This window comes from Bubalus bubalis, chromosome 1 (assembly GCF_019923935.1).
Source record: "Bubalus bubalis isolate 160015118507 breed Murrah chromosome 1, NDDB_SH_1, whole genome shotgun sequence".
NCBI lineage: Eukaryota > Metazoa > Chordata > Mammalia > Artiodactyla > Bovidae > Bubalus > Bubalus bubalis.
The window spans coordinates 36859827-37148184 of record NC_059157.1 but is presented as its reverse complement, the minus strand read 5'-3'; the positions used below and the strand labels follow the sequence as shown (position 1 = coordinate 37148184).

The 288358-nt window shown below is 39.8% G+C and overlaps 2 protein-coding genes and 2 long non-coding RNA genes across 6 annotated transcripts; 2 read left to right on the top strand and 2 right to left on the bottom strand.

Moving 5' to 3' along the window:
• The first annotated feature begins 135303 nt into the window (after nt 1-135303).
• On the top strand, nt 135304-181827 carry NEIL3 (nei like DNA glycosylase 3). 3 transcript variants are annotated; one of them, XM_044938626.2, is made up of 10 exons: nt 135304-135560; nt 150701-150828; nt 157631-157765; nt 158069-158282; nt 164340-164429; nt 166182-166348; nt 171941-172110; nt 173553-173970; nt 179951-180125; nt 181471-181827. In XM_044938626.2, the coding sequence occupies exons 1-10, from the start codon at nt 135405-135407 to the stop codon at nt 181651-181653; spliced, it is 1836 nt and encodes a 611-aa protein (XP_044794561.2). In that variant the 5' UTR covers nt 135304-135404; the 3' UTR covers nt 181654-181827. The 3 variants fall into 3 exon arrangements, with proteins under 3 accessions (XP_044794561.2, XP_044794566.2, XP_025136243.3); XM_025280458.3 differs by having other exon boundaries at nt 135305-135560; nt 164355-164429; XM_044938631.2 differs by lacking the exon at nt 164340-164429.
• A 12616-nt stretch (nt 181828-194443) lies between these two features.
• On the bottom strand, nt 194444-220811 carry LOC123332527. The gene is made up of 3 exons (XR_006549330.2): nt 220673-220811; nt 200897-201052; nt 194444-194730 (listed from the first exon to the last, which is right to left on the bottom strand). It is a non-coding gene; the product is annotated as an uncharacterized LOC123332527 (long non-coding RNA).
• Nucleotides 220812-223486: 2675 nt separating this feature from the next.
• On the top strand, nt 223487-250480 carry LOC112583706. The gene is made up of 5 exons (XR_006549318.2): nt 223487-223627; nt 224197-224295; nt 229426-229589; nt 241396-241636; nt 250346-250480. It is a non-coding gene; the product is annotated as an uncharacterized LOC112583706 (long non-coding RNA).
• On the bottom strand, nt 247231-259455 carry AGA (aspartylglucosaminidase). The gene is made up of 9 exons (XM_006080574.4): nt 259250-259455; nt 255682-255835; nt 254666-254778; nt 253640-253752; nt 252068-252182; nt 251357-251432; nt 250441-250548; nt 249593-249726; nt 247231-248251 (listed from the first exon to the last, which is right to left on the bottom strand). The coding sequence occupies exons 1-9, from the start codon at nt 259374-259376 to the stop codon at nt 248151-248153; spliced, it is 1041 nt and encodes a 346-aa protein (XP_006080636.3). The 5' UTR covers nt 259377-259455; the 3' UTR covers nt 247231-248150.
• Nucleotides 259456-288358: the final 28903 nt, after the last annotated feature.

Below are 288358 nucleotides of genomic sequence, written 5' to 3'. Positions count from 1 at the left end.
AATAAGTGTCAAACCTAGAAAAATATTCTTAGGCGATGGAAATCAGAATAGTGATTACTTTAGGGAGGAAGGAAATGATAAGAAAGGGCATAAGGAAAGTTTCTGTGGTGCTGATAACTTTCTGTATGTTGTGCTGAGTGGTGGTTAGGCAGTACATTTACTTAATTTCTTTTAGATCTATGCATGTTATACAGTTATACTTCAGTAATAAAATTTGGCTCAAAGAAATGAGACAGCTTATAACTGTCTTTAAAGAATTACATTTCAACTTATCAATATTTAATTTAGAACCCAACCCAATCTGAACCATAAGCCCTATGTGGCTGCACATGAAAGAGATCTAAGTTTGAAAATAGTTTATAAACTAATTAGTAAATTAGATAAATGCCAGTGAATATTTTTGAGAAGCAATTTAATCATTCTTTGTTCAGTTCAGTTCAATTCAGTCACTCAGTCATGTCTGACTCTTTGGGACCCCATGGACTGCAGTACATCAGATTTCCCTGTCCATCACCAACTCCTGGAGCTTGCTCAAACTCATATCCATTGAGTCGGTGATGCCATCCAACCATCTCATCCTCTGTTGTCCCCTTCTCCTGCCTTTGGTCTTTCCCAGCATCAGGGTCTTTTCAAATGAGTCAGTTCTTTGCATCAGGTGGCCAAAGTATTGGAACTTCAGCTGTATTTTTCAAGTTAATAAGATAAAACACAACACATTCTATGCTGTATCTCATTAATTTGAAAAAATACAGTGGTTTCATGGTTAACTTTTATTAAGTAATGTTCATAGTTAAAATTTATTATTTTATTGAGTTTTATTAGGCCTCTCATGTCCATACTGTGAACATACTCATATGGACACATTATATTTATCAATTTATGCCATTAACACCCAATAGAATCCACAAGTTTGATAATTTTAAAACTTAGAATCAGTGAGAATAATGAAAAATTTCATTTTCATCACTAGCTGTTTAACTGAGCAAATCTTTACTCTCAGTAGGTGGCAGATATGATAGTGATCTAGGCTTGAGCCAGTCAGTCATAGGTGAACCATTAGTAATCTACAGGCTGTCATAGATGGTTCCTTGAGGTTTATTCTAAGTCTAACACACTGTGAATCCAATTTAATAGGATTCCCCGAAAGAAAGTATCTCAACCAGTCTTTTTTTTTTTTGCAATCAGTAGAATATAAGAAATGCCTCATTTCTTCCATAATTTGCTTGAGTGATCAAATTATGAATTAATTGAAAACAGATGACTATTTCTGGCTTTCCCAGAATCAAATGTATCGACTTCCCTTTGTCTGGTTAAGTTCTGCTTAGTTCTCGCTAAGCCATAATTAATAAGCTATGACTCAAATTTTCCCAGACATGTTAATCGCATGGCAGATGTTTGCTGCATAAAGGGATACTGTCTTGTAAAGGATAGCTGTAAATAGAAGAGTTAATTAAGCCTAAAATCCACTTTTTAGATTTACATGAAAGTGTGGACCTAATACTATTGTACAATCTAGCAGGACTTGTGCTTTGACCATATTTTATTAAGTAAAGCTTAAAAACCTTCATTCGAAAAGGCAAATTATTTTTTTATTATAAATTTATTTGTTTTAATTGGAGGCTAATTACAATATTGTATTGGTTTTGCCATACATCAACATGAATCCGCCACGGGTATACACATGTTCCCCATCCTGAACCCCCCTTGTTTTATGGTATTTGAATGATTTTCACTATATATTTTAGATCTCTTTTAGAGTTATTCTCAGATTACAGTTTGACATAAATCAACAAAACATGTCACTGTCAGATGTAGCATGAATTTGAACAAAGGGAATATGTAATTTTAGAGATAGGAAGACAAAGAATTCTAAGCAAATCAAACATTACACACAAAATCACAGGGACTCCAAAAGATTAAGTCAAATTTTATTAAAACAGACCAAGAGATACAGATAATGGGAGGTAAAGCTGAAAAGACAGAGTTTGATGAGATCAGAAAGAGACTTTTATGATACATTCAGGCAAGTTTACTTTCCTAGAAATGGGTATTACCCCACCAGATCAGGAGAGGACTGACAGATGGAAACAGTACTTTAGGAAAATTTAATCTGGTAAATTATTTGAAATTGTAGCGATAGAAGGGTTTTCTGAATTCCCAGTTTTAATTACCACTATGCATACTCTGATCATTCCCAAATATATTTTGCTAATCCTTTAATACTAACTATGCAAAAATAAAAATACAAATGAATGGTTATCTGACAAGACTCTTAAGTTCAAAGTATACAAAACACAAATTTTAATCTCAAACTCTTCTTCTAACCGTATTTTCTATTCTTCTTAGTGACACTACCTTCCACATTGCCGTAGATGCCTCACTCCGCTTTGGTGATTCTGCCTTTTAAATCCCCCTCATGTCTGGCTGCTGTCGTCCGCATGCCCACTGCACTGCCTTAGGTCAAGACTGCATTCTTCAATTGACCTCTAGCTGATGTTTCTTCTTCTAATACTTCCCATTTGTGGTTTATGCTACACCCTGCTGCCCTATAATTTTAAGAATAAAAAATAAGTAAACAATTGAGTAAATAGGTAAATAAACAAAAGTTTGAGGTTAGACAATTCTTTCATGTCATTGTTCAAACCTTCAAGTCTCTTGAATCTAAAGGGAAAAATTCATGCATTTTACCTATCTCACAAGAGGGTGATAGAAAACTTAACTAGTGCCCAATGGTGGAGAAGGAAATGGCAACCCACTCCAGTATTCTTGTCTGGAGAATTCCATGGACAGAGGAACCTGGCAGGCTATAGTCCATGGGATTGCACAGAGCCAGACACGACTGAGCAATTAACACACACACAGTACAAGATGGACACAGAACCATCTGCAGATTGCAAGTCGATTCAGAAAACAGGCTGCCTTTAAATAGCCAGTGCAGCTTAATGACATGAATCAGCTTTCACACGCCCTGAATACGAGGTCCTGCGTGATCTCACTCCTGCCTCCCCTTCAACTGGGGTGAGGCTGCTTCCACAGACCCACCTTGTGCTCCAACACTGTGCAGTAGGTCTTGTTTTGGTTCTTGGAAAGTGCAGAGCTGCATAGCTCATCTTATGGCCCAACTTTGGTAATTACGCGGCATATCTAGGCATGCATTTTAAAGCATGAATATTCTTCCTCATAATATCTTTATCTCATAAGGTCTTCATAATATCTCATTTTGTCCTTAATAATATATAGTAATCTTAAAATATATATACATATATTTCTATTGTGTATGAATCTATATATTTTATGATATCTATATGATATGTAAATATTTAGGATATAAACATATATACGTGTGTGTGTGTGTGAGAGATGCTGAAATGCCTCAAGCTCTTCTTCATTACACTTACTCTCCTGGAAGTCTCAACCTGTCCTATGGCTATAAATGCCATCTCTATGCTGATGACTTCCTAATGTGTGTTTCCAACCCAGAATTCTCCCCTGAACATCAATGATGCATCTGACATCTACATGCCATTTTCACTTGCATGGCTAATAGATGTGTTATACCTAATCTCTGCATAACCAATCTCCTGATAAACCTGCATGCTATTCTCCAATACAGCCTCACCCATCTCAGTTGATGGCAGCTCCACCTTCTAATTTGTTCAATGCAGGAATCCTAGAGTCATGCTGGACTCCTCTCTTTCTTCTCAGCCTTTCACCCCTCAGACTCCTCACCATGATGCACACCCATGAATACACCACACACATAAAATCCTTCAGACACAGGCCAAGTACTACCTTTTATTTGAGGCTTTTCAGGCCTTCAGAGAGATGAAATTGCTGTTTCTTCTCTAGTAACACTGTAAGCTGTATGTATTTTAGTAGAGCTTAATGTATTTTATCTTTATGTTCTATTTAAATGCCTGTCTATAGGATATTTCTATTTAAACATGTATCCTCAGATCATGAGATCCTAGAGAACAGAGTCCATATCTTATGCATCTTTGAATAGCCAGACCTAAAACAGTATAGATACTACTTAAATGTTCATTGAATTAGGAATTCATTGAATAAAGTGCTGGGAGAGAGAAGAAAACTGAGTCACATTCAGACTCAGCTTATAACTTGGTATTCTGCCAGCGCTGCCCATCAACCTCTAAAATAGCCTAGCTTTCTGGAGGTCACACTCAGCACATCGAGGACCAGTGTCCTGAAGTTATGGCCACACTCAAGCATGACCTTCAGCTGAGAGTTTCTTGGGTCCATTTCTGGGGGCGGCTCCATCTTCCTTCGTTGGTCTACAGAACCTGGTGCTCATGGTAGTCTATGAAGATCAAATAGCTTTGGACTATAAGATGTGCCATCTGTAGATGATGTATTAAAAATTCCCAAGACACTGAAGATGGTCCCAGGTTTTAAGAAATGCCTGGAGCTAGGCAAATAAGAAAAGCTGCTTTGAGACACTGTCCTTAAACTGCATTGGTGAGTTAGTTAATATGCATGAAAGGCAGACTAATTATTTTAACGACAGTGTTTAATGATGGATTGTGTCCCTTCTCTGGTTGTCATTCTGTGACTTGCTTGCATTTAATTACTGAGGTAGAGTTTTCACAAACCAGCAGATCTGCACGAGTGACATCTGCCATGAAGCCAAGATGCATGACCGGATGCATCTTTCTGAGCCTGTCTGGAAAGCCCTTGGTTAAGTTTCATTCTCAGTGGAAAGCATGGTCTAAATTCCAAGAGTTTAAAATAAACATCTTAAAGGAAAGCTTGAATAAAATGCTTGATTTTCCAACTTTAAAAACAGCACCAGGAAAACAGCATCAACTTGACGCAAAAATCCCTGAAGAAAGGATTTTTTTTTTTTTTAGGATTTTTTAAAAAGTCTAGTTTAAAAGTCCATTTTGATAAGTTCAATATAAAGTAAATACTGCTTGAGGTACTCAAATCTCACATATCCAATAAACCACAATGTTTGCATTGCTTTTAAAAATTGTTTATTTTAAACATAATATCATGTCATTCCACAGTGCATTTAAGCCACACATGTGACAAACATGTTGAAAAAATGCATTTTTTTAGACTGTAAGCATCGCTTTTTAAAAAAGAATGCTCAAGATAATGACTCTTTTCTCAACAATTGAACACAGTTTGGTTCAAAAATACAGTTAGTAAACTATATGTCTTATATGTGACAAATATATCAAACTTTGTTTACTCTTATTTTTAAGGAATTGTTATTTCCACCAAGAAGTAAACAAATAACTTTGGTTTGAATATGCACAATATTTTAAATAAAATGTTGGCTTTCAAAAAGCCAGTATCAGTCAGGGTTCAGTTGCTGAAGCAGAACCTCTGTGAGACCCAGGCTAAGGATCAACTGTAAACCCAGGCTAAGGATCAACCCGGGCTCACACAACTGCAGGAGAAACTGAAGAAGGAGGAGCAGTCAGGGGGGTGGGAGGATCAAGTGTGCAGTCACCCACCGGTGATCTGAGGAGTAAGAGTACACGCTATCATTTGGGAGTGAGGAGGATGCGAGCCCAGAGGGAGGTCTGTGGGGAGCTGTGCTTCCGCACTGCCACCATTCCTGTGGTCAGCCATGGGGCATCTGAAGGGGGGCTGGGACTGGTGTCGGTCAGTGTGGTCAGTGGTCAGGAAGAAGAACTGGACAAGGAGAGGAAGCGGGAACAAACTGGAACCTACTGTTTCCTCTGTGTCTGTCACCACATCTGACCAAAATGAATTTACTAGAGATTAATTATCTCCTCTTCACTGGGGCCATCTCAGTCTTACACATATCCTGTTTTGTAGTTCAGTTGCTCAGCCATGTTGGACTCTTTGCAACACCATGGACTGCACCACACCAGGTTTCCCTGTCCTTCACCATCTCCCAGAGCTTGCTCAAACTCATGCCAATTGAGTCAGCGATGCCACCCAAGCATCTTGTCCTCTGTTGTCCCCGTCTCCTTCTGCCCTCAATCTTTCCCAGAATCTGAGTCTTTTCTAATGAGTTGGCCCTTTGCATCAGGTGGCCAAAGTAAGGGAGCTTTGGCTTTAGCATCAGTCCTTCCAATGAATGCTCATGATTGATTTCCTTTAGAATTGACTAGTTTGATCTCCTTGCTGTCCAAGGGACTCTCAAGAGTATTCTCCAACACCACAGTTCAAAAGCATCAATTCTTTGGCCCTCAGCCTTCATTATGGTCCTACTCTCACATCCATACATGACTACTGAAAAAACCATAGCCTTGACTAGATGGACCTTTGTCAGCCAAGTAATGTCTCTGCTTTTCAATAAGCTGTCTAGGTTTGTCATAGCTTTTCTTCCAAAGAGCAAGCATCTTTTAATACCATGGCTGCAGTCACCATCTGCAGTGATTTTGAAGATCAATAAAATAAAGTCCATCACTGTTTCCATTAATTCCCCATCTATTTGCCATGAAGTGATGGGACTGGATGCCATGATCTTTGTTCTTTGAATACTGAGTTTTAAGCCAACTTTTTCACTCTCCTCTTTCACCTTCATTAGGAGGATCTTTAGTTTCTCTTCACTTTCTGTCATTAGGGTGGTATCATCTGCATATCTGAGATTATTGATATTTCTCCCAGCAATGTTGATTCCAGCTAGTGCTTCATCCAGCCCACCATTTCACATGATGTACTCTGCATAGAAGGTAAATAAGCAGTGTGATAATATATAGCCTTGACTTGCTCCTTTCCCAGTTTTGAATCAGTCCATTGTTCCATGTCCGATTCTAACTTTTGTTTCTTGATCTGCATACAGGATTCACAGGAGGCAGGTAGGGTGGTCTGGTATTCCCATCTCTTTAAGAATATTCCAGTTTGCTGTGATCGACAGAGTCAAAGTCTTTGGCATAGTCAATAATGCAGAAATAGTTGTTTTTCTGGAATTCTCTTGCTTTTTCTATGATCCAATGGATGTTGCAAATTTGATCTCTGGTTCCTCTGCCTTTCTAAATCCAGCTTTTACATCTGGAAGTTCTTGGTTCATGTACTGTTGAAGCCTGGCAAGGAGATTTTTGAGCAGTACTTAGCTAGCCTGTGAGATGAGTGCAATTATGTGATAGTTGGAACATTCTTTGGCTTTGCCCTTCTTTGGGACTGGAATGAAAACTGACTTTTTCCAGTCCTGTGGCCACTGCTGAGTTTTCCAAAATTGGTGGCATATTGAGTGAAATACTTTAACAGTTTCATCTTTTAGGATTTGAGATAGCTCAGCTGGAATTCCATCACCTTCACTAGCTTTGTTCGTAGTGATGCTTCCTAAGGGCCACTTGACCTCACATTCCAGGATGTCTGGCTCTAGGTGAGTGATCACACCATCGTGGTTATCTGAGTCATTAAGATGTTTTTTGTATAGTTCTTCTGAGAATTCTTGCCACCTCTTCTTAATATCTTCTGTTTCTGTTAGGTCCATACCATTTCTGTCCTTTATGGAGCCCATCTTTGCATAAAATATTCCCTTGGTATCTCTAATTTTCTTGAAGAGATCGCTAGTCTTCCCCATTCCACAGTTTTCCTCTATTTCTTTGCATTATCACTTAGGAAGGCTTTCTTATCTCTCCTTGCTATACTTTGGAACTCTGCATTCAGATGAGTATATTTTTCCTTTTCTCCTTTGCCTTTCACTTCTCATCTTTTCTCAGCTATTTGTTAGGTCTCCTCAGACAACCGTTTTGCCTTTTTGCATTTCTATTTCTTCAGAATGGTTTTGATTCCTGCCTCCTGTGCAATATTATGAACCTCTGTCCATTGTTCTTCAGGCACTCTGTCAATCAGATCTAATCCCTTAAATCTATTTGTCACTTCCACTGTATCAAAATAAGAATTTGATTTAGGTCATAACTGAAAGGCTTAATGGTTTTCCATACTTTCTTCAATTTAAGTCTGAATTTGGCAATAAGGAGTTCAGGATCTGAGCCACAGTCTGCCCTGGTCTTGTTTTTGGTGACTGTATAGAGCTTCTCCCTCTTCAGCTGCAAATAATATAATCAATCTGATTTCAGTATTGACCATCTGGTGATATCCATGTGTAGAGTCATTTCTTGTGTTGTTGGAAGAGGGTGTTTGCTATGACCAGTATGTTCTCTTGGCAAAACTCTGTTAGCCTTTGCACCACTTCATTTTGTACTCCAAGGCTAAACTTGCCTGTTACTTTATGTATCTCTTGACTTCCTGCTTTTGCATTCCAGTCCTCTGTAATGAAAAGGACATCTTTTTTGGTATTAGTCTAGAAGGTCTTATAGGTCTTCAGGATAGAACAGTTCAATTTTAGCTTCTTCAGCATTAATGGTTGGGCCATAGCCTTGGATTACTGTGATAATGAATGGTTTGCCTTTGAAATGAATAGAGATCATTCTGTTTTTTGTCTTTTTGAGATTGCACTCAAGTACTGCATTTTGGACTCTTTTGTTGAGTATGATGGCTATTCCTTTTCTTCTAAGGAATTTTTGCCCACAGTAGTAGATATAATGGTCATCTGAATTAAGTTTGCCCATTCCAGTCCATTTTAGTTCACTGATTCCTAAAATGTCAACATTCACTCTTACCACCTTCTGTTTGACCACTTCTAATTTACCTTGATTCATGGACCTAACGTTCCAGGTTCCTATGCAATGTTGTTCTTACAGCATCCGACTTTACTTTCACCACCAGACACATCCGCATGGGCATTGTTTCCACTTTGACTCAGCCTCTTCATTCCTTCTGGAGCTATTTCTCCACTGTTCTCCAGTAGCATATTGGGCACCTACTGACCTGGGAAGTTCATCTTTCAGTGTCACATCTTTTTGCTTTTTCATGCTGTTCATGGAGTTCTCAAGGCAAGAATGCTGAGGTGGTTTGCCATTCCCTTCTCCAGTGGACCATGTTTTGTCAGAATTCTCCACTACCATCACGCTTTGAACTGAACTGAATCAAGAACCATGGTGAAGGACCATCCCACCCCTTCCAGTCAAATTCTCCTTCCTTTTTTCTCCTGAAATATCAATAATAGCAACCACTTCACTTAGCACCTGAATGTATTTAAAGTGAATACGTGTGTCCAGCCTTACTACCGGATTACCTTTCCAACCACTCTGCTACTGGTCTTCTACATTTTTGAAAACTAGACTCTCTTCATCTAGCAGTTTCTGTATGACTTCCTTGTCCCATGCTCATCATTTCTTGTATTACATCCTGTGGAAATTGCACCATGACATTTAGATAACAATAAGTCTCCTTCCTCTGTGTATTCTTGCCACCTCTTCTTAATATCTTCTGCTTCTGTTAGGTCCATACCATTTCTGTCCTTTATCGAGCCCATCGTTACATGATATGTTCCCTTGGTATCTCTAATTTTCTTGAAGGGATCTCTAGTCTTTCCCATTCTGTTGTTTTCCTCTATTTCTTTGCATTGATCACTGAGGAACGCTTTCTTATCTCTCCTTGCTATTCTTTGGAACTCCCATCATTCAGATGCTTATATCTTTCCTTTTCTCGTTTGCTTTTCACTTCTCTTCTTTTCACAGCTATTTATAAGGCCTCCCCAGACAGCCATTTGCTTTTTTGCATTTCCTTTCCATGGGAATTGTCTTGATCCCTGTCTCCTGTACAATGTCACGAACCTCAGTCCATAGTTCATCAGGCACTCTATCTATCAGATCTAGGCCCTTAAATCTATTTCTCACTTCCACTGTATAATCATAAGGGATTTGATTTAGGTCATACCTGAATGGTTTAGTGGTTTTCCCTACTTTCTTCAATTTAAATCTGAATTTGGCAATAAGGAGCTCATGATCTGAGCCACAGTCAGCTCCCGGTCTTGTTTTTGCTGACTGTATAGAGCTTCTCCATCTTTGGCTGCAAAGAATATAATCAATCTGATTTCAGTGTTGACCATCTGGTGATGTCCATGTGTAGAGTCTTCTCTTGTGTTGTTGGAAGAGGGTGTTTGCTATGAAAAGTGCGTTGTCTTGGCAAAATTCTGTTAACCTTTGCCCTGCTTCGTTCCGTATTCCAAGGCCAAATTTGCCTGTTACTCCAGGTGTTTCTTGACTTCCTACTTTTGCATTCCAGTCCCCTTTAATGAAAAGGATATGTTTTTTGGGTGTTAGTTCTAAAAGGTCTTGTAGGTCTTCATAGAACCATTCAACTTCAGCTTCTTCAGCATTACTGGTTGGTGCACAGACTTGGATTACTGTGATTTTGAAAGGTTTGCCTTGGAAATGAACAGAGATCATTCTGTCGTTTTTGAGATTGCATCCAAATACTGCATTTCAGACTCTTTGGTTGACCATGATGGCTACTCCATTTCTTCTAAGGGATTCCTGCCCACAGTAGTAGATATAATGGTCATCTGAGTTAAATTCACCCATTCCAGTCCATTTTAGTTCGCTGATTCCTAGAATGTCGACATTCACTCTTGGCATCTCTTGTGTGACCACTTCCAATTTGCCTTGATTCATGAACCTGACATTCCAGGTTCCTATCAATATTGCTCTTTACAGCATCGGACCTTGCTTCTATCACCAGTCACATCCACAGCTGGATATTGTTTTTGCTTTGGCTCCATCCCTTCATTCTTTCTGGAGTTATTTTCCACTGATCTGCAGTAGCATATTGGGCCCCTACTGACCTGGGGAGTTCCTCTTTCAGTATCCTATCATTTTGCCTTTTCATATTGTTCATGGGGTTTTCAAGGCAAGAATACTGAAGTGGTTTGCCATTCCCTTCTCCAGGGGACCACATTGTGTCAGACCTTTCCACCATGACCCGCCCATCTTGGGTGGCCCCACAGGGCATGGCTTAGTTTCATCGAGTTAGACAATTGATGCTTTTGAACTGTGGTGTTGGAGAAGATTCTTGAGAGCCCCTTGGACTGCAAAGAGATCCAACCAGTCTATTTTAAAGGAGATCAGCCCTGGGTGTTCTTTGGAAGGAATGATGCTAAAGCTGAAACTCCAGTACTTTAGCCACCTCATGCAAAGAGTTGACTCACTGGAAAAGACTCTGATGCTGGGAGGGTTTGGGGGCAGGAGGAAAATGGGATGACAGAGGATGAGATGGTTGGATGGAATCACCGACTCGATGGACGTGAGTTTGAGTGAACTCAGGGAGATGGTGATGGACAGGGAGGCCTGGCATGCTGCGATTCATGGGGTCACAAAGAGTCAGTCATGACTGAGTGACTGAACTGAACTGAAGTCTCCTTCCTCTACACCTAGAAAGTTCTTATTGTTGAAGCCAACCTTAAGCATTCTGTAGATTGAGAGTTGGTGGACAAAGGTAGAAAACCAGTTTGGTGTCCCAGCTTCAATAAAGGTCCCAGTAGTTTCATAGGGTCTCTTGATTTTTCTCTTGTTAGCTCTCTTTTACAGGACTAATAAAGACTTAAAAGACTGAGACTGGTCTTTGTATGGGGTTTCACATTTGCATCAGTTTTGCTTTCCCCACCAAATCCCATAGGGGCAAAACAGAGGTAAATCTAGGTGGAAGCTGTACATACAGTAGGTTTGCATCACAGATGAGATTAGGAAACCACAGTCCTTTTTATTGGAATGCAAGCAACCAGGCCCAACATTTGCACTGGAAGGAGATGTTATCTTTATTGTAATAATACTAATTTGCAAACAAATCAGCCTGTTGCAGAGGAAGATACTATCTCTGTCCTCTAAGGCTGCTTGCTCTACCAATATCTCTGAAAAGATAACCTGGAACCAGAGCTGTTGGGGTCATCCCTTTAACAAATTATAGAGGTAAACTTGAGCCAATAGTACAAATAAAATGGAATCCTAAACAAAAATTTTGGGGGCTCCAAAATCACTGCAGATGGTGACTGTAGCCATGAAATTAAAAGACTTGCTCCTTGGAAGAAAAGCTGTGACAAACCTAGACAGCATATTAAAAAGCAGAGACATTACTTTGCCAACAAAGGTCTGTCTTGTCAAAGCTATGGGTTTTCCAGTAGTCATGTATGGATGTGAGAGTTGGATTATAAAGAAAGCCGAGAGCCGAAGAATTGATGCTTTTGAACTGTGGTGTTGTAGAAAACTCTTGAGAGTCCATTGGACTGCAAGGAGATCCAACCAGTCAATCCTAAAGGAAATCAGTCCTGAATATTCATTGGAAGGACTGATGCTGAAGCTGAAGCTCCAATACTTTGGCCACCTGCTGCAAAGAACTGACTCACTGGAAAAGACCCTGATGATGGGAAAGATTGAAGGCAGGAGGAGAAGGGACAACAGAAGATGAGATGGTTGGATGGCATTACCTACTCGATGGACATGAGTTTGGGTAAGCTCCGGAGTTGGTAATGGACAGGGAGGCCTGGGTGTGCTACAGTCCATGGGGTCGCACAGATTCGGACATGACTGAGTGACTGAACTGAAACAAAATAATCAGTCATTCTAAAAAAAGTTTTAAAAGGAAGAAAAATGAACAAAAGTGGGATAAATATAAAGCAAATTTCAACATGGAATTGTCTAATTCCATTGTCTAAATGGAATTATTGGTGTCTAAATAGATACCATTTTTAAAAAAAAATATACTAAAAAAGAAAAATGCACCTATAAAAATGCAGCTGTCTATCAGAAATCCATGTTAATTAGAAGCTACAGATACAGTAAAATAAATTCAGTGGAAGGACTATACCACACAAATCTAAACATAAGAAAGAATGGCTGTACTAAAATCAAAGGCAAGACTTCCTAATGATAAAGGGCACAATTCATCCAGAAGATGCACCAGTTCTAAATATGTATGCATCCAATATCAGAGCTTCAAAATATTGAAAGCAGAAAATGACAAGACTGAAAATAATCCTGTATTATCCAGCAATTCTAGAAAAAACTACTAGAATGTAAAAATTGAGTTTAGCAAGTTTGCAGAAGATACTGCTCCTGCTAAGTCACTTCAGTAGTGTCCGACTCTGTGCGACCCCGTAGACAGCAGTCCACCAGGCTTCCCCGTCCCTGGGATTCTCCAAGCAAGAACACTGGAGTGGGTTGTCATTTCCTTCTCCAATGCATGAAAGTAAAAAGTGAAAGTGAAGTCGCTCAGTCGTGTCCGACTCTTAGTGACCCCATGGACTGCAGCCTACCAGGCTCCTCCGTCCATGGATTTTCCAGGCAAGAGTACTAAGGTTAATACAAAAATTGATTGTTTTCTAATACACTAGCACTTACTGTAAAGCTATTGCAGTATAGACAGCATCATATTTTTATATGGATATAAATACAAATTAATGGAACAGATGATATACTCATAAGTAGCAAGTTTATTTTTGACAAAAATGCTAAGGTACTTAACGAGGAAGTACTTTTCAACATATGGAGCTACAACAACTAGGTCACCATTTGGGAAAACAAAATGAACTTTGACTATTATCTCATTCTTTAACACAAAATTCCTTTAAAATTAACCATAGACATTAATATAAAATCTAAAATATTAAAACTTCTATAACAAAGCATAGGGAACTTCTTCAGTATCTATTGTTTCTTAGATGGGACACCAAAAGTCGAAAATAAAAGGAAAAAAATGGATAAATTGGACTTGGTAAGTTAAAATTTTCTCTTCGTCAATATGGTATTGAGAAAATGAAGAAAGTTCCTGCCACTACAAGCAAGAAAATGTTTACTAAACAAACAAAGGAATGGAACTGAATAAAGAAGTTTTACACATCAGCAATATGGAGGAAAGAATCTATGAATAATCTTATAGTTGAAATACCAAAAAGATAGCCAAATGGTCAGTAACCACATGCAAAGATGTATAACATCTTTGGTTGTGGGGGAAATGCAAAGTAAACCATAATGTGATACCCAAAACACAAACATCAGAATGGTTAAAAGTAACAAAACTTACTTTATTAGTCAGAGGTCTCCATAGAAACACAATGAATATTAAAAATATTATATTGAGTGAAAAAAAAACCAGTTTCATGAGAATAAATATTGTAGAATTCCATTTATGTGAATCTCTAGAAAGGCAAATATAGTCTATAGTGACAGAAGGTAGCAATGGTTGCCTTTGCTTGGGGCTAAAGTGGGAAAATTATTTGGAAAAGTCTCAAGGAATGTGATTGGAGCCATAGAAATGTTCTGTGTCTGAATGGTTGTAGTGGTTACCAAGGTGTGTATAAATCTGTCAAAATGTATACCAAAATAGATACATTTTATTGTATGTAAATTATATTCCACTAAAGTTCATTTTAGATAAATAGAAAGCACAAAAACTGTCAGAATTTAAGGTTGATAAAAATATTAAATTGTTTTGAATGGAAACAAGACCTGGAGACAAAGAATGATTGGTAGTAACAAAGAAAAATGCCTATAATTTATTAGGAATTACTAGGTGCATTCTGCTAAGCCCTGGAATGCATTATTTTACTTTACGTTTTTAAATTAACCCAAAGGGTATTACCATTAATCCCACTTTGCAGGTGAGGAAACTAATACCTGGACAGTTTACGCTGCCAGACGACGTGCCTGTCACTACACACAGCGGCGTGGCAGTGCCCAGCCTTCATCGCAGCTGTTTATGACTCTAAACTACAGTCTTCATTACAGGAATCGAACCCTCTAGAAAAAAAAATCTTAGAAGGATTTTATATTTAGAAATAAGTGTGCAATTGAGAAACTAAGATTACATTCCACATACTTTTAGTATTGCTTAAGTATTGCTAAGAGTTTGGAATCCTTTGCTAAACATTTGTGCTGTGTCCTAACTGACACAAACATGAGAAATACACAACACAAAGAAGTGTTGTAGTACAAATTCCAGACCTCAGGGTCTCGCAGGGAAGAGATTTACCACATAGCCCAGAACGCTGTCCACAGTAGAGGGGAAAAGAGTGCTGCTGAATGGTTCCTTGTCAGCCAAGCCATGCCACGGATGCTCTCATGGTTTGAGGACACTAGTCTGAACTGCCATGAAGCAGGTCGGCCTCAGAATCTCAACCCCAGTCGATTCTGAGTTATTCTGCAGGGGCTCTGTGGGGTCACGTACTGAACTAAACCCAAAGGCCTGAATTCCTTTGTTAACCCTGAAACCGCTCCAACTTCCTCAAATTCCTTCAGATCAGTGAATGATCTAGAACAAATTTTGACCTTCAAAGTTGTTTGGAACAAACTGGAATCTAAAATTAAGGTTTGTTTAATTTTAGCCTTACCTTTTTGCTTTTTTTTTCAAAATCTAACATCTAACATTTTGGTTACTATTCAGAAGAGAGAGAGAGAGAGAGAGATATATAAAACTTTTGTTGTTCCAATTCTATTGCCATATTCTAAATGCAAAGATTTCATAAGTAATCTGATTATCTCACTGAAGAAAATGCTAGAATCTATTTAATGATAAAGTCATATTCCATGAAGAACATATATTGTCTGTCATTAATTTTAAGTGTCATTAATTGATATTTAACAAAAGAATTTAGGCCTCTGTTATCAGACAATACTTTTCTATTAAAAATAGTAAGATATGAGGATTTTGTGGACTTTTTAAATATTTCTACAGGAAAAAAATCAATGTCCTTTCAGAAAAATTCTGGCTGATATTAAAGTTTAAAAAAAGCAACAGTTTTAAAACAGATTTAGTAATTTGAATCCAGCATTGGCTATACAGAAAATTCTTCCTTCAGATCTTTTAAGGCTTAAGTGCCCAGTGGTTCAGACCTTGGTCCTTTTTTCTCTGTCTATACCTCCTCCATGGTGGTTTCACCTGTTCTCTTGCCTTTAAGGTTTACCCGCTTCCTGTAGCCTTGCTGAATCCTATATCCTCCCCCTCATTTAACCTCTCCGCAAGCAGCTACAAATAAACATGATCTCACCAGCTCCACCCAAGTACATTCATCTGTCCTCTTCCCTCTCTGACTTGACTGCAACTCCATCTTCCAGTTAATCAAGCCAGAATCCTTGGAGTTATCTTTAACTCCTTACTTCCTTTCAAATTCCCATCCAACGCATCAGCAAAACCTCTTGGTTCTTCTTTCAAAATACGTCCAGAACCCAACAGTTTTTTCCTACCTTCACTGCTATATTCTGATTCAATCTTCTCTTGCCTGAATTCTTCAGAAATCTTGTCTGATCTCTCGGCTTCTGCCCATGGCTCAGGACAATCCATTCTACAGGGAGTAGCCTCCTTGATCCACTGAAGGCAAAAGGAAGGTGTTGTCACTCTTCTTCTGAAACCGTTTGATGGATCACCCAGCTCAGTCATTTTAAAAACCAAAGTAATGACCGTGGTCAAAAAATCCTACGTTATCAGACTTGTTCTTGCTGTTTCTTTGGCAGAAGAATTCTTTCTCTATATATCTGAATAGCTAACACCATCACTTGCTTCAATTCTCTCCCTGAATATAGCCTATTAAATATGGTCTAAAGTGATCATTTATTAAAATTGCAAATCTCGTTCCCCTGGCACACTTCATTTGTTTTCCTGCTCTATTGTTTTTCTTTAACACATATATCCTTCCAAAACATCATGTAATTTATTATATTTCTGGCTTGTTATTGGTTTTTCCACACTGGAAAGAAAGCTTCACACAAGCAGGGCTTTTTTCTTCTTTTTGTCTCTTTGTCTTTTCTGTATCCAGTGAGCTGAAGACAGTGCTTTATGCAAGATACATATCTTATTGAATAACTGAACAGATAAGATATGAGATATGGTATTTCCATTCATTCACTAGAGTATATTGAATGACTTCTATCTGCCAGTCCCTGTACTAGCTCTTAGGATACAGTAGGAAGCAAAGGATACATAGTCCCCCCTCTTCTGGGGCTCACAGCCTATTGAGAAAACTGCCATTGTAGAAATATCCATAGAAACAACAAGTGTCTACATAGAAACTGAGAAACGTGCTATGTGGGAAAAGTTACAGTATACCATAAAATAGGGTAACAGAACTACCTTAAATCCCAGATTCAGAGAAAAACCTCATTAAAGAAGTAACATAGATGAAAGGCTAAATAGCAATTGAGATGTTAAAAATATATACATGAAAGAAATACATGTGCAAAGTTCAAAAGCTGAGAAAGGGGGAAAGATGGTCAGGGCTGTTGGAACATAATTAACAAAAGGAGAACACAGATGTAGCTAATGTAGTCACCACGGACCAGACATGCCAGGCTTAGTTGACTGTGAAAGAATCCTAGGTGCAAGGAGAAGACTTTGAAGAGAATTAAGCAGGGTAATAATGTAATGAGATTTTGTAATTTGCACTATCATTCTGCCTCTTGTGTGTTTCAGGATGACTTAAAATAGACAGAAGTGGAAGCAGAAAGTTCAGCCAGAATTTAATGGTATTAGTACCAGTTAGAGAAGAGAGTGTGACATATACATGTGACCTGGGTGGTGACTGTTGAGAAGGAAATAATGAGGTGAATACAAAGTATATTTTTATTAGAATGCCATGGATTAGGTATAGAAACAGATATGACTTCCTGGTTACTATCATACGCAAATAGACAGATACAAGTAGATGTGAATGATAGGATAATAAACAGATAATCAAACAATGAACCACTGACTGCCTTTGCAGGGACACTGGGATCAGAAAGCAGGTGGTAGAAAAAAATTAGGCTCATTATTCAAATTTACAAGGGTTCAATTTTATGATCATCCCATAGTTTATATATTTTGTCTTGCATTGTCCCAGAAGGCTCTGGAAGAATGCCTGAGTCCCACAGTTTTCCACAGAATGAACAGCAGGCTGGATATTTTGTGCACAAAAAAGGTATCAGGTGACGTGTCATGTACATAGTGCTGAATATCGACTCTTTTGGTCTTTATTCCAATGAATGTGCAGGGTCAGTCTTGTTCCTCAATTCTCATATCCAGGATCCCATTTGGGAAATATCTCAATCTGCTTCTCTTTCATTTGACAGTTAGTTGTGATGTTCCTGGAGCTTGGGTAGAGCAGGTGAGACTAGGTAAGGAACAAGAATTTGGCCTAGAGCAAAGCCTGGGAAGAAATGCAGTTACCCTGAGTCCCAAGAGAACAAAACCAAGAGCAAAGTGTGAATGTAGATGAATTGTCAGTACGGCAAGCCTGGATATCCAGCAGGAGTAGGCATTATGAAGATTCAAGCCTAACAGCTGACCCAGTCAGAAACACAGTGCACGTATATAGTTATGAAAGGTACACACAAAACAGAAAAGCCACAGGCAGCAGTGATGGTGAAGTGTGCAGATAAAAGTTACCGTCTTTAAGCCAGTTTTGGAAACATGGGTTGAGAGGAACATGCACTTTGGGAAATCAGTATCGTGAAGAGGTCTGTACAATGAAACAGAGCATCATTACAGACCAAATCCATCTACCCAGCTTTCAGTACCCTTTCTGGACTATTGTGGGAGAAGTGACAGGTGTGGACCAGATGAAACCAACTTAAGCCAGAGGCAATGGGAAATACAGACTGCTGATTACAGAGGGGAATGTTCCTTTGGTTAGCCCTCACTTGTACCTACTCGGTTGAGTAGCTTTCTGTTGCCCATGTTCTATTATTAAGCTTGACAACCCAAAGACGAATCATCTCATCACTGTCTTTTAGAGTTTTAAGACTCCACAAATGAATAGGTAACACTCTTTGGTCCTTTTCTTACCTTTAATCATAAAGTCATCTGAAAGAATGACTACTATATTCAAGCCTTAACAGAGTCATTAGTTAGAAATTGATATAAATGTAAAAAAACCTTTCCAGTGAGAAAGAAGAGCAAAGTTGTAAGTTTTTATTTCAAATTCTAAATATCTATTTCTTATCAACTTTGCCTGCTATTAAATCACCGTATCTAAGGCATGATAGTACTGTTTAAGGAAGTATCATGTCTCACATCAGCTTTGATGTGTTTAACCACTGTGTTATCACCCTGCTAAATTAGATAAGGTTTATTTATTTATTTATTTTTGGTATCTCAACCTAGAAATAGTCAAATTCTTCTATGAATTCCAAAGAACATTGCGCAATACCAGATACCATAAGTGAGCTCCAAAGCCAAGAGCAAATGATGTGTGGAATTTAGGGTCCTGCCAGTTTTACACATCTTGAAATAATACAGTTCATAGCAACGTGGAGAGAGATTAGCACTCAAAATCTTCAAGTGGCAATTCGGTATACACAAGAATTTTGTTTTCACACATACTTATTTCTATCCTTAGTGTCTTGCCCTTATATATTAATAGTATGCTAGAAATATTGTCAATACACTTTCCTGTTTTTCAGACATTTCTTCTAAGGTAGCAACACATACATTTTAATATAATAAAAGTAATAATTTTCATTTTTAATATAATAAAAGTAAAATTTTAACATAAAATATCCATGGTTTTGCTTAATTATGAGATTTTTAGTTCCAAGGATACAGAATAATATTAAAATTAAGGTAAAGGAATATAAATTAAAGGATTAAGATAAAACTAGGAATGAGGGTCACACAGAATTCAATACCCTAGAGCCCAGTGCTCTCAAAACCACAGGTTTGGCATGAGCTTTTCTGGAAGCCAGTGAGAAAATGAGAGTGTAATCAGTTGTGTTATTTCTAAATATCTCCTTAGTGTTTACAAAAAAAATACTCCTAAGATAAATATCTATTAAGTGCTTATAAGATAAAAACAAATAGTAACTCAGGTTAGGCCCAGCTATTCCCACTACTGAGTGAGTCAGAAGGGACAGCTTTTCTTTCCATCCTCATAGATAGGGTGCTGCCTGATGTTGCAAACAAGCTGCTTATTAATATCCTCACCAGGACCATATTCACAAGCCTAGGAACTAGTCTCTCCCCACCTAGGCCCATTCCAATCTCTTCTCCATCCCTCAGGCAAAACCCCATTTTTTCAGTTGCTCAGTCATATCTGACTCTTTGCGACCCTGTAGATTGCACAGCTCCAGGCTTCCCTGTCCATCACCAACACCCAGAGCTTGTTCAAACTCATGTTGATGGAGTCGGTGAAGCCATCCAACCATCTCATCCTCTGTCATCCCCTTCTCCTGCCTTCAGTCTTTCCCAGCATCAGGGTCTTTTCCAATGAGTCAGTTCTTCGCATCAGGTGGCCAAAGTATTGGAGTTTCAGCTTCAGCATCAGTTCTTCCAATGAATATTCAGGACTGATCTCCTTTAGGATGGACTGGTTGGATCTCTTTGTAATCCAAGGGATTCTCAAGAGTCTTCTCCAACACCACAGTTCAAAAGCATCGATTCTTCAGTGCTCAGCTTTCTTTATAATCCAACTGTCACATCCATACATGACTACTGGAAAAACCATAGCTTTGACTAGATGGACCTATGTCGGCAAAGTAAAGACTCTGCTTTTTAATATGCTGTCTAGGTTTGTCATAGCTTTTCTTCCAAGGAGCAAGTGTCTTTTAATTTCATGGCATCAGTCGCCATCTGCAGTGATTTTGGAGCCCAAGAAGATAAAGTCTGTCACTGTTTCCCTTGTTTCCTCATCTATTTGCCGTGAAGTGATTTGACCAGATGCCATGATCTTAGTCCTGATGCTTAAATTCCTTAAAAACCTTTCCATTGCTTCTGGGGGAAAAAAAAACATCAAAATCCTTAATGGTCCCATCAAGGTCTTAGGTGTTCTGGTTCTGCCTGCCTCTCTCTCCTGCATCTCAACTGAGTCCTGCAGTAAAGCCATGCATTTTTTGTTTTTTGTTTTGTTTTGTTTTGTTTTTTTGGACGAGACCTCAGAGAACCAGGAGTTTTTGCTCCACTACTTTACTTTATTCACGTGATGACTTGATTAATGTCTATCTCTACATTGTGGGCTTCAGAAGACTGGGTGTCTTAATTTGGTTATCTTCCCTGTGCTATCATACTTCTGTCTCAATAAAAACTTGAATTTCAGTAGATGGATAAATGAATGAATGAGCAAACACAGAGTGAGTGTTTGGTCCTTCAGTGATGTTTTAACCTAGGGATTGATTTGAATACTGATAGGAAAGGCAAGCCAATCTTTGGAAACTATTTTGATCACAACCAAAGTTTTAACTAGTATTGAACATCTGTGAATTTAGAATATAATTTCAAACATGTTTTAAATGTGTCAACATAAAAAAAAACTGCAATCTTTTAACATGTATTAAATATAAATGTTTAGGTTCTATCAATCACCTACCTTGGTGATTAACTGTGACTCTATATAGACTCATTGAGAAACATCTCTATGCAAAGTCATTTTGATTTAAATATCTCATCTGCATTATGGCAGGTGAGGACCAGGTTTACCTGGAAACAATTCTATGAAATTATGTTTCCAGAGTGTGGCTTATTACTTCAGAGGACAACATATAAAAAGCAATAATAAGTAATAATAATATAAATGACAGAAGTCCACTTGTGCTACCTTGGTGCACAGACTTTTAGAAGTAAGATTTTATCTGGCATATAATCTCAACTTGTGTGAACAGAAGTATCCATTATGGTGGCCTGAGGGCAAATTTAACTTGAATACTTTTTCACTAACTGAAAATTTACCAAAAGATTTATAGTTCCATGTTTGGTTTCAACCTCAAAGTGCCTTTTCCTGGAAAGTTTTTCAACCTTTCTCAACTGTGTGTGAATTATTATTGTAAGAAAAAATAATGTTGACATTTGTAACATTTGCCAGTCTTGGTGGCTTGAGAAATTTCCAAAAACAGTTGAAACCATTTCCAGTTAGCTTAAGAAAGTCAAGGGAAGGCTCAAAAGGAAGAAGAAGGTACTTCATGCATTGCACACAGTAGGGATTCAGTGAAAGAACTCTGAGGTTAGTTGCACTGGGTTGTGCTATTTCTGCATGTGATACTGTAGAGAAGTTGAAGATGTCTTGACAGTTGGAGCGTGATGCGGTTAGTGAAATGCTAGCATGCTCCCCACCCCAGATGGCTCACTGAGGCAGTACTACATCAACTGACAGCAGAGGGTGAGATATGTCCGAAAACTGTGGCTTTATTCATGGTCATCACGTCTTCTGCATGAGCCTGTGGAACAGGAGGAAAACTTTTCTTACATCAGCTTAACCTTTCTGATGAAAAGTGAAGTATAGAGAAGGAATGAATTATTTTAAAGGACAGCTCTTTTATTTCTTTTGCTTGGTTCTGTAAAAGGTAAAAGGACTTGGGAAATTCCATGAAGATAAATATGTTCTCTGAAACAAACTTTTTATCATACCCTTAGCTCATTTATGCAACATGGCTAACTTAAGATAGTTTACGCATAGCTGTGAGGTCATGGAAAGTAAGTTCCAGGTACATTGCTTTCCAATGACAAATATTAGAAAATCTAAGGAAACACACAATCGAGAGATCCTAGATAATTTCCTAATATCATGTATCTCAAATAGGCTTTCAGGAAGTCCTGGATTGTACTCAACGCATATTTGAATGCTCTGACATGAGACCCATATGCTCTAAATATCAGGCTGTCAGAAAGCAGAATTTCATTCCACTGTATAGGTTTTGGCATTTGACAAATTACAGCTCCTGGGAGCTATCACACTTCCATCTGAGGTTGGCCTACAGACCTTTTGAAAATAATTTAAAATATTTTTTCAAAAAGGGTCTTTTAAAGATACATGAACACTGATAAATTCCAATTGAGGCCCCAGAATTCTGAATTCATTTCAGTTCAGTTCAGTTCAGTTGCTCAGTGTGTCCGACTCTTTGCAACCCCATGAACCACAGCATGCCAGGCCTCCCTGTCCATCACCAACTCCCAGAGTTTACCCAAACTCATGTCCACTGAGTCGGTGATGCCATCCAACCATCTCATCCTCTGTCATCCCCTTCTCCTCCTGCCTTCAATCTTTCCCAGCATCAGGGTCTTTTGCAATGAGTCAGCTCTTCACATCAGGTGGCCAAAGTATTGGAGTTTCAGCTTCAACATCAGTCCTTCCAATGAACACTCAGGACTGATCTCCTTTAGGATGGACTGGTTGGATCTCCTTGCAGTCCTAGGGACTCTCAAGAGTCTTCTCCAACACCACAGTTCAAAAGCATCAGTTCTTTGAATTCATTTAAAGAAGAATTAATTTCATCTTGAAAAAATGTAGGACATTTTATTCTGTATCAATAGCAATCATTGCAGATTATACATCTAAATTCCTAAGCAAATCAACACAAAAATTTTTTAGAGAGCATTTCTGGGCTGATTAGTGGGCATATGGGAAATTCAGATGTATCTGCCTGCATTCAAGGAACTTAACTTGGAATTCTTCCCCTCATAACCCCCATACCCTCCCATATCTGCCCCCTGAAACCATTTGACTAGAAAATCTACCTCTTCCAAAAAAGGGTTTACATTGATTGTAGATTATATTCTTTCATTAAAAAGGCAAAATCACCCAGTAAATTCACTAATCAGATGTTTCAAAATAACCAAGTAAGTTACCCGCTAGAATTATTTAAGAATTTTATTGAATTCCTACCAAATTTAATAGTAAACCTGAACTCTGGTTCTTCATTACCCTTCTGAAATCGGTTATAAGTACATGATCTTTTCTTCACTTGAGTTTTAATTCATGTCCCTATGAAATTCAGAACTGTTTTGGCTTTCTTGTCATCTTTTAAATTAGTTTGCATTGCACTGATGTAAAATTGAAACTTACTCTCTCCTGCCTTGAAAAGACTCCTGACCAAAGAACACTGACCAGTATGTATGTTTGTATTTTTAATTTCTCCAACCTCTAGATCTGTTGCACAAGTTACTTGTGTTTGTTTTTAATTTTCATGAGCCATAGAAATGAAATATTCTCCCCAAAGCTTTCTTGATCTTGCATTAAAGGCAAAAAAGTGGACAAATTAACTGTTGTTCACACAAAGCTTCTTAAAAGAACAACGCAAGTTTCTACTTTTTTTTTTTTTAGCTTCTCCTTGGTGATATGTTTTTATTGTCTGATTCCATTTTTTTAATCTATATATTCTTTTTCATATTATTTTCCATTCTGGTTTATCACAGGATGTCAAATATAGTTCCCCATGCTGTATAGTAGGACCTTTTTGTTTAAAAGTGAAGTGAAGTCACTCAGTCATGTCTGACTCTTTGCGACCCCGTAGATTGTAGCCTACCAGGTTCCTCCATCCATAGGATTTTCCAGGCAAGAGTACTGGACTGGGTTGCCATTTCCTTCTCCAGGGGATCTTCCCAATCCAGGGATCGAACCCAGGTCTCCTGCATTGCAGGTAGACACTTTACCATCTGAGCTACAGCTGGCTCACTAGCTTGCTGTTTATCCAACCTGTATATAACAGTTTGCACCTGCTGATTCCAAACTACCAATCCGTCCCTCCTTCACCCCCCACCTTTCCGCCTTGGCAACAACCAATCTGTTCTCTCTGTCTGTGAATCTGTTTCTGTTTCATTGATATATTCATTTTTGTCATATTTTAGATTACACCTATAAGTGATATCATACAGTGTTTGTGTCCTTCTCTGTGTGACTTCTCCCAAATCACTGCAGATGGTGACTGCAGCCATGAAATTAAAAGGCACTTGCTCTTGGGAAGAAAAGCTATGACAAACCTAGGCAGCATATTGAAAAGCAGAGATTTTACTTTGCTGACAAAGGTCCATCTAGTCAAAGCTATGGTTTTTCCAGCAGTCATGTATGGATGTGAGAGTTGTACCATAAAGAAAGCTGAGCACTGAAGAAATGATGCTTTTGAATTGTGGAGCTGGAGAAGACTCTCGAGAGTCTGTTGGACTGCAAGGAGATCCAACCAGTCCATCCTAAAGGAAATTAGTTCTGAATAGTCATTGGAAGGACTGATGCTGAAGCTGAAACTCCAATACTTTGGCCACCTGATGCAAAAAACCTCCTCACTGGAAAAGACCCTGATCCTGGAAAGATTGAAGGCAAGAAGAGAAGAGGATGACAGAGGATGAGATAGTTGAATGGCATCGCTGACTCGATGGACATGAGTTTGAGCAGGCTCTGGGAATTGGTGGACAGGGAAGCCTGGCGTGCTGTAGTCCATAGAGTTGCAAACAGTCAGACACAACTGAGTGACTGAACTGAACTGGACTATTCCATTTTCATTCACATAAGGAAATTTATCCTAACAAATGTAACTTATCCAAGATTAAAACTAGAAATTACTTCTATGGATTAAATGCATTAATTAATTAAATTACTTCTATGGATTAAATTAATTGTTTAATTATATAAAGGGCATGGGGCATATTAACTAGTTTGTTTTCCCTAATATTTAAGTATAGTGAACTTCAAAGTACATTGCCTTGACACTTTCTACATTTATATGTAGAATTTCTAGAATTTACTAATTGACTCTCTGACATTAATTTATTCCTTCCCTCCTTCCTTCTACAAACAATGACCTATAAAAATGTTCCAGGCGCTGTATTTGTCACTAGAAATTTGCCAAAAGAAAAAAGAATGAGACCATAATAACTTTTGCTTTCAAAAAGATCAGGCAGATAGCCAAAGTGCTAAGGTTTTCTGCCATAAAAGGTGAAGTTGCAATTAGTACCCTCTTACACAGAAATTTTATAGGTTCTTTGGTTCAAAAGGAAATTACACATCAAGTTAGGTACTTTTCTTTTGCTCTATATGGCAGTTAGTTTTTACTGCAAAAAAAAATAATGTGAAGGTAGAAAAGTAATGGGAAACACTTTTTATAGCTGACTCTGCAGAGCATTACATCACAATGTGATTAATACACCTAGTTAACATTTAAGTGCCTTAAGAGAAATATTTTTCTTGTTTACAGCCTGCATTTCTTCCTTCCCCCCAAGCTTAATTTAATGCAAAACTCCCACTGATATAATTGTTAATGCTTGAGATTTTTGTTTCTATTCACAAAGCATGAGATACATTTTTATGCACTGTGTACTATATGTGTTGAAGCAGCAAAAACATTTCCCATAGCCTTGCAAAAGTAAAACTAAACTAGTGTGTGATTTCAACAGCAGAAATTGTAGATTTAATTAATAACAAAAAGCTACTCTTCCGAAGATTAGGTGAAGATTTTATTTAAGTCCAAGTCAGCAAAGAAAAGTGGGTTCTTGATTGTTATTTGGTGTCTGTCATATGGATTCTTCATGACTTCATCATATTATCTGGTAGTGAAGTTTTATTGAAGATAATTTTCTGATTGACTTGCATTCTATGACATATGAATTATTTAAAAATAAAGTTTAATTAATCATGCTTTATTATATGTAAACAACACTGTGCATATTCCAGCCTTTAGCAGCAAGGCTTAGGTGAAAAGATAGTTCCTGCAAACTGTTTCTAACAGGTAGCTCGATTCAACTTGTGTTTTGTACCTATGAGAAGTACACTACTTCATAAAAAATAGGTTTGTTTGTGTAATGAATACAGAAGGTTAGCATGTTTGCAGGTTTTTGACAGACTCAAATTTATAAATTATAATAATTGTAATAAAAGGTTCATTTTTTATGGAAGAGTTGCATTCAGACTTTATCTTTCTGACAAAGAACAGATAACATTATTAATTCATTTTAAAAAATTTATACTTTCAGTCAGCTGAAATTAACTAATATTTACTAAACACATACTCTATATGAGGTTTTTTAATCTGTCTTCAAAATTACTAAAATGTATTCATGTAAGAAGATTCCTTGAAAATACTCAGGACAGCATCCTTACCTTTATTTAGTAATGCTATGATTAGATTAAGTGAAGAAACAAAATATTTAAATGTAAAAAGTAATAATATGAAAACTAGTAGTTTTTTGAATTTTTTAAAGGAAGATATTAGTTTAACTTTTGTATTTGAAAATTCTCTAGTCTCTATTTTATGAAGCAGCATTCCATATGTGGGTTTTAGGCTTCCCTGTTAGCTCAGTTGGTAAAGAATCTGCCTGCAATGCAGGAGACCACAGTTAGATTCCTGGGTCGGGAAGACCCACTGGAGACAGGATAGGCTACCCCCGCCAGTATTTTTGGGCTTCCCTTGTGGCTCAGCTGGTAAAGAATCTACCTGCCATGTGGGAGACCTTGGTTCGATCCCTTGGTTGGGAAGATCCCCTGGAGAAGGAAAAGACTACCCACTCCAGTATTCTGGCCTGGAGAAGTCCATGGACTGTATAGTCCATGGGGTTGCAAAGAGGCAGACACGACTGAGTGACTTTCACATGTGGGTTTTAATTTTTTAAAAATTTAAATGGGAAAAGACCAAACAAGCTAAAGTTGGTATTCCACTATTAGTTAATATTCTGACTAAAGTAAACTAGATATCTGCACTGAGACATCCAGCATACTATAATCCTCATTTTATTTCTTTTTTTAAAAATTTAAATTTATTTATTTTGATTGGAGGCTATTTACTTTACAATATTGTATTGGTTTTGCCATACATCAACATGAATCCGCCACAGGTGTACATGTGCTCCCTCCCTCCCAGTTCAGGAAACTGAACCCCCTCCCCCTCCTCCCTCCCCGTACCATCCCTCTGGGTCATCCCAGTGCACCAGCCCCAAGCTTCCTGTATCCTGCATCCAACCTGGACTGGCGATTCGTTGCTTATATGATATTATACATGTTTCAGTGCCGTTCTCCCAAATCATCCCACCCTCTCCCTCTCCCACAGAGTCCAAAAGACTGTTCTATACATCAGTGTCTCTTTTGCTGTCTCATACACAGGGTTATTGTTACCATCTGTCTAAATTCCATATATATGCGTTAGTATACTGTATTGGTGTTTTTCTTTCTGGCTTACTTCACTCTGTATAATAGGCTCCAGTTTCATCCACCTCATTAGAACTGATTCAAATGTATTCTTTTTAATGGCTGAGTAATACTCCATTGTGTATATGTACCACTGCTTTCTTATCCATTCATCTGCTGATGGACATCTAGGTTGCTTCCATGTCCTGGCTATTATAAACAGCGCTGCAATGATCACTGGGGTACACGTGTCTCTTTCAATTCTGGTTTCCTCAGTGTGTATGCCCAGCAGTGGGATTGCTGGATCATAAGGCAGTTCTATTTCCAGTTTTTTAAGGAATCTCCATACTGTTCGTAGTGGCTGTACTAGTTTGCATTCTCACCAACAGTGTAAGAGGGTTCCCTTTTCTCCACACCCTCTCCAGCATGTATTGCTTGTAGACTTTTGGATGGCAGCCATTCTGACTGGTGTGAAATGGTACCTCATTGTGGTTTTGATTTGCATTTCTCTGATAATGAGTGATGTTGAGCATCTTTTCATGTGTTTGTTAGCCATCTGTATGTCTTCTTTGGAGAAATGTCTGTTTAGTCATTTTTGATTGGGTCGTTTATTTTTCTCATTTTATTTCTTTAAGGAGACAGCAGCCATCAGGGAAGAAATAGATTATTTACACAATGTATAAACAAATATAAATATTCATTTAAAAATACATGCACACACTATACTCATTCCATACTTCTCTGTTATGAAAATAAGAGTGTCATTTTTGCATACTCACAATCTCATGATGATCTAGATACTGTGCTGGGTGTTTTACATATATTATTTTGCTCTTTCTTCACAAGCATAGTATATAATGAATAGTTATCTTCACTTAATAGACAGAAAAATAGTGCATGCTAAGAGGTATGTGTTTAGAAATATAGACATGATGTCTGTAAATGGTTCAGATATCTGTTTGCACATGTGTGTGTAAGTTGTGATGATATAAGTGTTTGTTATAGTAGTATCAACTTTTCAGTAGTTTCTTATTTTAATAATGGATGGTTGGAGAAAAATGACAGATGTGAACACTGCCTGAATCTTGTTCTCTTTCTTTCCCACACGCAGCGTATGAATATTCACATTTGTCAATATAATGGGTGTTGAGAGATGCCTCATTGTGGCTGTGATTGCATATTCCTACTCACAATGCGTTTGAGCATATGTTTATGTTTCTTAAAGATTTAGGGAAACAAATTCGAATAGTCATTCACTTTTGAGAACAACTTGTCAATTATATATTAAAATTTCAGATGTTCATATGTTATCACTGGGTGGTCTCCCCGCTCAGTATTTACCCTAGGTAAAAAATTAATTCATTTCCACAAAAGGTATGAAACCTAGATGCTCATGCCAGTGTTGTTTGCAAGAGAAGAAAAGCAGAGCTACTATTATGTCCATCAATAATGGCATAGCAAAATATGAACACTTATTCTGTGAATTCACAGCATGTTGCATCATTATGGTAAAGACTGAGAGCTGACAAAAAAATATACTGAATACTCCATAGTTTAAAGACAGTCTAAGCCAGTGATGTCTACCATCTCTCTTCAAGGCTTCTGGAGAAGAGTCAGAGACTGCCCTAAGGCCTCTTCTGCTGGCTCATAGCTCTCCCTCCATCCTATTGTATGAATCTCCTCAGTAGATATAAGTGATGTCTGAAGAAATGTACACAATTTCCTTTATCAGGAGTATAGTGTTTCAGTCATCAGCTTTTCCTCACCAATGTGATAAAAATATGGGGGTTCCAGAAATTCAGTTCAGTTCAGCCACTCAGTCATGTCCAACTCTTTGTGACCCCATGGACTGCAGCACTCCAGTCCTCCCTGTCCATCACAAACTCCAAGAGCTTACTCAAACTCATGCCCATCGAGTCAGTGATGCCATCCAACCATCTCATCCTCTGTTGTCCCCTTCTCCTCCCACCTTTAATCTTTCCCAGCATCAGGGTTTTTTCCAATGAGTCAGTTCTTCGCATCAGGTGGCCAAAGTATTGGAGTTTCAGCTTTAGCATCAGTCCTTCCAATGAACATTTAGGACTGATTTCCTTTAGGATAGACTTGTTGGATCTCCTTGCAGTCCAAGGGACTCTCAAGAGTCTTCTCCAACACCACAGTTCAAAAGCATCAATTCTTTGGAGCTCAGCTTTCTTTATAGTCCAACTCTCACATCTGTACATGACTACTGGAAAAACTATAGCTTTGACTAGAAGGACCTTTGTTGGCAAAGTAATGTCTCTGCTTTTTAATATGCTGTCTAGGTTGATCATAGCTTTTCTTCCAGGGAGCAAGCATCTTTTAATTTCATGGCTGTGGTCACTATCTGCAGTGATTTTGGAGCCCAAAAAAATAAAGTCTCTCACTGTTTCCATTGTTTACCCATCTATTTGCCATGAAGTGATGGGACTGGATGCCATGATCTTGGTTTTTCTAATGTTGAGTTTTAAGCCAACTTTTTCACTCTGGGGGTTCCAGAAGAATCATATTTAAAGATAGAACATGTTTATTAAGAGAGAGAACTGGAGTGTTGTGCTCTAGCTAGAATTTCCATAGTCACAACATATGTGATAGTATTAGTCACTCAATCATAACCAACTCTGCAACTCCGTGGACTGTCACCCACCAGGCCCCTCTGTCCATGGGATTCTCCAGGCAAGAATACTGGAGTGGGTTGCCATGTTCTTCTCCACAATATATGTGAAACTACCCTTAAACTTTGAAGAGGGGAAAGGAGAACTGGAGAGAAGTGGCCTGGTAAAATACCAGTGAGGACAGAGGAAGCCCAGACATTCCCGGCATTCCCGGAAGTGTCCTGGCATTCCCAGTTCTGAGGACTGTAGAGAGGGGTGCACGGGCACAATGCCTGGAGCCGGTGGTGGGGGTGGGGGTGAGGGCTCTTCCAGGACTGGCACAGCATGAGGGAAAGAGGTGATTCCAGTGGAAGGATGCTGTGGATGCCACCTGCAGGACAGGTGGATGTGGTGAGCAGATCTCGCATGCAAACACCAGTACCCAGAGGAGCTGCACTGAGCTGAGACCTCTGGGAGCATGATGCCAGTAGGACGTCCGTGTTCAAGATTAGGAAGCAGTGCAGCCCACCAGCAAGAGAACTGCAGCTACAGACAATCATTAATAAAGATTTTTATTAATAAATAATTAATAAAGAGTTGTTTGCTTGCTTCCCTTTTTCTTCTCCCCACTCAAAAATGCAAAAGCTAGCACCTAGGAAAAGTGGAAACACCATCTGAGGTTCAAACCACAATGCTTCCAACTTTGGGATCTTAGGAAGGCTGTAGTATTGGGGTCAACTGATCTGCCTGGTGATCTCTGCGCTTTATATTTTATATATGGCTTCAGACCGATAAACTCAACTGGCTTCACAGCAAACTGGATCAGCTGCATACATATACCACCAGGACCTGAAGAGACCAAGGCCCAATACTTCAATCTCACCTTCCCATATTTGTCTTTAAATCATGAAAGTATAAGTCATTCATCTTAGAGAGAATACAAAGTCTGATTGCTTATTGTATTTAATTCCAAAAAGATTGAACTTCTCTGATTTTTCTGTTACAATAACTTTTGTTCCAGAAAATTGGCAGCAACATGAATAAAAACCTCTAATCCGGGAGAAAAAAATTCTAGCTTTTAATTCTGGTTATATAGTTTTGGGGAAAAATGTATTTTAACTTTCTTGGCCTCATAATCAATATTTTTAAATATTAAGATTTGTCTAAATCAGTTATTCTTAAATATTTTGAGTCTGAACTGCAATGAAAATAATTTGAATCTTTATCATTATATTCTTGGAAAACTGAAAACCTTCACACAATTATTATGCTCAGACATAACAAATTGAACAACATTATATATTTGAACAGGTTATGGTCTCTCTGAAGCTGATTAGATTGAAAGTCCTTAGACAAATGCTAGTTTTTCTCATCTCCAATTCTTCACAAAATTTTTAACTTTTTAATCAATCAGAGATGTTTATTACAGAAAAATTTTTTTTTCCATATAATGAAGAAATTCAATAATAAATCATTGAATAAAAGCATATGGTCAGCCCTAATCTTGAGTTTTGAGGTTTCTGTGGCTTAAGAATTATTGTAACATTTGTTTCCAATAATCTTTTAGATCAGGAGTCAGTGAAATTTTCTACAGATGTGGATATTTTAGCTTTTCCAAGTCATATAATCTTTGCTAAAGCTACTCAACTCAGCCATGGTAGCATGAGAACAGCCATATACAGTATGTAAGCACGTGAGCCTAAGTCCCAGTAAAATTTACTTACAGAAACACACAGTGGGAAGGGTTGGCCCATAGATTACTGGTCTGTTTCTGTTTGCTTGTATTTTTTACTGATTTGGCTGCACCAGGTCTCAGTTGTGGCACTCGGGATTGTTAGTTGCAGCTTATGAGATTTAGTTCCTGACCAGGGATCGAGCCTGGGTCTCCTTCACTGGGAGTACAGAGTATTAGCCACTGGACTAGTGGGGAGGTCCCTACTGGTCTGTTTTTGGGTGGTTAAGGTTATTTTTATTTCATTATTATTTTTTTCAGTTTTATTTATTTATTTACTTTACAATGTTGTATTGGTTTTGCAATACATTGATATGAATCCACCATGGGTGTACATGTGTTCCCCATCCTGAATGCCCCTCCTACCTCCCTCCCCATCCCATCCCTCTGGGTCATCCCAGTGCACCAGCCCCGAGCATCCTGTCTCATGCATCGAACCTGGACTGGTGATTCGTTTCACATGTGATAATTTACATGTTTCAATCCCATTCTCCCATATCATCCTGCCCTCGCCCTCTCTCAGAGAGTCCAAAAGACTGTTCTATACATCTGTGTCTCTTTTGCTGTCTCACATACAGGGTTATCGTTACCATCTTTCTAAGTTCCATATATATGTGTTAGTATACTGTATTGGTGTTTTTCTTTCTGGCTTACTTCACTCTGTATAATAGGCTCCAGTTTCATCCACCTCATTAGAACTGATTCAAATGTATTCTTTTTAGTGGCTGAGTAATATTCCATTGTGTATATGTACCACAGCTTTCTTCATCTGCTGATGGACATCTAGGTTGCTTCCATGTCCTGGCTATTATAAACAGTGCTGCGATGAACACTGGGGTACACATGTCTCTTTCAATTCTGGTTTCCTCAGTGTGTATGCCCAGCAGTGGGATTGCTGGGTCGTATGGCAGTTCTATTTCCAGTTTTTTAAGGAATCTCCACACTGTTCTCCATAGTGGCTGTAGTAGTTTGCATTCCCACCAACAGTGTAAGAAGGTTCCCTTTTCTCCACACCCTCTCCAGCATTTATTGCTTGTAGACTTTTGGATCACAGCCATTCTGACTGGCATGAAATGGTACCTCATTGTGGTTTTGATTTGCATTTCTCTGATAATGAGTGATGTTGAGCATCTTTTCATGTGTTTGTTAGCCATCTGTATGTCTTCTTTGGAGAAATGTCTGTTTAGTTCTTTGGCCCACTTTTTGATTGGGTTGTTTATTTTTCTGGAGTTGAGCTGCAGGAGTTGCTTGTATATTTTTGAGATTAATTGTTTGTCCGTTGCTTCGTTTGCTATTATTTTCTGCCATTCTGAAGGCTGTCTTTTCACCTTGTTTATAGTTATCTTTGTTGTGCAGGAGCTTTTAATTTTAATTAGGTCCCATTTGTTTATTTTTGCTTTTATTTCCAATATTCTGGGAGGTGGGTCATAGAGGATCCTGCTGTGGTTTATGTCAGAGAGTGTTTTGCCTATGTTTTCCTCTAGGAGTTTTATAGTTTCTGGTCTTACATTTAGATCTTTAATCCATTTGGAGTTTATTTTTGTGTGTGGTGTTAGAAAGTGTTCGAGTTTCATTCTTTTACAAGTGGTTGACCAGTTTTCCCAGCACCACTTGTTAAAGAGATTGTCTTTTCTCTATTGTATATTTTTGCCTCCTTTGTCAAAGATAAGGTGTCCATAGGTGAGTGGATTTATATCTGGGCTTTCTATTTTGTTCCATTGATCTATATTTCTGTCTTTGTGCCAGTACCATACTGTCTTGATGACTGTTGCTTTGTAGTAGAGACTGAAGTCGGGCAGGTTGATTCCTCCAGTTTCAGTCTTCTTTCTCAAGACTGGTTTGGCTATTCGAGGTTTTTTGTATTTCCATACAAATTGTGAAATTATTTGCTCTAGTTCTCTGAAAAATACTGTTGGTAGCTTGATAGGGATTACATTGAATCTATAGATTGCTTTGGGTAGTATACTCATTTTCACTATATTGATTCATTTTTAAACTTCTCATACAATTCTTCCTAACATTCTTTTTAATACTTCACCATAAAATTGAAGTACCACAATATTAATATGCTAATTTTTTTCTCCTAATATTGTGATCTAACAATATCTACAGTTTAAATTCCTTATTTCACTATGCAACTGTATAATTGAGAATAACAACCAAAAAGGATGCCTTTTTATTTAAAAATATATGGTACTTGTTAGATATGTTAGAACTACAGATTCCAAGAATTTAATAACTGAATCCAAATTATTTATATTTAAGATTGCATCCAAATTTTATTTATTCTTTGCTTCATGAAAGTGTGTCAGATGTATATGTATAACTGATTCACTTTGCTGTATAGCAGAATCTAAACAACATTATAAAGCAACTAGACCCCTATTTTTAAAAAGTTCTAAAATATAAAAAAGAAAGAAAGAAGGTATGTTAGAATAGACCTTTACTTCAAGACATAGCTGTCAATTTGGTTCATTTAAATACGTAATTTTTTTAAAAATGGGTAGTCACTGCAGATTTTACAACCAGACATATGAGTAGTTATGAGGTCTATTCTATTGCTTAGGCCTTTAAAAGTGTCAAGGAGACTTTCAGCAGCTTAGAGGAGAAAATAATCATTCGGGTAACCTTTTTATTTTTGAAATATTTTCCTTGGATTAAAGATAGATAATAAATGGAATCAATATTTTAAATGCGCACCATTAAAATCTCGCCAAATATCACTGTGCCTGCATTGGAGCCTGTAGCATCAATCCAGGAAGCTATTCTGTTTCTGTGGCTTATTTTTAATAAGGTAGTGTAGTCACACATCTCCCCACTGTGTATACAAGCTTAATTTTTCATAATTCTGTCCTTAAGAAACACTGCATTCTTCTGAGAGCAAAGATGAATAACAACATAAATTAGATTATTTCAGTTTTCAGGGGATTTCACAGATTTAACATTCTATTCCGGTTCATGAAAAATCCAAGAATGATTTCTTGGGGTTAAAGAATTGATGTTCTTTTTATATAGTACTTTTATAATGTCAATTAATTCTTTTTATTTCATACTTTATACTGAGATAAAGAGTTTGAATGCTAATTGAAACTCAGTTCTAGTTACTGCCAAGGAAAGCTTAAACCTTCAACCTTCCTTTTCTTATGTATAGTTTTTTGTAGCAGCAGTGTAAATAATGTCTTATGTAAAGCACCTTGGCTGAGAAAATATACCCTTGGTCTGTAGAAATTTTATACTCAATATTATTTTTCCAGATCTCACAAATCTGCTCAGTACTTTCCACCAACTTTTTTGCTTTTCTACCTGCAAGAATTTAAACTGTGATTTCTTTAGGATCTTTGCCCAAAGCCCTAAATTTTATGATGTTATCTCTCTTCCTGTTACTTTCAAGTTTGGGATTTTTATTTTTCTTTTTGTTACATTTTGCACCTCTGTTTCTGTCTGCAATATTGATTACAAATAGAATGTAAACAAAAGCCCAGGCAGCTAGTAGAGAAATTTATTGTCCTCCAATTTTTTTTATTTTTCTCTTTGCTTTATTATCTATTTTGTAAATGATCCTCATATTTCTTCTTCCATTTTAGGTTTAGCTAATTGGACATTTTCTTTTTCTCTGATCTGTGAAAGCTCATTACTAGGTTTCTGAGATTAGCATTTTCTCTATCTTCTACTAAAAATTACTTCTTACTGACTGTGGGTATCTGATTGGCTCATCTGTTTCAAATTTGTGATGACTCACATTTGTCTGTGTCACAATATGACAACTTATATCTAGACACTCAAGGTAACAGTCAGTGGCAACGCCCTTACATATTAAAGGTGCAAAATACCGAATCACTATACACTCCAAACTTAAAACAGTATCCTAAAGCAACCATACTTCAGTTTAAAAAAGTGATTTGACCTCTACATAGTCATCACAGTGGAACAGAAGATTAAAGTTCTATTTTTTTTTCTGTTCTTTTAGTTCTTCTATTCATTGTTTAAAAGGTGGCAGAGTCACACCACAAATTTCATTCCACTTCTACCTTCTTCTTTTGAAAGAGTTTATCTACCAAACAGGAAGAGAATGCACATGTGCATGCCACAGGTGCATCAGGTGATTTCGGGCACAATCTGATTTTCTGTTTCTGTATTACTTTCTCCATGTTACAGATAAGATCAAAGCTGAGTAGTTATTTCCCCAAGGTCATAAGCAGAGTAAGTAGTGGATCTATTATTTAAGCCCTTCTAGATCTGCCTTTAAAATACCGCACTGTATCTAGGGACTTACCTGGCAGTCCAGTGGTCAAGACTTCCCAGTGCAAGAGTGCGAGTTCAGTCCCTGGTTGAGGAACTAAGATCCCACGTGCCTTGTGGCCAAAAAACCAAAATGTAAAATAGAAGCATTATTTTAACAAATTCAATAAAGACTTAAAAAATAAATAAAATAAAATCCCACACTGTTTCTAAGAGGTCTCTGTCTCCTTAAAGAGAAAGATACTGCCTCACCCCTATTATAAGCATTTAGGAGAAAGGTTTCAATGCCTTATTTTTTATAAAGTTTGGGGGCTTCTAAATGAATATTGCTCATATTTTCTCTTACACTATTTTCTTCTCCCATCCCTCCAAAAGCCAACATAATAGACTTATAGTGATTTACTTATTTGTTGATCTGAGAAGCATTTATCAGACACCTACCTGCTAATAACAACTTGGAGATGCTGAGGAAACGTAAGGATGAAATACGGGCTCTGACTTGAAAATATTGTTTTCCTTTGCCTCTTCCTCCAATTGATAATTTGTTTCCTCACCTGTTAAAAGAGTAAGCTTGAGGTACTTGCCTCATTTACTTTTTTCCAGGCAGTTATTATTATTATCCCCCCTTTTACTGGTGAGAGAAGTAAGGCACAGAGAAGTTAAGTGACTTTCCGAGGTTGTACAGCTCATCAGTGGTACAACTGAGGTTTGAACTCAGGCAGTCTGGCTTTGCTTTGGGTTCTCAGCCACTGTGTTGAGCTGCTTGCATGAACATCTGTACACACCACCCTGCAAAGTGGGGTGACCCTGGCTTTTTTAGTTCTGATGCATACGGGGTACCAGCTCTCTTGTTACTTTATTAGAACGTCTTGGAGTTGTTGGTGTCATACGTAAAAAAATGGGTGAAATGTCTTATGTGTTAGTCAAAGAAAACACACAGGGACCTGAAAAAGTCATCTTTCTCTTTAACCAGGTTTAAAGTGAAATAAATTTGCCTACTTTAAAAAAAAATTCACAGTGATAACAATAAATAACTCTGACTTTGCAGAGCTGTTTTGAGAATCATATTAGATAGTATAACCTCATAATGGCTTTATTAGAACAGAATAGATGCTTAGTAAATAGTATGTGCTTAATAAAAAGAAAACTACAGAGACTTTTTATTTTACCTTTCCTGTTAGGAAAGACATGTTCATATCTTCCAAAAATGAGGGAGAAAATAAATCTCATGCCGTAAATTTGAAATAATTTGTTAAATCTCATTTAAACTGAAACTTACCTGGGACTAAGCTAAGAGAGCATGTCTCTGGTTTATTTTCTGCCCCCAGTCAGAAGGCAGTGCCTAGATCTTGGTACACCACTGGGTATAAGGAGGCAAGAAATACAGCCGTGGTACTGAACAAACTTATAACTCAACCAATAACTTTATTAATTGATTTTATTTTTAATTTTTGTTTTGAGATGCAAAGGATTAAAAAAATTCTAGAGAAAAGTATATACGGTTTATATCTTTGAATTCCTAATATGTGCTGTGTAACAAGCGAGGCATTCTCTCATGTGTAATGTTATTTCTTCTTTCTGTAACAACCCTAATGAATGTTGTCCATGGGTACTAAGTCAAGCTTTTCCTAGAATTTGAAAATAATGCAGACTGCATTGCCCTTGACGAGTCTGCTATGAAACCAGCACATAAAGGATGTCAGTAGAAAACCTCTCACAATGACCTGCCAGGCCCCTAGGACTAGCCCGGTGCAGAGAGGACGCATGAATGAGCTTGAGGGTTTTGTGGAATGGAGATGACAGTAGGAACTCCTACATAATGAGCACGTCCCCCGTGCCCAGCGGCACACTAAGCACTTTTCTTTCTGTTTCCAACACTTTAAGAAAGGGCAGACTTGGAACTTGATACCAAGCCTGCATGACTCCAGTGCTATACAAGTGGAATCCCAGTCCCCATCCTACCACTGTCTACATGGATGGGGTGCCTACTGTGGTCTTTCTGATGAATATTTACCACCTTTTTTTTTCTCTCTCTCTCTCTACCCGCTATCTCACACTGTTTCTATACTTGGGACATTCATGCAGAATGTGTCCTAGCAAGAGGCCCAGACAAGCTGAGGCACCCCGTGGCCTGGAATGCAAAGGTGAGGAAGCAGAGAAGCAGAAACAGTGGGGACACTGTTCCAGGCATAGAGCCGCTACCGCTCATGGAGTTCTGAGGGACCTCAGTGTCGGGGGCCAGCTGGAGCCCTGGGCAGCATGATGTTGCTCCCCGAGTTTGTTAGCATGGCTTCCTGCTCACCTCTGATCCTCGCTCCCCATCTTTCCCATAACCCTGTGAGCTAACCAACAGCCTTTCCGTAAATTCTGATCCTTCTGTCATAACACTGACCAACACAGCATCATAATCAAAAGAACTCCAGGAATCTCTGTGGGTATTGTCGAGCTGCTTTTGCCTGATTCACTAAAAATTTAGTCTTATAATTCCCACCCTTTGTTCTTCTCACCAAGCCAACTTTTGATCACAATGCAGCTTCAGTCAGTTGAAAAACACTGAATTCGTTGGTTGTGCTGACGGGACGGTTGCCGTTCACCAGTGCGGTTCTGCTTCGCATGAATACATTGACCTCCTGGTTTTCTGACAGTGCCGGCGGTTTAGCTAGTGTGACTCTGCTTTTGAAAGCTAGATTCACTCTGATGTGCTTACAACTTGTCTGCCCAAGGGTCAGAGAAAAAGGATTTTGGTGAATTCAATAAAAGTCCACCAGTGTAGCTACTTTGGGGAAAAATTATCCATTTCCCAACATTGCTGTCAGCTCAGCCTTGCCTTTCTCTGAACTTTTCCACCATGGAAATGAATACAAACAGACTTGTGTAGAAGAAATATCAGGCATTATAACTGTCAAGAAAAAATGACTGTTGAAAGTTTCAGAATTTATAATTTGCACATCACCCAAGTGTTGGAAATTTACCAAATTGTTAAAAGTACCAGAAAATTCCAAGAGTAAAACTTTATTTTTTAAAAATGTAGGAAGATCGGATGGAGAGATTATCTCTGAATTCCTTCTGAAAGCATAAGGAGCCAGGGGTAAACTATAAAATCATGTCTGAATGTCCATGCTTAGAACCCAAGAGGACTCCTTTAGTTGATTATAAGGCAAGAATGATCTGAGGGAAATCTGGGGAGAAGGAGCACAGCTGTAGGTTTTCAGAGAACCAGAAATAGAGAAAGGAACTTCAGTTCACATTGGTGGACAAAGGAGCTAGTCCATGGCAAATATTCTAGCTAAGCTTTTATCTATTCCTGGAAACACATCATGTGTGTACACAGAAATCAACTAATGCACTGAGACTGAGTAGACAGCTCTGGAGATGAGGGGCCCAGCCTGGAGCCATGGACCCCAACTATTAGGGAAGAGGTTTTAAAGCAAAGGGCTTCCCTGGTGCCTCAGCTGGTAAAGAATCTGCCTGCAGTGAGGGAGACCTGGGTTTGATCCCTGGGTTGGGAAGATTCCCTGGAGAAGGGAACAGCTACCCACTCCAGAATTCTTGCCTGGAGAATTCCATGGACAGAGGAGCCTGGCAGGCTACAGTCCATGTAGTTGCAAAGAGTCTGAATATGATTGAGCAACATTCACACTTATAAATGGAAACAAAGTGAGTTTTTTTAGCTTCCATGAATCTCAATGTTTGTAAAATTTGAGACCATTTCATACCATGTACAGTACCAACTCCTCAAATCACTCTTAGAAGTGTGTTTTAAAATCCCTGATCAGGAAAAACATCCTTTGACATGGGTCATAGCACGGTTTTACAGATATGACATCAAAAGTACAAGAAACGAAAGCAAAAATTAAAAAGGTAGGCTGCATCAAACTGAAAAGCTTCTGTAGTACAGGAGAGAAAATAACAAAATAAAAAGGTAACCTACAGAATGGAAGAAAATATTTGTAAACCACATATCTGATAACAGGTTAATATTAAAAAGTAAGGAACTCTTACAACTCAATAACAAAAAAGCAGATATTCCAATTTTAAAATGGGCAAAGGACCTGATAGACACTTTTTCCAAAGAAGAGGTTCAAATGTCCAGTAGGTCCATGAAAAGGTGCTCAGCATAAATAGTCATCAGGGAAATGCAGTCAGAATCACAGTGAACTATCCCCTCACATATGTCAGAATGACTGTGATCAAGTAGACAAGGATAACAGCTGGTGAGGATGGAGAGAGAAGGGAGATCGTGTGCGTGGCTCATGGCAATGTAAACTAGTACAAACACTAAGGAAAACAGAGTGGAGTTTCCTCAAAAACTTAAAAATGGAGCTACCATAAGATCCAGCAATCCCACTTCTGGGTATGTATCTGAAGGAAATTATATCACTATCTCAAAGATACATTTCCACCCTCATGTTCCTAACAGCATATACAGTAGCTAAGACAGGGGAATAACCTAAGTGATCCTTCATCACTGATGATGAATTAGATACAGATAATGTGGTATATATACAATGAAATATTACTTAGACATAAAAAATATGGAAATATTTCCATGAGTGTACCTTGAGGGCCTTATGCTAAGTGAAATAAGTTCAATTCAGTTCAGTTCAGTCACTCAGTCATGTCTGACTCTTTGCGACCCCATGAATCGCAGCACGCCAGGCCTCCCTGTCCATCACCAACTCTTGGAGTTCACCCAGACTCACGTCCATCGAGTCAGTGATGCCATCCAGCCATCTCATCCTCTGTCGTCCCCTTCTCCTCCTGCCCCCAATCCCTCCCAGCATCAGAGTCTTTTCCAATGAGTCAACTCTTTGCACGAGGTGGCCAAAGTACTGGAGTTTCAGCTTTAGCATCTGTCCTTCCAAAGTAATGCCAGGGCTGATCTCCTTCAGAATGGACTGGTTGGATCTCCTTGCAGTCCAAGGGGCTCTCAAGAGTCTTCTCCAACACCACAGTTCAAAAGCATCAATTCCCCGGCACTCAGCCTTCTTCACAGTCCAACTCTCACATCCATACATGACCACAGGAAAAACCATAGCCTTGACTAAACAGACCTTTGTTGGTAAAGTAATGTCTCTGCTTTTCAGTATGCTATCTAGGTTGGCCATAACTTTTCTTCCAAGGAGTAAGCGTCTTTTAATTTCATGGCTGCAGTCACCATCTGCAGGGATTTTGGAGCCCCCAAAAATAAAGTCTGCCACTGTTTCCACTGTTTCCCCATCTATTTCCCATGAAGTGATGGGACCAGATGCCATGATCTTCATTTTCTGAATGTTCAGCTTTAAGCCAACTTTTTCACTTTGAGAAAGGTAAATACCATATGATCTCATTTATATGTGGAATCTAAAAAATAGATGCCCTCATAGAAGCAGGGGCAGGAGGGAGGGTGAAAGGGATTAAGTTGAAGGTCATCAAAAGTGTGTGCTAAGTCACTTCAGTCATGTCTGACTGACTCATTGTGACACTATGGATTGTAGCCTGCCAGGCTCCTCAGTCCATGGAATTTCCCAGGCAAGAATACTGGAGTCGGTTGTCATTCCCTTTTCCAGGAGATCTTCCCAACCCAGGGGTACAAGCAGTCAATTATAAGGTGAATACGTTCTGGGGATGTAATGTACAGCATGGGGACTACAATTACCAATACTGTATCATATATTTGAAATTTGCTAAGGTAGCTGGTTGTGGAGAAGGCAATGGCACCCCACTCTAGTATTTTTGCCTGGAAAATCCCATGGACGGAGGAGCCTAGAAGGCTGCAGTCCATGGGGTCGCTGAGGGTCGGACACGACTGAGTGACTTCACTTTCACTTTTCACTTTCATGCATTGGAGGAGGAAATGGCAACCCACTCCAGTGTTCTTGCCTGGAGAATCCCAGGGACTGGGGAGCCTGGTGGGCTGCCGTCTATGGGGTCGCACAGAGTCGGACATGACTAAAGCGACTTAGCAGCAGCAGCAGCAGCAAGGTAGCTGGATGGCATCACCAACTCGATGGACGTGAGTTTGAGTGAACTCTGTGAGTTGGTGATGGACAGGGAGGCCTGGCATGCTGCAATTCATGGGGTCGTAAAGAGTCAGACACAACTGAGCGACTGAACTGAACTGAACTGAAGGTAGTAGACCTTAATTTTTTTTACCACAGCAACAAAAAAAGTAACTTTATTAGGTGTTGAATGTTAACAAACCTTATTGTAATTGTCATTTAGCAACATATACATATATCAAATCATTGTTTTATACTTAAGCTTACACAGTGCTATACATCATTAATACCTCAGTGAAGGTGGGGGAAAATGAATTGCAACGACAACAGAATAAACACGTAAGATCCCCTAAGAGTTTTGTTCAAGTTTACTGAAAATACGTGATATTTTGACTATTTGCTTAAATAGTCTTGAAATTTAAAGTACATTAAATAATCTGTTGATTCAGTCTTTTAGTGAAAATAAACTGATAATATAAATTCTCAGGTCCCCAAACAAGACTTCTTCCATTCAACTGTCCAACTATGAATGCTAATTGAAAACCATTTTTAAAGCTTCTTTTTTGTCCATGTTGAAAAGATTTCAAACATTTCATTTTTTGACTAAATTGCCATTGAGAATGAGTTATGTTTTACCCATCTCAGAATAAAAAAAAAAAATCCTCACTGGTTCAGCCCAAGGCTTATCTTGTCTATTGTGTTTTGTTATTTAAAACAGCTCACCCAAAACAACCCAATATTTTATACCAGTGCTTTTAAAAATGTATGAGAATCTACTCATGTAGTCTTGTCACAGACTTTAAAACATCATCCATCTGCAAGAATCATTCTCCTAAATCTGCACCTGTGCTCTCAGGTCATTGTAAAGCATGCGTTTTCAGATTCACAGCATCTTAAAAGCTTCCAAAGAGTTTAAGTTTCGAAAGCTTTTAAAATGGCTTATTGATCTACAGTGCCTGTTGGATAGCTCTAATGTATGTTTCCCAGTTATGGGCATATTGTCTGTAGTAATCTATATTCTTCTGAAGTTTGACAACTTTATTTTCCATTTTTACTTAATATCTTTACTTATTCTATCATTTCAGACATGTTCTATCAAAGCTACAAACCAAATAAATAAAAAGGGGAAGAGAGACATATTGTATACAGAAGTATAATTATTTCTTTTATTCTTGATTTTAACTAAGTTACATATATTTTCTATCGAACATTGAGTCAGTGAGAAGCTTCATTGAAGTTTTCCTAAAATCAAGTTTTTCTAAAATCTCAGTAGCTAATTAACAGGGAATTTGGCTTCAGATTTAAAAACTGAACTAAGTTTGATAAGCTATTTTATTTAAAGAAAAGCAATAAGTGAAAGCTAATTGTACTCTATTTCTCCTAGGAGGTAAAAAACTATCATCAGGGTATAACTTAATGTCACTGGATCCTACCCAAAGATTAGCCCTTATCTACTGTCCCATCCACATAAATTAGATTAAGATAGAAATCAGTGACAACCCAGGTCTTGCAATATAATAATAAATATGACTTCAAAGTTAATTATTTTTCTTTACCCATACTTTCCTTGTTAAAGATTCACTAGAACAGTGTTCTAGAACCTCTTTCTGATGGTTCTGTGTATTGAATAGCATTACAAATTTATCTTTAAGAGATGTCTGTCACCTGTGTGATAAAGCACACACAACATACTCATGGAGTGTATGAAATATAAAGCCCAGGTACATGTGTTAAAATGTTGATTACTAATACGAGGTTTTATGCTTTTCTCTATGTCTTATTTATAACACATCACAATTTACGTGTATTTTGTTTCTGTTTTTATAGTGGTTGTTGGTCTTTCCTTTCACTGGACTATTAGCTCCGTGAGACCACATTGATTTTCCTCCCCTGTTGTGGCTCATGGTGTCATGTGGTAGCTGACACAGGCTGGGTTCCCATTTATACCTTTCGAATGAATAATAAAAAGGATCAGATGTTTGTCAGACATGTTTCTCGTTAAGTCAGTTGTGAAGCTACCCTATTAGAATGACATCTCTGAAATACACTACGAGAGAAAATGTATGAGAAAACAAAGGACTGGGGATCTCACTATGCTATTCCCATACTTCCTCCCAAGCACTGATCACTATCTCTACCATTTTCCCATATTCCCAGAAATATGTGGAGCTGGAGATGCTGCAAGAATGCGAACAGTAAAATGAGAAATAATAACTAGAGTACAACCAGACTATGCCCTCATGGTTTATCATCAAATTGTATTACAATGCTAAGAAATATGAATTGTTTACAATTCTAACCCCCATCCTTGAAATTAGTAGGTTTTAACTGCTGTTATTTAATAAAATACTGATTATTCACTGGTTGTTTCCAGTTAAACTGCATGACACAACACCATGTCTGCAGAGCACCCTCCCACTAGTCCTGGGTGTGGCTTCTAAACTGTCTTCAGCAAAGAAATCCCCGTTGGCACTATCTGACCAGAGTTAGCACTGGAATTGAAATCTATTTTTCATCCTTGTATCGGTCACTCTCAATCTTATCATTTTATTATCAGAGCTGAGGAGACGTGTTCTTTCCACAACAGTAAAATAGCTATATAGCAGTGAACTCAAATGCATTTCAAGTACCAAGTGTGTCAGGAATTTGACAAAAGCAAATTTTACAACATTTTTCATAATGTGGAAATTGGATCAAAATTGGACCAAAGCAAAATTTTATAATGTTTTTCATAATATGGAAATTGGACCAAATATTTCTAAGCTAACATATAATGTATATTAATCTTGAAATGCATGAATAAATATTTTGGGAGGATTATAAAGAATATGCACTAGAAAAAATATATTTCAGTGGTAATGACTTATTTAGCAAACTAATATTTTAGTGGTAAAAAATGTAAGTGTGACTACAAATGAGCTTATTTCTTTACCTGGAATTTTAACAGGATTCCAGGTAGGTATACAGAAAAAGTACCACAGAGGAAATTCATTCAAGGCCCAATTATTAAAAAAAGAAATTTCAGTCAACTAATTAAAAGCTGAAAATTCCAGGTCTTTCATGTAGTTAGTGGGTTGTTTTTTTTTTTTAATTTGTAAATGGGTCACAAAACCTTGTAATTATATGGAGAGGAACCATGAAACTATTTGCATGACACAAATTGGAACATTACTTTTCTGTAAATATAAAACATGCAACTTAATTTTAGTTCTTCAAATGCTATTAATTCAACAAATATATGCTAGAAGAATGAATGATCCCATTAATGAGTGGATTCTTCATATATTTATAGAAAGTTACTGTTCCAAGTCTGTAACAATTTTGGTAATATTAACTATCAACAGTAAGAGACTAATCCAGGCCTTTTGCACTCAATTAAACTTTTCAAGGGCTTCCCCAGTGGCTCAGTGGTAAAGAATCCTCCTGCAATTTACGAGCCACAGGAGATGTATATTTGATCCCTGGGTCAGGAAGATCCCCTGGAGGAGGAGGGCATGGCAACCCACTCCAGTATTCTTGCCTGGAGAACCCCATGGACAGAGGAGCCTGGCGGGCTACAATCTATGGGGTCTCAAAGAGTCGGAGATGACTGAGCACACACACGAACTTTTCAAAGAAAAATATGACACTTCACAATAAGTTAGGCTATAACTGATTATTTTTTAAATTAATTATTACTGGAATATAGTTGATTTTCAACGTGGTGTTACTTTCTGCTGTACAGCAAAGCAAATCAGCTATATGTATACATATATCCTCTCTTTTTTGGATTTCCTTCCCATTTAGGTCACCAAAGAGCACTGAATAGAGTTCCCTGTGTATACAGTAAGGTCTCATAGTTACCTATTTTATATAGTAGTAAATATATATGTCAAGCCACTCCAAACCATCCCATGCCCTCTCCCCTCACCTTGGTAACCAATCATAAGTCTGTTCTTTACAAATGTGACTCTATTTATAACTGATTGTTTTTAGAATATTATTATTTTTTTAAGTTCAATCATTAAGTATTCCTTTTTGTTGAAAATAATATATCACCACTTTTATCCCATGATTATGTAGTTTGTAAGCTTCAGGGGAAAGTGAAGGAGGAGTATGAAAACTCTGCACAATATGCAATTTCTCTGTAAGTTTAAAAGTTTTTTCAAGGGTGCTCATCACTTGTTTAGCATTTTTAGCCAATCTATATGAAGAAAATTTATCATGAGGAAAATCAATTTTGTTAAGAACTGTGGAGAGAATAGGTTAATGAAGAGCGTTTCAAAAAGTGATTTAGCAATGCACTGAATAATGCAAACTGTGTTTGAGTGTCAACAGCTGAAGTGCTTCTAGAATGATCTCAACAGACGAATAAAGGTTAACCATTTTACTGAAACAGTGGACATGAAACCAGCCATGTGTATATAAAAATGAAATAATTAATAGAGATAGCTAATGTTTATTGACTCCCATTTGCCAGGTACATTAAATCTCCCAGAAAGCTGATGAGTTAAATATCATATTTGACCTCTGCAAACAGTCAAATCATTTCCACAAGATTACATGACTCAGAGGTTGAACTGTGATTTTTTTTTTTTTTTTAACTCCTGAACTGTGACTTCAGCACAGGCTGATGAAACTCCAAACGGTGCACTTGGCCACAAAGCAATGTGATATTTTAATCTCTGAGCTTTAAGTTTATTCTGTAATGGAAATGCTAGGTTTTGCATTTTATCACTTTCTATGGCCAGGAATGGAGAGCTGCAGGCATCTATGAATAGAGAAGGGCCTCCAGTTTATGGTTGCTGAGCAGTTTTTCTCTTTGAGAAGCAGGGAATGATCACAACCTTGAGCTCATGGTAACCATACATTAACCCACTCAGCTGAGTTAGTCAGAGGACTCTGATATCATAGGTGTGCTGGGACAGCACCTCAACCTGTCTGGGCAATGGGCCCTCTCAAGCAGTTATAAACTCCATCAAGTATTAGAGGGCGCCATGCTGAAAACATTAATGCCAGCAGACTAGCGGTCATTTAGCAGACCACGTTTTGTGTTTCATAATTGCATTATTTGGAGGTATGTTCCATGTATATAAAACCCTCAGTAATCCTAAATTTCCTGCCCCTGTAATTTCTGAAGTAGCATGTGAAGGTTTCTATACAAGCAGCCTATAATTGCTATCTTAGTGTTGCGCTTCAGCATAATTATTCAGTACACATTAAGGAGGGGAAAAATACTTGGTCCACATCACTACAGCAAGCAACATATAAAAATAGAGGTAAAAAAGAAGCAAAGCTGAATATTAAATAACTGTATCTTCTTCCCTATTAGCAACATTAGCTTTCTTAGAGGTAAAATTTGCTGAATATGCCATGAGTGTTGAATAATAGTATCTTTTTCAAACTCAAATGTTGACATTTGTTTCATATTCATAAATTGAAAAGTAAGAGGGGGTTTCCAGTCTATAAATGATGGGGAAGGAAGAAATTAATGTGGGTACTTAGCCAAAGTGATCTGAGCATTCCTGACCCACTGAGCTAGAAAATCTTATGAGAGCTAAGATAAGCAATACCTTGTGCTGACGGCCAGCCTGGAGAAGTCATAAGAGTCCTGAGCCAAATGTTAATTCCCCAATATTCCCGCTCTTTAAGTCTCTGATTGAGAGAGTGAAAGGGTCATTTCTGACTATAAAGGGACTTTTTTTCCTAGCAGTTTCTGCCAAAACTTGTAATAACTGTCACATGATTTCTGGTCAACATAATGAACTTGTGTGAACCTGAAAAAAAAAAACAAAAAAACATTGCCAAGTGTATTTCAGTTGTGATATTACTGAAAGTGATTTTTAAATAAGAAAATATTTTAAAGCCTATGGAAATACACGGTACTCATCTTTTCATTTGCTTTTATAAAAACTAGGATATTTGAAGATCTGTGGAGCTCAGTTAATTTGATCATAGTCTGTTTTCTTTGGCTTTTACTAAATCATTTGTGAAGATCACATCCCCACTTCCATCCCACCCCTACCCCATCCCCACCCCCAAGCCAGTGACTTTGACATCTCTGATTCAGTACTGAATATTTCCAATGCTAGCGGGCAAGTGTCTCAACATCTTTGGACTCTGATTTGTTATCTGTAAAATGAGAATTTGTGAGTAGATAAATTCTAATGTACAGTTCAGTCTTTTAAAAAATGACTGTGTATTTAAATTGCTTATTTACAGACAATAGGAATTGACATTTTAGTTTTGTGGGAATGTATTCCCTTACAATGTTTTGTAAGTTTTGAACCTTGGCTTTATATTTCTTTTATCTGAAATGGTTAAAAATAATTCTACAAATATGAGAGAGTGGTGTTAATCAGTTTACCCACATCAAAAATTGCAGAAAGAAAAAGAAGTTTGACTCTTAAGCCCAAAATTGGAGGTGCCAGGTGATATTAACTACTTCACTGTGTCTAGCTGCCCGGTTTTGTACCATCTTACATGTTTAGAAAGACATGTCCTAAAGCTCTTTCATGAGCGTTAAAGGTGTAATTAATGAAGTTTTGTCAGAAGACAAGAAAAAAGAAGTAGAGGAAGTATTTTGTTTATAATTGAATCACAAAAGGTTATTCATTAGCTGTGCCTTCTACTGGCTCAGATGGTAAAGCCCTTCTAATGAGGCTTCCCTGGTGGCTCAGATGGTAAAGCGTCTGCTTACAATGAGGGAGACCCAGGTTCGATCCCTGGGTCAGAAGATCCCCTAGAGAAGGAAATGGCAACCCACTCCAGTACTCTTGCCTGGAAAATTCCATAGACAGAGGAACCTGGTAGGCTACATACAGTTCATGGGGTTGCAAAGAGTCAGACATGACTGAGCAACTTCACTTTCTTTCTTTCTTTCTTTTTTTCTAATGGCTCATAACATTTCATCAAACTAGGCTTTATACAAGAGTTTTTGTCCTTTTCCCCCCCTCTCCATTTTTATACAGTCTTTCATCCTAATTGGCTTAAAAATATAATCATGTGACTGGACATCAATTCGAAAGTAAAAAGCAAAGGCATTAAGAGAATGGAGGTTGATAGAAAGAGTGTTGGGTTCATTTTTGCTAAAGGTTCTCCTTCTCCTCCTTTTTTCAGTGTTAGGGCTTGGGCCAGAATTATGAAGTTCTTTGGTAAATGTTGTTTCCAGTGTGTTTTACAACAGGTTTAGATTTTCCAGTCTGATGAGATGTGTCCAAGACCTGCTGCATGCGTCTAAGATTTCCTTGGCCCTGAAAATATTTCACAGGCAGAGTCTCCTGAACAGTAGAATCACAGAAGCCCACTAAGACTCAGTATACACTCTTCCTGTTGCTTCATGTAAAATATGAGAACCTTAATATTCTTCAGCATTTTCTGTTTTGAAAGAAAGTAAAAATTTACTTTTACTGATGGTGACTTTTATTTTTAAATGAGAATCAAGGATTAATTTTACCATCTGTAAACAATGACAAAGATATTACCAGGATGCTTCACTGTGGTCATCTTTGGTCATGGAAGTTCTATCAGTGTGATGGCCTTTCACACTTAATATCTAATTGTATTCTCAAATTGAAGCTGTGCCTTCCCTACAGAATAGTTCATGTCTTTTCACCCTCCTAATGGTGTTCATTCCACTCGTATGCTTTAAATCAGTCAGGTGGTTATGCATGGAGTCGTCTTGAATGTCTGTCTTTCCTCCATTGTTCACATCACTGCTCACCAAGCCCTCACACCTCTCCTCAGGATGCCCCCATGTCTTCTCCAGATTCCTCTTCCAGCCATCATGTGAGCTCAAATCCAAGAACCCATCAAGGTCCCGACACACCAGATTATTCATCAATCAATGAATTATTGCTAGTAATATTTAACAGAACTAAGCAGAGGAACAGGTAAATTAAATTAACAGGTTAGTTAAAGAAATATAAAGAGAAAAGGGGAAAGATGGAGATATAAGGAAGGATGGAAAGAGAAATAAAAATAGAGATGGAGTAGATTGGGACACAGCTATGGTCCAGATACAGATTGAGTAGAAGGTTTTTCAACAGCTTGGTACCTACAAAGTTGTAGCAAATATAGCTGATGTCAACTTTAAAAATAGTTGCAACCTAAAAGTTGAGGGTTATGTTTTATTCAGCAGAAATTTTTAGGACTTAAGTCTGGGAGGCAGGATCTCAAGTAACTCTGAGAGGACTGCTCCAAGGAGGCAGGGGAGGGAGTCGGGTTATATAGAAGTTTGCAACAGAGGGCAGGTGGTCTGAACATCCAAAGTATTTTTGTAAGTTAAAGAAAACAAGATATCTCAAGTTAAGGAACTTATAGTATTTTTCTATGTATGGGAAGGTGAAAAAGTCTGGGCTCACTGAAATAATTCTTTTCATATGCCCCTCAGCTGTCTGGGGTGTAGTGTCCTGTGTTTTTCGCTGTCTGAGCTCCTTGGAGCTCATCGTAGGGAGTGGCTGCAGTCTGACGGCTGCCTGATTGCAGATACTGTTCTTCTTCCTGGGAGCCTGCAGGCGCAGAAACTCACATTTCAGGCCAGAATCACTGATGGGTATGACATCTTTGTTTACTGATGTGGCAGGAAATACTCCATTTTTCACTGATAAGAGAGATCTTTATTCTTACCAAGAAAGGATTAATAATGAGAGCTCAAAGGTAACTGAAGAAGGAACAGGTTTGAAAAGGACCCCCAGACCTTCTGGAAGAGATCAAAATGCTCTTCTCTGAGTCTTCAGGTCAGCTGGGATGGATGGAGAAGGGCCTCTCCAAGACCTGGTGGAAGGAGGCGAGATGGACAGTGAAGGACAGCAGATTCCCGAGATGAAGATAAAGGCCTGTGGGAGTGATGCCCCAATCCTAGGCTGAGGTGGTAACAGACGCTGTCTCTGGGTTAGTGGCGCACCTGGCTGCGGCTGCTGCTTGTGCCTCTGAGCTGCAGATTTTGAACCACTGAAAATGGCTGTGAGCAACTCCAACCACGGTGTCATAAAACGTGAGTCTTGGGAACCCCAGTCTTTTGGGCCTGGAGGGACAGTATGGTCAGTTTAACACCAGGAAAGAGGCATTCTTCTTTCCTGTTGAGGCCCACCCACAGCCAGGTCCTCAGTGGAAGGCAGCTCCCCACCAGTCTGCGGGACAAGGCCAGGGCCACCCAGCCTCACCTGCCGCAGGGTCCTGCAGGCCTGTGAGTCCTGACCGCGGGGGAAGGCGCTGCCTCACCAAGCAGCCCTCTCAGTGGGAAGATCCCTTCTTTTCTGTCTTCCTCTCCCTCCCTCCCTCCCTCCCTGCCTTCCTTCCTAACTGTCTGTTGTTGTTTAGTCTCTAAGTCATGTCCCACTCTTTTGCAACCCATGGACTGTAGCCCACCAGGCTCCTCTGTCCATGGGATTATCCCAGCGAGAATACTGGAGTGGTTGCCATTTCCTCCTCCAGGAGATCTTCCCACCCAAGGGATCAAACCTGCAGCTCCTACGTTGGCAGGCAGATTCTCTACCGCTGAGCCACCAGTGAAGCTCCTAACTGTATAAAACAATAGTAATCAGGACTACTGCCCAGAGAGATCAGAGGAAGCTTTAAGTTATTAAGTTCACAGACTGTCTGCTCATAGAGTAGGTGTTAGAGAACCTCAACTGTATTTCAGTTCTTGTGTGTGTGCTAAGTCGCTTCAGTCGTGTCTGACTCTGTGTGATCCCATGGACTGTAGCCTGCCAGGCTCCTCTGTCCATGGGATTCTCCAAGCAAGAGTACTGGAGTGGGTAGCCATTCCCTTCTCCAAGGGATCTTCCCAACCCAAAGATCAAACCCAGGTCCCCTGCAGTGCAGGCAGGATTTTTTTTACCATGTGACCACTTCCTACCCAGCCTTTAAAATAAAGCAGTTTACTTACAAAGAAAATGCTAAAATCCAGCTGGGAAAACTTTCCTGAAACAATGGGCACTTTGCATATCGCCTGACTTTTCAGAGCTGTGGAAAATGTTCAAGTTGGAGGAATTGAGTCTCCTCTTGATTTTGAAAACTCTAATGAGTGGCCTGAAAGTTTGTGTCTGAAAGGGAGGGACCCTAACCTGTGGCTCTGTTTTTTCTTTTTTTTTTTTTTTATTAAGTCATTACCAGATCATAAACCAGACCTTCTGGGGTTTGTGTGTGTGTGTGTGTGTGTGTGTGTGTATCTGCCTGATTAAGAAGACTTGGATATTTTCAGAAAACCTCCAAAGAAACAAGATACTCCCAGAAGTTTACTTGAGCAAATGGCTTCAGTTGAGCATAATGATTTCTTACATATCAGTTTTAAATCCATGTTAAAGAGCAAGACAGCTCCATTCAGACTTGCCTGAGCAGTGTGGGCCTCTGTTGCTATTGTTTAACCAAATTCAAAGGCTGGTGTGATTAGTCTGCTGGGCCCACAGGTCAGGATGAGTTATTAACTTGGCTAGCAATGCTGGCAAGCTGAAAATATCTATCTTTTTGTGGTCTAAAAAGGTCTGCATAAAAAAGGTTTTGCTTGTCATTCTCTCCTAGCCATTTTTTAAGATTAAATTTTATTGGAATTTAGTTGTTTTGAGACCTGGGTTCTATCCCTGGGTCAGGAAGATCCCCTGGAGAAGGGCATGGCAACCCACTCCAGTATTCTTGCCTGGAGAATTCCATGGTCAGAGGAGCCTGGAGGCTTATAGTCCATGAGGTCACTCTGCAATGTTCTGTTAGTCTCCAGTGTACAGTGAGGTGAATCAGTTATGTGTGTGTGTGTGTGTGTGTGTGTGTGTACATATATATATATATCCCCTTTTTTGTATTTTCTTCCCTTTTAAATCACCACAGAGCACTGAGTACAGTAGGTTCTCATTAGTTATCTATATTATACATAGTATCAATAGTGTATACATGTTAATCCCAACCTTCCAATTCATCTCATAGCCCTCCTTGATGTCCATATGCTTCTTTACTACATCTGCGTCTCTATTTCTGCTTTGCAAATAAGATCATCTATACCATTTTCATTAGATTCTACACACATGCATTAATATATGCTATTTGTTTTTCTCTTTCTGACTTTTCACTCTGTAGAACAGTCTCTAGGTCTCTTAGCCATTTATGATAAACATGTATATGCCTTAAATTCTGTCTTTATAAAAATTATAACTAGTTTATTATATACATTAACCAAATTGAAGTCAATACAGTATGTAGGAGGAATAGAAAGTCAAGTTTTATAAAAGTTATGACAAAAGTGAACTATAGCCAAACAAAAAATATGATTTTTTTAGAAGAAATGGCCTCAGAAACAAGAATGCACATCTATGAAGGGCACTTCTTTTTTCATTATTGATACCCCTATATGCAGTTCTTTCTCTATGTGATTATCAACCATCCTTAATATATTACTGCAAAATTAAAGTCACCTCTTTTATGAAATAAAGTCACAAATAAAGTCACAAAAGCATTTGATGTGTCACAAGCTACATGACACAGTGCAGCCAGCGATAGCTAGGCAAGTACTGGAACCCCCAAATGGCGTGAACTGTGTTGCATGGCACCGAGTCTGGGATTTGGAAGCTATTTTTTGTTGTTGGTCTCTGGAGGTTATGTTTCATGTATTTCCTACTTTTTACCCAGAATGTCATTTTGCTTGGGTGATGGCCAGTAGAGAAGAGTAGCTCTGTGGAAGGAGTTCTTGCTTGTATGGTTTTCTTTGTAATTTGATCAGTATCAGCAAACAGTTTGTCTGAAAGCTATTCCTATAAAAATAAACAACTCTTCAGTAGCTCTTCTTCCAATACTCAGAGAAGTGAACAATGTGTACTCAAGGGAGAAAGTGTATTGACTACCAAAAAATGTGTAGACTAGTAAGAAATTTTCTCCCAATACACTGTCTTTCTGGGATTCCCCCTGCATCATAGCAAAGCATCAAAACAAGATTGACAGTGCAACAATTGTCACCAATGGTATAAATAAAAGTTTAAAACTTGGGTTCATCACGTGGAGAAGTCAGGTGAAGATTAAAGCGGGATCTTTACTTGGCTTTAAGTTGGCAGGATAATCCAGGATGTAATTACATGTCATCGACAAGTAGTCCTAGACGTTCACTCTGTGCCTGCAGCCTCGACCTTGTTTGTCCCTGGATTCACGTGTCATTCTCTGTCCTTGGTATTAGAAACTGTGGTTCATATTTGGCTCTTGATTTTCTTTCTCTGTACCTCATTCAACCGTCAATTCTGATTTCACCTCCCAACTACTTTTCACCAGTATTTCTCCTATTATCTCCTAGTTCAGGTCCCATCATCACTTACTTGAACTACTTCAGTGATCTCTTTACATCTGTTCCCTTCTAGAATCTCGTCCTCCTCAAATTCATCTTCCAAACAGGCACTAAATGACTAAAAACAAATGCTCCAATGTCAATGCACCTTTGTTTGAAACACCAAAATGACACTCGGGGATAAAACTTCTGTGCTCTAGCCCATGTCTTTGTGTCTTGCTCACTCCGTGTCTCAAACATGAATCAATTTGAAAATATTTAGCATTGTTCCATTCATTATAGTAGCTCCAGCATTTAGCATAATGCCTTCAGTGTAAAAGGAGCTTAATAAATATTGTGTGTCCTAACTATTTCTTGAATAGATGGATTGCTGCCACCATTCAGCCCAAGTCAGGAACCTGTCTGGACGCTGTAGAAGCTTCCTCTTCTTTCAACTCCCAGCTCTTCCTACTTTCCTTTGTTAAATGCTACCGACCACTCAGGTCTCAGTTTAAACATTAATTTCTTCATGCAGCAGTCCCTGACCCTCTTGACGGGGCTAAATTATTTTTCCCTGCATCACCATAGTGTTGCTCCATAGCACTCATCACACTTGTAATTATGTGTTTAATGTCTGTAACTTCCTCAGAGAGTCTGTCCCTAATCCCCCTGACAAGGGAAGTATCTGTATTAAACGTTCTCCTAGGTCATCATGCTTTGCCTTAGCGTGCATCACAGTTCAATAAGTATCTGTTGAGCTGAATTGAAAATGTATCTTCAGTCCTCAAGGAATGTTGAGGTTCAGCTCTAGCAGTTCCTGTATACCCCTAGCTAACTCTTTCTCATTTTTAAGTCTCAACTGTCAGCAATTCAAGGAGCCCTTGCTAATCAAAATTTACACCACTCTCAGCAAGATTGGATCCCTGTTCTCAGTACTCTCATAATATATCATGAACATTTCCATCATTGCACTTACTAAGATGTATTACAGCTATTTATTTGTGGATTCATCTTATTAGACAGTAGTTTGTTTGGGAGTGGCTTTGATGCCTTATTCATGTTTTATATTCCAAAGGTACAAGGGACCAACACACATACACACTCAATGACTATTTATTGAATGAACGGATGGATGAATACATAGCAAATAAGAATTAGATGACCTCTTGCTACTAAGTAATACATCTTCTGTAATGGGAATGCAGGACTCCTCAGTGGCAAAGCTGTATGGACTAGAGAACTCGGGTCCTTGTGGTCACTCCTCACATACCCACGCCCTAGACCTTGACATTCTATGGATGCAGTTCCAACCTGGCTGAAATTGTGTTTGAGACCCTTACTAAATCAGTGATCAAAAGATAATTTGAAATGAGTTATGAAGAATAAAGTTATATTTATTTTAATTCTAAACGTGTAGGCTGAGAATTATATCCATTAGATATAGACATAGGTGTTTAGATATATACCGTACCTGTGGCAGATAGAATAGTGGTCTTCCAATGGTGCTGACAACCTAACCCCCAGTGAATATGATACTGTTACAGCAAAAGGGGCTTTGCAGATGTGGTTAAGGTAAGGATCTTGAGATGGGAGATTATCCTGATTTATCTGGGCAGACTGAGTGAAATCACAAGGATCCTATGGAAGGGACTCAAGAGTGTCAGAATCAGGGGTGATGGGTAGAGGCAACACAGCTGGCTTTGAAGATGGAGGAAGGGCCAGGAACCAGGGGAGCAAGAGGCCTTTATAAAAAGACAGGGAAGTAAGTCCTCCTGAGAGCCTGCAGAGAGAGCACAGCCTGCCTAATGCCTCCATTTCAGCCCAGTGACACCTCTGACCTATGAGCTATAAATGTGTGTTGTCTTAAGGTGTACATTTTTGATAACTTGTCACTGCAGCAATAAAAAGTGTTACATGTATATGATATGTATATGATACAGACTGATGTCTATATTGTATTTGCCAGCCCTCCAACACTGTTGCCTGTCCTTTGAGTAAGACTCTAGAGGAAGAGTGAGACAATTATAAACATACACAAATCATCACATATTTATAACTGGTGGATGCTGAGATGTATAGCTTTCTGTGCTTAAACACCCATGCTTCCTTTGACTGTGTGGATCACAATAAACTGTGGAAAATTCTGAAAGAGATGGGAATACCAGACCACCTGACCTGCCTTTTGAGAAACCTGTATGCAGGTCAGGAAGCAACAGTTAGAACTGGACATAGAACAACAGACTGGTTCCAAATAGGTAAAGGAGTGTGTCAAGGCTGTATATTGTTACCCTGGTTATTTAACTTACATGCAGAGTACATCATGAGAAACGCTGGGCTGCAAGAAGCACAAGCTGGAATCAAGATTGCCGGGAGAAATATCAATAACCTCAGATATGCAGATGACACCACCCTTTGGCACAAAGTGAAGAGGAACTAAAGAGCCTTTTGATGAAAGTGAAAGAGGAGAGTGAAAAAATTGGCTTAAAGCTCAACATTCAGAAAACGAAGATCATGGCATCCAGTCCCATCACTTCATGGCAAATAGATGGGGAAACAGTGGAAACAGTGTCAGACTTTATTTTTTGGGGCTCCAAAATCACTGCAGATGGTGACTGCAGCCATGAAATTAAAAGATGCTTACTCCTTGGAAGGAAAGTTATGACCAACCTAGACAGCATATTAAAAAGCAGAGATATTACTTTGTCAACAAAGGTCCATCTAGTCAAGGCAATAGCTTTTCCAGTGGTCATGTATGGATGTGAGAGGACTGTGAAGAAAGCTGAGTACCGAAGAATTGATGCTTTTGAACTGTGGTGTTGGAGAAGACTCTTGAGAGTCCCTTGGACTGCAAGGAGATCCAACCAGTCCATCCTAAAGGAGATCAATCCTGGTTGTTCATTGGAAGGCCTGATGTAGAAGCTGAAACTCCAATACTTTGGCCACCTGATGTGAAGAGCTGACTCATTTGAAAAGACCGTGATGCTGGGAAAGATTGAGGGCAGGAGGAGAAGGGGACAACAGAGGATGAGATGGTTGGATGGCATCACCGACTCAATGGACATGGGTTTGGGTGGACTCCAGAAGTTGGTAATGGACAGGGAGGCCTGGCATGCTGTGGTTCATGGGGTCGCAAAGAGTTAGACACAACTGAGTGACTGAACTGAACTTCCCTTGTCAAGAGACCAGGAACTAAATTTACACACACAGTTTTCCCAGTGGTCCAAAGTTATAGATACAGAGTGGATCATCTGTTTAGACTTCAAGAAGATTTGATTTTGTGTCATGTCTATAAATCCAAAAAATAATTGTCAAGAAGAGATGGAATAAAATGGGAATTTTTGCATGCACCACTTAGTCTGTCACTTGTACCTGTTCCTGCCTGTATTGTCCATGTAGAACCAGAGAGGATCCAAGCATATTTTCTAAAAAGCAAATTACTAACAGAGATTTCAAAAATAAATGTTCTGGACCAAGTAGAATCGTCTGAGGTTTTAGAAAGCTGGAATATTTTCATATTTAACATGAAACATCCCCCAAATCCTAAATATTGGCCCCCATGTCAGAATACTTTGCTAATGAACACAGTTAATCTCCTTCCCATCTAAAATATTTTATTCTTAAATCATCAAAATATTTGTGATTATGTCTTCCATAAGAGTTGCAAATACATTTCTTTACCTTCATATTTTAAGATAATGTTGTTTCAAAAGCAACAGCTACCTTGGTATTTTCCTGTTATATCTGAACTATCATGATTGCTTATATTGTAAGAAATAAAACCACCTTCCTCACTAACAGCCAGTCACATTTTTCCAGGAAAAAAGATTACCCCAGATTCTGCATAATTATATGGTGCAGATTAAAGATAACAAAGATAAGTATCTCAGAATATTTACATAGCTGTTAGTTAGATCATGAATAAAAAATGAAATACACTTAAAATCGCAACCAATCTGCACTACTTGATCGGGGGTTGTGGGTTATTGTTATTTTTATTGGCATAACTGATTCCTTGTTGTGTAACAAGAAATGTACAGAGAATTTGTGTGAACAATTTATCATAACTTGCATCACATGTTATCTTTAATATGCTCTTTCAGGAGTGCGGTGAAGGCTGCAGAAGACACATACTAGAAATGGGTTTTTTCCCATAGTTTTCTCAAAAAATAAATTAGTATTTGAAGTATTAGTCTTCTAAAATATGTTGGTATTTTAGGTCAGAAAGTCTGAAATTAATCTTCTTTCCCCTCCATGGGTTTATGATAAAAAGAGAGATACCTATCTTAATAATATTTTTGGTTTTATAACAATTGGATTGATATTCTAAAATTACATTAAGGGGGAAACAGCTTTTAAAGGGATTTAATCTAGAGAAATGAATTAAAGAACTGAAATTCAGCTTAAATAGTTGAGTTTCTAATTCTCCTTCTGTTAATAACATAGGTCTCTCAAGGATAGGACCACATAAATAATTTTCACAATATTCCTTTCCAGTGACTGTATTCAGTAGAATTACATGATTTGAAATATTCCCACGGTATTCTAAACAAAGTATTAAAAGATATAACATTCCAGAGATGAAGAATGTCAGCTTTCCCTAAAAGTGTTATATCTTATTAAATATCCTTATTCAGTATTAGTAGATGATATTCAAATGTTTTCTGTCAAATATGTCTGGGAAATTCTCAATATAAAATATTGATTAGATGCTTTTACTACAGGACTTATCAGAGCCTTGACATGTTACTGAATGCAGTAGATTTCCAAAAACAAAATGACTTGGGAGAATGGCATTGAAACATGTACAATATCATATATGAAACAAGTCACCAGTCCAGGTTCGATGCACGATACTAGATGCTTGGAGCTGGTACACTGGGACGACCCAGAGGGATGGTATGAGGAGGGAGGAGGGAGGAGGGTTCAGAATGGGGAACACATGTATACCTGTGGCAGATTCATTTTGATATATGGCAAAACCAATACAATATTGTAAAGTTAAAAAATAAAATAAAAAAATAGATGATAATATGCAGTGCTTCATGAGCTGAGAAAATCAGCCCCAGTTCCCTTCATGCTATATTCCTGACCCTCATCAGGTAAGGGGTTCCAAAGTCTCAAGTTCTCTCAGGAGATCTGTTGGTTTTAGTCTGTCTTCCTACAAGGAGTTCTGGGTATGTTGCCTTGGGAATCAAAACCGAACTTAACTTTAGTGGCTTGTGGACCTACCCTCAGCATTCATTCATCCTTATGTTCAATTAACCCCTGATTTTTGTGAGAATCATCTTTCTTTAATCACTTCTCATTCACATTGGTGAGAGAGGGTCCCCACTCTTGCCTTTGGGGATGGCCAAACACAGGATACTGCCCTGAGGAGGTTTGGAACAGATTCTAGTCATGTGTGCACACAGTCAGCGGGGGGAGGGATGTGCAGGCCTCGGAGGCTGCACCTGGGAGCTGAGTGAACACAGGACTCAGGCTTTGTGGCTTTGTCCTAATGAGGCAGTGGAATGCCTCTCATTCCCTGGAAGGAGGTGATGAGGTTGTTTGAATAATTCCACAGGCGGGTGGGGAACTGAACTCCAGGACTCCGGGACCAGCAGGAACCGCCCCCAGTCCTCTCTAGAGGACGGCTGTTTGACTAGGTGGCCTTCCCTGCAGGGCAGAATGCGGATGGGACCTTGCGGTCTGGTGACTCAAGGCACCTGGTTCCAGACGTACGGGCAGCACGTCGCGTTGGGTAGAATTTAGCCCTCGCACCTCAGCCCCTCCATCCACACTGGTGCACATGGTTTAGGCAAGGCCTATCCAACCACCGGCACCAGACAGAGCAAGTGACCAACATTAAATTTATCACAGCCCCCATCCCCAGAGACTAATTCAGGGATGAGATTATCACCCAGCTTGGACCAATGAAAAGTCAAGCTAAGGATTTTTTACTGGGATTTTGGGGAAAGAAATGTGCTGTTTTTGAATGTGACTGCTAGCCCTGATTGTGATGGGAGCCAGGTGGTCCAGGAACCCCAATGCAGAGCTGAGGAATGAAGCCAGCACAGACAAAGCAGGGTCTAAAAATAGTCTAGAAACAGGAATAAACAGTCTGCTGATCTCGCCTGACTTGCATCCAGTTACACCTGATGCCTCTCTACCTCTGGCCTTTCCAGGCATGTGAACCATTCCTTTTCCATTTTTGATTAAGCAGATTTGAGTTGAATTTTGAAACTTACAATCTTAATAGTTCTGATTGATATATAAACTAGTTTGAATTAGTGCCTGTACTGCTGTACTGAATGGTTTGGGTAAGAACCACTTTACAGTGTTACCTCTGACAGTATTTTAGAACTTGGCAATGTCCTCACTCATGACCCAGACTAAACCACGGCTCCCTTTCAAAGTTACCTCCTTGGATAGCTCTTCCTGGAGTGTTACTGTTACATGAGATTGGTCAGCATTTCCACTATGATGCGAGAACAATCTTTAATGACTATGTGCACAAGAACAAGAACACAATGAAAAAGAAATGAAGGGTGATCATTATTATGGCACGATTCTATATAAGGCATAAATTGATTTCATCAATCCTGAGTCCATTAGTAGATCTCAGTCTATTTATAATGTGGACAAATATTACAAATATTTCTTTTAAAGAAAACTCATCTTAATAGTATGACATTAGAAATTCATTTTGGGTGGCACTTTCAGTTCATAAAGAAAGATATGTAAAAGTGAGAGCAAATAAATGTGATGACTATTGCTGGACGAATAACTTGGAAACATAAGTAAATCAAACATTAGAACTTGTGCCTGTAGCTTCTTATGTTTTCTCAAGGAAAACATTGGAGGAAATATCAACAACATTTACACACTCTTTGATATTTCCATCCAGATAAAGCCTGCAGCTCATAGCCACTCAGCAGTGATTTGAAGCAGCAGAACTGCTCTTAACATTTACACTTGCTTGATGAGAAAATGTTGAAATACTCACAAGCACACTTATTAAGTAGAAGAAATGACGGTGCACGCCGACTGTCAGCAAATGTTGACAAGGGTCACAGAGGTAAAGGCGACAAACACTTTCAAAATGCAAAATCGTCCATGGGGGGAAAAAAATGAAGCCAGGTTTCTCATTGTTTCTTCATACATCCTCCTAATTTGCATTTGTTTATCACAAATATATTTCATAAATGTAAAAGGAAATATGGTATTAGAAAGCAATTGAGATTAATTTGGATTTAGAGACTCAGATTATCCATCATGGGGTGATTAGAAGCCCCAGGACACGAATCAGTCATTCCTGACCGTTCGCCTCTGGTGACTCCAGGTTTAGAGGCAGTAACGACGTGTGTAATGTATTTATCTGCTAATTTAGTCATTTACTTGATGGATATCAGGGAATTTCAAAGGAAGGTTATAACGATCCTGGCATGTACATTTCCAGTGTACCAATAGATTTGTAATAAACAAAGCATCTAAAACCTTTAAAATACAATTAAAGTACCAGAAGATTAACTCATTAATAATACTATAAAAGTGTATCAAGCAGAAGAGTGTACTTTCTTTAACACACCGTGTTTAGGTACAATCAGCATGTTTAAGCTCATCCAAAAAGCCATAGTAAAAAGATGACATTGAAATATTCAGAATGAACTTCTGTTGTTGGAATCTTGAATCATATCTTCATTTCTTTCACTTTGTGCATCTGAGCCCCAGAAGTTGGAGGTTAAACAGGATGAGGATGAAGAGTTGTGATGGAAAGGAATTCCTTATATCCTGCAAAATCCATTTACGATCAACCAATCTGTGAATGTTTTTTTTCCCCCCCTTTCCATAATGGGAGTTTCATAGAACATGAAAGTTCTCTTTTTCTTTTGCTTTGAGCTAAAGTATGAATCTGTGGTGTTATATCAAGTAGGCGTGTTTTAGGAAATCCTCTGGTTTCATGAACTTTACATGGATATTTATAAGATGATGTGTATGTGTTGGTTGCTCAGTCATGTTCGACTCTTTGCGACCCCATGGACTGTAGCCTGTCAGGCTCCTCTGTCCATGGAATTCTCCAAGCAAGAATACTGGAGTGGGTAGCCATACTTATCTCCAGGGGATCTTCCCGACCCAGGGATCAAAATAGGGTCTCTTGCACTGCAGGCAGATTCTTTACCGTCTAAGCCACCAGGGAAGCCTTTATAAGATAATAGGTAAAGTAAAAATGTCCCTGCTGCATGAAGGTTAACTGGATTGTTTCAGGTATAGAGCTGTTGGGAAGGTATGCTTGGATCACCATATTTTTATTAAAACATATGTACAATGGAAAAGAGTCAGTATCTTGGTAGTCCTACTGCATTCCTTCAGTTGCTCTGCAAACAGTTTAACTTTCTATTTTTATGATAAATAAGATTTACACACCTAATTCTCTTAGTTTAACTATTTTATTTTTCACAAGTAAAGCTACTATCAACCTGGAATGAAAGCCCAGAGTCTTTCTATATTTAAATGTAGAACAGTATTACTGTGGTACAAATAAATGGCTTCCACCTGGCTTAATGATGTTCCAGCTGCAAAATCAATGCGTATACTGCATCTATGGATTTGCAAATACGAAGCAGGGGCTCCCTCTGCATAACCATCTGTGCATTGCTTTTGCCTTTTAGTTTTTATAATACAAATAATAAAGCCAAATTCTCTTTAAAATCAGAGGTTGGTCATTGGAACATGAGGCTGATTAATACCTTGATAATTCTTAACCACTTAGTAAAATTGAAACAACAGTAGTCGTGGTAGTAAATGTATTTTTGAGAAAATAATCTACTGTTAGGCCACAATGAAAAGGATATATGAAAATATTAAATATTGTAAGTATAAATGAAAAAAATATAGCCCAAAGTGACTAAGCTGAAGATACAATGGAAATATCACCAGCTATGCAATCTTCGGGGCTTCCCGTGTGGCGCTAATCGTAAAGAACCTGTCTCCCGATGCAGGAGACATAAGAGACACAGGTTCTATCCCTAAGTTGGGAAGATCCTCTGGAGGAGGGCCTGACAATTCACTCCAGTATTCTTGCCTAGAGGATATCATGACAGAGGAACCTGGCGAGCTGCAGTCCTGTGGGTTGCAAAGAGTCGGACACGACTAAAGTGACTTAGCACGCACACACACATGCAGTCTTCATGTTGCAATTTGGACCACTGAAGATATTAACTGCAAGAAAGATTCTGAATGTGTTCTAAGAATAAGAAAGGTACATTCATTGCATCATGTACCTAATGTTACCACCAAGTGGATGACTTCTGTGGATGAATCACCCAATAGTGGAGCTGTCCACGTGCTCATCGTCAACTCCAAAGGCAGATGTTTTGTTTTCACTTCTACAACCCACCCCTTGATCCCACTTTAAGACTGAGCATCCAAATCCTGCTTGTGTTTCTAGCCTGCCTCCCTGCCCTGTGAATTTCAAACTCAACCCTGTGACACCAATTCTCACCTTAGTGTCCAGCCTGCTGGCCTGAACTACATACTTGAGCCTTGCAAGACTTATAATTGCTTGGGTCAATTCCTTTACTTCTCTCTCTCTCTCACTGTCTTTCTGTCTCTTACCCTTTCTCTGTCTACTCAGGCACCTGTAACAAAATACCACAGGCTATGGCTTCAACAACAGAACTTTATTTCTCATAGTTTTAGAGGCTGGAAGTCCAACATCCAGGTCCTAACAGGGTTGATTCCTGGTGAAGACTCTCTTCCCTGCTTGCAGATGGCACCTACTTACTGTGATGCATCTACTATTCCCATGACGAGAAGGAAGAGAGAGCAAGCTCTCTGGAGTTTATTCTTATAAGAGCACTAATCCCATCATGAGGGTCCTACCCTTAAGACTTCATTTAAACTTAATCATCTCCCAAAAGCCCCATCTCCAAATATCATTTCACTGGGGGTTAGAGCTTCAACATATGAATTGGGGCATGGAGGGGAACACAATTCAATTCAGTCCATAGTGTTCACTCGCTTCTTATCTATCGATCAGATACATACAGATATATATAGCCTCTATTCTCTCACTAATACATCTCACTGCTGCTGCTGCTAAGTCGCTTCAGTTGTGTCCTACTCTGTGTAACCCCATAGACGGCAGCCCCCCATCCCTGGGATTCTCCAGGCAAGAACACTGGAGCGGGTTGCCATTTCCTTCTCCAGTGCATGCAAGTGAAAAGTGAAAGTGAAGTCGCTCAGTCATATCCGACTCTTCGCGACCCCATGGACTGCAGCCCACCAGGCTCCTCCGTCCATGGGATTTTCCAGGCAAGAGTACTGGAGTGGGGTGCCATTGCCTTCTCCAATACATCTCGCTAGTACATCTTATTATCCCTGGAACATCTAAGCTCCAGAATAGCTCCCTCCCTCTGACCCAGTCATATTTCTAGATCACACACTTTCTCACTGTGGCTTCAGCTATCCTTCATTTACATGGAGACCTCCATCCCTGGGTCACTTTATTCTTATAAACCGTCAAATGCCTCCTAGCTTCATTTCAATTCTCATCTGAGCACTCAAACAAAAAGAACATGTAAGGATTGCTTATACTACAGGATGTATCTTCCATGAAGGTCATGGGTCTTCATTTTATTTCACAGAGCACTCCCATGCCTAGGCCAGTTTATGGTTAGTAGTAAGTAGTGCTTTAATAAAATCTCATCGAATGAATAAGCCCTCTCATGAAGAAAAATTCTACACTAGTTGATGATGACAGTCATAGTCAGTCATAACAATGGGTTATTATCCTTAAAGTAGGAAGTGGGAGAAATGTTGAGTTAATGAAAATACTTCTTTTTCTCCCGGGTAAGTGGCCTCTAAGAGTTCATTTAGCCCATACTATACACTCCATTCTGTCCTGCAATTAAGCCAAAGATTCATGAACTTTGCTATGGAATGAATTTGTAGTAAAAGTACAATCTCAAATTCTTTAAAATGCATTCTCAATGAACACAGTATCTAAAGACACAGCCTGGCTCAGTGAAAAGAACACCCGACAGGGAGTAGCAGGCCTCAGCTGTAGCTCTGGTTCTGGCTAATATGCTCTGTTTTCTAAGAGAAGTTAGTTAACTTCCTTAAAATTCAATGTCATTATGAGTGAAGGGATTGGATTCGATTATTTCTAAGGTCTCTTTGAGGTTGAAATTTCTATTCTAGTCTAATGAGATTTAAATTTTTAAAGGTCTTACTTCTTACCCACTATTTTTTAAATGTAAAAGTTACCATGCAGCACTTTTCCTTGCAATAAAAGAAAAAAAGTTTCTTTGTCAGCACTTTAGGATGCTTAGACATAAACCTTTCTATACTCTACCACCAAAAAGTGCTAATTTTTCAGTCACCATGTTTTTAGACTTCATAAATACCATGTTATTAATTTTACTGGGTCTACTAACAAAATAAAGTAAATCTTTAGAGTCCATATGTATTTCTGTGTTTTTTCCACTTACATTGGATGTTATAATATTTTATGACAGATTATATCAAAGTAAGCAATGTAACTGATGCTGGGAGGGATTGGGGGCAGGAGGAGAAGGGGACGACAGAGGATGAGATGGCTGGATGGCATCACTGACTCGATGGATGTGAGTCTGAGTGAACTCCGGGAGTTGGTGATGGACAGGGAGGCCTGGCATGCTGCGATTCATGGGGTCGCAAAGAGTCGGACACGACTGAGTGACTCATCTGATCTGATCTGAAGCAATGTAAATGCAGATATGTAATAGCTACTAGCATCTTGTATTTATAAGATCATTTTAAACTTATGTGGAGAATGATATCCATTCACTTTGCTATTCTGATATTCTCAAATGTGGATTACTGTATTACTACCACTAATAAATGGTGCAACTGAGCACTTCCTGTCAGATTTATGGAATAACACACAATCAAAGAATTCTCAATACAAAAAAGAGTATTTCTAATCCTTAATCAACATACAATTATTATAGATAATACTTACTGTAGTTGTATTATGAAAGTATATTGGAATTAACTTTTTAAAAGTCAGAACAGGCCAACTAAAAAAAGTGAGAAAAAAATTAATAGGTAATACAATGATAATATAATGTCCAATAAATATATGAAAAGATACTCAAACTCATTTCTAAGTAGGGGAATGAAAAAGATCACAAAATATTAGTTCATACCCATCAGACTGACAAAATTGAAAGTGCGTGATAATATTAACCATTGGCAAGGTTGTGGAAAAATAAGGACCTTTCATGTACTGCCAGAAGTGTAAAGTTATACAAATGCCCCCGAGGGCAACAGGACACCAACCTGGTAAAGTTGCAGATATAATACAAGCATGTGAGTGTTTCAGTAGGTGCTCTTCCAGAGAAATGCTAGCACACGTGTCAAGCACAGATATAGCGGCACACTTCTGTTTATCACAGTGAAAGACTGGGCACAGGCCTGGCTGCTCACTGGATAAATTGTGATGCACCCTATCAAGAGCATAACATACGGGACCTAAAACTGAATCATTCAGGAATGTATGTATTAATGTAGTGAAAATTCAAACACAGAATACTGAAAAATAAAGGCAAGGTAAATAATGGTACTCAGTCTCAAAACTATTTGTATAAAGACAGAACGTGTGTAAAATATGACATAGTGTGTAAAGATAGGTACTTGTGCAGTAACAGTATAAATGAATACTCAAAACTGACAAGCAGTCTAGTAAACAGGATATGAATGGAGGGAGGGAGGCAGTCTGGGAAAGGTAGCCAAGTACTGCAATGCTTTCTGTGATCTCTCATTTCTTTAAAAAAAAAACCTCAATTTATCAAATTGTTGCACATTTGATAAAACTTTAGTGGTGTCTTCTTGTGTGATGCCTGTAGGGTCTCCATAGTTTTCTGTGTGCTTAGAAAAAATGCTGAAAAATGGAGTTTTTACCATGTTCATTGAATAAAGAATGCTAATATAGCCAAAACTAGCATAATTATCATAGTAAGTACAGATGCAGGACAAAATACTTGAGTTTAAAAAAGAAAAGAAGAGGGAAGGAAAGAATAGAAAAGGAGTTACAGCAAGCCCCATACAACTTTCCTCTGTGTGTCCATAAAGTGCCACCTTTGACTGGCAAGAAGGTTGCACTGGAGTGAAGCGCAGCTGCCTGATAAACCCATCAGTAAATAGAGGATAAAGACAGTCATTTCCATTGTGTGCTCAGGAACTAAATTTCCTGTCAAAAATAAAATCCTCTTGTCCAGAACTAAAATAATAAAATAATATGGCCTTAGTAATAATATGGCTAATGACTGAATGAATCTAACAGCAAAGATCAGAAACACATTCCTCTAAAATTTATGAATTACCAAAATTATGTCTGTGATGTAAAGTTATGTTTAAGTAGGAAGCATGGACTTCATTTTTTAAGAGTGACAATCTAAAGTCAAAAATTGAGTTATCCTATAAAGAGCATAATACTTTAAACAAATAATCTCTAAGGACTTAAATAGATGATCACCATGATTTTAATTTAACAAATCATTTATTTCAGAGGGAATTGTTTATTTTCCATAGATTTCCAGTTGCACTGTCAGCCACATAAGTTCTGATATTAGCAAGTGCCAACATTCCATCTATTTATAAAATCCCATGTACCCTGTTGCCATTTAGCACAGTGAATACCCATTTGTAAACAAAATGGTGATACATTATGATAGCCAAAGGGCAGAACTTTACCTGGACAGAGATTCATCATTTTTTAATGTGGCACAGCTTGATGTTTGCTCTGTCATCAAGCACTCTGAAAGGTGCTTGCAGAGATTGATGACCTAAGCGATTATTTTACTGAAACTTAATAATAGCATCAACTGCAGGTTAATACCACTCACAACAGAAATAGAACATTCAATGTCATCTGTGCTTATCGTTAGCCAGGTTATATTAATATTATGACCAGAGCAAATGTTAAACAAAATTGGAATCTTATTCTGTATTAGTAGTTATATGATATTTTGATATGATACTAGTAAGTACTATATCAAAAATAATTCCCTTGCATATATGCCCAGAAGTGGCATTATTGGATCATATGGTACTGCTCACAGAAGGAAATGGCAACCCACTCCAGTGTTCTTGCCTGGAGAATCCCAGGGACGGGGGAGCCAGGTGGGCTGCCGTCTATGGGGTTGCACAGAGTTGGACACGACTGAAGCGACTTAGCAGCAGCAGCGACTGAGTGACTTCACTTTCACTTTTCACTTTCATGCATTGGAGAAGGAAATGGCAACCCACTCCAGTGTTCTTGCCTGGAGAATCCCAGGGATGGGGGAGCCTGGTGGGCTGCCGTCTATGGGGTTGCACAGAGTTGGACACGACTGAAGCGACTTAGCAGCAGCAGCATGGTACTGGTATTTTTCACTTTTTTAGGAACTGCAATACTTTTTTTCCATAGCAACTGCACCACTTTATATTCCCAACAAGAGTGTGCAAGGGTTCCAGTCTCTTCATATCCTAAAATTAAAATCAAGATCTTGAGGACATATCTGCATCTCCATGTTCATATTGGCATTATTTACAGTATCCAAGACATGGAAACAACCTATATATCCATCGACAGATGAATGTATAAAGAAAATATGGTAGATCCATAAAATGGGATATTATTTAGTCTTCAAAAAGAAGGAAAGCCTCCTGTATGCAACATGGATGAGCCTGGAGAACATGAAGCCAAGTGAAATAAGCCAGTCACAGAAGGACAAAGACTGCATGATTCTGACTCTATAAAGAATCTAAAATAGTCAAACTCATAGCAGCCCACCCCACTATTCTTGCTTGGAGAATTCCACAGACAGAGGAGCCTGGTGGGCTACAGTCCATGGGGTCACAAGAGTTGGACTCAACTGAGTGAATAACACTTTCACTTTCATGGAAGCAGAGAGTAGAATGGTGGTTAGCAGGGGCTGGGGGTAGGGGAAAAAGGGAATTGCTGTTCTACAGATATGAAGTGTCATGTGTACAAAATAAACAAGTTCTAGAGATCAGGCTTCCCAGCTGGAGCAGTGGTAAAGAATCCACCTGCCAATGCAGGAGTAGCAAGAGACGTGGGTTCGACCCCTGGGTTGGGAAGATTCCCTGGAGGAGGGCATGGCAACCCATTCCAGTATTCTTGCCTGGAGAATCCCAAGGACAGAGGAGCCTGGCAGGTTACAGTCCACAGAGTCGCAAAGAGTTGGACATGACTGAGCATCTGAGCCAACCAGAGCTCTGCCATGGTGCCTATAAGTGGCAACACTGGATTGTGTCTTCATAAGGGGGTAGATTTCGTGTTAAGTGTTCTTGTGTGTTAGTTGGTCGTATCTGACTCTTTGTGAACCCATAGACTGTAGCCCACCAGGTTCCTCTGTCTATGGAATTTTCCAGGTCAGAATACTGGAGTGGGTTGCCATTCCCTTCTCCAGGGAATTTTCTCCATCCAGGGATCAAACCTACGTCTCCTTCATGGCAGGCAGATTGAGCCACCGGGGAAGCCCCCAAGTGTTCTTAACAGGTTTTAAGTAACTGTAACATCATGCAACAAAATATAAATGGGTTTATCAAGACAGCCTTTTACTGACTAGATATCACATAAGAAGAACCAAATGGAAGCTAGAAAGGAAATACCATCATCCTGGTCACACAAGTGTCTAATGTCAGGCATATCCCAGAAGCCCGTCCTGCAGTTCATGTACGCCACCTGCAGCATACGTCTATGAGATAAATGGATCAAAGATGATGATTTTTTGGCTTTCTTCTTTTTCCCAGAAGATGCTTTACTACCTGTTGTTGATTTGAGAGTCTGATTAAAGTATATTTTGCCAGAAAGTACCTCAATTTGGAGCAAAGAAGATTTTTCTATGTATATAGTTTAGCCAACTTGGATCATTTCACTGAGAACCTCAGAAATGATGGTGTGACCTCCATGAACAAAGCCACAGGTAAAGAGGTAAAGACACAGCTTCCGTGATATTTTAAAAGTAGCTGAGTTGTTGATTTTAGCACCATAGTTGATTCACACTCATTTCATAGCTTGCTATTTATATCCTTTTTAGAGTTCTTTGCATATATAAAAAATTCAAGAATAAAATACAAATCAGCCAGTGGATTTTTAGTTTAAATTTTGTTGTAAGCATTTTCGACAAAGACAGGCCATTAAAAAGGCTGTCTCTCTTCCAGTGAATTAATGATAGAAGGACAACTCGTGTAAACTATTCTGCCGACAGGCCAATAATGAGAACACAGTTAAGGCAGTAAAGCTTGCCAACCACTGATGAGACTCGGGAGAAATTCCTCAACAGATGTTTCCCTGAGCAAATATATACTTTGCCTGCTCTGATTATGACGGTCTTGAGAATTCCTGACTCGATTCAACATGCAGCTACTCTTCAGCAGGCTCATAAAAATATGATTCTTACAAAGAGTATATTCTAAATTTTCCTTTCCTAAGAACCAATCCATAACATATTTATGGTACTCGGTCCCATATGGCGGAGCCAAACAGCACTGTTCATATCACTATAATTAAAGTTGTGTCAGCATTTTATTATGCACAAAAGGAGGCAAAGCCTTTTTGTTTTGTTTTTTTTCACTTTATAAGCTTTCTTTCATCGCTGCAATAATCTGCTCTGACCTCCCATCTGCCTCCTGCTAAGAATTTCTGATGTCTTGCTCTTGGCTGAAGGATTTGTGTACAAACAGCTTAAAAGAGCTCGTTTTTGAAAACCAGGAGATGGTTCCTGACAGACGGTTCCACCTTTCAGGTTCCTGGCTAATCATTCTAATATTCTGAAGACTTGCTTCTGGAATGAGCATTAGCAGGAAATAGCTGGCAGTTTGTAGGAGCGATAAGACAAAATACACAGGTAGTGGCGCCTGACAATTACTGTGGAGAAGGCAATGGCAGCCCACTCCAGTGCTCCTGCCTAGAGAATCCCATGGACAGAGGAGCCTGATCGGCTGCCGTCTACGGGGTCACACAGAGTCGGACACGACTGAAGTGACTTAGCAGCAGCAGCAGCAGCAGCACGATTACTGAGTCCATTATGATGTCAGTCACTGGCAAATCTGTGGTTTTACTAATAGTCATTTGTGTGTATTGAAGCCTAATTATTTTATTCTAAAAATCTTCATTTTCTAAATTTTTAATTGGGTGAGAAATACCAAAATATACACTTGGTAGTTGCATAACATTGGGCAGTTAATTAACTGTAGCTCAACCACAGATTCCCTGAGTATTGGGTGGGTAGAAAGAACATTTACTTCATCAAACAATGTGAGGATCAAATTGGATAATCCCCATGGGGGCTGAACATCACGCCCAGACCTAGAATGCCTTACCTAGAATGCCTCCAGCCTACTTACTGCCATACGGGCCTCACTCTGCACTTGCTTGAAATAATCTGTGGGGCTCTAACTTCTTACCTCAAACTTTTAAAAAATGTAAATTCAAGCAACAAATTAACCAAATCAACAACTACTGTAAGATTAATAATTATCTTCTAGGGTTCCATGAAGGGGGAGGTTTATGTCTATTTCATTTTATTTTTGTAATTGGAGGACAATTGCTTTACAATGTTATGTCAGTTTCTGCAGTACAGCATCCTGAATCAGCTGTAAGTGTACGTTTATCCCCTCTCTCTTGAGCCTCCCTCTCACTCCCCATCCACCCCTCTTGGTCATGGCAGAGCACTGAGTGGAGCTCCCCGTGTCATGTAGCAGCTTCCCGTGAGCTGTCTGTTTTACCCGTGGTAACGTGTGTATGTCAGTGCTTTTCTCTCAACATAGTCCTTGACTATGCAGAGGTATGTGCTTCATAAAATACTAGTCTTCAGAGCTGTTAAAAAGTTATGATCTTATGTCTAGTTATACAATTACTTAAGTGAAAAAAACATTTCTGAAGCTGTGGATTCAACGTCTGATGTGGTTGGTAGGTGAAAAAGACGGCTTTGGGCCTTGATCTGGTATTCTTTTATTACCACATGAATCTAGTATTAGAACCAGTATTAACTCACATTTTAAACAAGAGGCTTTAAGCTCAAACTGAAAGACATGGTGTTATCAAAGAGCACTGATCAAAGGGCCCGGTCACAGTGATTGGCATGGAGCCAAAACCCTCAGAAGTCCTGGGGCAAATAGCGGTCCATACACCTCTTTACACCCCCTTATCATGGCCTGAAAATGTTGTTTATCCGTGCCTCTTGATGATAAACCACAGTTGTCCCAAGCATCTCAAATCCCCATGTGCAGAATTCCCAGTATTTCAGGAGCATCTCTTATCCAACCCCACTTAGAAGAATAATTCCATCTGTGCATCACTAGAAAGAAGAAGGATCTGGCTAATAATATTCCCCCTCTTGTCTTTTAAGTATTATGTGTTTTTAGATCACCTTAAAATATGAAGTGTACAGTTTAGTGAGAGCCCAGTGATGATTCAGCTGTATCAAAAATTTATCAACTGTAAATTAACCACCAGGGCCACCTTTCATCACAACAGCAGAATCACCAGCACATATCCTGAGCTGTATTGCTAGGTTTCTTTTCATTGACATTTTCAAAGTTGACAAGGGGCAGATTCCATAATACAGCCTAAAAAAAACAAACAAACAAAAAAAAACTGGCCTTAATGCTTTATTATCACCATCGAAGTATTTCCACATGTCCTGATACGCAAGAGCATTCAAATCTTAGGACTTCCCTGTTATCAAAAGAGAAGTCATATGTGCCCCCTTCCCTTACCGATTGTGACATTCTCGGCGACGGAAAGCTGCTAGACCCATTACTGATCGCATCCGGCCGTGTCGTTTCTCTCGCTGTCTAGTCACCTGCCAGCCCCCGCCGTCTTTCCCAACCCGTCTGCCCCCTTCTCTGCAGCCCATCAGGGTCCCTGGTTGCTGGCTTTTCTTCTGCGGCCGGACACGCTGCTACTTTGCCATTGTCCTCCAGGGGGCGCTGCTGGACCGCGAGCCTGCTCTCTCCTGTAGCGCCGGGTTCCTGCCCGCCTCCTGCCAGCCACAAGCGGAAACGCTCTGTAAGAGCAATAGCGCCGTTTTTTTTGTTTGTTTTGTTTTTTTTTTTTTAGCGCCGTTTTTAACCAGTGCTCTAAGCTACGGTTTTTACGTCTGATTCCGAAAGACAGTTTGTTGATACGAATGAGATACAAACACCCAGCACCCTAAAGGTAGCTAGGTTCTTTTTCTAGGTGATGGTTTTGCAAAAAAAACATGCACTGTCTCTGCAAAAGTCTTAGTAGTTCATTATACAGGCCACTATAGGCATTCTGTTTACTGAATTCCACGAAAACGCTGGCATTTTTTTGCCTTTTAATTCGTTATATTTAAGCCATGAATTAAATAATAAACCTGAGTCTGTTAATCCTATTATAGAATTATGTATTAATAATTATAATAGTTTATAATGATATTATTATAACTGCCTTATAATTATATATTGCTACATCAGTATTCCTTATAGAGAATATTGTCTAAATATTTAAATATATTAATGTTAACATGTGCTTAACCTACAAGGAGCACTATAACTCATTGTAACTTTAATCAACAATACTATAAAGCACTTAATATTTCTGTCACATCTCTTCTGTTTCATAATAACATGTACAGATGTTCTAAATTTGCTTTATATATATATATCACATTTATTTGTGTATTAAAACACATCTTTCAGAAACAGTTTTAAACACAGTTTCAAAAGCATCTTCTACATGGTGTCTGTGATACAAATGAACTAGCTGAAATCATGGAGAAAACATCTGTTAAAAGGAATAAATACTGTGTCACAGTTCAGTTCAGTCACTCAGTCATGTCCAACTCTTTGCCACCCCATGAATCGCAGCACTCCAGGCCTCCCTGTCCATCAACAACTCCCGGAGTTCACTCAGACTCACGTCCATCAAGTCAGTGATGCCATCCAGCCATCTCATCTTCTGTCATCCCCTTCTCCTCCTGCCCCCAACCCCTCCCAGCATCAGTGTCTTTTCCAATGAGTCAACTCTTCCCATGAGGTGGCCAAAGTACTGCAGTTCCAGCTTTAGTATCATTCCTTCCAAAGAACACCCACGGCTGATCTCCTTTAGAATGGACTGGTTGGATCTCCTTGCAGTCCAAGGGACTCTCAAGTGTCTTCTCCAAAACCACAGTTCAAAAGCATCAGTTCTTCAGCATTCAGCTTTCTTCACAGTCCAACTCTCACATCCATATTTGACCACTGGAAAAACCATAGCCTTGACTAGATGGACCTTTGTTGGCAAAGTAATGTCTCTGCTTTTGAATATGCTATCTAGGTTGGTTAGTGCTCTATTAATCATCATGACATTGATTTCTGTAAAAGTATAAAAGAAGAATGAGTGATATTTATAAAACATAAATAGGATCATGTCACATCTCTGCTAAAATCTTAGAGTCACTTCCTATTGAAATAAAAATGCAGAAGTTAGGCTCCAAACCCTGACATGACCTCCTTCCTCTTATCTGCCCTGCTCCCAGCTCCTAAGCTCACATCGAAGTGTGCTTCTGTTGCTCCTCTGAACAGCAAGCATGCCCACATGGCCTTACCCCTCACTCAGAATTCCCCTTATTGAGAATGCCTCCTGCTCTTTGCCTGACTCACTGCTACTCTCCTGTCCAACGTCAGCTTACATGTCATTTTCTGAGCCCAACCGTGCCTCTTGCTCCATCACACTCTCCCACAACACCCTCTGCTGTGATCTTCCTGGCACTTGTTAGATTTGTAATTTTTGATAGGCTTTGCATGATTATGTGTCTTTAGATTCAGCTACAGTTGGAGTAGGGGTCTTCACTTACTGGCTAATAACATGGCTAGCCAGTTGTGATCCCAGCTTTGCCATGTACAACCTCTGTGATCCGTATTTCTCATATGTAAAATGTGGTGAGGATTCATTAAGTAAAAGGCCCATGCGTGCATGCAGGCTAAGTCACGTCACTCATGTCCGGCTCTTTGCAACCCTTTGGACTGTAGACCGCCAGGCCCTGTTCATGGATTCTCCAGGCAAGAATACTGGAGTGGGTTGCCACGCCCTCCTCCAGGTATCTTCCTGACCCATGGATCAAACCCATGTCTCTTGTGTCTCCTGCTTTGGCAGGGAGGTTTTGGTTTTTTTCGTTTGTTTGTTTGTTTTTTTATCACTAGTGCCACCTGGGAAGCCCTAAAGCCCCATGCTGCTGCTGCTGCTGCTAAGTCGCTTCAGTCATGTCCGATTCTGTGCGACCCCATAGACGGCAGCCCACCAGGCTCCACTATCCCTGGGATTCTCCGGCAAGAACACTGGAGTGGGTTGCCTAAAGACCCATAGTAATTACTATATAAGTACTTATACAGTACTTTCTTTTTCACTTCATAGCCAATGGTTAACATATAATATTGAAAAGTGTTCACCATCTGAATTAGGGAATGAAAATCTTTTCCTTGTCCTCATAGAAAACTATATATCAAAGGAAGGAACTCTTCCAGTTCACAGGGACATGGATCTTAATTTTCTTCAGTGTTTTGGGGGAAAGAATGAGGATGAGAACTAGGAGGAGCAAGGGCGTGTGTGACCGGCATTAAGGTTGCTTTCCATTCTACTTCACCATCGCTCCTACACTCCAGGCTTTCGAGCGCACCTGGTGTATAGAAAGGCTACGATCCATGGTAGCTATTTAATTCATAAAGCATTTTTTTGAGCACCTACTATGCTGTAGGCATTATTCTGACTGTCAGGGATATAGAAGAGAAGCACACAAACAAAAACTCCTTCTTTATGGGACATGTCTTCTGTCACCATAGGAAACCTTCTGGTTTATCTCCAACTGTCTGTGGATTTCTAAAGTAAATATGATGAAATATTTGGTACTCTCTCTCCACCCATCCCCGGGAATTCCAGATCTATCTACTCAGGTTTCCTTGAGCACTTGTGGAATCTCAGAGCTGATCTGGGGCTTTTCTAGAAAAGGCCATAGGAAAATCTAAGTAAATTAATGAAGCGTTTCTCAGTGTACTTGTAGTAATGGTTGTTACTCAAACGCATAATCCTTGGACGCATTTGTATGAAGAGGAGTAGTTTTTGGAAAATATTTAAAATTATCATTACTGTAGCTTTTCTTGCTTTGTTCTGTTTCATCTTGTGTTGACTGTTGACTGTTGACCTTCTCACTAATGTATCTACTTAATACCAGATAAGACTTTTCCTACTTTGCTGCTGCTGCTGCTAAGTCGCTTCAGTCGTGTCTGACTCTGTGTGACCCCATAGATGGCGGCCCACCAGGCTCCCCCGTCCCTGGGATTCTCCAGGCAAGAACACCTACTTTGCAGACTTGGGCAAATCTGTGTGTCAGTTTCCACATCTGCAAAGTGGGGATAATAACAATTATTGCTTCATAAAATTACTGAGGATTAATGAGTCAATACATGTAACTTGTATAGTTCTGAATTAATGTTAGTTTTCTTCTTATTATTGTGATATGCCTCCTGATGGATCAAGAGAGTCTTTATTCCAGGAATTGATTTCTGTACAATGCACTGGGGAGATATTAGACTTCTTCAAGACATTGAACATGCTGAAAATGCCAATTAAGTTCACTCTGGCAACTTCAAAAGGAGCTGTGGGTCAGCAGGCACAGTCAAATCAGCCTTCATAAGAAAGACAAGGAGATAAAAACCAGTCATTCATGCCACGGGAGCACTGCGGGTCAGTACAGGGACAGGAGAATCCTGTTTCAACTGAGACAGCCTCGGCGACATTATGGGAAAATGGGATGTGCATGTTCTGTGTGGTGAATGGTGGCTCAGCCTGGCTGTACTTAAAGTTAAAAGCTCTCATATTACCAATAAGATCTCTTAGGTCTCCCTCTACACACAAAATTGTGAATATAAAAATGGGAAATGCAGATAGAATCTTATCACACAGTGTACGCCATCTAACCAAAAACTCTTTTCTGTATACAGTTGATAACTTGACACTGAATGCCCTATAGTCAAATATCATGGAAGGCAATTATGCTCGTGCCTTCCTCCCAAACAAGTCATTTAAAATTCTTTGTCCACAAATCCCCATCCTATCAACCTAACCCGCCAAATGAACCAGCAAATATCATTAATATAAAAAACAGTCTTGCAGACAGAAAAATTGTCAAGTTTTATGTCCTTGATCTTATTTTCTCTACCAAGCCCTTCACTAGGTTGATGAGCAATGCTGATGGGGAAAAGCGGTCAAGGGAAGTCAGTGATTCCAAGAACAAAAGTCAGATGAGCAATCAGGAATTTGGATACCGATATATTAGGAAAAAAGAAAAGAGAAGTAAAATTTCAAAAATGGTAGAGGTGGGGGCTTGGTTATGTGTGCTTATAGGGTTTGTAAAGCAGGCTCAGCTGATAGTTTGCACTTGGTTTAAGCTAGTTACCCCCTCCCGTTTTGCCTGCATCCTGTGCAGTTATCAAAGTCCCCTGATGCTGAGATAGCCCATACGTGTCTTGGTGATTCACGTCCAGAGATGAGGTGCATCCTGTGGGACTGAGGAGGGACGCGGAGGGACTGTGCTTGCACGGATTCAGGATTCTCTGTGGCCGGTGGTTGCCTGTGAAGTCTTCTGTCCGCCACACCCTTTGCATGTATTAAAGCCTCACACGTGTGCACCCACTGGGTACGTGTCACCCTTTCAAATGTGCAACCCAGCGCCCTCACAGCACTGACTCAGCTGAAGCATTTCTTCTCATGGCTCATTTCAAGGGTGAGATATGATGGTCCTCCAGCCCTGTCCATTAGGAATTCCTTTTATACTTACACGCCATGTGGATCTAAATTCTGCTGTGACAAACCCAGCTACCTCTTCTTATTCTGTAAAATGATACTTGTTACATGCCATCTTCTGTATCTGTAGTTGGGGTCAGAATTTTGATTTTTGTGATACAACTGAAAATACTGCTTTTCAGTAAATTAAAAAATACCATGTGAAGGAATGTTTAAAATTTTGCACCATATAGCTTTAAGATTATCTCTTCCGGAGATCCATCTGCATAGCTCAGAGAGATTTGAAGAGCAGAGTGAGTCTTCTAGACACTCAGTCAGAAGTAAAGTTGTGTTTTTTCCCTGTGACACCGTTGGTATTTGCAACTCCAGCGTGGACAGATTGCTTCAGAGCAGTCAGAGGGCTTTGCCTTGGAAAGGTGTTCTTAAGTGTCAACTACTCCTACACAAAAGGCCAGATGACAATTGAAACTGGACTCTAATATGTAGCCACCTTACTGTATTAAAAAAGATTCTTCTCCTAACAGAGCTTGGGGAATAAATATGTTTAAGGCAAAAATGACAAAGGTTAATGTTTTAACTAATAAAAGTTTGCAAGCACAAGTTAAGTGTAAAATGCAACAAAATAATTTACCACAAGGTGAAAACCTTCAAACAAGGTATCAGAAAGACACTTTTTAAAAAGTTTCTTCTCTTACTGAGTCTTTTTTTTCCCCTTTCAATGAATTCTTTTTCAAATAATAAGTCCTTGCTTCAAAGAGATAAACAAGCATAAATAAAACAAACACAATGGAAGTTAGTTTATGTCTCTGCACCTCTGCCTCAGATAGCTTCGGGAGCCAATTGAGCTTTCTCCTGCGGTTTCCGTGGGGTCGATACTGTTCCTGCTGTGTATGTGCGTTTATCTCTCAGTTGAATCTTCCATAATAAAATAAATCCCCCAGAGCTTCAAAGCCAATTAGCCTACAGTTGTATTTTTCCTTTTTTCCCTATGAATTTCTACTTTAGTTTAAAACACAGTTACTGATAAAAACAGCAAAAATGACACAGAGGATATGTTTACATCAGACCTCTATCAACACACGCATCAAGTGAGGAGAGCCTTTAGTTAGCAGTCAAGAGGCTATTGCATGCTCAGCACACCCAGGTTGGCCCAGCTGCCCCTGTGAGGAGATAAGACTCTTCTTACCTCGAGGTGGACTGGACCTTCCATACCATGCCGTTGAAAGATAAGGCGGGTCTTGCTCTGCCGGAAGTGCAAATATATTCATTGCAGTTTATATTAATTAATTACAAATATATTAATTGCAATAAATGCAATTATTGGTTGATTGACTTCAATATAATCAAGGCTTTATTAGAAAATACAAATCAGTTCAGTTCAGTTGCTCAGTCGTGTCCGACTCTTTGCCACCCCATGAATCGCAGCACGCCAGGCCTCCCTGTCCATCAACAACTCCCAGAGTTCACTCAAACTCATGTCCATCGAGTCAGTGATGCCATCCAACCATCTCATCCTCTGTTGTCCCCTTTTCCTCCTGCCCCCAATCCCTCCCAGCATCAGAGTCTTTTCCAGTGAGTCAACTCTTCACATGAGGTGGCCAAAGTACTGGAGTTTCAGCTTTAGCATCATTCCTTCCAAAGAACACCCAGTCCTTTAGAATGGACTGGTTGGATCTCCTTGCAGTCCACGGAACTCTCAAGAGTCTTCTCCAACACCACAGTTCAAAAGCATCAATTCTTTGGCGCTCAACTTTCTTCACAGTTCAACTCTCACATCCACACATGACCACTGGAAAAACCATAGCTTTGACTAGACGGACCCTTGTTGCCAAAGTAATATCTCTGCTTTTCAATATGCTATCTAGGTTGGTCATAACTTTTCTACCAAGGAGTAAGCGTCTTTTAATTTCATGGCTGCAGTCACCATCTGCAGTGATTTTGATGCATTACCATTAAGTATAACACAAAATCAAAATCCCTCTGTCCATGAGCTGGGTGCCATTTATTTTCATAATTTAAGAATATTAAACAAGGAAAAGAGGTGTCCTGTCTGGGGGAGAGGGCATCATCTGTTTTAGGAGTCTCATGACATATGGTTTATACATGCACACTATGAGAATTGAATCAAGTATCTGCTGCTTATGACTCTCATTAAAAATAGATAAATGGGTTTTGATTGCAAATCTAAGTGTGGCAGTTCTCAATCGATGGTGGGCCACACTAAATAAACACTGTGGTTGGCTTGACACTTCAGGCTAGATCCCACCCTATCTCTGATTGAGATGTGGGAAAACTGGAAACAGCATTGATCCATGTTATCTAGGGTTCTGGCTGCATATCAGGTTCCTCAGATTAAATGTACTTGAGTGAGCTTTGTAAAGTGAAAATGAGGTCAAAACCATGTTTTCCTGACAAAACAATGTCATGGAAATTGAAGATTTTCTGCCTCGGTAACTGCCCCTTTTCCTGCTTCTTTTGTCTCCATAGAAGTTGCATCAGAGGCCGTGCGGAGTCAGCCTCATGGGACAGCATCGCTCGTCCCTGCACCACGACCAGCCTCAGATCCCGTGTTTGTCCCCAAGAATTGGTCCCCAGGGATCTGCCCTCGATTGTGGACGTATTTCTGGTGCCTCAACTAGAATCTGTCCCTCCAGTCTTCCTTAAGGTAAGCCTGTAGTTCTCTGTGTTCATCTTTTCCTCACCGAAATATTTGGGGTGGATCGTTTTTACTTTGGGTTCTGACTGATACAGCGTCTAGTAGTGGAAGCAGTTGCAAGTAGAAGTCCTCAGGGGTAGGCGGTCAGGAGTAACTGTGAGACCTGTCTGGGTGTGGAGCAAAGTTGATGCCCCAAACCGTTAACGAATGGAAAACAAGTGCGTGCTCACAGCACCCAGTTACTCATATTATCACATTCGGTCACTTGAGATGAAGTGCTGACTGGAGGGAAAGCTTTGAGAGACCAGATGCCTGTTGGGATAGACCACTTAGAGGGAATAAAGAGCACGGAACCCCGGCTACTTCTCATTACACTGGAGAGTTGAAAGAAGACAGAGAAAGAAAAAGCACACACTCTCTGAGGTTTTTTTTTTTTTTTTAATTTTATTTTATTTTTAAACTTTACATAATTGTATTAGTTTTGCCAAATATCAAAATGAATCCGCCACAGGTATACATGTGGTCCCCACCCTGAACCCTCCTCCCTCCTCCCTCCCCATACCATCCCTCTGGGTCGTCCCAGTGCACTAGCCCCAAGCATCCAGTATCGTGCATCGAACCTGGACTGGCAACTCGTTTCATACATGATATTTTACATGAGTTTTAAATTCTCAGCCCAAGACATAGTTAGAAAATTAAGGAACATTTAGCATGATCTCTTGCAGCCACAGAACTGACATAGCTAGAGACCAGACACAGAATCAGTTCAAATAATTTGCTAAATTGCATTATAAATTGAATGGAAAGCCTTGTTATGGCTCATACATCAAAGCAGGATCATTTATTAAGAGAAAGTAGAATTCTAAAGGACATTTTGGTGGATTCAGATGCACTTGATCACTCTGTATTCCCAAAGACCAGTGAAAGTGCCTCTGCCAGCAGGCCCCCGCTCTAATGAAACAAGCCCTGATCCTGTGGATCCTCTGATACTTCACCGCTCAAAGGGAGGACAGCACCTCCTCTTCACCTCTGCCTCTCCTGTACCTTGTAGACACTACACCTGTGACAAGAGTGGGCTCCCAGGTTGTCCCAGCAAGATCCATCCAGATGGATCCATGACACTGCTTATTGAGGGAAATCCAAAGACTATATGTGAGGATAGGTTCTCAGAGGGCTAAACAGAGGAAAAAGAAATATAACTATTGATTAGGCCAAGTGTATCAACATGGGTGTATCTACCAGAGGTTATATGCTCAAGGTGCCAATGCAAATTTCCCAATATGGTATTAAATATTGGCTTTGTTCGTCGGTGGCCTGCACTAAATGAAGGTGAGATGCCTGAAAGTATTAGGGTAATATGAAAAAAGAATTCTAAGCTTACATGTGCCCCTAAGTCACTCAATCTACAAGAGTTTCTCTTGAAGGTACCTAAAGGAGTCTCCTGTTACCTAGCATTTAGGAATAAATTGGCTATAAACCACTGGAGGAAACAATGGGAAAATATGAGTCCACACCAAAATATATTAAATATATAAATTAAGTATATGTGCTTAGTTGCTCAGTTGTATCCAATTCTTTGCAACCCCATGGACTGCAGCCTGCCGGGCTCCTCTGTCTATGGGGATTCTCCAGGCAAGAATACTGGAATGGGTTGCCATGCCCTCCTCCAGGGGATCTTCCCAACCTAGGGATCAAATCCCAGTCTCCCACATTGCAGGAGGATTCTTTAACATTTGAGCCACCAGGGAAGACCAAATTAATTAAGTATATATATATATATACACACACACACACACATACCTTCATATATATATATATATGTATATGTATATATTTTGGTATAGACATACAGAAAATATGCATTGTTATCTATGAAACATGAATATTTATACGAATATATACAAAAGAAAGAAAAAGGGAAAAGTGCTCTCACTTTAGGAGAATACCAAGTGTTAATTGGTAAGTGTGAGGGAGTGCTGGAATTATAGTAAATATTGGTTATAGTAAATATTGATACAGGCAAGAATCATCAATTCATGTGGAAACCAGAGGGACAGATTTTGATAAGAAGCAAAATATTTGTGTGATCTTAAATTGTCCCTGTAGATTGTTTAGTCACTGCAACATATGGTGAAGAAATCAGTCAACACGCTCTCAGGGTGATAAAGATGTACCTGACACTGTGTGTCTCTTGAGTTGATACCCTGAGAAGGATGGCTAATATGTAGTGTTCTGGCTAGGAATACATACCCTAAATTTAATCACTAGGAAACATCAAATGAACACAAAACAGGAACATTTCCTCCTGTTTTATGAAAGGTAGGGGAGGTTTGTATTCTGCATGAATGCTAATAGTAGTAAATAGTAGAAATATTAAGACAAGAAGGGCTTTGCCGCTAAGTCGCTTCAGTCGTGTCCGACTCTGTGCGACCCCATAGACGGCAGCCCACCAGGCTCCCCCGTCCCTGGGATTCTCCAGGCAAGAATACTGGAGTGGGTTGCCATTTCCTTCTCCATGTCTAAAGAAGGGCTTTAGACATGTTCTAAATTAAATGAGTCTCAAAAAACATGACAACTGAATGTAATGTCTAACCCTTGACTGCATTTTATGCCAACAAATTCAACAGGACATTACTGGGTCAACAGACCAAAGAGAAAAATGTATGATAGATAAAACAAAAGTACGAAATTTATGTTAAACTTACCGAAGATGATAATGTAACAGTTGTTACATGGGAATACATCTTTTTGCATAGGATTTAAAATTTTAGTGGCAGAAGACCCAGAGGTAGGCAACTTACTTCCTAGTGTTGCAGGGGAGAATCCATTGATAAAGCAAATGGCACAAACCATAAACAATAAAGTGAACCAGGTAAAGGGGCATTTATTGTTCTTCATATAGGCTTATTTTTTCACCTATGCTGTAAGTTTGAAATTATTTCCAAATTTAAAAATTAATACATATTTTATTTTAGAAATACACCCAGCACTTCAAAAGATATCCCCCGCAGGCCTTATATAAGAAGGTGGACATGCAGCCATTGATACAGGCTCACTGATTTCCATGAGGAGGATTGGATCCCAGAGAGGAAAAGACCAATTGGCAGCTATGCTAGAAACAAGGTGCTCATGATCACAAAAATACGCAGCGGGGACAGAAAGATAATCAGGATAATCTGTGCCATAGAGATCTCTGGTAGCTTCTGACTTACCAGGGGCCCTCTTGGACTGAAATGGTTGGCAGACAGTTAGAGTCCAACTTGGTCTGAGTCAGCTCAAAAATCTCGAGTGTCGTAATCAAAAGCCTGACTTTGACACATAAAGGAGTAGAAGGCCACCTCATCTAATCCTTAGGTGTAAATCACTTCTCAAAACCAGGAGTGAAAGGAAATAAGTAAGACAGATTCCCTTAAGGAAGGACCTGTGACTGCTGATTTCCTTTCTGGTCTTTCCCAAAAGGACATAGGACCGCTTGTCATGGGATTGGACTGGGAAATTCCCAGACCTTTCAGGTCTCAGCTTAGACTCATTATGGAGCTTGGATTAATACATAGGTTTGTAAGGATCCTAGTATATTTTACCTCTATCTTCCCTACCTGAGTTCAGAATCATTCAAGATTTAGACAGTCAAAGGAGATCGAAATATGTTTTTAATACTAACAAATATATTGAAAAAGTTTTTCAGACGTGGTCAGGTAGGTTAGGTCATCCCAGGCTCCCAACCACGGACCTATCCAACCTTTATGTTGGGACAGAACATAACCCCCCCACCCCGCACACTATGGTATGACATTAGAGTTGCCTAATAAACAGCCGCAATGGAGGCTACTGCTTCAGTTGTCAGTGTTTGAGGCTAAACTGAATTGACTATTTTATGACCTGCTTGGCCATTTGATCCTTTATCTACAAGCCACTAAGTGGATGAATTGTAAGAACATGGCATCTTAACCATTTGAATGGTTCCCTGAATTAATAAAAACAAGTTATAGAATTGCTATTCAGGCAACAAATAAGCAATACACCTATGGAAGTTTTCAAATTCTCTTTCATTTTCAGACCAGGGAATACGTGAGGAGCTATGAGTCATGTCAAAGATATAAAGGGATTACTATTAATGCAAATTTTTTTCAACGTAGCAGCTGTGCAGAAAAATTTTCATAATAATGATTGCATTTAATTACATAAAGAGCGCTAAGTTCTCTTTTCATTTTATCTCAGTAATGAAGCTTTGATTCTGAAGATAATCCTGGCCTTTCTTTGTCAAGGCCAGCATGTGAGCAACAGTAAATTCAACTCCATTTCAGCTATCCTGAGAGGATAAAACAAGAATAATTTTCCACGTATGTTATGAAAATGAAAACTATTAACTGTTGGGCATATGTTCTTTAATATACTCCAAGTATATATAGATAGATAGACAGATGTCCAAAAAGAAAGAATTAGCCCCTGAATCATTTCTCAAGTTAATGATAACACCATTCAACAAAAATTAAATACCATGAGAGTCGTTAAAAAACAGCAGTAGTTTATTACGTCTCCTGGTACCCTTGCCTATTTGTGTGAGATTTAGCCGTGGTTCTGATGGCTTACTGCATCTCTCACCCGTTGTTTCTGAGAAGATCGCTAGTTTTATGAAAATAATTAGAGAACCCAGCTCTGCCACATGAACTAGAGTCTTGAGGTTAATTAAAATGGAACGAACACAGCACACATGTGGACTACCAGGAAAGCCTGACCAGCAGGTACACAGAGTTGTGTCATCTGCTGAGAAGACATGTGAAGACAGATAGTATAGTAAATTCACTGGGGACCTTCATGCTTACACCATTCATTACAATCTTCCACGGACATTGACATCTGACATATTACAACCATAGAATTTACAGCTGATTTGACACACAGTTTCCAGACATTTCCAAAATATTTCTGTGTGTTTTTATTGAGGAATGAACATTTCTCCTATATGTTTTTAAAAGACAAATGGATGGAGACATTTTTAAATAGGCTTCCTGATTTCAGTGAAAAAGTCAGATCGGTAAATTAATTGGGCACCTCCAACAAAAATTCTGTTTCAAAAATTAATCATCTCCAAAAGTCATTCAAAAAGATGGTGGCAGTACCCCAAAAAAAATCAGTTCAAGTGGCCAAGTTCTGTGAGAGGTTAGAATTAGAAGACCTAGGTTTAGAGCCAGAATCTGTTTCTTCAAAGGAGAGTGACTTCAGCAGGTCTCAAACTTTCTGAGATTGGCTTTTTCATTATGAAACAGATACAACAAGCCATACCTTGTTGACTTTATGAAGTTCTTATGAGGACAAAATAAGAAATAGGAATGCACTTTTTACTGTAAAGCGTGACATACATGCTAGAATGTCATTATAGAAATGTACCCCTTGTTGCTTTTATATTTTTTTTAAATTATTATTTTATCATTTTGGAGAAGGAAGTGGCAACCCACTCCACTACTCTTGCCTGGAAACTACCATGGATGGAGGAGCCTGGTAGGCTACAGTCCATGGGGTCGCTAAGAATCGGACACGACTGAGCGACTTCACTTTCACTTTTCATTTTCATGCATTGCAGAAGGAACTGGCAACCCACTCCTATATTCTTGCTTGGAGAATCCCAGGGATGGGGGAGCCTGGTGGGCTGCAGTCTATGGGGTCGCTAGGAGTTGGACACGACTAGCAGCAACAGCGCTAGATCTTCCTTGCTTCATGTGGCCTTACTCTAGTTACAGCGAGCTGGGGCTGCTCTTTCTTGCAGTGAGCAGGCTCTCATTGCAGTGGCTTCTCTTGTTGAGGAGCATGGGCTTTAGACACACAGGCTAAGAAGTTGTGGCGCGCAGGCTTAGTTGCTTCACCACATGCGGAACCTTCCTGGGCCAGGAATCAAACCTGTGTTCTCTACATTGACTGCCAGATTCCTATACACTGTGCCACTTGGGAAGTCCCCCTTTTTTTCTTTAGCCAAAGAAGTTTTCTATCCTTAGTTCATTACATGAGAACAGTTTGGTGGAGGATAAGGAGTTGTCTTCTCAAAAATTCAGGAAGTACGGACCCCTGCCAGGTAGTTAAAAGCTCACAAGAATGGACAGAAATAAAATAATGCATGAAATTTCATAGATTAACCAATAATAGAAAGTAATAACAAGTCAGAGATGGATGAAGGTGTAGAATGTCTATCCAAAGTGTTATTCGATTTGTGCCAATCATAAAATTACTTGAAAGCTTTCAGAAGATATGCAGTCCAGCTAAAAAGAATGTTAGTTTGCAGCAGGCTTTGCAGTTGTTGACGAAGCTAATGTAGCATCAGTGGGAGTCTGAAGAGTGTCATTCTGCACTTGGGAGCCCTGAGAAGTTTCCTGTGTGGCAGTGAAAATGCAGTTCACAAGTTGGGATGTCAAAATAAAGAAATAGGGTAAATAGCTGCAAGATAACCTTGCATTTTTATCCATTTTGAAACAAGCTTTGAAGGAGGAACTTGGGGTTCTTAATGAAATTCAGAAGCCTGAACTTTAGAGAATGGATTTGTAATGTCTTTACTGAGGTCAGACATGTTTCTCTTCTTTTTCCTAGTCTGATATGTTCTGAATGATATCTAGTTAAATGTAATCCATACCTTCTATGTTCACACAGAATGCATAAATACACAGCACACTTGCTTCTTTATCAGATAGGAAAGTTCAATTGATTTCATGGTTGAATTCACTCTGCTCTCCAAGTGGTTTCTTCTCATCCAAGTTCAAGCCCAAATAGTTATGTCCAAGATGATGTTAACACCAGGTTATGTTAATCCCTATCTGAGTTATCCTATAATTTCATTCAAGACTTCCAAGGTCATTTGAGAAAACTCCTCATTCCAAACAAACTTTTAATAATGCAATCTAGCTCATTAATAGAACAGATTTACAACCTGAATGAATCTGGATATTTTGGCAGCAAGTATCAGAAGACACAGTTAATGGCCTGAACCAAAATGTGTTTATCACACATCAAGGAAACTGGAGGTGGGTACTTCTGAGGTCAGTGTGCCAGCCCAACAGTGACAGAAGGTTGGGCCAGCATCACTGTGAGCTGTTCAGTCTTCCAGTCATGCTTAAAAGGGACGGCTAAGGATTCAAACGTGTGTCATAGCACATAACTGTGTCCCAAGGAAGGAAGGCGGGAAGGCAAGCAGGTATATTCCGTTGTTGGCTTTCACAGTAAGATCCTTCTCAGATACCTCCCTGAACATTTCCATTTCTGTTTCATCTTCCAGGACTGAATCACACATCTACCCCAGACAGGGTCCAAGTAGAGTCGAGTGGGATTGCCCAGACTGGCTTTGACATAACCTCATTTCATCCCTAGAGGTGGGTACAAAATAGGAGTTCTGTTACTAAGAAGGAAGGAGAATGACTGAGTAGGCAGTGACCAGGGTCTCCCTCCCTGGATGACCTCACTCTGCAAAGCAGTCTGAGTCCTCGCTCAAGTTCAGTTCAGTTCAGTCGCTCAGTCGTGTCCGACTCTTTGCGACCCCATGAATCGCAGCACTCCAGGCCTCCCTGTCCATCACCAACTCCCAGAGTTCACTCAAAGTCATGTCCATTGAGTTGGTGATGCCATCCAGCCATCTCATCCTCTGTCGTCCCCTTCTCCTCCTGCCCCCAATCCCTCCCAGCATCAGAGTCTTTTCTAATGAGTCAACTTTTCGCATGAGGTGGCCAAAGTACTGGAGTTTCAGCTTTAGCATCAGTCCTTCCAATAAACACCCACACTGATCTCCTTTAGAATGGACTGGTTGGATCTCCTTGCAGTCCAAGGGCTCTCAAGAGTCTTCTCCAACACCACAGTTCAAAAGCATCAATTCTTCAATGCTCAGCTTTCTTTCACAGTCCAACTCTCACATCCATACATGACCACTGGCCTTGACTAGATGAACCTTTGTTGGCAAAGTAATGTCTCTGCTTTTGAATATGCTATCTAGGTTGGTCATAACTTTCCTTTCGAGGAGTAAGGATCTTTTAATTTTATGGCTGCAATCACCATCTGCAGTGATTTTGGAGCCCAAAAAAATAAAGTCTGACTCAGTTTCCACTGTTTCCCCAAAAATTTGCCGTGAAGTGATGGGACCGGATGCCATGATCTTCACTTTCTGAATGTTGAGCTTTAAGCCAACTTTTTCACTGTCCTCTTTCACTTTCATCAAGAGGGTCTTTGGTTCCTCTTCACTTTCTGGCATAAGGGTGGTATCATCTGCATATCTGAAGTTATTGATATTTCTCCTGGAAATCTTGATTGCAGCTTGTGCTTTTTTCAGCCCAGCGTTTCTCATGATGTACTCTGCATATAAGTTAAATGAGCAGGGTGACAATATACAGCCTGGACATACTCCTTTTCCTATTTGGAACCAGTCTGTTGTTCCATGTCCAGTTCTAACTGTTGTTTCCTGACCTGCATACAGATTTCTCAAGAGGTAGGTCAGGTGGTCTGGTATTCCCAACTCTTTCAGAATTTTCCACAGTTTATTGTGATCCACATGGTCAAAGGCTTTGGCATAGTCAATAAAGGAGAAATAGATGTTTTTCTGGAACTCTTTTGCTTTTTCCGTGATCCAGCGGATGTTGGCAATTTGATCTCTGGTTCCTCTGCCTTTTCTAAAACCAGCTTGAACATCAGGAAGTTCACGGTTCACGTATTGCTGAAGCCTGGCTTGGAGAATTTTAAGCATTAGTTTAGTAGCGTGTGAGATGAGTGCAATTGTGCGGTAGTTTGAGCATTCTTTGGCATTGCCTTTCTTTGGGATTGGAATAAAAACTGACATTTTCCAGTCCTGTGGCCACTGCTGAGTTTTCCAAATTTGCCGGCATATTGAGTGCAGCACTTTTACAGCATCATCTTTCAGCATTTGAAATAGCTCAATTGGAATTCCATCACCTCCACTAGCTTTGTTCGTAGTGATGCTTTCTAAGGCCCACTTGACTTCACATTCCAGGATGTCTGACTCTAGGTGAGAGATCACACCATCGTGATTTTCTTGGTCATGAAGTTCTTTTTTGTACAGTTCTTCTGTGTAGCCTTGCCACCTCTTCTTAATATCTTCTGCTTCTGCTAGGTCCATACTATTTCTGTCCTTTATTGAGCCCATATTTGCATGAAATGTTCCCTTGGTATCTCTAATTTTCTTGAAGAGATCTCTAGTCTTTCCCATTCTGTTGTTTTCCTCTATTTCGTTGCATTGATCACTGAGGAAGGCTTTCTTATCTCTCCTTGCTATTCTTTGGAACTCTGCATTCAGATGCTTTGAATCTTTCCTTTCCTCCTTTGCTTTTCACTTCTCTTCTTTTAAGAGCTATTTCTAAGGCCTCCTCAGATAGCCATTTTGCTTTTTTGCATTTCTTATTCTTGGGGATGGTCTTGATCCCTGTCTCCTGTACAATGTCACGAATCTCCATCCATAGTTCATCAAGCACTCTATCTGTCAGATCTAGCCCCTTAAATCTATTTCTCACTTCCACCATATAATCATACGGGATTTGATTTAGGTCCTACCTGAATGGTCTAGTGGTTTTCCCTACTTTCTTCAATTTAAGTCTGAATTTGGTAATAAGGAGTTCATGATCTGAGCCACAGTCAGCTCCCAGTCTTGTTTTTGCTGACTATATAGTGCTTCTCCATCTTTGGCTGCAAAGAATATAATCAATCTGATTTTGGTGTTGACCATCTGGTGATGTCCATGTGTAGAGTCTTCTCTTGTGTTGTTGGAAGAGGGTGTTTGCTATGACCAGTGGGTTCTCTTGGCAAAACTCTATTAGCCTTTGCCCTGCTTCATTCCATACTCCACGGCCAAATTTGCCTGTTACTCCAGGTGTTTCTTTATTTCCTACTTTTGCATTCCAGTCCCCTATAATGAAAAGGACATCTTTTTTGGGTGTTAGTTCTAAAAGATCATGTAGGTCTTCATAGAACCATTCAACTTCAGCTTCTTCAGCACTAAATCATGTCTAAAAACCAGGTGTATATTTAAGAATAAAGACCCATCTGCAGATGTTTTTCTGTAAAGAGATAGGTGGTAAATATTTTAGACTTTGTGGGTCATAGAGTTTCCATCCAGTATTCTTCCTTGTTATTTTTTAAAACCCGTTAAAAATATAGAAACATTCTCAGCTTGGAGGACCTATGAAAACAGGCTATGGGCCAAATTGGACCCCAGTGTGCTGACCCCTAGATGGACACATAAGGTGTATAATTTAATGATCTTCTGTCAACAAAACCTTATTGGATGTTTAATAGGTCATCCGACAAAGTGTGGAGGATATAGCAATGATGATAGAGAGCTTATTCCCTACCAAAGCTCCTAGTCTGGTGGGATGCTCACAGTAAACAAACCTGGATTTAAACCCATCCTTCATATTACCAAAATCATTATCCTGAAAAGATTTTTTTGCAACTTTATAGAGTATAAATTTTATCTGTGACAGATAAAAATAGTCACGATGTTACTTATAAGCTTTTAACTAAACAGGGAAAATCGTGTTGTTTCTAAGGGTTTGCACATATTTGACCACTGACATCTTACCTACAAGGGATATAGGAGAGATGCACAGCAGGCGGAGGGTTGCAGAACAGGCCAACCCAAAGTCCACTACTTTGGCGTGTTGGTTCTGGGGAGCTGTAGGCACTTGGAAAACAGCAATGCAAGGAAAGGCTTTCTCTGAACTCTGTTATCTGCCTCAAGACAGATGCTCCAAAAGCAACCAATTGTCATAAATCTCCTCCCAGGAGTTTCATCAAGCAGGGAAGGTGGACTTGTGTCACCAGAGAGGAGACTAGAAGGAGTCACCATACCCAGACACGGTTTGTCACCGACTAGCACACCTCCTATGGACTCTCCTAAGGGCCCTTTTCTAATAATCATTTCCTCTTCCCTAAGAGGTCCATACATCCTCTCTCCCTATTAAGACGGTATTGAAGCCTGAGCTGTAAGCCACCTTGCTGCTGCTGCTGCTAAGTAGCTTCAGTCGTGTCCGACTCTGTGCAACTCCATAGACGGCATTCCACCAGGCTCCCCCGTCCCTGGGATTCTCCAGGCAAGAACACTGGAGTGGGTTGCCATTTCCTTCTCCAGTGCATGAAAGCAAAAAGTGAAAGTGAAGTCACTCAGTTATGTCCGACTCTTAGCGACCCCATGGACTGCAGCCTACCAGGCTCCTGCATCCATGGGCTTTTCCAGGCAAGAGTGCTGGAGTGGGTGCCAGTGCCTTCTCTGAAGCCACCTTGAGAGTCATTCATTTTCCCCTGGCCATCTCCCACGTATACACTGAGGTCTACCCGTTAATCAAATGCCTGTGTGTTTTATTCCTATTAGCCTGTCTTTCGTTAAAGGGGTCTCAGCTAAGAACTCAGAAGGGTAAAGAAAACTATTTTCCTCCCGTACATAGCAAAACTGTATACAGATGTCCTCAAATATTGATGCCTTTGCTGGTTCCAGTGCCAAATGGGTTGCCATGCCCTTCTCCAGGGGATCGTCCCAACCCAGGGATCAAACCCACATCTTATGTCTCCTGCATTGGCAGACAGGTTCTTCATCATTAGCACCACCTGGGAAGCTCCATTATAAATTCCTTGCCTAAAAATAAATAAGTACACATATGTGTATATACATATGTGTGCGTGTGCCCAGCCACTCAGTCGTGTCTGACTCTGTGACCCTAAGGACTGTGGCCCACCAGGTTACTCTGTTCATGGAATCTTCAAGGCAAAAATACAGGAGTGGGTTGCCATTTCCCACTCCAGAGTATCTTCTCAACCCAGGGTTTGAACCCATTCCTCCTGAGTCTCCTGCATTGGCAGGCGTATTCTTCACCACTATGCCACCTGGGAAACCTGTATATACATATATAGAACTAACACCCCCAAAAAATGTCCTTTTCATTATAGGGAACTGGAATGCAAAAGTAGGAAGTCAACAAACACCTGGAGTAACAGGCAAATTTGGCCTTGGAATATGGAATGAAGCAGGGCAAAGACTAATAGAGTTTTCCCAGGAAAATGCACTGGTCATAACAAACACCCTGGTCATAAACAACACAAGAGAAGACTCTATACATGGACATCACCAGATGGTCAACACCAAAATCAGATTGATAATATTCTTTGTAGCCAAAGATGGAGAAGCTCTATACAGTCAGCAAAAACAAGACCAGGAGCTGACTGTGGCTCAGACCATGAATTCCTTATTGCCAAATTTAGACTTAAATTGAAGATACTAGGGAAAACCACTAGACCATTCAGGTATGACTTAAATCAAATCCTTATGATTATACAGTGGAAGTGAGAAATAGATTTAAGGGCCTAGATCTGATAGATAGAGTGCCTGATGAACTATGGAATGAGGTTCATGACATTGTACAGGAGACAGGGATCAAGACCATTCCCATGGAAAAGAAATGCAAAAAAGCAAAATGGCTGTCTGGGGAGGCCTTACAAATAGCTGTGAAAAGAAGAGAAGCGAAAAGCAAAGGAGAAAAGGAAAGATATAAACATCTGAATGCAGAGTTCCAACGAATAGCAAGAAGAGATAAGAAAGCCTTCTTCAGCGATCAGTGCAAAGAAATAGAGGAAAACAACAGAATGGGAAAGACTAGGGATCTCTTCAAGAAAATCGGAGATACCAAAGGAACATTTCATGCAAAGATGAGCTCGATAAAGGACAGAAATGGTATGGACCTAACAGAAGCAGAAGATATTAAGAAGAGATGGCAGAAGGAGGAGCCAAGATGGCGGAGGAGTAGGATGGGGAGAACACTTTCTCCCCCACAAATTCATCAAAAGAGCATTTAAATGTCTAGTAAATTCCACAAAACAACTTCTGAATGCCAGCAGAGGACATCAGGCACCCAGAAAAGCAATCCAAGTCTTCGAAAGGAGGTAGGAAAAAATATAAAAGACAAAAAAAAAGAGACAAAAGAGGGAGGGATGGAGTTTCGTCCCGGGAAGGGAGTCTTAAAAAGAGAGAAGTTTCCAAACACCAGGAAACCTTCTCACTGCCGAATCTGTGCCGAGCTTTGGAAGCACAGAGGGCAACATAACAGGGAGAAAAAAATAAATAAACAATTAAAACTCGCAGATTGCAAGCCCTATGGTAACTCCCCCAGCGGAGAAGCAGCGCAGACACCTGCACACGCCATTAGCAAATGGGGGCTGGGCAGGGAAGTGCGGCGCGGGCTCCATCGCTTAGAGTAAGAATCTGGCCTGAAAACCCTGAGCGCTATCTGAGCGAAATAATTTGGGCTAGCAAACCAGACTGTGGGATATCTACCACGTGAAAAGCCAGCCCTAACCTAAGACACTGCCAGGCCCATGCACGGAACAAAGGACTGAACAGAGATAGCCGGCTGCAGACCTTCCCCCTCCGGTGACAGGCAGCCAGAGCCGGAAGGGGGCAATCACAGCCCCAGAGAGACATTATCTATAAAACTGTAAGCAGGCTTCTTTGCTAACTAAAACTTCTTGGGGGTCTGGACGGTCAACATCTGCCTGAGAAGGTGCGCTGGTTTTACACCCAGATAACCAAGTGGCAGAGAGGCTATAAGTCGCAGCATTGGTGCTCTCCAAACACCTCATCACCTGAGCTGCTCGGACCTGGGAAGAGTACAGAACGCAGGCCCAACCGAGTCTGCGCCTCTGAGGACTACCTGAGTGCCTGAACCTGAGCGGCTGGGACCTGGGAGGTGCATGCAGCCCAGGGCCGGCCTCGGATTGTTCCCGGCAGAACAACCTAGAGCCCGAGCAGTGCGGGCAGGGAGGCTACACACGCCGTGAGCGGGGGCAGACCCAGTGTGGCTGAGGCACTGCGAGCGTTCGCCAGTGTTATCTGTTTGCAGCATCCCTCCCTCCCCACAGCGCGACTGAACAAGTGAGCCTAAAAAAAAAAAGTGTCCTCCACCGTCTGCTTTGTGTCAGGGCGGGAACCAGACACTGAAGAGACCAGCAAACAGAAGAAGCTATAACAGAGGGAAATGCCTTGGAAGCTACAGGCAATAGATTAAAACCCTGTGGTTACTACGGACTACATAGGAAGGGGCCTATAAATCTTGAGAAATATAAGTCGGACCAAGGAACTAGCCAAAAATGAACTGAACTCACAATACTCACAACAAAACCAGAGAAAGTCCTAGATATATTTTTACTATTTTTACGATCATTCTTTCTTTTTTTTAATTAAAAAAAAATTTAAGTCCTCTATTGTTCCTTTAATTTTCACTTTTATAACCTATTACTTTGCAAAAAAAAAAAAAAAAAAAAAAAGACCCTATTTTTTTCTTCTTCAGCAAACTTCATATATATATATTTTATAATTTTTTGACTTTTTTTTTCTTCTTTTCTTTAACATTGTATTTTTGAAATTCCAAACTCTACTCTAGATTTTTAATTTTAGCTTTTTGGTATATGTTGTCAATTTTGTACCTATAGTTTTTTTTTTTTAATTTCTGTGACTTTTTTTTTCTCTGTTTCTTTCTCTTCTTCTTTTATATAACATTGTATATCTGAAATTCCAAACTCTACTCTAGATTTTTAATTTATGCTTTTTGGTATTTGGTATCAATTTTGCACCTGATTGACATTGTTTTTGTTTGTTTGTTTTCTCTCTTTATTTTTCTTCTTTTTCTTTTTTAACATTGCATTTTTGAAATTCCAAACTCTACTCTAGATTTTTAATTTTTGCATTTTGGTATTAGTTATCAATTTTGTACCTGTATTTTCTTTATAATTTTCGCGACCTTGTTTGTTTTTGTTTGTTCGTTTTTTCTCTCTTTCTTTTCCTTATTCTTTTCTTTAACATCGTATTTTTGAAATTCCAAACTCTACTCTAGATTTTTAATTTTTCCTTTTATGTATTTGTTACAAATTTTGTACCTTTAAGCACCCAATCTTCAGGACCCATTTTTCACTAGGGAGCGAGATTACTGGCTTGACTGCTCTCTCTCCCGTAGGACTCTCCGTTTTCTCCACCAGGTCGCCTGTGTCTCCTCCCTAACCCCTCTCTACTCTACCCAACTCTGTGAATTTGTGTTCCAGACGGTGGAGAACACTTAGGGAACTGATTACTAGCTGGATCTGTCTCCCTCCTTTTCATTCCCCCCTTTTATCCTTCTGGCCATCTCTGTCTCCTTCCTCCTTCTTCTCTTCTCTGTATAACTCCGTGAACATCTCTGAGCAGTCCAGTTGTGGAGTGCATATAAGGAAGTGACTACTGGCTAGCCCACTCTCTCCACTATTGATTCCACCTCATCTCATTTGGGTCACCTCTAACTCCCTCCTCCCTCTTCTCTTCTCCAAGTAACGCTGTGAACCTCTCTGAGTGACCCTCACAGTAGAGAAACTTTTCATCTTTAACATAGATGTTTTATCAATGGTGCTGTATAGAAGAAGAAGTTTTGAAACTACTGTAAAAATAAGACCGATAACTGGAAGCAGGAGGCTTAAGTTCAAACCCTGACTCCAGGGAACTCCTGACTCCAAGGAACATTAATTGACAGGAGCTCATCAAACGCCTCCATACTGACACTGAAACCAAGCACCACACAAGGGCCAACAAGTTCCAGGGCAAGACATACCAAGCAAATTCTCCAGCAACAAAGGAACACAGCCCTGAGCTTCAAGATACAGGCTGCCCCAAATCACCCCAAAACCATAGACATCTCATAACTCATTACTGGACATTTCATTGCACTCCAGAGAGAAGAAATACAGCTCCACCCACCAGAACACCGACACAAGCTTCCCTAACCAGGAAACCTTGACAAGCCACCTGTACAAACCCACACACAGTGAGGAAATGCCACAATAAAGAGAACTCCACAAACTGCCAGAATACAGAAAGGACACCCCAAACTCAGCAATTTAAACAAGATGAAGAGACAGAGGAATACCCAGCAGATAAAGGAACAGGATAAATGCCCACCAAACCAAACCAAAGAGGAAGAGATAGGGAATCTACCTGATAAAGAATTCCGAATAATGATAGTGAAATTGATCCAAAATCTTGAAATTAAAATGGAATCACAGATAAATAGCCTGGAGACAAGGATTAAGAAGATGCAAGAAAGGTTTAACAAGGACCTAGAAGAAATAAAAAAGAGTCAATATATAATGAATAATGCAATAAATGAAGTTAAAAACACTCTGGAGGCAACAAATAGTAGAATAACAGAGGCAGAAGATAGGATTAGTGAATTAGAAGATAGAATGGTAGAAATAAATGAATCAGAGAGGATAAAAGAAAAACGAATTAAAAGAAATGAGGACAATCTCAGAGACCTCCAGGACAATATTAAATGCTACAACATTCGAATCATAGGGGTCCCAGAAGAAGAAGACAAAAAGAAAGACCATGAGAAAATACTTGAGGAGATAATAGTTGAAAACTTCCCTAAAATGGGGAAGGAAATAATCACCCAAGTCCAAGAAACCCAGAGAGTCCCAAACAGGATGAACCCAAGGCGAAACACCCCAAGACACATATTAATCAAATTAACAAAGATCAAACACAAAGAACAAATATTAAAAGCAGCAAGAGAAAAACAACAAATAACACACAAGGGAATTCCCATAAGGATAACAGCTGATCTTTCAATAGAAACTCTTCAAGCCAGGAGGGAATGGCAAGACATACTTAAAATGATGAAAGAAAATAACCTACGGCCCAGATTATTGTACCCAGCAAGGATCTCATTCAACTATGAAGGAGAAATCAAAAGCTTTTCAGACAAGCAAAAGCTGAGAGAATTCTGCACCACCAAACCAGCTCTCCAACAAATACTAAAGGATATTCTCTAGACAGGAAACACAAAAACGGTGTATAAATTCGAACCCAAAACAATAAAGTAAATGGCAACGGGATCATACTTATCAGTAATTACCTTAAACATAAATGGGTTGAATGCCCCAACCAAAAGACAAAGACTGGCTGAATGGATACAAAAACAAGACCCCTACATATGCTGTCTACAAGAGACCCACCTCAAAACAGGGGACACATACAGACTGAAAGTGAAGGGCTGGAAAAAGATTTTCCATGCAAATAGGGACCAAAAGAAAGCAGGAGTAGCAATACTCATATCAGATAAAATAGATTTTAAAACAAAGGCTGTGAAAAGAGACAAAGATGGTCACTACATAATGATCAAAGGATCAATCCAAGAAGAAGATATAAAAATTATAAATATATATGCACCCAACACGGGAGCACCGCAGTATGTAAGACAAATGTTAACAAGTATGAAAGGAGAAATTAACAATAACACAATAATAGTGGGAGACTTTAATACCCCACTCACACCTATGGATAGATCAACTAAACAGAAAATTAACAAGGAAACACAAACTTTAAATGATACAATAGACCAGTTAGACCTAATTGACATCTATAGGACATTTCATCCCAAAACAATGAATTTCACCTTTTTCTCAAGCGCACATGGAACCTTCTCCAGGATAGATCACATCCTGGGCCATAAAGCTAGCCTTGGTAAATTCAAAAAAATAGAAATCATTCCAAGCATCTTTTCTGACCACAATGCAATAAGATTAGATCTCAATTACAGGAGAAAAACTATTAAAAATTCCAACATATGGAGGCTGAACAACACACTGCTAAATAACCAACAAATCACAGAAGAAATCAAAAAAGAAATCAAAATTTGCATAGAAATGAATGAAAATGAAAACACAACAACCCAAAACCTATGGGACATGGTAAAAGCAGTCCTAAGGGGAAAGTTCATAGCAATACAGGCACACCTCAAGAAACAAGAAAAAAGTCAAATAAATAACCTAACTCTACACCTAAAGCAACTAGAAAAGGAAGAAATGAAGAACCCCAGGGTTAGTAGGAAAGAAATCTTAAAAATTAGAGCAGAAATAAATGCAAAAGAAACAAAAGAGACCATAGCAAAAATCAACAAAGCCAAAAGCTGGTTCTTTGAAAGGATAAATAAAATTGACAAACCATTAGCCAAACTCATCAAGAAACAAAGGGAGAAAAATCAAATCCATAAAATTAGAAATGAAAATGGAGAGATCACAACAGACAACACAGAAATACAAAGGATCATAAGAGACTACTATCAACAATTATATGCCAATAAAATGGACAACGTGGAAGAAATGGACAAATTCTTAGAAAAGTACAACTTTCCAAAACTCGACCAGGAAGAAATAGAAAATCTTAACAGACCCATCACAAGCACAGAAATTGAAACTGTAATAAAAAATCTTCCAGCAAACAAAAGCCCAGGTCCAGACGGCTTCACAGCTGAATTCTACCAAAAATTTAGAGAAGAGCTAACATCTATCCTGCTCAAACTCTTCCAGAAAATTGCAGAGGAAGGTAAACTTCCAAACTCATTCTATGAGGCCACCATCACCCTAATACCAAAACCTGACAAAGATCCCACAAAAAAAGAAAACTACAGGCCAATATCACCGATGAACATAGATGCAAAAATCCTTAACAAAATTCTAGCAATCAGAATCCAACAACACATTAAAAAGATCATACACCATGACCAAGTGGGCTTTATCCCAGGGATGCAAGGATTCTTCAATATCCGCAAATCAATCAGTGTAATACACCACATTAACAAATTGAAAAATAAAAGCCATATGATTATCTCAATATATGCAGAGAAAGCCTTTGACAAAATTCAACATCCATTTATGATAAAAACTCTCCAGAAAGCAGGAATAGAAGGAACATACCTCAGCATAATAAAAGCTATATATGACAAACCCACAGCAAACATTATCCTCAATGGTGAAAAACTGAAAGCATTTCCTCTAAACTTGGGAACAAGACAAGGGCACCCACTTTCACCATTACTATTCAACATAGTTTTGGCCACAGCAATCAGAGTAGAAAAAGAAATAAAAGGAATCCAAATTGGAAAACAAGAAGTAAAACTCTCACTATTTGCAGATGACATGATACTCTACATAGAAAACCCTAAAGACTCCACCAGAAAATTACTAAAACTAATCATTGACTATAGTAAAGTTGCAGGATATAAAATCAACACACAGAAATCCCTTGCATTCCTATACACTAATAATGAGAAAACAGAAAGAGAAATTAAGGAAACAATTCCATTCACCATTGCAATGAAAAGAATAAAATACTTAGGAATATATCTACCTAAAGAAACTAAAGACCTATATATAGAAAACCATAAAACACTGGTGAAAGAAATCAAAGAGGACACTAATAGATGGAGAAATAGACCATGTTCATGGATTGGAAGAATCAATATAGTGAAAATGAGTATACTACCCAAAGCAATTTATAGATTCAATGCAATCCCTATCAAGCTACCAACAGCATTCTTCACAGAGCTAGAACAAATAATTTCACAAATTGTATGGAAATGCAAAAAACCTCGAATAGCCAAAGTGATTTTGAGAAAGAAGAATGGAACTGGAGGAATCAACCTACCTGACTTCAGGCTCTACTACAAAGCCACAGTTATTAAGACAGTATGGTACTGGCACAAAGACAGAAATATAGATCAATGGAACAAAACAGAAAGCCCAGAGATAAATCCATGCACATATGGACACCTTATCTTTGACAAAGGAGGCAAGAATATACAATGGATTAAAGACAATCTCTTTAACAAGTGGTGCTGGGAAATCTGGTCAACCACTTGTAAAAGAATGAAACTAGAGCACTTTCTAACACCATACACAAAAATAAACTCAAAATGGATTAAAGATCTAAATGTAAGACCAGAAACTGTAAAACTCCTAGAGGAGAACATAGGCAAAACACTCTCCGACATACATCACAGCAGGATCCTCTATGACCCACCTCCCAGAATATTGGAAATAAAAGCAAAAATAAACAAATGGGACCTAATTAACCTTAAAAGCTTCTGCACATCAAAGGAAACTATTAGCAAGGTGAAAAGACAGCCTTCAGAATGGGAGAAAATAATAGCAAATGAAGCAACTGACAAACAACTAATCTCAAGAATATACAAGCAACTCCTACAGCTCAACTGCAGAAAAATAAATGACCCAATCAAAAAATGGGCCAAAGAACTAAATAGACATTTCTCCAAAGAAGACATACAGATGGCTAACAAACACATGAAAAGATGCTCAACATCACTCATTATCAGAGAAATGCAAATCAAAACCACTATGAGGTACCATTTCATACCAGTCAGAATGGCTACGATCCAAAAGTCTACAAGCAATAAATGCTGGAGAGGGTGTGGAGAAAAGGGAACCCTCTTACACTGTTGGTGGAAATGCAAACTAGTACAGCCACTATGGAGAACAGTGTGGAGATGCCTTAAAAAACTGGAAATAGAACTGCCTTATGATCCAGCAATCCCACTGCTGGGCATACACACTGAGGAAACCAGAAGGGAAAGAGACACATGTACCCCAATGTTCATCGCAGCACTGTTTATAATAGCCAGGACATGGAAGCAACCTAGATGTCCATCAGCAGATGAATGGATAAGAAAGCAGTGGTACATATACACAATGGAGTATTACTCAGCCATTAAAAAGAACACATTTGAATCAGTTCTAATGAGGTGGATGAAACTGGAGCCTATTATACAGAGTGAAGTAAGCCAGAAAGAAAAACACCAATACAGTATACTAACGCATATATATGGAATTTAGAAAGATGGTAACAATAACCCTGTGTACAAGACAGCCAAAGAGACACTGATGTGTAGAACAGTCTTATGGACTCTGTGGGAGAGGGAGAGGGTGGGAATATTTGGGAGAAGGGCATTGAAACATGTATAATATCATGTATGAAACGAGTTGCCAGTCCAGGTTCGATGCACGCTACTGGATGCTTGGGGCTAGTGCACTGGGACGACCCAGAGGGATGGTATGAGGAGGGAGGAGGGAGGAGGGTTCAGGATGGGGAACACATGTATACCTGTGGTGGATTCATTTTGATATTGGGCAAAACTAATACAATTATGTAAAGTTAAAAAAAATAATAAAAAAAAAGAGATGGAAGAATACACAGAAGAACTGTACAAAAAAGATCTTCACGACCCAGATAATCATCATGGTGTGATCACTCACCTAGAGCCAGACGTCCTGGAATGTGAAGTCAAGTGGGACTTAGAAAGCATCAGTACGAACAAAGCTAGTGGAGGTGATGGAATTCCCGTTGAGCTATTCCAAATCCTGAAAGATGATGCTGTGAAAGTGCTGCACTCAATATGCCAGCAAATTTGGAAAACTCAGCAGTGGCCACAGGACTGGAAAAGGTCAGTTTTCCTTCCAATCCCAAAGAAAAGCAATGCCAAAGAATGCTCAAACTACTGCACAATTGCACTCATCTTACACGCTAGTAAAGTAATGCTCAAAATTCTCCAAGCCAGGCTTCAGCAATATGTGAACCGTGAACTTCTTGATGTTCAAGCTGGTTTTAGAAAAGGCAGAGGAACCAGAGATCAAATTGCCAACATCTGCTGGATCATGGAAAAAGCAAGAGAGTTCCAGAAAAACATCTATTTCTGGTTTATTGACTATGCCAAAGCCTTTGACTGTGTGGATCACAATAAACTGTATAAAATTCTGAAAGAGATGGGAATACCAGACCACTTGATCTGCCTCTTGAGAAATTTGTATGCAGGTCAGGAAGCAACAGTTAGAACTGGACATGGAACAACAGACTGGTTCCAAATAGGAAAAGGAGTTTGCCAAGGCTGTATATTGTTACCCTGCTTATTTAACTTATATGCAGAGTACATCATGAGAAATGCTGGACTGGAAGAAACACAAACTGGAATCGAGATTGCGGGGAGAAATATCAATAACCTCAGCTATGCAGATGACACCACCCTTATGGCAGAAAGTGGAGAGGAACTCAAAAGCCTCTTGATGAAAGTGAAAGAGGAGAGTGAAAAAGTTGGCTTAAAGCTCAACATTCAGAAAACGAAGATCATGGCATCCGGTCCCACCACTTCATGGGAAATAGATGGGGAAATAGTGGAAACAGTGTCAGACTTTATTTTTATGGGCTCCAAATTCAGTGCAGATGGTGACTGCAGCCATGAAATTAAAAGACACTTACTCCTTGGAAGGAAAGTTATGACCAACCTAGATAGCATATTCAAAAGCAGAGACATTACTTTGCCAATAAAGGTTCGTCTAGTCAAGGCTATGGTTTTTCCTATGGTCATGTATGGATGTGAGAGTTGGACTGTGAAGAAGGGTGAGCGTCGAAGAATTGATGCTTTTAAACTGTGGTGTTGGAGAAGACTCTTGAGAGTCCCTTGGACTGCAAGGAGATCCAACCAGTCCATTCTGAAGGAGATCAGCCCTGGGATTTCTTTGGAAGGAATGATGCTAAAGCTGAAACTCCAGTACTTTGGCCACCTCATGGGAAGAGTTGACTCATTGGAAAAGACTCTGATGCTGGGAGGGATTGGGGGCAATAGGAGAAGAGGACGACAGAGGATGAGATGGCTGGATGGCATCACTGACTCGTTGGACATGAGTCTGAGTGAACTCTGGGAGTTGGTGATGGACAGGGAGGCCTGGCGTGCTGTGGTTCAAGGGGTCGCAACGAGTCGGACACTACTGAGCGACTGATCTGATCTGAATAGCACAAATTTAGAAAAGAATCAGTAATTTTTATAACAGTAGTTGTCAGAAGAAAAAAAAATTATATGCCAAATGTAATAAAAGCCAAGACTGGCTGCTGTAAGTAAATGTAATCAAATTCTTAATGTAAGACATTAACATTATATTATTGAGATCTCAGTATTTTTTAAGAGATTTCTTAAAAACATTGCAGAAAACAGACATTCTCAAGGAAAAAAGAAAACATTTAATCTGAATCAATCTGACTGGGTCAGAGTTCGATGAGAATTTTCCCCTAATTTGAAAGTCTTTACCAGCATCACCTAGAGAACCTGTTTGTGTTTAAGTCCTCAATCCGCTGCCTTGAGGCTGACAGGGGATCATTCGGTTGCTTGTTCTTTTCCTTTATATGTTGACTAAAGAGGCACGCTAAACGGCCCTTCTAAGCAAAACAAAACAACAAAAAATAATCACCCTGGCATTTCTGAAAAAGAATAAAACTGTCCTTTGAAAACCTGAAATTGCACTTGGGAACTATATGTTCTATGTTTAAATGCAGTCAACAAAATTGTTGATCTCTTAGAAATGGTTTGTTTGTGTAAGTGAGCTTGTTTTCTATAGACAGAGCCCCCAAAGACAGTTTCCCTCACCAACACTTTCTTGGCTTAGACCTAGAAAATCAGAGTCTGCAGACACCACCCTTCCCCAAGCGGCACAGAACTGCTCCTAACCTCATGGACCTTGTGGACAGCTTTGGGAACAGTATGCCCCCAAACTCCTGGGGAGTGCCCCGGAATGTTTATGGGGACCCTAATCCTCTACAGACATGCATGGAAAGTTTGTGGCAAAGTTTCTGAACTGGCTTTCCTGGTGCTTTTGTGCTGAGGAAATGGAATGCTGTTTCATGATTCCAAACACCCTAAGAATGCTAGAGACCCAAGTATGAAATATTCATAATACAGCCTGCTGAAAATAATGTGTCTTGATAGGTCAGGTTTAAAAATTTGTACAGCTTTAATAATTTGCCAGAAGCAGCAGCCTGGAGTCACTGAAAAGATCATGGCTGTAGGTCTGGTTTAGGGCTCAGTGCTGTGACCTTGTGAAATACCCCTTAATTAAGCTGTCTGGTCCTTTCTTTCCTCATCTGTCTAATGGCGATAACACTGTGAGTGTCTAATATGACCATCCTTTCGTTCATTCTCTCCTTTGGTGAAAGTTTATTTGAGTCAGGGACTATGTGCCAGGCTCTATGCTGGAGTCTAGGAACACATAGGATCCAGCCCTGCTGTAGGGCGGGAGAAGATCTGGAACATGGAAAAGCAATCCGCACAAGCTGGTGACTCTCCTAAGGAGAGGATGCAGTGTTTTGGAGGCGGACAGCAGTGCCCAATTCCTTTTCTGGTATCTGTAACAAAAGTCATGATGCAGCACTGGGCTGATTAAAGGAGAAACACGGGCACACCCCGGATTAGAGTTTTCTTTCATTATATGAGGTCCCTCAGATAAAGCACATTTCTAGGGAATCATAAATAAATTAACTTGGTTCTTCCTGTCAGAGTCTGATTGGTCCTTTCTGTTTTGGCTCCTGACTACACAGTTGTAAAGCCACAGTCCAGACCCTGGTCTTAGAAGCAGTGACATTCAAATGTGGTTTAAAGAGCCCAGTGCTGAATTTCAAGTATGCATCAAATTAGGGTGCTGATGGCATATTAAAAAAAAAAAAACTCAAGGAAACAGAACTTAGTTTAACAGAACTTAGTATTCATATACCAAGTATGTTGTATTTCTACCAAAGACATGTGCATATTTGTACCAAACAGTAAAAGGACAGTTTCTCTCCTAAAGACGTGTAGAGCTTATTTTTGTCTTAACTTAAATCTTTTTTTTTTTAATTGAAGTGTGGTTGATTTATAGTGTTGTGTTAATTTCTGCTGTATAGCAGAGAGACTCGGTTATACACATATACACATTCTTTTTTGTATTCTTTTCCATTATGGTTTATCCCGGGATATTGAACACACTTCCCTGTGCTATACAATAAGACCTTGTTTATCCATTCTGTATATAGTTATTGGCATCTACTAACCCCAAACTCCAAGTCCATCTCTCCCCTCCACCCTCCCCCTTGGCAATCCCAAGTCTGTTCTCTATGTCTGTGAGTCCATTTGTGTTTCATAGATAGGTTCATTTGTCCCATATTTTAGATTCCACATATAAATTATATTGTATGGTATTTGTCTTTCTCTTTCTTTTTTTTATTTTTTATTTTTAAACTTTACAATATTGTATTGGTTTTGCCAAACATTGACATGAATCCGCCACAGGTATGCATGTGTTCCCCATCCTGAACCCGCCTCCCTCCTCCCTCCCCATACCATCCCTCTGGGTCAGTGAAGTAAGCCAGAAAGAAAAACACCAATACAGTAGACTAACACATATAAATGGAATTTAGAAAGATGATAACAATAACCCTGTATACGAGACAGCAAAGGAGACACTGATGTATAGAGCAGTCTTTTGGACTCTGTGGGAGAGGGAGAGGGTGGGATGATTTGGGAGAATGGCATTGAAATACATATAATATCATGTATGGAACGAGTCGCCAGTCCAGGTTCGATGCACGATACTGGATGCTTAGGGCTGGTGCACTTGTCTTTCTCTTTCTGACTTACTTCACTTAGTATGATATTTTGCTGCAAAGGGCATTATTTCACTCTTTTTAATGGCCGAGTAGTTTTCCTTTGCATATATATACCACATCTTCTTTATCCATTCATCTGTCAGTAGACATTTAGGTTGTTACTGCTGCTGCTGCTGCTAAGTCACTTCAGTTGTGTCTGACTCTGTGCGGCCCCATAGATGGCAGCCCACCAGGCTCCCCCATCCCTGGGATTCTCCAGGCAAGAACACTGGAGTGAGTTGCCATTTCCTTCTCCAATACAAGAAGTGAAAAGTGAAAGTGAAGTCACTCAGTCATGTGCGACTCTTCACGACCCCATGGACTGTAGCGCACCAGGCTCCTCCATCCATGGGATTTTCCAGGCAAGAGTACTGGAGTGGGGTGCCATTTCCCTCTCCACTAGGTTGTTACTATGTCTTGGGTATTGTGAATATTGCTTCTATGAACATAGAGGTGCATGTATGTTGTTTTGAATTATACTTTCGTTCGATCTATGCCCAGGTGGGGGATTGCTGGATTATATGATAATTCTCTTTTTAGTTTTCTGAGTGGCTGTACCAATTTATATTCCCATCAACAGTGTAGGAGGGTTCCCTTTTCTCCACAGCCCCTCCAGCATTTGTTGTTTGTAGGCTTTTTAATGAGGGCCATTCTGTCTGGTGTGGTAGCTCATTACAGTCTGGATTTGCATTTCTCTACCTAATTTAAATCTTATAGATTATATTTCAAAAATATAAATAATACAGAATCTATTTTCAAAATTAAATCTTAGAATTTCAGACCATAGTGAAAACTAAGCTTGAACCTCAACTGAGCAAAATGCTAATATTTCATATTTTTCTCAATTACTATGGGTAATTCTAATGGTTGCTCATTTTCTTTCAAATAGGTTAAAATTGTATTAGGATTCTGTGAGTTAAAAATATGCCAAAAACCTAATGTTTAATTTTCATGTGTTTTGTAGACAGGTGTTACTATTTTACTGTCCCTTTACATTTAGTTCCAAAGTTCTTTGTATGTTTGTTTTTATGCAAGCCTTCTTTCCTGCAATTGGTCTATTTATTTCAAAAGTATATTTACATCTGCTATTATATTTTATTTTAGTCTCTATCAGCTTATATTGTATAGCTGATCATTTTCTTCTACTAACCATATAATCGTAGGGAAGTACATGGGCCAGAATATTACATTATTATATAACCGTGTTTGTTAAAGTCAATGCCTGAATATCAAGAGACTATGAGGCTAATGAAAATACACTGAAAAGCTGCAAACATGGTGTATCTCATGTTATCAGATGGGAAATGTGGGTTCAAGGTCAGAGAGTGTGGGGTAAGAAACAGGAGAGGTGAATGCTACACCTTTGAGCTTTAATCTCTGATATAAACGCTTTAGGGCTTCCCTCCTAGCTCAGTTGGTAAAGAATCTGCCTGCAACGCAGGAGACCAGGGTTCGATCCCTGGGTCTGGGAGATCCTATGGAGAAGGAATGGCAACCCACTCCAGTATTCTTGCCTGGAAAATCCCATGGACAGAGGAGCCTGGCGGGTTATACTACATGGGGTTGCAAAGAGTCTGACACGACTTAGCAGCTAAACCATCACCACAAACAGTCTCCATTACTGAGAACGACTGCAGGAAAGAACAGCATCTTTATAGCAAAATCTGTAAAGAAGGAGACATATAAAAATAAAGGTCTTCAAGATTCCTTTTAAAGTTATGACACAGCTTAAAATCATCCCAGAGGAAATGATTAGATGGAGGGAAAACCGTGGTACCTGTGAAATGGAAGGCACGGTTAGGCTCAGTAGCAACCACGATGTGCCGATGCAGGCTCTCACTGAATCGTTATTTAAGTGAGCGGGAGCCTCAAGTTCTAAAAAGCACAGACTCTGGGAAAAGAAGGATGCTACCGAAAAGCCATCTGCAGTTGTCAAATACAGAGGCGAGAGGGAGGTTCTAACACATACGCGGGAAATAAATGTGCAGTTAGTACCACTCAGAGATAATGCAGGAGGAGAATGAGGCTGATGTGAATGAGGATGAAAATTATGAAAGCGCTCGAACAAAAGTAAGAAAGCGCGAGTCAGATATAGCATCACCAGAAACTGCTGCTCAACGAAAGAAGAGTTAAGAGCAAGGATAAACTCTGAAGAAAACTATCACTGTGATGGAGAACTCATAAAGTCAGGGCACGGAATAAAATGTGAATATGTACAGGGGAAATAAAGCGCAATAAACAGGAACAGAGAGTAATTCTAGTTCTGCTACATTAAATGTGCACAGTACCTAATATACCCTGAAGAAAAGACTATGCCTTATTCCTGAATTCTCATAGACTTCTAAAATCACTTCACTTACCTTGTAAAAGCACCTTTTCCTCCTCGTGCAGGGTAACCGCTGACGTCAGCAAAGAGGTGAGTGAGGACCCTTCAGTTTAGGTTAAAGCCACTTCACTAATGAAGGTTGGGTTTGTGACCTCTTAGTGAAATATTATGACTCTTCTTAAAGGACAATATACTGGAATTGAAAGGTAATTAAATTACGACTCAGGTTCAAGTTCCATTTTGATCTTTTACCAGCTTACATGACTTTGGACAACTCATCTAAACTCTTAGAATCAGCTGCTTCATCTACATAATGTGTACTGATTATGCCTTCAGAGGAATAACTGGAGAATGAAGTATAAAGTATTCATTTTTATTTTTTTTTTAAATTTAGTAGAATATGGTTGATTTACAATGTTGTGTTAGTTTCAGGTGTACAGCAAAGTGAATCAGTTCTATATTATGAATATATCCACTCTTTTTTAGATTCTTGTCCCATATAGGCTGTTACAGAGTACTGAATAGAGTTCCTTGTGCTACATAGTAGGTCCCTATTAGTTACCTATTCTATGTATAGTAGTGTGTAAGACTGTCCCCAGAACTGATCAATATTAGCTCTTTTGCCTCCGAATCCCAAAGGTCTGGCCAACCTTGAAGTCAGCGATGCCATCTCTGAGCTCTGTAACAAAGAAAGTAGTACCTGCCGATTGACTTGTTGAGAAAATCCATTAATGATGAAGAAATTTAGCCAAAAAGCTGGTAGTGTCACTGTTTCATCAGATTCCTTCAGGGAATGTCCACAGTATGAAAAGTTTCAACTTTAGGTAAGCTGACAGCAGTGGACAGTATTGCTAGCAATCATAGCTCGGCTCACTGCGAGCACAACATCTAACGATTTGGAAGCAGAAATAGGACAGTAAACACTTTGCACAGTGCAGGGCCATGCCCCCTGTGGGTACTCAAAAATATAATCCACGGTGATTATGGCAATGATGAACAGGCCCGCGCCCTGCAATCAGCTTCTACAGCCATTAGCAAGACGCCGACTGCTCAGGAAAGGAGGCTGCTGCCTCTGTGGCCTCTGAGTCTATCTCCACACGCCTGCCCGGGTTACAGGGCAGTGACTGAAGAGGCACGGGGCTTTGGAAGGACAGGAAATGGCCTGTTTTCTGACCCAGATAAAATGCTGACAGTCTGTCATGAAACCATTTTCTGCCCTGAAACCTTATTTACATGTTTTTTCCCTTGAAGTTTCTGTCTTCGTGATACTAAATCCCCAGTGGTGGGGAGGTGGAATGGGGAGGGTGGGGGTAGGATGTTATTTGTATCAGAAAGCTATCCACTTAAGGATAGAGCTTCAAAGGTGCTTTAACTCTCTGACGTAAGGCCACCATGACGGTCTCTACTTTCAAAGAAGGTATTGATCAGGAGACAGAAGCCGAAAGACTAAATAAAGGAATACATAAATGGAACAAAAAGAATGGACAGATGCCTCTGTTTTTTTCTGATTTTTCTAGAGTAGGCACATGGCAGAAACTGCTTGTCACTTGCCACGGTCTGGTCTCCCTTCTTCCTTGCTAACAGAACTCCAGTTTTGCTGGAGATGATCATCAGTGTTTCCTGCTTAATATATAAATTCACTTCCTCCAAATAACTTTGCATCTTGGGAAAGCCCTGTTACCTCATTCTTGCCAATAAGATATAGGCAGACGTGTCTGAGGAAAGCATCCCTTCTCAAGATAAAGCAAAGCCTTATGAGAAAGGCTTCTGGATCTTTCCATTTCTTCCCACGGAGGATCAAAATGTGATGCCTGGAAAGGGAGACACCATTAATGCAATCATGAGGGTGAAGGCCACATGCTGAGGAGGGCAGAATAGGAAATAGGAGTTTGAATCCTTGATGGTCTTGCGGGGCTTCAACCATAGCAGCCTTGGACTCCCTATCTACACAATGTCTTACATATGAGAAAAATGTATATGAACCCTTTCTGTGCTTAAGCCATTGTGTTTCAAGTTTTCTCTGGCTCAAAGCCAAACATAATGTTATGCAGAGCATGTGTTATTGGTGGAATTGTTTTTAAGTATATAACTTTTATGTAGATGGGGAAACCAAAACAACTGGTGTGACTCACTTTATTGTGATATTCACTTTTTTACCATGGTCTGGAACCAAAGTGGCAATATCTTTGAGATATGCCTGTATTTATCAATTTATATAGTCATATCTGGGCTTTCCCAATGGACACAGGAGATACAAGTTTGATCCCTGGGTTGGGAAGATCCCCTGGAGGAAGGCATGGCAACTCACTCCAGTATTCTTGCCTGAAAAATCCCATGGATGGAGGAGCCTGATGGGCTACAGTCCAAAGGGCCACATAGAGTCAGACATGACTGAGCTACTAAGCATGCATACATATATATATATATATATACACACATATATACACCCATGTACATATGTATATATAGTTATGTACACATACACCTGGATGTTTGCTAGATACTTCCATACAATAGCTTGGTATATTTATTTAATTTGTTCTCACAATCAAGAGATATTTTTAAATGGATATGAAAAGAACACTGTATTATGAATAGTACAAATCTGAAATCTTAAATATCAATGTCAGGAAACTATAGATCCCTAGGTAACAAATGAATTGTAGGGTGAGGGAGATGGACATTTTCAGGCCGAAGGGTGACCCTTTCTCCTGATTTTCATGCAGGCTCTGTGTCAGCTGACACCTAAGTCAGTGGGTTCTCCAGACTCAGGACTCCTCTCCTGTGTCACAGGTCCCCGCCTGTGTCAGCATCTATTTGGGTCCTTTGTGTCACCTCCATGGGACTTGAGAACAGGAGGAGCAGCTGCAAGCACGGTGGCTCTCGTGTTGCTTTGCTGCCTGTGAGCGGCAAAGTCCTTTGTCTCTGACCCAAGAGTCTCATGTCTTCTGCCAGGACCTATGAAACAGAAACAGGTTGATTTATCAACCCGTAAGTCAGATTAGATCAACTGCCAGGCAGGATAACAGCCTCATAGAAAAACTTTGGAATTGTTAACTCCTTTTCTGTTTTATGTGAAATTATCTCTAGGATTTGTGTTATTTCCTTTTTAAAAGCTTGATAGAATTCACCACTAAAGCCATTTGAGACTCAAGTTTTACCTGTGGGGAGATGCTGATGATAGATTCAATTCCATTTTTAAGTGACTACACAGACTTTTTAATTTTGTCAGTTTTGGTAACTTGTTTTACAAGGGATTTGTTCACCTCATCTAAATGGTCATATACGTTGCCATATAATTATTCATATCGGCTTCTCAGGAGACACAGTGGTATAGAATCTGCCTGCCAGTGCTGCAGATACAAAAGCCACAGGTTTGATTCCTGGGTCAGGAAGAGCCCCTGAAAGAGGAAATGGCAACCCACTCCAGTATTCTTGCCTGAAAAATCTCATGGACAGAGGAGCCTCCAGACTACAGTCCATGAGGTCACAAAGAATCAGATACAACTGAGCGCACACACACTTGTTCATAATATTTCCTTATTATTCCTTTAATATCTATAATATATGGAAAAAGCCAAACTCTCATGTATTCCTGGAAGAAATCGTTTTGGTTTTCATTTTAACTTTCTTGTCTTTATCAAAAGAAATAGTTTGTTAATCTTCAGAGGACTTACTTTCAGTTTTGTTAATTTCCTTTATTGTTTGTTTTCTATTTATTGATCTCTACTCTTATGTCTATTATTTTTGTCCTTTTGTATTTTGGGTTTAAATTGCTTGTCTCTTTCTAAATTCATATGGTGGAAATTTAGAGTGATCTCAAGACTTTTTTCTTTCCTAATTTAAGAATTTTCCTTTAAGTACTGCTTTAGAAACATCCCATAAAATTTCATAGGCTATATTTTCATTATAATTTTTTTCAAATAAAGTCTTCATTTTCTTTGTGATTTTTTTCACACATTTTTATGACCTCTTTGAAGGGAGTGCTTCAGTTTCCAAATGTCTAGGTTTATCTAGATATGTTATTGATTTTTAATTTAAGTCTGTTATTGTCAGCTAACTTCCTTATAAGTCAAGCCTTTTAAGTTTATTGAATATGTTTTCTTCCCAACATATAGTTTATCTTGGAGATTTTGCTATATGCACCTGATAAGGAGTGCTAAAATCTCCAGTGGATTTGCCCTATTGTTCTTCCAGTGTTTACTTTGGGTTTTTTTGTTATCAACATCGTTTATCCCTTAAGTCTCAGCACTAAGGGCCGCCCCACACGAAGAATGATGTCAGGCTTGCTTTTGGTTTTATATCCAGGTTGACAGTCTAACATACCCCTCTAGCCTCTCTGCATGGACGGCGGTTGGGTGGTTGTGGTTGTTGTCGTGGTTGTTTTGGAGTCCTGTGGAGGAAGGTCCTCGAGCAACAAACCTATAGCATGTCATTCTTCCCTGAGAACATCCACTCTGCAGCAAAGCTATGTTGAACAAAACCTACTTCTAATCCAGCAAAATAAGGGCAAGAGGGCACACTATACACAATAGCAGTTAGAATGTCATGGCCGTGCCAGCTCAGAAAGGACCCTGGTCAATATCTTGAAGCAACATGTGTCTCAGCTTGCTGCTCACCTAGCCAAAATCCATTCTCCTTTGTTTTTATTAAAAGAACCCTTGTTTTCAGCTTTTATTGGCAATATAGCCAAAAAACAAACAAACAAACAAAAAACCCCAAAACAAACAAGCCCTACCATTTTTCAGATTCTATGACAGCAAAGGCTGCCCACAGCACATGGCATCGTTGCTGAGATGAACTGAAACCTAACCAGGAATTCCTATGTAGTTTCATTTTTCTGGCATGGGTGTCAGCCCTTCCTCCTCATATCTTATTCTTCCTGCTTGGAATGCAGAAGGGAGACTAGTGGTATCTCGCAACCATGCAGTAACCATAAGGGTGAAGGAACGAAAAGACAAAATAAATCCAGGGTGTTGATGGTATCATGAGGCTACTGCACCAATGTCACCTGCCTATGTCCAGACTTAATCTATAAGGACAAGAAAGAACAGCCTAATTCGGTTAACATAATTGTGTTTATATGCAGCTGAATCTAATCCCTGCTGCTGCTGCTGCTAAGTCACTTCAGTCATTTCTGACTCTGTGCAACCCCATGGACTGCAGCCTACCAGGCTCCTCCATCCATGGGAGTTTCCAGGCAAGAGTACTGGAGTGGGGTGACATTGCCTTCTCTGAACCTAATTCCTAACTAACCCCAAAAGAGAAATTTATTAAGAGACATGTGGCTCTATCAGAAGCCAAGTTCAAACTTGGGCCTGAGAGTTACACTTCCATATTTTCTACTCTTCTTGAAAAATTTTCTATAAAAAGTAAACTTCAAAACTTTCTATGTTATTATGCAAAGAACTCAGTGCAGGCTTTCACCCATTTTGCATCATTTTGGTTATCAGAAGTCCTCCAAACAGTGGTTTTCTCTCTCTTTGAAATATCACTTCTTTTTCTGAAATGAAATATTAAGCCCAGGCCATACCAAGGAAGATTGTTGACTGCCCTTCTGTAGAATAATTTGACTTCTTACACAGTTTGAAAGACATTACATGGTGAAATTTGTACAAAATTATTTTCCTATCTGGGACCTCAGCAAATGTGTTTCTATAACTGCCTTGGCCTTTTCTCTCTTGAATTGACATCACATTTAATCCTTTTCTTTTTGGGAGTGTTGAATTCTCAGTGTGTGGTGCAAATCCCTTTCGCATTAGCACTGAACCTCAGATGAAATTTCTTACATGCTTGTGCTGGGGAATTAATCGACCCGTTTACAATCAAGCTGTCACATGAGTATCTACTGATGCCAACTTCTACATCTGAAAAAGATACCAATTCCAGTCGACATTTGGATAAGGCTCTGAAGGCCCAGGTCGAGAGTTTGTACATGAGTAGAATGCAGTGCTTCTCAGCTCTGCTAACCTAAATTTAAATACTTTGTGAAGTTGAGTGCTTATTCCTGAAAGACTGTGAAACTTGTATCTGTGCATGCACAGGTGTGCGTGTGTGTGCACGCACCCACACGTGCGCACGCACACACACACACACACACACACACCCCCCTAGCATTTTCCAATTGCTTCATGAATGAAAATAATGTAACAGAAAAAAAAAAAAAAAAAAACCTGGAGTCAATATTTAACAAGTTAGCAAAAAGTGCAGAATTCTAGATATCTAACAGCTTTGAGTCTGATAAACTTTTCAAGACTAAGAGATTAATAATGGAAAATAGAGCCTATTGTGAATTAATCATTAGTCCAAATTGGATCCAAGCCAATAACAATGAGATCAGAAATGTCAAAGAATCCTTCTTGAAGCTTAACAGATAAACTGAACCCTGTCTGCATGGTATGAACAATGTGAAAATATTGTTCTTAGTTTTTTTGTGTAAGTTTCAAGACAGCTACAAATTACTTTAGACTGAGTTTTTTGTTGTTGGTGACTTGGGCAGCTGATTAAAATTACATGTGCTAAATGTTTGACAAAAAGTGATCTTATATTTGTCTGCTGAACTGGAACTTTGTTCTGCTAGGAATATAAACCTATTTTACTTTATTATGACCACTGTGTTTTTATTAAAACATCAAAATACAATTGACTGGACTAAATCATCTTCTTGGGACTTTTGTTTGTTCTATTACATAGATAGAGGTGGATACACATAGAGCTGATGAGTTATCGCCAGGTAGATAAATGTGATTAAGAAGGCTAGAAGAGCATGCCGAACCATCTTAAACAAGCTCGCTATATTTATATCTGACCTTTAGTTGATGATGTAGCCTGCTTCTATATGGTCTGTCAAGCTCAGGATTGAGTATTTTTCTCTAAACTGCACACACCTTTGATTGCTTCATGCTAGCGAGGTCCATCTGTTGCTGTCATTTCAAAGCCATCAGTTTCAATGCTGCTGCTGCTGCTGCTAAGTCGCTTCAGTCGTGTCTGACTCTGGGTGACCCCAGAGACTGCAGCCCACGAGGCTCCCCCGTCCCTGGGATTCTCCAGGCAAGAACACTGGAGTGGGTTGCCATTTCCTTCTCCAATGCATGAAAGTGAAAAGTGAAAGTGAAGTCGCTCAGTCGTGTCCGACTCCTAGCGACCCCATGGACTGCAGCCCACCAGGCTCCTCCATCTATGGGATTTTCCAGGCAAAAGTAGTGGAGTGGGTTGCCATTGCCTTCTCCGAGTTTCAGTGTTACCTCAGTTCAAATCATGCCTCTGCGCTGTCCAGCCAAATTTGGAATGTCCACAAAGTAGATAGCACGGCATAATGACAGGATCCAGGCACTTCTGCTTTCAGCTCCAGGTCCATTCTCAGCTTCAGGACAATTTCTGGTGTTCTTTTCTTCTCTGTCATGGCCAGAAATACTTTGCTTAATCTCTGCTCCTATTGTCTGCTGTCCCCTCCCTCTTGTTTTGCTTCCACTTCTCCAAATGACTTGCATTTCCTAAAACAACACACAGGCTGCTGACGCCCTAAGAATTTCCCAGTAACTCATTATGTGAAACTGGCAGGGATTTAAAATAAAAACAATGAATCTGCAAGTAGGAAGATTTCAAACCTCTTATAGTTTTGATCTGTGGTCTAAAATGACCAAGTGCCTGCCTGGGTTGCTACCTGAAAGCTATTAAGAGCTCTGTTGTCAACTTTTGTTTCTTAAGAAGAGTGTCTCACTAAACCCTTCCCCACATTCTGACCCAGTCAAGGCAGGTAATATATTGTTGCCCATCCATGTGCTTCAAGTGGCAATGCCACGTTTTTAATATTTCAAGTGTACAACATGAGGATTCTTTTCCTTTTTAAAACTGAAATATAGTTGATTTACAATGTCATGTTAGTTGCAGGTGTACAGCAAAGTCAATCAAACATATGTACACACACACATACTCATATGTACATTTTTTTCAGATTCTTTTACCTTATAGGTTATTATAAAATATTGAGTGCAGCTCACTGTGCAATGCCACATTTTTGAAGAAGGAATCCTTGATATAATTTCTCACTAGAACAAATGTGGTCTTCACCAGAAATCTAATGCTTAGAGTAATTACCTTCTGAGAACTGGTTCCTTTATGTCTTTCAGTTTGCCCAATAAAACTTACTTTACATTGATGTAGTTATTTTAATTCTTTTCATAAGTAATTTGACAGGAATTGTGGGGAAACTATCTTGGAAAATGGTTGGTAACTGAATGACAATGCCATGAAGCAAATATACAAAAGTACTAATGTTCTTGAAAAGTGGAAAGTGAAAGTTAATCGCTCATTTGTGTCCAACTCTTTGCAACCCCATGGACTATACAGTCCATGGACTTCTCTAGGTCAGAATACTGGAGTGGGTAGCCTTTCCCTTATCCAGGGGATCTTCCCAACCCAAGGATTGAACCCAGGTCTCCTGCATTGCAGGTGGATTCTTTACCAGCTGAGCCACAAGGGAAGCCCAAGAATACTGGAGTAAGTAGCCTGTCCCTTCTCCAGGGGATCTTCCAGACCCACCCCCAACCGGGGTCTCCTGAACTGCAGGTGAATTCTTTACCAACTGACCTATAAGTTCTTAATCTTTTCCACAATTGCCAAATACCACATATTTCAAAATTGTACTATGAAACTTTAAAGCTCACTTATGATGAATTGCAGAAAATATATACCTGACTAAATACAATTTCTCTAGAAAATGCCACAGTACAGTTTTGGCATCCTTTTTTCTTCTTAGGTAACTAAATACTTTGAGTTAGTTGAAATAAGGTCCTTTAGAGGTTAAGTGAAACTTTAAAAAGCAGATAATTTTATCATATAAAAGCTTTTCCAGAAAAAATGATTGCACAAGTCATTTTATGAGCTTAATATCCTGATATTAAAATTATATAAGGATAATACAAAAGAAACAGGGAAATAAATAGTCTACTTCTGAACACAGATAAGAAAATACTAAATAAAATGTTAGCCAAATACTGTCTATTAAGGACAATACAGTGTGAATTTGTAGGAATAATCTCAGGAATGGTACAGGGGTTTACTGATCAAAACTCTATCAGTGTAATTCATCGTGACAGTGGACTAAAAAAAATATTATCAATGCAGTAGATAAAGAAAGATATTTAATAAATGTTTTACTTATTTAATGGTAAAACAAAAGACTAAGAAAACTGGGAGCAAATATGATGTCTTTAACTTAATAAAAGTATTCATTTAAAAGGTTCAGTTAGATAGTGTTTATTGACAAAAATTTGAAGGCAATAAAGCAAGGATATCTTTTATCACCACTACCATTCAGTATAGTACTGAAGGCCCTAACCAACACAATAAGACAAGGAAAATAATTAACAATGATAAGAATTTGAAAGGAAGAGATAAAACTGTCATTGTCACTGATAAGATTACATAGAAAACCCAACAGAATGAACAAATTCAGTTCAGTTCATTTCAGTCCCTCAGTCCTGTCCCACTCTTTGCGACCCCATGAATTGCAGCACACCAGGCCTCCCTGTCTACCACCAACTCCCAGACTTCACTCAGACTCACGTCCATTGAGTCAGTGATGCCATCCAGCCATCTCATCCTCAGTCATCCCCTTCTACTCCTGCCCTCAATCTTTCCCATCATCAGGGTCTTTTCCAATGAGTCAGCTCTTCGCATCAGGTGGCCAAAGTGCTGCAGTTTCAGCTTTAGTATCATTCCTTCCAAAGAAATCCCAGGGCTGATCTCCTTCAGAATGGACTGGTTGGATCTCCTTGCAGTCCAAGGGACTCTCAAGAGTCTTCTCCAACACCACAGTTCAAAAGCATCAATTCTTCAGCACTCAGACTTCTTCACAGTCCAACTCTCACATCCATACATGACCACTGGAAAAACCATAGCCTTGACTAGATGAACCTTTGTTGGCAAAGTAATGTCTCTGCTTTTCAATATGCTATCTAGGTTGGTCATAACTTTTCTTCCAAGGAGTAAGTGTCTTTTAATTTCATGGCTGCAGTCACCATCTGCACTGATTTTGGAGCCCAGAAAAATAAAGTCTGACACTGTTTCCACTGTTTCCCCATTTATTTCCCATGAAGTGATGGGAACAGATGCCATGATCTTCATTTTCTGAATGTTGAGTTTTAAGCCACCTTTTTCACTCTCCTCTTTCACCTTTATCAAGAGGCTTTTGAGTTCCTCTTCACTTTCTGCCATAAGGGTGGTGTCATCTGCATATCTGAGGTTATTGATATTTCTCCTGGCAATCTTGATTCCAGCTTGTTCTTCTTCCAGTCCAGCATTTCGCATGATGTACTCTGCATATAAGTTAAATAAGCAGGCTGACAATAGACAGCCTTGACGTACTCCTTTTCCTATTTGGAACCAGTCGGTTGTTCCATGTCCAGTTCTAACTGTTGCTTCCTGACCTGCATACAAATTTCTCAAGAGGCAGGTCAGATGGTCTGGTATTCTCATCTCTTTCAGAATTTTCCAGTTTATTGTGATCCACACAGTCAAAGGCTTTGGCATAGTCAATAAAGCAGAAATAGATGTTTTTCTGGAACTCTCTTGCTTTTTCCATGATCCAGAGGATGTTGGCAATTTGGTCTCTGGTTCCTTTGGCTTTTTCTAAAACCAGCTTGAACATCTGGAAGTTCATGGTTCACATATTGCTGAAGCCTGGCTTGGAGAATTTTGAGCATTACTTTACTAGTGTGTGAGATGAGTGTAATATGGGGTAGTTTGAGCATTCTTTGGCATTGCCTTTCTTTGGGATTGGAAGGAAAACTGACCTTTTCCAGTCCTGTGGCCACTGCTGAGTTTTCCAAATTTGCTGGCATATTGAGTGCAGCACTTTCACAGCATCATCTTTCAGGATTTGAAATAGCTCAACTGGAATTCCATCACCTCCACTAGCTTTGTTTGTAGTGATGCTTTCTAAGGCCCACTTGACTTCACATTCCAGGACGTCTGGCTCTAGGTGAGTGATCACACCATCGTGATTATCTGGGTCCTGAAGATCTTTTTTGTACAGTTCTTCTGTGTATTCTTGCCACCTCTTCTTAATATCTTCTGCTTCTGTTAGGTCCATACTATTTCTGTCCTTTATCGAGCCCATCTTTGCATGAAATGTTCCCTTGGTATCTCTAATTTCCTTGAACAGATCTCTAGTCTTTCCCATTCTGTTGTTTTCCTCTATTTCTTTGCACTGATCGCTGAGGAAGGCTTTCTTATCTCTTCTTGCTATTCTTTGGAACTCTGCATTCAGATGCTTATATCTTTCCTTTTCTCGTTAGCTTTTCGCTTCTCTTCTTTTCACAGCTATTTGTAAGGCCTCCCCAGACAGCCATTTTGCTTTTTTGCATTTCTTCTCCATGGGGATTGTCTTGATCCCTGTCTCCTGTACAATGTTATGAACCTCAGTCCATAGTTCATCAGGCACTCTATCTGTCAGATCTAGCCCCTTAAATCTATTTCTCACTTCCACTGTATAATAAAAGAGTTAAGTGAAATTGCCAGGTATCAGGTAAACATTAAAGATTAATAGCATTTTTCTATACTTCTAGTGTCAAAATATTGGTTCTCTAAAAGTTGATTAATAAAACTTTAAAAAAACATACAATTCTTATCTTTATAAAGCAAACCAATTCATTTCATGAGCCTAGTATGACCCCAATATTTATTTATAAACTGCAGTTATGTCCTTTACAAACAACATAGTGTAGAGACTAGAAGCAAGATTGCCTTGGTGTCACACCTGTGTGAACTTAAGCAAGTTATACAATCACTCTGCTTCATTTGTCTTGCCTATAAAATGAGAAGAATAAAATCTCCACTTAGGGTATTATGAGGATTAAGTAAATTAATACTTGGCAAGCATTTAGATAGCACAAAGTTGGTGTCTTATAAAAATTAGCTATTATTATTCTAGAACTAATATAGTAATACATTGGTTACTATTAACCTAAAAATTAAAATGTTAAAATGAAATAAAAATAAACATTTACAGATGTGCTAATATTTTCTTCTTTTCCTCAATTGAGTGTACATAATTTACATTGGTGTCTATCACTTTAACAGTAAAAACTAACTAAAAATAGAAGATGATATTCCATTAAAAATATCAACCAAAATATGAAATCCTAGGAATTAGACCAATAAAGAAACCACATGTTCTCAGAGAAACTTACAAGATTTCTAAAATTAATCAAATGCGACCTTAATAAAATAAGGCATGTTGACATTTTTAAAGCTATTGATGGTTTCCCAAGTTTATCTAAAACTCAGTGAGTGTTAGTATCTATCTATCTATCTATATATATATCAGATCAGATCAGTCGCTCAGTCGTGTCCGACTCTTTGCGACCCCATGAATCGCAGCACCCAGGCCTCCCTGTCCATCACCAACTCCCGGAGTTCACTCAGACTCATGTCCATCGAGTCAGTGATGCCATCCAGCCATCTCATCCTCTGTCGTCCCCTTCTCCTCTTGCCCCCAATCCCTCCCAGCATCAGAGTCTTTTCCAGTGAGTCAACTCTTTGCATGAGGTGGCCAAAGTACTGGAGTTTCAGCTTTAGCATCATTCCTTCCAAAGAAATGCCAGGGCTGATCTCCTTCAGAATGGACTGGTAGGATCTCCTTGCAGTCCAAGGGACTCTCAAGAGTCTTCTCCAACACCACAGTTTAAAAGCATCAATTCTTCGGTGCTCAGCCTTCTTCACAGTCCAACTCTCACATACATACCTGACCACAGGAAAAACCATAGCCTTGACTAGATGAACCTTTGTTGGCAAAGTAATGTCTCTACTTTTGAATATGCTATCTAGGTTGGTCATAACTTTCCTTCCAAGGAGTAAGCGTCTTTTAATTTCATGGCTGCAGTCACCATCTGCACTGATTTTGGAGCCCAGAAAAATAAAGTCTGACACTGTTTCCACTGTTTCCCCATCTATTTCCCATGAAGTGATGGGAACAGATGCCATGATCTTCGTTTTCTGGATGTTGAGCTTTAAGCCACCTTTTCCACTCTCCACTTTCACATTCATCAAGAGGCTTTTTAGTTCCTCTTCACTTTCTGCCATAAGGGTGGTGTCATCTGCATATCTGAGGTTATTGATATTTCTCCTGGCAATCTTGATTCCAGCTTGTTCTTCTTCCAGTCCAGCATTTCACATGATGTACTCTGCATATAAGTTAAATAAGCAGGCTGACAATAGACAGCCTTGACGTACTCCTTTTCCTATTTGGAACCAGTCGGTTGTTCCATGTCCAGTTCTAACTGTTGCTTCCTGACCTGCATACAAATTTCTCAAGAGGCAGGTCAGATGGTCTGGTATTCTCATCTCTTTCAGAATTTTCCAGTTTATTGTGATCCACACAGTCAAAGGCTTTGGCATAGTCAATAAAGCAGAAATAGATGTTTTTTCTGGAACTCTCTTGCTTTTTCCATGATCCAGAGGATGTTGGCAATTTGGTCTCTGGTTCCTTTGGCTTTTTCTAAAACCAGCTTGAACATCTGGAAGTTCATGGTTCACATATTGCTGAAGCCTGGCTTGGAGAATTTTGAGCATTACTTTACTAGTGTGTGAGATGAGTGTAATATGGGGTAGTTTGAGCATTCTTTGGCATTGCCTTTCTGTGGGATTGGAAGGAAAACTGACCTTTTCCAGTCCTGTGGCCACTGCTGAGTTTTCCAAATTTGCTGGCATATTGAGTGCAGCACTTTCACACCATCATCTTTCAGGATTTGGAATAGCTCAACTGGAATTCTATCACCTCCACTAGCTTTGTTTGTAGTGATGCTTTCTAAGTCCCACTTGACTTCACATTCCAGGATGTCTGGCTCTAGGAGAGTGATCACACCATTGTGATTATCTGGGTCATGAAGATCTTTTTTGTACAGTTCTTCTGTGTATTCTTGCTGCCTCTTCTTAATATCTTCTGCTTCTGTTAGGTCCATACCATTTCTGTCCTTTATCAAGCCCATCTTTGCATGAAATGTTCCCTTGGTATCTCTAATTTCCTTGAACAGATCTCTAGTCTTTCCCATTCTGTTGTTTTCCTCTATTTCTTTGCATTGATTGCTGAGGAAGGCTTTCTTATCTCTTCTTGCTATTCTTTGGAACTCTGCATTCAGATGTTTGTATCTTTCCTTTTCTCCTTTGCTTTTTGCTTCTCTTCTCTTTACAGCTATTTGTAAGGCCTCCCCAGACAGCCATTTTGCTTTTTTGCATTTCTTTTCCATGGGGATGGTCTTGATCACTGTCTCCTGTACAATGTCACGAACCTCATTCTATAGCTCATCAGGCACTCTATCTGTCAGATCTAGCCTCTTAAATCTATTTCTCACTTCCACTGTATAATCATAAGGGATTTGATTTAGGTCATACCTGAATGGTCTAGTGGTTTTCCCTACTTTCTTCAATTTAAGTCTGAATTTTGTAATAAGTAGTTCATGGTCTGAGCCACAGTCAGCTCCGGGTCTTGTTTTTGCTGACTGCAAAGAATATAATCAATCTGATTTTGGTGTTGACCATCTGGTGATGTCTATGTATAGAGACTTCTCTTGTGTTGTTGGAAGAGGGTGTTTGTTATGACCAGTGCATTTTCTTGGCAAAACTCTATTAGTCTTTGCCCTGCTTCATTCCGTATTCCAAGGCCAAATTTGCCTGTTACTCCAGGTGTTTGTTGACTTCCTACTTTTGCATTCCAGTCCCCTATAATGAAAAGGACATCTTTTTTGGGTGTTAGTTCTAAAAGGTCTTGTAGGTCTTCATAGAACCGTTCAACTTCAGCTTCTTCAGCGTTACTGGTTGGGGCATAGACTTGGATGCCATCATTGTTATATGCAGTTATCCTTCATATATAATTCTGCTTGGTCTCTTTATTCTGCTCTGTTGATCTATCCGTTCCTATACCAATTCTATACTATTTCTTAGTACTGTGTTATTATTATATGTCTTAATATTTCATGAGTTCCCACTTAAGTCTTCCTTCTCAAAATTATATTAGCTTTGTACGAAGGTGTTAACCTTATTATATTTAAAATCAGTTTCATGTTCTCCTGCAAATTCTACTGAGATATTGATTGTATATATATATAATATATATAATCATAATATATAATATTCGGAGAAGGCAATGGCACCCCACTCCAGTACTCTTGCCTGGAAAATCCCATGGATGGAGGAGCCTAGTAGGCTGCAGTCCATGGGGTCACGAAGAGTCGGACACGACTGAGCTACTTCACTTTCACTTTTCCCTTTCCTGCATTGGAGAAGGAAATGGCAACCCACTCCAGTGTTCTTGCCTGGAGAATCCCAAGGATGGGGGAGCCTGGTGGCTGCCGTCTATGGGGTCACACAGAGTTGGACACGACTGAAGTGACTTAGCAGCAATATATAATATTATATATATAATAACATGTCATATATCATATATATATATCTCAATTCTACTGAGATATTGATTATATATTATATATATAATTGCTGCTAAGTCGCTGCAGTCGTGTCTGACTCTGTGCGACCCCATAGACAGCAGCCCAACAGGCTCCCCCGTCCCTGGGATTCTCCAGGCAAGAATACTAGAGTGGGGTGCCATTGTCTTCTCTAAATATATATATAATATATATTAAAATATTATATAAATATTATAATATTTATATTATAATATATATTATATATATAATATATAATCAATATCTCAGTAGAATTTGCAGGAGAACACGAAACTGATTTTAAATATAATAAGGTTAACACCTTCATACAAAGCTAATATAATTTTGAGAAGGAAGACTTAAGTAGGAACTCATGAAATATTAAGACATATAATAATATCACAGTACTAAGAAACAGTATAGAATTGGTATAGGAACAGGTAGATCAACAGAACAGAATAAAGAGACCAAACAGAATTATATATGAAGGATAACTGCATATAACAATGATGGATCACAGATGTGCGTGTGCTAAGTCACTCTGTCATATACAACTGTTTGCCACCCTGTGGACTGTAGCCTGCCAGATTCCTCTGTCCATGGGATTCTCCAGGAAAGGATACTGGAGTGGGTTGCCATGCCCTTCTCCAGGGGTCTTCCCAAGCTAGGGATCGAACCCCTCATCTCCTGTGGCTCCTGCATTGCAGGGGGATTCTTTACTGATAAGCCATAGGGAGAGTCCAATGGCATCACAGGTAAGAGGCCTAAATGTAAACATAAATTTATGGAGGGTATGCTGCATGACAAGCCAACCTAAAGTCTCACTGGCTTCCGACAATAGACTTTTTATTTCTTACTTGCAAGTTTATGATCAGATAAGATAATGTGCATTCAGTCAGCCAAAGGTAATCCAATGGTTGGTCCTGTCAATGGTGTGGTGAAGTTTATTCCTTTACAGGGACACATGGCAGGAATGGTTAATAACAGTGATGTGAAGGAGTGAATGGGTAACTATGAATAACAACCAATCTATCATAATAAAACTATAAACAACATTAATAGAAAAAATGTGGGGAGATATTTTTATGACATTAAAATACCTTGGACTTGGGGGTACAAATTATAATGTAAAATACTGATAACTTCAAACAAATAAAAAATAAGACTGAAGATAGAAAAGTTAGTCAATGAATTGGGAAAGGCAGTTGGCATGATACGGCATTACTTCCTGGAATACAATAAGAACTCATACATACATATAAGAAAGGAAAACACTGTATGTTTCAAGAGAACAGAAATTTTTCTCTGCCCTGATTGCTGTTGTATCCCCAGAACTCAGATGAGCGCCTGGCAATACTGACCCTTCCTCCTTAGCATTTATTCTGCCTCAAGATTCACGTCCCATCTGCCCAAGTCTCCAAGACAGACATTAATTTCCTGTTGCTGCTGTAGGTTGTACATGTTTAGGGGCTTAAAATGACACACGATTATTGTCTATTCGTTCCAAAGGTTAGAGTTCAGAATCAGTCTCCCTGGCCAGGAGGTCAGCAGGGCTGGCTCCTTCTGCAGGTTCGCCTGCGTTCCTTGGTGCCTGGCTCCCTCCTCCATGTTCAAAGGTGTCATCACGTCTGCTTCATTGACTGCGTCTGTCCTCACACTACCTTTTTTGTTTTTGACGCTCATGCCTCCTCTTATCAGACCCTCGTGATTACGTTGGGCACACTCAGATAATTCAGGATCATCTCCTTATTTCACACTCTTTAATCACAGCTGTCAAATCGCTTTTGCCATTTAAGGAAACTTGTTCACAAATTCCATGGATCAGATCATAAACGTATTGGTGGAGGGAGCATTATTCAGCCCTCTTCCTGCACCCAGGCTTTCTCAACCTTGGCACAATTAGTGCTTTTGAATGGATAATTAATTATTTGCTGTGGTGGCTTGTCCTGAACCCTATGGAATATTTAGTAGCATCTTTTCCCTGGACCCATTAGATCCTAGAACTATCTCCTCCCCCTGGTTGTGACCAAATGTTACGGATCAAGACCCACTGCTTCATGCCCTTCTGGGGATCACTTAATAAAGCAGATCTAAACATGTTAATCTGCTGCACAGAATCCTGTTTATCCCCCTATTCCTTTCAACAGAATCTCCTACCCTCTCTCATAGAAAGAATCCTCACACTTAGCATACCATTCAACTTTCTGTAACCTGGCTTCTCTGACTTCTCCCGGCCCTGTCTGCCCCCACTCCCCGTCCTCTTGTCCTTCAGATATTCTTGTAGTTCTCCAGATATGAGATTCTCTTATACCTCCTGGCATTGTAAATATGCTTACCCCATCTGCCTAAAATTCCCCATTTCCCTTTTCTTTATGCAATGAACTCATACTTATGTGTCTTCAGAATTTGGCTGAGATGCCTGGGACCAAAGTCTCTTCCCTGTGTCTGCTGGGAGCACCTGAGGTTACCTCTGTCTGCATGCTGGTGTTTATTTCCTCTTCTCTCTGCATTGGTTGGTGAGCTGTCTAGATCTCTGACTTTTATCCATTTCCATGGATCTAGCCATCTTCCTGCAACAAATTCAGGGCCCAATAATTTCACTGCTTTTCAAATTAATGAGGAAATGGTGGCTTTCATGCCTCAACTACAGCATGCTCTCCAGTAGCCGAAACAGATGAGGAATGTTGCTTCAAGATATTTACAAAAATAATACACTTTTCTATTCCAGAACAGAAAATAAATTCATTCTCCTACCCTTTCTCATAGAAAGAACCCCCTACAAAGAGAGTATCTGTGGTGTTTTGTGTTTATGAACTGCTTATTGTTTGTCTCAAATTAAGTTCATGCTCAGAAACTACCTTTGCTTACTAAATATACTTAAATTAAGAAATGAATTAGAAAACTCCTTCTCATGGAGAGTCTGGCAAAATTGCAGTGCCCAATCCTAGACTTCACATCATTGTGAAAAGGTCAGACGTGTCAGAGCAGTTTCGTGGGCCACCTCGGAGCCCATGGTTGGTTCTGCAATTTTGATTTTGACTTTGCAAGAAGAAAACTGTCACCTGGCACTTCCAGCCTTCACAATGAAACGAAATCTGCTGCTTTGCAAAGCCTCAGCATTTGGTATTTGCTTCAAATAATAGACTTGTCAAAAATGGTTTTGTTGCTATGCATTTTATGCTTCTTCTTATAGCCTAACATTAAAAGTTTCTCTTAATGGGTAGAAACTGGAGACTCTTTAGTAAATATCACTGAAAACACCTGCATGTGATGTTCACTAATGACTATTCAGAGCTCAAATTAAGAGGGTGTTCAGAGAGGATGGGTGTTCTCTCTCTACTTGTTAAATATATTCAGGTAACTTATGTAAAACAGAAATTTAAAGAAATTTCCCCCATACTACATTTTTATCATTCAAGCTAAAAATCTGTCCGCAGACATTGTAAAGAGAAGAGTAAAAACAAAGTTTCATTACACAAAATGTGTCAAAGCTTAATATGCTAAAGGTGGCTCAGTGGTAAAGAATTCACCTGCCAATGCAGGAGCCATAAGAGATGTGGCTTCAATCCTTGGGTCGGGAAGATCCCCTGGAGAAGGAAATGGCAACCCACTCCAGTATTCTTCACGGGAAATCCCGTGGACAGAGGAGCCTGGTGAGTTACAGTCCACTGGGTCACAAAAGAGTCGGACACCACTTAGTGACTAAACAACAACAGCAGATAAGCTAAAGGAAGCTTTTGAGATTGTCTTTAATTCCCATATGAGGCTGACTAAGATGTATGTTTCCTCTAAACCACCATTTCATAAGTTGTTGCTAAATATATTTGACTGTGTGTAGTGTCATATAATTCAGAGAAGGCAATGGCACCCAACTCCAGTACTCTTGCCTGGAAAATCCCATGGAAGGAGGAGCCCACCAGGCTGCAGCCTGGTGGGCTGCAGTCCATGGGGTCGAGAAGAGTCGGACACGACTGAGCTACTTCACTTTCACTTTTCCCTTTCCTGCATTGGAGAAGGAAATGGCAACCCACTCCAGTGTTCTTGCCTGGAGAATCCCAGGGACGGGGGAGCCTGGTGGGCTGCCGTCTCTGGGGTCGCACAGGGTCGCCCAGAGTCGGACACGACTGAAGCGACTTAGCAGCAGCAGCAGCAGCGGTGTCATATAAGGGATGTTGCTGAAAACATTTGGCTAAGACCTTGGCTGGCCTGGCTGAATCCCAAGTCTGTAACCTTGAACATGTTACATAACCTCTCTGAGCCCCAGTTCTTACATTTGTAAAATGTATCTCTAAAGTTTCTTAGAGGATATTCATTCAGCTAGGATTTAAGATTGGGAGAATTTCAGGAAACTGGGATGAAGACAAAAGGTTAAGAAATGTGAGAATTACAGTATGAGCCAAGAAACAGAAAGTACAGAGAACAGCAAATAGAATTTATCCTAATTCCTTGAATTTGTAGTGTTTTGCAGTTTTTGAAATGCTTTCCTATATCTTATCTTAATTGTGAATTAAAGCAAAAAACATCATGTGGAGGTTTATAAGAAAAGTATGTTTTATTTTACATAAGAAAAAAGTGCAAATGAATGACTTTTATAAAGTCATCAAGTAATAAATAATGCTTAAGAATAGAGTCTAAAGCAGAGTAGGTTTACTTGCAATGGTGACATGACTCTATAAACACTGCACACGCACAGTGCATGCAAGTTTGCTCCTAATTGCATGTAAGGAGGGATAACAGAGAAGTATCCGAAGACTCAAAGGCTAGTCACAGCGAAACAAAATCTGTCTTGGCCTCGAGGGGCACATTAGTGACGTCTCGAATGTCTTCAGTGTTACTCCCCAGCTCTTAACTCAGCTCTCTGGAGGATGGTAAACCTAATTCTAATTAAAGATTTTATTTGATCCAAATGTGCACCAGTACGCAACAGCTAAAGAGAAGAAGTCCATGATGAATCAGTCAGATGACTGAAAATTGTGATGGTTATAAAATATGTTCACAAATTATTTGATTCTCCTCGCTTCTAGGGATAAAGCTTAATTCTCCTTGCTTACCCTCTGTGGGCTGTTCAGAATGACTGGATTCTAATGAACAGAAGTGAGGACGTGGGTGTGACACTGCAGAGACAAGGAGTAAAGACCACTACAGCGTTCTCCTTGCCTTCTCGCTTGGATCACACACTCTGGGATGGCACCTGCCACGTCAGGAAAACAGCTGAGCACCCTCTGGAGAGACCCATAAACTGAGAAACCAAGGCCTCCTGCCAATAGCTGTGCAAGAGAGCCATCTCTTATATGGGTCTTCTGGCTACAATCAAGCCTTTAGACTGAAACTGCTTGACAAGCACTGATCTAGAACCACTCAGCCCAACCCCTACAAATTCTTGACCTGCAGAAACTTTGAAAATATGAAACGAAATAATTTGTTAGGTAGCAAAAAAAAAAAATTAATAAAAAGGTAATCCTGAATAAACTGTATGAAGACTCAGTATCAGTTCAGTAGCTCAGTCATGTCTGACTCTCTGCAACCCCATGAACCACAGTAGGCCAGACTGCCCTGTCCATCATCAAATCCCGGAGTTTACCCAAACTCATGTCCATTGAGTCAGTGAAGCTGTCTAACCATCTCATCCTCTGTCGTCCCCTTCTTCTCCTGTCTTCAATCTTTCCCAACATCAGGGTCTTTTCAAAAGAGTCAGCTCTTCTTATCAGGTGGCCAAAATATTGGACTTTCAGCTTTAACATCAGTCCTTCCAAAGAACACGCAGGACTGATTTCTTTTACGATGGACTGGTTGGATCTCCTTGCAGTCCAAGGGACTCTCAAGAGTCTTCTCCAACACCACAGTTAAAAGCATCAATTCTTCTGTACTCAGCTTTCTTTATAGTCCAACTCTCACAACCATTCATGACTACTGGAAAAACCATAGCCTTGACTAGATGGACCTTCGTGGACAAAGTAATGTCTCTGCTTTTCAATATGCTATCTAGGTTGGTCATAACGTTCCTTCCAAGGAGTAAGGATCTTTTAATTTCATGGCTCCAATCACCATCTGCACTGATTTTGGAGCCCAACAAAATAAAACTAGCCACTGTTTCCACTGTTTCCCCATCCATCTGCCATGAAGTGATGTGACCAGATGCCATGATCTTAGTTTTCTGAATGCTGAGCTTTAAGCCAACTTTTTCACTCTCCTCTTTCACTTCCATCAAGAGGCTTTTTAGTTCCTCTTCACTTTCTGCCATAAGGGTGGTGTCATCTGCATATCTGAGGTTATTGATATTTCTCCTGGCAATCTTGATTGCAGCTTGTGCTTCTTCCAGCCCAGTGTTTTTCATGATGTCCTCTGCATATAAGTTAAATAAGCAGGGTGACAATATACAGCCTTGATGTTCTCCTTTTCGTATTTGGAACCAGTCTGTTGTTCCATGTCCAGTTCTAACTGTTGCTTCCTGACCTGCATATAGGTTTCTCAAGAGGCAGGTCAGGTGGTCTGGTATTCCCATGTCTTTCAGAATTTTCCACAGTTTCTTGTGATCCACACAGTCAAAGGCTTTGGCATAGTCAATAAAGCAGAAGTAGATGTTTTTCTGGAATTCTCTTGCTTTTTTTGATGATCCAGCGGATGTTGGCAATTTGATCTCTGGTTCCTCTGCCTTTTCTAAAACCAGCTTGAACATCTGGAAGTTTACAGTTCACGTATTGCTGAAGCCTGGCTTGGAGAATTTTGAGCATTACTTTACTAGCATGTGAGATGAGTGCAATTGTGCGGTAGTTTGGGCATTCTTTGGCATTGCGTTTCTTTGGGATTGGAATGAAAACTGACCTTTTCCAGTCCTGTGGCCACTACTGACTTTTCAAAATTTGCTGGCATATTGAGTGAGGCACTTTCACAACATCATCTTTCAGGATTTGAAATAGCACAACTGGAATTCTATCACCTCCACTAGCTTTGTTAGTAGTGATGCTTCCTAAGTCCCACTTGACTTCACATTCCAGGATGTCTGGCTCTAGGTGAGTGATCACACCATCGTGATTATCTGGGTCGTGAAGATCTTTTTTGTACAGTTCTTCTGTGTATTTTTTCCACCTCTTCTTAATATCTTCTGCTTCTGTTAGGTCCATACCATTTCTGTCCTTTATTGACCCCATCTTTGCATGAAATGTTCCCTTGGTATCTCTAATTTTCTTGAATAGATCTCTAGTCTTTCCCATTCTATTGTTTTCCTCTATTTCTTTGTATTGATCGCTGAGGAAGGCTTTGTTATCTTCTTTGCTATTCTTTGGAACTCTGCGTTCAAATGGGTATATCTTTCCTTTTCTCTCTTGCTTTTTGCTTCTCTTCTTTTCATAGCTATTTGTAAGGCCTCTGAAGACAGCCATTTAGCTTTTTTGCATTTCTTTTTTTGGTGATTGTCTTGATCCCTGTCTCCTGTACAATATCACGAACCTCTGTCCATAGTTCATCAGTCACTCTGTCTATCAGATCTAGTCCCTTAAATCTATTTCTCACTTCCACTGTATAATCATAAGGGATTTGATTTAGGTCATTCCTCAATGGTCTAGTGTTTTTCTCCTCTTTCTTCAATTTCAGTCTGAATTTGGCAATAAAGAGTTCATGATCTGAGCCACAGTCAGCTCCCGGGCTTGGTTTTGTTGACTGTATAGAGCTTCTCCATCTTTGGCTGCAAAGAATATAATCAATCTGATTTCGGTGTTGACCATCTGGTGATGTCCATGTGTAGAATCTTTCTTGCGTTGATGGAAGAGGGTGTTTGCTATGACCAGTGGGTTCTTTTGGCAAAACTCTATTAGCCTTTGCCCTGCTTCATTCTGTACTCCAAGGCCAAATTTGCCTGTTACTCAAGGTGTTTCTTGTCTTCCTACTTTTGCACTCCAGTCCCCTATAATGAAAAGGACATTTTTTGGGGGTGTTAGTTCTAAAAGGTCTTGGAGGTCTTCATAGAACCATTCAACTTCAGCTTCTTAGCATTACTGGTCAGGGCATAGACTTGGATTACCGTGATATTGAATGGTTTACCTTAGAATTGAACAGAGATCATTCTGTGGCTTTTGAGATTGCATCCAAGTACTGCATTTCAGACCCTTTTGTTGACTATGATGGCTACTCCATTTCTTCTAAGGGATTCCTGCCCATGATAGTAGATATAATGGTCATCTGAGTTAAATTCACCCATTCCAGTCCATCTTAGTTCACTGATTCCTAGAATGTCGGCATTCACTCTTGCCATCTCCTGTTTGACCACTTCCAATTTGCTTTGATTCGTGGACCTAACATTCTGGGTTCCTATGCAATATTGCTCTTTACAGCATTGGTCCTTGCTTCTGTGACCAGTCCCATCCACAACTGGGTGTTGTTTTTGCTTTGGCTCCATCCCTTCATTCTTTCTGGAATTATTTCTCCACTGATCTCCAGTAGCATATTGGGCACATACTGACCCGGGGAGTTCATCTTTCAGTGTCCTATCTTTTTGCCTTTTCATACTGTTCATGGGGTTCTCAAGGCAAGAATACTGAAGTGGTTTGCCATTCCCTTCTCCAGTGGACCACATTCTGTCAGACCTCTCCACCATGACCCATCCATCTTGGGTGTCCCCACATGGCATGGCTTAATTTCATTGAGTTAGACAAGGCTGTGGTCCATGTGATCAGATTGGCTAGGTGTCTGTGATTGTGGTTTCAGACTGTCTGCCCTCTGATGCCCTCTCTCAGCGCTTACTGTCTTTCTTAGGCTTCTCTTACCTTTGACGTGGGGTATCTTTTCACGGCTGCTCCAGCAAAGTGCAGCCGCTGTTCCTTACCTTGGACGTGGGATAGCTCCTCTCGGCCACAGCCCCTGAGCTTGAGCGTGGGATAGCTCCTCTTGGCCGCTGCCCCTGAGCGTGGGCATATGAAGACTGTCTTCCATCAAAGGGCAGAAATCATGACTGAATTTGGGTTGTTAGGGAATAGGATTCTTCCTTGACTATCTTGTAACCTGACCTAGAAGCATAAACAGTAATTAAACAAGTAAGTACAAAGAATCCTGAGCCTGATCCAGCTAACTTTTGATGACTAATCTCTCCCTACAGAGAGAAAGACATTACTTTTACAATTTTTTAATTTAAATCTTTAGTATATATATTCTTCTGGTTTAACGACAGCTGTGATATGCTTACTAAATTATTGATAAACTGATGTTGTGTTTTAATATGCTATATTTTAATTTTCAAAAAGGATTAGATTTTTCATTATTTAAAAATTTGTATGGAGAAGGAAATGGCAACCCACTCCAGTGTTCTTGCCTGGAGAATTCCAGGGACGGGGGAGCCTGGTGGGCTGCCATCTATGAGGTCGCACAGGGTCGGACACGACTGAAGCGACTTAGCAGCAGCAGCATAGAGTCATTATATATTTTCGTGTGTGCAACATTGTGTACATTTGAAAAACTATGCATTGCCTCTTATGTTACTTAAAGCACTGACTGGATATGTGCTTGGCAATCAGACTTGTCACAGTAGCATCTTTGCATTTTGGCATCAGCAATGGCTTCCAGAGTTGTCCCTGCCGCCCCCATCCCCCACCCACACACACACAGGGAACCAGTGTGCTTGGAAAGAGGAGGGAATTAACAGGATGAGGGCTGGAGAGATCCTGCATCCTTCTAGAGCAACTAGTTGTAGAAGTGATGTCTGTTATTCTCAGTGGGATGTTCAACATTTCTTACTTCCTAGGAGGCAGGAGAGGATTAAGATTGTGTACCCCAAAGCCAGACTGCCTGCATTGAAATCCCAGCTCTGCCTCTTCCTAGCTCTGGGGACCTGAAAAAAAAAGTTTTTAACTTCTCTATGCCTCAGTTTACTCCTGCATATTTGGGAGATGGTATTAGTAACATTCTAATCTCCTAGAGTGATTAAAAGGATGATTGAGATAGCACATGGAAAGCCCTTATAATAGTGCCTGATACCCACTCTGTCAGAGTTGTTTAACTGTTTTCACTTAATATAATAAATGATCCAGCCCATTACACTTCCCAAATCCTGTCATTAATGTGAAAGTGGAGGCTTCCCCAAGGGCCTGGACGTGACTGGGCATCACTAGGGAAGCTGTGTATCGATATTATCAGGACAGGTGAATTCTAGGTGGATTACCATAATGGTGTAGGACCATGAAATTTAATGGCAACCCACTCCAGTATTCTTGGCTGGAGAATCCCATGGACAGAGGAGCTTTGTGGGCTCCAGTCCACGGGTCGCAAAGAGTCGGACATGACCAAGTGACTTCACTTTCATGGAATTTAAAAAGCTGCAGGCCTTCTAAAAATATACTCTACCTTTGCAAAAGTCTGGAAATGAATAGTCACATTCATTAATTTTACTTACTTTTTGATTTTTTAATAATGGCTGCAGTTTCTATCATCAGCAGTCTCTTATGTTTTTATTTTAATGTGTGTTCCTCTGAATGTTTCCTTTCAAGGAGGGCGTTTGCGTGAAATTATTAATATTCAGGATTTCTGATTAACTTCTGATCATGCATCCTGATATATTTATTAACATTGAAAAATGTGAGGTTACAGATATATAAGGACTTCCCTGGTGGCTCAGATGGTAAGGCATCTGCCTACAATGCAGGAGACCTGGGTTCGATCCCCGGGTCAGGAAGATCCTCTGGAGAAGGAAATGGCAACCCACACCAGTACCCTTGCCTGGAAAATCCCATGGATGGAGGAGTGTGGTAGACTACAATCCATGGGGTCACAAAGAGTCGGACACAACTGAGCGACTTTCTCTTTCATGCATTGCCTCAAATTTATACAGAGCTGCCTTTTTACAAAGCAATTTCAAATGGTGCTCATCTCGGACATCCCAAAACAGAATATTTGCATGCATTTTTGTAGAATCTTGCTTAGCTCAGGTATCAAAAAATGAAGAGGATTTTAACAGACACTAAGATATACTCGGCATATTAGGCCACGTTTTCTAAGACATGCTAAACCTATAGGAGAAAAGTAAAAGCTGCTTGTTGTAAAAACCTTCCCCTGAGTCCCTCTGCGCCCACCCAAGCCCGAGGAGGGCCTGCAGAAACCTGAGGCCTGCCAGGCTACCTCGGGACTTCGGGAAGAATAAGAGAATCAGGTCACAAAACGTGCGTGTACCATGCAGCTCAAGGACAAGGGCAAAACCTCAAAGCAAAGAAAGCAAAATTGGAGCTTCTGAGGATGCACAGTTCGACCCCCAGGGCAGGGTGGTGAGTGAGCAGCAACAATTCTTTCCTTTCTATTGCAGCCCCGCGTCTGGGCCCGAAGGCTGGGCCACTGCGCCTGCGCCGAGAAGCCGGGCCCGCGGGAAGGGTTGGGGGAGGGTGCGGCTGGAGAGGCGGGGCCGGGGCGGGGCCAGGAGCGCGCGAGATTTGAATCTCGGAGGAGCTAAGTACCTCCGCTGAGGTGAAGTTACGCGGCAGTTTTCTGGGCTGGCTTTGCAGCTTAGTGCGGCGCAGCACGGGCCCGGGCGATGGTGGAAGGCCCGGGTTGTACTCTAAATGGAGAGAAGATTCGGGCGCGTGTGCGCCCGGGCCAGGCGGTGACTGACGTGCGGGGCCGCGCGCTGCAGGGCCTGGGTGGGCCCGGCTCGCCGCCCGCCGCCTCCGGGCCTGTGGGCTCCTCACAGGTGAGCAGCTTCCGTGTCTCGCTGGGGGACCAGCAGCGGGAGATAGAACAAAAAGCCCATCGGGTTTCCAGGGTCCAAAGTGCCTTAGCTCTGGTCAAGGCTTCCTGCTGCTGCTGCTAAGTCACTTCAGTCGTGTCCGACTCTGTGCGACCCCGTGGACAGCCCCCCACCAGGCTCCTCTGTCCACGGGAGTGCCCAGGCAAGAATCCTGGAGTGGGTTGTCATTTCCTTCTCCACAAGGCTTCCTGGGCCTCGCCTTTCCTAACACATACCTTGACCTCACCTGAGGGAGAATGCCCTACAAGTGCGCCTGCGTGGTTGAGTGTTGGTTGCTGGACCGCCGAGTTAAGGCCGCATTGGAGATGCCCAGGTGGGAAGTGATGGAAGGTGTTTTATTCCATGCCACCTTGCTTAGCTTCTTTACAACCCAGCAAAAGATGGTTTCCTTCTGTCCATAGCTGCATTTTCTGCTGTTAATATTATCAGATGCCTGCAACCTCTGTTTTTGTTTGTTTGTTTGTTTGTTTGTTTTTCACGTTTTAAAAGCAGTAAGATTGTAGGATAAAATTCTAGCTTCTCGCCTGCCTAATATTCTGCAACTGAAAATGTATTACAACTAATATATAATCTTAACATTTCACACAGAGGATTTAGCACCACCCTGTCCACTCAACTCAATATTGCCATCTAATGAAGGGGCAGAGCCATTTTGGATCCCTTAAGCGAATTTATTTCTTTTTGAAGGAAGTTGTAGCACAGCTTCTTGCCACTCAGGCATGCATTGCAGGTGGTGTGATTTTCATTTTGTAAGAACTTAGAACTTGTACTGAAAATATTCTGATTAAACCTCGTGCCTTAAAAGCCCTTCAGATGTACGGATGATTGTATTTCATGAATGCATGCATTATTGCACTGTATTTCAATTTCTCCTGCAAAGCTTCATCATAGCCTTTGGTCTTGTAAGAAAGAGTTGCTTGCTATGAAATTAGCATATGCTTACAACTTGAAAGAAATGAAGTTCTAAGTCTGAGTAAATACATTTTCAAACTTGGACAAAGAGTAATTTTTGCATCTCCTTCCAACTGCCCTTGTGTTTTATTTATTTTGACTATATGTCAGCTAGTACTCTGTACCTGTTCTTTTATTATAGTGTTTCTTTCAAAATCATTTCAGGATACCACAGAGATGAATCCTGAGTAGTCTCTTAAGAGTATTAATGTTTATAGAAAAATCACTCATTCAACAGAATTTTGAATACTCAAGGAACCTCAGTAACAGAAACTAACACTTCCCCTTGTGGAGGCTATTCTTTAGTTGGGAAGATACATAGACATTCATTAGGTAAAAACAGAAAGAAATATAAGTTGATAAATTCTCTAAAGTAAAGATACATGGTTCCATGAGAACTTACAGGAAGTTCAGGGATTGCTTTGCTGAGAAAATAACAATTAAGCTGAGATGTGCAGGGTGAGGAGATACTTAGATCTGAACTGAAGGTTGGCAGGCGGAACACTGCAGGCAATAGCAAAGGAAAAGAGACTGAAAGAAATCTGGTATGGCTGGAAAGGGGATGATGAGATACAGGGAACGTGGTTTGAAATAAGACAAAATTGAGATTGCTGGTCGAAGTCAGATCCTGGGAATCTTTGCAGAACTTTGTAGGGACTCTACTCATTCTGGAATAATGGGGGTCTTTGAAGGGTGTTAAGATCCAGTGACACTTTGAAAGATCATTCTCCTTGCAAAGGAAAATTATAAGACTGGCAGAAAGCCAGGGTACGTGCTGCCTTCTCAGGTGAGGATTACAGGAATCTGAGAAGGCTGCCTGGAGCACAGAGGAGGGGGCTTGTGACAGAAATGAAGAGAAGGGAACAGAATTGCTGTTTTGGAAGTTAAGGGAATAGAGTGTGATAATGGATATGGCATGAATATGTTACAGATATCGTAATTTACATCATTAAACAGTAATATATTCTGTATTAAGTTTTAAGCTATTACTAGCTCCCGAGGATACAAGATGAGTCAGATAAACTTATTTCCTTGAGAATCCCATTTAATGTTTTAAATAGACATTACCTCATTGGTCTTTAGGCCAGACCAGCATGAACATTTCCTTTCCATTTATGATCATCTTCAGTTCCAAGGCATAAAGTGCTTTTGAAGAACTGTTATATATCATTTCATTATAAAAAATAATAACCCCATGATAAAGGATTAACCTGATTCTACAGATAAGGAATGTGAAGCTTGAAGTGAGTTTAAAACAGTTAAGTTGCCCGGTATTACATGACTAGGAAGGGCTGAACCAGGTTTAATCTCCCTTCTTTCAAACTCCAAAGCCTACACTTTCAACCATAGTTCCCCTCAGTTATAAAAGGTTCAGTAGGAAACCTTTTATAACCTTTGATTCATTTTGGCAAGAATACCATACTGCTCAGCATATAGTGGTGACTACTTATTAGTTAGAGAAGTGAGACATTAAGTTTTTGGCTGATCTGCCACCATTTTTACTTCTGTTCAGTTTAGCCAGTTGGCTTACCTACTTTGGTAATGCTAATGGCTTCCATTCCCATATTCACAGTGCAACCTGATAACATAATGTAGATGCTTCGTCAGTGGTTGGGCAATTAATAATATCACTTGGAAGCAATCACTGAACATTACTATATTTAATACTTTGACATAAAAAGGTATTAAAAGTTGGAATAGGTCTTTATGATTTGGAATCAAAAATCTTGTTCTATGGGAACTGGCTTTGAAAATCAATATGAAATGAATAACCCCTTTGTGAAAATCAATATGGAATTAATAATCCCTTTATCATTGGGAATATTCTAAATGTTTTGCCATAGCTTCACTTTATGGGCCCTTGATCTAAAGAAATAATAATCTTTGTAAACATGAAGGGTCTTTGCATTTTAGAGGGGCATTGAATCCATAGTGTTAGTCGCTCAATCATGTCTGACTTTTTTGAGATCCCACCAGGCTCCTCTGTCCATGGAATTCTCCAGGCAGGAATACTAGAATGGGTAGCCATTCCCTTTTCCAGGGGATCTTCCCGACCCAGGGATTGAACCCGGGTCCCCCACACTGTGGGCAGATTCTTTACCGATTGAACCACCAGGGAAGCCCTATAGTAAATTTCATCAAAATGTGGTAGGTTGTCACAGATCTCTGGCATGATCACTACTTAAATAGGTCATCCCATGTTTCCAAGACCTTTATACCTGAGCATTAAAACTATTTAAAGGTTTCTGCTACTGACTTGAAATCGTTAGATTTCACAAGGCAGCAGTTGAAAAATAATAACTGCATTTGGTCTTCTTTATATTGCAGTAAACATGAAAAAGTACAAAGGAGAGATAAATAAATACTAATTGGGCATTTAAAATAAATGAGTTAAACTCCAGATAATCATTGTACCAAAAAGAAGAACCCCACCTGTGTAGCTACTGTTGTAATGAATCAGCTACTGTGGCCTGTAGTCGTCCTCTTGGCTCAAGTTTGAAGTTCATGGAGAACGTGTTCTAAGGCATGTCTCCTTGTGACAAGTGACCCCCATTTTGAAGAAGAAAGCCTAGCCATAGAAGCCCAGCGTTTGCTAGTCGTCCATGCGTTACATCACTTCTGAGTTTTGATCCACTGTCTTGTCAGCATAAAATTATGCAACTCTGTAAGCACATCACATAAAACTCTGCTGGAGCTTTTGGAACCTTATGGTAAGAAACAACACTGGAATATAAATGAATATGTCTGCTTAATGAGCTGTGAAGAGTCAATCCTTCGATTTTAATTGTTGGGTGGATACAATATTTTGGTGATATCGGTGTGTAATCTGCATATGTTTTCAGTTTCCTTTCACAAAACAGAATCTGAAACAGAGTTTATAAGCATTCATTTCATTTGAAACATAATTCTCTGGTTACTCTCTCTCCTTAAGGTTTGATATATGTATATAATATGCTAGCTATTCTTACTCATCTTGATATGCTCTTCACAGTGTCTGAGTTATTTAGTAAACATTTGAATGGATGGAGAAGAGCAAAGTTTTAAATAGTGCAAAAATAGTTTTGATGAAAGATTTTAAAATAAATTCAATTTGGAATCTTTCTCTATGAGTGTATATTTTGTTATGCATGTTAAATGGAAATTTCTATTACACGAAAATAATGAAGCCACATAATAAAAGTTTCCCTCCCTCCTTTCTCTTTGTAGTGGAGGAAGTGGAATTCATAATTCATTTGATTGCCATTATATGAAGGAATGAGCTTATCCACAGAGATTAATTTTCTAGCTAAATGAAGCTTATTCGTTTAAATCTAGAAAGAGGTTTTTTAACTTGTATATAACATGCATAATAGTATTTGCGTACATTCTTCCATGGATCTGGGTAATGGTTTCATCTTAATGACTCAGGATCATTGCTACCAGCATTCAGCATTACATGGAGTCATGGAGCAAGAGTGAACGGAGAACGGTTAAGGAAACTCAGGGAGACGATTCTCCACAGCCATTGGAGCTTTTAGTGAACCCTAAAGTGTTGGGGATGACATAGAGAAAACATCTGATCATCTTGATTTTTGAATTCCAGCTCCTATGTTGCTTATACTCACATCTTTGCCTATTTGGTCAGAATCAGATTATAGGACACACAAAACTCTTAGCTTAGTGCCTAGCAAAATAAGAAGTAATAGTAGTGTTAGTCACTCAGTTGTGTCGACTCTTTGTGACTCTGTGGACTGTTGCCTGCCCTCCAGGCTCCTCCGTCAATGGGATTCTCCAGGCAAGAGTACTAGAGTGCATCGCCATTCCCTTCTCCAGGGATCTTCCTGACCCAAAGATCGAACCCAGGTCTCCTGCATTGCAGGCAGATTCTTTACTGTCTGAGCTGCAGTAAATGTCCTGGTAATTGTTCCTTTTTCTCCCAGATCAGGGCTTTCTCACCAGACCCACCTATCTGGTGATGACTTTATGAAGGGGTAATGCCCAAAATTCTCCAAGCCAGTCTTCAGCAATATGTGAACCGTGAACTTCCTGATGTTCAAGCTGGTTTTAGAAAAGGCAGAGGAACCAGAGATCAAATTGCCAACATCTGCTGGATCATAGAAAAAGCAAGAGAGTTCCAGAAAAACATCTATTTCTCCTTTATTGACTATGCCAAAGCCTTTGACTGTGTGGATCACAATAAACTGTGGAAAATTCTTCAAGAGATGGGAATACCAGACCACCTGATCTGCCTCTTGAGAAATTTGTATGCAGGTCAGGAAGCAACAGTTAGAACTGGACATGGAACAACAGACTGGTTCCAAATAGGAAAAGGAGTACATCAAGGCTGTATATTGTCACCCTGTTTATTTAACTTATATGCAGAGTACATCATGAGAAACGCTGGACTGGAAGAAACACAAGCTGGAATCAAGATTGCGGAGAGAAATATCAATAAGCTCAGATATGCAGATGACACCACCCTTATGGCAGAAAGTGAAGAGGGACTAAAGAGCCTCTTGATGAAAGTGAAAGAGGAGAGTGAAAAAGTTGGCTTAAAGCTCAACATTCAGAAAACGAAGATCATGGCATCCGGTCCCACCACTTCATGGGAAATAGTTGTGAAAATAGTGGCAGACTTTATTTTTCTGAGCTCCAAAATCACTGCAGATGGTGACTGCAGCCATGAAATTAAAAGACGCTTACTCCTTGGAAGGAAAGTTATGACCAACCTAGATAGCATATTCAAAAGCAGAGACATTACTTTGCCAATAAAGGTCCGTCTAGTCAAGGCTATGGTTTTTCCTGTGGTCATGTATGGATGTGAGAGTTGGACTGTGAAGAAGGGTGAGCGCCGAAGAATTGATGCTTTTGAACTGTGGTGTTGGAGAAGACTCTTGAGAGTCCCTTGGACTGCAAGGAGATCCAACCAGTCCTTTCTGAAGGAGATCAGCCCTGGGATTTCTTTGGAAGGAATGATGCTAAAGCTGAAACTCCAGTACTTTGGCCACCTCATGCGAAGAGTTGACTCATTGGAAAAGACTCTGATGCTGGGAGGGATTGGGGGCAGGAGGAGAAGGGGATGACAGAGGATGAGATGGCTGGATGGCATCACTGACTCGATGGACGTGAGTCTGAGTGATCTCCGGGAGTTGGTGATGGACAGGGAGGCCTGGCGTGCTGTGATTCATGGGGTCGCAAAGAGTCAGACACTACTGAGCGACTGATCTGATCTGAATCTTTTGGTGTAATCATATTGTGTATAAAACATTTAGCCTCAGAGTAAGTGCTTAGTATAAGTAAGTGTAACAGCCTCTGCTCTTACAAAATTGAAGAACAGATTTTTATGTAAAGACCTCTTTTGGGGGGCTTAGAGACCATTTTAAAGTTAGGTTTTTTTGATAGTTTAAATGGATAGATAAGTGGTTTGTGATTACTAAAAGTATTGTTGTATTGAGGGTAAAAAGCATGTGGGGGACAAAAAGGAGAGACTGTGATTATAAATATGATATATTTTTCCTCTCTAGGGGAAATATGTAACTGCACTAGAGTTGAACCATTTATCTGTGGAAAAGTCTTATTCTGTTCTGAAAAGTTCATCTTCCTTATTCACCCATGGATAGGCAGGATAAATGGTAATCAGCACAATAAATCATGTGCTGTCTCCAAAGATATATGTTGTTTTGATGATTTCCTATTATTAAGCCACTTGAAAATGGGAAGGTGAACCCTTCTCAATCATACTTAAAATTATGGCAAAGGATATTTTCTTCTCTTATTTCAGGGGGAAAAAAAAGAATGAAATGTTCAGATAATACAGTAACAAGTTTATAACGGTCAAAATGAGAAAGTCAGGTATATATTGGATAATTGTGTACAGTTACAGCAAAGATAATAGGCTTGTGGGAATAATTTTTGAATTTGCATGGGCTGTTGAATGTTGTATGAAGAGGTGATAACCCCAGGTTCTACAGGTAGGGCAAGTGAGTCTCTTGTAATTCTTAGGTTTATTGCAAAAGCCTTGCCCCATTTGTACATAAGAGCTCTCAAAATAAATGGAACAAACCATCACTGGTACATAAGAATTTATCCCTCAAATGGTGTTTTAAAAGAAAAAAAAAACAGTTAAAAATGTATGCAGGTGCTTGAGATGGTCAGTTATAAGTTGAAATTTTTATTTTTCCTGGAGTATATTCTCTAGAGCAGATTATTTTAGAAATGATAGTGTACTGGGGATCAGGTGATTTGGGTCAAGTGCCCACATGATAGACAATTTGTATCATCTCCCTCAGAACCCAAATAAGGTATTAGAATAGATGTTTTTAAAGCAGCCATTTAAATGCTAAGTAAACATCTTAAGTAAAAACCAGGGCAGGCTGGGACTGCTTGCTGAAATCCTAAACTTTCCCATAAAGTTCTTTTTACTTAATGGAAAATTCTGATTAACTATAATATTTTACATCCATCTAGCTTTTGGTAGTAACTTGGTACTCCTATATTTAAGCCTCATTTCTTTGAAGATAATTAGAAAATAAGAGACTAGGATGTTAATAATTCTCAAAGGAGCTAAAACCGTTGGTGGAACAGAAGTTTTTGCCAAGAAACCTTGGGAAAGGTATAGCAAGATGGGGATGATGGGTGGGGAATACCAAGAGGGCAGGAGGGAGGGATCTGGTTCATCCCACAGATGTTTCCTGAGCGCCAGGCATCGTGTGAAGCGCCCAGGGATAAGGAAACACCATAGCTGCTGTCAACAAGGAGCTCACAGACAAATAAGGGAGAAACACGAGTCACAGACACTTGTTCAGTCGGTAAGTGCCAGCACAGTGGTTGTAGAAAGCCCTGTGCTGGGTTTGGCAGGTAGAAAGCCTCAAGATGATTCTGCTTCCCAGACAGGGAAATTCTAGTCCCAGCAAGTGTACTGGAGTGTATAGCGAGTGACAAACCGTGTATGTGAGCAGGGAAGAGGTTATGCTAACATGTCTTTTTAATTCCCAAGCACCTCATCAAGTATTAAAAAACTAATTCTGACACACAGTTGAGCCAAGGGCTCGCGGCGTCTGGAGCTGGAGCAGGCTTGTGCCACAGAAGGCATCGGATGGTGTCAGGTCTCTCTGTTTCTGGCCTCTCCACCTGTGATCATTCCCCACCTGCCCTCTGCTGACGTCTGTATTGTCATAGTCACCTTCACCTTCATCAGGCCCCAAACATCTTTTTTCAGTATTTGTAGAGACTTTAATATCATCCCTTTCCACATTCTGTTTTTGGTGTCCTATTCTGTGTTATTTTTGATTATAGAGACTAGAGAACAAAACCAGCACACCTGTGAAGATTTGGCTTCTGGTTCCTTGCGGCTCTGTCCATCAGGACACCATGATTCACTTCTCGTGGACAGTTGTGTGAAGAGACTTACTGGTGTCATGCATTTTAAGTATATTAACATTTGTGTTTTTTTGACTCATCCTCCTATGTACAAGCAGTTTATGTCTAAGGGCACATGCTCCTCTTTGTCTTGTTAATAAGTGGTCCAGGAGCCCTAACATTTGGGAGGGCCTTCTGCTGAATCCTCCTTTGGCTGGAGAGACATTTCCCATGGTCAGATCCAATAGACTTCCTAAAACCTCTGATGGTTGGCAGTAATTGGACAGCATGTAGATGCATACTCCAGGACAGCCTGTGGTGTCTTAACAGATTAATACTATATGGAAAAGCTCTTTTTTTAATCTGCCCCTCAGTCTTCATCTAGAGGGCATTTCAGCTGTGCTCTCCGTTAGCTACACATGGAACCAAACGCCCTCAGGACTGCAGGAACTAATAGGAATATTTAGCACAGAGTTAGAAATTTCCCAGGGAAAATCTAGGATAAAAATCAGGATAAGCTAGATTTGGATTTCTTCCTAATAGACATTATTAGGAACCCTGGCATTTAACTTTGAGCAAGAAAAAGTGGAGGTTTTCATTAAGAACCCATACTTCCCCCGTCCCCAGGGTTTTATGGTTTCTTTTAATTTATACCTTCTGAAATGGACATTACAGTGGTTTAAGAATAAGTGGCACAAACATTTTCGATATGAATTGTACTCAGAGATTTTGTTTAGCTAATTATAACAAAACCCAATGATGTGTTACTGTTGAATTACATCTGGGTGTTTTGATAATGGGGAAGTTTTAGATGGCCCAGTCTAGTCATTGAACAGTGAGCAGTTATCCTTACAGAGTGGGAAGCTTTCCCCAGAATATGATCTGGTTTTTAGATATCTAGAATAAGGCCTCGCAAGGCCTCACACATAGTAGAAAGTCAACAAGCTTTTCTAAAATGAATAAATCCAGTTCAACAGCCCTGAATGGTACATTTTTTATGTGGAGGGTGTGTGTCCAGATGCCACCTGCCATCTTTATCCTTAGAGGATGTCAAAGTCGTAGACAGCCAAGTGAGTGACATGAACTGTGGTAGCTGTTGGCTGAGAATTTTAAACTAAATGGTGTTAAGTTCTTGCAAAATGGTTAATTTAGTTCTGTGAGCAGACTTCCCAGGAGACATTGCTGCTGCTAAGTCACTTCGGTCGTGTCCGACTCTGTGCAACCCCATAGACGGCAGCCCACCAGGCTCCCCCGTCCCTGGGATTCTCCAGGCAAGAACACTGGAGTGGGTTGCCATTTCCTTCTCCAGTGCATGAAAGTGAAAAGTGAAAGTGAAGTCACTCAGTCGTGTCCGACTCTTAGCGACCCCCTGGACTGCAGCCTACCAGGCTCCTCCGTCCATGGGATTTTCCAGGCAAGAGTACTGGAGTGGGGTGCCATTGCCTTCTCCGTTCAGGGAGACATTAGGAACCCATTTACTATTTTATTAGATATGGTGATACCACTGTCTGTTTCAAGGTTGTCGTCTCTGTCTCTGCCAGGAGCCATTACAGAACTTGGTAAAGCCAGATCAAGGAGAGAAAAGGAGGTCTGAACACTGGGGTCATGGTGCACACAGGTGCTTAGTGAAACATAGGGATGTGCACTCAACCTGGAACAGGGAGAAACTCCCTCACAAGGGAATCAAGCGCAGGCTGTGAGGGTTCTGTATGTCCCAGAAAGGAAGTATCCTAGGTTCAAGGCAGGGCGAAGGGTGTGCGGACTGGCATGGTGATCTTTTCCTGCATATGGGATAGATGATGGGTTTTAGATTTAACTTGTAAAGCTTAAAGGAAGATGCAAACACTGGGGTGACAGTCATAGCACATTATCTCCTAACCAAAAAGTGGGGGATGCTGCTGTGGTGTCCAGGGCTGTGCGTGTGAACCAGGGCCAGATTCCCACCAACCTTCTTCACTGGAAACCCAAACAAAAGTCAGAGGACTTCAGAGGACATGGTTAAAACCAGTTGCTAGTAAAGGATACTGGGAGAGATAAGAGGCTTTTGGCTCTAGAGTGACAGACACACAGGCCCCCGAACCATTAATTTAGAAAAGGAAGGTTTAAAAGGTCAAAATCCTGAAAAATATAAAACCTAGCCTATGTTGAGGCAAAGGTTATTCAAAACTGATATATATCTGCTCTATTAATCATTATCTTCAAAGTCTCTGGGCTAATTTATGAGAATTTTTAACTACTAATTGGTTGTCATGGAAACTCACCTCAAAACTGCTGTCATAATGTACACTTGGTTTGAAGTGTATGCAAGAGACAGCAAAAAGTCTTGTTCAGTAGAAAAATTTCAAATTCTTGGTGCTTCTCAGTTTAGGGTTCTAAGTGATTTATTTATAAAAATAAGGCAAATGTGAAAGAATGTTTTTCTCTCACTGAGTACTCAGGCTTGCTGTGCCAGTACCTCATAACCACTGATTGGTGCTAGAGTTTATCCAACTCTTTGTGATCCCATGGAATGCAGCACCCCAGGCTTCCCTGTCCATCACCAACTCCTGGAACTTGGTCAGACTCATGTCCATTGAGTTAGTGATGCCATCCAAACATCTCATCCTGTCGTCCTCTTCTCCTCATGCCTTCAATCTTTGCCAGCATCAGGGTCTTTTCAAATGAGTCAGTTCTTCCCATCAGGTGGCCAAAGTATTGGAGTTTCAGCTTCAACATCAGTCCTTCCACAGGACTGATTTCCTTTAGGATGGACTAGTTGGATCTCCTTGCAGTCCAAGGGACTCTCAAGAGTCTTCTCCAACACCACAGTTCAAAAGCATCAATTCTTTAGCGCTCAGCTTTCTTTTTGGTCCGGGTCTCACATCCATACATGATTACTGGAAAAACCATAGGTTTGACTAGATGACCTTTGTTGCAAAGTAATGTCTCTGCTTTTTAATATGCTATCTAGGTTGCTCATAACTTTTCTTCCAAGGAGCAGGCGTCTTTTAATTTCATTGCTGCAGTCACCATCTGCAGTGATTTTGGAGCCCAAGAAAATAAAGTCTGTTACTGTTTCCACTGTTTCCCAATCTATTTGCCATGAAGTGATGGAACTGGATGCCATAATCTTAGTTTTGTGAATGTTGAGCTTTAAGCCAACTTTTCCACTCTCCTCTTTCACTTTCATCAAGAGGCTCTTCAGTTCCTCTTTGCTTTCTGCCACTAGAGTGGTATCATCTGCATATCTGAGGTTATTGATATTTCTCCCATAGTCTTGATTCCAGCTTATACTTCATCCCGCCCAGCATTTCACATGATGTACTCTGCATAGAAGTTAAATAAGCAGGGTGACAATATACAACCTTGAGGTACTCCTTTCCCAATTTGGAACTAGTCTTTTGTTCCATGTCCGGTTCTAACTTGTTTCTTGACCTACTACAGATTTCTCAGGAGTCAGGTAAAGTGGTTTGGTATCACCATCTCTTTAAGAATTTGCACAGTTTGTTGTGATCCACACAGTCAGAGGCTTTGGCATAGTCAATGAAGCAGAAGTAGATGTTTTTCTGGAACTCTCTTGGTTTTTCTATGATCCAAAGGATGTTGGCAGGCAATTTGATCTCTTGTTCCTCTTCCTTTTCTAAGGAGGTTTGAATATCTGGACAGAGAAAGCAATGGCACCCTGCTCCAGTACTTTTGCCTAGACAATCTCATGGATGGAGGAGCCTGGTAGGCTGCAGTCCAGGGGGTCGCTAGAGTCGGACACAACTGAGCAATTTCACTTTCACTTTTCACTTTCATGCAGTGGAGAAGGAAATGGCAACCCACCAGTGTTCTTGCCTGGAGAATCCCAGGGACGGTGGAGCCTGGTGGGCTGCTGTCTATGGGGTCGCACAGAGTCGGACACGACTAAAGCGATGTAGCAGCAGCAGAACATCTGGAAGTTCTCGGTTCACGTGTTGCTGAAGCCTAGCTTGGAGAATTTTGAGCATTACTTTACTAGCGTGTGAGATGAGTGCAATTGTGTGGTACTTTGAGTATTCTTTGGCATTGCATTTCTTTGGGACTGGAATGAAAACTGACCTTTTCCAGTCCTGTGGCCACTGCTGAGATTTCCAAATTTGCTGGCATATTGAGTGCAGCACTTTGACGGCATCATCTTTCAGGATTTGAAATAGCTCAGCTGGAATTCCATCACCTCTACTAGCTTTGTTTATAGTGATGCTTCCTAAGGGCCACTTGACGTGAGACTCCAGGATGTCTGGCTCTAGGTGAGTGATCACACCATTGTGGTTATATAGGTCATTAAGATCTTTTTTGTATAGTTCTTCTGTGTATTCTTGCTACCGTTCCTTAATATCTTCTGCTTCTGTTAGGTCCATACTGCTTCTGTTCTTTATTGTTCCCATCTTTGCATGAAGTGTTCCCTTGATATCTCTAATTTTCTTGACGAGATCTCTAGTCTTTCCCATTCTACTGTTTTCCTCTATTTCTTTTCATTGATCACTGAGGAAGGCTTTCTTATCTCTCCTTGCTATTCTTTGGAACTCTGCATTCAGATGGGTGTATCTTTCCTTTGCTCCTTTGTCTTTAGCTTCTCTTCTTTTCTCAGATATTTGTAAGCCCTCCTCAGTCAACCATTTTGCCTTTTTTCATTTCCTTTTCTTGGGGATGGTCTTGATCCCTGCCTTCTGTACAATGTCATGAATCTCTGTCCATAGTTCTTCAGACACTCTGTCTATCAGATCTAATCTCTTGAATCTATTTGTCACTTGCACTATATAATCGTAAGGGTTTTGATTTAGGTCATACCTCAATGGTCTAGTGGTTTCCCCTACTTTCTTCAATTTAAGTCTGAATTTGGCAATAAGGAGTTCGTGATCTGAGTCACAGTCAGCTCTCAGTCTTATTTTTACTGACTGTATACAGCTTCTCCATCTTTGGCTGTAAAGAATGTAATCAATCTGATTTGGGTATTGACCATCTGGTCAATGATGTCCACGTGTAGTGTTGTCTCTTGTTTTGTTGAAAGAGGGTGTTTGCTATGACCAGTGTGTTCTCTTGACAGAACTCTAGTAGTCTTTACCCTGCTTCATTTTGTATTCCAAGCCCAAACTTATCTGTTACTCCAGGTATCTCTTGATGTTCTACTTTTGCATTCCAGTCCCCTATAATGAATAGGTCATCTTCTTTTGGTGTTAGTTCTAGAAAGCCTTGTCAATCATCATAGAACCATTCAGCTTCAGCTTCTTCAGCATTACTGGTTGGGGCATAGCCTTGGATTACTGTGTTATTGAATGGTTTGCCTTGGAAAACAAGCAGATCATTTTGTTGTTTTTTGAGAGTGCACCCAAGTACTACAGTTTGGACTCTTTTGTTGACTATGAGGGCTACTCTATTTCTTCTGAGGGATTCTTGCCTACCATAGTAGATATACTGGTCATCTGAATTAAATTCACCCATTCAAGTTCATTTTAGTTCACTGATTCCTAAAATGTCCAGGTTCACGCTTGCCATCTTCTGTTTGATCACTTCCATTTACCTTGATTCATGGACCTAGCATTCCAGATTCCTATGCAACTTGTTCTTTACAGCATCGGATTTTACTTCCATCACCAGTCACATCCACAACTGGGCATTGTTTTTGTTTTGGCTCTGTCTCTTCATTGTTTCTGGAGTTATTTCTCCACTCTTCTCTAGTGACATACTGTCTCCTTTTGTTCGTAGACAGTATCTAAACTGTTTTATAGTTTTATAATCACAGCATATATATATCTATATAATCACAGAAGCTTGGCTTCTGAGAAAAGCTTTATATCTGCCATCATTTTCTCTGTCATTATGCATTTTTACTTCGAAGGCTAGTTGATTTAGTTCTTTAAAAAAGAAAATGGTTAGTTGACATGGTTTCTCAGATATATGTAAACTCAATGCATTCCTTCCCTTCACCCACAGGAGTCCTGATATTTTATGTCTGTAATTACCTTGGTCCTTTTTATAATGTTCAGTATATATGTTGTAATTCTACCAATATGTTGTTTGGTTTCCATGCTGATGGGGGAAGGTGTACTGGGCTTCCTTTTCCTTTATTTTGAACATTACAGTTGGGGAGCGGGAGAGGAGCAGCTCTGCAGTCAGAGTCCCCTCCCCAGGGGGACCCGAGCCCTGCCTCTGACCCTCTGTGTCCCACAGAGCCATGAAAACCGGAGGTCTCATGTCTGAATGTCCAGTAAATGCCTTTCTGATAAAATCTGGCTCCTTACCTTTGGGGTACTCTCTCACTTTTACTTGGGTTTTGCCCTCTTTTTCTTCCTTACTGGTTTATGAGTTCATCATCACAGGTCAAAATTTATTCTTTACCAAAATATACTATTTACCTATATTCTTTACCTATTTTATTCTTTACCACATTTAGATGTTTTTATCTGAATGCTCTTCCAAGGACCTTGGCTGTACTTTGGAAACGAAAGACTCTGTGCCCTAGTTTTTAACTTTAAAACATTCATGTCATTTCCCTGTGCCTTATTTTCACATGCACAGAGCAGTATAGTCCTGGGAGAAATTCATTTTGATTCTGTGCCAATGACTTTTTTTTCCACTTAATTTTTTTTTTTTCTTTTGGCCTCTCTCTCTTTAAATAACTGCCTAGTAATTTAACAAAATATATGTAAACAGCTATTTACATTACTCGACTTATTGGAGATGATTCTTCTAATTGGGATGCACCTGAGCATGGAGTAATATAAAAATGTTAAGATTTAAATTATGATTTTTGTTTCAAGTTTGTGTGTTTACACATGTGTATTTTCTCCTAGGCTGCTGCACTGAATAATAATAAAAATTCCAGTCAGGATTTCTTGAGACTGTTTAATGGACATGGTTACAGTGGTGTGGAAACTTTGGGGAAGGAGCTCTTCATGTACTTTGGGCCAAAAGCTTTACGGTAAGATAAACCTGTACAATACCTCTGGCCTCTCTATGTTTAAAGATCTGCAGAAGGCTTTTCTTGCGGTTTGCTACATGTCACATTTAATCACGGAGAAAGTACTCCACTTTTAAGAGAGCTCTACTACAAGAGGTTGAAATTTTTGAAATTATCGTGGAAAGCAGCAAGTAGAATAAAGTGTGATGTCATCATTACTTGGAGAGCTAGTCAATTTATTTCTTAAAAAAAAAAAAAAAGTCTGGCAAGGTTTCCCAAAGGTTGTTAGAACAACGCATCTCTGTTTCGCTCATCTCCAAACTCCCGGTGGTGCCCTTTCCCCCTCTTGTTTTTACCAAATGTTTATTGCATTAGTGACATCATTTTCTTTATGACACCTCCTAGTTTGATTTGAATGTCTCTCCAGATTTGTATATTTTTCTCTCTTCGTTCTTTCTCCAAAGGCTTGTACAGAAATGGAAGCTTACCTGTACGTTTCAAAAACTTTCCACAGAAGTAACCGGCTCTCTGCTGTTTTACAGTGCTTATGGAAATTAGTTGCTAACTTACAGGTTGACTTAGTGATAAAGGTGTTGAAATGTATGTAGTCACCTATCTGGTTTTTTGCAAAAAACATGAAAAAGTCCTATGAAATAATACGTCTGTCAATTTTGTCTTCTTGGAGTTTAGCCTAAGCTATCACAAACTGTAACTTTAAACTTTAAAAAATTTTTCTTTTAGATGTTAAACAGTTTTCACCTTCTTGAAAGTTCTGCTGTTGGACCCTGTGAAGATGAATAGTGTCATAGATAATATGACTACATGATTGTTATTTATTGCATCTCATCTTTTGCTTGTTTTGAGTACCTCAGAGTTTACCTAGTTGCTTTTCCTTTGACGTGTTGTTCTTGCATTGTCAGCAGCTGCTGTCCTTGGAGAGCACTGTCCCTTCATGGTTTTTCTTCGTCTGGAATTGATAACATCACATAACCTCTCAGTTCATGTAGGAGCAGGCTGCATTGTTGTGGTAGTAGATTGATTGATGTGATTGAAAATTCTTTGTTGTGAACAGAGAAGGACGCAATGGGATCCATGTGAGATAGTTGAAAACATTGATATGTTATTGATTCTCTGGTGTGAGGTGCAGATTTATTTCTGTAGAATGAGAGGGAGGTTTTTATCATGTCTTCTCCCCTAGACTGATAAGGGGAATCATTTCTCAGTGAAAGGCTGTCCGTAGGTGTCCACTGAAGTTCTCAACCAGCGCAGTTGTTTGCTCAAATTCAGCGACATAGTACCATCCCTGGCAGGTATGCGTCTCAGCTTATGGATGAGGAGCAGCATGGTCCCTATTTCTTTGCAGTTTCTGCAGCCTCAAATACTATTTAATGTGACAATTCAAGGTCATTGGCAGATCAGCTGTTTGAATATGAAGTAAGCAACCTAAATTCAACTGTATTCCCTTTCACAGTTTAACACAAGTTACAGAAATGCTCTCCTGACTTAAGCTTCTCAGGAGGATGAATGACTGTGTCAGAGAAATGGGATCCTGTAGGAGGCTGCACGTCTGTGAGTGTGAGATAGGAACGTTGTCTTCACTTCTGACCTGTTTTCTCCTCACCAGGCTGGTCTGCTCTTTCGAAAGCCCATAGCCAGAAATGTGCTTAATGATCACTTACAGTATTCTCTCCATAGGCAGCATCTCACAATTAAAACTGCCCTTGGATTTTGATGCATCTTATAGGTCAGGCTGTGAGTCTTCCTGGGAGTCATTTGTTGTCAAAGTGAAATACAGGCCTAGCCCTCTGTACCTTCAGAAAGGTACAAATTAGATACTGACTATTTCTGTTGCTAAAAGATGTATCTAAGTGGTCAAGCACTTGGAACAGTACCAGAAAATAATAAAAATGATTTAACATACATTTATTTAGGAACAGAGTTGTGTTATGTGTGATTAATACCTATACTCTTTCTAAACACTTTTTAGAAGCTTTTAATATGTAACAAAAAAAGCCATGTTTAACTTTTTGTTAAATAATGTATCATATACTCATTAGAGCAAACTAAGGATAATGAACAAATAAGAATAAATGTATACTTTCACAGTCCCACTACTGAATAGAATATCTACTAACTGTGGGTGCATATATTGCCGATGCTGTGTGTGTGTATATCTGTAAATCTATTCACCCACCCTTCAAGCCGCTATTTTCAATCAAAATGATACAGCTTATATTGTGGATTAACCTGTATGTAAATATATTTTTAAATGGGTATCTTTTCCAAAAAGAATTTGCTATTTCTAACTTGTGGTTTATATGAATAATTATTACATACATGCATACAATAATAGTTACATACATACTCAGAGACCAAAACTTGTATCTGAAATATTTTGGAGGTTTTTCCATTTTAGTGAAGCATTACACATTATCAGTTTTGTAATTTAGTAATTTATTGGAGAAATGCAAAGGATAATGTGACAGTTTTTTTAGCTTGCTGGAAAATCTTTAAGGAATCCATGATATGCTGCATATAAGAGCGTTTTACAGCTTAAACGTAGCTTTGTAATCTGTTACATAACATGTTAGGAAAAGTTGGAGTGTGATAAGGACTCCAAATTTTACACTTTAGAGTAGTAAATACCTTCTGTTTGTCCAGTCTGCCCTCTTAACTTTTGGGGACAGCATTTCTTCTGGAAACTGGTTATCTGGCCACAGTAACTGGAGAGTTCAAGTTGAATTTAGCGTTTCTTTCCTAACACAATTGATTGGGTCAGTCTGAGTTCTTTTGTGAACTTTCTCAGGTGGAGCTGAGGAGAGTTAGCCTCTCTGTGATGGAGGGAAGCTGGGATGCGAGGTCTTAGGACTTGTACATGGCCACTAGCTTGTCCAGAAAGACAAGGTGATGGAAGATACAGCCAGTCTCTGTAAAACAGAGTCCCCAAGGCATCTTCGTCCCTTATTCCCTCTGTCCCTGAGATCCAGCTTTCCTGCACTTTGATTCTTCAGCCTTCCTAAGAGCCATGAAAGTAAAAAGTGAAAGAAAGTTGCTCAGTTGTGTCCGACTCTGCGACCCCATGGACTGTAGCCTACCAGGCTCCTTCATCCATGGGATTTTCCAGGCAAGAGTACTGGAGTGGGGTGCCATTGCCTTCTCCAGGAGATCTTCCCAACCCAGGGATTGAACCCAGGTCTCCTGCATTGTAAGCAGATGCTTTACCATCTAAGCCACCTGGGAAGACCCATGAGCTACCAAATATCCCTTAATGCCTAAACTTTTTGAGTTGAGTCTCTGTCACTTGCAATCTAAGAAACCTGATCATTAAAGTATCTATAGGTTGTTGTTCAGTTGCCAAGTTGTGTCCGGCTCTGCGATCCCGTGGACTTACAGCAAGCCAAGCTTCCCTGTCCTTCACTATCTCCCAAAGTTTGCTCAAACTCATGTGCATTGAGTCAGTGATGCCATCCAACCATCTCAGCCTCTGCTAATCCCCTTCTCCTCCTACCCTCAGTATTCCCCAGCATCAAGATCTTTTCCAGTGAGTCAGCTGTTCCCATCAGGTGGTCAAAGTATTGGAGTTTCAGCTTTAGGATCAGTCCTTCCAGTGAATATTCAGGGTTGATTTCCTTTAGGATTGACTGGTTTGATCTCCTTGCAGTCCACGGGACTCTCAGGAGTTTTCTCCAACACTGCAGTTCGAAAGCATTAATTCTTTGGCGCTCAGCCTTCTTTATGATCCAGCTCTCACATCCATATGCATAATTACTGGAAGAACTGTCGCTTTGTCTATACGGACCTTTGATGGCAAAGTGATGTCTCTGCTTTTTAATATGCTGCGTAGGTTTAAGCATCTTTTGATTTCATGGTGCAATCACTGCAGTGATTTAAGAACCCCAAAAAATAAAATTTTCCACTGTTTCCATTATTCCCCTTTCTATTTGCCATGAAGTGATAGAACTAGATTCCATGATCTTAGTGTTTTGATTGTTGAGTTTTAAGCCAGCCTTTTCACTCTCCTCTTTAACCTTCATCAGGAGTCTCTTAGTTCCTTTTCACTTTCTGCCATTAGGGTGGTATCATCTGCATATCTGAAGTTGTTGATATTTCTCCCAGCAATCTTGATTCCAGCTTGTGAGTCATACAGCCCAGCGTTTCTCATGATGTATTCTGAACGTAAGTTAAATAAGCAGGATGACAGTATACAGCCTTGATGTACCCCTTTCTCCATTTTGAACCAGTCAGTTGTTCCATGTCTGATTCTAACTGTTGCTTCTTGACCTGCATACAGGTTTCACAGGAGGCAGATCAGGTGGTATTGTATTCTTATCTCTTTAAGAATTTTCCATAGTTTGTTGTCATCCACACAATCAGAGGCTTTAGCGTAGTCAATGAAGCAGAAGTAGATGTTTTTCTGAAATTATCTTTCTTTTTCTATAATCTAACAAATGTTGACAATTTGATCTCTAGCTCTTCTGCCTTTTCTAAATCCAGCTTGTACATCTGCAAGTTCTTAATTCATGAAAAATAAGGTTTTGAAGCAGTAACTTATTTTCTATTTTAGTTACCGTAATGGTTTTATGTGTAACTGGAGAAAATATACAATTTTCTTACTATCACTTCAGCTTTTAGTTTGGACACAATTTGCATATTAAAATGTTGGTTGTAAGTTGCAGCAGCTCAATTTAAACAATTTTAATAATTATCTGTTATCAGAATATGAGTGTCTTTTAATACCTGAAGATAATGGAGTCAGCCTTCAGGTAGAACTGGAAGCAAAGACTAAATGCTATGAGGACTCTGCATTCCGTGATTCTCTTCCTCTGAAATTCTCTACAGTCTACAGGCCTCCTTTGGCTTTTCTGGTGCCCAGTGCCCTGTCAGTAATATCATATCACAGACAGCTCCCATCTCCCAGGTCTCCCAGTCCTAACAAGAAACTGATCTCTGTCCCAAATAAGTTTGTCAGGAGAACTCTGATGAATCCAGCTTGACTCAAATGTCCATTCCTGAATCAACTGTGTCAAAAGTGTGGGATCAGAGGAAGGGACAGAGACCGCCTCTGGTGGGGCCTGGAGCCCACTGTGGGTAGGCAGTCATGTTATGCACAGTGAATGAGCTCAAGAAACCAGTTGGATTGGGGTGGAGGGAACTTGAGATGTCAAGAAATAAGGATCTAGTCAAATTTTCCTAAACTGGGTTGATAACAGTGAGGAATCTGGAAAACGAATCTGACTCTTGAATGCAAGTACAATAAGGATGTCTGTCCTAGTTTATAAGGCATCAGTATGATAAGTGTAGTAACAGTGCAGGTATTTACTATGCGTTGAAAATTTTCATGATACTGTTAAGTTTTTCTTAGTTTTAGACAAAGGGTATGTAACAATAAACAAAATTTGTTTTCTTGGGGCGTGGTTATCACAACAGTTTGCTATTTCATAAAAATTAACTAAAATTTGTTAATTATAAGAAGTTATTTTTATGCACATTTCTCCCTAAATAGATTTGTAAGACCATAAAAAGGTATATGTATGTGTATTTGATCCAGGGTTCTTACTGAGACTACTCCTGCCTTTGAATTGGGTCTTAACCTTTGAGATTTTATATGTGGATGCAGTTTCATTATAGAAAATGATTTAGAATCCACTTTATGAGCCATGCAGCTGCAAAGATTTTAGGTATGATGGCTTCTGGGCATGACAGTTGTACACCTTTCACTGGGGTTGAACCTCCATAAGCTAAGTTATAGAGTACTTACAGGCACACATTTTTCCTGTCAAGAACTATGGGGCATGTAAAATGCATATATGATTGATAGTAGGGCACACAGAGTTTAAAACCCACATTTTTAAAGTTAGATTGGTTAACCTTGTACATTACTATAACATGGTGCTTTGGAATTAGAAGCATAAAGAGGTAACATTTGCTGCCAAAAAAGCCATATTTATTAACTCAACAAAGCTATAAGGAGAAGGATTTGAAAGGCAGAATACAATATTTCATCTTGAGAATCATTTCTGATCTTCTTCATCAGAAGTCTCATAGAACCACTTTTTTTCTTTATTTTTTAACTGGACATGCTAATCAATCCTATAAAAACTGAAAGGCTATGAATTTTTCATCACTGCACTGTGGCTTTCAAGTTAACTGTAAATATTTATAAATCCCCTCTTCCCAATACATATGAAGGTAGAAGGAATATGAAAGAATTTAAGACAATGGTATTTTGACTTGTTCTCTTTTCTTTTGATCTGAAAGATTTTGTAAAAAATTGTTTCATTGTGTTATCCCAAAGCAGGGGAAGGGGTAAAAAAGAATAAGTGTCTTAAGCTATAGATCTCATTTTGGAATGGGTACATTTCCAATCCACTGTGGCTAGAACTAAGAAATATGACTGTTTGTAGCTTTGTAGAATTCATAAAAACACCAACGGTAGGCAATTTAAATTTAGCCTTATCTCACCCCAAGCCTTTGAATCTCAGAAAAGGCTGAGAAAACAGTCGACTGTTGTGTGAATAAAAAAGATACTTCATCTGACAAGAAAAGAGAACGGGGGGATGTTTTCTTGGAATTATTGTCAGGGTCTTATTATTTCTCTAGGAAGTTATTTTATTTGTGGGTTGAAAAAATGATTGCCATATCTTGTTTTATAAGGATGCAAAACCATTAACAAAAAAAAATATGTGATATTAGCTATCATTTTGTGCCCTTGAGTGTTTATTGTGACTGGTATTTGTTTGCTTATATTTCAATAAATGAAGAACAAAAATGTAATGCACAGTATACTTTCTGCTGCTCAAAGATGGGTTTGATTTTGTTCCAGGATTCATTTTGGAATGAAAGGCTCCCTCGTGATTAATCCACTTGAGTCTAAAAATAAGAATGGAGTTTCTCCTGTTTTTGAAGTACAGCTCACCAAAGATCTGATTTGTTTCTTTGACTCATCAGTAGAAATCAGGTAAAAAATTAAGTTAGAAAATGCTTCTGCTGCAAAACTGCAAAGTTGGCTCTGCAGTTGGGTTTGGGATGTCACATGTGGAAATGAAAAAATAAACACAAATTTTTAAAAAGTGGTTTATAATTTTAAAAAGTTATTTAAAAGAGTCTTCAAATAACATAGTTTGATAGGATCTTCATTGTTTGGCTATAGAACTTTTCTATGCTGGTTAATGTAAAGGGTTTATATCAAGCTCATTTAAAATGACACTCTGTGGATTGTAACCAGGCCCATGATTAATGTGTTGTCTATTCCTTTCTTTAGAAACTCAACAGAAAGCCAACAGAGAATAAGAGTGATGGAAGAATTAGATGTGTGTTCACCTAGATTTAGTTTTTCCAGAGCAGAAAGTGAAGTGAAAAAGCAGAAAGGACGGATGCTATGTGACGTGCTAATGGATCAGAAAGTGTTGCCTGGGGTGGGAAACATCATCAAAAATGAAGCTGTCTTTGACAGTGGTCTCCATCCCTCTGTCAAAGTAGGTTTTAAGTATTTTTAAAATAATTTTATATTTTTAAATATTGTGAAGGGCTCAACGAGGAACACTTAAATTTGGCCTGACATGTTTGGAGAGAATGTCAGTAGCACACTCTCCCCAGCAGACTTCAGCGGGTGTTTGCCCATTGTCCGCTTCTCTATGAGGCCAACCCTGGCCACTCTTTTTAAAGTTGGTTGTGCCCATTTCATCCCCCGAGTCTTCTATAACTTGCTTTGCTTTTTTGTTTCTCCATACAACTGATCACTTTCAAATACAGCCTGATGTTTACTTGTTACATATATAGTATGTAAGATCTGTTCTCTGCTAGAATACAGTCTCTTAGAGGAAAGTGTCTGTTTGGTTCAATGACATGTCTGAGTGTCTAGATACAGTGTTTGGCACATGGAAGGCATTAAAGAAATATCTGGTGAATGTATAAAGGAACTAAGGTCACCAATTTCTCTTAGTATCTGGCATTTTAAATTCATACTCTGCACTCACTCAGTATAGCTATTTGTGACATTAGAAAATGCTGTTTTGATAGAATGGTAAGACTGGAAGTCAGGACGCAAAGACTAAGAATAAGTGATTGGTGAGGAAATGGAAGCAAAATTTAGAGTAATTGTTAAGGTAGCTTGCTGCTGCTGCTGCTAAGTTGCTTCAGTCATGTCTGACTCTGTGCGACCCCAGAGACGGCAGCCCACCAGGCTTCCCTGTCCCTGGGATTCTCCAGGCAAGAACACTGGAGTGGGTTGCCATTTCCTTCTCCAATGCATGAAAGTGAAAAGTAAAAGCGAAGTCACTCAGTCATGTCCGACTCCTAACGACCCCATGGACTGCAGCCTACCAGGCTCCTCTGTCCATGGGATTTTCCAGGCAAGAGTACTGGAGTGGGGTGCCATTGCCTTCTCCTTAGATTGGAGCAAAGGGAAAATATTTGACTGCCAGAGGGAGATGTTGGGATAAGAACTGGGTCTTTAGGTGTTTTTTTTTTCCTTGTTCTTCAACTGAAGTGATGTGAACTTATTTATATGTTGGCGAGGGGGTGGAACTGGCAGAGCGGGAGAGGTTAAAAAAAAAAGAAAATGGTGATTAATAGGCCAAGTTTTAAGAAGGTCAGAGAGGTTAGAACTCAAATCCAGGTGGAAGGATACATACATTTTAGTTTCCAGGGAAGAAAGTTACATTAGGGCTTTTATCCAGACCTAAGTAGTGTCTATTAACTAAACCATCTTTTACATATTTCCCAAGATAACTATTTATTTTATGTGATTTCTTCCCAGGTAGGTTTTATGCAATCCAAATAAGTAGGAAATAAGTTTTCAGAGAAACTAGTTAATAATTGTTATAGATTCAGTTTGTTTTTTGACCCTTGGAACAAGCTAGTCAAATTTCTGTAATTCAGAATAACAAAACAGAATTATAACAGGAATGAGTTTATGAGTTTTTTAAAATCACCTCGACCTCTATGGAAAATATTTTTGAAAAAAGAACTGAGTGTTGTTACCCAGAGCATTGTTATTATCTTTGATAAACTGGCAATTTACTTTTTATCACTATATCCAGCCAGCCATTCATCTAGTAGGAGATCATTTGCCCATAGTGCCTGCAGGTTAAAAATTAATGGTAAGCTATTAGCCCCCTAAAAGCATATGTATAATGATTGAAAAAGTATAGTTTAGCATTTTAAGATATGACTGAACATAGTACATAAGATGTGGTAAAAAATAAATGAGTTTGAGAAGTATAATACATATGTTTTAAGCTTTAAATAAATGAAAAAATAGATAATATTTACTTTTAGAAGGATTTTGTTGATTAAACAGTTTTAGATTTTAGGCACTGATAAATCTATTTCCATTGTGTAAAAATGTATTCATTACACACAACAAAAGTGAGTCATCAGGAAGAATTTGTTCTGGAATTGCTGTTGAAACTACATGTGCCAAATGATAACTAATTCTGCAAGGGGAACCCGGAGATTTATACTAGGCTATGCACAAAAAAAATCTTCAGTAAAGTCTGTTTCTGAGTTCTTCCATGTATTAACAAGTACTTTAGTATTAATGCATGTCTATAAATTCATATCTTTTTAAAACTTGACAGACTTTGGTGGTCATCTACTCCTCTGCCTGTTTTTCCCTCCCCTCTTTCTTTGTGGTCTTTCTTTTTTTTTCTTTTCCTCTTTATCCCCCACAAAACTTTTCAAGGTGGCTGTGATAGGCAATGTTGGGGCTTTGAAGATGTCCATACAAAATAGATATTCAATAAATACTTGAACTTAGGATTAAAGTTTATAAATAAGAATGGTATTTTTTCTTTTTCTTTTAATTTTCACTTTTTCTAAAGTTGAGGTATAGTTAATTTACAATGTTGTGTTAGTCTCACGTGTACAGCAAAGTGATTCAGTTATGTTGTTATTCAGTTGCCGACTCTTTGCAACCCCGTGGACTGCAGCAACCAGATCTCCCTGTCCCTCACCACCTCCTGGAGTTTGCCCAAGTTCATATCCATTGCATCGGTGATGCCGTTCAGCCATCTCATCCTCTGACACCCTCTTCTCCTTCTCCCCTTGATCTTTCCCAGCATCAGGGATTTTTCCAGTGAGTCATCAGTTCACATCAGATGACCAAAATACTGAAGCTTTAGCTTCAGCATTAGTCCTTCCAGTGAATATTCAGGGTTGATTTCCTTTAGTATTGACTGGTGTGATTTCCTTGCTGTCCAAGGGACTTTCAGGAGTCTTCTTCAACACTACAGTTCAAAGGCATCAATTCTTTGGCATTCTGCTTTCTTTATGGTTCAGATTTCACAACAGTATATGACCACTGGGAAGACCGTAGCCTTGACTATACGGACCTTTGTTGGGCAGAGTAACCCTGTCTAGGTTAATCATCACTTTCCTGCCAAAAAGCAGTCATCTTCTGATTTCATGGCTGCAGTCACTGTCTGCAATGATTTTGGAGCCCAAGAAGAGGAAATTTGTCACTACTTCCACCTTTTCCCTATTTGCCATGCAGTAATGCGGCTTAATGCCCTGATCTTAGTTTTTTTTTTAGTATTTAGTCTTAAGCCGGCTCTTTCACTCTCTTCCTTCACCTTCATCAAGAGGCTTTTTAGTTCCTCTTTGCTTTCTACCATTAGAGTGGTGTCATCTGCACATGTGACGTTGTTGATGTTTCTCCTTCTTAACTTGATTCCAGCTTGTAACTCATCCAGCCTGGCATGTCTCCTGATGTGCTCAGCATACAGATTAAACAAGCAGGTGAGAGCAGACAGCCCTGTTGTAGTCCTTTCTCAATCTTGAACCAATCAGTTGTTCCATACAGGTTCTAACCATTCCTTCTTGACCTGCGTACAGGTTTCTCAGGAGGCAGGTAAGATGGTCCGCTATTACCATCTCTTTAAGAGCGTTCCATCAGAGAAGGCAATGGCAACCCACTCCAGTACTCTTGCCTGGAAAATCCCATGGATGGAGGAGCCTGGTAGGCTGCAGTCCATGGTGTCTCTAAGAGTCAGGCACGACTGAGCAACTTCACTTTCACTTTTCACTTTCATGCACTGGAGAAAGAAATGGCAACCCACTCCATTTATTCTTGCCTGGAGAATCCCAGGGACAGAGGAGCCTAGTGGGCTGCCACCTATGGGGTTGCACAGAGTCGGACACGACTGAAGCGACTTAACAGAAGCAGCAGCAGCAAGAGCTTCCCATGGTTTGTCATGATCCACACAGTCAAAGGCTTTAGAGTAGTCAGTGATACAGATGTTTTTCTGAAATTCCCTTGCTTTCTCTATAATCCAGCATATGCTGGCAATTTGGTCTCTAGTTCCTCTTCCTTTTCTAAACGCAGCTTGGACATCTGGAAGCTTTTGGTTCACATAATGCTGAAGCCCAGCATGCAAGATTTTAAGCATGACCTTACTATCATGGGAGATGAGTGCAGTTGTCCGATGGCTGGCACATTCTTTGTTACTACCCTTCTTAGGAATTGGAATGAGGATTGACCTTTTCCAGTCCTGTGGCCACTACTGAGTCTTCCAGATTTGCTGACATAATGAATGCAAAACCTTGACGGCATCCTCCTTTAGGGATTTGAATAGTTCTGCTAGAATTTCATTGCATTTAATAGCTTTATTGCACCAGTGCTTCTTAAGGCCCACTTGACTTCGCACTCTAGAACATCTGACTTAGGGTGACTAACCACATCATCGCAGTAATTTGGTTCATTAAGATCTTTTTTATACAGTTCTTCCATGTATTCTTTCCATCTCTTCTTGATCTCTTCAGCATCTACTAGGTCTTTACCATTTTTTTCCTTTATTATACCCATCTTTGGGTAGAATGTTCTCTCGAAGTTTCCAGTTTTCCTGAAGAGATCTTTAGTCTTTCCTCTTTTGTTGTTTTCTTCTATTATTTAGCACTGTTCCTTGAAGAAGGCCTTCTTGTCTCTTCTAGCTATTCTTTGAAACTCTGCATTTAATTGGTTGTATCTGTCCCTCTCTCCCTTGCTTTTCATGTCTCTTCGTTCTTCTGCTATTTGTAGTCTCCTTAGATAACCACTTTGCCTTCTTGCTTTTCTTTTTCTTTGGGATGGTTTTGTTTGCTGTCTCCTGTACAATATTACAGAACTGTGTCCATAATTCTTCTAGATCTAGTCCCTTAAATCTATTTGTTAACTCTACTGTGAATGCCTATGGGATTTGATTTAAGCCATACCTGAATGACCTAGCGTTTTTCCTGGTTTTCTTTAGTTTAAGCCTGAATTTTGCTATGAGAAGCTGATGATCTGAGCCACAGTCAACTCCAGGTCATGTTTTTGCTGATTGTATACAGTTTCTCCATCTTCGACTGCAAAGAATGTAATAAATCTGATTTCGGTATTGATCATTTGGTGATGTCCATGTGTGATATTGTCTCTTGTGTTGTTAAAAAAAGGATATTTGCTATAACTAGTGCATTCTCTTGGCGGAATTCAGTTAGCCTTTGCCCTGTTTCATTTTGTTTTCCAAGGCCAAATTTGCCTGTTACTCTAGGTATATCTTGACTTCCTACTTTTGGATTCCAATCCCTGATGATGAATGAAACATCTTTCTTAGGTTTTACTTCTAGGAGGTCTTCTATGTCTTCATAGCAATGATCAGCTTCGGCTTCTTTGGCATCTGTGGTTGGGGCATAGACCTGGATTACTGTGATGTTGAATGGTTTGCCTTGGAAATGAACCAAAATCATTCTGTCATTTTTGAGGTTGCACCTAAGTACTGTATTTCAGACTCTTTTGTTGATTATGATGGTTACTCCATTTCTTCTATGGGATTCTTGCCCAGAGTAATAGATATAATGGTCATCTTAATTAAATTCGCCCATTCCTGTCCTTTTTAGTTTGCTGATTCCTAGGATGTCGATGTTTATTCTTACCATCTCCTGCTTGACCAAGTCCAGTTATACACACATATATGTACATATTCTTTTTCAACATCTTTTCCACTATATATTGTTACAGGATACTGAATATAATTCTGTGTGCTCTGCAGTAGGACCTTATTGTCTATTGTACATATAGCAGTGTGTATCTGCTAATCCTAAACTCCTAATTTATCTCCCCCACCCCACCACTGGCAGCTTCCTTTGTGCCTGCAGTGCAAAAGACCCTAGTTGGATCCCTGGGTCAGGAAGATCCCCTGGAGAAAGTAATGGCAACCCACTCCAGTATCCTGCTTGGGAAATCCCACAGACAGAGGAGCCTGGCGGGATCCAGTCCATGGGATCACAGAGAGTCAGACACAACTGAGTGACTAACACTTTCACTTGCACCCCTGGTGCTATACCCCTTTGGTTTGTTTTCTATGTCTCTGAGTTCATTTCTGTTTTGTAAATAAGTTCTAGAATGGTGTTTATTTATCTGTGCTTGAAATGGTCAATGCTGTTAAGAACAACAAATAGATATATGAGTTTTAGAAGAGATGCATATATTTCAAATCTATTTATAGTACTCTTAGAACTGGCAAGTGGTACTACTGTCTACAGTAATGAACAGATTATGAAACTGTCCTGAGTAGTTTTTCTGTTTTAAGGTTTGTCAGTTAACAGATGAACAGATCCATCACCTTGTGAAAATGATACGTGATTTCAGCATCCTTTTTTACAGGGTAAGAGCAAACATTTTTCAACTATGCAAAATGTTGCTTATTTCCCTTTAATTACACCAAAAATGTTAAGGCTCTATGTAGCCATCTAAGGGTAAGAGCGTAGAAGCACAGTGGGAAGAAGTGACATATTGTGGGCATAATTAACATCTTAAAATTTTAGGTCAAAGGTTAGTCCCAACTAACTATAATTACATTAAATTATGTTTATACTAAGTTGGGGGACAGGTATGTTGGCATGTTACTTAGACTCATGTTCTAATTTTGGGCATATAAAAGTAAAAGATAAGTAGTCTAGAGAGAGAGTCAATACTTAGGGATAAATATAGACTTTGGTTCAATCACATTTTGCCACTTACCATTTGTGTGGTTAATATTATTTAGGTTACTTAATTTAGGTTTAGTTTATCTATAAAATAGGATAATATTGTCTTAACACAGAGGCTGTTTTGAGAATAAGTCCTAACTAAACTGTAAATTTTGCAAGTTGTGTATATAGGCATGGGCTTCCCTGGTAGCTCACCCATCAAGAATTTGCCTGACAATGCAGAAGACATGGGTTCAATCCCTGGGTCAGGAAGATCCTCTGGAGAAGGAAATGGCAACCCTTTGCAATGGCAATCCCAATGCCTGGGAAATCCCATGAACAGAGGAACCTGGCAGGCTACAGTCCATGGGGTTGCAAAGAGTCAGACATGACTGAGCAACTAAACAGAAACATATTTTATCTTTAAACAAATTATCATAAATATGTCCTTTTTTCTCTACATTCCATTTTCTATGTTGAAAATGTTTATTTTTTGCTATTGTTACAAAGTCAGGTATTGTAGGATTCTTTATTAGTTGGCCTAAAGTGTTAATGAGTCTTTAGCTTTATATACCTGTCCTAAGTATCTGTGGCTGTTTTAATATTATATATGCCCACTTGTGCTTTTAGGGAAAGATGATTCCGAATAACTACCCTTTTTCTGCCCAGATTAAGATGTGTATTTCAATACTTGGGCTTAAATTATTATGGGTTGTTTTTTTAATTTTCAGCTTGTACTATTATTTGCTGTATTTCTGAGCTTTTAAATTTTCACACTGCTGATATAAATCCCAAACATTGTCTTTAGAGGAGCTTTATGTGTATGTGAGTAGAATAAAACTGTGACAGAGAATAATCAATGTCTTTTGAAATAGAACTTATGCCAAATGGAACATGTTTGCTGCTAGAATGGCATTTGAATTTTTCTTCTTTTTCAGTGAACCTGTAAGATTAAAAACAACTGTCCCTTTTCAGGTCAGCAAAGAAGATGATCTTATTAAGCTTTACCCTGTAGAAATAAATTTTTTGGCTATTGAAACAAAGTGAGCAGCTTCAGTGTTCCAAAAATAATCAGATTTAAAGCTAATCTAGTCTTTTTCTTATAACCACATAATTATGTTTAATTATAAAAACCTTAAAAGCATGAAAGACATTTTAAATTATAGTACTTTTGTACCCTATTTAGATAAGAGGGTAAAAAGCCATGCAAAGAGCAATTTTAAATACTAATAAGTTATAAAATAATGGCTTAATTACTTCACACAAATCTTATTTGACAAATGTTGCTGAATCTTGCCAATATCTTTTTCTCAGATGAAAGAAAGATTATGAGGACATATGTATAAACATATGTAAATTTTTAACAAACCATTTTTAGAAATGACTTTCAAGAATATATCAGCACTGTTTTTTATATAACATAATGTTTTTTTATTTGTTTTTTTTAGTGCTGCAAAGTGGGATCTGCTCTCTCTAAACACTATAAGGTTTACAAGCGTCCTAATTGTGGTCAGTGTTGCTGCAAAATAACTGTGTGTCGCTTAGGGGAGAATAACAGAATGACATATTTCTGTCCTCACTGTCAGAAGGAAAATCCTCAGCATGTTGACATACGGTGAGAAATCTAATTTAAAGTGTACTGTTTGCCCCACTTCTCTTAACAAAAGGGCTATTAATAAGAGAACATAGCTGAAGAGCTATCAGGTTATTAAGAACAGAACATAACTCACAAGTATTTGAAGGCTTGAAAGAAAATAGTAAATAATATCATCCAAAAACCAGAATGAGCTGGAGATGATTTATGAGCCTCTTCCGATTCTGCAGAAAAGCTGTAAGTTTGATGTTAATATCCAGGCTTTGGCTTTTGTCTCATTTATAAAATGATTACTGGGAAGTGTAGTTTTGTCAATAATTGGAAAAATGCAACTACTTTCCAAAGTTCTTAATTAATAGTAGAAAACATTAGCAAACTCTGTTTACAGAATTGCTGTCTTCCTGGTGAAGCAACCAACTACTTATTAAACATAGATGCAGTGATTCAGCCAGTGGCTGAGTCAGTCTGTTCCCCTTCTGCATTCCAGAGCAGGGAACTCACCACTGGGTGGGTTCAAGGACCCACTGGCTCCACTGCGAGAATTGAGCTAAAACTGTGTTGATCTCCTACCTGCACAAGCCCCTGCTCTGACCCATGGAGCACAGTGGTACTTCAGGCTTCCTGAAGTAGGTGTCAGTTCAGAATTAGGGTCCTGTAGTCTGCAAAACATTTGCTGAGTTCTCCTTCCCCAATGTACACTTACCCTGGTAAGACACCTTAGGTCTGTTTGGGGAAGGCTGGGTGAAATATTAACCATATAAAGGAGCTGCAGGATTTGTGATTTTAAGTCAGAATAATCAGTGCAGACATGAAGCACATTAAGTGCTTACAAGAGTGCAGGGACGTTAGCTGTTTATAGGTACACAAAAGCTTGGGAAAATCTCGTAGAAAAAGTGTAATTTGATGTTTCTTTTAGAGATATAATTTTGGCTAAGTAAATGAGCAAGCAGACATTATTTAATTGGAAAAGCATTGCCACAAACCTCAAATCATTGATGGTAACACAGACCAAGCCACGTGAAGACTGTAAGCTGTTAAATAGGAAAAGCTAGTTTTACAGTTAGGGTGGGGTTAACTGGTCGGAACCAGTAGTACTAGGAATGGTTCATGTCTCACCTAAATCAGTAGATTAAAGACTTTTTTATTGATTATAGCAATGTTAGGATAGAAAATGAAGAAACACACATGAAGCTTGTGTAGTATAATGGGCAAGAGATGGTTACTAGGCCTGAGGTCCAGACACTGGAAATGGAGGAAAAAATAGTCACCTAAAGCCAGCAAGAATAATGACAGATTTGATATGTGGGGTAATGCAAAAAGTTCCAAGCCCCCAAACAGAAATTTTCACTTTACAGGACTGGGAAAGATGGGTGGAATGGAAGAGATAAATCAAGTTTTGGATATGTGGACCAGATCCATATATGGTAGATGATGAAGGTTTGATGGTTACACCTGTGTTGTTGGTGGAAGTATTAACACAGGATTGATTCCCTGGAAAAGTATAGAGAAAAGAAGCAAGGTCTGAGCTTTGGAGGTATCCCTAACTACACAGTAGGAGGGAAAGGGGCAGAGAGGGAACAGGATGCAGTGGTTGGAGACAGGAGGGTAAGCAGGGAAATACACGTCTGTAAGGAGGCCTGGGAGGGCGGAGGCACCGTTTTGTCTGGGGAGCTCAGGGCCCTGGGACGGGAGTGATGTGGTCCAGATCCCCATTACGTCTCCATCAGTATGTCTCCAGCTGTCTTTTGTTTTTTCTTCCTTATTCCTATATTTCATTTTCTTCATCACCTTTTGTTGACAATTACTTTTCTCTAAACCATGCTATATCCCCTTTTTTTCAGCTTCCTCACCCCATTTTACTATCAGAGATCTGAAATATGGTTAGATAATGTTTTATTACACAAATATAGGGGTTTCTTATTTTTAATATTACATTTATTCGATCAAAAATGTATAAGAGTTTCTGGCAGAAGACATTCAATATGTATTCGTCTACTGAATAAGTGATTAATATTCCGTATGTATTTGTTTTCTATGAACTGATAGCTTTTGAAATTTTTAAAAATTCACATTTTTCCAGATTGTCAAATAAGCAAAGGTCTTTTGAAACTAGGATTCAAAGCCTCAAGGGTTCCCTGAAAGTCTTGGAAGTCACCTGTGAGCTGTAGAGTCATGGTACACTGGACATGTCCTGGGCTCTCAAGTCCCTTCCTCCTAACCTGGTTCTGTTTTATATATTGGCACCCAGCTGAAGACTTATTGCAGAATAAGTGTGTACATAATAAAGCATTTGAAAACAAGTAATATTTGCCCCACTCTTAGAGATTTCTACAAGTAAGTATATTCTAGTCATTGTCTGGATGAGCATTTGAGCACTTTTTATATTGACTAAACTTTTTTTGTTTTAAAGTCATTTCAAATTCAAATGAAATATTAAAAGTCCCCATCATAATGATCTAAATTCTTGTGTTCCTTCAGTCACTAAAAATTTACTTCAGTCCTTCCTGAAGTCCTACCCAGATTTTCTAGTCTATTGGTCACACCGTACTTTGCATACCTGTACGCATGTATTTTTGGCTCTTCTTTACATACTAACTAGCAAAACCTGTGTGTGTGAGTATTGTTTCCATGAAGGGAAACTGAATTATTCTTTGACTTTACTGGAGTCTTTATAATTTCTTTCTCACTTTTTCATTTTTTCTGCTGTTGACTTTATTAGGGTCTGCAATACATCAGGTGCTGGGATAGCACAGAGAAAATAGAATAGTAACTCTGTGACTAATACGTTCCCACATGGTGCTGCTGCTCAGTCCTTTCTCTGAGGACCACCAGCCCTTAGGTCTCCCTCAGCTGCCCCTCTACCAGGCTGTTCCTGGATAACTGGTGAATGGTTCATGTTTGCATGGACTTGGGGCCCCAGTCATGACATCCCCTAAGCAAGGAATGGAGCGGCATCTCTTGAATTGGACGTTTGAGACAGTCCACCTGCTCCCGGACATCACCAGGGCATGTGGTCCCTGGGCACTGAGCAGGTGCATGGTGGTGCTGGCAGCACGTGGGCCTTGCCCAGAAAGAACCCCAGGCCTGACTCCACAGACAGTGCCCTCCACCTCGTGCCACTGGAATGACTGCCTCCATCCTCCACGCTGCCCTCCCCGCTCCACAGAGGACCACACAGCAAGCCACGGAAGCTTCCTGAGTGTCTGGCAGATTTGCCTCTGCAACAGGGCCTGCAGGATGTGTTGACAGACTGGGTATGAGGGAAAGTGTTACAGACAGCTCCCAGGTTTCTTGCCTCATCAGCTGAGTGCATGGTGATGCCATTTACCAAGATGTGACAAACCAGCAGGATTGCAGATTGGGGGCAGGGGTCTGGACTTTTATCTGTATAAGTTTCCTGTGGCTGCTGTAACAGCTTACCAGCAACCAGATAGCTTAAAGCAGCAGCAGTTTATTCTCTCATGGTTCTGAGTGCCAGCAGTTCAGCATTATTCTCGCTGGGCCAGAGTCACGGTGTGGGCAGGCTGTGCACCCCTAGCCTAGCGGCTCTAGTGGGGAATCCATTCCTTGCCTTTTCCAGCTTCTAGTAATTCTAATTTCCTTCACTTGTGACTACATGATCCCAGTCTCTGTCTTTCCCTTCAGTTCAGTTCAGTCCAGTCACTCAGTCGTGTCCAACTCTTTGCGACACCATGAATTGCAGCACGCCAGGCCTCCCTGTGCATCACCAACTCCTAGAGTTCACCCAAACTCATGTCCATTGAGTCTGTGTTGCCATCTAGCCATCTCATCCTCTGTTGTCCCCTTCTCCTCCTGCCCCCAATCCCTCCCAGCATCACAGTCTTTTCCAATGAGTCAACTCTTCACATGAGGTGGCCAAAGTACTGGAGTTTCAGCTTTAGTGTCATTCCTTCCAAAGAACACCCAGGACTGATCTCCTTTAGAATGGACTGGCTGGATCTCCTTGTAGTCCAAGGGACTCTCAAGAGTCTTCTCCAACACCACAGTTCAAAAGCATCAATTCTTCGGCGCTCAGTTTTCTTCACAGTCCAACTCTCACATCCATACATGACCACTGGAAAAACCATAGCCTTGACTAGACGGTTCTGCATGTATCAAATCTCCCTCTGCCTCACTGTCTCTTAAGGATACTTGTGTTTGGATTAAGAGATCACTCTGATAACTTTTGGAGGTCATTATTCAGCCTACTGCAGACATGTTAAGGTTGAAATTCTGGTGAACTGTCCAACTGGAGACTGAAAATAATTTATTACTAGATTATTAAGACATGGAGCAGTTAGGAGAAAATGCTTCCAAAGCTTCTGTATGTAACAATAAATATCCTCTTATGGTAAATTTATAGGATAGATAATGAAAATGGTGAAAAGTTGGAGCACATTAAAAATCTGAAGGTTATTTAAATTTTTTGTGCTTTACTTAATTATGAATAAATGCATGATGCTGCTGCCTCTCATAGTCAGTAGAGGGCAGGGATTAGGTCGAGTAAATTCTTTAGAAGGTCTGATATTGCATAGGAATAAGAAATATTTTTTAAAATTTATTAAACTATAGTTGATTTAGAAGGATAAGAAATATTGAATAGCATTAAAAGTCAAGGTAAGTAAAAATAAAAGGACCATAATGAGATGTGTCTCACTTTCAGATTTTCTTATGCTATTTATGATTTTACCAGACAAGTCTGAATTTAAAACCTGTAATAATTATATGTAGGGAGCAATATATTACAGAAGACAAGGCTGGCTACCTTTGAAAGTCAAAGAAGTCATGTTGTGAAATGTAAGGTACAAAGCCTTTACTGGAAGAGTTTTTGTTCAATATTAATGTTTGGACACATGAAAGGAATCCATGACACTACCTTGGTTGCTAAGCCATGTGATGTGCTCTGTAGACCCAGAAACGTGCTACAGAGCAGGACTATATCAGAGCTTAGAAAGGCACTTCCTTTAACGATACAGAGTCAATTAGGAATTCAGGGTAGAGAATCATAGTTTACGTCTGTGGCCAAAAATCAGGGTTGGTTTTACTGTTTGCTTACTAATCTCTTAGTTAGATATCAACATGAGAGAGTTTTACGTGAAGGGAAATAACGTTAAGTATAGATATCTTTCCCATCATAATAGATTGTAGATCAACTAATTGCCACAGTGCTGAGTAGACGTTGTTGAGAAATTCCAGAGGCACACAAAGTAATTGTGAAGCTTTTCTCATCTTAACGGTCATTGCTTTAATTTCTACATAACTTTTTCCCTCCCTAATTTGGTTGAATAAAGATAGTTTTGCTTCAGGAAGAGTCCCACTTACTTTAAAAATTAGTTCAGAAATGCTCCCTAGTGGTTAGGTCAACTGCTTTTATTTGGTTTAAAAGCATACATACACAGTTCTTTGACTGTAAGTCTTTTGTTAGTTCTGTCTTTAACAGCAATCTTTAGGACCCAAGTGAAAACATTCTGAGACATAGAACTTCTAACCAATAGTAAGCGTGTAGCTTTTGGGTATTAGTGGTTCTGTAATTGTTTCGGGTACTCAGAATGTATAAGAACAAGGCCGTAATAAAAGTGTTAATGATTAACTTTAGGACAAATTCTCTTCTAGCATGCTGCCAGTTAGAAACACCACAGTCAATTGGCCTTCTAGCAGACAGCGTCATCTTATGGACTGTGTGGCCCAGAAATCTGAAGAGCAGTGGACATGTGAGGTTTGTACTCTAATAAATAAGCCGTCTTCTAAGACGTGTGATGCTTGCCTGACTTCAAGGCCTGCAGGTAAGACTGAAGTTTGATTCTGAGTTCCTGCCATTTCAAAGAGGATAAATTACACAAAGTCAAGTATATATCTTGTTCCATTTTGATATTTCACAACTAACTAAAATGCCTTCTTTCTGAAAGGTTTAAAAGAATTGCCAGCCTTTGCGTGTAAACCATGCTAATATTCTGTTGAGCGCTTTTTTTTTTTAAAAACAGGGAGGGGAGACATGGTATGTGACTTTGTATCTCAAAAAACTGAGACGATCACATCTGTTCTCTGTTTCTAATGAATTATTCAATAAAGCTTTGTTTTATGCAGATTTCAGCAACTTTTGAGTTTGTTATTCAGTCCAAGTGGTTCATAAATTGAAAGGGAGGATTTCTGTAAGAATATCTTTGCAGGTGGAATAGAAAAATGCTGAATTTTCTCCTCTTTCTTTATCCCTCCTACCCCTTGTTATTAAAATCTTTACCCAGACAATTGTACTGATTTCATTCAAATCCTTCAAAATAACTCTTCATAGCTCACAATTTCATGCGTTCAGAGAATGTAAAACCTCAGAGGAAACCTGTGATTAAGAACCATCTCATTGATGTGGCTTCTATTGTGTTCTTTCTTCAATTAGAGAGGAGAAAGTTCATTCTTGACTTCTGGACCCCACATTGTGTGAGCTGTCATATTGTGTTTTGTTCTCTGGGCCAGAAAGGCAGGCATCACCCCTTACACAGCTTCACTGGGAGCAGAAGGAACTGTGTCTCCTATTTCTGGCCCTCCCTTCTTCAGTATCATTCAACAGAGAGCCCTCAGAAAATCACAGTCTTAGATTTTCACATTTATTTTGACATTCTGAAATGCCTTTACACATCTTAATTATTTTCTTGTTATTTTTTCTGAATATGAAAGGCATATATCTCAAGAGCAATTTAGAACAAATTACAGTACATATTCTAAAATTTTAAGATGCTTTCTTGAAACATATTTAATAAATGTAAATCTTTGTAATTCATCTTTACTTTTTTGTAGTAAGCCTTTCACTTGTTCTTGTCATTCACAGACACATTCCTGATGATCTAGATACAGGCTCTAACTGCTGATCTAAAGCTTTGTGGGATGTCCCCTCTTAATTACACTGCATTAATATTTGGTCTGATAGTTGCAAAATTGATAGCTCAATAACCTTTAAATGCTAAAGCACAATATAAAGCATAATAAATATAAATCTTTATTAAACCCACCTCTGAGTCCCTGGAAGTTGTTGAAATTTTGCACTTCATGTAATACTTTATTTCCTAATCAGAAGGTGGCTAATTCTGAATTGCTCAAGCTAACTTTGTATTATTAGTTATATACATTAAGTCACTGTAATAAATGAACTGAATGTTTTAATCAGATGAAAAGATGTTTCAAATAGTCAGTGTATTTAAAGGAATACTATAGAATTACTTGTTTCTTTTTCCAGATTCAGTACTCAGGAATGAAGGAAATCCTATTGTCTTTAACAACTTAGTGAAATACCCTTGTAATAGCTTTGGAAAACCAAAGGCAAAAGTGAAGATCAACAGGAAAACTGCATTTGGAACTACAACTCTTGTTTTGACAGATTTCAGCAATAAATACAGTGCTTTGGAAAGAGAAGAAAGCCACAATCATATACCAGACGGGGAGTTTCCAAGCCCTCCTCCTAACATGTGTGGTAGTGATACACTGAACACCTCCAAGGAGAGAACAAACTGTAGAAGTCAACCATCTGACAAAGTAAATATATCACCTATAGTCTGCTCTCAGTATAAATTATTTAGTCCAGCACATAAAAAATTAAAAACAACCCACTACTCATCACCGGATCTTAAAAGTTGCAACCCTGGATTTTCTAACAGGTATGATGCTTCTCACCTTGGTCTTTAAGGTATTTGCATTAAGTCTTAAGGATGAAGAAGAATCATCCGTTGCTAAGGAAGCCTAATTGATCTTGGAAATGTAAATCAAACCCAGAAAGACTTTTACAGTATTCAATAATTTGCATCCCTTTCTTCCTCTAGCTTATAGTACTACAGAAGGGAAGGGAATGAAAAACAGAATTTCTTGCATCCATAGAAAATTTTGTTTTGGTTTTTCTGACTTAACTATATACATGCTTAATACAGAATGTTTGGAAATATTGGAAAGTATGAATACAAATAATTAAATCCCCCCGTCATACTGGTTATCAGTCTCCACTGTTAGCAGTGTTTTATTTTATTTTTTTTAACTTTTATTCCAATGAAAGATAGTTCTTCTAAAAGGGAAACTGTTCATTTAGTAAATGTCCTCTGTTCTGAAGGAGAGGGCTCTGAGACATTCTTAGTGACATTTCTGCTAAAGAAAGTGGCTGTATTTCAAACAGCCAAGGAGAGTGGCAGTCATTGTTTCAACCAAAAAGGCTTGAAGAGCATGTGTACTACTTTTGGACATGAAATTAAAAGGTTGTAATTCCAGTTAATGAATACTACCAGACCACATATGTTTTTAAGAGACTACTACTAGCTCTACATTCAGGAGAAGACACCAATAGCTGTCACCAGAGATACAGTGACTTTAACAGTGTCGTCCTTGTTAATGATTATTGGCAGCTCCTCCTACTTCTTCTCCAGCCTTATTTAATATTTTGTCTGGGGCTCCTGATGACCATATCTCCGTCAGGGAGAGACTTTTCTCCACAATTTTCTTTTCCTTCAGAAAGCAGACATTGTGTATCCAGCATCTTTGCATGAAGGGAAGAATATTTTAAATGAAGTGAAGCTCATCTCCCACTGGTCTTCTTGCCAGTGGGAGATGAGTAGGGGAAGAGCTGCTGTGGGTGGGCTCTGAAGTACTCTCAGGAGGGATTCTGCTTTCCACCCTCTCCTCTGATTAGCTGTGTCTTTGCTGATGGAAAGATTCTTCCTCTGGGTAGTGAGGCGAAGGACCACCAGTGCACACACCTAGAGTAACCTCTGGGAATCCTTGTAACTTATTTCATAACCGAATTCTGAGATGACTTTTGGTCAATAGATGCTTTAATCTCAAGTTCCCCATACTGGTTCTAAATTTACCATCAGTTCACCTTGATAAATTATTCTTAGCTAATTTTTTGTTGTTCTTCCTAATCACTTATTATAAGTTGTTTGACTTTTGTCTGTAATACTCATAAAATAGAGACATTTGAGTTAAGTTATGGAGGGGAAACTTTTAACTACTCATTCAGTACACCATCTCTTCACTTAACGCTAATTAACGTTTCATGATGAAAGTTCATGAAGGAGCTAGTTAAGAGGGTCCAAGTTGGGAGGCTTTCCTGAAAGAAAATAATTTTTGAACAGCCTTTTTTGTTGTGTCCCATAAGTGGAAAGAAGCAGATGTGATTGTTTAAAAATATTGTGGCTGTTTTTATACTCAGATGAAGTATCTTGGCATATTTTTATTTCCTTAGTGCTTTGTAGAAAATCTCAGACAATTTAACTAATGAATTAGGGATTCAAAAAACATTAATGTAACCTTAAATTTAAATGATTTCTTCATAAGCCATTAGTAATAGGGTCATATGATTAATCACACGTACACAGCATTACTTAGAAACACTGCTGCATGCGAATGTGTTGACTATAAGAACCCCAGGAATGCGACTCTAAAATCAATCAAGATCAACTAGCAGAATAAATGTCAAGTGATGAAATACATTCACCCAGCAGCCCTTCTGCACCCAGCTACTTTACAAGGAATAAATTGCAAATTACTGTCATTTATTTCATTTTTCTCCTTGTCTGACAGCTACAGTGTTCATCTTGTGGACAAGATGCTGAGCAGAAGCTCACAACATAATAGGATTAAAGCAGGTGGTCCACTCAGAGAAGTGATAGCCAGTTCATTTTTTCTTTAATAATTATATGGTAATTAATTTGCCTTTTGTTCTCTTAATTACTGATCTCATCACCACATGATACATGCTATGTTGACAGGGCATATTTTCAGATTTCAAATCGGTCGTTAGACAGATTTGAATTGAATCCAGCTACTAGATTATAAATTAGATAGTTGAACCAATTTTTAAGCAGTTAAGAATGACTGTTAGACAGTTTTAAGTCTTTGATCCAATTATTGTAAATACAGAGCAAAACACAGTGATACCACTTCAAAGAAATCATACATGTGTTTTAGGTTGAAGTTTTTCCTGAGCTGATACAAAGGCTCATGTAGATGAGAGAAATGAAATAAAATCAGTCTGCTGCCATCAGGGTTGCCAAATTCTACCTCTAATCACCAGTGAAGCACTGACCTCTTGCACATGCATCTGGGTCACCTTTTGGGGTTTTCAGTCCCCAAGAATGTCAGAGTCACCTGGGAACATCCAGGATGAGTCATTTAACCTCTATTTGTTTGTTGTGATCCTTGAAATGCTGCTGCTGCTGCTGCTGCTAAGTCGCTTCAGTCGTGTCCGACTCTGTGCAACCCCATAGACGGCAGCCTACCAGGCTCCCCCGTCCCTGGGATTCTCCAGGCAAGAACACTGGAGTGGGTTGCCATTTCCTTCTCCAATGCATGAAAGTGAAAAGTGAAAGTGAAGTTGCTCAGTCGTGTCCGACTCTTAGCGACTCCATGGACTGCAGCCCACCAGGCTCCTCCGTCCATGGGATTTTCCAGGCAAGAGTACTGGAGTGGGGTGCCATTGCCTTCTCCACCTTGAAATACTACTGAACTACAAAATATACATTCAGTGAGACTGATTAATTTTAAAAAATTAGATAATATTTTTATTATAATCACCTGATCTGTATAAAAGTTAAATCATGATAAATTGGTCATTGAAAAAAATACCCACTTTAAAATTAAAACCTGTGCTTGGTAATGTCCTCCTTCTTGATAATAGTTTTTGTCTGATCTGTTTAATATTATTTGAACAGTGCTTATTGAACATGTTCAGTGTTTATTATTAAGTATTTATTGAGAACCTACTGTGCATTATAAGCATTACACTTGATTTAATGACTTTTACCTCAGCAAACTACAGTGAGCAGAGCTAAAGACAGCCCACCCCCAGTTTTAATAAGTAAAGTTTTACGGAGACAATCCCATTTCCAGTTGGTTTACATATTCTCTCTGGCTACTTTTCATGATAAAACAGCAGACTTGAATATTTTGCAACAGAAACCAAAAAACCCATGAGCCTAAAAGTATGTCCCTTCTGAAAAAATTCACCAACCCTGATCTATTATATTGACCCTTTATGCCGTGCTTAGTCGCAGAGTTGTGTCCGACTCTTTGCGACCACATGGACTGTAGCTCTCCAGGTTCCTCTGTCCTTGGGGATTCTCAAGGTAAGAATAATGGAGTGGATTGCCATGCCCTCCTCCACTGACCATTTGTAATCCAATATTAATATTTAAGATAACAGTCCTAGTTATCAAAATAAGTTAAACTATTCCATATGCTGTTTACCCAAGAAAACGCTTTGCTACATTATTGAGAGTTTTTAAAGTAATGATGGAAAGAAAGAGGAACCAGAATGTCCTCAGTTAATGGGAACGTTTAATTGTCTCAATAAACTGAAATATCTTCAATTAATCAGAACATTTAATTATTCTGGGTAATGTTTGTTATCATGAAATGAAGATTTGTCGTGTGTCTTTGGAGCCTGTGTGTTCTTGGTGGCAGTAACTCGGTACTCTGACATGTACTGTGTGTATATTCAGTCTCTGGGGTTCTGATTCTACCAGCCATCTGGAGTAGAGGCTGATGATTCTGAGGAGCTGCCCAGTAATCCTGATGCTTCTGGTCAATGGGCCACACTCAGAGGGCCAGGATAAGATAGCATATGGTGTTTTTTAATTTATCTTTGTACTAAGGAAAAAAGGGAATGGAAGACAGAAATGAGGAACTTACAGGAGACGCTGGAGTCTTTCCTTCCTACCTTGATCCTATCTTCCACCATGCTCCTCTCCAAAATAGCTTTACAAATAAGGGAATCTAAACCTCTCCCTGGATTTGTGAAGCTGGAGATTTCTAGGTTGAAGCAAGTGGGTTCAAAAATGTTTGATTGTTGACCCCAGCCTTCCAAATAATAAAATTATGTTTGCATGTGTGTACTTTTTTAAAGAAAGCATCAGTTTATTTCCTTCTGTTAAGATTTTTAACTTTATTTTCTCCTCCTCTAAATTTTTTGTAAGCATTGTTTATTGCCCTCTTGCTTTGATTTACTCAACTTCTTTACAACTATCCAAATGTTTAGCTTCTCTTGGAGTTAACATTTTAATATTTACTCTTTGGGAGGCACTGATGAAACCAAAGGAAGTGAAAAAGAGAAGTCTTTTGCCCTCACCTTCTTTATTTCTGGTTAGTGTTCCCTGTGATTCTAAATGATAAGCCACCATCCCCCACACTGAAAGTGCTACCAACAAAATACCTGCTGGAGGAATATTTCATAATAACAGTTTCTTCACAGTGCCCACAGCTGCTTTCATCTCATAGACACCGCTGCACAAACAGCTTCAGAAACTACCCTCAGAATGTTTGAGTCCATTTAAAGCAATATAGTTAAATGTCTTTTATAAACAAGTGTAGACCAACTTCATCACAAATTAAAGATCCCTTGTATGTCAATTATATCTCACTTGAAACTGGAAAAAATATCTCACACTCTGAACATTTTGATTAGATATGATGCCTTGAGATATTATAGGAACAAGTATGTGAAGCATATAGTTTAGGATTTATAAGTATTTTTTTAAAAATGGTATTTTAAGAATGGTATTTTGTTCTTCAGAAATTAACAAAAGAAAGGAAGAACTATATCATTTAAAAATTAAAAATTGGGCTATTAGGGGAAGGGCTTCTGGTTTTAATAAGGGCTCTTTTTCTCTTCAATTGGTTTATTAAAAAGACTGTTATAAAGGCATTATTAAAAATATGCAAAGTATAAAAATTAAATCATGAAGCTCCTTTTTGAAGAGAAAATTCCACATACAGTGGAAGGCCAACTTCTGACCTTTATACACTGTATGCTGGGATAACCTCTAGCCACTCGTGATCTAATCATGGGGAAGAATAAAGCTTCCTTGCTAGCTTCACAGAATACATGTTTCTGCTCTGGTAGCAGCCTGCTGAAATATGATTGCAACTATTGTGTAGCCTTGATCAAAGCAAAGCATAGAAAATTATCTTTAGAGTGGGCAGTAGAAAGAGTGATCTCTTTGGCCTTGTCAGAGCCATTGATGACAGTCTGCTACCCATGAGAAAATAATTAGAGAAGATTGTGACTCTTGCTCGTTTGCAGGTCAGGGGGCTGTTGGACTTGAGAATATTTTAGGGGAAATAAAAGTGGCCACCCAGTAATGTTGGGTAAGAAAATAAACAAATGTCACAAATGAAAACTAAGAAGATTGGATGTGCAAGTCAGCTGTTTTTATTCTTGAGAAATGTGAATTATATGTCTAATTTAAATTAAATTTGCATAAATAGGTACCTTTGGAAGTAAATTAGAATTACCCGGGAAAACCAAGAATTAGAACGATGTAAGAGTCGGACACAACTGAGTGACTTCACTTTCACTTTTCACTTAAATGCACTGAAGAAGGAAATGGCAACCCACTCCAGTGTTCTTGCCTGGAGAATCTCAGGGATGGGGGAGCCTGGTGGTCTGCCGTCTATGGGGTCGCACAGAGTCGGACATGACTGAAGCGACTTAGCAGCAGCAGCAGGAGTGTATATAATTAAGTGAAGTTGACCACTGTCCCTTTTTGGCACCATTTCTCTGTACAGGCGGGATTCTAATGTGGAGGTGAGGTGGTGTGAATGATCCCTTTTAGCCCTGTCGTGCTGCAGTTATTTTGTAACTTGTCATTACAGTGAACTTCAAAGCAGTATGACAGATGGTCCTTGTTTGTTAAATGCCGGCAGTCCCCGCTGCAGTAAACACGGCCGCCCCTGCGCTCTCCGAGTGGTGAGGAAGAGTGGAGAAAACCAGGGCAGGCACTTCTATGCTTGTCCTCTACCAAGAGAAGCGCAGTGTGGATTTTTTGAAGTACGTGTATGATTCATCAAGCTCAATGATTGTGTCACTGAATACTTAGGCCACTAAAATGTAGCAAATATCTGTCCATTTATGGTTTTATCTTTAAATATAAAAGCTATACTGGTGTTAAAATTCAAAGGTGTTCATCCCAAAAAGAAAAATTAATTCAATGACAGCTGTTCCATTATTAGAGTATATTTGTAACCACCAGTACAGGAAGAAGTATCCCTTGGTTTACAGAGAGAAAAGTAATGGAGTCGCCAGGGACTGATAATCCAAGATAGATATTTGCTTTTCCTGACTTCAGAGTGACATCCAGACCTTTGGTTTATGCATTGAGTAGAGCTACCTGGGAAACAAATTTACACACCCTGGGTTTACAATAAGCTTGGCGAATCCTACTACACAGGCTTAGCCAAAAAAAGTGATGACACAGTAACAGTTTAGATGCAGGTGATTCCCCAGCCTTTCAGTCTATGAGTTTGTCCCTCTGAATGACTATGAGACAGAAGCCAGGAACCTGGGTCCTTTAGGTCAGTCTTGCTTCCTTCCTCATTGTGAGCCTCATGCTGCTGACTGTCATCTTAAGGCTTAAAGATACGTATTCTCCCCAACTGCTTTATCTGATGAAAAACTGGAAAAAGAAAAGACGAATCTGTTTCAGTGCTGGAGCAGAAGTTTGCTGGTTGGGCTTACTGAGAGAGAAGTTATCTGTCTTCAGTGTGGTGCCTTCCTAAGGAATTCCCCAGGGAAGATGTGATCATGATTTCAGAGCCTAGCCCCTGCCGGAGATGTGACTCCATCCTACTCAATGTACACATCTCCCCTAGAAGCTTGTATAGACTTACTGGAGAAAATATTATTAACAATATTAATCACAGCCTTCTTGGTAACTCTCTTGAGGCCAAAATGAATAAGGATAAGAATAATACAGTGGAAGCTGGTAGTAATTAGTCTGGGTAATTCTGTATTGGATTCTTTTCCTAAGAGAGTAAGAAAGTTTAGTATCAAAGTCATAATAAATATTTGATCTCAATAGCTTTAACTGAAACAGATCTATAGCAGGAACATTGCTGATTTGCTTTACAGTGAGATTTTCAATAAAGTGAAGGAACTTCTGTAAATAAGCCTTTGGAAGAAGGAGACTTGGAATTATGAGAATTTCTCATGTGGTTCAGGAAATTTGTTAGAGAAGCTACTTATAGGATATAAGGCTTATAAAGGGCAATAACTGATGACTTACATGTATCTTACAATGTCAGATTAATAGGAAAAGGAGTGGAAACAACAAGGTACTAATCAAGTACATCTTATCACTACCCCCATCTAAACTTTATAATCTGTTTCTCTCCAGTGGGCGGATTTGTCCTTCCCATTCTGCAACCATGGCAAACGCTCCATCATGAGAACAGTGTTGAAGATTGGACCAAATAATGGAAAGAATTTTTTTGTATGCCCTCTTGGGAAGGAAAAACAGTGCAATTTTTTCCAGTGGGCACAAAATGGGCCAGGAATAAACATTATTCCAGGCTGCTAAGTTTCTAGTATTTGAGAGCTATTCATTTAAGTGTGTCATCTTTCCATTCAAAAGCTGTGTATATTTCTTTTTTTGCTTGATGAATGCTATATGTTTCATCAAATATACAATATATTCCATTTATAATGTATATTTAACCTATTTAGTTATGACAATAAAGTATTTTTAATATGCTCTTGGTCTGTTTTAACTTCTTTAGGGAAGCAGTAATTTTTTTTTTTTTTTTCAGGAGAGGAGTGTGCAGTTCAATAAAATAATGCGGTATTCTGTCTGTGATGAATAATTTCTCATGTATCACCACTATTCATAATATATGATTAAAGGAACTTCTTGTTTTCCTAAGTAATATGTAAGAAATGGGATCTTCTTTATAGAAAAAATTTTCTTTCTTTTTATTCTATTCAACAAACATCAAGTTCCTCAAGATGCTAAAGACATGCCGAACACATGTATAACTTCAAACACATTTTCGTGAAAAGCTATGGGGATTCAGAATATAAAAGTAACATTTAAGAAAAGAAGAAGTCATGTGTATATCTTTAAAAGAGAAGTTGGTTTAAACTTTTCTGCTCGTGATTTAATACCTGTTAATTGCTTAAGTTCATTTCAAAAGCTTAATGTGCTATTATTTTTTTAATTTCTAGTTTTAACTCCCCTCTTTTTAAAATATTTAGTCTAGGTATAATTACTTCCCAAAAGAAAAGAAAAATATTAATCTCAATGCATTTCTGCATGTTTATGGAAAATTCCATTCAGAGCTGGTTCAATCTATTTTAAAGGATAGCGTGGAAGATGGCTGGAACCTCACGCCCCTTCTAAAACCAAATAGTCCCTGCAGCACTCTGGAAGTTAACAGCATACAAAATTACCAACAAGGAAAGAGCATATTTCATCACCATGTGCTTTAAACTTTACACTGAAGAGACACAGAACCAACCTAAGATCAGTGATCTTCATCTTAATCACTCAACAGGGTAATTTTAGAGCTCGATTGGGCCATTGATGGTGTTAGTGACTGATGTGAAGGACACAAGGTGTGCATTCAGAAAGTAGCTACATGTTGATTGTACAACAACAAGGGGTAAGGCCTATTGCAAACCAGGATTCCATAAATTCTAGTCCCCAAAAGCAACTAATTATGAGGAAATATAGGCAAATGAAATAATAATTTTAGAGATTATCTACTAAGAAATGTGCAAGATTTATATGAAGAAAATTTTACTGACACATCAAAGAAACATGTCTAGACAAGACAGTATCTTGATTGAAAAGGATGGATGTTTAAAAAAGGTCATTCTTCCAAACTTAATCTTGAATTTTAAAGAAATTTCCCATGAAAACCTCAGGGAGGTTTCTGCTTCCATTGAGGAGTAAGCTCCAACTGAACCCAGCTCTAGATTCTGGAATAAAACATTCTGGAGAATGAACAAAAGCAGACAGCTTCTAGAAGGCTGTGAAATTTGGAGAAAGAGACTAGCTGGAGGTAAACAGTTTTTATCCTGAGAGTGGGACAAAGTCAGTTTCAACCCACTATCTTTCTGTCTTGAAGAGTGAGCAGGCAGTCTGGGCAACCACAACTGAGAAGGGGAAATCTCAGAAGACATTTTGAGATGAGGAGCCCTAAGTTCTGTGTTTAAACTGCCCATGACCTTGAATGACCCCTGAACAACATTCATGTATAGGGCAGCTAAAGATACACCAACTGAACCAAGATTTTATCTGCCGCCCAGGAAAATTTGCAATTTGAATCCAATGAAATCAATTGCCTTAGACAAGAGTCAACATTCTCCAGAGGAATATACCAAAGCCAGAATCCACCACTTCTTATTCACATTCACTATTCCATCAGGAATTATACAGCATAAGAAGATCCAGAATAATGTGACCCAGATTCAAAGAAAAGACTTAGCACCCAAGACCTACTCCAAGATGACCAAGATGTTGAAATTACCCACCAAAGATCTTACAGCAGCTATTACAACTCTGCTCAGTGAAGTAAATGCTAAATGGATATGATGCCAAGTAGAAATTCAAATCTTCAAGAAGCAATAGAGAAACTCTGAAATGGCAAATATCTAAATAAAAAAGTATTACTTTGTCTCTTAATTTCGTTATAATACATGGGATTTTTTAAAGCAAAAATGTAATCTTGTAAGATTTATAATGTATGTAGACATGATGATAGCCTAAAGAGATCAAAGGAGCTATTCAGTTGCAAGTTTTCTACATTTTGTGTGAAATGGTTCCATATTAATCCTAATTACGAAAAGTGTATGTTTGTGTGTGTGTGATACCTATTATCAGACTTAGGAAATATTCAACCACTGTTTCTGAGTACTTTTTTAGTTCACACTTTTCTTTCTGAGATTCTGATGATTCAAATATTAGATCATTGCATTATTATTATCCTGCAGACTCCTGGGCTCTGTTTATTTCTTTCTTCCACTAATTCAAACTGGGCAAACCCTACATATCTGTCTTCCAGTTCACTGACTATTGTTTTTGATCTTCACTCTATTGTTGAGATCATCCAGCTAAAATGTTTGTTTCAGTTATTTTTTTTTTCATTCCTGTATTTCTACCTGGTTCTCTTTTTATGATTTCTGTTTCTTTACTGAGGTTTTTCCATTTTTTTCCATTTGTTTCAAGATAATTTATAATTGATTCCAGAAGCGCATTTATGGTATCTGCTCTAAAATCTTTGTCAGATAATCCCAATACTTGATTTATCCTAAAATCTCCATCAGCTGAGCATCTTTTCTCCTTCAGATGTGTGTTTTTCAGTTCAGAACAGGACAGATGATTTTTCAATTGTATAAAAAGTATTTGGTTATTAATGTTTGGAGACTCTTTAATGTTCGGTTATTATGTTAGGAGACTTGGTCCTCTGTAAATAGGACATGCAGTCATTTTCTTTAGCTGAGTGTGTAGTTTCTGACTTACATTTTGGGCTTTATTCCCAGAGGCAGATTAACTTTCAGAGCCCTTGCAGTCCAGTTTTGGCCTGCTTTATTCTGGATTTGCTGTGAGTCCTCATCAAGCCCTCTGGTACTGTCTGCAGGCAGAAAAGGTGATCCCTGGGCTGTCTGGTGTTTCTGGGACATCTTGTTCAGAGGGGAGAGAGCAGGAGCCACTGCCCCTGCATCTCCTTATGTCACCGGGTAAAGGGAACTGTTGTTTTTGTTGTCCCCATCAACAGCGTGGGTTCCCACAGCACCCGAGCCAGAACCAGACAGTCAGCCTTCAGATCCTACATTTGTGTATCATTGTGCTAAATCTTTGGAAGCTGCTGTGTGGTCTGCTACTGTTCATCCCTTTGGAGTTTATCTGCCTTTTTCTTGATATTTCAAACCACTATACTGTGAATACAAAGGCTTTTCATAATTCAGGGAAAGCCAAAAATGAGATAGAAGGTAAAATGATGATTTTAAGAGCTGCTGTTTCTGAACTTTTATGTGCTGACAGCAGTTGTCACTTTCCATAGATTATTTTATCTAATCCTCTTAACTGCCCCACGAAATCTGTTCCTATTTTTTATAATTTTCCAGTTTAAGAAAGCTGGCTTGCTATAGGCTAACTCAGAAATGTGCATCACACAGGCTGTGGTTTGAAGTTTGCTTACTGCTAAAACATGCGGATATGCTTCTTTCCTGTCCATGAATTAAAGTGGCTGTATCCAGAATTGTGTGTCATTAGTATATACAAATATCTAACATACAAATGAAAATAATTGTGAGGTGATAATAAAATTATGGTCATTTTTTTCACTAAATTTTGTCATGTTAATAATTTCTACAGATTGATTTTAAGCCTATTACTTTCCATTACTTTTAAAATTTAATTTATATTAATTTTTTAATCCATTATTTGTAGCCACAATCACATATTCTAGACTACCATTATTAGCAAGTTGGTGTGTGGAATGAAAGAACAAATGTTCTAATGAGTTTTCAAAAAATTTAACCTCCTTTTTCTTTGTATATCTTTTCAGCACTTTGCATTTCTTCTGGAGCATATGCTAGGGTTTCCCTTGTGTTGTATAACTTGTCCTGTCTGCATTTACTGAAGGACTGCGTGTAATCCTTCTTTGTTCTTCACAGAATCTTACCAAGGATTGTGCCTGTACACAGTAGAACATTTGTTGAACCTAATAGATGAAGGTTTAATATCATGTCACTCTGTTGGAACATTTTTAACCTTGTTAGCACTATTCAAACATGAATGCACTTAAATGTCATTGAAAAGAGTGTCACTGGTTTATCATAAAAGAAATTCCTTAGTGTCTAAAAGCTGTTAAATCTTTCTAGTAATTTAAATGAAAAAAAATTGGCATTTTATAGAAATTTGCTTACACATAGACAGGCAAAAACTAATCAGATCAAAGAGCATGTATTCATGTCGGAGAGTATTTTGCCTATGTTCTCCTCTTAAGTGTTTTATAGTTTCTGGTCTTATGTTTAGATCTTTAATCCATTTTGAGTTTATTTTTGTGTATGGTATTAGAAAGTGTTCTAGTTTCATTCTTTTAAAGTGGTTGACCAGTTTTCTCAGCACCACTTGTTAAAGAGATTGTCTTTTCTCCATTGTATATTCTTGCCTCCTTGGTCAAAGATAAGGTGTCCATAGGTGAGTGGATTTATCTCTGGGCTTTCTGTTTTGTTCCATTGATCTATATTTCTGTCTTTGTGCCAGTACCAAACTGTCTTGATGACTGTGGCTTTGTAGTAGAGACTGAAGTCAGGCAGGTTGATTCCTCCAGTTCCATTCTTCTTTCTCAAGATTGCTTTGGCTATTTGAGGTTTTTTGTATTTCCATACAAATTGTGAAATTATTTGTTCTAGCTCTGTGAAAAATACCATTGGTAACTTGATAGGGATTGCATTGAATCTATAGATTGCTTTGGGTAGTATACTCATTTTCACTATATTGATTCTTCCAATCCATGAACATGGTATATTTCTCCATCTATTAGTGTCCTCTTTGATTTCTTTCACTAGTGTTTTATAGTTTTCTATATACAGGTCTTTAGTTTCTTTAGGTAGATATATTCCTAAGTATTTTATTCTTTTCATTGCAACAATGAATGGAATTGTTTCCTTAATTTCTCTATTTTCTCATTATTAGTGTATAGGAATGCAAGGGATTTCTGTGTGTTGATTTTATATCTTGCAACTTTACTATAGTCATTGATTAGTTCTAGTAATTTTCTGGTGGAGTCTTTAGGGTTTTCTATGTAGAGGATCATGTCATCTGCAAACAATGAGAGTTTTACTTCTTCGTTTCCAATTTGGATTGCTTTTATTTCTTTTTCTGCTCTGATTGCTGTGGCCAAAACTTCCAAAACTATGTTGAATAGTAGTGGTGAGAGTGGGCACTCTTGTCTTGTTCCTGACTTTAGGGGAAATGCTTTCAATTTTTCACCATTGAGGATAATGTTTGCTGTGGGTTTGTCATATATAGCTTTTATTATGTTGAGGTATGTTCCTTCTATTCCTGCTTTCTGGAGGGTTTTTATCATAAATGGATGTTGGATTTTGTCAAAGGCTTTCTCTGCATCTATTGAGATGATCATATGGTTTTTATTTTTCAATTTGTTAATGTGGTGTATTACATTGATTGATTTGCAGATATTGAAGAATCCTTGCATCCCTGGAATAAATCACAGCAGGATCCTCTATGACCAACCTCCCAGAATATTGGAAATAAAAGCAAAAATAAACAAATGGGACCTAATTAAACTTAAAAGCTTCTGTACAACAAAGGAAACTATAAGCAAGGTGAAAAGACAGCCTTCAGAATGGGAGAAAATAATAGCAAATGAAGCAACTGACAAAGAATTAATCTCAAAAATATATAAGCAACTCCTGCAGCTCAATCCCAGAAAAATAAACAACCCAATCAAAAAATGGGCCGAAGAACTAAACAGACATTTCTCCAAAGAAGACATACAGATGGCTAACAAACACATGAAAAGATGCTCAACATCACTCATTATCAGAGAAATGCAAATCAAAACCACAATGAGGTACCATTTCACGCCAGTCAGAATGGCTGCAATCCAAAAGTCTACAAGCAAAATGCTGGAGAGGGTGTGGAGAAAGGGGAACCCTCTTACACTGTTGGTGGGAATGCAAACTAGTACAGCCACTATGGAGAACAGTGTGGAGATTCCTTAAAAAATTGGAAATAGAACTGCTTTATGACCCAGCAATCCCACTACTGGACATACACACTGAGGAAACCAGAATGGAAAGAGACACGTGTACCCCAGTGTTCATCGCAGCACTGTTTATAATAGCCAGGACATGGAAGCAACCTAGATGTCCATCAGCAGATGAATGGATAAGAAAGCAGTGGTACATATACACAATGGAGTATTACTCAGCCATCAAAAAGAATACATTTGAATTCATTCTAATGAGGTGGATGAAACTGGAGCCTATTATACAGAGTGAAGTAAGCCAGAAAGAAAAACACCAGTACAGTATACTAACGCATATATATGGAATTTAGAAAGATGGTAATGATAACCCTGTATGCGAGACAGCAAAAGAGACACAGATGTATAGAACAGTCTTTTGGACTCTGTGGGAGAGGGAGAGGGTGGGAAGATTTGGGAGAATGGCATTGAAACATGTATAATATCATATAAGAAATGAATTGCCAGTCCAGGTTCGATGCATGATACAGGATGCTTGGGGCTGGTGCACTGCGATGACCCAGAGGGATGGTACAGGGAGGGAGGTGGGAGGGGGGTTCAGGATGGGGAACCCGTGTACACCCGTGGTGGATTCATGTTAATGTATGGCAAAAGCAGTACAATATTGTAAAGTAATTAGCCTCTAATTAAAATAAATCTATATTGAAAAACCCAAAGAGCATGTATTTGTTAAAAAGTAAAGAAGCCATCAAAATAGGGTTTCATTATTGCTATCCCATGCTTCACAACATATAGAGATGAAAAAAAATGTGAGTACCCCTCATAGTGCCCATATGTTTGAACCTCTTCCTTTTACAGGAGACCAAGTCAACCAGTTTAAATTATTTCCTAGCTTTTAATTCAGTTAATCCCTACTGAGCACCCATTATGTAAAAACTTCAATGATACATATTTTTAAAGTAGATCTCACCAACACCTAAGTGAAGTAGAAATGATGAAGGATGTAGTTCTTCAAGCAAAGTGTGGACAGATGGGAGCAGTCAGGGAGCCCACACCTGACTGATGAATGGATAAGCCTCAGGACAGAGGGCTACTGGAATTTCACTTGGGTGCAGATCTGCATATGTACAAATGCGTCTCAGTAAGTATAGCCCAGAATACAGGGAAAGTGTGGGGAATAGCAAAGAATCCCGTTTGGCTAGATTATAGGGAATATGAAGGCAAAAACGGGGAAAATCTGTAAAGGATGAATTCACTCCATTTTGCTGCTACAAATGGAGTTTCTAAGATGGGCCAGGTCTTTGTTCCAAAGATCTAAATGTCACTGTCTCCCCTTAGGGAGCCCATGGCAGAGGAGAAAGCCAGTGTGCATCAGGACCCAGCTGGGTTAATGATCCAATCAGAGGGCCTTCTAAGCAAAGGAGAAAAGGAGTCTATTCTGCCAGTGTTGTGCAATATGGTAGGTACAGTGTTTAATTGCTAGATGCTAGAAAACAATTGAGTTCTTAAGTCAGACTGCTAGTTCAAAGGCCTGTCACATCCCTGACCCTGCCTCCTTGGAAGAAGTGCTATGACAAACCTAAGCAGCATATTAAAAAGCAAAGATGTTACTTTGCCAACAAAGGTCTGTATGGTTAAAGCTATGGTTTTTCCAGTAGTCACGTACGGATATCAGAGCTGGACCATAAAGAAAGCTGAGTGCTAAACAATTGATGCTTTTTAACTATGGTGTTGGAGAAGACTCTTGAAAGTCCCTTGGACTGCAAGGAGATCAGACTAGTCAATCCTAAAGGAAATCAGTCCAGAATATTCTTTGGAAGGACTGATGGCTGAAGCTGAAACTCCAATACTTTGGTCACCTGATGCAAAGAGCTGACTCGTTGGAAAAGACCCCGATGCTGGGAAAGATTGATGGAGGGAGGAGAAGGGGGCAACAGAGGAAGAGATGGTTAGATAGCATCACAGACTCAATGGACATGAGTTTGAGCAAGCTCAGGGAGTTGGTAATGGACAGGGAGGCATGGCGTGCTGCAGTCCATGGGGTCACAAAGAGTCGAAAATGACTGAGCGAGTGAACTGTACTGGTAAGATTAGGATTGGGATACTGCGTACTGAGTCTTAACTTACCTCACCTGTTAGGTGGTGGTGGTGGTGATGGTGCTGTCTCCAACACTGTTTTAAGGATAAAGTGCTATATCCCTATGAAGGGCTGAGCACAGTCCCTGGCCATCAGAACAGGAGAGTTCATTTTATCATCTTCATTAATCTTCCCCCTCCTGCTCCCATCACAGCTATTATTGAGGGAGGTCCCAGAGAGGAAGGATGTAGCAGGGGTAGTAGCCTCAGAGAAGGATGTGGGTTTCACTGGCAGAGCAGGACTCGAGATGGAGGGGAGATGGGTGAGGGAAGTGTGGGAGCAGGAGGAGGTGTGCTGGAGTCTGGAACCTCATAAGAAGGTTTCAGGAAGAAGGTGCTGGGCTGAGTTTTATGTTTTCAATTTAGGATTAAAATATGAGAAAGAACTATGAAAAGCCATAATTCATGAAGGATAGAGACAGCCAAGGGTTCTCAGTAATGCAGGCATCTTTTATTCTAGACAGAATTCATATGTCCTAGCAGTGAGTCCAAATCTTATCAATTACAATAGCTTGCAGCACCTTCTCTCCCTGTTTCTTTGACTGCAAAGAGATAATGGCTCTGAGTGCATGGAAACACTGGGAAAGCAGGGTATCAGGTCAACCAGAGTGATGAATCCAAGCAGTACAGAGGGTCCCAGTCACAGAAATCCATTTCTAAACAGGTGAATCCAATGCTTCACAAGACAGAACAAGGCCCCCAAACACGGAAAGTGGGTGAACCCTATTGTCCTTGGAAGTCGCAGAATAAAAGCCAAGGGTTTTCACTTCAGTGCATTTCAGTTATTCAGTCCTGTGTGATGCTATGCAGCCCCATGGACTGCAGCACCCCAGGCTTCCTTGTCCACCACCAACTCCCAGAGCTTACTCAAACTCATGTGCATTGAGTCAGTGATACCATCCAACCATCTTATTCTCTGTCGTCCCTTCTCCTCCTGCCCTCAATCTTTCCCAGCATCAGGGTCTTTTGAAATGAGTCAGCTCTTCACATCAGGTAGCCAAAGTATTGGAGCTTCAGCTTCAGCATCAGTGCTTCCAGTGAAACTCAGGACTGATCTCCTTTAGGGTTGACTGGTATGAAGTCCTGGCTTGCCAAGGGATTCTCAAGAGTCTTCTCCAATACCACAGTTCAAAAGCATCAAATCTTCAGCACACAGCTTTCTTAATGGTTCAAGTCTCACATCCATACATGACTACTGGAAAAACCATAACTTTGACTAGACATACCTGTGTTGGCAAAGTAATGTCTCTGCTTTTTAATATGCTATCTAGGTTGGTCATAGCTTTTCTTCCAAGGAGCAAGCATCTTTTGATTTCATGGCTGCAGTCACCATCTGCAGTGATTTTGGGGTCTAAGAAAATAAAGTCTCTCAATGTTTCAATTGTATCCCCATCTATTTGCCATGAAGGGATGGGACCAGATTCCATGATCTTGGTTTTTCGAATGTTGAGTTTTAAGCCAACTTTTTTCACTCTCCTCTTTCACTTTCATCACGAGGCTCTTTAATTCCTCTTTGTTTTCTGCCATAAGGGTGGTGTCATCTTTGTATGTGAGGTTATTGATATTTCCCTTGGCAATCTTGATTCCAGCTTGTCCTTCATCCAGTCTGGCATTTCTCATGATGTACTCTGCATAGATGTTAAATAAGCAGTGTAACAATATACAGCCTTGACATACTCCTTTCCTGATTTGGAACCAGACCATTGCTCCATGTCCATTCTAACTGTTGCTTCTTGACCTGCATACAGATTTCTCAGGAGGCAAGTAAGGTCATCTGGTATTCCAATCTCTTTCAGAATTTTCCACAGTTTGTTGTGATCCATGCCATCAAAGGTTTTAACATAGTCAATGAAGCAAAAGTAGATGTTTTTCTGGAATTCTCTTGCTTTTTATGTGATCCAGTGGGTGTTCGCAGTTTGAACTCCGGTTGCTCTGCCTTTTCTAAATCCGGCTTTAACATCTGAAGTTCTCATCTGAACATCTGAAGTTCACGTATCACTGAAGCCTGGCTTGGAGAATTTTGAGCATTCCTTTGCTAACGTGTGAGATGAGTGCAGTTGTGTGGTAGTTTGAGCATTCTTTGGCATTGCCCTTCTTTGGAATTCGAATGAAAACTGACCTTTTCCAGTCCTGTGGCCACTGCTGAGTTTTCCAAATTTGCTGGCATATTGAGTGCAGCACTTTTACAGCATCATATTTTAGGGTTTAAAATAGCTCAACTGGAATTCCATCATCTCCAATAGCTTTGTTCCTAGTAATGTTTCCTAAGGCCCACTTGACTTCATACTCCAGCCTGTCTGGCTCTAGGTGAGTGATCACACTGTTATGGTTATCTGGGTCACTGAGATGTCTTTTGTATAGTTCTGTGTATTCTTGCCACCTCTTCTTAATAGCTTCTGCTTCTGTTAGGTCCATACAGTTTCTATCCTTTATTGTGCCCATCTTTGCATTAAGTGTTCCCTAGGTATCTCTAATTGTCTTGAAGAGATCTCTAGTCTTTCCCATTCTATTGATTTCCTCTATTTTTTTGCATTGATTACTGAGGAAGGCTTTCTTATTTCTCCTTGCTATTCTTCAGAACTCTGAATTCAGATGGATATATCTTTCCTTTTCTCCTTTGCCTTTCTCTTCTCTTCTTTTTTCAGCTATTTGTAAGACCTCCCCATACAACCATTTTGCCTTTTTTTTTTTCCATTGGGGATATTTTTTATCATAGCCTCCTATACACTGTTACAAGCCTCCCTCCATAGTTCTTCAGGCACTCTATCAGATCTAATCCCTTGAGTCTATTTGTCACTTACTCTGTATAATCACAAGGGATTTGATTTAGGTCATACCTGAATGGTTTAATGGTTTTCCCTACTTTCTTCAATTTAAGTTTGAATTTGGTAGTAAGGAGTTCATGATCTGAGCCACAATCAGCTACCAGTCTTATTTTTGCTGATTGTATAGAGCTTCTCCATCTTTGGCTGCAAATAATATAATCAATCTGATTTCAGTATTGACCATCTGGTGATGTCCATGTGTAGAGTCTTCTCTTGTGTTGTTGGAAGAGGGTGTTTGCTATGACCAGTGCATTCTCTTGACAAAACTCTGTTAGCTTTTTCATTCTGTACTCCAAGGCCAAATTTGCCTGTTACTCCAGATATTTTTAAATTTACTCAGTAAATTTTTAATCCAAGTTTCTGTTGATGGGTGGGGATGTGTTCCCTCCCTGTAGTTTGGCCTCAGGCTAAAGGACAGTAGGGGAAATGGCAACGTCCCTGAAAAGGACTTATGCCAGCACTCCACTGCTCCCAGTGCCCTGACCCCATGGCAGGCTGCTGGAGATTCCTGGACACTCACAGGCAAGTCTGGCTCAGTCCCTTGTGGGATCACTGCTCCTTTCTCCTGGGTCCTGGTGCATTCAGAGTTTTGTTTGTGCCCTCCAAGAGTCTATGTGCCCAGTCCTGTGCAAGTTCTCTAATCAAGTCCCCTGGGCTTCAAAGTCAGATTCCCTGGGTGTTTTAAGTCCCTTTGCTGGATCCCCAGGTTGAGAAATCTTTTGTTGTTCCTAGAACTTTTGTAACAGTGTGAAAACTTCTTTGGTTTAATTGTTTTCCAGTTTGTGGGTCATCTGCTTAATGGGGCTTATGGTGGGGCTAATAACAACCTCCTCCAAGAGTTTTAGGGTTGAAAAACTCCAAGAGTCAAAGGGTTTTAGGATTGAAATTTTTTCTGTTTATAATTCAAATACTATTGGCTGAAGGAGGGAAAAAATAACAGGAAGTTAAAAGAGATGAAATGAAACAATGATGGTAGGAAAAGAATCTTGTCAACAGAAAGGAAAAGACAAAGAGAAAGGCCCAAAGCATCTATGTGGACACTAAGCCTCCATTTTAGCTTTCAGAAACACAAATATATAGACAGTTAACAAAAGAAGAGCCTTGTAAATTTTTAAAGCTGAGCACTAGCTTTTTGTACTAAATGTTATCATAAAATGCAAAACTGAAAAACAAAGGAGCAGTCTCATTAGAACAATTCCATACCTAATGCACATCTCTTTCATTCCAATCCTTAGCCTTGGTATCTTCATTTACATATTAATAAATATTCATCTGCTTTTAATATGCATATATCTTTCTCATATTATTACACTCAGTTTTTGGCTCCATTTAAAAAGAATTTATTTTGCTATCAATGGCAGAAAACAATTTAGGAAACTGAACAGAGCAGGAAAAATGTTAAATCTAAGTATTTGAGTCAGTTATGGACTCATTAGTTTAATAACTCGTTTTCTCCAAACTTGAATAATTTGAACACATTAGTAATGATACAGCATTTTTAAAAAGTGTGTTCTTAAAATGGTAAACACTGGATCTAGGATCTGAGTTTGCAGTTATTACTTATTTAAAATAAACAACCAAATTCCACTGAGATATGGTCTCATTTTCAGGAATGGTCTATTAACAGGCAGCAGTGAGCAAAACAATTAACTATATCAGTGCATTAAAACCTAATGTGTAAACTCTGCATAGCAGCAAACACACATCCTACCATGGCCTATTAAGTAATCAGAAATGATTGCAGATAATTAGCTGGTGAACAGCTGCATAAACTCAAGTATCCCATTTTTTATCGGACATGGAGACTTCAAGTGAAAGGGAGGTCTGTCAGCTATGTCTTGAACCAGGCAGGAGTGTCACCATGAAACAAAATTAAGGATGATTCTAGGGCTGGATGGCAGATGGCCACTTCAGATTTTCTTCTGCTGCTGCTCCTAATGTTCGAGTGAATATAGTCTGTAAGTGAGAAATGGAAGCAGGGACACTACCAGTGACCAAAAAGCTCTCGTAAAATTGGAAATTGAAATAGGATAACACAGAAATCACGTTGTTAAGTTCTCTTAATGAGTGTATATCATTCGTACTTGTTTGTATTTTTAGTTCAGAGTTGATTTGCACATTCCCATATATCCCTTCTGGATGAGATTATATTTTGATATGTATCTAGATGGTGATATACACCATATATACCATGTAAACATATAGTTGTATTTGAATTAGTAAAGGTACTGGATAAGTATTTCTTTCTTAAAAAATGCAAAAAACACAGTTTCTTTTTTTTTTTAATCCCTTTTTTGACTAAAGAAAACATGCTGGATGGACCATGATGACTATCTTTAGGAATTTGAGGTACTGATATGAAAAACAATATCATATTTATTCCATACAAGTCCAGAAAACGTAACTAAGAGACATATGTTTAATAAAGACAAAATTTCAAAAATTAGAGTTCTTAAAATGGAAGTGAGTACACTGTAAGATTCTTAGGTCCAGCCAAGAGTGTCATCAAATAAATTCAGCATCTGATTCCTACCAGAGTGGATATGGTTAGAAGACCTCAGGTTTTATCAAAGGTTTTTTTCCTCCCATTGTAAAATTCTAGACACTAGAGGAGATGGTACATCGTAAAATCCCATCTCTAGAGGAGATTGTACAGCAATAAATAAATGTATTATCATCAATGGTGCTAAACTTTTGGGTAGTACTTGATGAATACTTGCATGAAATATTTTGTATCATGTGAAATTACATTTACACATGTTCACATGCTTTAGGCCTGCTAAGGATAAAATGGATGGATGGATAGATAATAAACATATAACTGAGAACCATGCATTTCACTCACAGAGAATTAGTTCTATCATATGGATATTATATTTATTTTCTCTTGAGTTATCCTCATTGATAAAAGCATTCATTCAACAGATGTTATTTCCATACCTGTTGCTGTGCTAGGCTCAAAGTGCTGAAAATGTAGATGAAGAATATTGCCTCAAGATGTTTAAAGTCTTTGGAGGGAAGTGAGCCTTCAAAGCATCATTCACAATTACAGTTCAGTGAGACAGAGATACAGGGTACAAGGACAAGATGGGGAAGGAATTCCCATGACAATCTGAAAGACCAGGAGTAAGGCTGGGGATGGGGAGTGTGCCAGGCAGGGCGTAGGAAGAGGCTGTGGGCAGAGAGAAGTGTTTGTAAAGGCCTATTTGGCCTGGAAAGAGGCTACTGATTACACCTCTGAATGGTGATAGAGCTAACACCTGCTAAGCTGTGCTGTGCTTAGTCGCTCGGTTGTGTCCAACTCTTTGTGACCCCATGGACTGTAGTCCACCAGGCTCCTCTGTCCATGGGGTTCTCCAGGCAAGAATACTGGAGTGGGTAGCTGTTCCCTTCTCCAGGAGATCTTCTCAACCCAGGGATCGAACCCAGGTCTCCTGCATTGCTGGCAGATTCTTTACTAACTGGTAATTAGTCCCATGTTGTTCTCTCATTGAAAATTGTCAGTTGTTCTCATCCAACTTTCCAGAATGGTTTGCTATAACTATTGTCTGTCTCCTAGGACCAGTGCTCAGGAAAGTGCTAATAAAAATGTGGATGTGTGCTGCAACTGATACCCAGAGTAGCCAAATAAATAAATAATTTTAAAAACTTTATTTAAAACAAAAATGTACTACAACCTCAGCATCACCTTAGAACTTAGTAAACTCTCCCGGATGGAGGCCCAGCTAGGTCTGCTTTAACAGTGCTCCAGGTAACCTGTCTATAACGTTAAGTTTGGGAACCACTGTTGAGCAGAGTATCTGCATGTGTTTCAGAAAAATTTTATTAATCTAAATGAATTAGAATAAACATGTAAAACTTTTTTTTTTTAAGTGTGTTGTAACAGGTAAATTAATTTGAAGTGGAATGAGGATGTAAGGTTGAAAAAAACAATTAATGGACTGGGAGTCAGGCCAACTGGTTACTAATTCCAGCCCTGCCACTAAATGTTAACAATAATCACCACCAAGTAATGTCCAACCCTGCCAAGATTCTGGATTTATCTTGAACCTCAGGGTTTTTCAGCCATAAAAACAAGGAGGTTATACAGGAATATTTCTAAAACCCCTTTCCAAGTCTAAAATGTGGTTCTGAAGGAGTATTAACATTTGTTATTTGCATTATTGGGCTTCTCTGGTGACTTAGAGATAAAGAATCTGCCTGCCAATGTAGGAGATGTGGGTTCAGTCCCTGGATTGGAAGATCACCAGAAGGAAAGGGCAACCCACTCCAGTATTCTTGCCTGGAGAATCCCATGGACAGAGGAGCCTGGTGGACTATAGTCCATGGGGTCGCAAAGAATTGGACATGACTCAGTGAGTAAACAACAACAGATTTGCATTATTAAAAAATTTAATCATGTCAGTCTCTTTGCAGATGATTTTAAACTGTTTTCTCCTCTTATGTCTTTTGAAAGTAGTGCAGCCCTTGCTGTCTGCTATTTCTGGTCCATCATGTTTAAACCTTTTCTTTCTTCTTTCCTGCTTTTGGGTTAGTGGTTGGTTCACTCCACAGTTATTTAAAGTAAGATCCTCTTTTATACATATTAAAACTTCCATGAAGACTCCTTGATGAAAACTACCCAATAGACTTTCAGAAGAAAACAAAACAAATAGCCTTCATCTTAGAGTGTGAAATATTCTGTCTTGAATGTCAAGCAAACAATTCACAGTGGGTAGAAAATAAGAAGAAAATAATGTTTCACTTAAGATTTCACAAGCTAGAGACCCAGGGAAAAAATTTAACCCTTCCCTTTGTATATGGTGCTTTAGAATATCCTTTCCTTCCTTCTTTCTTTCCTTCCATCCATCCATCCATCCAACCATGTCTCCTTCCACCTATCCATCTTCTCTTGTGCTGATTTTCTTTCTGCTGAGCAGCTTTGGCACCAAATCTTGCATTTATGAAAGTGCAGACTTCTAAAAAGCAGAATTTGTTAAGCCCCCATAATGTTTACCATAACACTCCAAACAAATAATTTCTCAATAAAAGCTTAAGGTATACAATTTTAAATTCTGTCTCAGTATAGTCTTAGCCCCAGTCAGTAAACTGGTTTTCTTCACAATTTTTGGAGCTTCTCTCCAAAATATTTTCTCTGTATTTCTGTAAGGAGGTGCCTGGAGGAGGAAATGGCAACCCACTCCAGTATTCTTGCCTAGAGAAACCCACGGACAGGGGAGCCTGGCAGGCTACAGTCCATGGGGATGCAGAGTCAGACACGACTTAGCGACTACACGGAAGGAGGTGCAGCTTCTGATTCACGTTTAGATTTGCTGCTTCACCTGCTCTCACTCCCTTTCTGATGTGATTTCTGACTGGGGAGCTGACATGTGGCTCTCCCTTCTTTTCCATGGAGCAGGGTTTGGCAATCCCCCCACTCCTAACACGTGTCTGGGTGATGCAGCTTCTGCTTGAGCACCCTTGAGACCCACTCAAAGCATGCACTTGCTCACTCTAAAACTTCAATAACCCTTCTCTGTCTCGAACAGGAAATTAGAGCAGAACGCTCTGTTTTCAGCATTTATTTGCAGTCGGGTGTGCGTGCTAAGTCACTTCAGTCATGTCTGACTCCGTGACCCTTTGGACTATCGCCCGCCAGGCAGTCATCTCACCTTTATGCCGCCACTCTTGAATCCCTAGATGGGTCTTACCTCCTGTTAGCTGATTGTCCAGCTATTAAGAGGGACTGCATCAATAACACAAAAAGAAGCTGTCTCCAGAAATCTTCATTTTTGTTTTGAAGTGAGCATAGATAATTCTGATCCCTGGTCAACTCCAGGGATATAAAATTGTGAAGGCTATCTGTTCTAAAAATACTGGAAGGTATTCATTTCTGGAGAGCACATTATCTCTGGAATGTGGGTCACTATCTAAGTCTCTCTTGGAGCCAATCTTAAATATTAGCAAGTCTTTCTAAATCATTTCTCTGTGGATAATTGTTTTGTTACGGGTCATTTTTGAGCTACTTACTGACATCACTATATACACAGTATTCATCTAATTTTACTCCCTCAACTTGTGAAATAGTTTCGTGTCCTTAAAGGGACTCCAAAGAGCTCTGGTGCCATAGTCTTCTATGTCTCAGTGCAGACAAGAATGCAGCGAGAGCAAAGTGATAGATAAGAGGTGATTTACTAGAATAGGACCCTTGTGAGGTTTACAAGCAGGCGGGTGAGAAATGCCATGCCCTGAGAACTTACTGGCTACGGTTTTATAATCAAAGGAAAAATGGGGAGGGGAAGAAGATATTCTTTGGCTACAGTTTTAATCAAAGGAAAAGTGGGGAAGGGAAGAAGATATTCTTTGTCTTTCTTAAGTAGAAATGCTTCCATCATCAGCTTCTCCTCCAGGTTGAGCACGGGAGTACTTTTGTCCCTTCCTGGTCAAGCTACGTCCACAAATTATTGCTTATCATGTGTGCAGAGACCATGTCCTGGGGGTCATTGACTCACTGAGCTCACTGGGCAGACGTGGGTCTCACGCCTCCGTTGTTCTACCGTTTTGAGCCATGCCTCGTGCCTCTGCTGCACGGTTTTGTCGCTAAGCAAGCCTGCTTGGTTTTGTGGTTAAGCAAACCTGCTCTCTCGAGTGATCACTAACTTACAGGGGTCTCCCATATTTTTTCTACTTATAATCTCCTAGTGGGATTAACTATTTAAACACCTACTTTGTCCCTTCACTCTGTTCCTATCACTTGTATTCTCATTTTCTTCCATCCCTTTCCCCTTTGTAAGTGCAAGTGACAGCTGCTCAGCGGACTCTGCGAGTGTCCCCTTTGTAAGCGTAAATCAACCAAAGGGAGCATCTCCTAAGAGCTTTCTTTAAAGCTCAGATCAATTCAGGGGCCTTTGCATTTTTTTTTGTTTGTTTAGGTTCAAATAAATCCTGTGTATTTTCTGCCTATGAATAATCACAATTGCAACAAAATAATATATTGGGTACCTAATTGTTTAATGTCTGTCTTCCTTTTTAAAATGAATGCTCCACGTGGGCACAGCTTTTCTCTTACTCATCATAGGATCCCCACCTCCCAGGCCAGCGGCTTGAATATAGTAGTTGTTCCATAGAAGCTGTTGAATTAATGGGATCCTATTACTTTATTCATTTTGCTGACTGCTCTTTGGCTGTTATTTTAATTCTAAAATGCAGTCCTTTGGCCTCCAAACTGATAGGGAAGGCTGCTTTGCTAATAAGCCTGCTCTTGCCCCGGTAGGCAAATCCACATGTGAATAAAGCCTTTGAAATACAAATTACTATGGAAACAGAGGTTTGGGTTTCGAAGTGCAGTGCTGAGGCTGCCCTTCTCACGCTGGAGGGAGCAGGAGTCACAGACAAATCCTGGCTCCCTGGTCTCCCCACTTTCTCACAGATGCCCCCACCACCCCCACCATCTGCTGGTACCTTCTCTCTTCAGGTGGGTTACAGTACAATTGATTGTGATTGGAATACTTAATCTATTCACTATCACAGATTAAGTTCTTGCTTGATTGTGTTACAGCTTCATCCATTTACCCTGATTAGATTGTTACTGGAAGTACAGGGATACCATCAAGCCGCCACCACGGTCAGATTCCTCAGGGTATTTCTGAATTTCTCCAAATAATCTTTTTGGCTGTTCCTTAGGGTATATCACTTCCACAGATAACTAATCTCATCCATTACATTTTGAATCTTCCTGATTTTATTCTTGGAGGAAGACTTGATCTCAAACTCCCCCCGGTGACCCTCCTGCCTTCTCCAGGACTAGCCACCCCTGGCAAATAACTGTTGGGGCTTGTGGAGGCCACAGACCACTCTCCTCTTTCTTCCTTTCCTGTCTGTTCCTTGTCTCAGACGAGTGGTGGCGGAGAGTTACATGTAATTACCAACCAACATAAGAGGGCTTTTCATGAATTTTTCACCCAAAGGCCTTGGACTGAACTTTCTGTCAATGTCTTGCATATATTGGAGGAGCAGGGCAGGCAGAGCAGAGTTTGTTAAAAATAATGATAGAAAGTTTCTCACTGTTCAGTGTTACACATTAAAAAAAACAAAAACAAAAACAAAAAAACCCACACAATTCAGTTTATATCCAACCACTTACATTCAAGCTCACTTTTTCCAGGGTGAAGCGGTATCAGGAAATAGTTGCAAACACTTCATAGCTTGGAAGTCCTTGTTCTTCAGCATTTCAGATGTCTCTTCCATTTATACAGTCAGGTTCCTTCCCATGCTCTGTCTCCAGGTCTACATCTAATTGCTTCCAAAGACAAATGAGAGTCACAAGTTTATAAGGTTAAATACACACAAAATTCATTTTAAGTTTATTTCTTCATGCTGCACTAATCTACAGAAAATGCAATCTCTTGACACATGCCCTAAAAAACTTTACTTGAAAAGGAAAAACAAGACTACAAATAACTATACATTTTTAAAATTCAAAAATAGCTTTTCTGACATAAAGCATCATAATTCCTAAAAGGCTTCATGTTATTCTCTTCACCTAAATGAATGACCATGGCACATGCATTTTAGAGGTGAGTAAATTCTTAGCATACCCTAGCTACCTCACGGATGGATTTAAAAACATCTTTATTTTGAACCTGTGTATCCAACAGTCATGGAGAAGTATAGAACACCATGGCATAAGCAAAACATGCATGTGAGGAGATAAAATACAGCGTTCCAAGTGCAACTACTAAATTTCCACATATTATTTTTGGGGTGAACTCCTACCACCTTAAAACAATAGGATAAAATTCTCAGCCTATTTACTCTTTATGTGCTATTTTCATTATAACTGTGTTGCTCTAGACTTTGGGAAGAAAAAGCAGAAATAAGAGGTAGGGAGAGAGGTTCTTGGTATCCATACTGATACAAGTGAGACAACACAGAGAAATACAGGAAACCGCAAAAAGCAGAGATCAAGAATTCAAAATGTAAGGAGCTTCTTGTCTCATTCAATTTTAAAGTCATCCCTTTATTATAGCCTAGAATAGGAATCTAGGTTCATAACGATGACACTGAGTAATCAATTCAGTAAACGGAACAACAGATGACATGTATACAGCATATTTTATATTCAGTGCCCACCACATTTTTTAGCACAGAGTGTAGGAGTTCAACTACTGTATGTTGAATAATACTGTGAAAATAAACACAGAAATGCAATCGAGATTAGGTATACTGTACTGTGATATTTTTTATGGGACCATTTCAAGAGAATATCATAAGGAACTTTAAAAGATACCAAGGATAAAGCAAGTGAGCTGGTAACTTAAAAAGGGATGAAAAGCCATTAAAGATTATAGGAAAAGGTTGAGAATACAGAGCTTTGAAAAATGCAGAGGTAACATGGTGTAGCAGCAGAATCCTAGATCATCTGAAACCACAGATTAAAGATTTAAGAAGGCTGTAAAGGAGACAGAGGTAGTATTTTATATAGAAAATGATTAAGATATAAATAAGAATCTCAGCATAGGCAGGACTCTGGTAAGGGCACATATTAGGCATGTTCAAGGGTGCGTGACAGATGGAAAGGCAGAGGAGGAAATGGTAGCCTCAAGTCAAGGATGCCTTAACTACTGGGGACCTTGGGAGCAAAAAAAAGTAGGAGTTTTGAAGGAAAAAGAACAAAACCAAACTGCTGTCTAGCATAGCTAGAAAGGAGACTGCGTTCTTTAAAGAATGAAGAATGAATTGACATAAAAGTTCAGGAAGATGACAGATTCAACCTAAAGAATAAAAGGTTTATTTTTAAGGCTAGGTTTAAGACCATATATATATATATATATATAAATTTATATATATATATATAAATATATAAATTTATATATATATATAAATATATAAATTTATATATATATACAGTATAATTAAATGTAATTAATCATGTAAATATTGTCATCACAATTACACTGGGAGATCCAAATTCAGGCTTAATTGCTCCAATAAAGGAAGTAACTATTTAATGAGATAAGAGTGTGAAATATTTTGAAAATTGTGGGAAAATGTACTAAGAAAGGGAGTTGTGCAGTGAGAAGGAGGGTAATTTTAAGAAGGCCCAAGCAGCATCTTGTTATTGGTGGCTCAGCTCCACCTTAAGGTGTGGGTGACTCAACTCTTAATAAGGACACTTCCACTGCTCTTCTAATTACACCATATTCACTTTGACAAAATTTTGAGGATGCACTGCAGTCGCTTTTACCAACTGGAATCATTTTTCCAAATCTTCTCATTAATTATAAAAATAGAAATCATTGTCCTTGTTGTTTTACAGTAAATATTCATGCAACCAAAATTTTAAAATATAACCTGGCAATTTAAGTGATTCATTACAACAGCATAATGCTTGAGACATTCTGATTAACAGAAAACTTGAAATATTTCAAGAAAAATATTTAAATAAATGAAGGTGTCTTTAGACTAAAGAAAACCAAAGCAGTTATCATTGAGAACTATAGATTCATTTCTTTCTCTTCTTCACACAAACATAAAAATGTTATCAAACTCAAGTTCAGCTGCTGACCCCTCAAAAGCCAGTAATTCAAGAGGCAAGTGTCAGTAGAAATGAAAGGTGCTTTCATCAGAAAAGCCAGCAATCTGAGTAGGAGGTAGACTCAAGTCTGGAGACCAACTCCAAAGATTCTGCTCAGCCATGACAGTGTTTAAAGGGAAGGTGGGGGTTGAGGGGGTAGGGGTCTCAGTGAATCATCCAGGCAGGAGGTTGGGTTCTGCATTCATCTCCACTGTGTGCAGCCTGGCTGACTCCCTCTTCAGGTGTTTGCCCACCCAATCTGCCTGCAGGATTGCTATGGAGGCTGTTGAGGGTGTGTGTGCATGCTGAGTTGCTTCAGTCATGCCTGACTCTTTGCGACGCTGTGGACTATAGCCCACCAGACTCCTCTGTCCATGGGATTCTCCAGGCAAGGTTACTGAATTGGGTTTCCATTTCCTTCTCCAGGGGATCTTTTCAACCCAGGGATCAAACCCACTTCTCATACATCTTCTGCATTGACCAGAGGCTTCTTTACCACTAGCACCACTTGGGAAGCCCTGTTGAGGGTAGAGTCTTTAAATACTAAATTCTACACTAGAATTTTTATAATCAATGAAGTTAAAAAGGAGTGAATAAATTCAACAGCATTACATGGCTGAAGGGAAGATGATTAAATGGGAAGATAGAGCAAAAGAAATCACTCAAATACAGCACAGAAAGCACAATGCAGCACAATATATGGAAAATATGAAATGAAGCATGAGACATTTAGGGTAGATAAAGCATGAAAAATATTGCCCAATAAATTATTGCTTTGCCATTGACAGTAATTTGCAATCCAATAAAACAATGCTTCAGTTCAGATCAGTTCAGTCACTCAGTCGTATCTGACTCTTTGCAACCCCATGAACCTCAGCACGCCAGGCCTCCCTGTCCATCACCAACTCCCAGAGTTTACCCAAACAAATGTCCATCGAGTCGGTGATGCCATTCAACCATCTCATCCTCCCTTATCTTCCGACCTTCAATCTTTCCCAACATCAGGGTCTTTTCAAATGAGTCAGCCCTTCGCATCAGGTGGCCAAAGTATTGGAGTTTCAGCTTCAGCATCAGCCCTTCCAATGAACACTCAGGACAGATCTCCTTCAGAATGGACTGGTTGGATCTCCTTGCAGTCCAAGGGACTCGCAAGAGTCTTCTCCAACACCACAGTTCAAAAGCATCAATTCTTCGGTGCTCAGCTTTCTGAGTCCAACTCTCATATCCATACATGATCACTGGAAAAACCATAGCTTTGATTAGATGGACCTTTGTTGACAAAGTAATGTCTCTGCTTTTCAATATGCTGTCTAGGTTGATCATAAATTTCCTTCCAAGGAGTAAGCATCTTTTAATTTCATGGCTGCAATCACCATCTGCAGTGATTTTGGAGCCCCCAAAACTAAAGTCAGCCAGTTTCCACTGTTTCCCCATCTATTTGCCATGAAGTGACAGGACCAGATGCCATGATCTTAGTTTTCTGAATGTTGAGCTTTAAGCCAACTTTTTCAGTCTCCTCTTTCACTTTCATCAAGAGGCTCTTTAGTTCTTCTTCACTTTCTGCCATAAAGGTGGTGTCATCTGCATATCTGAGGTTATTGATATTTCTCCTTGCAATCTTGAATCTAGCTTGTGCTTCATCAGCCCAGTGTTTCTCATGATGTACTCTGCATATAAGTTAAATAAGCAGGGTGACAATATTCAGCCTTGACGTGCTCCATTTCCTGTTTGGAACCAGTTTCTTGTTCCATGTCCAGTTCTAAATGTTGCTTCCTGACCTACATACAAGTTTCTCAAGAGGCAGGTCAGGTGGTCTGCTATTCCCATCTCCTTCAGAATTTTCCACAGTTTATTGTGATCCACACAATCGAAATCTTGGCATAGTTGATAAAGCAGAAATAGATATTTTTCTGGAACTCTCTTGCTTTTTCAGTGATCCAGCAGATGTTGGCAATTTGATCTCTGGTTCCTTTGCCTTTTCTAAAACCAGCTTGAACATCTGGAAGTTCACAGTTCATGTATTGCTGAAGCCTGGCTTGGAGAATTTTGAGCATTACTTTACTAGCATGTGAGATGAGTGCAATTGTGTGGTAGTCTGAGCATTCTTTGGCATTGCCTTTCTTTGGGATTGGAATGAAAACTGACCTTATCCAGTCCTGTAGCCACTGCTGAGTTTTCCAAATCTGCTGACATATTGAGTGAGGCACTTTCACAGCAACATCTTTTAGGATTTGAAATAGCTCACCTGGAATTCTATCACCTCCACTAGCTTGGCTCGTAGTGATGCTTCCTAAGGCCCACTTGACTTCACATCCCAGGATGTCTGGCTCTAAGTGATTGATCACACTGTCATGATTGTCTGGGTCATGAAGATCTTTTTTTGGTACAGTTCTTCTGTGTATTCTTGCTGCCTCTTCTTAATATCTTCTGCTTCTGTTAGGTCCCTACCATTTCTGTCTTTTATTGACCCCATCTTTGCATGAAATGTTCCCTTGGTATCTCTAATTTTCTTGAAGAGATCTCTAGTCTTTCCCATTCTATTGTTTTCCTCTATTTCTTTGTATTGATTGCTGAGGAAGGCTTTGTTATCTTCTTTGCTATTCTTTGGAACTCTGTGTTCAAATGGGTATATCTTTCCTTTTCTCCCTTGCTTTTTGCTTCTCTTCTTTTCACAGCTATTTGTAAGGCCTCCTCAGACAACCATTTTGCTTTTTTGCATTTCTTTTCCATGGGGATGGTCTTGATCCCTGTCTCCTGTACAATGTCATGAACCTCCATTCATAGTTCATCAGGCACTCTGTCTATCAGATCTAGGCCCTTAAATCTATTTCTCACTTCCACTGTATAATCATAAGGGACTTGGTTTAGGTCATACCTGAATGATCTAGTGGTTTTCCCTTTTCAATTTAATTCTTCAAATTAAGAAATGCTTAGATGTTAAAAAATTTTAACTTACAATTAACAGAATACAATAAATACAGATAAAGACAGAATGAGAGAGAAGAGATATTTTTTAAAGTGATGAAAATTTTAAATATATGGTGATCTTTATCATATCTTTATGAATCATCAGATTTAGAAGTACAGTGAATTTCAAGCAGAACAAATAAGTAAAAATAAATCCACACATAGACACATTATTTGGATAATTAATGACACCAAAAATAAAGAGTTCCAAAAACTTTCCTGAGAAAATAAGTTGCACACAAAGTCAGGAAAATTAGACAACAGAATTAACTCTCAACAGAAACTATTGAAGCTAGACACAGCATAATTAATTCTTCCAAGAGGAAATAGCTATCAATTAACAATTGAGTACCTAGCAAAATTCAATAATGAGAATGAAATTAAAAACATTTTCAGACATAATTTGAGGGAGATATTCAGCATACATCTTCATCAAAGGGGCTTATTTCCCTTTCCCTTTCTCCATTTCTCATTTTTTAAAATATGTAGTACAATAATGGGAGAAGGCAATGGCAACCCACTCCAGTACTCTCGCCTGGAAAATCCCATGGACAGAAGAGCCTGGTAGGCTGCAGTCCATGGGGTCGCTAAGAGTCGGACACAACTGAGCGACTTCACTTTCACTTTTCTCTTTCACGCATTGGAGAAGGAAATGGCAACCCACTCCAGTGTTCTTACCTGGAGAATCCCAGGGATGGCGGAGCCTGGTGGGCTGCCGTCTATGGGGTCGCACAGAGTCGGACACGACTGAAGCGACTTAGCAGCAGCAGCAGCAGCAGCAGCAGTACAATAATGTGGTTTAGAATTCCAAAATTCAAAAGGATATAGCATTAGAATCTGCTGATTCTCAGCAAATCATTTCTCCCAAGGAGAGTCATCATGTACTTGGAATGTGTGTGTTCTGTGTGTATCTTTAAAAAGATACATTATAAATATATAAGCAAATGTACATACATTATTTCTGCTCCTACATTTTGACGAAACTCTGTAATATTTCCTGATAGACGAGGATTGAAAGATGCTTAGTTGTGTCCGACTTTTTGTGGCCCCGTGGACTGTTTCTATGTCCATGCAATTCTCCAAGCAAGAATACTGGAGTAGGTTGCCATTTCCTCCTTCAGGGAATCTTCCCAACCCATGTATCGAACTTTAGTCTCTTACACCGCCTGCATTGGCAGGTGGATTCTTTACCACCAGCCACCTGGGAAGCCCATAGTATTCCATGATAGGGTTTTGTACTGTCCATTTATTACTAATATACATGAAGGCTGCAATAAGTCACCTTTCACATAAATACAAGTGGTAATAAATGTAAGACAAATTTCTTTAGGTAGAATTATTAGATCTAAAGTGTATTCCAATGCAGCCTATCTTACATCTATTTACCTCTCTACTGGAAACAATAAAATGACAACGGCTCCTGCATCCCCATCAAAAGAGTTTTCAAACAGGTTGATCGTTGCCAAACTGATAGAAGAGTTCAATTTTAACCTGCATTTCTTTTATGATCTGTAACACCCGGCGCATTTTCATGTTTGAAACTTATATTATCTTTTAGATGAGTTTTTATACCCATCTTCTATATTTGTATTTGTGGGAATTTACTTTTAAGGGCAGGCTTTATCTAAATTCAGTTAGCTCATGGTGTTGTTATGGGTTGGAAAAAGATTCTTCAATTTTTTATGTCTCTTTTGTCATTGCATATAATGCTTTTATACATGCATAAAATTTTAATATATTTAAATATAATACTTAAAAAAAGTTTATGACTTTTGCTTTTATGTCATATTTAGAAAGGCTTTACCTTTTAGATAATACAGTTTTGTTACTTATGCCAGTATTTTATCCATTTAGAATCTGTTCATATGTAGGTCAATTGGTATATTGATCTTTCATGGCATCACTTATTTATTATTCATTTTTTAAAAATTGAAATACTGTGACCATATAATACATTTCCACATATTTTAGAATATTCCTGGAGTTTTTATTCTATTTTCATGATGTTAATATTTATTCATGCTTTAATATAGAAAAGTTAATGATTTTACCATTGACATGTTCTTATTTTTCCAATAAAATTTTGAATTTAATTTGTTAGTTCTAAAGCTTGTTTTTTGTGAGTGTATTAAATACTTACTATTTGAAAGCATCACTACGAACAAAGCCAGTGGAGGAGATGGAATTCCAGTTGAGCTATTCCAAATCCTGAAAGATGATGCTGTGAAAGTGCTGCACTCAATATGCCAGCAAATTTGGAAAACTCAGCAGTGGCCACAGGACTGGAAAAGGTCAGTTTTCATTCCAATCCCAAAGAAAGGCAATGCCAAAGAATGCTCAAACTACCGCCCCATTGCACTCATCTCACACGCTAGTAAAGTAATGCTCAAAATTCTCCAAGCCAGGCTTCAGCAATATGTGAACCGTGAACTTCCTGATGTTCAAGCTGGTTTTAGAAAAGGCAGAGGAACCAGAGATCAAATTGCCAACATCTGCTGGATCATTGAAAAAGCAAGAGAGTTCCAGAAAAACATCTACTTCTGCTTTATTGACTATGCCAAAGCCTTTGACTGTGTGGATCACAATAAACTGTGGAAAATTCTGAAAGAGATGGGAATACCAGACCATCTGATCTGCCTCTTGGGAAATTTGTATGCAGGTCAGGAAGCAACAGTTAGAACTGGACATGGAACAACAGACTGGTTCCAAATAGGAAAAGGAGTTCATCAAGGCTGTATATTGTCACACTGCTTATTTAACTTATATGCAGAGTACATCATGAGAAATGCTGGACTGAAAGAAGCACAAGCTGGAATCAAGATTGCTGGGAGAAATACCAATAACCTCAGATATGCAGATGACACCACCCTTATGGCAGAAAGTAAAGAGGAACTCAAAAGCCTCTTGATGAAAGTGAAAGTGGAGAGTGAAAAAGTTGGCTTAAAGCTCAACATTCAGAAAATGAAGATCATGGCATCCGGTCCAACCACTTCATGGGAAATAGATGGGGAAACAGTGGAAACAGTGTCAGACTTTATTTTTCTGGGCTCCAAAATCACTGCAGATGATGAGTGCAGCCATGAAATTAAAAGACACTTACTCCTTGGAAGGAAAGTTATGACCAACCTAGATAGCATATTCAAAAGCAGAGACATTACTTTGCCAACAAAGGTTCGTCTAGTCAAGGCTATGGTTTTTCCTGTGGTCAGGTGTGGATGTGAGAGTTGGACTGTAAGGAAGGCTGAACGCCGAAGAATTGATGCTTTTGAACTGTGGTGTTGGAGAAGACCCTTGAGAGTCCCTTGGACTTCAAGGAGATCCAACCAGTCCATTCTGAAGGAGATCAGCCCTGGGATTTCTTTGGAAGGAATGATGCTAAAGCTGAAACTCCAGTACTTTGGCCACCTCATGTGAAGAGTTGACTCATTGGAAAAGACTCTGATGCTGGGAGGGATTGGGGGCAAGAGGAGTAGGGGACGACAGAGGATGAGATGGCTGGATGGCATCACTGACTCGATGGACGTGAGTCTGAGTGAACTCCGGGAGTTGGTGATGGACAGGGAGGCCTGGCATGCTGCGATTCATGGGGTCGCAAAGAGTCGGACACGACTGAGTGACTGATCTGATCTGATTGAAAAATCTGAATCTCTTATAGTTATTACATTTTGTTTCTCCCAGATAAATTATAGAATTATTTTATTAAGATTTTTCTCCAAAGAAACCTTTTCAGATTTTGATTGTATCAAATGACATTCTAGTTTAATTTAGAAATAATTAACATATTTACAATGGGGGAATTTCCTTTCCAAGAACTTGGTATTTGTATGTCTCTCTATTTAATCAAGTTTACATTTTTTTTTCCTTCAGTTGCATTTTATAATTTTATTCAGAAGTACTCAGTAATAAAATTTGCTAAGCTAACTGTGGATACTTTTGACTGCATAAAAAGGGTCAAGCCATTTTCTCCTATTCTGAATATATATGTCATTTTTTTAATCTTATGAAAATAGTTAGGAAATCTTTGAATGGGAAAAAGAAGAATTAAGGGAGGAATTATCCATTTGGATAAAAAAATCACAACTCCTTCACTCCTCATACCAAACTAAATTCCAGATGGATCAAAGATTTTAAATATTGAAAAATAAATGTATTAAAGCTAAATTTTAAAAGTTTGACCAATCATTTTTATAAACTTGTCATGGAAAGATCTTTCTAATCATAATTAACAAAGAAAGGCAAGGAAAAATTTACATAAATACATATCTACTCTTTATAAAGTTATGTCTTGAGACAGAAAGGCTGAAGACAAATGGTTCTCCCTATCCGTAGAGATCTCAGTCTTTAGCTCAATTTGAACAATGTTTCTAGTCAACCAAGACCTAAAATTAATTGAACTTACTACTTTCTCACTTTGCTCACCCGTGCACCCATATCACTCTTCTTATCCAACTGAGTTCATGGTCAATCCTGATAATCATTTTGCCTGCTTGGTTAAATTATACTCCTGGTTAAATTTATCTGTCTGTCAGGCTTCAGTCTCTCTGAATCTAAATATGATGGGATTTCAGTCACACTGAAATCTCACTTTCAGCCTGCAGTAACTAACTTTAATAACAAGTGGGCTCTGAATGCCTTCCAGCAGTCCTGGTCCTTTCTCTTCCAACCTGGATGTCTCCTCTTTCTTTTCTCCTCAAACATCAAACCTCTGACCATCTCCTTCCACAGCCTACCTTTCATCTAATTACTTTATTCCCTTCGTCATTGAAGAAAGAAAAACAGAAGAGAACTTCCACAAGCTTCCTTTGCCCATAAGACCACCTACCTTCATTGAACAGCTTGTCTTGTTAGCTTGCCTCCTCCAGAGAAATTCTTCCTCTGTGCTGGTTAATTAACAGTATTTTTCCATTTTGTAGAGAAGTCTGATGATCAGAAAATCTCTTATAACCAGTGAAAGAAACCTTTATTTTGATCAGACCTTCTCATGAAATTTTATTATTTCACTATAAGCACAATTAATTCAGATACTCAAGACCTCTGGTAGATTAATTCATTAGACATCATGCTGTATGAACACAAAGTTAAACTGTTAGTAGCTTTTTGGGTCCACATATGCCTTCAGTGTTGCCTTCCTCAGAAAAATATTTGAGGGACATGTTCGTTTCCAAGGCAAACCATTCAATATCACAGTAATCCAAGTCTATGCCCCAACAGTAATGCTGAAGAAGCTGAAGTTGAACGGTTCTATGAAGACCTACAAGAACTTTTAGAACTCACACCCAAAAAAGATGTCCTTTTCATTATAGGGGACTGGAATGCAAAAGTAGGAAGTCAAGAAACACCTGGAGCAACAGGCAAATTTGGCCATGGAATACGGAATGAAGCAGGGCAAAGACTAATAGAGTTTTGCCAAGAAAATGCACTGGTCATAGCAAACACCCTCTTCTAACAACACAAGAGAAGATTCTACACATGGACATCACCAGATGGTCAACGCTGAAATCAGATTGATTATATTCTTTGCAGCCAAAGATGGAGACGCTCTATACAGTCAACAAAAACAAGACCAGGAGCTGACTGTGGCTCAGATCATGAACTCCTTATTGCCAAATTTAGACTGAAATTGAAGAAAGTGGGGAAAACCACTAGACCATTCAGGTATGATCTAAATCAAATCCCTTATGATTATACAGTGGAAATGAGAAATAGATTTAAGGGCCTAGATCTGATAGATAGAGTGCCTGATGAACTATGGAATGAGGTTTGTGACATTGTACAGGAGACAGGGATCAAGACCATCCCCATGGAAAAGAAATGCAAAAAAGCAAAATGGCTGTCTGGGGAGGACTTACAAATAGCTGTGAAAAGAAGACAAGTGAAAAGCAAAGGAGAAAAGGAAAGATATAAGCATCTGAATGCAGAGTTCCAAAGAATAGCAAGAAGAGATAAGAAAACCTTCCTCAATGATCAATGCAAAGAAATAGAGGAAAACAACAGAATGGGAAAGACTAGAGATCTCTTCAAGAAAATTAGAGATACCAAGGTAACATTTCATGCAAAGATGGGCTCGATAAAGGACAGAAATGGTATGGACCTAACAGAAGCAGAAGATATTAAGAAGAGGCAGCAAGAATACACAGAAGAACTGTACAAAAAAGATCTTCACGACCCAGATAATCACGATGGTGTGATCACTCATCTAGAGCCAGACATCCTGGAATGTGAAGTCAAGTGGGCCTTAGAAAGCATCACTACAAACAAAGCTAGTGGAGGTGATAGAATTCCAGTTGAGCTATTTCAAATCCAAAGATGATGGTGTGAAAGTGCTGCACTCAATATGCCAGCAAATTTGGAAAACTCAGCAGTGGCCACAGGACTGGAAAAGGTCAGTTTTCATTCCAACCCCAAAGAAAGGCAATGCCAAAGAATGCTCAAACTACCACACAATTGCACTCATCTCACATGCTATTAAAGTAATGCTCAAAATTCTTCAAGCCAGGCTTAGGCAATACGTGAACCGTGAACTTCCAGATGTTCAAGCTGGTTTTAGAAAAGGCAGAGGAACGAGAGATCAGATTGCCAACATCTGCTGGATCATGGAAAAAGCAAGAGAGTTCCAGAAAAATATCTACTTCTGCTTTATTCACTATGCCAAAGCCTTTGACTGTGTGGATCACAATAAACTGTGGAAAATTCTGAAAGAGATGGGAATACCAGACCACCTGACCTTCCTCTTGAGAAATTTGTATGCAGGTCAGGAAGCAACAGTTAGAACTGGACATGGAACAACAGACTGGTTCCAAATAGGAAAAGGAGTTCATCAAGGCTGTATATTGTCACACTGCTTATTTAACTTATATGCAGAGTACATCATGAGAAATGCTGGACTGGAAGAAGCACAAGCTGGAATCAAGATTGCCGAGAGAAATATCAATAACCTCAGATATGCAGATGACACCACCCTTATGGCAGAAAGTAAAGAGGAACTCAAAAGCCTCTTGATGAAAGTGAAAGTGGAGAGTGAAAAAGTTGGCTTAAAGCTCAACATTCAGAAAATGAAGATCATGGCATCCGGTCCAACCACTTCATGGGAAATAGATGGGGAAACAGTGGAAACAGTGTCAGACTTTATTTTTCTGGGCTCCAAAATCACTGCAGATGGTGATTGCAGCCATGAAATTAAAAGACGCTTACTCCTTGGAAGGAAAGTTATGACCAACCTAGATAGCATATTCAAGAGCAGAGACATTACTTTGCCAACAAAGGTTCGTCTAGTCAAGGCTATGGTTTTTCCTGTGGTCAGGTATGGATGTGAGAGTTGGACTGTGAAGAAGGCTGAGCGCCGAAGAATTGATGCTTTTGAACTGTGGTGGTGGAGAAGACTCTTGAGAGTCCCTTGGACTGCAAGGAGATCCAACCAGTCCATTCTGAAGGAGATCAGCCCTGGGATTTCTTTGGAAGGAATGATGCTAAAGCTGAAACTCCAGTACTTTGGCCACCTCATGCGAAGAGTTGACTCATTGGAAAAGACTCTGATGCTGGGAGGGATTGGGGGCAGGAGGAGAAGGGGCGGCAGAGGATGAGATGGCTGGATGGCATCACTGACTCGATGGACGTGAGTCTGAGTGAACTCCGGGAGTTGGTAATGGACAGGGAGGCCTGGCATGCTGCGATTCATGGGGTCGCAAAGAGTCGGACACGACTGAGCGACTGAACTGAACTGAACTGATTGACCTCTTGGATGTTGATATATTTCCAACGTGATTTCTCAGATGCATCTATGAGGCCAGTTTGCAATTATTTTCCCCTAATGGAATTACAAAATGAGCCCAATATGAAGAATTCCATAAGTCTCAGAAAATGTCTTGAAAACTGACTTTTTGTATCTGACCCTCAGGAAATGAAGTGTGTTTCCTTTCTATAGAGGCCACAAGGGCAGCCTGTACTCATCCAATGACAGGTGACTCTAATGGATGAATCTCGTGCACGAAAGGGTCAGAAGGAAAACGATAAATGAGTATCAGGGATACATTGCCTTCGTTCTGAGACTGTAGGAGAACTCTTCAGCTGTACCCGAGAATGTGAGTACTATGCTGAATAATTGTGTAGTCAAGGAGAGAGGTGTGTGTGTGTATGTGTGTGCAAGCTTCATCCCCTACTCAGCTCTTTCATTCTTCAAGAGTAGTCTCTGATAATTACTCTGGTATTCTCTCCACGAGAGCAAAATTTCAGTGGCAATATCAAGCTGATTGCTTTTTGCTCTTCTGTGAATAGCAACCCTGACCAATCTATTTCAAAGGACAGCACTCCAGGCATACCACACGATGCAAATGTAACGTGGCAATTTGATTTTCAAGGAGCACTTCATAGGAAGCATGGCTAAGCAAGAAGCAAACCAGTCAGCTCTCGAAAATGTATTTTATCCAACTCAGTGAAGAATCCCAGTGTAAAGGAACCCTCTTAAATTTCTGCAAAGCCGATCATACCCCAAAGATTGAAACTGTCTTGTTATTTGTAATCTTTAGCTCATAAGTGGCAGTCTTTGCCTTCTCTGAGCATGAATGGACACTCTTTTTTTTTTTTTTTAATTTTATTTTATTTTTAAACTTTACAATATTGTATTAGTTTTGCCAAATATCAAAATGAATCCGCCACAGGTATACATGTGTTCCCCATTCTGAACCCTCCTCCCTCCTCCCTCCCCATACCATCCCTCTGGGTCATCCCAGTGCACCAGTCCCAAGCATCCAGTATCGTGCATCGAACCTGGACTGGTGACTCATTTCATACATTATATTATACATGTTTCAATGTCATTCTCCCAAATCTTCCCACCCTCTCCCTCTCCCACAGAGTCCAAAAGACTGTTCTATACATCTGTGTCTCTTTTGCTGTCTCGTATACAGGGTTATTGTTACCATCTTTCTAAATTCCATATATATGCGTTAGTATACTGTATTGGTGTTTTTCTTTCTGGCTTACTTCACTCTGTATAATAGGCTCCAGTTTCATCCACCTCCTTAGAACTGATTCAAATGTATTCTTTTTAATGGCTGAGAAATACTTGAATGGACACTCTTAAACATGCTGAGGGCCCTGGAACTCCACTCAAGAGCTCCACAACTGGGTTCTCCTTCCCACGCCCAGAGATGTCAAACCTGTGAACATACATTGTACACCACATTCAAGACCGAGACAAACAGAACTGCATGGAGATATTCAGAGTTCCCCGTACGGGGTGTAAAATACTGGAAATGAGACAGGCTGTTTTGAATTATCACACAGAATCTGGAGGTAAGAAAGAACCCTACCAGCGCAAAGCAGGACTTAATTTCTAATTAAGGGGCCCTTCTTCCAGGCCCCCTACTCCATAAACCACCATGGGGCATATGGATCAGTAGCTGTCACTCCAAGACCAACTCTTTGAGTGAATTCTAACTCCTTGCTTTAAAAATCAGACTATTTCCTCTGGATCAGTCAGAATGCTTGTATCTTGCACTCCACAGATCCTAATCAAATCTCAGGTTCAGATATGAGTCTGTGTGTGCTTGAATTGCTGTCAGCTTTCTCCACGATGAAGACCGTCTCTCTGGTCTGCCAGTGTCACATGGTTCTTCCTCTACAGTCTCCTGGCTGCCCTGGGAACTTGTGTCAGTTCCCATGTCAGTTTGCTCAGCTTCCTTGCTTAGTCAGAGCAGTTGTGTGACCACGCTCTGTTAGCTGTCTCTGGGGCTTACGGCAGCAGTTCTCACATACATTGTTCTCAGGATCCCCAGATACTCTTAAACATTTCTGAGAATCACAGTGTAGATGTTTGTTATATCTATCAATATTTACCATATTGAAACTTAAAATGGAGACATTGCAACCATCTATTTTTTAAGTAAAAAATATTTAACCCATTACATGCTAACAAAATATTTTGTGGAAAATAGCTAGATTTTTCAAAACAGAAACACATTTAGTGAGAAAAGTGGTATATCACTTTACATTTTTGCAAAACTCTTTAATGGCTGGCTTAGAGAAAGGGCATTGGATTCTCATTTCTGCTTCTGAATTCACATTGCAATCTGTTCTTTTAATTGATGTTCCAAGAGAAACTGTGGCCTCACACAGCTGCTGTGTCCTTGGAAAGGGGAGAGTATTTTAATTGCTTTGCTTCAGCTAATTTTGAATTTTCTTCTTTGATAAAACACCAAATCTTGACAAGTGGTGATTTCTTAAATGCCGCATGCAGTGGAGAAACTGAAACCCTATCAGTGAGCTTCTTTTACTCCATTATCCTGAAAGTCATTGGTTTGTCTTGGTCTTGAATGAGTCTTTTGCCCGAGCATAGTATTGTAACATCATTTGTTAGTCATATGGAAAATACTGAATAGCTGATTTACATAGCTCTTACAAATATTGATGATTTCATTAATGATATAAAAATATTTATTATTATAACTACAGATTTCACAAGAAAAGTCAAGTAGTGAGGAGCTGTTAAATCTCAGTGAAGTTAAGTATTCCAAAATTTAATTTTCATGTAAAAACTCAAATGTTATCACTGATAAATCATACTGACAATTGTTTTTCTTTTTTTTTTTTTTTTGACATACCAGGCTTACTTTACTAATTTTCAGTGTAATATCTGTCAAATACCCAGATCTGTATAACTATAGTTTATCTACTAATCATTTGTTGAAATAAAACATTTGTTGTTGTTCAGTTGCTAAGTCACGTCCAGCTCTTTGTGACCCCCTTGGACTGCAGTACACCAGGCTTCTTTGTCATTTACTATCTCCCTGAGTTTGCTCAAACTCAAGCCTATCGAGTCAGTGATGCCATCCAACCATCTCATCCTCTGTCGTCCCCTTCTCTTCCTGCTTCAATCTTTCCCAACATCAGGGTCTTTTCCAATGTCAGCTCTTCGCATCAGGTAGCCAAAATATTGGAGCTTCACCATCAGTCCTAATGAATATTCAGGACTGATTTCCTTTAGGATGGACTGGTTTGATCTCCTTGCAATCCAAGGGACTCTCAAGAGTTTTCTCTAACACCACAGTTTGAAAGTGTTAATTCTTCAGTGCTCAGCTATCTTTATGGCCCAACCCTCACATCCATACATGACTACTGGAAAAACTGGTGCATTGCAAAAACATTGGCCAGTTTTAGCTCAAAACTCAGTCACAGTGTTTTCCCCATGATAACACTGCACTTCACTATTGAGCTGACATACTCTATGGGTAATTCCAGTTTCGTCAGACAATGTTAAAAAAAGACATATCAAGGGTTGACATTTAATAATAATTAATACTATTTTCTGCCTCATCAAGGGCATTCTTAAGAGAAAGTGGCAATTTTTTTCCTTTGGTCACAAGTGTGTGATGGTGAAAAATAGGATGACAACCTGCATGGTTGGGCATCACTGTGTTATGCTAATATGTGAACCATTTTACCCATTATTGCTAGCATCAGTGCAGTGAAAAAGGCAAGCAGTGCCTTAGTACTATCGTGACAGATGTTTAGACTTCATGGACCATGTGGGACTGTCTTAGGAACCTTCAGGGCCCATGTGCCATGCCTGAAGTGCTGGCCTGATACAGGGCATACCCAGCGCTGGTTGTATATTAAAAGAATGGAAAGATTATTTACACACTTTTGCTCAGGTCCCAAGCCAGACTGATTAAATCACAACTGTTGAGAGTGGGGCTCAGTATTTTTTTTTTTTAAAAGATTCCTAGGTGTTTCTACTATCAGTAAAGTTGAGAAACTTTAGTCTCAGTGGTATTTGAACCTGTTTTCAGGTGTTTGTTCCTATTTTAAATTTTATTATTCTGGCTTTTCCCAAGTTCTTTGATGTGCTAAGAGTACTTACCATTCTTCCATCTCATTCAGATCTTAAACTCTGTAAGAAAACTTTTTAGACTTTAAACAAAGAAGATGATAAAGCATTAATGAACTATCACCTAGTTTGTGCAATTAATTGGCCTTTTTTTTTTAACCTTATTGCATTGCTTTTTATTAAAAGACAAATATCAAAATAAACCGCTTACCTCCCATTTGTTCTTAAAAATTAATCAGGGGACTAGGTTAGAGTAGGTATAGTTTTAAATCATTCTTTTGTAATTACTCCCATAATGGGAATGGTGATCAAAAGGCTGTTCTCTCAGAGTAAAAGTATTTGAATCACAAAGATTGCAATCCCCTGCATGTACTAGACCTAGAGAAGTATCAGTACAATTTTAAAACATGTCTAACAATGCATATATTTTAAAATGTGTCCTTCTTGTTTCATCACAGTACTTTATCTTGAAGCCATTTGGTTTATTGAGAATTTATTCTATTCTTTGTATTTTAGAATGATTATTGATTGCTATATGAACTTGTTCTTGGTAAAGAATCCATATGGTGTTTTTTTTTTTTTTTTGCATTTACTGATAAGCAAAGAAAATCATATTGTGATGTATTAAATTCCTTCTTATACATAGAACTTTTCTCGATTTTGAATTTCACTGGGTAGACTATTCTTGCATCAGTGGACAAAGAGTTAAGCTTGTTGATATAAATATGTGATAGCTCTCTGTAAGGGATAGGATTTCCTGATAAATATTAGACCATAAAGCAAAGGGTAGCAGTATTATAAAAATAAGTTTTCTGCTTATGACATCTTTTCTTATGAAAAAATATAAAATTCTTTTAAAGATAACTTATCATTTTTTATGCTAACCCTCCCACACCTGAGCATACTTTTCTTTTTCTTTCCTTCAAAAATAAAACAAGCCAAGAAAGTCTCAGTGACACCAAGGGAGCTAATGGCAAAAATCCATGGATGCGGTCTATGGGCACTAGCCCTCTAGCCTGGTTGGTAAAACTATTCACAAAATGTCATTTGAACACTTTACTAGATGGAACTTAAGATGAGACTAGGAGGGGAAAAAGTATTTTTCTCCCTTCATATGGACTGTAGTTCTGAGCTGTTATCAAGCTGTCTCATATACCACCAAAGAGTGACTGATAGTCAGAGTCCAAACGAGAGGGAGAGAATTCCTCCAGGTCAGAAGAAGAGGATAATGATTTTTTAAGAGTATATCAGGAGATTGATGACATAGAGAGGACTTTCAGGCAGGCAAAGGAAATGGCTGGAAATAAACGTCTTGAGCTGTGCTAGTTTTCCGCCGTTGCTTTCAGAGCTGCCAAAGGGAACAGCTTCACAGCCTTATTGACCATTAAGCCAGTAACATTTCCATTAAAATTTCCTAAATTAACTCTCTGGATGCTTGTGGACAAAGAGCAAATGGTCAGGCCTGAGGTTTCACTGACTTAACAATATTCGCTCTTCTTTTATTTGTTATTATTAGTTTCACTCTCTTTTAAATGATCACTGTTTCAAATAAATTATTTAAGTTATTTATTTAAACTATCAGTACATCAAACTTGTATGAAACAGGGAAGGAATATGAAATCCTATGCTCCCTTCACGGACCACATTTACTTTGGATTGCGGTCCCAGGCTCTCTGTTCTGCTGGACCCCTGAGATGGGACTCCACACAGGGTGCGTGTGAGTTCCCTACACTTTTATCTGTGACAGTGCCTAGTACCATTATCTTGGGGGGAAAAATTACATCTGCATATAATTTTGTATCTTGTCTTTTCTTCCTTACAGAGTATTACCCAATGATTCATTAACTTCTCAGATTATTTAGTTACTATCTGTTTCAGTCATTTCTACTAATTTAATTTTTCACCTCTACTTTCAGTGTTAATTGAGAAATTTTGATGTTTAGTTTGTTTGACTTCTCTTATGTTACAGATGTCTTATTTGAAGTATCTTGTCTTGTTTCCACTTTTATAATCCCTTTTCCCCCTCTCTGCCACTTTTCCTGTTTCTTGATTCTCATCCTTATTTCAAAGTCATAGGAAAGAGTCATAGATCTGTAACCATTATTTACCATATACAATGTCTCAGGTATAGATCTTTTTCACAGTCTTACTCTGAGATAGGAATTATCGTTTCCCCCAGTTTGCTGATATTGAAACCCAAGCTTAGAAAGAACATGTGAATTGATGAGGTTGGTAGGTGTCAGAGTCATGGGTGGACTCAAGCTATGCTGCCTTTCCCTGCAGAATGAGATTCTTGACCACTCTGCCTGTGAGGCTATTTCTAACCATTACCACAGAGTGTCCTTTTAAAAAGGAAGTTAATATTAGTTATTAACTAACATGATTATGTTAACCTCAAAAGAATTACAATGCATTCCAAATAGCAGAAGCGTCCCTTAATGGTCCTTTACAAGGCTATGATCTGTACATTTATCCAAAGCCATCTTGAAGTCATTGGTGTTTTTTACACTTTGCATCTCATAGAGCAGAATTTTCAGAAGTTTGTTGCTCACCCAATTAAGTCCTCCTCCTTTTAGACCTCTAGAAGTTCTGCGCTCATCACTCCTTTCAGCTTCATGACAGTTCTCTGAGCTGCTGCCTTCATCTGGGTTCACTCCCTGCCCCTCTTCTTGCATTATTGGCACCTGTCATATCTCAACTCAGCTTTGACTTTGGGAGTCGTAAACCAGTCAGCAGCTGTCTCCACTTCTTCTTGATGTCTCTAATTGCCCTCCTTTGGATCCTTTCCCCATCAACTGTATTCTTCTGAAAGTACAGATCAAATAGATTTCACAAATTATTTCTGATATGAAAGCTTTGTTTGGGAGCTACTGTGAAGGATGGATTAAAAAGGGAGTTACATCTAAAATCTCAAAGCTCTTGGTGTAATTAAGAGGTGATGAGGCCTTGCTAGGGGGCGGGGGGAGGCAGGGGCAGGGTGGGGAGGGGAAGACGGGTGATTAGTAAAGGAACACTCTTGGCATTTGCCCAATCTGTGGCCTTGGCAAACACTGAAGGTCTTTGGGTCTTAATCCTTTTACTTCCAAGAGGAAAGCTGTAATGACTACCTTTCCTTATTGTTTTGAATATTAGAGGAAATACATTCATTTAGACTTAAAGGAAGTACTCCAGAAGTTGTAGTTATTACAATCTAGATTAGGAGCAATTGTGTTAAAAAAGGAGGTAGAGATAATGAAGGAGAAAAGAATGAAAAAGCCCTCCAAGACGTTTATCCAGAGAGACTGGGATAAGATTAATATACCTTGAATTATTTCTGGCCTTTGAGATTTCTGGCTTGTTCCTAACCTGCCACAATATATGGGATTTTGATTCTCATTTGGAAAAGCTACTGTTTTTTAAAAGATATAGTTTTGATAACACTGGCCTATTATTTGTCAGGTAACTGTGCTATCTATGTGTTTCTATGTGTAAGAAGATAATAAAGGTGGGTAGTGACTGGAGAAATTGAGAGTTCGGCAAAGGGGTAGGAGGAAGAAACACAGGAGTAGAAGGGGGAGATGGTTTTTTATTTTTCATTTTTTTTTGATTCATAGCTTACACTTGGGTTTGCTCCAGGGTGTTTTTAAGTAGTGTACAGATTTCCTGCTGATTATTGATTCTGCTTTATAATATCTGTATTTTATCATAGTTTGTTGCCTAAAGTTGAGTAAGCAAGTGATAGATTTCTTTAAAGTGTTTGCTCTCCAAGAAGACATTGATTCCTATTATACTGTGGCTTAATTCACAGATACTTCCAGGGAGGACCTCTGTTCATTGCTCAGGTTCAAGGCTCTAGCCATTTATCCTTCCCTAGATTATTCTTGCCCAAAGGAGAGGTTTCACCAATAGAGCAGCAGGGTAAAGTCTTACATTATAAATAACAATATGATTTAAAATTTGCATTTCTCCCTGTCAGTACTCATGCTTCCAGCTTACAGTGACGTACCTTGTCAAATTTCTGTAATACATTCCATTGCCACTTTAAAAATATATATTAGAAGGACTAACACCAAGTATATACTTTCTTTTTTTTTTTTAATTTTATTCTATTTTTAAACTTTACATAACTGTATTAGTTTTGCCAAATATCAAAATGAATCTGCCACAGGTATACATGTGTTCCCCATCCTGAACCCTCCTCCCTCCTCCCTCCCCATTCCATCCCTCTGGGTCGTCCCAGTGCACCAGCCCCAAGCATCCAGTATCATGCATCGAACCTGGACTGGCAACTCATTTCATACATGATATTTTACATGTTTCAATGCCATTCTCCCAAATCTTCCCACCCTCTCCCTCTCCCACAGAGTCCATAAGACTGTTCTATACATCAGTGTCTCTTTTGCTGTCTCGTACACAGGGTTATTGTTACCATCTTTCTAAATTCCATATATATGTGTTAGTATACTGTATTGGTGTTTTACAATAAGATTTCAATACCTTGATGCTTTCCGTTTTTGCCTCCCCCCACCTTTTGTATCTTTCCTGTAGATTTTGTAATCTACGTGCTCTGTATTCTCTTTCATCTTCCAAGTATCTGACATTCAAATTATACCCACGGTTTCAGTTGCTGGTGTAGAACATTCTTCAGTGTGTTTGCATCAGGGCTTTTAACATGTGTTTTGAAAAATTTACATAACCTGCCTTCACTTTCCTGTTTCCACCCACGGTTCAATTGACCAATATATTACACAATCTAGTCCTTCCTGTTTTCCTTAAATACTCTATAAAGTTTCCTCAGTACTGTTAACTGAGCTTTGGAATCTAAAAATCTTCCATTTTTTTTTTTTTAAAGTTGGCATCCCAGAATTTTTAATTCAAGAATTCTTGCCCTATTTTTAATTGACTTTATCAGAGCTAATTTGAATCTTGTTTCAGGTGAAGTTCCTGAGTGTAAGTGCTAAGTTGCTTTAGTCATGTCCAACCCTGTGACCCCATGCACTGTAGCCCACCAGGCTCCTCTGTCCATGGGATTCTCCAGGCAGGAATACTGCAGTGGGTTGCCATGCCTTCCTTCAGGGGATCTCCCTGACCTTTCCTTAATTAGTACAGTGAGCACAGGTATTTATTTCCTGACTTACTCTTGCCATTCAGGCCTTGAAAGTTTTGGTTGCATTTATTTGGGTTGCATTTATTAGGTATTGTCTCAAGAAACACCTGGAGAAGGCAATGGCACCCCACTCCAGTACTCTTGCCTGGAAAATCCCATGGACAGAGGAGCCTGGTAGGTTGCAGTCCATGGGGTCGCCAAGAGTCGGACACGACTGAGCAACTTCACTTTCACTTTTCACTTTCATGCATTGGAGAAGGAAATGGCAACTCACTCCAGGTGGGCTGCCCTCTAAGGGATTGCACAGAGTCGGACACGACTGAAGCGCGTTAGCAGCAGCAGCAGCAAGAAACACCAATCAGAAGTCTTGGATTTGATTCTTCAGTCTATTAACTGGAATGGACCATCAGCCTCTCCAGTGGTAGGGTACTTTCTCTGTGCCACTGAAATCCTTCCAGCCAAATGGCTACAGTTCCCTGTGTCTCCTCTATGATCATCTGATATATTTGTTTTGGTAGGGAAATCACATCCTGAAGATTTCACAATGATTGTTAATTCTAGTCATTTATAATTCCGGTTCCTTCTATTATATACCTCTATTTCAGAATTCCCTTCCTTAACTAACACTGAAACATTAGCTAGAAGGTGAGCTGGATCAAGAATACCCATGTTCTTCCTGTCATCGGGAGGTGACCTCACTCTCTTGTTTACCCTGCAACCCTGAGAGATTACATCTTGTGCTTCTGATTCTCTCAATCAATCAATCAATCAATCTCAGATTAAAAAAAAAAGGCATATCATGTCATTCTGGTATAAATGTACAAATTTTTGTAATGAAAAACTACTCAGAAATTCCTAAGTTTAACACCATAGCAAACATAAACTTGACTTTTATAACTGAAGTTATTTTGGCTACTGTCAGAATAAATGTACTTTTAGTGACCATTCATGACTGTTTTTTTTTTTTTTTTTCATGACTGTTGAAAATAGGGAAAGAGACAGGAACAGCAACAGGAGACCTCAGAGAGACAGACATGCCCCAAACTACACCTTCGGGGGAGCTGCCTGCAGGGATCTGGTTAAGAACAGGTGGGTAGATATGGGGATGTGCCTTTCAGCTTGTTTCTCCTTTCCTCTCCAGCCACTCCTCTGATCTACCCAGACAGTTTGTTCTAAAAGGTCTGGATTGGCTGTGGGGGTATATTCAAATTCATTGGATATTTGAACTGATCATCTTCTCACTTTCACTGTATAGATACATCCTGGGAAGAATTTCACAATATACAGAATATTTTATTTTAATGAAGCAACTAGAAAATCAGTGTAAAGAACTGTTTAATATTAACACAATCTATTACCAGAAATGCTGTGGAAATTCAGAAAAGAAGACATTGATTGGTATTACTTAGAATTTTCCAAATAATTTTCATACAACGGATAGGATACTAGTGAGACATAAAGAAATGAGATTTGGGGGAGGCAGTTGTTCTAGGCAAGGGGGACCACTCAAGCTAAGGCAGAGCTGGGACTTCCAGGGCACATGTTCAGAGGGTAGGAAGCAAGCCCGCGTGATTGGTTGGAGGCCCTAATTTGAGAATGGTAAGAAGTTGTATAGTGAAAAGCAGATTGAGTTAAAATCTTGACTATGAAATGAGGTGAGATGAGACCCAGTCATTCAAGGAACTAGATCTAACCCTACAGAGCACTACCAAAGAGTGTTAAAAGAGATGTGTCTTATAAATGTTAGTCTATAAGCACAGTACTGTACAGATTGAAACAGGAAAAAAATGATGATCTGGTCATGAGGTTGATGGTAAAAGTCTAGACTAGTGCAACTATTCTATTATTTATAAAAATAAAGAGATGTGAAGCACACTGCAAGGGGAAGAGCTAACTGTGCTTGGTGTCTGCAGGGGAGCCAAGAAGTTTGGGATGAGAAAATGGTAAGGAAATAAGAAAGAGTTCACAATGTTTAATACAATTTTCCCTTCATTTTCATTATAAATTTTATAGTTGGGGCAAACAGTCAAATGAAAAAAAAATTGTACTAGATCCTCCTGGAGAATTGAATGTGATTAAAGAAAGGGTCAATAGTTTCAAGATATGGATCAGTTTTGATTCTATAACTCAAGACCTAAGTTGTAAAATTTAGTCAATGATCCTGTTTACTTATACATTGAGTAGCACTTTTTGTGATTTGTATATTAAAGACAAAACACAATAAACTGTAACAAATGGGATTTCAAAATGTTGTTAGTGTTAGTTCATTAGTTCTATTAATTTTTTTTATTCCAATGAAAAACAAAAGCAGTATTCTGTTTCACTTATGCTGCATTAGTTTAGGACAAAGTCCTAATTTTCCAATTTTTTCCTTTTAATGTAAGAACACGGATCTGATTCCCTTTTCCATAACATTTTCTGTGACTGACTTTCTAACAAAGACCTCTGTGACTCTACTGCTCCTGGGGTGAGAAGGGGTTTCAGATAGAACCTTGACTGAAAGAGGAATTCTCTTGCTGCCCAAAAGACTGCACTTTTATAGAGAAAAATATCTTTTTTCTCTAAAATATTTCCTGTTACTCATTATCAGATACATACCTCACTGGGTAAGAGGGGTTAATAGCCATCTGCTTGCTGTCTTATTATTTCCTGTCAATTTAAATATAGGCAGGAAACATAATGATATCCCTAGATGCATTGCTACCATCTCCACTGACAGAGAGGAGGACATGATGAAACACTTCTATGCTGGTTCTCCCCAAACCAGGCATGAGTGCCGAGCTGCTTCAAACACTGCTGCTTTATTCCATTTATTCATCTAAGCTTAATGGAACAAAGTATACATGTAGGTATTGAGCATATTACAGATACACATGCTGTACAAAGAGATTTCAAAACTTACAGATCTGCTTCACTGCCTTCAGATGCGAGGAACTATCTTATTTGAATGATGAAAGTAGTTAACACTTACTAGGTAGCAGGGACCATGCTAAATATTTTTTAACATATTAACTCCTTTAAGCCTAACAATAACCCCACTTTATTATCCCCACTTTCCAGATGAGGAAACTGAAGCTCATAGAAGTGAAGTGACATTTCTAAGGGAAGTGACAGAAGCAAGATTGTTAAAGCCTGGCATTTGTTTTCAAGAATCCTGAGCTCCTTGAGCGATTCGTGCCAGGGTTGGAGACCAGTGCTTCTGAACAGGAAAAAAAGAGCTGCAGAGAGACCCAGCTATGATCACAGAATCCACAGCTCTGTCAAAGTCTCTGAGGGCCTCAGAAGCAACAAAGCTGATCTCTAGGGGACCAGGTGGATCTAGGATAGGAACAGAGGCCTCCAGGGTCGGTCACTGGTGGAGCCTCCCCATGTGATCAACTTTGGGTGAGTCTCCACATACCGAGGAATTTTGAGGACCTTGGAGCAGAAGGCCACCAACAGTTCTTGAGGTGGAATTTGCCACCAGGTGGTCAGAATGAGGCTCAGAGACTTCACTAATTTTGTCTTCAAGTAAGCAACATTGTTTAGCCCACAGGGTTTTGTGGATTCAGACTTAGCCTCATTTGAGTAGAATCAACTTTAGAGCCACAAACAATTCACTCTTCCACCACCTGCTTGTAAAAGGTCATCAAAAGTATCAAGTAGAACAAAAACAATCACAAATAGCTCTTTATTCAGGATGGGGAACACAGATACACCTGTGGCGGATTCATTTCGATATTTGGCAAAACTAATACAATATTGTAAAGTTTAAAAATAAAATTAAAACAAACAAACAAGCAAATAGCTCTCTAGGGCACTTCCCTGGTGGTCCAGTGGCTAAGACTCCAAATCAGATGCCCGGGTCCGATCCCTGGAACTAGATCCGGGAACTAGGTCCCACATGCCGCAGCTAAAGATCCCTAGTGGCACAACTAAGACTTGGCACAGCCAAACGTAAAAATATTTGGGAAGCAGTGCATATGTTACACCTTCCCAGCTTTTCCACATCATCATTTTCCTCAAAAGCTAGGCTTTCAAGAATCAACCGGGTTTATTTTTAAGTAGAAAACACCATAAGTTAACAACATGAAAAAGCAACAGTATATCTCCTAAGGGTACTAACTCAGTTCAGTCCAGTTCAGTCGCTCAGTTGTGCCCAACTCTTTGTGACCCCATGGACTGCAGCACGCCAGGCCTCCCTGTCCATCACCAACTCCCGGATCTTGATCAAACTCATGTCCCTCAAGTTGGTGATGCCATCCAACCATCTCATCCTCTGTCGTCCCCTTCTCTTCCCACCTTCAATCTTCCCCAGCATCAGGGTCTTTTCACATGAGTCAGTTCTTCGCATCAGGTGGCCAAAGTATTGGAGTTTCAGCTTCAGCATCAGTCCTTCCAATGAATATTCAGGGTTGATTTCATTTGGGATTGACTGGTTGGATCTCCTTGCAGTCCAAGGGACTCTCAAGAGTCTTCTCCAACTCCACAGTTCAAAAGCATGAATTCTTTGGCACTCAGCTTTCTTTATAGTCCAACTCTCACATCCATATGTGACAACTAGAAAAACCATAGCTTTGACTAGATGAGCCTTTGTTGGCAAAGTAATGTCTCTGCTTTTTAATATGCTTTCTATGTTGGTCATAGCTTTTCTTCCAGGTACTAACTACCACAATGATATCTATTTTTACATATTATCTTTCACTTGCATAATTTCATGCATTTGCAGTCATGCCTTGTTGACTGTTCCATTTTTTTTCTGAGCCCATGAATGCTAATGCAGCAGATTATCTTCTAAACTAGAGAATAACAGAAATGATACTATTTAAATACTCATCAATTATTTGACTGATGCTCCCTCCACTCTTATTTATTTATTTTACTGCCACATGTCTTTTTTTTTTTTTTTCCTGAAATGCCTTGAGTTTTCCAAATAACCTGGGCTTTTTCAGATAGTTCAGACTTATTCTGGCTAAATAATAAAAGCAGCAAATTCCCCTTTCATGTTGTCACGGTTGTTCCTCCTCTGCTAAGAATTTGATGGAAAGAGTACAGAGTGAATAAGGCCTCAGTTCTAATCCTCTCCTCACCTACTTTTAGGAGTTTGTGTGCAGATTTACAAACCTTGTAAATTAATAGTTGGCATCAAAATGTGACTGCAAGTGGTGATCCTATGTACCTTACAAAATTGTCAGAATATTATCAAAATCTGATCAAAAACTTTTCAAAACATTTATATAGAACATAGATGTAAACTTTTGCATAGCTAAAATTATTTATCTTTAATGTAATTGCTTTGGTTTTTCCCACCTATCATTTCTAAGTAGCTCAACTGAATTTAAGAAATAACTGATATATGCAGCGACCTGTCAAGTGTGGGTACCATTGTCTGGAAGATGTTGAATCAGCTGCAGACCATCCTGAGATAGGTAACATCATCATTCATGGCATAGCACCAGTAGGTAGAGGGAATGCTTTAAATCCAAGTAGATGGACTACTTTCTATCTACTCAATTTTAGAAAAAGGTATTGAACTGTCATTAAGAAAAAATTGATAGCTATTGTATAAATTTCACAGATGTTTACTCCATTATCTTTTTTGTTATTTATGCAGAACTCATGTTTCACTTATGAAACAGCACTAAGTTGACCACAGAGCAACAGGAGTTACTAAGAGCAAGCTTTTGTGATCCTGTTTTTTTTCTTTTTCTTGTTTTAAAGAAATTATCACTGTCTTCTGTTGTTAGTCTTTGTGAACCTGACTGCTTCTAAAATGGCCTCTTCTTAATCAAAATTAAGGACATAAACATTGAACATAAAAGCAAATTAAGCGGGTGTCTTATCTTAAAATTACTTGATAGAATCATCTAGAATTTATCTTATCTCTAAAGGAATGAATTGGTTTAGTGGAGGGGCGGGAGGTTCTTTGATTGTTTTATTAGAAAATTTATCACAAACTTATATGTGAGTGATATTTGACTCAAGTGAAATCAGAGGGTTGCACATCAATCATAGTTCAATAAAAACGTAAAAAAAAATTCCTTTAATGAAATCAGAGGAGGAAAGTGACCTTAGAGACAGTGGTAGTTAACAATAAAAGGCCACAAATTACTTGACATTCCTGACATTGAAAAGCGCTTGGGACTGCTCTAATGAATAGAGTATGGTAGACAAGATACTGTGGTTTCCTACCTACATCATGAAAGGTTATGCTTTCTGTCTCTTTCTTTCTGGAGGAAGTCAGACATCAAGGAAGAGGTCCTGCTACCCTGAGACAACACACACTGGAGAGGCAACACCCAGCCATAGCCAGTCTCCAACGCAGCCACGTGAGTGACCCTCTGGGGCACCTCAGCCAGCTAGCCCCACCTGACATCTGGACTGCAACTGTATCCGAGTCCCAGGTGAGACCTGCCCAGCCAGCCGAGCCCTTCCCAGGACCCTGACACATAACCATGAGCAAAGGAAAATGAAATGCCCCTAAGCTTGGGGATCATTTTTCACACAATAATATTTGCTGGAGTAGTAGTCCTAAAGTTAATTTATGTGACCCTTAAGTAGACGGTAAGGCTAATATACAATATTCAAGCTACAAAAATTCCTGCTCTTGGTTTCATCATTCGTTAAACTTGTGATCTAGCCAAAGTGTCACTTAATGCCTTGGTTCCTTTGTCTATAAAATGTCCATCTCTTTAGAGTTGCTCTAAAGTTTAAGTGAGAATCCATGTAGAAATCCTTATAGAAGGGGGCAAGAGAAGCATTATCCTCCTATTAGACGTAACCGATAAGTGGAAATTATAATGCAAATATCTTATAATAGAGATGTGATATTAGTTTTTCTTACAGATCAAATTTTCAGAGAGATATTTAAGCTATTGCCTATTTTCCGTAATGATACTTATTGTTGGATCGAGGGAGTGAAAGAATACAAATTCAATCAAAGTACATGAAAGCATGTGCCTACTTAGAGTTTCATTTTCTTCTCTCTTCTTATTGTGATATTACTCTGCATGATGTATTATGGGTTTTAGGAGTGATCTGTATTCATCATAAAAATTCCCTTCAGTATTATTAGAGCCCATTGTGGGATGCTTAGGACTGTCTGAAAGTCATTCGTCATTCAGAATGTGTGATGAAACCACAGTTAGGCAGCTCCCAGCCACTGTCATATTTACACTTCTGGAAAACAACATAGGGAAACAACATTTGGGAAGGAAGTGACCTTGATGCTTTCATGTCATGCTATTGTGATAAATATCACCAACGCTAGAACTTTTTAACATCAATCCTATCGAGAATCAACTGCTACGACATCTGAAGAGCTACATCCCCACACTTTATTTCTGACTATTTCCCTTGGAATGTAAATGAGCTGTTTCTCGCAAGCGTGGTCCTTGATGTGACATTGGAGTGTACTTTCGTTTGCTGAGGTCTTTCAAGAGACAAAAAGCTGCAATCTTCAGACTGGGTTTCTGGGAATTATATATTAAAGAGAGAGCCAGACTTCAGTTTCTGTATAAGGAGGAGACTTGCTGAGTGAAGAAACTGAGTTGCCCCCTGGAATGAGCCTCATGGGTCTGAACGGCTGCTTCAAAAGGGTGTCCAACACATAGTGAGGCCAAACAGACCCAAACATGAGAGCTTGGAGGAGAAAAAGGTTTGCAGCAGGGCTGAGCAGGGAGAATGCAGCAAGGAGCCTGTGTCCACCCTTCCACTCCCCACCCCCAAAACCCTGAACTCCCCAAGGGGCTTTAGCAAACCATTTTTAAAGGCCAGGTGAAGGAAGGGTGTTCTCACTCACAGTACTCTGGCTGATTTTGAAGTCACAGGGCGGTTAACATTATCAATCCTTAGGCACCAGAAGGTCTAGGGGCTACATACTCATGACCATCAGGTAGGTAATGTCTTCCATTTGATGGTGGTTTTAGCAACTGAAAAACTCAGGAAATACACATGAGATACTATTATCTTCAGAGAAGAACTACAGCAGAGGATACGGGGCTAGGGTCTGTCCCAGGAAGACCCTTCAGAGTCCTGCTGGTCACAAGGGAAGTTGGGCTTCTCTGTCCTTATAGGTATTTACCATTTCCTAAGTCATAGATCAGAGAAGGCAATGGCACCGCACTCCAGTACTCTTGCCTGGAAAACCCCATGGACGGAGGAGCCTGGTAGGCTGCAGTCCATGGGGTCGCGAAGAGTTGGACACGACTGGGCGACTTCACTTTCACTTTTCACTTTCATGCATTGGAGAAGGAAATGGCAACCCACTCCAGTTGTTCTTGCCTGGAGAATCCCAGGGACGGGGAAGCGTGGTGGGCTGCCATCTATGGGGTCGCACAGAGTTGGACATGACTGAAGCGTCTTAGCAGCAGCAGCAGCAGAGTCATAGATTACACAGGATAAAGAGGAGATACTGGTTTCTCATCATCCTGGTGGTGATGCTGTCTTACATTTGTGTGAGTGGGGAATCATGCAGTTTATCTATACTGCTTGTGTGCTTGCCACCTTTTTCCTGAAAGCAATAGAGAAAAAAAAAAGCCAAAATCGCCCTTTGTCTAGAATCTTTAAGACAGTACCAACTCTCATGTTGGAAGAGTAGAAATTATTTTATTAAGTGTTATTGTTTTCCAGTACCAAAACTAGTTCTTCAATGCAAAGTACAAAGTGTGAAACTTTCTTGTAAAAAAAAAATCCTCCATGATTCTGGGAAAGAAGAAAAGCGAAATTACAGGAATTCAGAGGCCCCCTAATTTGGAGGCTTGTTATTTATCCCAGGCTTATTTCTCCTTCTTCTCTCCTGCTGGCCCTTCCCCCACTGTAACCAGTCTCTCATGGCCAAACACACTCTGAGACTTAACACAAACTACTGCCACTGCTAGGAATGCACTTTCCTGAGGTTCCAACAGTTGAGAAAGCCCTAACTTCTCTAAGTACTCCATTGAACTCTAATTTCCAAATTTTCTGAAATGTTCTCCAGCCAGAATTCTATGTCCCTCAGACATACCTCCAGGGGAATCTGTTTATACTTCTTATCAGTTGTTTCTTGTCAACTGTATTTTATCATTCATTATATTCTGTGTTTGAAATTAAAGATGCTTAGTATGTTGGTAGCCAAGAATTGTAAAAGATCTGAGATTTTGTCTCAATACAATCTAACAAGTGTGCCTTAGCAGTTTCATGACTTGCTGGAAGACATGAAACTTCTGGGTCAGAAACAAAGGACTTCATTATCCATAGATAGAGCAGTAGCCAGAGTATCTGTATGTGCACCATTTCTCTGAACCCTGAATCCCACCAGGTGCCTTGAAGAAGGTAGGTGTTGCCTGCGTAGGCAGTAGGTTGCATAATGGAAAGGAAACCACGTCCTTTATAATGAGCAGTTAGTCCACCCGACGTTTGCCCAGAAGAACACATTATTTTTATTATAGTGGATGGTACACAGATATGCCCTTGCTGCAGAGACAGCTCTCTCTGCTGTCCTCCAAGTCCGTTCACTGTGCAAACCTCCCAGGAGGCAGCCAGCACCTCAGCTCTCCAGACACCAAGAAATGTGGCTGATTCATGGAATAGTCTCCCAATGTAAGTTTCCTCCATTTTGCTCATAAGTCTTTCTGTCTGTTCATTATGGCCTTATAACCTAGGAAGAATGTCTTATTCATATTTTTAATAGAATAAATATTGTTTCTTGAAGAACGTTCATCCAGCCTTCTGAGTAAATGGAGTAATAGAACAAGGGTGTTAAGAATCTCCTCTGTCTACACCCTAGATTTTAAAAGAATCTACTTTGCTGATAGCAGAATGGAAACCAGTGAGTATGTATTTCAATGTTGAGCATACAGCCTCCCTATTATACTTAGATTTTCTCTTTGGGGATGATTTACTCTTAGGGCTTCCAAATTCTATTTCATCCAATCCTTGCCACAAGCAAAGTGCCTCCTACTTTCTTATTCCCAGCTTCATCAAGACCCGAGCCCAGGCAAAGAAGGTTCATTTCACCAGGGTGTAAATACTGATGACAGCTTTAGTGTTACCCATCTGAGACTGACAGTAAGCTAAACAAGAAGGAAATATAAGTTGGGTAAATGTGAGCAATTGCAAGCTACCCTAATTAATAGAAATGTTGACTGTTGTTCCTGAAATCGTACATTCACACTACACTGATGAACATCTGCCTTTCCTATGTGTAGGAGTAAGCTTGGGAAATGAGTCCCAATGATACAGGGACATAAGTTAATATTTAAATAGTCAAGAGCAAAAATACAGCACTGTGGCTATCACATAAGCCTTAGCTTTTCCATTTGAAAGCAGGTATAAAGTAACACCAAATAGTTCTGAATCACAGACAAGAAAAAAATACTTGTTCCTGCCAAGACAAACATTTGGTATAATCTTTTTCTAAGGAAAAGTTTCTGCATAGCCGCAAACATTTTTTTTTTTTAATGAACATTGAGAGTGCCAAGAGAGTTTGAAAGGAAGCATAATTATTACTTAGAGACCAAAAAGGAAGATGATTATCTTTTAACAGGAGAAATATGCCTGAGTATGAGAGGTAACTAGGTGGATTTTATTTTTTAAAAAAAAACATCAAAGAATGCCTAGGGCACATACGACATTATATTTAATATAACATTTGCATGGAAGTTGCCACAATTCCCAGAAATGCTTTCAGTAGCATGTCATTTTGCAGCTTTATATGTATAGAGACGATTATGACAATTATTGGCCAATTTTAGTAATTCATATTCACCGCAAAATATCAAACCCTGCAGTTTCCACGCCCAGCTTCACTCAACATTCAGATCATTTCAACGTTACCACCTTGGGGCAGACCTGTGATCCCCAACCTAAACCTGCAACTAGACACTACCCGTCAGTCTGAGGGATCTCACTGCTATGATGGTTTACTGATAACTCCTCCCTCCGCAGCCTGCCCACATCCCTGCCCCTACACATACTCTGTGAGCTTCACTGGGGTTGAGCCATGCTGGTTCCTTCATAGCTCCATCTCCTGGGCATAGGAGATGCCCAGAAAGATAAAGATAAAGAAATACCCAAAGGACGAATGGGTCCCTCGTTTTACTCTTTAGGGCTCCGCTTTCAGACCTCTTTCCATTCATAGGATTCTTGGTAGCTGTCAACTCTTCTCAGCAGTGTGCTGGCAGAGGGTGTTTACTCTAAACCCATAGACCACAGGCGACATCTTGGTCTGGCGAAAGGGGAAGAAGGCCTTTTCACACTTGCAGTCATAATGACTGGAGTTTTCTCTTTCTCGTGATTTTCCTTCTCTTCATTTGTTCCTTGGTTTTCACTTTTTCCTGAGTGTAGAGCGCCTCACTCCTGGCTGCCCTTGGACACCTTGGCAGTTCTTCCAGTTCACAAACCGCCTTCCTGTCCGCCTTGCCTCCTGCTGCCATCATTCAGGCCCCAGCAACTTGTGTGTGGTGTTTGCTCCCAGACGCGTTCCACACGTGCACTCACATGGTGTGTCTGTAACATGTCTTGTACATATTGTGATCTGATAAGTACATAGAAAAGAGTGATAAGGGCCTGGAGAGAATGCAGGACTATGGGTTCTCACTTTTCAAAAGCAAATATTAATTTTATAAGGGCAATTTCAGAAAATAAATCAAATTTTTCTATTCAGTGTTTGGGTTAGGTCCCATAAAATTTGAGCTCTATCAAATCTCAGATTATTTGAGCCACATCAAGTTTTGGATTGGTCAGTCTTTCTGGACCTGGGCAGAATTCTGGTCAGGAAAAATATCTATGCATCCCTCTCATGGTGCACTCCACAGAATGTATGTATTTTGTTTGCTTCTGGTATTATTTCTAGCACAGATTGTACTCCCATCCTTCCATCTCCCTCCACTCTTGCTAAGTTCCTGCTCCTTTCACATTCTCTGCAGAAGTGGATTTCCTGAAGGAAAAATCAGGGGGCAAGCAAAGTGCTATTAGCACAGGAGTTGACCTAGGACAGAGCCACGCATTTTGCAACTGGATCTGGAATCCATCTCCGTGTAGATCACGGTCTGCTTCCCTCTGTGTCCCCAGGGTTTTCCTGACTCATCTTGCAGATCAAACTGGTTCCTGGGAGCCTGAGGTGTGTTGTGAAGGACAGAGAAGGATGTGTTTAGGGTTAGCCCCACATACAGAAAAAGTTACTTAGCACTGGCAAGTTTTCCTCACTGCTCGGCAAGCTTTCCTCCTTTTCCTTATTTATCTATGCTGTTTTTTTTCCCCAGGTATGTTTCTAACACTCAGAGAAGTTACCAGTGGTTTCCTGCTCTGTTTTCTCATCAGTTTTCTCATTTCTTTCTCATCAGTTTCATCTCCCGTTTCTGTTCTCTAAACCTAAGGCAGTAAGATGACTGTCTGGTCTCTTCTTGGCTCTCATAAAGCCTCATTAATTTGAAGAGACTGCTATGTTGCAAATAGGGAGGCCTCTTGAGAATGATTGTTGGGTGGGGAAACAGTGGTGTGTGCTGCAGGAAACTGATGAATTGAGGCCTGAGGATATTGTTATAGACCAAGGGAATGCCAAGAGGAAGGCAAGCCAGGAATTCTCATCTGAGAAGGTTGCATTTGTGTTGAAATACCAGTAATCAACTAAATAGGCCTCAAGACTATTTATATTTGTGGAAATTCTTCTGTAAATAAAGCAAAAAGTATATTCAATATGGTGCTGAAAATAATTCAGAAGTTGTCATTTCTGACGAAAAAAAAAAAAGCACAAATCTAGCAACCAGCAGTCCTTATCTAGGAAAACTCCAGATCCACTATAGCAGGTCAGAAACATTTGCTGTCTTTAGTTTTCTGTTCTGTGAAGAATTGGAAGGGCCCAGTTTAAACCACAACACCCTGTCTCAAAGCTTTAATATCACCATGATATCCCAATATCATACAAAGATACGGTATATAATCCCTTACACAAAGAACTCAAATTTAACACCCAGTCATCCCTTTCTGCCTGGTCCTTATAAATAATCATCAAGTTTCCTGTTAAATCTTACCTCCGTAAGTAGGTTCTTTATCTCACAAAGTTTAGAGGGATGTATCCTTGCCTCAAAAATATGGATAGCATTTTACACTTTTACAAAATTTTTGTTCTTTGAACTAGATTTGAACATTTTATATTTTAACGGTGATTCAAATTCTCTCAGTGTGGTAAAAAGATAAAGGTGGTTTACCAGGAAACACAGGAAACCTTTATGTTTAAAAAATAATAAGCTATTATGAAACAAATACTGAACTCAACTTCACCAGATGACTCTGAAAGATTCATGAGTACTTAAGACTTCATCCAGTAATTTACAACACAAAAAAATAAAACATGAAGACATGCATTTTCTGCAGATATTATCCAGTCATTATCTCAAATCTCTCTCCATGTGGCAGTAAGACCCTGGTCTTTCTGAGACATGATCGACTGCCTGATAGTAAGAAAAAATAGAAGGGATCAAGTGTCATGAAGCAAACCTTCTAATAACTCAAGTGTGGAATGAAATCGGGTAGGACATCACACTGACTTTCTCAATTTATGTCTCTTTTAAAAACAAAAGTTGACATTTGCATGGGAGTCTTTCAGAAAATTTGGCAGAAAAAAATCCAACTTTGTTATTTCAGAAGAATTCTACCTCTCTTTAAAAAAAGCTCTTAGAGACCCATCAATGATAAGAAATATCTTTCAAGGCCTCCCTCAAACACTGTCACATTTACCGGGTGACACTTTCTTCTACTTCTCATAACTTATCTGACACACTAGCATATCAGCAATATACTACAGGGAAGATAATTGGAATCAAGAAAGCTAATCCACCTTTCTGCTTCAGCTGTCAGAGAGGAAAAAAAAATGAAGTCACAGCAAATACTTTTAAAAGCACAACAGTGGAATGTCAATTCCCTGACTCAGCAGCCCAAACAGAAATGGCAAATCTATTCACAAAGCTGTAAGAACCTGCCACAGCTGGTGTTCAGTGGCATAATATGCTTTTATAGCTAACTTGAATGGAAGTCGTAGGAAAGAGCGATGTGACAGACCCCTCGCCCCAACCTCCAAGGAAGGCTGCAAGGTACTGCACACCCGTCTGGCATCCAATAAATCCAGCTGAGTTAAAGCATAAATCTAGGACTCCGGTCTAATAGAGCAAAAGTTTCAAGAAAGTGATTTCAAGTGTAAGAAAGGACAGTGACTTCCAAATAAATCTGGTCGAAAACTGTGTTGCTTGGCCACAGAGTTAATCAGGGAGCCAAGTGGGTGCAGTCCAGGTCTTAACCCCGTAATATTCACACACCCTCGTTCTCCTTGTGTGGCAATGCAGATTCCTAAGCATCACACAGAAGCAAGCATGCTGATTACAGAAACCTCTCTGAGTGGAAGACAAAAAAAAAAAACAAAAAAAACTTGACGATGAATATATTGTTCCTGTTTATATCATATCAAAAAGGTGAATCTTTGAAGGTATAATTATTTTTCTAAGGACAGTTCTCACAAGAAGTTTTCTCTTCCTCCTTCTGTCTGTCTCTTTCTGGATATTGAGTCTCTGACGTAGGCACATCTGCCCACCTTACCAAGATGCATGACATGCTGTCCCAAAAGCTGAAGAGTATTTTCTTATGGGGAGGAAAATATCCAGATATCCACCAGCTAGCAGCCACTGTATGAGGCAATGCCTTTCTTGAAAGGCAGTGGAAAGCCACAGTGGCTATCAGCTGCTGGGCGCTTTCGGTCAGTCCCACCCACCGTAACTGCCTCTGACCTGGCTGAGTAAGTGGGTGGATGTAGTTAGATGCTAAAATTGGCTCATCAAAGTCCAGAAGTTGAAATTTTTTTAATGTTCAAGTATCTTTATTTTGTTTTCTACTTTGACTCTGAAGCACTTAAAGGGAAAGAATCTAGGAAAAAAGATTTTTAAATGAAATTTTGAAGTTGAACATTTTGAAGACTGGGTTCAGGATCCTGCCTGCTGTCAAGATGACACCCTGTTATCACACTTGTGCAAAACACCCAAACACAGATTATTGCAGACTCATTCACAACCTGCCATGTCTTACTATTTAACTGTCATGTACCGATATCAACAGAGACCAGTTTTTGCTACTAAAAAATGTTTTCACTGTGCAAGTTTTAGTGTAATTAATTTTTTCCTCTAACCTCAGGCTTAAGAGAGCAAGGTCTTTGTGCCTATAGAGACCGCTAAGAAGCCTGCCCTCCCCTGCCCTTTACACATTAAACCACCCTCATCAGCCACCTTAGCTAATGGAATATCCTATATGTTTGCAAAATTCTCTTATGATCAATTCTAAAGTTGTTCCATGGAAGAGTTTTATTGCTTCCTACCTTCTTTCTTTTATATGAAGATATCTATTGATTTCCTACTAACATTAAAGCATTACACTTGAAACTGGGGAGAAAACTTAAGACAGAAATAGTTCTCCATCTTATCATCCAGGAGGGACAATTATAGGCCATAATAATTTAGGGTGATTATTTGTGTTTAATGTGATTGTTCAGGAACCCTTAGGAAGGACACTTAACTGGACTACAGTAGTGAGGGAAAGCTATGCTGCTGCTGCTGCTGCTGCTGCTGCTGCTAAGTTGCTTCAGTCGTGTCCGACTCTGTGCAACCCCATAGACGGCAGCTCACCAGGCTCGCAGTCCCTGGGATTCTCCAGGCAAGAACACTGGAGTGGGTTGCCATTTCCTTCTCCAATGCATGAAAGTGAAAAGTGAAAGTGAAGTCGCTCAGTCGTGTCTGACTCTTAGCCACCCCATGGACTGCAGCCTACCAGGCTCCTCCGCCCATGGGATTCTCCAGGCAAGAGTACTGGAGTGGGTTGCCATTGCCTTCTCCTGAGGGAAAGCTATGACAAACCTACAAACCTAGACAGCATATTAAAAAGCAAAAACATCACTTTGCCGACAAAGGTCCATATAGTCAAAGCTGTGGTTTCTCCAGTAGTCGTGTACGGATGTGAGAGTTGGACCATAAAGAAGGCTGAGTGCCAAAGAATTGATGCTTTCAAACTGTGTGCTGGTGAAGACTCTTGAGAGTCTCTTGGACAGCAAGGAAATCAAACCAGTCAATCCTAAAGGAAATCAACCCTGAATATTCAGTGGAAGGACTGATGCTGAAGCTCCAATAATTTGACTACCTGATGTGAAGAGCCGACTCATTGGAAAAGACCCTGATGCTGGGAAAGACTGAGGACAGAAGGAGAAGGAGATGATGGTTTAGATGAGGATTAGATGGTTAGGTAGCATCACCAAGCCAATGGACATGAGTCTGAGCAAACTCCGGGAGATAGTGACGGACAGGGAAGCCTGGCGTGCTGCAGTCCATGGGGTCACAGAGTCAGACAGGACTTAGCAACTGAACAACAGCAGTGAGGGAAAGCACTCTGTTAGAGGTGACGGCCTTTACTGTAGGAGGAGGGGAGGCAGAGGAGTGATCCTGGTGAAGAAGGTCTGGCTGGAGACAGAATGTGAGGAGTGGAGACTTGTGAAACCTGGGCTTAGTGGTGTGAGCAGGGACCGTAGTACAGATTAGCTAGCCCTCTATCCTAGCACTGAAGTAATCACTTGAGATTTACACATGCCGTCACATTTGGGTTTGTGAAAATTTGCTCTGGAGTTTGGAGACTGGATTAGAGAAGAGCCTTGAATCCAGTTTAGAATATCAATCAGTTCAGTGCCTGTTAGAATAATCCACATGGAAGAAAGTGATGGCCAAGCTAAGGAACTGCTGCTGTGAATGGAGAGAAGCATACAGATTTGAAATATTTAAGAGGTAAATGTGATTGGCTCTGTGTTATGACAGACAAGTGTCGAGGTCTTGAGCAACTGGGTGGATGGTGTTGTCAGCCCTTGAGACAGGAAACATGGTAGGAGGGACATGTTTGGTGGGAAAAGTGAGTTCCGTTTGTACTGGACGAGTCTGAGATGACTGCGGGGCATCCCAGTGGAGCTTTCCAGGAGGCACGTCAGAGCTTCCTGCTATGTTAGCAGAATACAATATGTAATCACTGTGACACACCAATTCCAGGTCGTGTTGTGGAATTCTTTGATTGCTGGCTTTCTTCTCCATTCGACAGTAAGCTCTCAGAGGGCAGAATCTTGATCTGTTCTGACTCACCATCGCATGCCCCTGACCTAGCACAGTGCCTGGTAGATGGTCGGAGCTCAAGACATGTTCCATTCATCCTGTTCCCTGTGGGAATAAACTGCTGCCATTTGTATGCAATAAGTGACAAAACATTGAGCAAGTTCAACGTTCATTTTCTCCAGTTGTTAGCTTCCTTTTGGATTTTAACTCTGATGGTATGTGGCTAAGAAATCAACTATTGCATTAAGATGTCTTCTTAAGTTTCCATTTGCAGACTCTTTCAACTTACATGACAGTTGCTTATCTATTGCCGTGTAAGAAATCCATGCAAAACTTAGCTGTTTAAAAACAGAAGTTAAACTTTTTCTGTAAAGGGTCATATAATGAATAATTTAGAAATCTCTGTTGCAATCACCCCACTCTGCCCTTGTCGTACAAAAGCAGCTATCGACAGCACACAAGTAGGGGAGTGCATTTGTGCCCACACAAACTCTGTTGATGGACACCGACAACCCAACATTATAGAATTTTCTTGTGTCAAAAAACATTATTGTCATTTTAAGTTTCTTCCACCACTTAATAATGTAACATCCCTTCTTAGCTCACAGACCATAGAAAAACAGACAGTGGGCTAGATTTGGCCCAAGGGCCAACAGCGACATTTATATTATCTTTATCTGGGGAAGTGGAACCATAGTCAGGAGCCAGGCTACAAGAATAAGGAGCTTTAGTTGGGGTCTTAAGAATTGCAGTTCTGGAGACACAAACTCAGGAAAAACCAAGAGAGGCTTCCAGGGAAGGGAAGAGTCAGGGGCTTATAAAGACAAACGCCACAGGGTTGTTAAAGATGCCTGGCAAAAATCATGATTGACATGTCAGGAAATACTTGTCCTTAGGGAATCAGCAGGCACTTTAGGGTAGGGGTCTGCTAAGTATCTTGAGTTCCTGGCAGATGTTCTAGATGCCTTCATTAGGATAGTAAATGGTCAGAAGGCCAGATTCCCTCCAGGCTGAGAGGCATGAGTCATAGTCTCTCAGTGAGCTCCCAGCTCCATTCCAGAGAGCTCTGTAAGCAGTACTGACTCCTCTTCGATTTTTCTACTTGCAGAAGGAAAGAATTAAGACAGACCTCAGCGGGGTGATTCTCCTGCCCATCTCAGTGTTGAGGAAAGCTGCTTGGTAGCACTTGGCTTTGGCTGTGCTGGCTTGGAGGATCTTAGCCTTATTCAGACACCTGGCACCTTGGTGGGAATGCCTGGGGAGAGCTGGGCTCAGCTGGGATGGCGAATGCAATCACTGAACTGACTTCCAGAGAGCTTCAAGACGAGCCATATGCATCCTGGCGGAGGGTAAGCCATGTTCCATGTGTAAAGTGAGTCAGGCTTTGAGAGGATGGATGACGTTTATCAGCAGGAACAGAGTAACATGGTGTCCACTTCTTAGTTTCCTAAGAAAGCGCTTATGCTAATACACACTGTTGGGTTTTGTACAACTGTTTACTTTTCATCTGATCCTTTGCTATTTTTCTCCATCCTTCAATTGCCTTTCCTTTTCAGTTCAAAACAAGCCTGCAGAGTCAATGCTGAAGCATAATCCTGTATTAATTTATGGGCTGTGGTGTGGCTCACCAGAAATGAAACGCTCTGGTCCCATGAAATCCTAATCACTCTCCCAGCCAGCAGGTGCCAGAGTTAAAGCATTTCCAGGGAAGTGAACAAGAACATTTAATAAGACCAGGGCTGGGGACTGGTTGCATTTTAGTCAGGGAGAGGGAAGTGCTGAACCGCTGATCAAAGCTTAGCCAGGGGAGGCAACTCTGTTTGGCTTCAACTCAGTGGTAAAGGCAGTCACTTCAAATCCATGGTCAGTTCAATTCAATTTATGAGAGACTTACCCTGTTATTTCTGTATTGCATACCAAGCAGAGAGGATCTGAGCAGGCTTATGAAAAATCTCCCAGGTAAAAGAGAGAATATAAAAATTGTGCCCTGTGTGAGTACTTTCAACTACCCCTGACCCTTTGAGCCCTTCTCCCAAAGTAGATCAGAATCTCAGAAGAGGAGAAGGGCCTCTGTGGAGGCCTGTGTGTCTGGGGTGGATGGCTCCCATCCCAGCCCTGCAGAAGAGTTCTCTCTGATGCCAGAAGAGTGTGGGAAAGCCCTTCCTATTAACTGCTGACCGGGAGTAGCTCGAGTAAAAACAGGTTTTGGGAAAACTCAACTTGGATGTGCTGGGATTAATGAACTTCCTGAATATACAAATGGCTATGGAAGGGTTTTCTAAAATCTAAGAACAGTGCACAGAAGGACATCTTGAAATTCATTGCAAAGCCAAGATAAGGTATAATATGCCTTAAAGATGAATGTAATTTAGTTTAGTTTTGATTGTCAATTATGCCAAGGCAAAACAACTTCTCAAAGCTGGTAAAAATTTTACATGTCTCCTAATAGCAGATGGAAGTTATACCCAATAGAGTGTAAACCAAAAATAATAATCAAAAATTTGCTGATGTAGTATTAGATTTACCTTGGCAGGAACTATATCTTCTTAATGATGTTCAATGTATAGTGATGTTAGACTCAGCTTGTTTCCCTGAATTCATTCTTATGGTGTCAGGCAGAAAACTACCCATTTTAATTTTTAGTTTAATCTTGGTTTTGAATGTCAGTTTTATTTTAAAGGGATTTAAAAAGCGATGTGAATGAAATAGCTCATCTAATGCATAAGTATGATAGCATAGAAAATTTAGAATTAAACTTAAACATTGGCTGTAGTACCACTTTTAAGTTGCATACAGTATTTAGAAATATTGATACATTTAATTGCAAATATAGTAATAGTCATCTTAGCCAGTCAGGCTTTGCAAAGATGTACACAGGAAAGCCTGTGAGACATTTGTGTATGTTGTGATATAAACAGGGAAAGGGCTGGGAAGATGTTCACAAGGTTTGAGTAGGAAAGAAAGGAAGAAGGTGAGGGAAGATTTTGAACTGGGCCAATACATACTCAGACAATAATCCAACAGGGAGAGGAGAAAGAGATGGTGTCTGTGTGGCAGGAGGTGTGTGTGTGTGTTTTTGTTTATTCTTTCTCACTGGCTAATGAAATGATAATGAATTGTCTAGATCTGTAAGACGACAGAAGGAAACCCTTCAGGGGCTTTTGTGTTTGATGCCTTCTGTTGGTCTACCATGAAAGAATAGCTACAAGAATATTTAACGAGTGAAGTCCTCCAATCTCCTTCCTTCTTTCAACCAGTTTTGTGAGAATCATAACACAAATTATTCAGTTTTAAAAAGCAAAGCTGTTCAAGAATACGACTGCTAATGGAGCACTTGAAAGCCATCCTTATTTTGACAAGCCTGGTTCAAATAGTATTTGTGGGCACAAGAGCATGGTTTGTTTTTATCTGCATCCAGACAACTTATCCCAGGAAAAGTTTTGTGCATGATTTTTTAAAAGAAATACCATCTAGAGTTTTGACAGTGTTCTCGGCTGATAATCCTTAACCAATTAAAGTGGACCCACTGGAGACCTTGTTCATAAAAGATTTACCAAAAAGTCACAGTGTAGTTGAATTCAAAATGAAGAGTGTAAAGATAAGTGAGCATTTCTGAATAATAACCTATTCAGTAAAAGACAAAACATATCACTTCAAAATACAATGGAACAGCATTTAAAAAGATATCTTGGGAGACATTTCTCTCCCCTAACAACTCTTTAGAATAAACAGATTTCTTCAGGGTTACTTTGAAAGACGGAAAGCACTTAATAGGTAATTGGGTCGACAGTCGCCCTGTTTTGAGACAACACTCCAAGGATCTGTACGTCTTGCCCCCAAGCAACAGCAACATTTTGATAATTTGAAAAACAGGAATGTTAGCTTGATTGTTTCTAGCCTAACTGACTCTAGTAGAGGAGGATTTCAGTTTATTTATTTCTGAGGGATATTGCATATCAAAGCTTGGAGTAACTCCATTTGCTGCCACTGATAACTATTTAATTCTTAGTATATGATGTTACTTTTGCAGGATTTGATCATTTATGTTTATTTTCTTCAGTTGGGGGCAGTGGCAGTAGGAGATGAGGTCTGTGACAGGAATTGAGATCCATAGAATCACAGGGTATTGGTGCTGCTGGAGAGAGTGGGCAAGGGCCAGGAATTAAAAGAGGTTCCGTTTCTGTTGTATGCCAGACACGGTGGTAGGTGCGTCACAATTTATGAACAGCACATGTATTGACAGACGTAATTTGACAGATGTGGAAAAAGACTCGTCAAGGAATTTCTCCAATAGATAATGTGGTGGCAGAAAAACAATTCCAGTTTTGCTGTTGTTGTTCAGTCGCATTTAGGGCTATCAAACCCCAGTGTCATGTTCTTTCTGATTCACAAGGCTAACTCCTCTGGGAGGAAACTTGGCATCCTCTGGCTCAGCACTGCTAAATTCTAAATTGATATGAGTCATTGAAGGTCTTGAGAGAATGTGGATTCTGAATCAGTAGGCCTGGGGTGGGGTCTGAGAGCCTGCATTTTTAATTAGCTCCCAGATACTGCTGATGGCATTGGTTTGGCTTCCTGGTAAAAGGGTCTCCAATACAACACTGCTTTAGCATCATTAGAATCATTGTCTGACATTGCTTTTATTCTGAACTCTGGTTTAATTTTTAATCAGCCTTTATTACAATAAATGGAACAAGAGAGCAAGACAAGTGACACTGGTTTTATTTGGGAATGCAAAGAAGTCTTTTGACATTTAAGGTGTTTAAGGATTTTGCACAAGTTAGAAAGAAATGGAGACAGATTGCTAGCAATTGAAAGGAACTTTTTCCACATCTACTGTAATATCTGATTTTCTCATAATATCATATGTTGCCATCCACATTCTAGAAACCAAATTTTAATTAAAGAGAATACATGAACAACCACATCTAATAAAGAGCATAGAGAGGTCACAAGTTTAAATCAGCTGACCAATGCTTTAGTGCACTGTCCAGGCATTAGAATTGTATGACTTCCTGTCCCTTTAACTCAGACGCAAATAGGTTGATAATGGCAGCTTTAACTTTCCCCATTATATCCAAGTTGAATGTGCCAGTGATTTTATCCTTCAAGTGGCTATGCTTTTTCAAATACTGAAATATGGCACTTCTTTACTGGCTGACCCCAGATTGTGTAAGAAAAGATTTATCTTATAGCACCTATGGGGCACAGGCAATTCATAGACATGCAATTTTCATGGGCCTTGCCATCTTTTTTAACTTCCTAAGGGTCAAATATATACACATAAATAGCATAATACTCAAGAAAACAAGCAAAAAAATTTAAATGGTTTTTTAGAAGCACTTTTAAAGGTCTAGGAATCTTTTTTAAAAAGACCAATAAAATGACATAAATAGGTCTTAATCTATTTTCATAATTAGCATCCAATTAAGATATGTCATCAGTTTTTATTCAAATGAAGTTAATTAAACTATTAAGATACTGAGTTCAATTATGTCCTCAGGTCCAAATTCAGTCACCAAGTATCAGATATAATGATACTTTAATAAAAAGAACTTCTGCTTTTGAACTGTGGTGTTGGAGAGGACTCTTGAGTCCCTTGGACTCCAAGGAGATCCAACCAGTCCATCCTAAAGGAAATCAGTCCTGAATACTTATTGGAAGGACTGATGCTGAAGCTGAAACTCCAATACTTTGGCCACCTGATGTGAAGAGCTGACTCATTTGAAAAGACCCTGATGCTGGGAAAGATTGAGGGCAGGAGGAGAAGGGGATGACAGAGGATGAGATGGTTGGATGGCATCACTGATTCAATTGACATGGGTTTGGGTGAACTCCGGGAACTGGTGATGGACAGGGAGGTCTGGCGTGCTGCGGTTCATGGGGTCGCAAAGAGCAGGACATGACTGAGCGACTAAACTGAAAAGGAACTTCAACAATTAAAAATTATGAGCTTTAAAAGTATGTTACAGTCTATGTACGATATGTCAATTAAAAATGTCTTATGCTTATTATTTGTCTCTTGAAACCAAAAGGAATCATTTGAGTGCTGGTATTAGAAATAGATACCTTTTTATGTGCATATAGTGTACATGTCGGAGAAGGCAATGACATCCCACTCCAGTACTCTTGCCTGGAAAATCCCATGGACGAAGGAGCCTGGCAGGCTGCAGTCCATGGGGTCACGAAAAGTTGGACACGACTGAGCGACTTCACTTTTCACTTTCATGCATTGGAGAAGGAAATGGCAACCCACTCCAGTGTTCTTGCCTGGAGAATCCCAGGGACGGGGGAGCCTGGTGGGCTGCCGTCTATGGGGTCACACAGAGTCGGACACGACTGAAGCGACTTAGCAGCAGTAGCCGCAGCAGTGTACATGTACATGTCTAACAACTTCAGGTCAGAGTTCTACAAGAGTAAATCAGGATCAACTAATTTGCTAGGGAGCGACAGGCTGTGAAGATTTTCAAATTTATTTTTCTGGTGGTACGTGGTTGCCTAACATGTTAACGGACGGCAAACAAGAAACACAGGCATTTCACCTTGATATAAATAAATATACTCTGAGTTTCAATCTGGCTTCTTTCTCCCTGTTCCAAGGCCCAAGTAGGAGATTTCAACAAATCATCACACCTTATGGGAACCCACAAAAGTTAAGATTTTCCCTGCTGCTCTGAGTGTGAGGCTGGATTATTTCCTTACTGGTTTTCAGGCCTCCATCAGCAGCTGCTGAGTCCAGCTTTCAAGTTCCTCTTTGTGAAGTCCGACTGGATGGGCCAGAGAGGGTGTCTGTGAGGAGGCACCCCAGTCATGATACGGGGTGAGGTCTAAGCACAGGTGACCTGAGAGCATTCTCAAAACTACAGCTTTCCAGCCCTAACTTACAAAGACCATGAAATTTTAAGATGAGTGTAGGAAAAAAACAGAGCAGGTACCCCGTAGGTGGGGACAATATTGTACATACAGCTTTATTAATGACTCCTGATGTACAAGGTCATGAAGGCAGAGATGATAATGAGCACACACACGTACAGTTCAGGATGGCTGTCCACAGACGGCTGACTGAGTGCTCAGGAAAGCAAGGCGGACAAGAGCCACTGACTCATTGCTAGCCTCTGGACAGGAGATTCATAAAACCACAGAACACATCAAGTTCCCTAAATCCACTTGCACAAGAAATTATCAATACTAAATACTTGTAGCTAAAAGTCTAGAGATTTTTGTGGCTAACAAACCTTCACAGGTTGAGAGCTCCATTAGATGGAAAAGTCCAAGAAAATCAACACGGCTGCTCATGAGATGCCCACATTTTCTAATACGTGCAAAACACAATGCACCTTTAATATTAACAGCATTCTTTCCTCTTCAGGCTAGAAGACCATATTATGTAAAATTGATAATAAGTCATTGACATACTACTGTAAAGGTACTGAAATTCAGTTAGAGCATATCATGGTGGGACTCATCATTACTCTTCCTTTGGGTCTAAATATCTTGGCTACTCTACCTATTTAAGTATCCAAATACAGATTACGTTTTGTGCCTTTACTATATTACTATGGAAATAAATCCCCAAAGTAGAAATTTCTTGAAACACTGAGCAGAAATCCAGAGATCACTTAAAATTAAACATATACAAAATACACACATACATATTCATTTTCAGGGGATATATAAAGCTTAAGTAAAAACAAAATTTTTTTTTTCACATATACAAAGTGAAAATGCTGTTTCAGCATAAAATTTATTGTTGTGCTTATTTTACAGAGTTTAGAATACATGAGGCACATTATTCAATGACAGTGAGTAGCCTTTTCAGCTTCTGTTTCTTCTTTAAATATAGATACTGACAGAAAAGCTGGATTAGATGCAATCTACTTTTTCCTCAGTTGGCTCACTTTTTAGAGGATTATAAACCATGAACGGAAACTGAGTAAATGTTGAAAGTTTATTGCAAGCAGCACCTGGGGCCAAGAAGAAAGAAAGCCATTTGGTTAAATGTAGAATGCACGTATTTACAACCAGTACAGACACCGCTTCGGACAGTGGCCACTGTGTACCTGCTGTCCAGGCAGGCCATACCAGTGTGCGTGTAGCACACATCAGCTGACAGCCCATGAGACCTCATAATAAAGGCTGATGTTTTGCTCCTATACATATGCGGTCATTGCTACCATTATTTTAAAGTTTTCATACCTACCCTTTTTGTAGCAGAAGAAAATTTTCAGGTACATTTCCTAGTCACTGGGCCATTCCCTGTATCCATCCATAATCCTCCCCTCCCCAGGCTCCCTGTTCGTTTCTACTCTTCTATGCCCGTGGGTGGGGAGGCTAATTTGTCAAGATGGTCTCTGTCAGACAGAGACAGTTCTTCCCCGGCTCAGACACCTGGAGGGCATCCTTTTAATGCCACTACTTTCAGCATAAGGAGCTGGTCAATTTTAAATTCATCTACAATTATATAATTATCATTTTTACATCCTGTTAAATGCAACTTTGAGCTTTCTAAGATTTATTTCCTAAGAGGGAATCGATGAAACGGACTTATTTTAGACATAAAGCCTTTTCCCCCATAACTTATATTGACTTTTGCATTTTAGTACTTAAAAAAGCATAAGGAATTCCTCCACCAAGTTTTCAAATACCGAACTGTGGGAAGTAAGAGATCAAAGCACAATAATAAGCAGTCTAACCTAATAAGTTGTATTGATCAGTAGGCCGTGTATCTTCCCCATCTGAAATCTCACTAATGAGGAGCGGCCGTGGTTGATCTTGAAGTGCTTTGAAACTGTGATAGGTTCACATGAAAAGTAAATGAAGCAAACGATATGCCTCAAATACACTGCAAAAATAATTCTGCTAACGCCTTTAGTTTACTAATTGGTAATACATTTTGTACCTGGGAACCCTGAGATCTAAATGACTGAGGCCTTTAAATAATGAACGGAAAAGAAGCAGGGAAGATCATTTATCCCTACCTACTTCTAACAAATAAAGGCATTTGACTAGATTAGCCCATCTCAGCATGCACTTGAGCTGAAGCTAAACTTTCCTTTGGACAGATGTCAAGGCTACAAAGCTAAAAACCAAAGACTGGATCCTAACCACTGCCAGTCAACCAAGGAGGGGCTCAGGTGCATTTTTAACCGTTTGGGGGTCTTGACACATCAGCAGTGAACATCTATCTACTCAGTATAGCCCCAGTTTCTGCTGCAGAGGAATAAAATTCCTCACAGCATTTAAAAGTCTCAGTCCTCATCAACATTTGCAGGTCCACACAAATATGAATTTCAAATAAAACCCACCATAACTTCCGGTCACGTTAGCACATATCACAGCCCCAAAGAATTTGGGAAAATACTTCTGGATTCTTGAGATCACTTTTTCACACGCTGTGGTTGGATTTTCTCCTCTTCTCATATATTCTACAGCTTGATAGCTGATTTAAACAGAGGCAAAAATTTAGTGTCACAGAATAAACAAACTCCAAAGTTTGGTTACTTGAGGTTCCACATGTAAAACCTACAAAATTGTCAAATTTAATAGTGCAGATAGGTGAACAGAGGCCCCTAACTTCTGTGGCAATATCAACAGAAAAGGAAGTAATCTTGATACCATTTCTGTCTTTTCAGCTCACCCACCCACTCATTTCAGATAAGAAGTAATGTATTTGGCTTTGGCTGAATAACTGTTATTTAGTAATAACAGCCTAAAGTCAAGAAGTATAGAGTATAGTTTCTTTAAATAAGAAACAAGGCTACTGTCAATGGGGAGAAACAGTAGGCATGAAGAGAACACCTAACTCTTAAGGGTTATCTTTCAGTCATTAACGGTATGTAGTGACTCCATTTTCTACTTCTGTTGTCAGTTTTCATGTTTTCTTAGTGGCCTTACACTTTATTTAAATAGATCCTAAGTATGCTCATCTGTGTAGCGCAGTGAGCAGTATTATTCCATTTCAGACGACTATGACTGCTTCATCTGAACGATTATGACTGTTAAAGTGATAGTGTGAAGAGCTGGTAGGCTGGGTTTCTAAAAAGTTCTGCCACACACAGGTTTGGGTCACGTGGCACAGACGATTATGTTCTATCCTGACACATGGCATTGCCACCCGACTCTCTGGAGTCCCAGATGGAGGAGGGGGACACACCTTGGGACGAAGCGCATCAGGATGTCCCCATTGCCCGTGGCTGCCGCGGCTCCCACCATGTCGTCAGCGTAGGCCCCAGACCCAGGGATCGGTGAGTCTCCTATTCGGCTTTGGGAGGGCACAGCATGGTCATTCAGGGTGCAGAAAACTCTCTTAGATGTTTCTGCTTAGTCACTGACTATCATTTCAAGTAAATTCTTCATCAGAATACAGACAAGCAAGATTTTCCTTAGTTTTTCCACTTGGGTTTTCACAACCCTGCACTCCTTACACGGCGATCAGACAGCAGCCCGTCACACGCAGGGGGACCACACAGGTTCACAGCCACCACCACCACCCTGCATTGTCTCACGCTGGATCGTCTCAACAGGTCCCAACTGCTTTTCCTCATCTACAATCTGTTCCTGCTTTCCAGCTCACATGCCAGCATTTCAGCAAGCTTTTCCTTGTGTTAATAATAAACCTTCCATGCTTTTCTGCTACTTTGAAATAAAAGTCCAGGAATCCTTAAAGACCGCCTCAAGTCCGGCTCTGGTATTCCTTCCCTGCCCTTGACAGATGCGCAGTTCTGCTCTGGCCATCCTGAGCCCTGAACCCAGGTGTGCACTGCTTCGGGTCGGCTCCGGACGTGGCTTGGACATCGCCGTTCCCTGGCTCAGGCTCAGGGTCAGTGCCTGGCCTCTCTCTGTGGTCTCCCTGACTATCCCGGCCTAATCTGATCACCCCTGAACTCTGCAGCCCTGGCTGAGACCCCTTCTCCTTTGCACTTAGCAGCGACTCATGTATCTTCTTTCAGTAAACTCAGCTATGAGGGCAGGGCTGTGCTCTTAAGGCTCTTCATCCCCCAAGGCACCTAGGACATATTGGCTGACAATCAATACATATTTTCGAGATCTGTTCTTTTAGAAACACTAACCCAGGTATTTTGAATTTTATACCATTTGTAGATGTACCAGCAGCAATATTTCCTGTCTTATGGATGACGACCATGCCTAGAAATTTAAAAAAGAATATATCATTGTAGGTATCAACTCTACAGTGTACCTCAAATAAAACCAAATAATTGAGCAATTGGCAATATAAACATCCTCTTCCATTAATTTCAGGTAGAAGACAATAGGAATCTTGGGGATTCTGAAAATTACACCAGTGGTATATAATCTGTGTGTTTTAATGACCTGGTTTCATGGCATCATTTTGTAGGCATCCCATTTCCTCACTTCAGACTGCTCACTTTTCAGTGCCTCTTCAATGATTATGCCAAAGAGAATCACTGCTGGACACTAATGGAAACTTCCAACATTACCGGAAATGACTGGAGAGATCATTTGAATGTGGCAAACATAAAATAATTAAAGAACTAAATATCAAACAAAGATTTAAAAATCATCAAGTGAATGATCATCAGATTTTTGTATAAGGTAACTGACCAAAATGTATACATATAAAAAGAATGAAAAGAATGTGTGTGTATGCATATGTGTATACGTATGTTTTTTTCCCTTAATTGGCAGTTAATCAAAATCACCTTCTGGTTCATGAATAAGAATAAAGAAATTTAAAACTACAAGGAAGCAATTAAAAATGGCTGACTATAACCATAAAAACTGTAGAGAAGACAAATTACCAATAGTATCATGACTGTAACTCTGTGCTGTATCTTCGTAGGTGATACCATCTCGTTTTAAGACAGTAGGTGGTTTGTAGGGTCCACAGTATTTTGAAGAATCTGGTATAACATTCTGTAAATAATATTTAAGTTTTAATTTTTTAGAAAGGGTGATTTTAGAAATCAGCAAGTGGTTATGTACAATCACTAAACATCAGCAAGAAACCAAAAGGACATCTGGTAACTGAAAAGTAAGAATTAAAAGCCAAAGGTTAGCTAAGTCTTATGTGAACAGATGGATATAATTTTGCTAAATACATAGTCAAATCTCAGAATTACCCAATATGGACTAGACAGCTATAATATCTGGAAGAGATCCCCACTTTTTCTCTGTATATGCCAAAATGTCTCAGCACAATGGCAAATATAAAGATTTTCTTTTTTAGATTAGACATGATTTTTAAGATTAGATTTTCTTTTTTTTTGGATTCCTTAAAGAAATCAGATATACAACCTGATTTTTTCAATTTTAGAATCTGTTGCCTGGCCAAGAAGACTTATGCTGAGATTTAAAGCAAAATCTATTTTAAAACCTTCCAATTTTCAAAGCTGGGTTCATGTGAGCATATTCTAAGTTGTACTCTCAGATTCTTTTATGAATCTTAGAGGCTCAAGAAAATAATCCAAATTCATAAATTCAGCTTGTGGACCTGGAGTAGTATTAAAGCAAGAAGCCTACAACTCGTGTCTTATCCGTTTGTGCACAGGGTGCCTCCCGTGACCTGGTGTCAAGCAGTGGTCTCTTTCAAGAGACTCCCTGGTTACTCAAAGGTAATTAGAATTTGGTGAAGAAGCGAATGAGAGATCAAGGTACTCCAAAGAAGGATTCTGCTGGGAAAGAAAAACCGATTTAGGCTAAAGTCCTGGTGGTTCAGACCGTAAAGAATCCGCCTGCAAAGCAGGAGACCCAGGTTCAATCACTAGGTCGGGAAGATCCCCTACAGAAGGGAATGGCTACCCACTCCAGTAATTCTGCCTGGAGAACTGCATGGACGAGGAGCCCGGCGGGCTACAATATCGCCATGGGGTCACTAGGAGTCGGACACGACTGAGGATTAACACTTTCTTTGCTTTCCCATTGATTTACAGGCAAATTATCTTTCTAGTAACAGACACCTAATAGTATAAATCTTCAAGGTGAATAAAGGTAAAATATAGAGTACACTGCACATAGATAAACTGTTAAGAAATACTTTAGATTAATGGTTTCCAAACTGGGTTTTTAACACATGGAAACTTTTGCTACAAAGAAACAGAGAGCAGTTGCAGTGAGGCAGCCCCTTACCCCACAGCAGAAACTTTTTAAGTCCGAAGCCACTGCCAGGGGCCAGGAACTCCCCAACGGGGATGTGGATCGGATGCAGCTAGGGAGATTTCGAGACCACCTGTGCCCAGAGCTGGCTTCAATCGCTGGTTCCAATGAGCAACCAGGGGTGTTAACTCACGCTGCAGGCAAGAGGTAGATGACCGAAAGCGGAAGGACTGTCACTCAATATTTTCAAATAACTTTAAAAAATCATGCATACATACTTTCCAGTAATTTGGTTGGCAATTCCGAGCAAGCCAGTCTGAATGAAGAGCCTGAGAAACATTGGTGGATAAATCCTCATTGATAAAGCCCATGCTTTCGGCAAACTTAGTGGCTGGAGATTGGGAACAAAAATGTACATGAGTTAAGTGTCTTCTTTTAAATAAAATGTATGTACAGGAAGTGCTGTGGGTCAGCTGTCTCCTTCATGGAGCACAACGAGGGGGAAACACAGACGGTCCAGGGAGTATTCAGACTCAAGGAGTGTTGTGGGCATCGGTTTCCAGGTCTCCACTTCCCTACGACCTTCCTGACGCTCATCTACTGACACCCTGGTGATGTGTGTGAGGACAGTTCTCCTTTCCCTCCAGATCTTACTCCTTCTGCTTTACAAAAGGAAAGGGACACCCTGCAACCACAGTGACTCTGTGGCTCTAACTGGGGTGCAGTGCCTGGCATGTAAAGAAATGCTGAGACACCCAACAAAGGCACAACTGATTCCACAAAAGAGTAACGGCTCCTGGCTTTGTCGGGGAGCTTTCCATTCTGAACATCAACAAAACTGAAGGATGCCTCCTGGAGTTGTTCACTACATCATTAAACGATGTAGCAAATGTGATTTTTGACTATAGATCACGGTATGATTTTTAGTATATACCTAGGAAGGTGTTCAAGGATGTAGCACTGTTGTAGCAAAACTCCTTCTGTTCCCACCCTCTGTCATCATATGTCTCTCAGGTCTTATACCCATAAAAATGTAACACAAGAAAGGAAATGATGCTGAATCCTTGTTCCCCCCCAGTAATTACTCATTTACTGATAATAAACTGATTTCTAAATATCCTCCATTAAAGATAAAGAAAGTATGATTTAGAAGTTAAGGAACTTATCCGAAGTTAAACATGTTATGTGAAACAGCTGGACTTTGAACTTAGGTCTGCTTTTATGCACTATTTTATACTGAGCCCTTTTTTCAGAATGAAGACTAGAGCCAAAAGACACCATAATGGAGCACAGTTGAAACACACCTGCCTCTCCTGCTAACAGCGTGTGTGTCGTGTGTTCCAGGACTTTGCGCGCCACGCCAATGGCGTTTTTAATTCGTCTAAGATCTCCTACTGCTCCCACGTTCATGGTAGTGCTGCCAGAAACAAGCGCGGTAAGATTAATTCAGGTATTTCTATATGCTCACAAGTTTTTTACTTCAACCTATAGTGTTTTGTAGGATTAAACTCCACCGTCGTACCATAGAAGCAACAACACATTCACAAAGTTCATACAAATTCCCACATTCAGACATTTAAGGGGAAAAAACCCAGAAAATCAATTAGCCATATACTCCCAAAGCACTGGCCTTCTCAGTTTCCCACCGCTCTGGCTTTTGAAAGGGCCTTTAAGGCTTCAGGTCAGGGAAACCACAGGGCTCGTGGCTGGCAGGTAAACAATGGTTTCCCAGGTACACATTTTTGTACTTCAAGGTTCTCTCTATTCTAAGGAGACCTACCTACCTCCATGTGATATTTCTATTATGATAACGATTTTTCCTTTCAAAAAAATTTTAAATTGAGGTGTAGTTAATTTACAATGTTGTGTTAGTTTCAAGTGTACAGCAAAGTGATTTGGCTTCTTTTCCATTATAGGTTATTACAAGATACTGAGTATAGGTTATATCAAAATATATCAAAACTTATACATTGTGGGGGGGAGGGATAAATTGGGAGATTGAGACTGACAAATATACACTACTACATATAAAATAAAGAGCAAGGACCTACTGTATAGCACAGGGAACTCTACTGGATAGTCAGCAATGGCCTAAATGGGAAAATACAAAGGAATGTGTGTAGCTGATTCGTTTTGCGGCACATCTACTAATACTACACTGCACATCAACTACACTCCAATAAAAAAATTAAAACAAGAATAAACACCGTATGTATTTGTGCATCTTGCTCTGGGTTTAAGACTAACTAACTGCAAATGTAGCTCAACCTGCAGCAAAGCTGCGGAGAGAAACACGGCTCTGCGTGCAGGGCGTCCCTACCCGTCCATGATCATGGCATCCAGCGTGGTCTCCCCCGACTCGTCCGGGCTGCCCCCAAAGCCCACACTGCCGTCACACTGCTGCTGCTCGCAGGTCGCGCAGCCGCTCTCAACCGCGTCCAGGGCCGAACCTCCGGCTGCCAACGTCTTCCACGCTGGGAATCAAATCCCAATAGTGCTTGTGTAGAGAGTGATTTCCTTTTCCATGCCAAAGGCAACAGACCAAACATGGCACGGAAACGCTTATTTTAAAAATTGTTTGCACATTTACTCCAGTTAAGTTGAAATTTTCATTTATCAAGTGTTGCAAAGAAGTCAGAATGATATAGACAGAATTATATAAGACAGCTACTTACCATGAAGAATCCAAAGGCTTCAGCTATTGATGCAAAGTGAGGGTTTTTTCACTTATTAGTACCCATTTCTACTACGTGTGTGAAGAAAGAATACTTCTATAATTCTGGGCCGTGTGACCCTGAGCTAATAACTTAACCTCTCCAGATCTGTTTCTTGCTATTTAAAATGGGGATACTAATCACACAGTAACTGAATTAATCCATCTGAGCCCACATTGGAATTATCTGCTGTTATGGTACTGTTATGGACACTTGCTGTGATAGAGGCTACTTCAGAAGGTATATTTTTATTTAAAGTATTAGATATATTTAAATGATTATGTAGAAAAAATCTTATGATGCTATATCATTAATTTTCAATTTGCCTTTTAGTAGCTTCAGTTGTAAGTTTTAAAATGGAAGGAGAGAAATACCATATTAAATACTTACTTATTTTGGCTCCAGTGGCCATGCTTTTAACACTAAACTATATTCTCCAGAGCCCCATAGATGGAAAAGGGGAAGGAGAAAAAAGGTCTTCAGTAGTCAATTTCTTTATTAATAAAAATAGAATTCCTTGACAGGTTGGTGCTACTATTTGTAAATAATTTAAGTATTACTACTGAAAGAACAGGCTTCAAAGTACATTTAGAGAAGTTTCCCCCTTGAATTCAGGCAACATAAAGAACTGTCTCCTGCCTGGGGCCCTGAACTTTCTTTTCTGTCTCCTTGTCGCTGGCAATTTCTTGCAACCTGTTTATGCATTCTCTGAATCATACGCACTGCCTGTAACATACAAACTTAAGGCCATCAAATGCTAAAGCCAGTTCAGCACCAGAAAATTCTATTAGTAGCCTCAAATGGGGGAGAGGAGGAGTAGAAGAAACTCCTGGGGCAGTACGAGTTAAAATGACTGGAACACAGTAAGAAAATGACAGAACCATGATATGTACAGGATGTTACCAAAGCACATAAGACAGGCACCTGACTCAGACTGGGTCTGAGGGTACTAAATGAGGGAAAGCTTCCTAGAGGAGGTGATAGTTTAGTCAGTCTCAGTCCCAGCTGGCTGCAAATCAACATCACTTAAGCAGCTTGGGAAAAAAAAGTTTTGGTTCAAGCAGTGGAATGAAAACCTCAGGAGCGGGGCCCAGGCACATGTATCTTTTGAGAAGTTCTGAGGCAATTGCACTCATCTCACACGCTAGTAAAGTAATGCTCAAAATTCTCCAAGCCAGGCTTCCGCAATACATGAACTGTGAACTTCCAGATGTTCAAGCTGGTTTTAGAAAAGGCAGAGGAACTGGAGATCAAATTGCCAACATCCTCTGGATCATCAAAAAAGCAAGAGAGTTCCAGAAAAAACATCTATTTCTGCTTTATTGACTGCTCCAAAGACTTTGACTGTGTGGATCACAATAAACTGTGGAAAATTCTGAAAGAGATGGGAATAACAGACCACCTGGCCTGCCTCTTGAGAAACCTATATGCAGGTCAGGAAGCAACAGTTAGAACTGGACATGGAACAACAGACTGATTCCAAATAGGAAAAGGAGTACGTCAAGGCTGTATATTGTCACCCTGCTTATTTAACTTATATGCAGAGTACATCATGAGAAACGCTGGACTGGAAGAAACACAAGCTGGAATCAAGACTGCCGGGAGAAATATCAATAACCTCAGCTATGCAGATGACACCACCCTTATGGCAGAAAGTGAAGAAGAACTAAAGAGCCTCTTGATGAAAGTGAAAGAGCAGAGTGAAAAAGTTGGCTTAAAGCTCAACATTCAGAAAACGAAGATCATGGCATCTGGTCCCATCAGTTCAGTTCAGTTCAGTCGCTCAGTTGTGTCCTACTCTTTGCGACCCCATGAATCGCAGCACGCCAGGCCTCCCTGTCCATCACCAAATCCCAGAGTTCACTCAGACTCACGTCCATCGAGTCAGTGATGCCATCCAGCCATCTCATCCTGTGTCGTCCCTTTCTCCTCCTGCCCCCAATCCCTCCCAGCATCAGAGTCTTTTCCAGTGAGTCAGCTCTTCACATGAGGTAGCCAAAGTACCATCACTTCATGGCAAATACATGGGGAAACACTAGAAACAGTGAGAGACTTTTTCTGGGCTCCAAAATCACTGCAGATGGTGACTGCAGCCATGAAATTAAAAGACGCTTACTCCTTGGAAGAAAAGTTATGACCAACCTAGACAGGATATTCAAAAGCAGAGACATTCCTTTGCCAACAAAGGTCCATCTAGTCAAGGCTATGGTTTTTCCAGTGGTCAGGTATGGATATGAGTGTTGAACTGTGAAGAAAGCTTGAGTGCCGAAGACTTGATGGTTTTGAACTGTGCTGTTGGAGAAGACTCTTGAGAGTCCCTTGGACTGCAAGGAGATCCAACCAGTCCATCCTAAAGGAGACCAGTCTTGGGTGTTCATTGGAAGGACTGCTGCTGAAGCTGAAACTGCAATACTTTGGCCACCTGATGCGAAGAGCTGACTCCTTTGAAAAGACCCTGATGCTGGGAAAGATTGAAGGCAGGAGGAGAAAAGGACTACAGAAGTTGAGATGTTGGATGGCATCACCAACTCTATGGACATGGGTTTGGGTGAACTCCAGGAGTTGGTGATGGACAGGGAGGCCTGGCGTGCTGCGGTTCATGGGGTCGCAAAGAGTCAGACACGACTGAGCGACTGAACTGAACTGAGGATGATGATAATGTATAACCAAGACTGGAACCCCGTATTTCTAGTGATAAATACGGCATGTCAGCATGTAGCTCAGAAAGTAAAGGTGAATAGACGATGCTTTATTTGGGAACTTGGTCGTTTGCCAAGCTTAAGTAGAGAGTTACTGCAGATACGTCAGGGGTTAGAAAGCAGAGGTGCTGAGGCCGACAAGAGACACAAGCCCAGAAAAGACAATAAAAGGCAAAAGAAGGTGCAGGGGCCCCTGGAAGTCTGAGCAGAGGCCATAAGTGCCGTAGGTCAGGGTGGAAAATAGTGACCGGCGTCCGAATAGAAGTCACCCCGCCGCTGAAGACCTAAAATGCAGCTGTGGCGGGGAGGAGGGTGCGGCGCGGGAGACGCCGCGGCGCGGAAGGGTGGGGGAGAGCCCGGCGGGGCGGCTGCGGAAGGTCGGCCGGCTCCCGGCTTCCGGCCCCCGGCCCCGGCCCAGCGGCAGCCCGCCCGCCCCGCGAGCTCGCGCAGCGCAGCCCCCGGCTCGGCCCCGCACCTGCCACGGTTGCATTCCTGAAAGGCCAGGTGTTGAGGACCAAGGGCAGCTGGCCGAAGCTGCGCGCCGGGGCGGGGCCGAGCAGCAACAGCAGCAACGGCAGGAGGAGGCCCGGTTTCCACGCCATAGCTGCGCGCCCAGACCGCCGCCGGAGGTCACAGCCGCAGCGGACCCGCGACCCGTGAACCCGGAACTCGTGGTCCCGGCGCCCCGCCCATCGCCTCGCCCCGCCCAGTCCCTTGGGGCGAGTGCCCAGATCCTCGATTCTCGCGAGACGCGGTTTCCGCGGCCCCTTGAAGTCTTCAGGTCGCCACGGTGTTGTCTATTTTTCTTTTTGTAAACTATTCAACCAAAAGTTAGTACGAAATTGTTCGGCTTTGGCTTACGCGATCCTGGGAACTTTTAAATTTGATTTCGTTAGTCGAAGTTGGTCAATTTGTGAAATTTACAGTGTGCTCCGTGCGGTTGCTTGACGCAGATACGGGGATGGTTATTGAGTGTTAGGTGAGCCGTGCTCGCCTATAAACCAGGTTTATTTTAGACTTCTCCCACTCTACCTGCAGTCGTCTCTCCGCTGCAGTTTTTGTAGGACGTCCTCTGGTTATAAATCCCTGAGCTGAAAGAAGTGGGAGAAACTGGAGAAGGGGAAGTTAACTGTCTACACAGCTCGCTGAGGTGTGCTTTGTTGTACCTCTAGGGCGAGAAGCTACCTCCATTCATTTCTGAATGTGTTTTACTTGTGCCTGGCAACATTAAGTGCTTAATAAATGTTTGAATACAAGCAGAATGGAGACTTTACCTTGTTGAAAGATGAACTGAAGCGCATTAAAGATTCTGGGAACTATTTCTAAGTAGACATACCATAAAACATAATTCTCGTTGAGCGTTCATTTAAAACCTTTTATTTATGTGTATCTAATTTACTTGTTCTTAACAATTAGATTTGCTTTTGGAAATTTCATGAAACATTAAACAGCTAATCATTTTAAGTTATGTTTCTTGCTGACAAATTCTGCAACTGAGGGAAGGAGCTTCTTTGACTTTGTAAACCGAGGTAGAATTAAAAATACTCTGTTTAATGCTAATAGCTTCAAAGATTGACCTGTTCTAATTAAGTAAACAAATTAGGTTTTATTTATGAAGATTATCCTAGATCACATGAACTTGAAAAACAGGTTTCTATATTTCTGTGAGTATATTTTATTTACTGTTTGCCTTTAAACCAATTAAAATAGAGCTCTTTACAAATTAATAGTGCCAATACTACTGGGAAGCTTAAAAAAATCATACGACTATAACACACATAGATACTATAAACCTAAAGACGGATGCAAACTGTTTTTATAGCTTTTGTTTTAAAATTTTAGGCATGAGACAGGTATGATAATGCAAAACCCACTAGCTTATAAAAGATCATTGTGTTTCTGGCAGATGGAACAAGTTAAGGTTACCTCTTCAGATAGCTTTTTACTAATATTTATGAAAGAGACAAGATTTTTTCATAGGCCTGAATTGCAAAATAGCCTTTTCTCTCTCTGTCTCTCTCTCCTGATAAGAATTACCTTGGTTTCTAAAGGAGACCAAGTAGAACAGTTACATCTCAAAAGACAGTGAAAGAGTGCAAGTTCCACAAAGAAGGACTCCTGTTTGTAAGTCCAAATAATTTACGAAATCTGAAAACATTTTGAGATGAATTGGGGAGGTTTGAGGATTGGTTAAAAAAAGAAAAAGGAAAAAAAGCAAAGGAATGAGTGTGCTGTGAATTGTTTCTAGAGTTGCATTTCCGTTCTTGTAAAGACTCTATCTGTAATACAAATAAAATATTTTTCATTCCTCAAATAATTGGACTGCAACCTGAATATTAAGAGACTGACCCAACCATCCAACCACTTATCCTCAATTTGTTTCTTTATGCCAGGGAGAAGATCTTCCACTAAGGTAAAAATCAGAAGATTTCATTGTTTCACATTTAGAATTCTATGTCTTTGGAATGTTTTAGTATATCCTTCCACAAAGGCTTCCTAATGTGTTTCTCTCCTTCTGGGTACATAGTTTTAGTTTAGAGGACAAAAGCTAAAAAAACACATTGCTCTCAGCCTTTTAAAATCAGCTTCCAATTTGGCCAACTTCTGATAATAGAGCTACTTTAATACAAGTTTTAAAAAATCCTCTCAAATACTTTGTCAGGTTTCAGCTGGAATGGACAGTAAATATTCCTGACTGTATTAACCCCGTGGATGCAAGGGCTTCCCCTGTGTCTCAGCTGGTAAAGAATCCGCCTGCAATGCGGGAGACCTGGGTTCGATCCCTGGTTTGGGAAGATCTTCTGGAGAAGGGAAAGGCTACCCACTCCAGTATTCCGGCCTGGAGAATTCTGTAGACTGTATAGTCCATGGGGTTGCAAAGAGTCAGACATGACTGAGCCATTTTCACTGGATGCAAGGGGCATTTCCCCAGGAGGGTACAAAAGATCCCACTCCCCCAAGATCTGGCATCACCCGCAAGACAGACAAAGCAAAGACTCAGAGTTCTCCCGAGATCTGGCAGTCTCAGTGGGTTGCAACCCACGTGTCTTCCAGGCTATGTTTGCAGACTCCCAATGTGAGAACTGTCAAGCCAAGTTCTCAGTTCACAAATGAGACAAGCCAACAGGCATAGCTGTCCCTGGGAGAGAGAGTCACCACCAGTGAGCATCTAGAAATCTAAGTCACGAGTCACAACCCAAAGATCTAATTCTCACAAGTGGGATTTGGAAACTGTTCATTCCTCTTGGCCAAGCCCCACAGTAGAGATCTGGGAGAGTTGCTGCTGCTGCTAAGTCGCTTCAGTCGTGTCCGACTCTGCGACCCCATAGATGGCAGCCCACCAGGCTCCCCCGTCCCTGGGATTCTCCAGGCAAGAACACTGGAGTGGGTTGCCATTTCCTTCTCCAATGCATGAAAGTCGCTCAGTCATGTCCAACTCTTAGTGACCCCATGGACTGCAGCCTTCCAGGCTCCTCTGCCCATGGGATTTTCCAGGCAAGAGTACTGGAATGGGTTGCCATTGCCTTCTCCGGCTGGGAGAGCTGACTTTGGTCAAAACCCCCACCCTTTGCCAGCTTCGCCAGTTTCCCCAGGATCCCGGCTACAGGCTGAGCAGGTGGGGTGTCCCAGCGGGTCTCATCCAGGTCCCCAGAGACTGTAGAGAAGGAAAGATAATGTTCCCTCTATCCTTTCTGGTGAGTGCTTGTCTGAGACCCCTTTTCTCTAGGGCACCTCCTGAGTGGAGGTGAAAAGCCCTCCACCATGGCCTCTGTAGTTCAGGTTATCTTTGTGAGTTGAGCCTGTCTGTTCAGCCTGATAACAAAACTTGATTCACCTGTGGTGCCAGGCAGAGCCCGGTCCAGCTCACGGCAGTCCCCATCCACCCCAGACCCAGGCTGGCTTCTGTGCCAGATCCAAGTGGACTCCAGCCAGTTTCAGGACCCAACACAGACAAAGGAATGCTCATTTGAAGTCTGAAAGTTCAGACTAGGTTCCGGGGGGACCCATGACCTCCGGAGCCGGCAAGAAACTGTGAGCTTGGGGCACAGCAGGTACCTGAGTTTGCTTGCTCTTTGCTGTTGTGTGTGTGTGTGGGGGGGGTGGTGGGGTTTATTTCACTCTCTTTTCTGATGCTGGCACTGTTAAAGGATAAACTGAGTCATATTAAAATTTATTTTATTTATTTGAGCAGAAATCAATTTGAATCAGGTAGTAGCCAATGTAGAAAGTAGCAGCTCGGAGGAGCTGTACAGAATGAAAGATTTTGACAGGCAGAAGGGAATGCAAACAAGGTGGTTACACCAGCACTACCCCCCCCCCCCCAAAAAAAGCAGCTTGGTTGGTTCAAGTTTACTTTGCTTTAGGGCAACAGGGACCATTTTTGTGCAAGACAGTCTTTCCATGGACCATGGGTGGGGTTGGTTTCGGGATGAGTCAAGTGCATTTATTTACTGTGCAGTTTATTTCTAATCTAATGCTGCCGCTGATCCAGCAGGAGATACCAGTCGGCGACTCACAGCTTGGAGACCCCTGCTTTAGGGGAGTACAGAAGGCTTCATGAGCAAATGATCTAACTAGTACTGATCAGATGGTTCCTGATTGACTGGTTTACCTTTCCATTTCTGGAAGAACCAAAACTATTCTTGTAAGTCTTAGTTTGATGATGTGGAGCTTAGTGATTCCATCTGGGGGGCTGTCCTCTTGTTTTCAGCCATATGCATGGCTCGTTTGTTTAGCTCAGTTGTCTGGGGAGATGGCAGAGCATGAACCTTCAGGGGCTGGAATGCCTGCCTGATTGCGAAGGGAAGCCACATCACCAAATGATATAGAGGAGTGTCTATCAATCTGTCCAGACTTTTAAAATATTAACTTGGTAGGAGTTGTAAGGTTTACAGAAACTTCGAGGCTCTTACTGCTATGAAATTAAGTATGAACAGCCTAAGATAGCCTGGAAGAATTATCCTAAGATAAAGAAATGCTATTAAAAAGTTAGGTGTAATTGAAGAGAAGTGTTACAAATTTCTGCTCAGGGTTTTTGGAGGAGGAATGAGTAATTTGTGCTGGGGTAATCAGGATAAATTAATGCATGGACTGTAGCCCACCAGGCTCCTCTGAAATTTAGAAGAGGTGAAACAGGTTGAGAAAGCAAGGAAAACGTGCACTGTCTTTTCAATTACTTTTTGTTAGCACCTGCACTGAGCCTTAGTGTTCTTGATACACCCTTGGGGGCTAGGCCAAGCCTTCAGGAAAATAAAACGTTGTATGATACAGTACATGAAAAAACTGGTCTCTCTGCTGATTGCCCTCTCTAGCTATCTCTGGTTCTTCTGTCTAAAAGAACTGAACTTTGTTGTGCATGCTCAGCTGCTTCAGTCATGTCCAGCTCTTCGCAACCCCATGGACTGTAGCTCACCAGGCTCCTCTGTCCATGGAATTCTCCAGTCAAGAATACTAGAGTGGGTTGCCATTTCCTCCTCCAGGGAAACTTCCTGACCCAGGAATCAAACCCACATCTCCCTATGTAATATTACAATAAGTCAAGACAGTTATACATTATTTTTATTTAACTTTAGAATGCATTACACAGTTTTCTTTGGTCAAAAGCTTATTTTTCTAAATGGAACTTACTTGTAACTAGCAATACTGTGGGAGAATTCTCAAGTTCTGGATTTTAAAACATTGTTGTTTACTTGATCAATTGTGTCTGACTCTTTTACAACCCCATGGATTGTAGCCCACCAGGCTCCTCTGTCTATAGAATTTCCCAGGCAAGAATACTGAAGTGGTTTGCCATTTTATTCCTCCAGGGGAATCTTTCAAATTCAGGGATCGAACCCTCCTTCCTGCATTAACAGGCGGATTCTTTACCACTGAGTAACCAGGGAAGCCCCTTTTAAAACATGGGGTGACAACCTATTGGCATGATTAATTCATATAATCTTCCCTTGGCACACTTTTCATCTGTAAGATGGAGAAAAAAGAGTGTTATTCTTTATCTTAGAAAGTTTGGGGAATTAGTTAGGAGATGTGAGAGAATGGTAAAGTACTACAAGAATTCAGTTGTTTAATTGGCATTTGCCAAGCAATTGATGTCAGCGAGGAGGCAGCCCAGAAATACACAAAGCAGCAAAATGAAATTTCTCCATTCAGAATTTTCTATAGGACTAATAAAGAGTCGGCTGGATACCTAGAAGGCATTCTGTAAAGTAAGCACTTTGATTTTCTCGACTGTCTTAAATGAGAATTAAAAAGAATGTTTTCCATTCTCTAAAATTTGGTTTAAATTCTTAAAAAGATGGTCCATGGCAGGGTTGTGAGATTTCTGGAATGCCTTAAAAACAGCATCCTCCAGCCTTCCCAAATGGAAACTTAAACGATGTTACCAATAGAGCTTTCCTGTGTTGGATGAGGAGGGGGCACAGGTGGCTATAGGCTCCCTCTTTTGCTCTAAACTTCATGGCTTTCAATTTATCAGTCTCCAAAGGATGAAGAGTTGAGTCTCTTCTGATAGCATTTGAAGCTGTGGTTCCACAGAGGATTTAACGCTGTAGTTGCAGGGAGTCTGGGTATTTCAAATCTGAGGCTTAAAAAACTAAGCCATCCCCTCCGGCTTTTGCACTGATGCTGTGAAATCCATTTGAGAAACATGCTCGTGTTTTGCTACTCGTTCAAAGCTGTAAGCGTGACTTGGCATTGAAATAATAATTTCTTTTTTCAAAAGCTCCCCGCTGAACTATTACCTGGGTTATCTACATACAGGTTATTTATTTGATTGGCATATGCTCTTGTCAGTTTTGCAGACAGTAAGTAATGATGGTGGCTAATGTTACTACATTGTGGTACCGTGCTTCTCATTTCTGTCCAATTTTACACTCATCCTGGGACACTTGATGGTTCTACCTGATTGCATATTCTAGATGTAATTAAAGTCATTATATAGAAATGTGTTATCTTATTATTCTCTAAATGAGAAAACAAAGAATTCTTCCTTTCTGAAATATTTTTTCTGGTTCACGCCCTTGAACCCATTTGTCAAATCATAGATTCAAATCCCAAACTTTTTTTTTTTAACTTTTTAACCTTTAAAAATCATCTTGGTGAAGTACAGGACCAAGATTGTGTAGTAGAAGATGGCCCGATTAAGTGATTTCAAGGTAAGCTATATGAATGTGCTACAATAAAGTTATAATAAGGATATAGTAGACGACTTTACATGGTGGAATCTACTTTTATGACAGTTGTTTACCATATTGTGATGTCTTCATGAATGTGATTCTTTAATAAAGGAGGACACGGCAGAGCAAACTTCGTGGTATCTTCCTGTCAGTTTAGACATCACCTGGCACCGCTAACTGGTGTCACAATTGGTTTTAATGAAGAAGTTTAACAATAAAAACAAAATCATGAAAAAAATCAGTGATTCACAGGATTATGCTCACCATTTAAAATAATGCTCATCCAATGATTTAAGGGGAAAAATATTCTAATATGAACAAATGTATCCAAATAGTCTGTTCTTTCCCAATGGTTCATATAAACTTTGAAAAGGAAGGGTTATTATGCATGTGACTTAGTGTTCATTTTTTAGAAACACATATGTGGTCAGCAATCTGCCAGTTATCAGTACTCTAGCCCTTACTGAAGATAAGGCATTAATATTTTGGTACACATCTGTTTGGTGAAAAATCTTGATAGTACATGCACTGGTGTGTAGCCTGCCATTTAAAGATATCTTTCGCCTCTTTGCATGTCACTAATATTCTTTACACCATTTTAGTCTTTTTTATTGTGAAATATAATGCAAATATAGAAAAGGACATAAAGCAAAAAGATACAAAGAATTTTGCATAAAATGAACACCCATGTAATTGCCACCCATGTCAACAAACAGAATATTTTGAGCACTCTAGAAAACCCTTAACCATTCATACAAACGTACTTTTTTACTGGAGGTATGGCAATCATTTATGTCTGAACAGAAATTTACTGCTTTCAACTGTCTTTTACATAGTATAGATTTGACCAAGGAGTTTGTTCAGGGTTTTTCTACATGCAAAAACCTTGATCAAACTTCTTGGCCAACCTAATAGGTGAGAGTGAAAGTCACTCAGTCGTGTCTGACTCTTCATGACCCCATGGACTATACAGTCCATGGAATTCTCCAGGCTGGAATACTGGAGTCTCTAGCTGTTGCCTTCTCCAGGGGGTCTTCCCAACCCAGGGATCGAACCCAGGGCTCCCGCATTGCGGGCAGATTCTTTACCAGCTGAGCCACCAGGGAAGCCCAAGAATACTGGAGTGGGTAGCCTATCCCTTTCCCAGTAGATCTTCCTCATCCAGGAATCAAACCGGGGTCTCCTGCATTGTAGACAGATTCTTTACCAACTGAGCTATCAGGGAAGCTCAACCTAATAGGTATTTGTATATAAATCATTTTTCAGAATTAGCCTGTCAGGTAGTACACTGAATTTATATGATAGACTGTAGCAATTAAAATAGTATCATGCTAGCTCATGGGTGAAGGTCAATACCAGGAATTCAGGGCCCTTACATGGCTCAGGTGGGTGGGCAGCGTCTGTTATTAATGGGTTTCTGAAGAGTCAGGACAGATTTAGAGTTTAGGCAGCTCTCCAAATTCAGGGCAGATTCAGAGAGTTAGGTGGCTAGAGGAAATGAGCTCTCATTCTGAGGAAGGGGCTTTTCTACCCACCTACCATCTTTATCATTTTCTCATTTCTTTCTACACCATCTTAGGGAGCTGTGAACTGGATAATTTTAATTACATCCCAAGGCCCTGATGGTATTCAGTAGTTTAGGTGCCCTAATTACCAGGCAGCCTTAACAGTAAACATTTAGGTCACACATCTTTAAACTGTTTGAATTTCACAGGTTTAGGATTATGATGACTGTGATTTTGAAATATTGTATTGGCTTTAAGTGCTCTCAGCATCAAATAACAGAAAACTCAGTGGAGGTTTAAAGCAAAAGGAATTTACTTTGTTGCACAAAACAAGAAGTAAGAAGGTGCTGGCCTTGGCTCAGTAGCTGGGAAATGGTAAAGCGTCTGGTTATAATGCAGGAGACCTGGATTCGATTCCTGGGTGGGAAAGATCCTCTGGAAAAGGTAATGGCAACCCACTCCAGTACTCTTGCCTGGAAAATCCCATGGGCAGAGGAGCCTGGCGAGCTACAGTCCATGGGGTCACAGAGTCAGACACGACTGAGCGACTTCACTTTCACTTTACTTGTCTTATAGTCACAAGAGAGCTACTGTTGCTCCAGATATTGCAACTGCATTCAAACAATGGGGTGGAAGAAGGATCTGGTATTAGCCACACTGTCTTTGCCTTTGTATCAGGAAGGCAAAAGCATTCTCAGATGCACCCAGCAGAAAACCACTTCATTCTCATTGGTCAGAATAGTGTCACTTGGCCTTTTCAGTAAAAACCTTCATTCCATACTCACAACATTTTCTTTTTCTTTCCTTCATTTTAAGGAAGAGTCTGGATGTCACTTCTGTGCCAGTGTAATACATAATAGGAAGAACACGTACAGGAAGAGGTCAGATACTGAGGGGACCTTGAGAACTCAAGACTTTTGTAAGTTTCTAACGTCTTTTTGAAAGATTTTTGGACTTCAGCAGAGTATAAACTTGGATTCTGAGCCCCTGTTATTTAGATCTCAGGGATCAAAAGAAGCTGATTCAAAATCAGAATGATGAGTGTGGTGCTTAGGTGGAAAGGAACAGGGCCATTCTCCCTCTGCAATAGAAAGATGATTATTTTTTAGAATAAGAGATTAAAGGAAAACTGGGGACTTTGTACCTGATAATCTTGATCTTCTCTGGGAGTCATAAAAATCACCTGCCAAGATTATAGTGAGTTTGAAATGGTGACTAGAAACTGGTGAGGGATTTTAGAAGATTCATTGTTTCAAGTATTCATAAAGGTGGGTAGTAATTGAACAGAACAGATGGTGGAGCAGGAAGGCAGATCCCCATTTGACATCAAGTTGCCTGATGTTGCCGAATCCTAAATAATCACTGTCTTTGCTTTTCTTCAGTATCATTTTAAGTGGCCTGACTTATAATGTAAAAAGTGATAATCATCCTGTACTCCGTTGATGGGAAATGTGTTGGTTTTGCTGATAATGGCAACATCCAGACTGAATGTTGTGTGTGTGTATATGTGTGTTTAATGAAGAATCAATAGACTGGGTGAATAGAGAGCTGGAGAGCGAGGCGGCTGTGATAAATAGCAACAGCCCTCTTCACCTATGAGGACTGCTGCATCCTAGGCTACAGAGTCTGTCCTCAGATTGAGGAGGAGGAATCTTGCCCTGTGGGCTGGACTTTGCCTTAGAAACCCCAGGAGCCGTTTTGCTTTTCTTCATCCCTTACCTCCTCTCTCTCTGTCCCTTCCTTCTCCACCTTCTTCCTGCCCTCCCTTCTTTCCTTTGTTCCTTCCCTCTGTCTTCTCTCCTGGTCCTCTCCTCTCCTTCTTCCCTTTCTTTTCAAAAGTAGTTTGTTGGTTGCTCATTACGTGTCAGGGACATTTTTATGTGGTACAGATACAGCAGTGACCAAATCAGAGAAATTCCTACCCTGATGGAAAATTAGGGAGGGCAGAGTCTGTGTTTCTTGCAGTGGCCTCAGCAGGCGCTCACAGGAGCGCTCACCAGGCTTGAGGGAGGCGCTTCCTGCAGCGAGTCATCACAGGACTCCCTGCTGACTGTAGCGCCTTATCTCAAAGAGGGGAGCCCACTCGGAAAGGCAGGGAGAGGCTCTCTCCTGTTTTGACTCCTTCTCCTGTTGAGGCTGGTAGTGAGCCCTTGGCCTTTCCAGTCTGGGCTCTGTGTGATAAGTCAGGATGACACTGAGTGGACTCACCGTGACGTCTGGAGCTGAAGCTCCCTGCAGGGACGGGCTCGCCACCCTGCCCTGCGCTCTGTGTTCCTGACCCAGGGGGAGCTGGCCAGTTCTGGATCTCGCGGGTTGAAGACCATCTGCTTGGTGGTGAAGGGCTGTCCTCTGCCTCGACCTTGGTTTTTTCTGAAAATGCTCATCAGACTTCGGTTTGTCTCTCCTGGATTCTGTCTTGCAGTTGACTCAGAACTCTGGCTCAGGAAAGGCGTCCTGGGGGTGAAGTTCCCTGGGGACATACAGCAGCGTTGGTCACATCGCCTTCCATTTTTCACAGCGATTTACATACATAGTCCCACGCACATTAGCTCATCCGTGGCTCCCATTGTGCAGGTGGAGAGATGGGAGTTTTTAGCAGGTCATTGACACAACCAAACTCATTGTTACCAAAAGTAGCAGCGAGATGCTGTATCTAGGTCTCCTCACTACTAAACATAGTGTTTTCCCCCTTATGTCCATGATGACTTTGGACATATATTAAGGGTGAGTTTTCTTTGAGTCCTTGGGGGTAATGTGCACATTCATCAAAGTCTGAGCAGCAGCATGGGGAACCTCTGTAAAAAGCGTGAAAATAGAAAACTCTCCACTATATATTTTATTAGTCAAAACCCTGTACATTCGTTCATCCATCTCTCATTTGAAGTATGTCAAATTTTTCATTCGAGCCTGAAATGTATCCAAATATATTTTCTTTGAGAGGTGCCTTTCATAGTTTTTTTTTTTTTTTAAGTGCTGAATTTTGGTATAAATTTTATTATGTTTTTTGATCGGGTGGTATTTGTGACTCTATTGGAAAATGAATAATAACATCCCCAAATTGTCGAAGAATTTCTATAATAGCTGCTTTCTCCTGAGTACCTCTGAATGCCACTGTCTTGGCAGAATGCAATATCTATTAATTATTGCAAAATCTTAAAAGTCTCCAGCTTCAAAATGAAAACTATGTTGCACTTATTTTTATGGGAAAGAAAATCTATTGTGGTGTGTGCCCAGGAGAGTCATGACGGCAGATAAAGCACGATGTGAATGGCACTGGGCGGGTTCCAGGTGGCAGTAACTTTTATCTGCAGCCAAGACCATCAGCACAAATAGGACAGACGTGGGAATCGGCCACCGAGGCCGTGTGTTTACTTCTAAGGGCAACTGTGCCATCTCGTTTCCAAGACCTGAGCCACCCAAACACATTTTTCTGCATTACATAACGCTGTCATTTAAACGCTGTCATTCCAATGTGAAGACCAGCTGTGCACATCAGGGCCCAGCTGCTGGGCTGAGGTACCGATGAGCCATCTGGCGCTTGGTTCTGGGTGCTTAAATTCCAGCCGGGCATTTCACTCCATATCCAGCTGTGATAAAGTCAATTGAAGGCTGCATATTATTCCTCAGAAATCACTCCTCGGGGACATTACTCTGAAATAAATTTCCACCAGAGGTGTCATTGATTGGTTCTGTACTTTCAATGACAGCATTTGCCAAAATAAAACCAGAGAATCGTTCGGTCATTTTGCTGTCTTTGTGTGAAACAAAGCAGTTAAAGAGAATGAAGCTTTTCGGTCCTTCTGCAGATTATTTGTGTACATTGGCAACCTGCAGTATAGCTGCCTGGCTTCCTTCATCTCTCTGAGAGGAACAGTCAGGTGTTCCATAAAGGCTCAAACAGCAAAGGCGATAATTAGCCTGATTTCCAGAATCATTCTGTCCACAGGTATGTGAGACGGCAGACTCGCCTCTCCCTTAATACCAAATGTTTTCAAGGGAAGGATGTGAAAATGCTGCCTTAAGTTTTTATACGTGTGACTAATCGTGGTATCCTTGCGAAGAAAAAGACCTTGAAAAATTAGACTTAACATTTCAGCAGTTTCCGTCATTTCTGTTGCATAACTGAAACCATGGACCTCAGATTCGGACTTGAACCCACCGTCTTTTCACTGAGATCACACACCTAGTCTCAGGACTTGGTGAGGCTCAAGCACTTGATGTCTCACTGCAGAAAAAATTGAGTGAGAGAAAAAGTGATAGGTAAGAAGAGGATTTTTATTTAGAAACACACTTTACAGACAGAGTGTGGACCATCTGAGGAGGCAAGAGAGACCCCAGAGTATGAGGTCATCAGTTTTTATAGGGATAGATCATTTCCTAGGCTAACGTGTGGAGGAATAGTCCAGCTATTTTGGGGAAGGGGTGGGGATTTCCCGGAATTGGGCCACAGCCCACTTTTTGGCCTTGGGACTGTCCTGGCGACCATGGGTGTGTCATGTAGTGTGCTGATGTGTTAGGAGAGAAGGCTGAGGCCCAAGTTCTAGTGGCAGTCAACTTGGATCTGTTTGGTCCTCAGGCTGTGTCATTCTTTCAAAGGTTGTGCCCTGCACCCTTCCTTCCTGTTTCATAAGGATATGGAACTATGGATTTAATCTTTATTATGTTTTAACGTCTTCAAAGGAGCCGACTATTCTTATAACTTATTACAATGTTTCACTTAGTGATGCTGTATAGACAATTTTATCTTAAGCAAACAGCCCTAGGATATATTAATTACTGAGAATAGAGTTATGCTATATATTAGTGTATGTTAGCTGTCAAATACACTGACTGAGATTGAAATAAAATAGTTTTCTTTTTCCTTAAAATTAATTTACTTTGTTCTGTGATTTCTGATTGGAAAAGCTAACCATTTATCCCTAGATGGAACCTTCTTTTGGGAGCTTCAATTGCTAATTTAAACACACAAAAAGTGAATATATGTGCAGAGAAAGTATTGAGTAAAGACACTTTTATTTATTATCTTTTCAGAGTGTTTAGAGAAACTCTTGTATGGGGATTATATGAGTAACCAAAACACAGATAAGCACAGTAATACAGCTTCCAATGCGTGTGTATCAGGGTTCCTCAGAGAAGCAGAGTCAATAGCATCTATATAAATAGGTAGATACAAGAGGAGATTTATTAGAGGAATTGTCTCATGACGCTGTGGGGGCTGAGGAGTCCCACAGCTTGTCTGAAAGCTGGAGAATTAGACAAGCCAGTGGTGTAATTCAGTCTAAATCTGAAGGTGTGAAAGCCAGGAGCTCTGAGGTCAGAGGCGGGAGAAGTTGGGCATCCCAGTTGAAGAAGAGAGAGAATTTGCCCTTCCCCGCCTTTGTGTTCCACCTGGGCCTGCAAGGGATGGGACAATACCACCCGCATAGGTGAGGGTCTGCTGAATCAGATGCCGGTCTCTTCCAGACACACCCGCACAGAAGGCCCAGAAGTAATGTTTTACCAGCATCTGGGCATCCCTGAGGCCAGTCAAGGTGACACAGAGAATTCACCACCACAGAGTACATTCAAGTTGGGTGGTTTGTTTTCCTTTCAATTCGAAATGCAGAAATTCTTAAGGAACACTTTCACTTTTATTACTATGGGTTTAAGTTCAGGGCTTGTTTCTCAGCTTCTGAGAGGTCTAAAATAAACCAGTGAGTGTATTGTGACAATTTATAGTCTCTTTGCATATGTTTGAAAGAGAATTTAAACGGAAAAGATTTTTAGAGTCGATACCAGGGTTATAGATGCACTGTAATTTCTCCAAAATATATATTTTAGAACCCCACTAATACTTTGAGTACAAAATAGAGAAGTCCATCCCTTACACTTTGTAGGCGCCCATATCCTGCACCCGAATCCCAGGACTGACGGGGGCTTGTAGTCACAGTTGGAGGAGCTCCACAGAGCACGAAGGGGCAGGCCTTGAGGTCATAGAAATCACGAGACAAAACTAAGAGACAGCAAGGAAAAACAAAAGACGTTGACAAAGTTTTTAAGTTTATGAAGATTTGAAACATGCACTGCGCCTCTTATTTTCAGATTTAAACTTTGGACTCTTGTTAAATTTTAGACTAATTCACTTTTTGTTCTTTTCGTTTTGAATACCTTAGAAGTTTTATTACGTGCTTTTGTACCTCAAAGTGTAGACAAGCAAAAAACTGAAAAATACTTCTATTTGGTGTTAGAGGTTCCATTATTGGACTTATAAAATTGATTTTATCGAAGTCACCAGACTGCCCGTCCGTGGTAGCAAGCATCCTTTCTTTACAACAAGAAGATGACAGACAGGTGGGAAGAATGTAAAGGAAACTCACTTTCAGTGACTTTGGCTCTTTACCTTATGTGAATTATTTCTTTTGAAAATGAGAGATGGGTAGGCATCTCCTAATCTGTGAATTTTAAAAATACTTGCAATAATAATGGATATTTATATAATCCCTGTGTTGTATTGTGAAACATAGGAATTGGTAAAATTACCTAAGTAAATCTGATATTTCTATGAAGGGACAGGTTGTAAAGTCAGACCTTCTACCAAAGAAGGCATTAGTGGTGTTTTCAGTTTTTCCTGTGTGTGCATGCTAAGTCGCTCAGTTGTGTCTGACTCTTTGCTACCCTATAGACTGTGTAGCCTACCAGTTTCCTCTGTCCAAGGAATTCTCCAGGCAAGAATACTGCAGTGGGTTGTCATGGCCTCCTCCAGGGGATCTTCCCAACCCAGGGATTGAACCCCAGTCTCTTGCATCTCCTGCATTTGCAGGTGGATTCTTTACCGCTAGTGCCACTGGGAATAGTTTCCAAATAGGAAATGACTGGGAGCTGTGACAACAATGGTGCCCAAAATATGGATATGTCGCATTATGTCACGAAATGACCATGACGATCAACGGCCACCACTTGTCGTACACTTCCTATTAGCCTAGCACCATTATAAATACTTCATGTGCTCCTTTATTGAATCTTCTCAACACTATTATTATCCAAACACTGTATAGGTAAGTTCTGAGTTTAACCAGAGACGTTAAATAACTTGTCCAAATCCTTGAAGCTTGTAAAAGGTAAAGCCAGAATCCAAATTCATAATATGTGACTACAGAAACCACATCCTTTTATGGTAAATGATACTGCCTCCAAAGTATTACCTTGTGTTAGGGCATTTTATATAATAATATCTGATTGTGATCATGTAAACAACCAGGACTCAGAATGTACAAACACAAAAAACACATACATGTGTGCACTCTTTTACTCTCGAACAACCAACCAAAGAAATGTTTGTTTAGAATATGTTAAATATGCTAAAATAATTAATTCTCTAGTTGCTTTCAAATCAAAGCCTGTCACATTTTGCAAATAATTTGAGGAGAGCAATTTGGAAGAAAAAGATAACAGAATCACTTAGCTACGAACATGGGCAATGGAGTTCAGAGTACAGAAGAAGCTATGATTGGAGGAAGGTTACCTAAATGAAACTCAAATACATTAAAAACAATTCCTGAACAAAGAAGGACAGTCTCCACATCTTTATATACCCTGAAGACAGGATAAAAGAAAATGGATTTTGCTCACAGAAAGGCAGGGCTGGATTAGACTTGAATAAACCTTTCCAAGATGATTTGATAAAAACTGAAGTCATAGGGACTAACCTGGTTCTGCTCATGATGACTCATGCACATATGTTACTGGATTACTAAAATTCCTTATACCTCTATGAATGAATCTGTTGAACTTGACCAAGTTCAGTTCAGTTCAGTCTCTCAGTCATGTCTGACTCTTTGTGACCCCATGAACTGCAGCACGCCAGGCTTCCCTGTCCATCACCAACTCCCAGAGCTGACTCAAACTCATGTCCATCAACATGGTGATGACATCAAACCGTCTCATCTTCTGTCGTCCCCGTCTCCTCCTGCCTTCAATCTTTCCCAGCAATAGGGCTTTTCCAAGGAGTCAGTTCTTCGCATCAGGTGGCCTAAATATTGGAGTTTCAGCTTCAGCATCAGTCCTTCCAATGAATATTCAGGACATATTTCCTTTAGGATTGGACTGGTTGGATCTCCTTTCAGTCCAAGGGACTCTAAAGAGTCTTCTCCAACAGCATAGTTCAAAAACATCAGTTCTTTGGCTCTCAGCTTTCTTTATAGTCCAACTCTCACATCAATGCATGACTGCTGAAAAAAACCATAGCTTTGACTAGACAGAATTTTGTTGGCAAAGTAATGACTCTGCTTTTTGATATGCTGTCTAGGTTTGTCATAGCTTTTCTTCCAAGGAGCAAGCTTCTTTTAATTTCATGGCTGCAGTCACAATCTGCAGTGATTTTAGAGCCCCCCCAAAATAAAGTCTCTTACTGTTTCTATTGTTTCCTCATCTATTTGACATGAAGTGATGGGACCGGATACCATGATCTTCGTTTTCTGAATGTTGTGTTTTAAGCCAACTTTTTCACTGTCCTCTTTCACTTTCATCAAGAGGCTCTTTAGTTCTTCTTCAGTTTCTGCCATAAGAGTGGTGTCATCTGCATATCTGAAGTTATTGATATTTTCCCAGCAATCTTGATTCCAGCTTGTGCTTCCTCCAGCCTGACGTTTTCCATGATGTACTTTGCATATAAGTTAAATAAGCAAGGTGACAATGTACAGCCTTGACGTACTCCTTTCCCAATTTGGAACCAGTCTGTTGTTCCATGTCCAGTTCTAACTGTTGCTTCCTGACCTGTATACAGGTTTCTCAAGAGGCAGGTCAGGTGGTCTGTTATTCCCATGTCTTTCAGAATTTTCCACAGTTAGCTGTGATCCACACAGTCAAAGGTTTGGCATAGTCAATAAAGCAGAAGTAGATGTTTTTCTGGAACTCTGATGTTTTTTTGATGATCCAACAGATGTTGGCAATTTTATCTCTGGTTCCTCTGACTTTTGTAAATTCAGCTTGACCATCTACAACTTCACGAGTCACATACTATTAAAGGCTGGCTTGGAGAAATTTGAGCATTGTTTTCCTAGCATGTTAGATGAGTGCAATTGTGCGGTAGTTTGAGCACTCTTTGGCATTGCCTTTCTTTGGGATTGGAATGAAAACTGACCTTTTCCAGTCCTGTGGCCACTGCTGAGTTTTTCAAATTTGCTGACATATTGAGTGCAGCATTTTCACAGCATCATCTTTTAGGATTTGAAATAGCTCCACTGGAATTCCATCACCTCCACTAGCTTTGTTTCTAGTGATGCTTTCTAAGGCCCACTTGACTTCACATTCCATGATGTCTGGCTCTAGGTGAGTGATCACACCATCATGGTTATCTGGGTCATGAAAAGTTTTTTTGTATAGTTCTTCTGTGTATACTTGCCACCTCTTCTTAATATCTTCTGCTTCTGTTAGGTCCATATCATTTCTGTCCTTAATTGTGCCCATCTATGCATGAATTGTTCCCTTGGTATCTCTAATTTTCTCGAAGAAATCTCTAGGTTTTCCCATTCTATTGTTTTGCTCTATTTCTTTGCATTGATCACTTAGGAAGCCTTTCTTATCTCTCCTTGCTATTCTTTAGAACTCTGCATTCAAATGGGTATATTTTTCCTTTTCTCCTTTGCCTTTTGCTTCTCCTCTTCTCTCAGCTATTTGTAAGGCCTCCTCAGACATCCATTTTGCCTTTTTGCAGTTCTTCTTCTTGGGGATGGTCTTGATCACTGCCTCCTGTACAATGTCATGAACCTCAGTCTGTAGTTCTTCAGGCACTCTATCAGATCTAATCCCTTGAATCTACTTGTCACTTCCACTGTATAATCATAAGGGATTTGATTTTGGTCATACCTGAATGGTCTAGTGATTTTCTCTACTTTCTTCAAATTAAGTCTGAATTTAGCAGTAAGGAGTTCATGATCTGAGCCACATTCAGCTCCCAGTCTTGTTTTTACTGACCGTATAGAGCTTTTCCATCTTTGGCTGCAGAGAATATAATCAGTTTGATTTCAGTATTGATTATCTGGTGATATCCATGTGTAGAGTCTTCTCTTGTGTTGTTGGAAGAGGGTGTTTGCTATGACCAGTGCGTTCTCTTGGCAAAAGTCTGTTAGCGTTTGACCTGCTTTGTTTTGTACTCCAAGGCCAAATTTGCTTGTTACTCCAGGTATTTCTTGACTTCCTACTTTTGCATTCCAGTCCCCTATAATGAAAAGGATATATTTTTTGGGTGTTAGTTCTAGAAGGTTTTGTAGGTCTTCATAGAGCTGTTCATTTTCAGCTTCTTCAGCATTATTGGTCAGGGCATAGACTTGGATTGTTGTAATATTGAATGGTTTGCCTTGGAAATGAACAGAGACAATTCTGTCATTTTTGAGATTGCATCTAAGTACCACATTTTGGACTCTTTTTTTTTTTCACTATGATGGCTATTCCATTTCTTCTAAGGGATCCTTACCCACAGTAGTAGATATAATGGTCATCTGAGTTAAATTCACCCATTCCAGTCCATTTTAGTTCACTGATTCCTAAAATGTCGAGGCTCACTCTTGCTATCTCCTGTTTGACCACTTCCAATTTGCCTTGATTCATGGACCTAACATTTCAGGTTCCTGTGCAATATTGTTCTTTACAGCATCGGACTTTATTTCCGTTACCAGTCACATCCACAACTGGGTGTTGTTTTTGCTTTGACTCTGTCTCTTCATTCTTTCTGGAGTTATTTCTCCACTGATCTCCAGTAGCATATTGTGCACCTACTGACCTGGGGAGTTCATCTTTCAGTGTCCTATCTTTTTGCCTTTTCACACTGTTCATGGGGTTCTCAAGGCAAGAATGCTGAAGTGATTTGCCATTCCCTTTCCCAGTGGACCACATTTTGTCAGAACTCTCCACCATGACCCATCTGTCTTGGGTGGCCCTATCCAAGGGCCATGGCTTGGCTTAAAGTTTTATTGAGTTAGACAAGGCTGTCATCCATACGATCAGTTTGATTAGTTTTCTGTGGTTGTGGTTTTTCATTCTGATGGCCCTCTGATGAATAAGGATAAAAACCTTCCTGATAGGAGTGACTGACTGAGGGGGAAACTGGGAGGTTGACCAAGGGTAGGCAATGGCACCCCACTCCAGTACTCTTGCCTGGAAAATCCCATGGACAGAGGAGCCTGGAAGGCTGCAGTCCATGGGGTTGCTGAGGGTCAGACATGACTGAGCAACTTCACTTTCACTTTTCACTTTCATGCATTGGAGAAGGAAATGGCAACCCACTCCAGTGTTCTTGCCTGGAGAATCCCAGGGACGGGGGAGCCTGGTGGGCTGCCATCTATGGGGTCGCACAGAGTCGGACACAACTGAAGTGACTTAGCAGTAGCAGTAGCAGCAGTGCCATATTTCTTTACCACCTCCCAAACTTGATTATAAGGGTTGTGATTATTGTTTTTCAGTTGCTAAGTTGTGTCTGACTCTCTGACCGCATAGACTGTAGTGTGCCAGGCTCCCCTGTCCTTCACTGTCTCCCAGAGTTTGCTCAAACTCATGTGCATTGAGTTGGTGATGCCGTCCAACCATCTCATCCTCTGCCACCATCTTCTCCATTTGCTTTTAATCTTTCCCAGTATCAGGACACAGACTTGTTGGGGCAAAGGGGCTTTTGTAACTCACTGAAGCTATGAGACATACTGTTCACGGCCACTCAAAATGGTTGGGTGATAGTGAAGAATTCTGACAAAATATGGTCCACTGGAAGAGGAAATGGCAACCCACTCCAGTATTCTTGCCTTGATAGCCCCATAAACAGTATGAACATGGCTGTGATATGTATAAATAAAAACTAAAGTTTACTGCATAGTTATTGGGAAAATGTAAGAATAACAGTATAATTAACAAACTATAAGAGTTCCAAAGAATAGCAAGGAGAGATAAGAAAGCCTTCCTCAGTGATCAATGCAAAAAAATAGAGGAAAACAACAGAATGGGAAAGACTAGAGATCTTTTCAAGAAAATTAGAGATACCAAGGGAACATTTCATGCATAGATGGGCTCGATAAAGGGCAGAAATGGTATGGACCTAACAGAAGCAGAAGATATTAAGAAGAGATGGCAAGAATACACAGAAGAACTGTACAAAAAAGATCTTCATGACCAAGATAATCACGATGGTGTGATCACTCACCTAGAACCAGACATCCTGGAATATGAAGTCAAGTGGGCCTTAGAAAGCATCACTATGAACAAAGCTAGTGGAGGTGATGGGATTCCAGTTGAGATATTTCAAATCCTGAAAGATGACACTGTGAAAGTGCTGCACTCAATATGTCAGCAAATTTGGAAAACTCAGCAGTGGCCACAGGACTGGAAAAGGTCAGTTTTCATTCCAATCCCAAAGAAAGGCAATGCCAAAGAATGCTCAAACCACTGCACAATTGTACTAATCCCACATGCTAGGAAAGTAATGCTCAAAATTCTCCAAGCCAGGCTTCAGCAATATGTGAACTGTGAACTTTCAGATGTTCAAGCTGAATTTAGAAAAGGCAGAGTAACCAGAGATCAAATTGCCAACATCCACTGGATCATGGAAAAAGAAAGAGAGTTCCAGAAAAACATCTATATCTGCTTTATTGACTATGCCAAAGTCTTTGACTGTGTGGATCACAGTAAACTAGAAAATTCTGAAAGAAATGGGAATGCCAGACCACCTGACCTGCCTCTTGAGAAATTTGTATGCAGGTCAGGAAGCAGCAGTTAGAACTGGACGTGGAACAACAGACTAGTTCCAAATAGGAAAAGGAGTACGTCAAGATTATATATTGTCACTCTGCTTATTTAACTTATATGCAGAGTACATCATGAGAAATGCTGGACTGGAAGAAGCACAAACTAGAATCAAGATTGCCGGAAGAAATATCAATAACCTCAGATATGCAGATGACACCACCCTTATGGCAGAAAGTGAAGAGGAACTAAAAAGCCTCTTGATGAAGGTGAAAGTGGAGAGTGAAAAAGTTGGCTTAAAGCTCAATATTCATAAAACGAAGATCATGGCATCTGGTCCCATCACTTCATGGGAAATAGATAGGGAAACAGTGGAAACAGTGTCAGACTTTATATTTTTGGGCTCCAAAATCACTGCAGATGGTGATTGCAGCCATGAAATTAAAAGACGCTTACTCCTTGGAAGGAAAGTTATGACCAACCTAGATAGCATATTGAAAAGCAGAGACATTACTTTGCCAACAAAGGTTCGTCTAGTCAAGGCTATGGTTTTTCCAGTGGTCATGTATGGATGTGAGAGTTGGACTGTGAAGAAGGCTGAGCGCCGAAGAATTGATGCTTTTGAACTGCGGTGTTGGAGAAGACTCTTAAAAGTCCCTTGGACTGCAAGGAGATCCAGCCAGTCCATTCTAGAGGACATCAGTCCTGGGTGTTCATTGGAAGGACTGATGCTGAGGCTGAAACTCCAATACTTTGGCAGTATTGGCCACCTCATGGGAAGAGTTGACTCATTGGAAAAGACTCTGATGTTGGGAGGGATTGGGGGCAGGAGGAGAAGGGGATGACAGAGGATGAGATGTCTGGATGGCACTACAGACTTGATGGACATGAGTTTGGGTGAACTTCGGGATTTGGTGATAGACAGGGAGGCCTGGCATGCTGCAGTTCATGGGGTCACAAAGACATAGTGACTGAACTGAACTGAACTGATAAGAGCTTAATGGTGGTGTTTATAAACATTTTGAGTTACTTAATATCTGAGGTGAACTCAATAAATGCTAACCAGACATGGGTTAATTAATTATGGGCTAAGTTATTCATGAGTTAGAAACCTCTAGCCAAGTTTGTCATTTAGGTTAAGTAAAAATACATTCTTCCCAGGAAAGGTTGTAATCACCAAGATTATAATCCAAGAAAAGACATAATCTCCTATGAAGTAAAGATTTTAAGCTAAGAATTTTTAATACAAAATACATGCAGTCATTTCATTAGATTTAGTTTTTTGTAAAGAGAACAACAGAAAATTTTCTTTGGAGCAATACTAAATTATCTTAAATAATTATTTGACCTTACTACCAATAATAAGTTTCAGGGAGCATTCATTAAACTTAGAAGCAACAATATATGTTTTACTAAGCTTATAAGTATCATAATTGGGCTTCCCAGGTGGCTCACTGGTAGAAAAGTCTGCCTGCAAAGCAGGAGACACAGATTTGATGTTGGGGTTGGGAAGATCCCCTGGAAATGAAAATGGCTACCCACTCCAGTATTTTTGCCTGGAAAATCCCATGGACAGAGGAGCCTGGGGACTACAGTCCGTGGGGTTGCAGAGAGTTGGGCATTACTTAGTGACTAAACAACAACAATTATCATAATACTGTTATCAGCACTAGCCACATTTTCTAGGCCACTGTTAGCTGTGAGACCACCACTATTGGTTAACTAAGGCTCTAAGGAGCATAAAGGATTTTTGTTCCCCATTTTGCTTATTTTTTAAAAATATAAAGATACGGATTTGTAACACTATGATCTATGTTCTGTCAGGTTATAATCTTACATGTATACAACTTGTTCAATCTTAACAAATTTTTTTAAAAAGTTCTCATATCTTCACTAATTTATTCTAGGTCACTGGAATAAATTTAATCCCGTCTTCCAAAGTCTTTCACCCCTTTAAACTGCTTTGGTGACATTTCAAGGTCAGTAACTATTCAGGATAAATTGAAAGAAACTCCAGTTAAGATGAGGCCTAAAGGATTAGGTTATTTAAACAGAAGACATTTCTTGACAATGAGGGTTATTAGATATTAAAATAGAAATTATCCTTTTTGGTCTGTTGGCTATAAACATTCTCATTTATCTGACAGGAAGTAAATGTAATAATTTCAGAAGTCTTGGGAACAGAAAAGATGACCTTACTCATTCCGTGAATATAGGTGTGACATGTATGATATTGAGCATGAAGTAATTAAATGGTATCTATTCCCAGGGTGGAAGAGAATGTGTAATGATGACAAATAGGAAGTGTCATGACATACCGAGTCTGTCCAGTGGAAGAGTTGTAGGTGATGCTTCCTATCAGAGTGATTTTAACAGCCTAAATATCCCATCATTCTACCCAGAAAAGTGCAGTGCCTTCCCTGGTGGCTCAGATGGTGAAGAATCTGCCTGCAGTGTAGCAGACCAGGTTCAGTCCCTGAATCTGGACGATCTTCTGGAGAAGGAAATGGCAACCCACTCCAGTATCCTTGCCTTAAAAATCCCATGAACAGGTGAGCCTGGCAGGCTACAGTCCATGGGGTCACAAAAGAGTCAGACATGACTGAGCGACTAACACTTTTTCACTTGAGAAATTGAAGGCATGCAGGACTCAGGCTGGAAATACAGAGCTGAAGAACCCTACGCTCACACCCAGAGCCTATTAGAAATGCAAAGCTTTGTGCATATTTGTTGATTTAGATTCATGCTTAAAAAATCCATTTTGAGCAAGTGCCAGCCGAGGCTAAGGGTGACCCAGATTCTTATTCCTGGTGTCTTGATGCATCAGAAGCACAACCGAGTGGCTAAGATTTTGTGTTGTGGAGTCAGCCTACATGTAAATGAACCCACTGTACAAGCTTTGTGGTTTGTTATGTAAAACTACATATTATTGATTGTAGATAGTTTGCATTTCTGCAGATGAGCTCCATCTTTTCTAGTGGATCCTTTTATCATCTTCATGAAAGGCAGAGTAGACGCTCGGGGCAGGCAGTTCTCTCATAATAGCTGCTGTCCATTCTGAATAGTCCAGGTATCCATTCTGGTTAACGAGTGCTGATGCATCAAAATTAAATAGCTTCAGTATAACTCCTGAGGCTAAAGACTATTGTGTAGGCATTTGGATTTGGTTCATATATGTCTATGATGAGATATTATCAGGAAAATGTACATGGAGCCAGAACTTTCTGGCCCTGGCTTTATAAGTAGCTTTTCTTCTAATAAGAACTTGGTTCCTCATGACCATTATAATTATTTTCAGTTTATTTACTCTTATTGAGGTATATAAAGTGCACTCTGTCTGTATCTACAGCTATTTCTGGTGAAGATATTTAAGTATATCTTGCATGTGTATGTGTAAGTGCACAAATATTAGTTAAATAACTTCATGGATTTTTGCACATAGAAATACTTCCACAGCACCACCACCCATAGAGCAAGATTCAGAACTTTTCCAACAGCTGTACTTAGCTGTTTTCCATCCCATTCCAAAAATAAGCCCTAATGTGACCTTTATCACTGTAGAATAGTTTGCCTGTTCTTGAACTTTATATAAATGAGGCCATGTCGTTTATATCTTTCATGTCCAGCTTGTTTTTTTCCCCAACACATTCATTTACATCATTGCATAGAACCATGGTTCTTTCTTTGTCACTGGTGTATAACATGCTGCTGCTACTGCTGCTAAGTCGCTTCAGTCATGTCCGACTACTGTTCTACAATTTATTTACCCACTGTAGCATAAATTGAATGCATTGTGCCCAGTTTGGAACCTATATACTTATATATGTTCTTGGGTAGACTTCAGCACTTATTTCTGTAGTGTGACTTTATTGCTCTTAAACAAGGTATGCCAAAGAAGTAGCTTTCTCAGTATAGACATCTGCCTGAAGGGAGATTAACTAGCATTAGAAAATCATCCACTTCAGGTCTCTTTGTGTAGGAATTCTATTTCCTTGTTCATCTGATATGTTACTTTATCTCCGCAATAAAGCCTCCATCTTACCAAGAAAGCAAAACCAAGTTGTAGACATGGCCCATGAGTTGGTCTCCAGTGAGACTTACTCAAGACGACTATCAGTATTATGCTATTGACAGAGATTATGAAAAAAAAAAAAAAAAATCCCAAAGCTCCCAGCTCAGCCCTAATACGCTGCTCCAAAAAAATGTAATACGAACAGTTCAGAATCTCTCTGACATAACTTGCAGCAAATTCCAGCCTGAGCAGTGTGCAAATCTTCTTTGTCATACAACAGCCCTGATCACTGAGAGAGACCCCAGCTCTGTTCTGGGTCTCAGGATCTTTATCTGCAGGCAGAGAAAGCAAACACAGTGTCAATTACATCTCCATAAGCTCAGGAATTGCACTGGGAGCATAATGAGGTAGAAACATTTTTTGTTGTTGCTGTTTGGTCTCAGACTCAGAATTAATCTAGCTCAACATTTAGAAGACCCTGAACCCCCACTCTGTGACACCACCTTTCTGCAGCTGCTCAGACTAGAAACCTCGAATTCACCCTTGATTTTCTTTCCTCAAGTCCATCTCCAATCCATCATCAGCAAATCCTACTGAGCCTTAATAAAACTGTCCAAGTGCAAACACTTCTCTGCTTCCCAGTGCCCCTCTCTCAGCTCGGCCACAGCAGCCCACCCTCAGGCACCTCTGCGTCCACACGGGCTTTGCTGCTTTTGACCTGTTCCTACAGTCTACTGTCCTTGCTGCAAATAGCATTTTTGTTTGGGTTTTTGTTTTTGTTTGTTTGTTTACAAATATAAGCCAGGTAATGACATTCCACTGTTAAAAGAACAGAAACAAAACAAAACAAGAACTTCCTCTGGCTTCCCATCACACTTGGACCAAAATCCTTTTTGGCCAAGAAAGCTCTAGAATCTTAAACTTGACCGCACATTGAGAACCACCTGGAAAGGTTAAGAATACTAACTGAGCTGCGTCCGCGGTATCTGACGGCCTCCGGGCATGCCAGGTTCACTCTACTTCTCTGCGGTCCCTCCTCCCAGTCCGCTTTCCCTGTCTCTCTGCACTTCAACCCCAAGTGTCTTCTTGCAGTTTTTTTTTAAACATTCTCAGCTCATTTCTATCCCCAAGCATGGATTGCTCTTCCCTCAGATCTTCAGCTAATCTGTTCTTCCACAGATTTCCATTTCTGTTCACATGTTAACTTTACAAAAATGTTTTCCTTGACAAGCCTACTTAACCACCCCTATTTCTTTACCCTGTGTGTTTTCAGCATTTATGGGAAATGGCTGTTTTCTTCCTTTCCTGTTTATGACTGATGTTCCTCATGACAGGAGAGGCTCCAGGAAGAGAGCCACTCTGTCTTATTTACTAAAATCTCTTAAGCCTGGTATATATTATGCGTGCATGCTTAATTGTGTCTGACCCTTTGTGACCCCATGGACTGCAGCCTGCCAGCCTCCTCTGTCCATGGGGTTTTTTGGACAACAATACTGTCCAAAGTGTCTGGAGTGGGTTGCATTTGCAGGCAGAGTCTTTTACCACTGAGCCACCTGGGAAGCCTTAGTATATATTATGCCTGGTACCGATTCTCTAATTCCTCCATTTTGAGTGAAGAAAAGGATTAATCAGGATTCTGGGATCAAGAGTTGCTACAACTAGGTAACGGTGGCTTGTGGATTTCTTTATTCAGAAGACTTATGCTGTTGTTCTACGTACAGTCTTAGATTTTCCTTCTGGAAATAGTCAAGGAGACCGTTGTTCATATTTGCTTGACTGTGTTGCTTGGTTTTTATGTTCCACTTCCTTCCTGACATACAGACTGTCTGGCTGGACTCTGTAGTGAGTTGGATGCTCCCGGATTGGGAGTCTTGGCTCCATTCCTCTCTGTTGAAGGCGTGGGATCCACCTCTCCTCTTAGGAGATGCTGTGGGTGGGAAACCCTGCTCTTATACTGAAGGTGTCAACACGCTTTGTCTTTATTCACATGTCCCCCTTTCATCTTTTGACGAAACAGTCCCCTCCCTGATGCAGTGGGATGCATCTCCAGACAGGGGACGGAAACGTCCTTGCATCTGCAGCCCCTGACTTGGGTCTGGGGTCCTGGTCACTCACAAAAAGTCTCATGTTGGCTGCGTCTCCAAGGCAGACGCTTCCAGTCTCTGTCCCAAGTCAGAACTTGAATGAGAGCCTTCAGGGATGTGTGGCTTGTCAGGAGAAGCCTGAAGTGTGTACTTGTTATTTGACCACAGAGCAGTGCACTCTGTATTTTACATTGTTTTTCTAAGGCTGAGATAGAATATACTGGGAGACTGAGAGAGCTGAGAGGAACTTGGAGAAACTCTAAAACCAAGATGAAAAAAGAATAAAAAGCAGAGAGAGAGGGGGAGAGATTTTCTTTTGGGTTGGTGAAGAGAACCCAATCTGTCTATTTTAAGTGGAAGGGTATTTAATATAGTAAATTAAGTGCTAATAAGGGCATAGATCAGGCTTCCCTGGTGACTCAGTGATAAAGGACTTCCCTGTCAATGCAGAAGATGCAGATTTGATCCCTGGGTCAGGAAAATCCCCTGGAGAAGGAAATGGCAACCTACTCTAGTATTTTTCTCTGGAAAACTCCATGGACAGAGGAACCTGGTGGGCTACAATCCATGGGGTCACAAAGAGTCAGACATGAGTGGGCGACTAAACCACCACCTCCACCATAAGAACATAAGTATGATGGCAAAGAAAGTGGGAACAATAATTTTCTTTAAAAAAAATGAAAGTGGTGAGAAAAAACAGATGTACTGAGCTTATGTTGGCAACATCCTTTTTTTGTTAAGAATGGTTCTGAGACACAAAATGTGAATTCAGTGACATATAAACAACAGAGAACAGGAAAATAACAAAGACAAAAACAGAAGAACACCTTGACCATGTATCATGCGTAGAAACTCAACATGAAATGAGGTCATGCATATAAAGTTCTTAGAACAGTTTCTGCATGTAGTGAGCAGTCAGTAAGTACTAGCTCAGACAAACCATAGACTGTCCATCATGTTGAAGGTGCCGAGTAACAAAATTTATGTTGCAAGCTGCAGGGAGCTCACTATTTTCAAAACGCATTCTGTTCTTCCACCGTCCAAGTCAGTGGCAAGGCAGCTGACTGTGGAGGTCACCAGAATCCATATTTGGTGTCATTCTGAGAACATCTGAAAGGTTTTAAGGTTGGTGGTGCTTGCCTCAACAGATTCTCTTTGTTTTTCCTCCCTCACTGCTACTGCTGCTACTAAGTCACTTCAGTTGTGTCCAACTCTGTGCGACCCCATAGACGGCAGCCCACGAGGCTCCCCCGTCCCTGGGATTCTCCGGGCAAGAACACTGCAGTGGGTTGCCATTGCTATTAGATACCTTTAAAAAAATCACAAAAGTGACATATACACATGATATCACATCAAACAACAGAATGGTATAAAGTTGAGAAATGCACCCAACTTAATTTCCCTAACTGTGTTAACCAATGTTAATGGCATTGCTTATGTCAATCAACACATTTTAAATTCAGATAATATTTGTTTATTTTGGGGAAAAGTTATGAAGTAGAAACTGAAGTAGAATAGCATGCTTTCAAAAGAAGGTGATTTCAGAGGATTATTGGGGGAAACACAAAGAAAGTAAGCTTAAATCCTTTATGGAGTTATGAACAAAAGAATTTGGAGCAACCAAGTTACCTTTTTGATATTTTGTTAGTTAATTCTAAAACTAAATTCTTATTGGTATTATTCTGGGGGGGAAATGCTTATTAAGCAAGACTGTGAGCTCCTTAAGGATTAGTATTATCCCAAAACCCTGCAAAGAACCTCACACATAGTGAACATTTTCTAAGTGTTAAAATAGGAAAAAGAACATATAACTCTTAAAATGCGAGGCCTCTTTTTCATAATACCAACAGAGTTCTCATTTTACCCATCATCATAATAATTTTTCTCCACTACAATCATTCAAATAACACATAAAATGTTTATATTCAATTTATTAATTTGCTTCATTTAATTATGACTATCGCACCATTTAGGAAAAAGCCTCCATATTTAAGAGCTTAATATATTTTCTCTTTGTTTTACTTTGTGATGATTGAATAGTTTTTAAAATGTATTTTGCTAACCTCCAATATTCCTTTTATATAATAGTTTTCATTAGCTTGTAGC

Coding starts and splice junctions, on each gene's coding strand:
- AGA (XM_006080574.4), bottom strand. CDS start 259,376: ATGGCGTGGAAACCGGGCCTCCTCCTGCCGTTGCTGCTGTTGCTGCTC. Junction 255,836..259,249: donor CAGGAATGCAACCGTGGCAG/GTGCGGGGCCGA, acceptor TTTGATTCCCAG/CGTGGAAGACGTTGGCAGCC. Junction 251,433..252,067: donor TTACAGTCATGATACTATTG/GTAATTTGTCTT, acceptor TTAAATTTCTAG/GCATGGTCGTCATCCATAAG.
- NEIL3 (XM_044938626.2), top strand. CDS start 135,405: ATGGTGGAAGGCCCGGGTTGTACTCTAAATGGAGAGAAGATTCGGGCG. Junction 150,829..157,630: donor TTTGGGCCAAAAGCTTTACG/GTAAGATAAACC, acceptor ATTTTGTTCCAG/GATTCATTTTGGAATGAAAG. Junction 173,971..179,950: donor AACCCTGGATTTTCTAACAG/GTATGATGCTTC, acceptor TTGTCATTACAG/TGAACTTCAAAGCAGTATGA.